Raw genomic sequence first — 243884 nt, forward strand, 5'->3', positions numbered from 1 at the left:
CCTATATGCCTGAAAATGGTGACCTTTAAGGGTCGAAAGTCTTTGTCGAAGTGCTCCATTTTATGAGGTTGAACCTGTGATAAGGGAAATAATTAAAGGTTGCTTTTCAATAAAATTGTGTGTGTCACGGGGCCATTCCTGGTGTTCAGAAATAGCATTTTAACTGTCACGCTAACATGGTCAGTAGTATTAGTTCATAAAAATGAAAGAAAACAATAACATAATTCAATGGCAATACCTTCCGTTTTTGTGTTTCATTTCACAAGCGTAAGTGCAGTATCATTGTGGCATTCAAAAATATCTCTCCCAAACCTCAAGCCCACAAAATTATGCAACAGTTATTCCCCTACGAGTCTGTTGATTCTAAACCAAAAGTATTTGATGTTCTTCCAGTCTGGACAGGATTTCCATTCTTGTGTTTGAGCTGCATTTTTTTCTGAAAGCTTTGCATTTTTAGATTTTACCTCGAAAGGCCTTGCTGATCCAGGAAAATGTGAGCTCAGAATGCAGTTACAGTGAAAAACAAAGTGCTTTGAGGAAAAGCATTCCAGAAGGGGAAAATCTCACTAGCCCAAAGGTGCGGCCTATTTAAACATAATTTGAAAAGGCTGCATCCAGTTCATTGAAGCTGCTGCACTTCACACAATAACCACATATATTTTAAGTAGTCAAATGTTACATTTGTAGGCATTTGACCCATGGTTAAATAATGCCATACTTCGTTCTCTCAGTTCAAAGGCACCGGTTTTGCAAAACACATGTTTGGAGCAATGTTCACTCTTGCAATTGTGCACTGCTCTCAGCGCACAGCAAAGCTATGCAGCGTGCAAAGAGCTGAACCGTATTGGCATTTTGTTTTTTTCATATTCGCCTTAAACAAAGAAATGGAAAAGTTGATTTGGCACATGAGTTAAATGAAGCGGGAAGAAAAATGTATCAAAAAAGACACAGGAAATGGTGAAAGCGTGGGAGCATTTCTGAAATGCGTACAGCGTCGTGTAATCATTGTCACATTAACCTTGCCAACTTGGTTAATTTGATCTAGTTGCAGGTCCTATTCACGACCTCTTTACCGTGATATTAATGTTGAAGTACTAATACATTACTTCTGCATAGAGCTTGGTCTCTGATCATTATTACTACCTAGGAGTTGTGGCTTGTTTATTACCATGGTGACAATGGTGCAGTATATGATAACGTTACACCTGTAAAAATTGATCAGAATATATATAATTTAAAAAAATCACAGGTGAAATTTCTCAAACAGGTTGAAAACAAACAAAAATAGTTGCAATGTGTTTGACGACATCAATTAGTGACACGGCGTTGTTGATGAAAAGCGTCACTTGGGTCACTCTTCACTTCATATACTTTACATTCTAAAATAGCAAATATTGAAGTCATAAATTATCTTTAAAAAATTATGAATATTATAAAATTTACATTCATTGATTTCTGGACAATTCAAGTCCATTTGGGCGGACACACAACATAAAGCTGCAGAAAATACTTAATCCTTAATACTTACAAACTTGAGCTCGTTTATCCATGCCACAAATCTATATCTGATATCCTCTAGAATAGTTACTGGTGGTGTGAATTTAATTCTTTTTTTTACCACACCTATACCGTCTAACTGATTATGATCTCAGCTTTTGTATATGTGCAATACTGGTTTGGCCAGCGTGTGTGTGTCTGATCGTGCGAGCAATACTCAGGAAGGTTATGTGAATGTTCAGAAACATGCAAAATTAGTGAGAACATTGGTTTGTCATACCATACTTGAGTGTGAAGCAACTGGAAGGTGTTACGGTAGTCACAATTCAACTGTTCTGTGCAACAAGCTGTTTATTATACACTCGTAAACAAGCTTCAGAAGTAGGTGCCACCAAGCTTTTCTGGGTGGCCAATCGCTTACATTCTACACCATTCAAGGTCAGGCTATAAATTGTGGCAAATCTAGTTGGAGAGTCTGGATTTGAAATAAGATACCGTAAGTGGCGTTATGCTTCCTAGTGTTAGTTAATTTATTATGATGCAAAATGATACAGTACCGGTAGATACAATCAACTTTTCTCCTAATGTAATGGGTTTTTTTTCCATTGCCTCAGGCTCAGTGGGTGCCCGACTTCTTGTTGTTGCTAACTCTCTGATTAAAAGCATTTTATTTCATTCTTCCACTGGACCACGGGGCAGTTGTGATTAAGCCATGTGAACTCTGCTTGGCAACAGGTGTTGATTTTTTTTTCCCTTTTCAATTTTGATTTATTGTCGTACTTTCCTCATGACGCTTAAGGCGAATACACAATATTTTTTTCCAGTTTGATGTTTTTGACACCATTTTGCAGTGGTTTGGGGGCACTTTGGATTCAATGTGTGTCAGAATTTGTTATGGAATTTAACAAATGACATTTTCTCTTGTTTGTTGTTTTGACCCAAATTGCTGTGGTCTTTAGGCACTTTGGATTAAAAGTGTGTCAGAATTTGTTCTGGAATTTAACGAATATGATATTTTTTTTGATTGTTGTTTTGACCCAAATTGCTGTAGTTTGAGGGCATTTGGGATTGAATGTGTGTCAGTATTTGCTGTAGATTTAAAAGAAATACTACCTCCATCCATTTTCTACACCATTTATCCTAATTAAGGTCATGGGTGATCTCTGGCCTATCGCAGCTGGGCGAGCAGCAGGGCACATCTTGGACTGGTCACCAGCCAATTAAGGCTTTGTTCACATTCACACTGCAGCTCGAGTCTGTTTTTTGGCCCGTATATGCGACACATATCGGATTTTTGGTTTGAGTGACAGTGTTGATTTTACCTTTAACTTAAATTGATCCCACTTGGAACATGAAATATAAAGAGGACATTTGTGATGATAGTTCTAATTCAGCCACACAGACAGTTCACTTATTACGTGCAGCAAGGGCATGACGTCATCTTTAGTAGATGTCTCCATTTTAAAAGAGGAGACCAAGGCCTCATTTCCCCGAAATATGTGTTCCTCCTACCTCGCTAATCTGGTGACATGAGATGATAAAATGAGCTACTACACGTGGGACAATATTTACTTCCGTAAACACTTCATTATGCGATGTCGTTTTTTGGTATAGTCACTCGATGTCGTGCTTTGTGTGCATGCGTGTCACATGACGGAAGCGTTGCGTTCATATTAGAAGTCACATTTGGTTTTGTAATGTGAACGAATACATAAAAGATCGGATTTAACAAAAAAATCCGAACTAGGATTCACACCCTGCAGTATGAACGTAACCTTCACAATTACTTTTAAACCTTTTTTGGAATGTGGAATGATGTGCCGTGTAAGGAAAAAATGCACAAGAAGAGGTAGGATTAATGAAATATTAGAATTAAAACACATGTAAAATAGCATATGGTTAATGATGTGGAAAATGAACACACTTCCACTCCGGGGTTAGGAAAGCAGGGCCGGGTCTCGGCAGGGACAAGAAGGGGCCTGGCCCCCTCAAATAATTATATTTCACATATTTTTATGAGGGCGGCACAGTGGTCAACTGATTAGCACGTCCACCTCATAGTGCAGAAGCCGTGGGTTCGATCCGGCCCCGGCCGTCCTGTGTGGAGTTTGCATGTTCTCCCCGTGCCTGGGTGGGTTTTCTCCGGGTATTCTGGTTCCCTCCCACATTCGAAAAACAGTCTTGCTACATTAATTGGACACTCTAAATTGCCCCTAGGTGTGACTGTGAGTCTGAATGTTTGTTTGTCTCTGTGTGCCCTGTGATTGGCTGGCAACCAATTCAGGGTGTCCCCCGCCTACTGCCCGAAGTCAGCTGGGATAGGCTCCAGCACGCCCGCGACCCCCGTGAGGATAAGCGGATTGACAATGGATGTATGGATGGATATTTTTATGATCTCATGCCTCTCTCCTCTGCTCCACTTCTTACTGTCTTAATCAGAATGCCGTATTTCAACTAGCGGGCCTGCATAGAACATATTCTGGAAAAAAATTTGTTTGAGTTGACTTCCTCTTTAAGGTTGGTTATATTCCTTCTGCCATGAAGAGGAAGAACATTTAAGTGTTCTGCCTATCAGTATACCTCACTGGCATAGGTAGTTGAACAAATGGGCATTATTTGCAGAATAATAACGAAATGATAATGAAAATAATGAACTTGGATAATATCTCATGGCACACTGCCCTAACAGGTGCAATTTAAGATGTGCAGGGGCACGTTACAAGGCCAGATTTGACTAGAGGAGTTCTGTTTTCGTGCTGACTACGTCAGATGATGGAGTTGAAATTAAATGGAGTCCGGCTCCAAAAATATCCTGGCGTACATTCCTTCCCCTTACACAACGCATAGTCAAGCGCTGCCAGTTACAAGTGCATGTGTTATGGTAAACAACTGCTGTTGGAAGGGAAATCGGAATTTTAAAAAGCGCACCAGATACCATGCCACAGAAGTCCCATTCATGTTTGGGTCACGGGATAGAATTCAAGCTCATCTCTTTGGTTTCACAAGACCTGTCAAGGCCCACACGTGAAACCCGAGCGTGTGGTAAATAAGTCCCTCACACGGTGCCGGCGGGGAGGTGTGATCATCAGTGCTTTGGTCACAAGCCAACTGAGCCACTGCCCTGGCCTTGCATTCGACACCTGCAGGTGACAGACTTCCAGGGCTAGTAAGTGTCGGCAGCCTGGATCAGTTGTCACCGAAGGCTGAAAACACAGACTGAAGACAGACTTTCCTGTTTGTAACACAAGACGTTTAGTCATCACTTGTCCTAAATTGATCTGACAAACGAGTGTGGAAAAGATAGAGTGGCATTCCACCACAATTTCATTTCATCTCATACATTCAACATTGCCTCCAGTGATTTACCCGATTTAATCCACATCTTAAAACCACCACTATCACAATTTGAGAAGCCATCAATACTATTAAAAAAACAAAAAAAACAATATAACAGCACGCGACTGTGCCACGTAATATAATGTACATCATTTTGAGCAGTTCAGAGTCGATATATATCTACTAACATGACAAAAACAGAAACAAGATTATTTTTAAATGCATCGTAAGTCAACCCAAACATTTTTTTTTCCAGAATATCTTCTATGCAGGCCCACCAGTTGAGAAACGGCATTCTGATTAATATTGTGTTTGTGGAATATAAGTTAAGCAGCAAAAGGCGCCCACTTTTAGCCATCTCAGGGGGGAGCCATGTTGTCACTTCTGTCGACTGAAGTCCTGTTTTGTGAAGCTGAGCTATAATTGGTCGTTATCTGAGCCCTGAGCCACTTCGATGTCATCTTCAGTTGACAGAAGTGATAAAATGGCCGCCCCCGAAGCTAGCTAAAAACGGATGGATTTCTCATATTCCACAAAGGCAATATTAATCACAATGCCGCGTTTAGACTAGTGGGCCTGCATACAACATATTCTGGAGAAAAATACGTTCTGGTTGACTTCCGCTTTAATACCAGCAGATGGCTACAGATGGGTTTTGATAGTCAAACAGTTTTGCTCTAACCAACCAATCACTATGTCTCATTTCTCATTTACAATGACACCTGACCAATCTCATTGGTTAAAGAAACAGTCCCATTTGCTAATATAGTTTAAGTTACATCAGCAACAATTACTGAATCTGAGGGGGTTGAGCACATTACATTGATGTAACAAACAAACCGACAAAGAGCAACAAAAACATTCAGGAAAATGTCCAAGGACTCATCTACTGTATGCCTTTCTGTGACTCTTCCAGTCTCTCTGTTGTAACATGCTGATGAGCAAGTTTAGCAAAAATAATGAAACAGTGAACAGTTGGACATGCAGTCGGATTTTTGGGGAAATGCTCTGCTCACTCATGACACTTTTATATAGATTATAGAAAATATGTGGCTAGACGGATTGTGCATCTGGCTATTAGCGATCTTAACATGTTGTGTCCAAAAACACAGCTGAAATGAACTCAGGAATATTATCTGAGGTCATCACATCTGGAATCCCACAGCTCACAAATTATGATTTGTGAAGTGCAATGACCGTTGAATTTTCTTCTTCCTGTAACTACTCCTCCCTTTTGTATGTGCAACGCTACATTCCTGGTCCCAAAGTAGCCCTGGACAATGTGATTATGCACATCCCGTCCCAGAGATTGTTATATAACACTACAGGAGGCCTTCTCAAGTCAGCCTATTTGTCCTGCCTGTCTTATTTTAAGAACTATTTTATCACAATATATTGTAAGTGGACTGTTCTGGTTTGGTTGCCTTGGAAGACGTTTCACCTCTCATCTGAGGTTTCATCAGTTCATGCAACAAGGATCAGTTAGGACTGGACCAGCCTGCTGATTATCTTCTAAGACAACTAGAACAGCCCAGTTGCAATCCATTTAATGCCTCATGACTGTTTAGTGGGGTTTTCTTTTTGTTCTTTTTTTGTGCGTGTGGGCGATAACACAAGATTTAACACACTTATTCCCCATTCACATTGGAGAGCTTGTAACATGAACTAGTTACAAGAAACCAAGTAGGAAAAACTGCTAATTGGGCCCATTTTGGACATTTTCACTTAGAGGTTTACTCACTTTTGTTGCCAGTGATTTAGACATTAATGGGTGTGTAGTGGACATTTTGTTTTTAGTTCGAGAGTGAGAAGACTAAAGGCCCTCATAGACCAAACCGACGTCGGAGGTGTAGTGGCCACCGTCGTAGTGTCGTAACCCGTCTGTAAGCATCTTGGGGCGGTTAAGCATGTTGAATCGGTGTCGCCAGTCGTGACATTTGGTCAGTCTGATTGGCTGTTAGCTAGCAAATAGGTGCTGGGAGCACCAACGCGAAGTGACAAATGCGGAAAAACAGTGAGCACGCCTCCGCTGCCTTAATCTTCTTACAAGTACAAGAGCGAGGATTGACAATGTAAGTATTTCACAATACCGTGTCAAGAACGTGATGGTTTACTTCGCGTGGGAGTTCATCGTGAGCGAAGAATATAGCTGAATGCGTTATTTACGTTTTTATAATCCGCCCCCGGCCAACAGCTTTCCGGTTGGATTTTTCTAACCATGAAAAATGGTGACTACTGCCGCCGATGGTATGGAAGGGTATTACATCATATGCATGTGCAGAAGGTACTTTACTGATCAGCGTCGCTGTCTGTCGTTGCGGTGTATTTTGCCAGCGTGACGTGCCGACAGCCGGCCGGACGCAGCAGGGGGTAAGCGTCCATTCACAAAATTTTTAAAATGGATAATTTGGCCCTATTTCACTATGGTGTGTATTCACTTTTGTTTCCTGCGGTATATTTGAATGGCTCTGTATTGAGTCACTTTGAGGGAACTATACATTTACACTGCTGTACAAACATGGCTGTAAAAGACGTGAGATTATATATCCTAAAATCCAAAGACTGTTAAGCTTGAGGCAGACGATATTTTACTTATATTTTATTGACTTTTTTTTCCCCCTCAGCTTCATGTGGTTTAAGTGACATGTGGGTTGAATGTGTGTCAGAACATTCTCCATTTACATCATTATTTACTTCAACCAAGAGCATTGTTGTGTGGTTGAAAGCAAAGCAATCCATGTCTAACAAAATGACTATCATCCAGGGTGCCCAAGTCTAGTCCTCAAGATCCCCTATCCGGCCTGTTTTAGGTGTATCCCTATTTCAACACACCTGAGTTAAATGATTAGCTCATCAGTAAGGTATGCAAAAGCCTGATAAGTATTCCGATGATTTGGATCAGGTGTGTTGGAATAAGATAGATCTAACAGGCTAGATAGGGGTTCTTGAGGACCGGACTCGGGCACCCCTGATATAATACAGTACTATTGTCTTAGAAATGGCCACAGGAGGAAAGTGAGAAGTCACACTCATCTCTTCCTCTCCCATTCTTGCCATATTTTTGACGTACTGTTCAATTGGTTATTTGACATAAATCAATTATTTTCCATAATCCTGATGACACAACCCAATGTTAAAACTGTGACAGGAAAAATTTGAGAAGCAGTTGGATGACAGGTTGGCCATTAATCACCATTGTAATGTTTCACTTACAGTCTTCCTGTTTGATCCTAAAACGGGCATGTTTCTGCAAGCCATTATTGATCCTTGTGTGCATTCTTTCAACATGGGCAGTTTCCAGCATGCTAAGCCAATCTGATTTTTTTTTTTTTTTTTTTAATGTCTTCTCAAATGTCACAGAAATGTGCTCAACCCAAGAGAAGTAAATTCAGAGAAAAGCGGTTTGTCAATTGTAAAGTAGCCTTCTTTTTTACATATTGGAATGTAACTTTTACTGCTAAGGAACATGCTGTATACTGTAGTTAAATGAACAACATTATTACAAAACAGACCCAGATTTCACACCGACTAAGTCAATTTTTGAGTAAATTGAGACAAAAGCATCAGTATTTTAGTAGTCATACTTTTTGTGACATTTTCGTTTGGTGGTGTACCATGAAATGTTTCTAATGGTTGTTGATGCTCAATAAAAGAAGGCAACCACAGCTTTAGAATGGTCCAAATGTTCTTTTACTCAAATTTGTCAGTGATATGAATTGGTTTCAGAGAAAAGCATTTTGGTCCTCTTCTTTTTTACCCTTGAAATGTAACCTTTACAGCCATATAGCTAAGACCAACATTATTTATATCTTGGCCAAAGTGAATTTATCTGGTGAATGGGTTACCTTTTACCCTGGAAACAACAAACAAATTGGAAAATTTGATGTTTAACATTTTTTTACAGAATAGTTCTATGTCAAACATGACTTATGCTGTCTCCCAATTTTCCCCCATGTTTCCATATCCCATGTTCTTAATTTATGGTTAGTATTGAGGTACACAGCATATTTTAGAATTATGTAAAAGAGTGCTTTTGCTTAATTTTGTCAATTAAATGAAGAATTTTCAAAATGTACAAAACAATTCTTCACCCAGAAAATACAGAGTCGATGAATTTTAAAAAGGCTTTTTAGCTAGACATTTGGCCAGGGATTGAGTAATTGAGGTCTTAACTGTGCCTGCACCTATTTGACTCGTTACACTATTACGTTATCATGACAACAGGCTCAAGGCCAGATGTAAATAAAGTCCAGAGGCTCTGTCTAATTGTCACCTTAAGTCAACAAAAGACGGCTTAACAGTTCTTGTGGTTAAGTGTCACTAAGCACCAACTGGTGGCCACATTACACACGTATTGTAGCTCACTTTATACGCTATCAGGCACATAACAATAAACAATAGTAGATTATCCTCTGCTTGCATAAGCGTACAATAGTTTTGTTGTTGTTGTTTCCCAAGGCAAGCCACTTGCAGCTGCCTCCATATTTACTCGAGTCAGAGTTGTGTGTGTGTGTGTGTGTGCGTGCGTGTGTGTGTGTGTGTTTGTGTGTCTCTCATCTTTTGGCAAAAAATTAAATAAATAATGGAGATGTCTTCCAAGAATTCAAACATTTCCTTCTTTGTGTTGTTTTTTTGACGGTCTCTTCCGAGAATGGCTCATGAACTGGTAAAGGCTCTTCGAATTAACTGTGAAATAATGTCAGCTGGCCTTCATTAAGGCCAATTTCAGATGAAAAAAGAGCAGCAGTGTGCTCCCAAGTTCTAATAAAACTGCTTTATTTATCCCCAAAAGTTAATTTTCTCCATTTTGTGGCATTCTTTTGGCCGCAATGTTTCCAATACTGTATGTCTATGGAAGATTTTTTTTTTTACTTTTTATCCAATCAAATTTCAGCCTCTGTGTTCCCATCCCAATTTATCAGTGGTAATTTAAAGTCGAAGTCAACCCAAACATATTTTTTTCAAGAACATGTTCTATGCAAGCCCTCTAGTTGAAACACTATTGCATTTGTGGAATAAGAGTTAATCCACCCGTTTTTAGCCATCTCTGGGGGCAGCCATTTTGTCACTAATGTCAACTGAAAATGACATCACAACTACTCAGGGCTCAGGTAATGACCAATCACGGCTCACCTGTTGTAATCTCATTTTCAGTCGACAGAAATTACAAAATGGCCGCCCCCTAAAATGGACAAAAACGGTTGGATTTTGCTTCTTAACTCATATTCCACAAACACAATATTAATCAGAATGCCATGTTTCAACTAGTGGACCTGCTGGGAACATATTCTTGAAAAAAATATGTTTGGGTTGATTTCCACTTTAAGCAACATTAGCAAATGGGACTAGTTCTTTAACCAATCAGATTTCAAATTCATGTTCAAGGCCGACCAGCTGACCCTCAATAAAGTTAGCATTTTTCCATCCTCTAATGGATCAGTCAGAGCAAAACTGTTCGGCATAATCATTCATTCATTCATAATCATCATCCCCATATAGTGAGTATGATGTATTTTACAGATTTTCTTGTGTTTTTTGTCATGTAATTAGATAAATATTGATTTTGAACTTATTTGTGTAGCTCTATCTGTCCAAGTTGCGGGCTGTTCTAATATTTCAGAACTTCCCCCCCATAGAATTTATGGTTTCTATAATTGTGACATTACAGTGGTGGCACTAGGTTGCATTAAATCCCCGTGGGGACCATGGCACACGTACAAAATCCACAGGTTGGCATTCTTAACTTCACACTTGCATTAACTGCCAACTCTTTTTTGTCCAACCATAAACATGAAATTGGAAAGATGGATTTCTGAGAGAGGCGGCACATGGTGGTCGACTGTTTAGCACGTCCGCCTCACAGTTCAGAGGTCGTGGGTTCGATCCCGGCTCCGGCCTCCCTGTGTGGAGTTTGCATGTTCTCCCCGTGCCTGCGTGGGTTTTCTCCGGGTTCTCCGGTTTCCTCCCACATTCCAAAAACATGCTTGGTAGGTTGATTGGACACTCTGAATTGCCCCTAGGTGTGAGTGCGGATGTTTGTCTCTGTGTGCCCAGCGATTGGCTGGCAACCAATTCAGGGTGTCCCGTGCCTACTGCCCAGAGGCATCTGGGATAGGCTCCAGCACGCCCCGCGACCCTTGTGAGGATAAGCGGTATCGATAATGGATGGATGGATGGACTTCTGAGATTACAAACCTGTAAGATCACAAATCAGCCTACTCTGTAAGACTTTATTCCGTTAGGGGCCTAACTATAAAATAAGCTTTGTTTTAAAACATTTGGGCAGAATTAAATTATTCCATCATTACACCAGTCAGCAGCTTCTTGGATGAACCAGAACAGTGAGAGCAGTGAAGACATCATGTGCTTGGATACTGAAATGATTTCTGGCGCTCTGTCTGTCTTATGATGACAACCATGTGTTAGCCGCGTGGCGGCTTTGCTCTGGTTGTTCGCTTAGTTGAGGTGTAACATTTTCATGTTTCGTTCAAGACCCAAAAGTAACAAGCTACTCTTAAAACAACACTCCACAGGTGCCGTACTTGTCTGCATTACTTGCATAAACTATCAAATGTACACATTTTATTGATGTATCAAGGGATTCATTTATTCCATCCAACATGTTTAAGTTTGCAATAGCTTGAGCTAAAAGAAAATAAGAAACACAGTAGTGGTGGGTCACAAACCAAACTCAAACAAACAAAAAAACAAACAAATAAACAAACTACACAATTAATAACTAATATTGTCCTCGCCACTGTCATAGGCAAATTTTCTCAGCTGGTTATTGACAGTTTGCACTGTTGAACCACAGAGGCCAGTGTTGCGGTGATTATTTTTGACTCTTTTGGTGACTGATAACATTCAACTCAAATGTCACGACGCATTTGAAATAACATTATTCATCTAATGTTTTCTGGCTAAGCATTATCTGGCTTGACTGTTTATTCAATGTTACCCGAGGTTGTAAATCCTCTTCAGAGTATTTACTTTCATGGATGCACTGCTTGATTATACACTTTCAAACTGATCCACCCAATGGTGGTTTCTGGTATGTGCAATATGGGTGGCCCCACATTGCGGCATCTGCTCCATACGATGGTTTCCTACTGGCATCATGACATGGGCGTTTGTATCGGGGATTTGCATCCTATTCTTGAGACGATGTATTCAAGGATTTTGCTAATAAGTGAAAGGTCATTGTTGCCAAGGAAATGCTTTTTTGTTCAAGGAGCTTTGTTAGCTCATTGTTGGATTTAGTGATTTAGAGAGCGTTACAACTCGTGTATGTTCTTGCATTGGCAAGTGGCTAAAAACATTGTAGTTTTGGGTTTGAAATCTGTATTCTGGTTCACCAGTCTCGGGACTTTTCTGACATACATCTTTAATGAAATATTCTTCAATGGCTCGGAAACTGACCACAACCCAACATATTTTTTTTTCGCTGAAGACAAAAGTGAAAGCCTGGCAAGGCACCACCTGGGAAAAAATTCAGACTTGGTGATTCCATTGCCGCCAGACTTGGGTCAGTCAGGATTTTTATGCAATAATTAAACATTATGGTTATTCTTTTTAAGTATGCCATTTGTTCAAATACTTCAAAGCCCCTCAAAATGGATGGATGGATGACCTTCATTCCTTAATGGTCATGGAAAACATGTTTGTGAAATTTCAAAAATTGAAAGCGGAAAGTTTGTATTATTTTAAATCCATTGCGGAGGTCAACATGTAAAGGCAAAGATTTGGATCCGTATACATACAAGCACTTGAACTTTAGGGAGTAGATCATTGCTCACGTAAGCGGTTCTACATGGAAGAAGAATCAAGGGGCTGTGTTAAGCATGTGAATATTCTTACTAAATGTGATTTAAAACCATCTCACTGAAGGATTCAGTACACAATTCTGGAGCCACTGTGTATCTCTGTCAGTGAAAATAACACAATACTAATTACCATGACTTATTACTAATAACTATTGCTATTTGTGTTATAGCTCTTGTTCCTTTGTTCATGTCCAATGAAAATGTGAAGACATATAGTAGGTGAATGATTTCAACTATTTCATGTTTCATGGTGTCTGTAATAAAAAAAATAAATAAATAAAAACATGACCAAAACAAGAAAGGAACATACAACACCTGCGCACCAGCATGTACACATACAAACATGGGCAGTCACATAAAATACAAACATGAAACAAGGCTATATGCATATTTTCTATTTTGGGGAAAATATAGTCTGATATAGTCTGAATGCTGTGGGCAGAGTATTTTACAGTGTTTGCTCAGTTCTGAAATGCACATACACAATCATGAACCATGTTACATAAACGGCTGTATTCCGTAGTTAAATTATTCAACAAGAGCATACCACAATCACATGAGGCTCATCTGGAGTATTAGCAAGCGTACTGGCCTGAATAACACGCCGGCTAGCTCAAACTTAGGTCACACATGGGCGAACAACCCGAAAACAGCACCAAGATTCCACCAGTTGGCGCCAAAGTACCTTAACTTCCTTGACCTGAGCACAAAAACAGTGACTAGATGAGAATCTCAGTGAATAATGGAGTAAAGGTTTATGGTTTTGTAAATGCTGGTCCATGTTGTGGTTCACTGTATAATTAATCACTTCAATCAAGTGCAAAAGTGTGACGTTTTCTTTTGAACACGGTTTGCACATTTCGAAACATGTATAGCTGATAGAGGAATTCATTATCTTTTTTTACTACGACAGTGGCAGGGACTTACTGGCACTGTGTTAAATTGGTTCGGATCTTACTTAAAAGATAGGGACTACGTTGTCTCAATTGGCAATCTTGAATCGCGGTTTTCCACATCACGACATCTCTTCTCATTCTTATGCAGTTGACACCCAACTTTACATTTCAGCGTCATCACATGACGATAGTCATCAAATTAGTGATCAGATGAACCAGGATTTTCTCCAGCTCAATCCAGAAAAGATTTTTGGCCCCAAAAATGAAAAGTCCAAGATCTGCTCTCACCTTAACACTATGCTATTGGAAGCTACAAATCAAGCCAGAAATCTTGGTGTAATTAATGACTCGGGCCCGAATTTTAACAACTACTTAGAAGCCATTAATAATTCTGCCTATGAGAACCTGAAAACATATCTTGAATTAAGGGTTTTCTGTCCCAACCAGCCAAAGAAAAACATGTTCCTGCTTTTATTTTCTGTATAATAGATGATTGTAATGGGTTATTTACAGGTCTTAATAAAAAATCAATCAAGCAGTTGCAGCTGATCCAAAATCGAAGTCCTTACCAGGAAACTGGACCAGATATTGATTATATTATTTAAGATATCTTAATCATTTAATTTCAGGGGTAAAATGTATTATCTGTTTAACTAAGGATATCGCCGATTTTAGCAGATGTGGCCAACATCATGAGGAGATGTTTAAGGCCCAAAAAATGTTGTTGTGAAACTACGATTTCGGCCGTGTCATCATCCTCCATATGCTGTGTCTCATTGGGTGTATTTACCCCCAGAATCCACCTACATATAACCTCAAACTGTCACAAATATGTGTCATTCTCTCAGTTTTGAAAGAAGTTTTGACTATACAAGACATCATTGATTTTCCTAACAATCAACATCTGCCGAACTGAAAACTGTAACCACACAACCGTGAGATAACCCAAACGGTGGATTTTGTGAACCGTTCTACTCCTCGTACTAACAATGCACTTTGGAGTATGTGGTGCCACAGTTCCAGCAGAAGGGATTAACAGATTGGGTTAATTTGACCTCAGAGATTATGCTGCTTTTGGATCAGTCTCAGAACATGAGACAGGCCAATCACCTCAGTAGCAGGGAGGCTGCAGATATTTTTGGTGCACATAGACCTGGTTACGCAAGTATCCCAATTCAATTAGGGAGGAAATGGAGTTACAGTAATTGCTCTGTAGTATTTTCATCAAAGACTCATCATTTATTTATATAAATTCATTTGGCCATAAATTGATAAATGAAATAATGATGCTTTCAAAGTGGAAAGTTAAATTCTAATAAAAATGCTTTCTTCCCCTGCAATAGGCGTAACTTTATTAATTCTTAGTGGCTCTGATCAAAAAGAACAACTCGCATATAATACACATTCATTACACAAAGGGGAAATATTTCATGATCTTTAAACATTTCCTCATAATTTGGATGATTTCACAGTCATTAACCATCATGAACTCTCTCTCTCTCTTTACACATCTCTCTTCTCTCTCTCTCTCTCTCTCTCTCTCTCTCTCTCTCTCTCTCTCTCTCTCTCTCTCTCTCTCTCTCTCTCTCTCTATATATATATATATATATATATATATATATATATGTCTGTGTAATTTGAGTTTTACTTTAAAATATTCAAAATGTTTGAGAGCAAGGTCAAGGGGCAATTCCTTTTACAGCCAGCAGTCAATATAAGAAAACACCAGTAATCAACACACACACACCGTAAACAAAGTGTTATGCCATACTATTTAAAAGGGCAATGGAAATATTATATGAATGAGTTTTTAAATCTGTTGATCCGGCACCTGGGCATAAGGTATCTGCGCTCTGCAACAGTTTCTATTCAGCAGACAAAGGATGACGGCTGTCTTTTGTGATGGAACGGGCCTTTGCTAATACTCTCGCTCGATAAAGTGAGAAAAGCTCCTGGAAATTCAGATGGACCCGTATTAGTCTCACTGTGACATTGCTGAGCAGAGATTTGTCCAGTCATCCCCCTTTAAGAATGTTATGTGACCTTTCACTTGACGAATAATCCAGTTAGGCTGCATCTTTATAGCTACAAGAATATCTTTACATGTGTTATATATTAGTTGATGTATCATGAATATTTCAATGAAGTGTGGATTTAAGGATTTAAACTTCCTGTATCTCCATTTGCAAATTCTGCATAGATAAGAAATCAGAATGCAAGTGTGAATCGCCACATGCGACCGAAAGGAAGGTCATGGGACACTTTGGAATGGAAATCAATGCTCTGGTGGGGCTGCTTACTTTGTTCTGCTTTTTAAAAAATTACAATACTGTTTATGCAATTTTGTATTGTTGACTGAATAATATGTTGTTTAGTTTCTTGTAATTTCTGGTTTGTGTATGAGGGACTACTGATGGAAATGGGCTCACAGAGCTATACTGCAGTGGAAAGTATAATTTCTTCCAGATTAATGTCATAATATCCATCCATCCATTATCTATACCGCTTACCGCTTATCCTCACAAGGGTCGCGGGGCGTGCTGGAGCCTATCCCAGCTGTCATCGGGCAATAGGCGGGGGACACCCTGAACCGGTTGCCAGCCAATCGCAGGGCACACAGAAACAAACAAACACACTCACAATCACACCTAGGGGCAATTTAGAGTGTGCAATCAATTTACCATGCATGTTTTCTGAATGTGGGAAGAAACCGGAGTATCCGGAGAAAACCCACGCAGGCACGCGGAGAACATGCAAATTCCACACAGGGAGGCCGGGGCCGGGATCGAACTCACGACCTCTGAACTGTGAGGCGGACGTGCGTACCAGTCCCCCACCGTGCCGCCCTAATGTCATAATAATTTGAAATAAATTATTATCTCTTATCATTAAAAAAACAAGGTTGAGTGCATTCCAATGTATAGGACAGGCAATCCAATAAAACAAACATAATAATCCAATTATTTCCCCTCCCTTAGCTTCGGGCCTATTAAAAACTCTGACATATCATCCCATAAATTTGACATTCCAGTATGAAGGCTTTCTTTTCCTTTCCTTTTTTTTCAAGAACAAAAGGTGCATTATCAAAGGAAAAACAGTACTTTATTTAAGAATAAAAGTATTTTCCCAAATAAAATGCACTGAATAAAAGGCATGATAATACGAGGATAAAGTTGTATTTTTTTAATTAATTTGCTTAATATTTATTACATTCTTCCTTTTTTAAATTTTGACTTCAGTTTTATAATATAACCTTATTTAGTCCCCCAATGGGGAAGCTTGCAGAACAACAAAAAGTCTAAATAAATAAAAAAAAAAAAAAATTAATTAATTAATTAATACATAGTATTAATTGGCGGCACGGTGGTCGACTGGTTAGCACGTCCGCCTCACAGTTCAGAGGTCGTGGGTTCGATCCCGGCTCCGGCCTCCCTGTGTGGAGTTTGCATGTTCTCCCCGTGCCTGCGTGGGTTTTCTCCGGGCACTCCGGTTTCCTCCCACATTCCAAAAACATGCATGGTAAGTTGATTGGATACTCTAAATTGGCCCTAGGTGTGATTGTGAGTGTGGATGTTTGTCTCTGTGTGCCCTGCGATTGGCTGGCAACCAGTTCAGGGTGTCCCCCGCCTACTGCCCAAAGACAGCTGGGATAGGCTCCAGCACGCCCCGCGACCCTTGTGAGGAGAAGCGGTACAGATAATGGATGGATGGATAGTATTAATTTAAGTACTAAAAAATAATTTGCAGTAACAGTATGATTGTCTTGGAAAAATATAACTTTATTCACATAAGATTCGGACTTTCCAATGTGATAAAATATGGCTTTGTTCTTGTAAAGTTTGCAACTTTATTTAAAAAAAAAAAATACAACTTTATCTTCATAAAATTTCAACTTTTTTAGGGGAAAATAAGGAATTGATCATAAAATGATGACCTTTCCCTCCTCTCAATACTAGAGTACTCTTTCATTCCAGTAGCATTTACACGTGGGTAAACGTACTAGTTTTGTTAAGTCACAGTAGGATTCTAAATGGGTCCTTGGAAAATTTCTCCGCTGTAGGTGACCGTAGACCCAAAAAGTTTTTGAACCAAGGGTTGCATGCTCTAAAATTAATCATTCAAGATGTGTCCTGTATTACCCTCTAGAGGAAGTTTTATATCATTACCATTTAGGGATGCCACTGAAATTCGACTGACGTTAGTTCGTATTTAAAATGGGACAATTGATGACATTATATTGTGTTCTCTGTATCACTGTTCGTGCTCCTATACTAAAAGATGGATTCTTTTTGTTCTATTGAAATTTCTTACAAAATATAAAATGAAATTGTCATGAAACAATTTATTCTGTGTGTAGTGAATGTATACAATATATGAGTTTAGTCCTTTAAACTAAACTAAAAAAAAGCTCAGTTCAAAAATGGAAACTTGTGTATAACAAAGATTCAGTAATCACATCAGAAAATACTTTTCAGAAGGCCAATTCATATATTTTAAAAATATTTTGTTATTTTTTATTGTGGAATAAACTAATTTCTTCACATGGCTGAAATTAATTAATTCTATTTTTGCATAGTTGCAAGTTATAATTCTTTAAGAGTACTGTATAATGAAAACAATTCTGAAATATGTACCGTATCCATATACAGCAATGTTAAAAATATAATATATACATAAATGAATAATACCACGTTTTGTATGGAAGAATAGCGGTTGAAATAATGGGTGGATAGACTTCTAAAGTAAATTACATTTTCCATAGTCCATAGTTCGCAGTTCAGCCATTCAATTAAAAAACGGAAACTCATACAGATTCATTCATGTTCATGTCCATCCAGTCAATCGAAGTCTCAGCACAGGGGGGCGCTCTCTGCATTCTGCTATAGACTCAACCATCTGCAATTGCAACATTTAGTACATTTTCCCCTCCTTTGTGGACGCTTTTGTGCTTGTGTGTTGGCACAACAAAGCAGCAGGCTTTTCACAACTTCTGGTGGTGGTGAACGTTGGGGACTCTGCGTCTTTTTTTCTTAAGGGTGGGACCAGGTGCTCTCTGTCACAGATAGTTGAGTCTTGCTGTGAACAGGCATGCTTGGACAGGAATGAATGGACTGAGGTATGCTTGTCAGGTGCCCATCCCCTTTTTTCTGCCCCAGAGGCTCCACTTTACTGCACTAGCAACTGGTGCATTTGAGTCAATGGAAACATGAAAAAGCTCACTGTGAGGCTCCCTTTTTAAGAGACTTGAGACGAAGTGTTCACTAACATTTCATCCTGTCACGCTGTCACTAGCTATCGTACACCCGCAAAGGTTTATTGGTTTATTAAATCACAATTAATAACGCACAAATTACCAATCTCACATGTGCTGAAAATGCTTTAAAATTACGTATTCCTGTGGTCTAGTTTGAGTAGTTTCTACACTAAAGCACATTTTGACTCAGGGGTCTTTATTGTTATTAATTCATTGGCCTGCTGCGCAGGGGCGGAGCCATGAGTGGACCTGGGTGTGCATAGGCCCACCCAGGTTGACAAGACTGCCCACCCAGTGAGATTCATGAAAAAATATATACTTCAAAAATTTTTGTAAACTATTAGTAAATTATTTTTAATTTGAGTTTTTTGTGTTTTTATTTTATTGAATATTAAGAATATCATAATTGTGGTTGTCTAAGAAAGATCTGAAGTTCATGTTATTCAGTTTGTCATTTTATTTGAATATACGATGTGTACAGGAGGATTGTGCTCATTGAGAGAAATATTCAGGCCCACCCTGATTTTTCCAGGCCCACCCATTAGCCACGTTCTGGCTCTGATCCCGGCTGCTGCGATTACAAATTTACCGGGCATTCGTAAAGTGGGTCATTTTCTTCATTGTTGATAACACCTTGACTGAAGGAATCCATTGGGTATCGTCTAGTAATTCTGGTGGCCAAAATGAATAAATAAAAATAAACTGTTAAACAAGGTAAATATTAAAGATTTCAGTTTGTGTTACCATACCACAATTCTAACTTTGATACTATACCTGGTCAAAGTACTTCAATACGTATTTATTGAAACGATACCAAAGTCAGCTGGGTTAGGTTTCAGCACCCACGACCATAATGAGGATAAGCATTTTTGAAAATGGACAGATACCGTGTAAAATGAAAGTACAACAATATAACAATAAACGTAGTAATTCACATTTTTGATACCTGTTAATTATCGTAGTTCCATTTTGCAGTTCCATACACCAAATCAATTGTTGTAATATCCAATCCCTCCGTTCTGAGGTCCATGCAGGGTTGATATCTCAGCATGGTTAATTGTGCCTTCTGCCATCTAGTGGAAGAGCAATTAATAGTTCTGCCTGTCATTGCTGGCCTAGACAGTTGACAAAGATATATGATTTGTAGTCACTGCTCTATCACAAATGTAATAGTAAAAAGAATAACCCGAGGGTAAAACAATGTCAAGCTTTATTTACTTCAAACAAACATTTGCATTCAGTTAATTGTAGTCTGTCTATATGACATTAAAGCATAAAATATATTTTTATGTTTGGGCTCTCCTGTATACATTAGAGCTGGACAATTATGGAAAAAATAATCATGATTATTTTGATTGAGATTGAAATCACGATTAATAAAATGATTATTCATTGACTTCAAAACTTCAATGACCAAAACTCAACCACTCAAAACTATCATATAGCCTCATGCCCATTCATCCCTGCACGTTGATCATTTTATTCTTGGACAGCATTTTCATTCTGCTACAGCCACAACTTTGAGGCCTTGCATCATTTAACATATTCAAGCCACGAATAAACATCTCCATTTATCATACTTATTTTATCTGGTGTTATGTCTTTATTTTCATAAGTCTTAGGACTTTCTGGGCTACCCTGGAATCTCGGGGGTTGTATTTCAGCACGGTGATCGACTGTTTAGCACGTCCGCCTCACAGTTCAGAGGTCATGGGTTCGATCCCAGCTCCGGCCTCCCTGTGTGGAATTTGCATGTTCTCCCCGAGCCTGCGTGGGTTTTCTCCGGGTACTCCGGTTTCCTCCCACATTCCAAAAACATGCATGGTAAGTTGATTGGACTCTCTAAATTGCCTCTAGGTGTGATTGTGAGTGTGGATGTTTGTCTTTGTGTGCCCTGAGATTGGCTGGCAACCAATTCAGGGTGTCCCCCACCTACTGCCCGAAGACAGCTGGGATAGGCTCCAGCACGCCCTGCGACCCTTGTGAGGATAAGAGGTATTGATAATGGATGGATGAATTATAACAAATTTTTCACAGATTGGGAAGAATTTGTGCCTCTGAGTCGTGTTATCTTACATGTGCATATGTATTTCCACAGCGTTTGTGTGCTAATTTGAAGGAACATCACTCCCAAAGTCGATGCTAATTTCCAGCTTCGATTATAATGATTAATTTTGATTATCTGCCCAGCCCTAATATCTCTCTCTCTCTCTCTCTCTCTCTCTCTCTCTCTCTCTCTCTCTCTCTCTCTCTCTATCTATCTATCTATATATATATATATATATATATATATAATTATTATTATTTTAAACATAGGACCACAACTCAACATATAACAAAGCCAATATCCTGTACATTTTGCACAATAGATCCTACATAACAACCTAAGATGGCCTGTTTGTTCTGGTTAGCAACTCGGTCTACACGTAGTCTTTTCCCGAGTTGCTGGCCGGGTTGGTTCGTGGGTAGCGTGGAGCTTTCCCCGAGCCCTTTTTGGGGCAGTTGCAGCAGAGGAAGCCTCCCCCGATGATGATGAGGATCGCAGCGCCCCATCCCACAAAGAGGGCACTTCCAAATTCATACCTGCCATTATGTCACATACGATTAACATCGCAGCATCACAAATGAAATAGACTTAAGCAGCATAAACACAGCACTGTAAATTCCAGTCATCTCACCTTGAATTGGTTGGGGTGAATGGGTTGTAAAAGTCCTGGGCTATTCTGTGGCCGTACCAAGATGTTCCCACCAGGGCAAGGAGGCCTGGAAAAGCAAGAGGTAGAAAAATAACATCTATCCATCCATTTTTTGAACCACTCCATCGTCACTGAAAAAGTCAGGTAAAAGCAATACTTGCGGTATACAGCTATGTTACACCATCAGAGGTGGCAAAAAGTTGCAGATTTTTCTTTCAGTATTAAAAAATATGTATTTATTTATTCATTCAGTTAGTTCGTTTGGGGTTCAACGGCTATTTCTCCTAGAAAACATTTATTGGCAGCATTATTATCATTATTATTATTATGGATGGGGAATAGCCTATGTCTACATTTTTTCTTTGAATCTGTTGCATAATCGACGTACGGTAAGTGTTCTTTGTTTCATACTCCTCCATGTCGTTGCCATCCCTGTTTTTACTCATAAACCCCCAAGGATCTCAATCAATCAAGAGCATGTTTTTAAATCAAATCACCTGCTATAATCAAGATAATTCCGCTGGTTAAAGCCACTTTGTCCTTCTGCTCCGGCTGGTCTGTCAAACACGTGGTGCACTTCATGCCCACCATTGCTACCAAAAGAGCAATCAAGCAGAGAAAGATGGCCGCCAACATCAGTCCTCGTGTGCCCAAAACAATGGCTGGGGAGACAAACACACAGTACAAGTGGGCATTAGCTTATTTCCCAGACACCATAGATAGTTTGGCAGTTATATTGTACTTTTTTTTACCTGCAAAACCAAATACACGACTCAATAGCAGTTATGTTCATCTTTAGTCTGTTATTAAAGTGTTGCTAATAATGTCTTTGTATGGATGTGATTACCTTACAAATGCATATTTTACTCCCAATGAGGCCAATATATTAAAAACCCACACATGGATTTTGACGTGTGGTACTGAGTTGTTGCCAATAGTATAAACTATTTCAACACATAGATCCAGTTCGCAGCAATGCACATTAAAAGGTATGACATCCATTCACAAAACTGTGCATTGAAGCCCTGTTATAAAATCCCAAATATATGCCTGTAAATAAGAGAGAATTTATAATTGCATTCCGACCGATAAATTGTGCATGTAGCGCTATTCCCAAACGTATTGGAACAACCATACGCCACACACTGTGACCTTTTCGCCGTAAAGAGAAAGAAAATCATGTGAAAACGCCGCAGAGAAATCAATGTGCTTAGCGAGTGGCAGCGCAAGATGGTCACTGGTGTCTTGACTTCTCGCTATGGCAAGTAAGCGGCATTGTGAGTCCATCATATATATGTCGGTGGTTCAAGGAGCAGTTGTTTGATGCTTGCAACATCTATGCTAATAGCCCATCTATGGCATTTTACATTATGCATATCATTAAGCTAGCTGACTTTTGTTGAACAGAATTAAATGCACCGGTGTTTGAATATACAGCTACTCATTTTTGTTGGTTTTGTGTGTTGATATTACACTACATTTCAAGTAGGAGTAACAAACAAACAGCTTGAAGCAATCATGCTTGACTCTTATTTGAAAAACTGTGGTAGCAAGAGAGTCTTGTTTTCATTTCCTAATAGTGATTATGGCTCCCAAATTCTTGGGAGTGAAAACAGGTCATCTAAATCTAAATGTGTTGAAAGTGTGTGGGAGCGGTAAAACTATTCTACATTTTTGTTGTTTTTTTATATGGTCTCGCTGTGGTGCAGATTTTCACGTCTCGCAGGTGAGTCTGGAATATGATGTCATAGTGAGGTTTCTTCCAACTTCAAGCCTCTATTATTCCCTCTGTTCCCCTTCTCCACTCACTTCTCGGGCTGTTTGATGATGCATCGCTTGGTATTTGACTGACATGTCCCTGCATGCCTGCACACTGCAGTTTTTTAACGCCTCAAGGAAGGTTTGAAAGCGCATAGAGCCTTTGATAGAACATGTATTAATCCCTAAACAAAAATGGTCATTTAGACCACATCCGTATTCTCATGCTCTGCTCTTTTTGAGATGGTGCAATTGGATCACATTTGTGAAAGGAAAATGTAATAACCAACATCAGCTGATGGAACATTACCTGGTAGTTGGAGAAGTGAATCATACACTTTACACTGAACTTGGCCCGTGCTCTGAGAGGCGCACGACTTCCAGAGGCCTTCATAAAGTGCCTGAGCTGTAATGATGTTGTCTCCCGCGTAGGATGAAGCCTTCCACTCCACCATGACTGTGGATGCGATGGAGCCAATAAAGCCCACGAAGGCCAGTGAAAAGCCAAGAAGTTGTATTCCAGCATTGGCCATGTTTCAAATCAAGAGCAAAAGGAGGACAAAATTAAATCCAAGTATGAATTTAAAAATTCCAAGGGAAAAAAATAAACCAATGAGGCAGATGTTTTGGTGCTGTGATTCTTTGTCACACACAATTTTTTTCTAACAGTGTAGCGTAGGGAGTGACCTGGGGAAAAGGGAGGATCGACTCACTAATAGCTACAGTACAGGTTAGAGTTGTGTGTGCGCCCCTAGTGGACATACTAGTACTCTGCACGTTCTCACAGGAATAATAACATGATGATGAGAATGACAATGGGTTTCACACGAACACAGCAGAGTGGCGCAGCGGAAGCGTGCTGGGCCCATAACCCAGAGGTCGATGGATCGAAACCATCCTCTGCTAGATATTTTCTTCTGCCACATAGAATTTCTATTCTATCGTGTGGTACAATTCACATCAATGCAAACAGCAAACATGATGATGCTAAGCATGTTTTTAACCTCCAGCACACATTCAAAATTAAGGAGCCCCCCTTTCTTGTAACTAAATTAAGAGATTTCCAAAGCCATTTCAGTCAAAAACAAACAAACAAGGCCCGCATCAGATGGTTGCGAGAAGAGGATAAAAATGTTGAAAGATATTTATATAGCTTTTAAAATAAAAAAGGAAAAGGCAATTCAATCACGCTTTTAATTTTAATGTTAAATTAAAAACGGTGAGTTTTTAAAATCTAAAATTGGTTGTAAAAAACATTACATTCAACATGACCAAATATTGGGTATATTTTTATAACTGCGATTGTCTGGCAACGAGTTCAGGGTGTACCGCGCCTACTGCCCGAAGCCAGCTGGGATAGGTTCCAGCACGCCCGCGAGCCTTGTGAGGATTGTCAGATTGGATAATGGATATTTTTAGAAGTATAATGAATCAAACACAATTTTTACTTTTACTTCCGTATTTTCATTTAGAGGAAATACAACATGTACTCTGTTACCTTGAGCTCCATTCCACTGTCTACTTTTAATATTGCTTGTGCAATCTATTTGTTGTTGTTTGTCAGAGAGACTTCTGCCTCAGTTGCTGTCACATGACTCTGTTTGGCCAATCTAACATAACTGCTGGTGACGTTTGACTCCATTTCACCAATCAAATGGAGCCAGGCAGTCACATTGATTACACCGAAAGACTCAATGGTTCAAGGGACTCTTTTATATTAAATATGGCGTCACATGGCCCAATCTCTGTTTACCTTATGTATCCCAAAAAAGAACTGCTCTGTCATGCGCTGTGCAAAAAATTTCAACAACATTTCAGTCTACAAGAACTCCTCTTGGAACTTGTGCTGTTTCACGGTGTAAACAAAAGAAAATTTCTTGTGGGCAAATTTGCCTTAATTTATGTTATTTTCCAGGATATCGTTTATTATTGTTTTGGTTCAAGTTATATTGTTGGGCAATATTTTAACTTGTACTTTCTTATTTTTCTTTCTTGTCTATTTGACATACATGGTCTGGTTAAAAAAATTAAATAAATCAGAAATGAAATTACTCACAAGTTTGTACTTGAGTAGTTATTTCAACTGAATGCTTACTCTTACTCAAATAATTATTTGAAAAGCTAATTTATAACTTTTACTTGAGTCATGTTATTCTTAAGTAATAGTACTCTTACTTGAGTGCATATTTTGGCAACTCTACCCACCACCTCTGCTTCAGTGGCCGCCCTCCTCTGGTGAGTTTGTGACAATTTTAGATTTAGTTTAAAGTGTGTCAAGAGATTTCCTTGTTATATATTTAAAATAAGTCCATTCATCATCATAATCGTAGACAATGTTACATAAAAGTACTTATCAAGGCTGCAAACAATAGCTCGACTTGTTGAATGACTTTTGTTTTTTCATTTGTGAGATTTATTTAGGTAATTCAAAGTGATTTCTTGCTGAGAGCAAAAGAAACTGACAGACAAACTGGCCACCGACCAAAGGTTTGCTCTTGCCTAATTCCGGCTTGTTGTACTATTTGCTTTTCAGTCAGCAGCTGCTGAATCCAGAGGGAATTTCATTTCCATGCTCCAAGATTTCAGCAGCAAAAGTGAGTTGAACAGGACCATCATTTTTACAAATGTGTTACAAACCCAGTGATGGGGCAGTAACAAAATAGCAATTCTTTCTTACTGCACTTACAGTAAGTAGATTTTTCATATATCTGTCGTTTACTTGAATATTTAATTTTCTGATGACATTTTACTTTGAAAACAGATACTACTATAGTACTATTATACTGTATATTGTACTTTCTACTCCTTATTCTGTTAAAATAACCTTGTTTTTTTTCTCTAAATTATTAAATTGAAATGTATTGTACTCAAAGGTTAAATACAACTGAACTGCACTTCACCGTTGTATTGCACTAAATTAAAAAAAAAGTTGAAGCCACTTTAACGTATAAAGTTTGAACATTTAATTCAGTGACCCTAGTACGGACAAGCTGTTTGGAAAAGGGCTGGCTGGCTGGGTTATTTCGAATACCACAAGAGGGAGCCCACACACCACTAGTAGTACTCGTTCCACACTGGGAATTGAAATAGACATTAAAAAATGCAGTGTTTCTTTTCTACTTAAGTGCATTTCAGTCAGCACTTTCTAAAAACTTACTTTACTTACATATATACTTAAGTTTACTTCAATAGAAAATCGAATCTCTATTTCTACTTACCACTGTATTATTTTGCACAAATATCAAGTACTAAGTGTGATTACATCTGCCACCATTTTACACACCTTCTGTATGTCTCAATAGGGAAAAATGGACAGAGGACTGCAGTCAACTTTGTTCATGCTGTTGCTTCTGTGTCCTAAAGGCGCCATCTTGTCTCACCTCAACTGTCCAGACAGATGCCAATGTTTTACACCAGCCCAAGTCCTGTGTGCTGATGAACATATGACATCTGTGCCCACGAACATATCCCGGGAAGCCAAGGAAGTCATCATAATGACATCAGCCGTGCAGTACTTGTTCCCCACAACCTTTGAGAAGAGTCCTCAACTCAACAAGCTTATCCTTTTCAACAATCCGCTGCGAAGTATTCATTCTCTGGCTTTTCAAAACCTGTCTGGGCTTCAAGAACTGGAGATCAGCGGGAACCCTTGGCTGGAGCATTTGTTTCTGGGGACTTTTTCCAAGCAGGGAAACCTGACAAAGTTGCAGATCAACTATAACAGGTTCCAGACTGTTCTTCCCGGTATGTTTAATGCTCTTAAAAATTTAGAGACCCTGCAGATGAAGGCCAACATCATATCAGATTTACCAACATTATTGTTTCGGAACCTTCAAAATCTGCGCGTGTTGGATTTATCTCTTAACAAAATCCAAAAGGTGAAAAAAGAGACTTTTTCTGGTTTGACTGGGCTGGAGATTCTTAAAATAAACAAAAACCTCATTAGCAATATTTCATCAGACACTTTCCATCATGTCGGTCAACTGATGGAGCTTCACTTGGAGGGGAATAAAATATCAGAACTTACTGATAAGATCTTTTCTGTGTTGACCAAACTGACGGTGCTCAACCTCCGTGGAAACAGTCTCATAACTTTCAGCGACAAAGTGTTTGGATCTGAGCGTTCAAATCTGACACATTTGGACCTGAGAGGAAACAGGCTGACAGAACTGTCCTCTTTCAGTACGCTGACATCCCTGACTGACCTTCTGCTGTCATCCAATCAGCTTTCAAGCCTTCCTGAAGACATTTTTAGAAACGTCACCTCATTAGAAAACGTGGATCTCTCTGAAAACCAGCTCACGACATTACCAGGCAGGATTTTCGCTGATCTCAAAAGCATCAAAATGATCCACCTCCATAAAAACCAGCTGAGTAGGTTGGATTCCAGATTGTTTAAGGACCAGGAGTTCATTCAGCAACTCTACCTGTCCGACAACCAACTGCAACATCTGCCCCTGGGCCTCCTGGACCACTTTGCGCTCCCGCACATGCTGCGACTACACGGAAACCCTTGGAAATGTGACTGCCACATGTGGTATTTGCATGATTTAGCGCTGAATAACAACCAGGACATCGAGATGCCGGACAGGTTGCTGTGCGAGAGTCCCGACTTCCTGCGGAGGCGACCGCTGGCATCTATCGGCAGGGACGAGCTTCTGTGTCATTTGCCCGAAGAGGAGCTGACTGACCTGAGCAGCTGTACTCTTCGCAAGTTTAGTGACTCACTGGTCATCAAGTGCAAAGTGGAGAAATGCTCTCCACTGACTGTAAAAGTAGAGTTTCTGGAGCACAACGGCAGCATTCAGGAGCACATTTGGAAAAGTGTCCATTCTCAGTGCAGCAATGTGACAATATCCAAGGCCCCCATGCCGTAGATTTTGAATGATTCCTTTGCATTTTGTTTTCAGACAAACATTTGTGAGAAGTTGACAGATGCATTTGGAACATCAATCAATTCTATAAATAAACAAAGCAGCTGATTATCGGCATGTGAGGGTGGATGCACCTTTTTTTCACCCTCAAAGTTCAAAGGTTGAGCCCCCGTCTCGTTGTGATGATGTCATCACCAAAAGTAACATGTTAATCATCCATCAGCAGGTACAGTCCCATGTACACTAGACCAGTGTTTGCCAATCTTTATTGAACCAAGGTACATTTTTTGCACTGGAAAAAATGTCACAGCACAACACCAGATAAAAATGCAAAAAAAAAAAAAAGTACACGGAATAAATATATCCCTACTGCCATCTAGTGGAAGAGCATTTCATTGTTCTGTCTCTCACTATATGTAACATTATTTAGAGTAAAGAAATAATTTTTAGACTAAGTAAAATTGGATAATTTCCTGTGTCACACTGGGAATTGCATATCAGTTTTACAGTTTTGTTTTGTGTGGACACTAACTACCATACAAACGCAACTGATATGAACTTAAAAAAAAACCGCATAGCATAATTAGAGTTCCATTAATGAATTGTGAAACCCATTTTTTTGTCCTTGCCAAACAAATATTTCATAAAATGATCTCATCATTAAAAGATACCATGGTAGGTTGTCAAAGTTGAGTCGGAAACGCTGACGGAAGCCCGTTTAAAACATAGGTGGACTATAGGTGGTGTTACTATTTTTTCCATCCGGACAAAAAGGCAGACGGACGGCGGAAAGGTACCCCGGCTGGAGGTGGTAGGTAATAAACGGACCGCAATTTTTTACTAAAATGCCCATGAGCAATATTACGGTTGCAGGAGCAACTCTGTCCACTCATGCATGTAGACGGGTTATTCTGAATGTTTCAAAAATCGGAATTTTGATCCTAACCAGAATATTGACTGTATGTAAACGTAGTCAGTACAGCAGAGGAGCAGTGACATTTTCAAGTGGTTCACTAATATGTGTTTGACATGAAGTTTCAATTGCAGTGTGGTGTGGAATGTCTCATAGTAACTTTCACACTGCAGCTCAATTCCGATTTTTTTGCCCATATGCGGCACGTATCTGACTTTTTCATGCAGTGTGAACAACAATTCAGATTTTTCTGAATCCGACCTGGGCCTTTTTCATATGTGGATATAAATTGGATGTGTATTCCAATGCGTCTGCAGTATGAACATTCATTGTGTACACATCCACCTTATACAGTATGTCATCCAAAGTCCAATATGAAGTAGTCGCCAGACAGTTGCAGGGCACACGCAGAGTAGAACAACCACACACACTGTGATTGAGCGTGAGCCGATCGCACGCTGCCTGCACACCAGTCAGTCATCAGTTTACCACTACACCATCAGCGTCTTCTAGTAATGTTCATCACTTTCATGCATTTCCTGCCAATAATAATCCACCAGATAGAGATTTTTTTTTCACTGTATACATTTCTCATTTTATGACACTTTGGCTCAATCCCAATACCACCCATTACGTCTCTTCTTGTCCCTTCCCCCTAGATATACGTGTTCACGAGAACCGAGACGTGTCCCAATTCTCTGTAATCCTTAGGGGTAGGGTCATAGACAAGGGGTGTACGGCCCTGCAGCACGAAGACACACCGCGACCTCCTTAGATTTTACATACGACCCCTCGGCAACAAATAAAAAATGTCTGCGGAAACGAGGACGTCAACGAACGAGAAGATGCGGGAAACACATAAATGTAAGAAATATCGATTACGTTGTAATAGTAGTGACACGCATGGTTTTAGCAACGCACGCGAAATTGTACGACAGCATGGTGGAAATGAATGAACAAATGTCGTGTTTGCTTACGACACAACCGGCATGCGGCTCGAAGTGAGCGGGTCTAGTATGTTCTAGGGCAACGCTGTGGGGCAATGCTTTAATATGGTCACCATGGTAACGCTTAAACATGCAAGAGAAACCACAGAACAAACATAAATTTCAGGAATGATAGGAGCAACACAAAAACTGGAGTATTTTGTAGATCTAACGATAAACGTGAAGCCACATTTTTATGTAACTGTATTCGCAGCGTCCTCCTGAAATGCTCCAAGATAACAAGGCACCACTACAGAACAAATATCAAGATCCGCTCACTGCATACTGTAGAGAGCGGCCTTCATGCGTGGTTATCGCCTGTTGTGAGTGAATCCATATTTCAAGTAGAGGTGTCAAATTAGTGCATTAATTGCGATCAATTAATTACAAACAGAGTTAAAGCGTTATTTTTCTTTAATCACATTCATCTAATTTTTAATCTCTAATTTTACTGTTTCTGTATGATGATGATGATGAGATCGGTTTTGATGCATGGGGCTTGTGCTTGAGTTTTTGACACTGATTGGCTGTCATTGTGTTTGGCAAAACCTGATAGGCTCCTATTGTAGGTGGGAGTGCAAGTTCGGGAGCGGAGAGAAGACGTGAAGATGGAGGAGCATTTGAGAGTAGTTGGCCCGATGGATAGTAAATTTAAAAAATGCCCTGAGGGCACTATTGATAAAGGCGGAGTGATATGCCTTCTTTGTAAGAAGGACTTTGCTTACTAAAGAAGCAGTTCAAGCCTACCACATAAATGCAAAAGTAACCAGCCGCGACTAAAGCCACAGCTAATGATTTGATGAAGATATTAATGTAGCGAGCCATTGCAAAGATCTTCGCCAAACTAAATTCGAGAGCAGCGCGCGCATGAGGAAGTCTGCAGGCTGACGAATGTTCTTGCCAAATGAATAGCGATGAACTGCAGGCCGATCTACATAGTTGAAGACAAGGGATTAATTGAGTTGTTGCAAACAGCGACCATTGACCCATCATACAAACCATTGTGTAAAACTGCAGTAATGACTAAAATCAACAAGATGTATGACGGTGAAAAGAAAAGCAAACTTGACGTTTTGGTGGGGAATTCGGACAAATGTATTGCTATAACCGCACATCACTGGATCTCAACTCGCAACCACGGTTATTTGGGATTGACTGGACACTTTACTGATGGTGAGTGGAATTTCAACTCATTTTGCACTGATTGTCGTGAAATCAGAAACCAGGGACTTGGCTGATAAATGCTAAAAACAGTTTGTCAAGGTGGCAAATGACTGGGTAATTGAAAAAAAAGCTATACCCCATGAATACAGATACATGCATACCGACAATGGGGGGCTTTCAGGCTTTTCTCGGCAATTTTTATGTGAGATTAAAATATATAGATTAATTAGATCAATTAAGTACAGATCATACTTAATTAATATCTCCTTTTTTAAATCTCTTGACAGCCCTAATTTCAAGTAGGTTTGTTAAATGCACCCTTCTTTTTCTTCTTGGGCAAGGCTAATTGGGTGATTAAGATGTGATTAGAAAATTCTCTTAAGCACTAATGTTTGTAAATGAGTAATTTCATCTGAATTTGAGGAGGGGAACCAAATAAGTGAAGTAATTGAAGCATCTTTTCAAAAGATGATTCGACTGGCCACTTATCATTCCACGAAACTCCCAGGATCAGCCCTGTGCTTCTGAATGCAAAGAGGGATATAAAGGCGCAAGAAGGAAGCAGGGAGGAGACAAGCCTGGACACAACAAGGCACACAGATGGCTACACCTTCAATACAGCATGCTAACCCATGGTTAATAAGGGCCAAAGGTCAAGGGTTGATTGGGTCCTCTGTCCAGCGCAATGACATCGCAATTCACATGACAAAAAAGCGCTTGGTTGTCTTACTTCCAAAGTGTGAAGGCTTGACCCCAAAAGGACATAATCCTCACTTGACCAGAGATGCTCAACACTCAACATTCAATATACTACTTTTTCAAATATATATATATATATATATATATATATATATTTCAGAGATTAACTTACATTAAAATAAAATGGCATTAAAATAAAATATTTTATTGACACATTTTATTTAATATGATTAATAAAAATATATAAAATAAAAGAAAACATTTATAAAATGTATTAAAAATATAACATATTAGCTAATTTTATTAAAAATACATAATTATAATTTAAATTTGTGTTTTTGTTTACACAAATTTATTACATTTAAATAAATTACATACACATTTCTGCAAACATTTGCTAGAATAATTTATGCACTTAAACCTACTCAAACATGTCATCAAAGATGGATTTTTGTTTGTTTGTATATATACATATATATATATATATATATATATATATATATATATATATATATATATATATATATATATATATATATATATATATATATATATATATGTAGGTATTCAAACAGGAGGATGCCATCTACAGGGCGTAATTAAAAAATTCCATCACTGTTTATCACTGTTTCTTATTTGGCATGTTTTAAGGTTTCAATTACTAAATATAAAATATTTAAAATATTTTTCTTCCACCACTCTTGGTTTTATTTGTTTTTTAAAAAGTTCCCTTTTTTTTCTATCACCCTGTATATACAGTACATGTATATAAAACACTTAAGTTTTCCCACCCCTGATTTATACTGTTTGAATACTAACAGTGTTGCTTTTGTCAGTAAGGAGTATTGGGTCTTAAGCATGTACATTTATTTATTTCTTTATTTATTCAATTGAATGTTGGGCAAGTCCCCTCTCAGTTCATTTTTAAAACCCGTATGAAGACACATTTCTATTCTCTGGCTTTTGATCGGACCTGAGACTGACAGTTTTCGTCTGTTTTCCGGTGTCTATTGTATATAGTGTTTTGTGTTAATTTATTACTTTCACTTGTTGTATTATGGCTATTTTGTTGTTGTATGTAAAGTGCTTTGTTACAGCTGTAGCGGTTGTGAAATGGGCTATAAAACAAATGGTATTGTATTGTATTGTATTGTATATATGAATTTACTGAAGAGCCCTGGATTGTTTTAGAGGTCAATTGAGTTATCGTCAACGCCAAGTGACCTGTCAGCATCCATCAGTGTTTGTCATCGGCGGACCTGCGGCAGCAGGTCCCGAGAGGTGTCCTGTGTTGTCGAATGAAAAGCAAACGTTAACCTCCTGGTCAGAACCCGCTCAGTGGGCAGTTAGTGCACCACACAACCGCTCTTCAGAAGGGACCGGGAAGAAAAGAAGGGAGGACATCTTATCTGGTGAGACAAACAATGTCCAAAGCAACACAAAGCACTGAGGAGTAGAAGTAGGAGGTTCCCACAGAGTTTAGGGCGTCCAGCGGGGAGTGAGGTGACAAGGCCACAAAGAGGTCATACGAGCCTCAGTGCCCGAGGCAAGAATACTACTTGTCCTAATAGATTTTGAGAGAAAGTTAGTTGAGGTTTCAGTGTATTCCCAAGACTTTGTCTGCCAAGGAAGCATAATTGCTAACATCAAAGGTAATATTGCACTTTTTTATGTGAAATGTAATGATGAATGAAAGTGCATTCTGGAAAAAGAAAAACAATCTGAAAGCAATGTTAAACTTTATAATGGCACAAGTAGCAAAAGCACTCACACTCTGCACATAAGTAGAAGTACAGAAGTGTAAAAAAAAAAAAAATCCATACTAAAAGTAAAATTACTGATTCAACGTAATAATGTAAAAGTAAATTAGTACGGATCCTGAAATGTACTATAATATAAAGTTAAAAAAAATAATAATAATATATATATATATATATATATGTATATATATATATGTATATATACTGTATATGGTGTTAATTATTATATACAATAACACCTGTTGTGAAAAATAAAACTGCACAAAAAATAATCTCCATATTTTATTAACACGTTTTTAGTACAAATTGCTTGTATTAAAAAAAGGGGGCGGGGGGGGGGGGTCACATAACCTATTGAATGTTGCTGTTTGTGTGTGTTCCCAAAGATGTGCTTACATTGTGAAATGACTGACAAAAAAAAAAGCTCAATAAGCTAATAATGAAAAAAAAAACATTTGTATGTGTTCTTTCAGATTACACAGACAACATTTGATCACCGGAAGCTCAAGTTATTTTTAGGACAGAAAAAGACAACACATTGCCACAAATCATTCTTGTCACCCACAACACAATGGTGCCTTGAGATACAAGTTTAATTTGGTCCGTGACCGTGCTCCAGACTCAAAACATCTTTCACCATTGAAATGAATGGAAATGCCATTAATCTGTTCCAGCCTTCCATAAAAAATACCAATGTATTTTTAATAAAAGAAATAGCACCCTATAATACAAAGTACCATACTTTATAAAAACCTACAGTAACGGCATAATCAAATAAAATGCCAAGAAATTAAACACCCACCTGGGGGCAGGGTAATACAAACAGATGGACACGTAGACAATCTCGGCTCCTCAGTCAGCCACACTAACATTAGTCATTCTTCACGGAGGCTAAAGAACGTATATGAAATTGTCTGGTGCTCCACCATTTGTGTTCAAATCTCTATTGCTTGAAGGGCTATAACACCACCACACTGATGCAATTCATTAGCATATCTATGGCGTTTTGGCATTAAACTAAACAGACATATCTAAAGCAAATTCATGTGGTTGTTTTAAATATACAAGATACAATCTTTGATCTATGGTTAGTTTGATAGTAAAGTTTACCTGGAAGTTGCATTAATCAGCTTGAAATGTATTCTCAAATGTAATAAACAACAACGCAAACACCCGCAACCACTGTTTTGCTTAAACGAGCTCAGTCAGCTGTGAAATGACAGCCAACAGCAGATGCTATGATGTGGACAGGTGACAATTAGATCCTCTCGAGGGTGTCATGCCGCCTCCATGATACCATGACCCAAACTTCTCAAGAACACAAACGGGCCATTTTGTGCACTCTAAATGCGAGCCTTGCTTACAAACGAGGGTCAACATTTACCGCTCAATGCATGCGGGTCCCGGGTACGGGGGCTGCTGTATTGGTGTTACTGACCAAATTAACAACAGCTGACCTGATGTGGGTGTTAAGTGGATGCAGAGATGTCATCAGAATGGCATTCTGGTACACCGCCCTTTGCCTTGAAGATAACAAGAGGCTATAAGCTCCTTATCGTCACATTACAATTATCAAGGATGAATCAGGACCAATGATGCTCCCCCGCCCCTCCCAGGACCCGCTCTAACGCAGTCGTCCTTTTATTGTTTCCAGCTTCCCAGATGGATTTATTATTCATGCAAGTCCTTCGGTCCTTCGCATTTTCGTGGTCGTTCTCCAATTAGGAGTGATTTCTCAAGAGGCCTTTGTCACAGAAGAGAAAGATGTGCTCAATTGGCTCAATGACACTCAACAAGTGCCCTAGCATGGAGAAATCACAAGCCTCATTATGTTAGTGGTAGATGCTTTAACGGTCTTTGCAATAAACTTATTTTAAAGTGAATTCAGAGATTTGTTCCTAAATACATTATACATGCTTGAAGATATAGATAATATGCAAAGACTAAGAACTATGGTTGGGGCACGCGGGCGCTATGGATGCCCCATCCCAGGTGGATGCCTAGATGCTATTGAAGGATTTGTCCCATATTAGAATCAGGCTTGTAATTACTGACTCTAGATGGCTAGCTTCATATTAGCCAATAGCCATATGTTGATCAGACAGTGATTGCATTACACATTTATGGTCATCACACACAAATGTCAGTTAAATGGTAAAACATTGTGTCATGTCATGGCTGCTGGTTGGAAGCTGTGCTGTGAGCTCTCCCAATCTGTCAAATATCATGGACAGAATTTGACATCGCAGCTCCTTGGAAAGTTGTTTATCTTTGGAAAAAAGTAAAGCTTCAATCTGCAGGATTATTTCTGCTATTTTTGAAGATTTGAGCCCTTTTCAGGACATGTGCTTGACAACCAGTAAAATTGAATTACCTAGAGTCTCAGTGGGACAGTTTTTTTTTCTTCTTCTTTTTCTCTGTGTTTTCTAGAGAGATTTTTTTTTCTTTTTTGTTTTTTTTTGTGATCGGCAGACAGCATGGCAACGAAGAAGTTGGCAGAGGACATGGAAGAAGTTAAGAAGTCAGGATCAACAAAAGGGGTGTGGGTGTTTTGTTTGTGATGTCTGAGTTTAAATGCAGGATTATTGATGGTATGACAACTGTTTTTGACAATTTAATGGAATGTGTAACAATTTAATGGAATGTGTAACTATTGAAATTATGGCTAAAAGAGCAAAAAATATGATAATTAGTTGTGTTTATAGAACACCTGGGTCCTCCATTGATCAATTTAATATGAAGATTTCTGAATTATATGAAAAACACAATGACAAGGTGATTTTTGTTTGTGGTGATTTCAATATTGATTGGTTGAAATCTAATAATCATACGAAGACTGCAGAATTTATTAATACTATGTTTAGTTTGAGTTTTTTTTCCATTAATTTTAAAACCTAGCAGAATAACTAAGGAGAGTCTGCCTGCACCTCGATCAAATAAACCAAAATCTTGTTAGACCACCTGCGCTGCAAAATAAACCTTCTTTTGGCCAGTCTAAAATATTATCTACTTTTTGAAACAAAATTTGCAGATGCGCTGGGGGATGAGGCAGAAACGCCCGGTGAGGCGTAGTGCATAGATACCTATGTGTATACCCCAAACAATGAATTTTCCCTTTCAATAGTCCACTGCCATGGACGCTTTAGAGTGCCTCGTTGTTCACTGTGAGTGCATACATGTCATGGAGAGAAAAGCGGAAAAAGGAGCAGTGGCCCAAAAAAAAAAAATGCCTGAGTGTGGATTTCATGCTGGCTTGGCCGCTTCAGAGTGCCTCATTGTCATAGTGTGGAAAAGCCCTGTGACAACCAAGTGGTATATATTCCAGTGGCCTGAAGCTTTCTATTTTTGTGGTTCAAACATGGCAGGAGTGTGTAGGCATAAGAAAAACGCTAGCTGAAGTAATTTCCAGGTGATTGGTATTTGATTGACAGCTGACATTTGCGCGGGGTGTTGTTTCAGTGTATTCAGCAGACATGCCCACAGTGTTTGAGAGCAGAGAAAACAACTAAATTTTTATGATTTTGAAACCTAATTTGATGCACTTAGTGTATCATTCAAATTTGGAAGGGTTGTTGATATGTGTCTGTGGTGTTTCAAATTCATCAGACATTCATTTTCATTTTACAGGAGCTATTGCGCCAACAAAATGTTTCCAGGTCTAATCAGTAAAGTTATGGACAAGATCCAGTTCCGATCGTGAAAGCTCTTGAGATGCCTCACACATGGGTTTTCAGCGTTTCAAACAGCACGGCTGACATTGAAGTATCCATTTTTATGGGATGTCTCTCCACTTCTTCATAAGCTTTGGTGGGAATATGGCCAAGAAGTGCACGGAACCAGACAAAACAAGAGCTTCCTGCCATCCGAAATTCCCTTTGAAGACGGGATGACTTGTGATGAATCACCAGTGTTACTCACTTTTAATGCCCCGACCATTATGCCCTCTGCGTGGGTCCCAAGTGATAAATTTGTGTCTCCCAATGCTCTGGTGTCAGGGTGATCCTTGATTCATGCATGTGGAAGTGTCACTTCCACTGGAATGTTGTGAGTGTTTTCCAAAACAACTTGCTAAATCACAAAGGGACAAAGGGCATTCACCATTGATATCGAGAGCCCGATTCATTCATTCGCCTCAGGCGCGACTCACTACGTCGACCCCCATCGAGCGCCATAACAACCCTTCAGACAATACTGCGCCAATTCATCCGCAGTGGCAAAGGCAGAGGAGTTTCCGGTGTATGTGACTCTTGTCACTTTGTTGGTGAGCCATCAATCACTGCGGATGGCAAAAGGGGCCAGACCAGCCCAGCTACAAGTGTTTACACCTCTTCTCTTTGCAATGTTTGGGGAAAACGGTGCGCCCATGGGGGGCAGCGAGAGAGGGTAAGACACAATAAGACAAAAGATAGGAGGAGGGGGGGGGGGGTCCAACCCCGCAACATTCCCAAGAGTTACCATCATCTGTTGATGCGACCCCATGCAACGCCACTGCGGGTTCTCCAATGATGGAGGCAACCTGTCGCGACCTCACAGCCTCTCTTATCTGAAGAGCACAGCCTGGCGTGAAGGCGCCTACAAAATCTTTCAAAGCAGGACCTCAGGGAGCTGCCGACAATATCACTTCTTGGTGAAAGTGACAGCATGCTCACCCCCACTTCTTTCCAGCTATCAAACCTCTTCCTGGACAAACAAGAGGAAGGCCCATTATGAAGATGGAGAGGGTCACAGAAGGAGGAGCCACTCAGCCTCTGAGGGGCCCACCTTTGTTTTTGTACTTTGGGGGTCTTCTCAAAGGATGTTGGCGTGGGGGGCTTGTTTTGTCACTTAGTTCACTTTATCAGATTTGAGGCAATATGCTGGTGGAGATGCTACTTCTTGAGATGGTGGATAGGTCTAAGCAGAGTAGCCTGCTCTGTAAATGTTACAGAGGCGGGAGTAAGTTATCTCGTTAGCCTAATAGCATCATTTTGTTGTTCGTTTTTGAACATTTGCGGAAAACAGGAAATTATTGAATCATCTTTGGAGCTCCCTCAATCTTACATGTTTGATGAGGTGCCCTGTGCACTCCGCATCACTGGTGGGCTACCAGGTGTACGCAAAGTTCACGGAAAAAAAATTACAAAACAAATGGTGAATTCTTTGCAAATGCAGATTTTCAAATGTAAACGGGCAAGACTTAAGTCGAGTCTGATGAAAACGAAATTCTAAAGTTGGCAGCTGGTCTGACTCTAAGATTGATCATTAAAATGAACACCAGAAAGCCAGCTGTGTTTTGAATTCATTGGAAAAGACTCGCACAGTAATCCTCCCTCTGCATGTTATTACTGCGTCATTATTAATGGTAAATGATTTTTCTTTTGTATGTGTAACTATGCGGCAATACTTGTTTACCATTCTTAATGACCATGATGATTAAAAACAATTAACGATTACTGAAACATTGCCTACACAGTAAGTCAGTTTGATGAGTTTGATTCTGCAACTCACTTTCAATTTACACTACACAATAAATTTTGTAGTGTACATTTTACTCTCAAAAGACGATATTTGGTCTGAGTAAACAGAGTAAAATATTCAGCGTAAAATTTACTTTTTACTGTGTTTACTATGACCAAATATTGTCTTTTTTAGAGTAAAATGCACTTTTACTTACTGTGTACCCTTTATGGGAAAGAGTCTTTTGAATTTTGTAAAGCTGCGACCCGCAGTGGTCAGATAGCAAAGGTTGGCAATGATCAAGTGTGGCTGAGGTTTTACTGATTTGAATTTGTTATGAATCTAAAAGACTTTCTTCACATCAAAGTTACTAACCTCAGTAAACTTCCACAGGGCAAATGACGAGCAGAGTAAACAACATGGAAACCTTTTATTCATTATCAAAAATACAGTGCTTTTCAACAATCATGTTCGCCTCATTAGGCTAAGAAATTGTGCCATAACAGATCAGCCAGTCCCAACACCTGCGCACATTAGTGTGCCCACTTCACATAATTGGTCCAAACTCACTACACATAATGTATATTTATTTCTCTATCAATTCGAGTGACGTATAGTGAAAACTGAAGTGCTGTTCCACTAGATGGCAGAATGGACAATTAACCTGTATATCCACCTGTTGCCATTCATACAACAGAATAATAGCTTTGTGCTCAGCTAAACTCAGATTTAACACAAAGTAAATTTGCTGTAAATTGAAACAATTATTTTAGTATGTATCCAGTTTATGTGACATTTTTGTTTGGTGGTGTGCCTTGTTGGGGAAACACTGAAATACAGCATATGACATTAAGTCAGTAAACTTTCCTTCAGGAAATAAAAAAAACATGTAAACATTATTCTCTCCAGTACCTTTACAAGAAGTATAAAAAAATCAAGTCAAATCATGTGATAGTCCAGTTTTCCCTTCCTACCCTACCAGGGTCTCCACACAGAGTCTGAGGTGAGCGGAGGTGCACCGGGAGACATGTAATGGCTGCTCTGTGCACCCAAAGGTGTGAGAGCCGCACTGGGAACAAGAAAGGCAAAATGTCCATCAGGAGTTGGGACCACCTTGTAGCTGCTGTGGAGATTCATTGTGTCTGCGTGGGGTCGAATCTGTGAGACGCTTTTACAAGGAACCTGAGGGGCGTTGATACCACTTTGTCCGTGGTGAGGAGTGTAGAAGTTGACAGCGTTCATTTGGGAGACGCGGGCCGCCAGGTGGCTGAGCAGGCGGGTCCTCGCCTCGGAGTTGACCTCGTCACACGTGGACAGGTAACGGGTGACCTCGCCGACACACTCGCTGAAACCGGCCCGGTATTTACCCAGAACGGCCGGGTCTGTGGTCACGGCAGCTGTGGAGGAAAACACGTAGATTAGATAGCTTACGGTAAGTGTCATCATGCTTGAGTTAACAAACACCATATTGCTCAAGTGTATTACACCTTTTATTGCTAACATATACTTTTGCGCACTCGCTGCAACACAACACCGTCTGACAGTCATGTTCAATTGCTAAATTGCAATTGCAGAAATTACAGAAATTTATTTTTAACAGAACAGGCTTACTCAAATGCATATAACCTACTTGTTATTATCCAAAAAACAATCAGAATTTCAATTAAGGCGACATAATGCTGCATGGCTCCCACAGAGAGAGGAAAGGGTTGAGTTTTACAACACTTCTCGATAGTTCAGGTGTTCAAGACAGTTAATGGATGTGTTCTCATATTTTCAACACTTGAAAGGGACGGTGGGGCCATGTTTTCACTAACAAGTTCATTTTATATATTTTTTGATCAGGAAAATGAAAAGAGTTGTCATTTTCTATTTTATCAATACATTTGGGAGAAATTAGGAAATGGAAGTGAGCCCATGAATAACCCCCCTTGTTAATGAGGAGAATCGCCACGCCCTCTAGCGTTCTAGCCCTGTTCCGCCGGAGTCACGGGAGTAACTGATTTCAAACTCTCCATTGGAGAGTTTATTAGTTTCATAGTTTTAACTTTTATTGCTTGTAACGTCCAAAAACGGTGATGAAGTGGCACCAAAATTTATGTGGACATCCCTACTAATGCCCACTTCAACATATCAAAAGGATTAACCTCTCCGTGGCTGATTTATATGAGAATGAGGAAATGTGGAAGTGAGCAGAGCTACATAGTTTTATGCTGGGACCAGCGCACACTGCTTCTTTGCTTAAAAAAAAACAATAAAACACTGCTTCTTTGCTGATCACGGTTAGGATGTGCGAGGCATTAAACACCAGTCAGGATATTTACAGAGACTGAAGTGGAAATGAGACGTGCACATTTATTTGGATGAGGAATGGCCACAGTTTTTCGACTGACAACACGCTGTCCAATTTGGAACGTAAACAGCCGAAAAGGTACGTTCCAGTGCGGCCACACTCGGTTGTGGAGTCAGCCTCGCTGGAACTTTTTGTTCGCTGAACATTGACGCTTGTTCGATGAGGGCTTAATTAACTCACTCTCTGGCGGCTGCAAGTGGTGTCTTAAGTACTGCTTGGGAGGCAAGCCCGCGACATGAAGATCGACGCAGACTGGACACAGGGTAAGGAGCTAATGTTGTTGTGCTAACACCTTTTGTTTTAACGACCTGAAGCTAGTTGTTGCTATTAGCCGTCCTATTATCCTACCTTTACCCGGGGAGGGGAGAGGGGGGCATAAATCTCCAATCTGCCTGCTGCTCTCTGCAAGTTGACACGAGTTTAACGTCGCTAAATGTCCGAAATATAACCAGTCGGGGTTTGTGTGCGCATTCATGTTAAGCTCCCCCAAGTATCCCTTTAAATTGGTTAATAGTGAGTAAAAATAATAGATGATGTGGAGACAGACCAACAGTATATAGAACTGAATTATTTCACTACCAGTTTCATATACACATCTGAAATAACATAATTGCTCCACATTTTAGGGGTAAACCTCATCGTTGCACCTGCTAACTAGTCGTCACAATTGCCATGGTTTTGCCATGCCCTATAATTCTGACCTTTTAACTATAGATTTTTTTTAATACTGTCATTTTCAAATATACACCAATGCAAGTCTGATTTAAAAAAAAAAACAATGGCAACAACAAGTTAGATGCAGCTAACTCGTGATTGGGGAGAGTGGGTAATTTGTGCCAAGGGGCAAATACTGCAACTCCTGTTATTTAGAAAACCATAGACCACATATTTTTGAAGAGGCATCCATTTTACTCATCCTGCAAAGAAGGGATACACATGGCTTGATAGGTAAGCACATTTTTTTTTACCTCCAAAGTTACATTTTTATGATGTTTTTTGATTGCTGTGTTTGAAGAATTATAGACAACTTTGAAAACATTTCACACATGTTTTGAGTGGTTTAGATGTAGCTTACATGACGAGTCTATACAGTTAGCATTATGCTAGCTCAAAACATCCGTGAAATGCATTTCTTTCAAAATGGTGGTCTTGGGGTAATTTGTGCCAATGGCATAACTTTCCCCAATTTATGATTATTTACTATACATAATATTACTTTATTGTCTTTTATTGTTGTTGTACAGAGTATTTTTACATTATTGTTATTGTACATTATTCTTACATTTGATCTCTAAAACTATGCACCATTCTTAATTTTAGACCAAAATCCATCATGCCAAGCAGATACAAAAGGAAGACGGACAGGGTTTCAAATCCTCTTGAGGAGTTGGAAAGAGCAGTGAAAGAGATGCAACAGTGGAAGACTGTACGTCAGGTTAGAAAGGAGATGAAGATCTGCAGTATGACCATAAAAAGATATAGGGGTAAGAAAAAAAAATAGGCTTTTTGGTACAGCTAGAAGGAAGCACAAGTTCACATTCCCCTGCATCACTGACAAGTGGAATGTCCAGTAGTAGGTTGAATCTGTGAAGATATTCAGTTGCAGATTTGGAATATTCATTTTGTTCTGACCATGTGTTCATGGCGCTAGGCCTTGTTGAAGCAAATTGGCCTTTGATGATGTTAAAACACTAAATTAACTTTTGCATTGAATTTCTCTTGTCTTTATATAGTATTACATATAGCATGGTCATCTCACAAACATTATATTGTGAGATTAAAATGATCTTTTTTACTTCAGTTATCAATGACACAATTTACCCCAGTGATTCCTGACTAATGGCACAATTTACCCTGCACTAGTGGTAACTTGTGATCCAAAACCACTTGTTTTTCTAAAGCTATATTTCTCAAACAATTAAGATCCCAAGTGATTGCTTCCAGGGATACACAACATCCTAAACTATATGTACATATTTTAGTTGGAGGCATTCCTGTGATCTTGTTGCGGAAAAGGCACTTTAAGTAAAAATTGGGACTACTTACCCCACTCTCTCCTAAGTGGCATTGTATACAAATTTTTTTAGGACAGCAACACAAAAATGTATAGGAAATGAGAAGTCTTTTTCAAATGTTTCTATAGGGAACACCGGTCAGATCAACAATTTAAGTATTGTACACTGGATGGATAAATAGATCATATTTTACTAAAATAAATCCTTTACCTGTCATCTGAAATCGCTGCAGGTTCCTGAGGTGCTTCACGGTCATCTCAAGGATATCTGCCTTCTCCAGTTTGGAGTGCCTGGAGGTCTAAACGCATTTTTAGAGAAATCATTTTCTAAATGCAACGTGCACACGACAGATATTGCGAAATAACTGTGTCTTCTTACGTCTTTCTTGAGTGCGTCCAAGATGAGCGTCTTTAGGTGGCCCAGACTCTCGTTGATTCGCGCCCGTCTCCGCTTTTCCATAATAGGTTTGGAAGACTTGAAAGTGACGCACAATACATATTAATATTAAAAAAGAAAAAACATCAGTCACCGAAAGGCAGAGAATAGTAGTACCCTGTATATACAAAGTAGCTGACCTTTCTGCCCGTCTGTCTCCGTGTATTTTCCACAGTGGAGTTCTCACTCGGCGCGTCTGAAGTTGTTCGCTCCAAAGTACCGGCCGGCATCTTCACATGTGCTCCTTCCACTCCAGGAGAAAAAAAAAAAACAACTGTGAAAATCGGGTCCCGCCTTCCCCTGGCAAAGCTCCGAGCAGTTTGACGATGACAAACGTCCGTCGCTGGCCAAAGTGACACTACGTCAACAGAGCCTCCGGGTCTATTTATAGAAGCGGAGCGGCCGCACGCGAGTGGCTCGTGCTATAGCTCACTCAAGAGGACCAATGAGAGCTTTTCATATACAAAACTCAATTTAGTTACACTTTGCTATACTCTGTTAGGGTAATTTTCATATAATTCGATTGATGATAATGAAATAAATTATGCGCCTCTGATTTATCTGTAAATGTCTCACATTCGGAAACAGCCATGCTTGAGGAGAATTTATTCAAAAAGTTATTGCTGATAGGCCATAGCAGTAAAGACAATTAAGAAAAATACACTGCATACATTCAAATGGAATCCGACCACAACATTTCTTCAACATTTCTTAACAATGACAATGACTTTTTAATGACAACACCACAACGGCTTTGTTGAGAGCCTACTGACAGAGCAAATTGTGGTGGCCCACTGAAATACACTTCTTGCTTAACGGTAAAGACATACAAATGTGACTTTCACAGTTTATATGCATTACTTTACAAACTCTGCAGATGCAAGTGCATAACTGACCCTAAGTACTCAGTAAACCCATTGCACTCTTGCCTTTATACATTTACACAGTTATAGCCAAATGGTAAAAATATGCAATTGTTCTGACACTCTAACAAATTCACACAAACTTCAGAAATGACCATTTACTTCCGTTAGCGCTTCTATCTACCATCTTACCCTCCACCGCCACCACTACCTGTACAATGTCATCAGTTTTTATCTTTGGTCTGTCCTCACACTTGCCTGCTTGCATTTCTCAGCCAACAAACAAATGTAAACGTTGGTGGCATGCAAGTGTGTGAGGGTGTGTATATGTGTGTGTGAAAGACATTTCTCTTCAGCAGACACCATGTCTGGAGTGTGTCAGAGGATGAAGTCTTGACCACAGCTTGAGATACCCACTGACCCATGTTAATTTATGCTCTGAGTGTAGAATAAAAAACAGGCATAACCGTCATTCACCATGTTTCTATGTTGTACCAAAGCCGGGTCTAGACAGGCATGTATGAGGGGGAAGCCACAAATCTTGCGTTGATATTGTGCTCCCGCACCTTTTACCATGTCTAACTGACAACACTGGCTCATTTGCATACTGAAGGTTGATTGGAAGTTGGGTCTCAGCTCACTGCAGACAGCTATCCCTCACAGCTAGCCGGCAGCAGGCCGATACTCTGAGCAGAGTGAAAATGGGAGATGGACAACATTTATTTAAGGGGCCAGGCTCCCTCTTGCCCCTGACTAGACCCGGCCATGTGTTGTACAGGCTCTAACTTAAAAGAATATGGGATATTCTGTTCAAAATCTATCTCTAATGAGATTTCTTCTGATAACATTCTTCTGATTCCATGATTATGTACTGTACCGTGATTAAAGTGATGAGTTCAGTGAAAATTAGGTCATTGATTCTAGCCCTCTCTAGATTTTGTGGCAGTTCCATTCAAATCACTACACATTGATGGAGTCATTCTGTCTTTAGTTGTGCCTTCCATCCTCTGTTGATAGACTTCCAACACTCTGTGAAGCCCTCTGAGGTGAAATGACCCCAAAAGCCAGGCCAGTGTTTACATTCGCAGTGAGATCAAGACACCGTCAAGCACCGCCACCTTGTCCTCCTTCCTTTTCAAGTCACATTAGATCAAGTCATACCTGGGCTTCAATCTCTTCAAACCATGTTCAAATGTTGAGTGTGAAAGTGATCCCCTCATTCACTGCTGGAGTTATATTACAGAGGACAGAGAAAGCACATTAAAAAAAAAAATCTTTTTATAATTTAAATCCTTAAAACACATTTAAACCCTATAAAAACAAGTTTTGTCAACGCATTTGAACACAGACAAAATGGCAAACATTAAATGTACAGACAATATGTAATAGTGATAATAAATAAATGACTAATACAATCATGTATTAGTTTAAGTCTTAATACATCTCCCACATGCTGTAATTACAATGAGACGTATTGAAACACAGTTTTAAACATATTTTAAATGTATTTCAACACAAAAACAAGGAACCTGCCCTATAGAGAGACTGCATTTGGTGAACCGCGATGTTGCGGAACTCAGTCAAGGCCAAATGCAGCTTTAAAAGTTACACTTACATGCAGTTTTTACAGTATTTTTCAAAATTATACACGACATATAAGTATATTCAGGAAGTCCCTAAAGTACGAACACAGCGAGTTCCAAGTGGTTGTTCGTAAGCTGAATTGTTGATAAACCAGAACACAATAACATTCATTCTATAATTGCCATCAGAGCTCATTAGAAATTAAGTGTGTGTGCGTGTGTGTGGGTGTACACACACACATTTGTGTATATATACTGTATAATGCAAGACAAGCATTATTTAAAAAAAAAAATCGAGTGGTAGGAATTACCATCGTTTTTTTCTGTTACAAAGACATTGATACCGTCATTTCTACAAACATATATCTTGGACATAAATCACGTTCGACTGGTTCCACTGGTTCAAAGTCCACAATCGCGTCATCTCTGTCACCGCCGTTACTAATTTCAGAGCTCCGGTGATCGACGGCATCCACCATTACGACTTGAAAAAATTCCAGGACATCCTCGGCAGTCTTGCAATACCATCACGTGTATATTCTGATACATTAAATTGGCTGACCGAGAATTAGATGGAAAAATAAACAATAAACGTACACCCTCTCCTGGCTCTAAAGGTAGAAAGACGCAACAGTGCTCCTGGCTCTAGAGGTAGAAATACGGTTATGCGCTACTGGCCTTGATTAGTATATACAATTCATCTAAGTTGTAAATGTAGGTGTGTGCTTTTGAAAGTGTTTGGGCCAAAAGAGAAAGCCTCGAAGGCCCTGGCTGCACACCACTGTTTGGAATATGGAATGAAAGGGCGAATAAAATAATCATAATTTTCGCCAGGTGTTATGTGAAATTCTGTTTTGTTTATCCAGTTATCAGATGGTTTCAAACCATTTCCTGCAGCCTCAGAGGCTTTCCAGTACAAGTATACGTGATAGAATGCCTTGTAAGACAATGTCAGCAACAAGTAAGGTAATTAAAATGCACTAACAAGCCTCTCGCTAGTGACAGTATGTGTCTAACCCCCGTTCACCTGGGCTGTAAACTACATTCTCCACTATCACCTTCGCCCATGCGGTCACAAGCTTGTTGGCAGGCAAATGACCATCCTCATCATCAAATACAGCGAGGGACCTCTTTTAACTACTGGCATGAAAACATCCCCGGTTAGGAGGGGAGGGAACAGACAGCGGGATCACTTAAACATCTCATCCAGCGCTCCGCTCGCTCCTTCCCCCTTTGAATTCCCTTTAAATAGGGAAGGGGGGCCCACCCATTGCAACTCTCAGAGCTGGCTCAACCCGCCTTTTGTCCCCCTCCCAAGCAGCAGTTTCTGCTCCAGAAGTCTTAGACAAGGCCTCCATTAATTGCGGTTCTGTATGGAATACACAGGGGACAATGGGCCCAACAGAGTGTCCAGCCCCCAGACAAGACTGGAAACAAGTGGTACAGGAATCCGGCAGAATGGAATCATCCTGGCTGATGTCACTGAATACATTTACCTACATCAGAGCACATTCACTCTGTGCTTTGTTTTATTTTGGAAAAAAAAAAAAAAAAAGGAATAGGGGAGGGGAGCCATATCAATGGAAAAGAGCCGTCAGCGGGGGATCGGGGATGGGGAATAACAGCGTGTCATGGCAACGGATTGAATCCAAAATATGGTCAAATTTAGTGGCGGCAGGGATGTGAAAAAAAAAAAAAAAAAAAGAAATAAAACGGGGCTTGAGGGCATTAGATTAAACCGTGCGTGAGATAAGAGAAGGCTGACGTTTAGTTTTTGGGGGATATTCGGGCCTGTTTATACGGCAGTAAAGAGTGCATAAGGGACGGGGGAGGATTAGGGGACTCATCTATGCTCATGTTTGTCAACATCAACTTAAGCAGTTTCAAGTTAGTTTATTCCAAGTCAGTACACCACCTCACCAGGAATTCAAAAGGAGACCACAGTAAATGCTATTTCTTTTCTGAGCGCAGCACAACAGTCGGCCATCTGCCAACTAACTGGTCAGTATTTCGATCATCAACTCAGAGAAAAGTGGCAATCAGTCTTATTGAACTCTTTGAAAGGAGATCCCAGTCATTACATTCTCCCTCATCAAATTGGAAAACGCTTTTTACAGAGTCAAAGAGAGGCCTCGCATTTAATTTTTAAAAACCCTGACATGAAAGTGTTCCTCAACCACATTCAGAGGGTGGCAACTCTTTAAAGGACTAGTTATCATGTAGATTATATGCATTTCACTGAAGTGTATTTACATGTTAATATGTTCAGGGATACTCTCGTCTTGAAAAGGTGCTGGGGGAGGTTGATTAAATGTGCTTTTCTGTCTTTCTGCTGCATGGGAATGAAGAGGTTTTGTTCTGACGAGGTTCAAACACATTCCTGTACGCCCGCGGATAGTCGTTGCAATGGAGTAACCTATGAACCTGATATCCCTCGCGTTTAAGACAGAATGTTGACTAGAAATACAGTGCAGCATTAGAATTTGAACGGTTTGGCGGTTGAGCAATTCCGATTTTGCCAGACATTTTTGCTGATTAGACACTGGTCTGGCCATTCATTTGGCTTTTTTTGTCGGATACAAAATCATCACAATAACAGAACACCCCAGAACTTCACCGTTTAAGTTTTACTGTTTACCGAGCTGCACATTGTTGTTTTCATACTTTCAGACTAATTGTATGCGATCGTATTGTATCAAAGCATTAATTGAATTTTTAAGCAAAACGTCCAACAAATTGATGTGATCGGATATTTACTCAATCAAATTGTACATTTAGACTCCATTTGAAGACTGGAAAAGAAGCATTAGTTTCCTGTCCCTGATTTACCATGAAATATAATAATTTAAATTCTTTTAAAATGTTGTACGTTTTACAGTCTTGTGTTACTCCTTATCCCAACCATACATTAGTTTAATGTCCTGAAAAAAGTTGTGCACCTAGGTTTTCATTCAGTCCTGTTACACCAATATGAAAAATTTGAAATATTCCAGAAGTGACATGGTCCAGAGGCAGTTGTATTAAGATGCTCTGTCGGCCAAACGTAACTTCCCACATTCATTATTCTGTACTATTGATGATGGTTCAACCATGACTGAGGGGGTTAAAATCTCAGTCAGTCCTGTTGCTACATTTTTTCTTTTCTTTTTTTAATGAATCGCTGTAATGTGCTTAACTGTCAATTTGCTATTAGCATAAAAGCCATGTGGCTACATTTCATGTATTTGCCAATTGTATACTAAAGTCACCCCTGTTATTTTCAGTAGTGTTACTCCAACAAGGAGATTCAGTTCATAAAATGATGGCATAGAAAAATAAACTTGCCTGAGATGAGTCACACATTGAGCAGTTCAATATGTATATCTTCAGATTTAGAGTTGAAAGACTACATTTATTTTGAAAGAGTTACAACAAGCAAATGGCACTGATATGTTGGAATTTATTAAGCTAACAATTATTAATCCTAACTGATTGTGTCTGCTGTGCATAAGGGGTTAACATCATTTTGTCTTCAATGCATCCATATGGAATTGTCTCTTCTATTTGGCATTAATAACTCCCTTTCAAAAAAGCACCCGCGGTTAGGTGGCATGCGGTACTTATCCTTCCCCACGCTTAGGCCATATCCATGAGTGTGTTTGCATTTAGGATTTATGAAAGTGAAGATGGCTCATTCATGCCCCTCAAGATGGCTCACAAGACCAGCGTTTTGGCCACTTACGCACTGAATGCAGCCCAGGGGGATGCCCTTTCAGCACTGGAGGACCTCTGGCTGAGTCCCCTTCACACGGGAGATCAGACTCACTTGGGAAAAAGTCCCTGCTCTTAACAGAGAGCTGCCCAGAGCGACGGCGCCCTCCTTGTCGCCGGTCTTCCCTTCTTCACCTGCCGGCTTAGAGCTCATCACTTATGCACATAATCCCTGGTTAGTGCATGTGATCCACTAGCGCCAGGCCTGGGCCCCTGGCTCCAGAGCTCACATGCTTCCTGGGTGGCTCTCTGGTGGTCATGGTAACGCTCATCTTCTCATGACAGTTAGACTTCATGGCTCTAAATCCCTCCATGGGTTTTGATTGTCTTTATCTGTATGTAGCATTCTGCCAACTAAATCCCTCCTCTGTTTGTGTCGCTTATTTTTCTCGATCTGTGGCTGTCCGTCTCCGTACTTTATTTCAGGATAGTGTGTAAACCAGTGTTTCTCAACATTTACGGCGACAAAAGCACACAATTGGTGTTAGGGAAATCGCATGTCACACCACCAAACAAGAGTGGCACAAACAAGTTCTCAATTTGACCCTCTAAATGCGGGTTAAAATTCATTTTGGCAGACATACTAGCCAATTGGCCAGTGATACATGAGGCAAGTCTGTCAGATGTAATTGGGCATCGAGTCTGGAGAATTGATAGGAACCAGGATTCACATCCCCTAATCTCCCAGGATCGTTTGCATTTTAAATTTCCGGTTCCCTGTTACGATGAAGAAGAAGTGCGCGCACGCGGTCGTCGCGAGTGTGCGACCGGCGCTGATCAAAAGTGTGCCTTGAGTTTGGAAATGAGAAGTCGCCTCAGTTCAACACTTCCAATAAGATTATATTGTGCAAAGGAGGATGCATGATGTGTTTAAATGAACTGAGTGCCATGTTTTATGAGCTTGCTGCTCTTTCCCATTCCAAGCTTCTGCCTACAGTGCTGAACTTCAGTGTCATAACCGGGTGAGTTCAACAATAAAATATGTCTATTGCCAACATTGACGCAACAATGAAACAGTGGGTCAACTCAAATACAAGTACATGTACAGTATTTTCTATACCAAGCAAGCATGTGTCCACAACAGCACACATTGCAAACACATCATTGTACTTGCTGCTACTGTGAACTGGGTTACCAAATTACTCTGCTTTTGTCTGTCTGCACCGCAGGTTAGCCCATCAGTGGGAGCTCAGTGTATACTCATTTACACTCAAGTGCAAATTGAATTTCATGAGGTTTTCAAAAAATATAGCTCTAGTGAAAGTAAAAAATGAAGAACTTATAGCCGCTAAAAAATTGAAATAAAGAGATTAAAAACACCCCGATAACAATGGAAATCGAGAATCGTTTGGAACCAGAATTGTTCAACGTCAAATGCTGTGGTTTGGTTGAACATTTTGGTGTTTGAATGCTCAATGTTTAATTCCCTTTTGTTTGGTATGACGGTCTAACGGTAACCTTGTGTTTCAACTTGTGTTTAAATGTGTAAGCATGTGGGAGAGGAAAACTATATATGTTTTTATGTTTTAAAATCCTTTTTCCATATCACTTTTTTTTTATAAGGACTTTCACCTATCGCAGGTGAGTCGGAAACATATCCCTCGCAATAAATGGAGGTTGGCTGGAAATAATGATGGTCTTGCCTCACTTTACACATTACTTTATAAATCTCTTTTGAAATTGGACAAAGCTCTGAATGGCAACCGGTGGTTACAGAGGTTAGGTCTACCTTCTGCCATCTAGTAGAAGACCATTTCACTGTTCAGCTTGTCCCTGTATGTCGCAGATGAATAACTATGCTATATTTTTAGAAAATAAATCACAATTTCCGAACCAATGAAGTGATTTCCCGCAGCACACCTGATGATCTCGCACAGCGCCGTGGATGGGAATCACTGCTGTGAACAAGCGACAAAAGGTCACAAAGGCACATCAATGTTACAGCAAATTTAAAGCATAAACATCACTGAGAGCGTCGAAGGCCTGGCCTTCTTTTAGTGTGAGTCCGATAAGTAAACTGAGATCGTAAGATACAGTCCACCGAACGCTTTTCTGTGTGGCCACTGCGGGCCTCTGAGTGCAGATCACCTTACCCCAACAATAAACCGGTAGTTTGTTTAAAATATCGTACGGGTCCTGGGGGAGAGCAGTGGAGGCAACCTAGGAATAGTGTGTGGCCCCACACTAACAAGTGTCACAGTGATCTGAGCTGGTCCTCCCCCTGTGTGAACACCATGTGAGAGGCGGCTCCATCCGTGCCCCTGCCACCTCCGCACAAGGCCCTCCATTGACTTCTAACCTGTTGCGGGACCAGAAGAGACAAAGAGCCAGGGGGCGGGGCGCGTCCCTTCGACAAGCCTGTGAACAAATGTTAACACGGCTGCAACTGTCCACCCCCTGAATCACTGAATTTATTGACCAACCACAGAGCCCATTCAGTCACCGATAAAGGAAGGGGATGCGAGAAGCCAGAGGAAAAGGAACGCATGCTGAAGGGGTTTGTGGCCTTCTGGTGGGTCACGGACCTTTCAGCTGACGAGGTCGCCTTTGTGTCTTCTGTAACACGCAGCCAACCGTAAGCGAGCATCAGGTTGGCCTTGTGTCCTGACTATTAATCTGGACGAGGGCCTCACGAGCACCCACCCGGATTGACATCGGCCTGAAGTCGAAAGACATGCGCTAGCACGGGAAAAAAAAAAGCGTGTAAAGGACTTACACGTTATTCTGGCTAGGCTCTGAAAGCGCTGCAGGAGGTGTTGTAAATAAAGACTGCGTGCATTGTCCCACATCTCGAAAGTACACAGCTTTCAGACAAAGAAACGTATGGGCAAAAAGAGAAAAAAGATGAAGTCCAAAATGTTTGAAATAGCACAAGCTTGAGAAAATCTTTTCCAGGGGGTGGCTGGCTGTGTGAAAGAAAGGCGGTGTGTTTTGGCTTCTTTATATCTTTCCACTGGCCTCCATCTGTTGCTCTACGGATACAAAGGGAATACTGCGGAGGGCACAAAAAACCCATCTTGCTTTGTGGAGAGGCAACACTATCCTCCAAACTACATGGCAAACAACATCTCCACTCTGTACACGTTGATGTTTACGGAAAAGATGATCCACGCAAGTCGGCGACACATATCAATTCATGGTGCATCCTCATCCTCATCATGAATATTCCCAAAAGGCGCTTCCCCGATCTGTGGGAGAATCTTTTCTTTTGGTACAACTGAAGACCCCTTTCCCTCATTCACAGTCCCCCCTAAATCCACCCATTCACTGCATACACTGGCCCTGATCTCCACATGAAATGATAGCCCTCTGTCTCCTCCACTCCGGCGCCCTTAAGCGCCCATATGCCAGCCAGCGAGGAGGCTGGGAAAGTCCATAAATGATCAGTAGGTGTCGGCTGAAAACGTGTGACCAAGGTCAGCCCCCCCAAGAAGCATGCAAGGCTCAAGAGTGGCTTCATGTGGATATTTAGTGAAAAATGTGATGGCAGTTCTTCAAAACTGAAAAATGGCTATATATATCTATCTATATATCTATGTATATATATCTATATCTATATATATATATATATATATATATATATATATATATATATATATATATATATATATATATATATATACCTCTATTTACGAACGTCTCTTCATACAAAATTTTCAAGTTACGAAATGCCTCATCAGGAAAATATTGCCTTGCCTCTTGTTACGAAAGAAATTTTAGGATACGAAAGGTAAAAAAATAAAAGGTAGTATGGGCTGATACTAGCAGCTCCAGAGTTTCCTGAACGCAACATAGTCATAGCTGCTCTGCCATTGGCTATTACCTAGCATCTTCCTGGCATCCCATTGGCTAAGAGGGACCTCTACCGTATGTGTCTATGTGTGTAGATGTACAGGTACATAAATATATATGTGATAGATATGTCTATGCAGCGTCCTCGTCATTCGCCCCTCGGGCCATGAGGTATTCCGATAGTTTTACGTGAATTAGAAACGAGGAAAATAAAAAGGAGAAAATCGTTTTTTTTCTCCATAAAAACAAAGCAAGCAATAATAGAAAAGTTTGAAAAAGGGTTTGAAAAAGGGATGCGTGACAGTGACATGACAGTAATGGTTTTTCTATTCTATTTTGTGGTTGTTTTTGTGCCCTCCAAACAAAGTTGAGTCGAGCGAATCAAAATAAGCCATGCAAATCTATCTGAACATGGCCTTGTATGTACTGTGAAAGGGCAAATGGCTCATTAAATCAGATGGAAATGATTTAATCGCTTCACAGAGACTTGGCTAATTGGAGCAAAGAGAAAGGTAACACGTTATTGAGGGTTACTTGACGTCATTCCAGAAGACGATTCCAGAAGACGGCGAGTATCATTCAAGACTGAAGCCATCAATGCTATCGTCGTTTTGTGTTAGGCTAGCTACCAGAAGTTAGCATGCCTCCGTACCCTAAACGTGGAAATGGTGCATGCATAGAGTTCATTCACAGCATATTCCAGGAACAGAGATGCATCTTTCTGAGCTGGAATTTATTTGCTGGTGTCAAAAGGGGACAGAGATGTGGTACTGCGCAGAATTTGCAAAGGTGATACTAGAGGGTGCAGGAGGCCAGTCACCCTCTTCCTGTAGTTTTCGAGCCAGAAACTTGAATTTAGTCCTGGGAGGACGGTTTTGCCGACAGAAGATCCATGAGTTGAAGGCCGAGCTGCAAGGGGGATTCACCACCTGAGTTCGGGTTCGCCGGGATGGGTGGAAACAAAAAATGTGACATTAAGACGAAACACTCACAAACAGCACAAAGTAAGGCTGTAACATAAGGTACATCTGCACAAAGCTGATAAGAACAAAGACCTAATACAGAGAAGAAATACAAAAAGCTGTAATTCAAACAGCTGTCAACTTTTCAAATGTGCTCGGTAAAATACTCTGCAGAGAAATTATTTGCTTCCGGGCCTATAGAGCCACCATTAGACTCAACCATAACTTGCATTATCGTTTCCACTGGGAAGATTGTGCTCTGCGTATTTCATTTATTTGTATTTTTTAAATTTGGCAACATTTTAATGTGCATTAGCACCTAATGACTGTAGGTCTTCCATGCTCTCTGCTGTTTGCATTTTACAATGATTTTTAATGATTGACAGTGGCAGTTACTGGCATGCGCGATAACGTGCATACTGGGATGCATTTGTAAGGGGGTGAACAAAATGGTACACAAATTGCCCTTTCTGTTGGAATTAAGAAATGTAGGTCACTGACATTTGTACGGGGAATTTACGCTCCCCTTGGGGAGACATAATGGGCTTTAAAGGATTTTGATAGTAAACGCTGAAGTGAGAAGTTAGCGATGTCAAATAATTATACGGATATTGTGCAAAGATCTCTGTATTTTGTGGAGGAACTGAACGTAGCTCGTTGTTAGTGACTGGGAGTCACTTACACATTGTGGTGACCGTAATTGTACAATGAAGTCAAAGCACATTTAGCTTGCTGGAGATGAGGCTCTATACAATAGCAGATGCAAACGTGCCACGAGCCAACCACAAATGGTGGTTGGTGGTGTACAGGGCACAATTTAAGCAAGAACCACCACTGATGACAAATCTATTAGGTACTTTTTCTTGACTCCAAATAGGTGAAAACTGTATGACCAATATCACCCCTCCCCCTCTCCCCCTGACAGTACCGATCAAAACTGAGCATTATTGTTGTATAATGTGTCAGGTGTACCTCATGAAATGCAAGGTGCATCAAAAATGCAAGAGTAATATAAATGTATCAAAAGCCTGCCAACCTGCATTGTGTTAGCAGTGATGGGATTGGTTGTTCCACTTCCACCCAGATTTGCTTTGACAATCCTCCACAACATATCATGAATCAATTTCTAGGGAACAATGTAGGCAAAGTCAAATGCTACTGTTCTTGATTGAGTTGCAAAACCACAAATGAGCAATAATAATACAACAGAATGTGATGCAGTGTTTTAAAAATGCGAGAAGTCATCCAGAGGTTGACCCGTGAGTACGCGTGTACCTCCAGTGTGAAAGACACGACAGCATGCGCTAAAACAATGATGAAGAGCGTAATGCGCCAGTCGTAGGGAATGCACGTAATCTGGGGGAAGACACAATGTGCAAAAATCTTGTCAACTACTGGAGCCAGAACAACACATTCATCATCTGTCTTGGCATTTCAACATTCAAATCAACATTACACGCTAAAAAAAAAAAAAAAAATATATATATATATATATATATATATATATATATATGGTTTACCTCCAATAAGTAGTCTATGGCAGGAACTGGATTAAGCATTATGAACAAAAGAAAAATATACAGAATTGAGCAGGTCAATATAAAAGGCCCTGAAATTGAACACAAACACAAAAGTGAGGAAGTTAGTGATGTCAGATTAATGAGACACACACATGCACACGCACACACACACACACACGCACACACACGCATGCACACACATATCTATATAGTAGGGATAGACCAGTTACTAACCAGGCCGATTATCAGCGCCAATATTCTGAGTTTTGATGAATATCGGCATCGTTGGCCGATAATAAATCAATTTAAATCTGTTAAGAACTCAAAACAAAGATATGGGAAAGTTTAAATTTTCTGTGATTTTGAAATTTTTCAGGACTTCATTTACTGCAGAAAACCATATGGAGCTATTAGTTTTCATTTAACTTTTTAAGACATGCGGATGACCCTGGGTGCTCCCTGAACTTTTGTTACAATTTGATAATGATTTATATAGTCACAATTACCGTAGTAATAGTCCACCCGAAAAATCAACATTATGCAAGTCTGAAAAATTGCTCAATTAACATAAATCATTTTGATGTCAATATTTTCTTTTTTTTTTTTTAATGAAAATGAATATTGGCTCCAAATACTGGTTATCGGCCTTCTTGACTACAAATAATCGGTATCGGCCTTGAAAAAAACATATATGTCTATCTCTAATATTTATTTTACAAACATACATCGACTATGCATCCATCCATCATCACCATCATACGGTTCAGGAACAAACTCCACTGCAAAATTATCCATCAATCCATCTTTTTCTGCTTTTCTAGGGTCAGGCCCCAGAGGCAGCAACAAAGTAGCCCAGGACTCTTCTTCACAGCCACTTCGTTCAGCTGCTCTCGGGTGTTCCAGAGGTGTTCCCAGGCCGGCTGAGAGACATAGACCTGTTTTCGTAGACGGCGCATGTGGAAATGCTGGCCTAACGTGATTTTCTTGCAGGTGCAAGCCTGCATCTCTTTAGGAATTTGGCACACTACTGCTCCAACGTAGCAAGCTTTTGTCTGTGGATATGCGCCTGGCTGGCATTTGACAAATTGGTGGCTGGAAGTCTTACACTTAGACCAGGTCTAACTTTTGGCAAAAGGTGCACAGCGGGTCTAATACGATTTGGTAAATTTGATCGAGGTGCATGCAGGCATATATGTGAACTCCGTGTACATGTGTGGTTGATGTCACCATATTTCATTCATCAATATGATAGCAGCAGGCGTTAAACCCTCAGACACATTATCATAATTTATTATCATTATACTTTTGAAATCATCCCACTGGTTCGCACGCAGCTATGATGGACCACATGAACAATCAGTGTTGGTGATAGATACTTGAGGTCTGCAGACATATTTAGTTCGCCAGCGATAATCATGCGAGAGTGCCGGCTTATGTTTACTGTTGCTACACAGGCTAAGTATAGTGACAATTCTCAGGTCATGCGTGGATGGCTGGGTCCTTTGACGCACCGAAATGAGAGAAGATGCTTTGATTGGTGGCTAATGAGGCCCAAAACGGCCTCAGACCGCCGTTTTATACATCGCAGGCTTGCACAGGTCTGCAAAATGACCAACACCCTCTCTAACGCGCTTCCGTGCAGATTCAATTTGGTCATTTTGTGTCTTGAAAATGTCCTGAGTCATTCCTGGGGCATCCTCCAAATGGTGCATGCCCAGAACACCTCATGAGCGATCGATTGAAGAGGCATACAAAACAGATACTTTCCACTCTTTAACTGAGGACCATGGTCTCAGATTTAGAGGTTCTGATTCTCATTCCAACTGCTTCAGACTCAGCTTCAAACTGCTCTATCCAGAGTTGAAGATTGTGGCTGGATGAAGCCAACAAACCACATAATCTGCAAAAACAAGAGACTTAATACTGAGGTCACCAAATTGGAATCCCAAACATCTTGGCTGGGCTTAGACATTGTGTCTATAAAGGTTGTGAGTGGAGTCAGTGACAAAGGGGACCAACAGACACGCACTTCTCCACAAAGGCACCCAAGTCCACAAAGCATAGGTAGACTAGTGGTGACAGAATTTTCTCAAAGCCGGTCATAAAATAAAAGTTCAAAAATTAAATTAAAATCCACAAAACACTGTTTTTTATGCATCATATGGGTGACTTGGGGGAAAATTATATTATTTTTCTTTCCTGTTGATCTTGAGGCTTACGTTTTTGTTGACAACAATCTCTCAGTACAATCACTACACACATATACTGTATCTTACAGTTTTTGTAGATTGGTTGTCTGAAGGGTTTTCCTTTGGAGAAGGCGATGGCTACGGTCAAGTACTGGAAGGTAGAGACATAGAAGACAGTGGTGTTTTCAAAGCTCCTGAAGGTGCGTGTGTCTTCCTCAGGTTCAGTTTCATTGGGACTGTAAGTGTCACTGAAGCTGGACTCATTGCAGGCACTATGGCAGAGGAAAGAGTTGGTCAAAATACAGTGCGGTAACTCTATTCTCATTAATCAACACTGCATAGAAACATGCACAGCTGTACTACTATATTGGGCTTTCGGGTGACGTTTCAGTATGAAGCTAAAATGCACTATAAGATCAAAGGTGAACCTAATTTGACCTCTGAACTTTAGAACGCACATCCAATTGTTGAATGTTTCAGTACTTTTGCACAACTTGCTGTTCTCTAACAAGGAATGAATTGCAACATTCACAACAGATGTTTGATCCCCGAATGGACCCAGAGTATTGGTTCATGTCCAGTATTAAAATAAATCAAAATGCTGTAAATGGATTTGGATGTTTGTGTTTCACCTTTTTTGGTACTAATCCAAATTCAGAATTATTGTTTATTGATGTGTTTGATGTAATCTGAGACATTATCATATGATAGGTTACTCACTTGGACTCCGGTGTCTGATACCAAAGTTGTTTTTGTACTAAGAAGAAAGCCAAACACTGGAAAAGCAGGCAGTTGAGGATCTGAGAAAAAATTGAAAAGAGCATCTGTCTGGAAAGCAAAGAGGATGGGGGTGTGCACTGCACCAGCCTTTTCCATGCAGGGTTCAGGCTCACTTAAAAAAAAAAAAAAAAAAAAAAAAATCATTCTGTTGAAAAAGTATTCGACTTAGTCATTTCGCACCATAAGTAAAATAAACAGGATGAATATGGCGCTGGTATCGGTTTTACTCACTTGTAAATGTGACGAATGTACAAATGCCAAGGTCAATAAACATGAACTGGAAGCTTACAAAGTTGACAGCAACCTAAAGGGGATATTGATCACATCAGACACACAGAAGCATCTACTCACAATATGCATTAAACAGCATTTTATAGTACTGTATATTACACATCAATAGTAAAGACGCTAGCTTCTGCTATGAATGTGACATATGTCTCAGAATGTTTCATGTGTATGTGTCAGAAAAAACCCTCCTTGTTCTTCAGCAGATTGCAAGGTATGGCAAAGCAAGGCACTGTTATTTACACTATGTTGTGCATTTCTTATACAAGGTTAAAAGCATTTAGAAATATAAGAGTTAAAGACATTCAAAGGCAAAGTGAATAAGCAAAATGTAGCTGACTAAAATTACTAAAAGCAAGAAACAGACTTTTAACATTAGGTATGGGAAAAAAGAATAGCTTTTAACCTGGCTTTAAATGCATTTACACTTGGGGCTGACTTGAATTCTGCTGGCATCTTCAATTTGTGTGCAGCACAACCGCTCAATGCTGCTTCACCATGTTTGCTTTGAACTCTGGGCTCCACTAATTAACCTGAGTCTGCAGACCTGAGAGCCTTACTGGGTTTCTATTAATTGTATCATTAGTTATATTCAATTAGCATTTCATGTATTAATCATTTAATGTAACTACTGATTGATTAATGAATCGATTACGATAAATGCCTGAATATTTTTGTCTTTAAAGTATGTGTACACAGCCAGCCAGACTGATTATACCATGTCACTCAAATTACAAATTAAGATATTATGATGTAATACATCACCACGAGAAATGAATGCATAAAAATGAGTAGGGAAGGGTGATATATATCATCACCGATAATATCGTCAACGTTGCTTTCATGATGGGCAATTTTACATGACTGAGTATTTCTACTGTCTCGAAAAGAAAAGACTAACGAGTCCACTGATGGCTGCAACAAAAGTGATGAAATCCTCATTCGGCGAATCAGCTTGCATAGATGGCCAAAGGAGGAGGAAGTGATAAACCTTCATTCTGGGAGTGAATCTGTGATAGCAGCTGAGGGAACACAACACTGTTTCAAATAGCTCAGCGCCATAATTTAATAGCAAGTCGACATCCTTAGCCTGGAAATGAAGAATGACATTGCTAGATGTGACAAAACGGTAGCCCTGAAGAGCAATAGACCTACAAATTTGTTCCACCACGTACAGTATGGATTGCGAGGAAAACTGCGATTCCACAAACATGCTAAAGAAAAGCTAAGTAAACATACACACTCAGAAAACCTTCGCCGAGTTGAGTGAACAAAGGCACTGTACCATTGTCAAAGCAAGTAAACGTTGGCAAAACATAACTAACGACGCCATCAGCATAACATTACTTGATGTGAGCATGTTAAACTTGATAGGATGTTCTATATTCTCTTAACAGTCTTCTGCACGCTAGGTAGTGCGCATCATAAATACATTTGCGACTATATCACGTGTAGTAAGTGTAGGAACATTTTGGTAACTGTCTGTCAAAAGATTGCGGCTGAATTTGTTGTCACTACAAACGCATAAGCAACAACAGTACTAGATGCTGTATCTCTCTTACCGTCTGTGTTAAGGACCCGCCACAATTTACATACCCGTATTTTAGGGTGACATGTGGCATAAATCACCATATATCAAATAAAACATATTGTTTTCAGTCTGACTGCTGTAGTAAACACCTTTTCTCATTCACATAAATGTTCACAAAAATCAATAAAATATCATATATGGTCGCGACATAATTTGAAGTTTGTCATTGTTAAATTTTGCCACAGAATATTGTTGCACAATGATTTACAGATGTATTATGTAATTTAAACAAGAGCTGTTGTTTACAAACGCTGTATATCCATAATTGTTCTGTGAATATTTACAATATTTTTTTGTAAAAGATCATCAAATAATTACAAATAATGACTGAGTTTTTTGAAAAAATATATAGATTTTTTTTTTTAGCTCATATCGCCCACCCTACAAATGAGGCAGAGTTGTTACCGAGTGCATCAGAGTCACACTGAAGAATAGGATGAAGCTGCTGAGGGCCATGAATTTGAACACACAGAAAGATGTGACGAGAGCAGCACGCCCCTCCCTGTGGACAGTGGGTAAAAAAAATTCTGAATAAAATAACACAGCTGCCTCATTCATTTGTGTGTACTACCTGATGAGGTTAGGCATGCAGGAGATGTTGTGGATGGTTGAGGTGAAGGGGGAAGCCATAGATGCTTCCAGCTCAGACAGAGCAATCCCACTGTGAGCTTTCTTAAGGGCCTGACATACAAAGAGAGGGAGAGAGGCAGAGAGAGAGAGAGAGAGGGAGAGGGAGAGAGGCAGAGAGGCAGAGAGGCAGAGAGAGAGACAGAGAGAGAGAGAGAGAGAGAGAGAGAGACATCAAAGGAAAACAACAGTATATTGATGGCTACTTGCACCATAAGCCAAGCTATCTCACTAAATGAAAAGTTTAAGCTAATGGGCTTTCAGATCAATGCAGTGTCCTATGACTGCAGATGCTGCACCAATTGACCTGTCAATCATCCATTCCATTATTCCCGCATTTCTGTACTACACCCCAAAATACTTGAATTCTTCCACTTGGGGAAGGATCTCATCCTCAACCCAGGGTGTGTACTCCAGCCTTTTCTGACTGAGGACCATAGCCTCAGGTTTAGAGGTGCTGATTCTCATCCAAACCGCTTGTTGGATTGTTCTGTGTCTTGGACAGAGTGAGTTGTCACACGACAAATCCAATCCCAATCGTCGCATGCTCCAAGATTCAGTCCATCAGTACAGGTCCGCCAGGGAGCCGGGTCGAGCTGATGTCAAAGTCATGTCGACGGAGGCAATACGTGCATGTGTGTTTTCTCTCTATTCTCCAAAAAGAACTTTGAGGTGACAAAATTTGTTTCATGACACCACATTTGCTAATCAGCTACTAGCCTTTCGGTTAGCAAACGTAGCGTGAGTTGCAAAACTACGTCCAGTATTTCCCTTTTTGTTCAAGTCACTTATTAAACAGTTTTTTGTTTGTTTGTGCGTGCCACGTCCAGTCTCCCATCATAAGTATGGGGGCGCTGTCTTCGTACACGTCAACCCCAAAGAACCAATCGAAGGACGACGTAGGACATGTCACATTGTGCGGCAAGACGAACAAAATTCTGACATGACAGACTTTCATCATCGTGGTCGTAAAGCTTCCCAGATGCCAGACAACCAATCGTTGAGTATATCACACTACACGGGCGACGATGAGTCAAGACAACTCAAAATCGGCTACGAGACACTATGTCTGCCTGCAACAAGTCTGTCGGCTCAAAATCGGTCTACATCCGTGTAGAGTGATGTCGGCTCATTAGACACCTAGGCGAGACGGTGACCTCAACTCTTGGTCATCCCCAAGAGATAGCAGAACCTAATTCTGAGTCCTCAGGTTCTGCTTCCTCACAAGAAGATGTGTGAGCAGAATTGATGGGATCTTCTACACTATACACAGTGTTGGTGGCACACTGCTTCCCCCACCAGGACCACAATTGTTTTGAAACCGTTCTCCGTGGCCTCGCCAAACTCCTCCTATGCCTGAGTTTCTGCTTCCTTAACCACCAAAGCTGCATGTTGCTTGATCTGACGACACCTATCGGGTGCCAGGCCATAAAGGTGCACTAGGACTTTTTATTTGTTGTTGATAGATAGATGTATGGAAAGATCCTTTTTTCAGGCACATGGGAATTTAACTGTTCCAGTAGTCGCCACAAAGAAAACAACACAGAGCAAAACAAGTGCACCAAATTCATAGCATTAGAGAAATGAAAATTCTGAAAAAATAAACATAGTGTCTAAACAGCTTGAGGATATGAAATGGTTAGGTGCCGCTGCCCTAGGACACCTAGGATCATTGACTCACACAAATCCCTGCACCACGATAAGGTGACATTTCAGGGAGGAGCATCCAAAAGTTGAGAAAAAGTCAAATTAAGTTCACCAGTAAAGGGTAAGTAATGTTTTTTGGTTCATACTGACATTTCACATGGTAGCCATTTATCCCTAACCTTTTTGAGTACCGTATATGTAGCCTATATTAAGTTCCCTTTCTAATGGATTTACGAAACAGAAAGTTCATTTACAAAATTATTTTGTAACATACCTTTGCACAGAACTATCCCAAAAAAAAGGGAATGATGCCATTTCATGTATACACTCACCCCGCAGTCATTAGCACCATCCCCACACATTCCAACAGTGTAACTGCATGGTTGAAAAAAAGACACATTGATTAGATTTTAGATGAATACACAAGATAATACACAAATAAACTAATAAATAATACAATAAATAGCCTGTTAAAATACATAAATCATCTGACTCGATGCTCTGCAGGGCTTCCACCAGCTGAGTTTTCTGGTCTGGAGTCATGCGGGCAAACACAGTGGCTCTCAAGAGGAACTTAAGCGCCCCCATGAGGAGACACAAAGTATAACATCCAGTCATTGTCAAGGCGGGACATGGAATACTCAATTAGGCAAATGTTATCATGTTACCTTCTGGGCAAGTTGTGGAAAGTGCTCAGTGATGACAGCGAAGGATTGGCCACTAACAGCAAAGTGATAGCCCGGGTCCTCCCCACCCTGCAACCTGTCACCAGCAAAGCTGATCCCAGATATCTGAATAGAGAAAAAAGACCAGAGTTTCAAAAAGATAAGACCACACACAAAAAGTCATTCGTATTTATTCATTTGCTATGATTTGACAATTCTAATAAATTTGGGGAAGCACAGTAGGTTTTCTCTGGGCACACCCAACACTGGCTGGTTGTTGGTTCCCAACGCGAGATCGACCAACGAGAGCACAAGTGGATTTATCCCGTGAGCTGGTTGGTTGTGCATCATCACAAACCTCTCGCTAGTCTCGTTCACGCTAACAAACGAACAGCACTTTTGAACAACGTTCAGTTCGGAAACTCATAATCTTATTCAAATGTGCTGTTCATTTAGTCAGAGTCAAGACGGATAAGAGGATAGTACAGTAAACAACTGTAGTTGGGACGGAGCATGCCCAGCCTCCCGGCAAGGATGATGAAACATCGGCAAATAAAATGTGTTTGTTTTGTCTTAAGTTTATCTTAAAAGAGTTTACCTTCCCGCATCGCGTTTTACTCAAAGGACCTTGTTGATGTTATTGTGCAAAGAGAAAGTTAATCCATGATTACCTAAGGCACATATGTCAAAGAGTAAGACCACATCCGTTCCGCGAAAAGGTTTTCTACGGCCCCTGGGATGATACTGCTTTATTATTAGATCCGGCCCACAGCAAGCCGGAGTGGGTAGCAGAAATGATCGTCCCCCTTCGCGCCTGCTGATGACGTCACGCTTTAAAATATATCGTAATGTAGCGTCTTCCAAGAACACAGACGTAGTTTAACTATCACATTTTATTAGTCCAACCGGAAAATGCGGTAGTAAATTTCATTCGTCAATAACTATATACCATTTATCCTGCTTATTTACTGTAAAACAGACATAAAATGTTTTGAAGTATTTCAAGGTGACTCAGCTGAGCGGGAGCCGCCACTGAATTGGACATTTTCAAAATGGAACTGTGATTCCTCGTCATAGTATAATAGTTATTTGTTATTTCCATCCATTGTATATCAGTAACTATAAAGGAAAACATTTCAATTAGTATGTACATTTTCTATTTTAAAACATTCTCCAGCATACCTGATTATTGTTCAAAACTGAGTTCTCGGAGTAGCGCCATGTGATAGTGGCAGGGTTTCGATCATCCGGAGGCACAGCATCTGCTATAATGACTTTCTCATGAGTTTGAATCATCCCACAGTCTCTGGCCACTGATATTGCAGTCAACATATTGTCGCCTACCAGCACACAAGAATGACAGCAAACAAGAACGACCTTATGTGACCTTATTTGAACTTCACGACACGGATGACAAGTCATCAAAAGAGTGTTTACCTGTAACCATCAAAATTCGAATGTTGGCCTCTCGTAAGCCATGCAACACACCAGCGGTCTGTTCTTTGATTTTGTTCTGCATGATGATCAAACCAAGGAAGTCCATGTTGGTCTCCATCTGTTCTCTGTTAAAACCCAGAATGCACACACATCAAAATGTCAAAATCAAAACACTCTCACAGGACAAAACATGATTTGGATATCAGGAACAATAATTGAATGGTTTTAATGTATTCTTGTGATGACCTGCACGCCTTAGTTTATCAATTACAAATCATGGATGTTCTCATAAAAATCTCCATTAACCATTACTTTACATTTAGCATGGGTTGCTAGTCAACTTTACACATTGTCTACTAACTTGACTGAATGGTGTGACGACTTATGGGTGATGTTAAAACCAGCACAAATCCAGATCGTGACAGTACATTTGTTTCACAATAACAGAGTACGAATAATTTGTTGTCCTTTTTAAGGTGATTTTTAAAATTGTTATTCCCTTCATTTAACAACACGGACATACAATAATGTGTGCATGGTGGGCCTCAATTGCCCACATCACATACGTGGCTGACTACATCATTCGTAAGGGAAGATTTTGCAGTTCATCCACACTGTCTGCATGTGCATGTGCAGCATAACTCTGTATCCTCTGGGAAACATTTTGCAAAAATAAAATTCAAAAAAAGAAGATATTTGGGTTCTGGATTGGGACATCTCGATAACTGTCCAACAACTCTTATACTGTACTGTATGGATACCGGCTGAGGCTCTGGACTTTGGACCAGGAGAGTTCAGACTCCAGTTGATGATGTGCCAGGGCAATAACCCTGAACCCCTGCCGGGTGTAAGTGTCCAGAGTCTCTGTGAAATTATGTGGGACTGTAAAGACAAAGAGAAACACAACAGGCATTTCTGTCATTGAACTCAGAATTTTTTTTTAATGTTTTATTGGCAAAGAATTTGAAGGTACTCGAAATGGAACCTAGTGGACATATGTATCTGACCTGTGTGTGGTTTGCAGAGGTTAACCACAGTCTCTGGTGCTCCTTTCAGGTAGATGTCCAAATGTGTTTGTCCCAGCTGCCTGACCACCACACTCATCCTCTGCCGCTCAGGGGAAAAGGGGAACTGGCGCACAATGCCAAACTCGCCTGACTGAAAGTTGCATGTGAAACACAGATATTTCTAAAAGAGGCGTATGGTTTGAGTGAAAAGATATTGCTCACTAAATAATGACATGAAGTTGAAGGATTACCTGATCCGGAACTCGTACAACAGCTGAAATTTTGATATTGTAATCTTCAGTCTGGTTTTCTCTTGCCTCCTCAAGGATCTGAACACAACATGAAACACATGAGGCCTAGATTTGTACAATGTACTGCTTGAGCTGCATTAAACGTCATGGAATCATCCATCCATTATCCAAACCGCTTATCCACACAAGGGTCGTGGGCGTGCTGGAGCATATGCCTGTTGCTCTGAGTTCAAAGACAAACTATTCGAGGATACTAGTCAGCCTCCACCAAAGGATATGGAATTGCTGTGCTTGATTTTTTTTAAGGATTTTAAGTAAGACTTTCACATTCCACCCAAACAGTCATAGAAGTGTAAAAACTGAAGACTGCATGATTTGAAAAGCATATATTTCCTGAAAATTTTGGTCAAATTACATATTGTACAACATTAGGGGAGTTCCAGAGGTTCTCTATAATTTAGGACAAAGTCGGGTACGGGCTGATTAAATAGGTCTGTGTCTCAATATGCCGGCAAATACATTTAATGATCCCTACCGAGCCCGTAGCACTGAACACATTGATGTCCAAAGGGTCTCCACGGAGTTTACCATCTACGGTGGTCAATGAGTGGCAGGTTGCCATGCAGACAAAAAAAGAAGTCTTCACCAGGCTGTCGGTTGCCATATCTGTTTCTGGAGCTGAAAGACTGTGTGGGACAAGGACAAAGTGACTCTAAGGTCATATCATGTATGTGAGAACAAAAAATGAACAACTTTTCAAACCACTCATAGAAAAAAACACTAAAATAACTTCGTGGGAACTCCACCGAACATTCATAAGAGTTTGTGTATGCTAGAGTAATACAAATTATGAAGACATTCCTAGAATGATCTTAAGTTGTCACTTTACTGTATATTATTAGGATTTAGGCTTGAATGTTCAATATTACCTTTATAAGGCTGTATTGAGTAAAAAATAGCATTCTTGCCGCTTTAAAACCATCCATCCATTATCTATACTGCTTTATTCTACAAGGAAACAGAAGATCAAATGAAAAGAGTGCATTCTTACATGGCATCTTCAGTTCTCTGAATGCCCCAAATGTCCAAACTGTCCTCAGTGAGGGTGCCTGTCTAAAGTAAAAATGCAGGCAGTTAACTTTGCAAATAAAGAAAATAAATACAGTGGAACCTCGACTTACGAACGACCCTTTTTATGTTTTAAGTTTTCAAGCTGCGGCGAAATTTTCTGTAGAAAACATGTCTCTTTTTACGTACATGTTTTGTTATGCGAACCGTTTCAGCGTGGATGAGCAGACAAATTCAGGCGTGATTCTCGCAATGGTCTCAGAATGTCATACTTATTTAAGATTTTACAAGTGTGGTGAGTTAACGTTTTTTTTTTTAATCAAGTATTGACTTGGTGACTCCGCTGCTTTTAATGTTGTTGCACCAGTAGGGGACCGGCTTGTGAGACAATACTCCAAGTGGTAGATAATCACAGAGGATAAAAAAATCTTATCTGCTTTGTTCGTCAAGTTGTTCCTTATTTGCTTAGAATTTTGCAGATGAAACTTAGTGGAGATGGAGAGAGTTTTCATCAGCTTTTTGAATGATAAGCAGGGATCAAGAGTCACTCCAAGGTATTTGAATTATTTCACTAAACCTAGCTAGTTACTTTGTTTTTCGTTGATAAAGACTTCTCAACTTGCATGTCACATCTGGTATTGGGTCCAAAACCCGCTCCTCACATGACAGAACGTACTGACCTGTCGTGGACCCAGCTGACTCAGACACAATCCATCAAGCCGAAGATGTCACCTCCTACTCCAAACTATCGCTCCACCTCCAATCACGGAGTGATTGTCTCACCGGCTGCTGCTTCACCTTTTCACTGGGACCCTCTTGTGTTGCTCCTCCGCAATAGTTTTTCCACTACTTGTCTACCTCCCGATGTTTTGTTTTTAGACTCCGATTTTTCTGACTGTGAAGATGGCCACGATTTGGTTAACTTCCTTGCTGATTCTAATTCTGAGATTGACATTAATTTTGGTTTTCCCTGTCCCTTTCCCAGACATTATTCAAGCCCTTGTCAGTTTTTGTCACGTTTCTCTGATGATGATACCAGAACCCTTCCCATCAGACCCTTATTCGGGCGCCCGGTTGGCCATTTACACAGGACCCCTGTGGGGTGGTCAACGTATTACTGTCACCTTGTTAAATGGAGTGGAGGCCTGCAAAACCGGAACCGTTTCACAACCTCCTTACCCTACACTTTACAAAAATAAAAATAGAAACGTAGAACTTAACTGAAAAACGTTTCTATAAAACTGTCTCTGTATTCAAAGGTACTTTATTACTTCTTATTTCATTAATTAATCAGCCTGACTAACACATAATTAGCTCTTTGGTCAATGCTACAGTCAATGCAGTATGGGTTGCTTTTCCGTCTCTTGTCGGCAAAATGGGCGTTGGTCAGTGATGGACTGTGTGGTCCGTTCAGACATGACAATGTTAGTGATGATTACAAAGATGGACGAAAATCCACTTTGGTCTGTGCTAAGTCCGTCTTCTTTTTTTTTAAGTTTCCCCTCTATCGTTTGACGTCAGCAGAACAGGCGTCCGTCAGTGATGGCCGGACTAACCGGTCCGTCAGTCGGATGGAATGCCCACCTCTGGTCAAAAGCGATTGTTGTTGGTGATCACTGAGCATAGGCCATCAATGCATCCTAACACCTGTCAGTTTATGTCCAAAAAGTGTGATACCATTTGTTGTTGGGGCGTGCCTCTATTGAATGGAAATTGTTGGGTTTGCAAACCAAATCTCAGTCTAGAGCTGTCCTATCTAGCTACTGTATTTGCATAAAGTGAGGAAGCCTGATCGGATAAGAGGTAAAACGTTTTGTCAACCAGAAATGTACAGTTATGGCCGATTCAATGCCCTGAAAATGACATGAATAAGAAAACCCACAGAGAGAACTGAAGAGAATGGAAGCGATGCATTGGGAGAGGGATGAAAGAATAAAGTGACCATATGCGGCAAACCGTCCAAACTTTTCTCACCCATGCATTAGACCAACCTTGTCAAAGCAGACCAGGTTCAGCTGACCAGAAATGTTGATCCTTTGTGGGCTGATACAAAAGATGCCCACTCGCTTCATGCGCCGCTCTGCATGTATAAGACCGGAAGTCAAGGCCAGTGGCAGAATCACAGGTACACTGATGGTGATGAGGTTCAGACAATCGAAAACGATGTACACAGCAGCAACCTAGGAAAGATGTATAAGGGATCATCAATGCTACACACATTAGCACATGGTATGCTGTCATGTGCTGGAGCTGATTTTTTTTTTTTTTTGCAAATTGTGATAACATGAGTAAAGCATAGACGAATGCCCAGCTGTGTGGGGTATACCCCTTCCAATAATCTCATGGCATATATAAACTAACATCATTAACACTCACATTTAAAACCTTTGGACAATTTAGAGTCTTCAAAGGACCCAATATAGATGTTTTTGAAAATGGGAGTACCTGCAGAAAACTGATGCAAGAAAATGAAAACACGCAAATAGAAAACCCAGAGCTGGAACCCCTAACTTCAAAACTGTGAGGCAAATGCCAGGCAACGTCCTGCCAGGCCTACTTTTTTATTTTTTAAATTCCTCACTGGCGGCACGGTGGTCGACTGGTTAGCACGTCCGCCTCACAGTTCAGAGGTCGTGGGTTCGATCCCGGCTCCGGCCACCCTGTGTGGAGTTTGCATGTTCTCCCCGTGCCTGCGTGGGTTTCCTCCGAGGTACTCCGGTTTCCTCCCACATTCCAAAAACATGCATGGTAAGTTGATTGGACTGTCTAAATTGCCCCTAGGTGTGATTGTGAGTGTGTTTGTTTGTCTCTGTGTGCCCTGCGATTGGCTGGCAACCAATTCAGGGTGTCCCCCGCCTACTGCCCAAAGACAGCTGGAATAGGCTCCAGCACGCCCGCGACCCTTGTGAGGATAAGCGGCATGGATAATGAATGAATGAATGAATGAATGAAATTCCTCACTCTCCCTGAGTCCTAACTGCCCAATAAAACATGAACAAAATTGCTTACGAAAGTCAACAACATGCACGATAATTGTCTATGCTGTCTGAATGTACTAGAATGTAAACTAGTTTGCACTACAAATAGTGTAGCTAGTCAACAACACATGACGTGATACCTGATTTATGACTTGGATAGTGATGGTGTAGATTACACCAATCACTGCCACTCCCACCAGCCAAATGAGGAACCGGGTAGCATCACGGTGCAGTTTGATGTCAGTGGGTTTTGGGTAGAGGATCGAGCGCATTAGCCGGCCCTTTTCCGTACAAAAGCCTGTTGGATAATGATATAAGATATAATGATGAGCAACATCACCTTAGCAAGGTTGAAGAATGTTCGGTAAGCCCCCTTTTACTCTGGGGAATATGTTCTTGACCAATACGTAATATACAGAGAAACCGCATAATGTTTTTACATGTGTATATTTTTATACCACCCAAAAACTTTAAACACATTTAAACTTAATAAAATGTAATTCAACTTATTAAAGTAAACTTTATAACGTATTCCTTTGCGCCTGTTCTCAGTCACTTGCTCACAGTTCTCCAGCTTTTAAAGTAGCATGCTTGGTTCTAACTTTTGTCACTCAGTTAAAGTTTACTGTAAGACTGATGCATGAAACAAAATAGGTCATAGACATAGGAAAAGTCATAGACGAGCTAACAATAAACCTTCAAATAAATGCTACTTTAACACACACGCACACACGGAGTAATAACACGTACAAACAGAGCATACAACAACACCTCATCTCTTCTCTGTGAGAAAAGAAAAACGTGGTACTGATTGACACTGAACTACAGTAAAATTTCAAAGCTACAGAGAATCGAACACTTGTATAACGTAAAACCCAAACAAAAACCATCACTTAAAAATCCACAATATTGTGGGGACACAAATGACGAAAAGCAATTTAGCGGGCATACACTGTATTCACCCAATTTCAGCATAAAGACCAGTCCTCACCTGTTCTTACCACAACCACCTTCACCAACTCGCCAGCACAGTTACGACTTTGGATAACAAGTGAGCCACAGAAGAGGGTGTGTTGTTTGTGTTTTTCTGTATTGTAGATCCTCTCTGCATCATCGCCTGAACTTGGTACACTGTTTTTAGTAACAGGTACACTCTCACCTGGAGATAGAAACAGATAACCAACAACAAGATGGGGACAAACACACTCACTAGAAGCCTGAAGTTCTTTGACGCTAACCCTAAGCCCGACCCCTAAACTGAATCTTGGGGACCCCCGGGGTGTCAACCTGTCAACATGCTCTCGTCAACAGTGCAGGTGCCACAGATGAGCACGGCATCACAGGGCATGGTCATCCCATTGGCTGGAATAATGATGACATCACCAGGCACTAGCTCAGTCGATATGACCTGGTCGACACCTGCCATCAAGTTTGAAAACAGGCACTGATCATCATCCACACCACCACTGCAAGCAATTATTGTACGGATGGTATACACAACTTAAGCAAACTTGCCTTCATTTCCTCGGCACACTGAAACTCGCACCATACAGTGTGCTACCACCATGTCATGTAGTGTCACATAATGCTAGAATGAGGCACACGGTTAATTGTGCCATCAGAACTACAACTGGAAAACACACACTTCATTCAAAGAGTAAATGCTTTTCTAGGTGTTTGTTTGTTTTAAAAAGACTGACATTTATTTGCCATTACATCATCAATGTGTGCTGATGAAGAACAAATAAACTGATAAAAACGTCAGTAGATTTTTTGCTTTTTTTTGATCGGAAAGGTTTTAAACAATGCAAGGGAAACCATTCAGGATGCAACTTGACTCACCTTTTTAATAGTGTACAAAGAAGTGGCGATTAAAATAATGGCCGTAGTAAGCACAAATAAAGCATATTGGTAGTAATCTTCAATACACCACAGCGTAACACTGAAGAGCTGGAAGATGTAAAAAGGATTCAAGACCTTGATGCAAGAAAGGAAGGAAAACAAGCATTAAATTGTAGATCACATAAGGTAAAAAAAAAAAAAAAAAAAAAAGTGGAACTGTGAATGTTTTGTTTTTACCTCTTTAACAAAGAGTTTTGGTAAAGGCGGCACTCTTACATCAATCTCATTCTCACCAAAAAACAGAGCCCTGTTGGCAACAAACATTCTCATTGAACATTGTGTGTGTCAGCTGTCATGCAAAAAAAATAAAATAAAATAAAAAAACGTTACCTGTAGCCCTGCAGCGTTTTAGTGAGTCCAGAGCTGTGGTCAGTGTGAATTGCTGCACACTTCACCTTGGTGTCCTCCAAGCCCCTTAAAAAGCCCTCACATTTATTGCTGCTGACATTGTATGGAACTTTGCGCAAACATCAAATATTGACACATACTGTACATACACTATATCTATACTGTACTGTACTGTACAAGATGAGCAAAAGTATAAAACTGTATTTTTCTGAACTCATACTTACTTCAATGATTCATAGTTCTGGGTCCCTTCATTCCAGTAATATCTGACACTGTGGTGGGTAAAGAAGTGGACCTGTGAAGGGGTGAATGGGAAGTAATTGGTGAAGAGTATTATAGTTTGCTTCAGATAACTCCTGGGGGTAAAGCTCAGGGGATGTCGTTTAAATGTTGTCAGCTATGGGCATGTGAAGCCCTTTCAGACTTTACTGTAATTAAGGGCTATATAAATAAATTTGACTTGACTTGACTTTAACAGAGTTGTGGATTATCGGCAAAATTTGGGGGACTCTCTAACCGCTCAAGACACAATTCTTGGTCGATTCATAATGATGATGATGATGTTTTGATGCATGGGGCTTGTGCTTGAGTTGTTGGGGGTGTAAAAACAGTGGTCAGTGTCACACCCTGACGTGTGATTGGCTGTCATTATGTTAGCCATAACGTTATAGGCTCCTATTGTAAGTGGGAGGGCAAATTCAGGAGTGGAGAGAAGACATAAAAATGGAAGAGCATGTAAGAGTTTTTAGTCCGATGAATGGTAAATTTAAAAAAATGTCCTGACAGCACTATTGATGAAGGCGGAGTGATATGCCTTCTTCGTAAGAAGGACTTTGTTTACCAAAGGAGCAGTTCAAGCTTAGCACTTACTTACAGTAACCAGCCGCGACTAAAGCCACAGCTAATGATAACAACGAAGACGCTAATATAGCAAGCCATTGCAAAGCTCTTCTAAACTAAACTCGAGAACAGCCTATATATACAAATATACACACATACATATATATATATATATATATATATATATATATATATATATATATATATATATATATATATATATATATATATAAACATTTTTTTTTTTTTTTGCTTCAGGTTCCAAATTGTTTAACAGTGTGTATGGATTTGGTTAATTCTCCACTTCAATGTTTTGCTAAGGTCTGTTCTTTTCCCAGATCTTCGCTTCCAGTCTGTCGTTAGCTAACATTAGGTAGCCATTAGCTAGCGTAAGGCCTAAATTTACCCATGTTTCCTGTTTGCGTTTCATTAGAGACACATGTGGATTTGTATGGTTGTTAAACAACCTTTCTGCCCCATCACTCGAAGTGGTTGCTGTTACTGCACAGGTATCATTCTAATAGAAATAGCCTACAGTAACTCCCAATTTCAGCACCTCATGCTCCTGTTTGTCATCAGGGTCAGGGGTCTCCTTTAATCTCAATGTGATCTGCATCACATCCAAAATCCAATAAAAGTGGAGTCCCATGGCCCTCACAAGCACATACGTGGCTTCCTTTTTCCAGTCTTTTTGCCATCATTCCATCTTCGCATGGAACAACTACAATGTTCAATGCAATCATTTAGTCTCTGCAAAATCAAATTACTGGACACTGTGAAGCCACTATTAAAGGTGCTCTGACCTGATTTCCGGTTTCTGGATCATAAGCAGCCAGTGGTTTTCTCAGGATATCTATGTTTATTACTCCACTAGCAACTCTGATAATGATTTTCAGGACATGTACATTTTGTTTGTGTGTGTGCGTGGCTTTCTCTTTTCATTGTTCTACATGCTCATGAAACATACAAAAACATAACTTTTTCTTACTACTTTTATAATAACACCAGTTTTTTTCCTTGAATTTAGATAAACTTCTGCTGCTTGCATGTCTTGTTGTAATTGGTTTGTATCATTTTGTTCTTTCATTTGTGTGTTACTAACATGCATCTGTCATATCGGATGTCATTATTTACAATTTGTCTGTTTTAGGACTTATCTAGTCTTGCTGAATTTTCTGTATTTCCTTTCTAAGGACAGTCTCCTGCCCAATGTCCTTCTTTGCCGCAGTTCCAGCAACCACCTACATTTAGTTTTGAAGAAATTCCTCTTCCTCCATCACGACCACGGCCTGTCCCGTGTCCTCTGGGCCCTCTATTTCTAGAATAATATACTCGCTTTTCTCTTTCATTTCATCAGAATGTCTCTGTTTTCCCCCCACATTCTTTTGTTATTTTTTTTTATTTCGCATTGCACCCTCAGCATATCTAATCTGATTTATGAACTCATCCAAGCTTTGAGTGGCTAGGTTTACATCAGGATTCTTAATCCACTCTTTTACATCTCTTTTGTAAGGTCTTAAACTATCCACTGCCAGTGTCTGTAAACAAGAATTGTTCTGCCTTTCCTTTCTTTCACCTTCATATGCTGAATTTGCCACATCAATCATGGGATGCAACTCCGCTTCAGTTAAATATTGTAATTTGGGCATGGAGTCTGGATTTACAGTAATACTGCACCCATCATTTTACTGCAGTTAACCCGCACCAGCAGTTTTACTTGTTTGTACAGGTGTGGTTAATAAAGGTGGGAATGGGCTTGTTACATTCTTATTTACATGAGTTGGAGGAAGGTCAGAATATGATGGTGGCATCTCCTCCCTCGCAGGGTTAGGCAAGAGAGGAGCATACGCCTCAAGTGCCTCTCCCTGTTGACTGAGTCACTGTTGTCTCATTACCCTCATTTCTCAGAAACATCCTTTGTTTTGCATCTACTTTTTTTGTTTTGCACTTCTACTGCCCATATAACTGCTTCTGCTATTTCCTTATCCAATTGTTCCTTTTTCTTTGTACTATTATACTATTAAGAGAGTATTTCTTCATCTTTTTAGGATTTTGCTTTGTCTTTTTTATGATGTATTCCTGCATTGCGGCTATTTTTGTGTATTTTAACTGACCATTAAAGCCGGGATCAGTTATATGACGAAATATTGGATTTTATCAGAATCCTGTTTTTTGACAAACTCCCGATCTTTACACTGCAGTGTATCCCTGAGTATTATTTTACGACATCCTTTACCCACTTTAGAGAATTTGATCCAGTTTGCCAACAACTAGAGTGTTCTAAAACTTGGCTTCTTATAAGTCGGACAGCAACTCATATTTTCTGTTGTGGTAATTCTCACTTCAACCTTTTCACGTGGAGAATTCTTGCCTTTGCATCCACACCAGTCGGCTGTTTACAATCCTACTGTGTTATATGGAATAAAATACCTAGTAGTATTTTAATTCCCAATCACACTGTTCACTCACACACTTCACACGGTAGTTTTACAACGTTTTGCGCAAACATTTACACATGGAATTTAAGTGTACGCAGGATTCCGCCATCCTTTCTCTTTCACAGAATTTATCCGACTCTGCCATTGACTAGTATTCACAGGGCTTTTATATCCTAACGTGCAATGACCTCCAGTCATTTACTTCCCCCTTTAAAGACGTGTATATCAATTCATTACAGTTCATAATTAAACTCTAAATTTTTTGACAGCCCTAATTTATTCTATTTTGTGTTTTTATAACAGGGAAGGATTATAGCAAATTGAATTGTAACTTGCGCTCTGTTAAAACAAAATTTAATTTTTTTTTTTTTTTAAAAGTCTTATGCATTTGAGACTAATTGCTGTACTGAACCGGTACCGAACCGTGACCCCCATACCGAGGTACATATATATATATATATATATATATATATATATATATATATATATATATATATATATATATATATATATATATATATATATATATATATATATAATGTACAGTATATGCTGTTTCAACGTAAACAAGCAAACACGCTGATAAAAGCTGAATCTCCTTGGTGCAATTAAAAATAAAAGAATATGAAAAGAGATGAAATGATGCATTTGTGATCCCCAGAGGGGAATCAGTACCATTTTCACAATGTAGATACCTTTGCAGACCCTCCATTTGTGTATTTCTCCAAATGCTTCTTATGTTGAACTCTTTGAAATCTTTTGTGGTCGCCGCCATCCAACTGAGCTTTGGACTGATGATCCACAGTGTCAAAGGGGGTCTTCCCTGGAGCCAACATCACTTTTACTTTGGCACGAAACCACTGCCTATAGTCATCCTGTGAAATGATATAGAGTGTATGGGTCTCAGCAGCACTTTGAATGAAAGTTACTCACTGGTGGATTCCTTATCCCAATTACCTTAACAGTAATATGATGACCTTTACCCTGAGTTGTTTCACATGCTTTGTTGTGTTGCTACAAATTAGCATTTTTGCACAAATACCACAATAGAGCTCAAATAGTTCCACACATGACTCTTGTTTATGCTTGTCATTGTGTCTACATCTGAAACTGAGTGACTGACTTCCTAAGCAGTGTGGCGTGCCACTGCGCTTATGCATTATGCAATCACAGGATTGAAGACCCCTGATTTAGACAATGTCTCAATGGGTTGGTTACTTTATGTCCCTGTTAATTTAACTGATGTTCCGATCACACTTTTTTGCCATCCGAGTCTTTGGTTTTAAGGATCTGTCGATAACGAATACTGATCCAGTAATTCGGCAACAAAGAACAAAATTAAATAAATAACATTAAAAAAAGAGTCCGCATACAAATAGTCTCTCATTAATATAGAAATGTACATCCAGACATGTTTATACAGTAAATAAATGTGTATATATTTGAACCATTACTATTTATATATACATGTATATTTTCTGGGCCCGTCCACCAATTCAGTGCTAATTGCTTTTTGTCTCTAAAAAAAAAAGCAGTTCTGTCTTGTTATCTCTTTTTTAGATGATGCACATTTTAAAAAACTCAACATGTGTATTAATTGAATAATTAATTACTTGGTTAACAATTTTTAATTGATACAAATATTTTTGTTGATTTGTGTTATTAATTTACTAATTTCATTGCCCTTGTTATTGTATGATTGATTTTTACTCCATGTACAGGACTTTGTATGCAGCAACGGTTGTTTTTAAGTGCTATATAAAGAAACCCGAGTTGAGTGGAGATGAGTTAAGTTACGTAGTTGGTTGGAGTTTGGGTGCCTGACTCATCTAAAAAACGACACGATGGAGTTTTGAGGCATGTGCTAAAAATAGTAACATATCCCACAATCCCATGCTATACCGAACACGTACGCTGGTCACTTGGAGTCTTTTACGACACTGTGTGTTTTTAGTGCATTTAAACGATTTGGACTAATACAAACTTACACAGACAGACTGACTGCCGCCGTGACTTACATCAATCTTGTCCACTACAGTACCTCATTTTCCACCCGAGCTCATTCTGTGAATTGAAGGACTTCCAGAATTCTAAAAGTATGGCGGCATATGGCAGGTTTGTGTCCAGTTGGGTTCACGATGTGTGTGTGTTTACAATCTACATGATGGCGACCGGAGGGTTCAGAGAGCATAGTGCTTTATTCATTCAAGAAATGCAGCACTACCTAAGAAATAAGAAATTTTCCTGGTTTCAACATTTTGAAATGGACCTGCCCAGTTTAAAAACACTCTGGTCTGGCATGTTTGTGTTTTGTTTCGTTTTCGCGCTGGTCTCATCAGCTACTAGCTGGGCAACAAGTGAGACTAACACAAACACACTACACTACAGGGCAGTCCGGTTTTTGTTAGCAGGGTAGTCTAACTAATGCTATGAAAATACTATCTTTGAAGGTTAGAACAACATGGGATCGTATTTCAGCAGAGAATATTTTACCTGTGTCTAAGTGACAAATTCAAACATAGTCTGAGTTAGTCTGGTAGCTTGGCTCTGTTTATTGCAGCAAGCCACAGTCGTCTTCGTCCTTCACTTTTTTTCTGGGTGTGAAATTGTGATCACTTTTGGGAACCTGTAGAATCCTTTTCCACCTTTCTCCCCTCGATTTGTACAGCCAACAACAACACACGTAGTAGGCATGGCAAACGTCCTTCCTGCCTCGCTGAAGAGTAACAAATGAAGCAGTAGCGGAGCATGACATCCAAAATGGGCACGGGCAATGCATTACGGGTAATCCTGAGAAGTGGATTCGGCGTTTAGTTTCGATTCACTGACTAAGGCGCGTTATATCGTAGGTATTACAAGAAATGCATGGAATTGTCCATAATCCACACATTTCTACTCATTTATTTTTACAGTTTGAGTCAATATGGCAGCAGTTGCAGCTCAATAAACATACCGTGGTCCTGAGCAGCAGTGTTTTTGCTTCCCTCAGTGAGGTTAGTGTGCAGGTGGCTTTGACCGCCCACTCGGGCAGCCAGTAGAGCAGCAGGAGCAGGAGACCACCGGAGAAAACTGCACCTACACCCACCAGGATAATTTTCCAAAGAGTGGGCCGGTACCCCCAAACCTCCTGCATGGTCAAGATACAGTAAAGTTTATTCATGCAGCACATTTTCCCACAACTTATGCTGTAAAGTAACGATAACATGAGAAATTAATCAAGTTGATGTAAATTGGGAGAAAGTAGATAAGATCAATCAAATATGTAATAAAGAGCATTACAACACCTCAATACAACTAAACAATTGAAATAGAAGACTACGTTTGTGCTAAAAGCAAATAAAAGCTATGCACCTTGAGATGATTTTTATGGTGCTTTAGTGCTCAGGTTCTCAAATTGGGTTCACTGTACCACCAGGGGTCTGTGAGCCATAGCTAGGGTCCCAAAATATTTTGCAGTAAATTGTGTTTGAATGACTTGAAATAATAACAATAATAAACAATTATGCCTCCTTACATTAGCTTTGGTCCAATTAAAAGCTCAGATATGATGTGGCAAATCATCGCATAAATCTAACATCACTGCAAGAATAAAGTATTTTATTTTTCATAAACAAAAGCATGCTTTTGCAGGAAAAAAGGTCTAACGTTGCAGGAAGAGAATAACGGTGTCTTTTCCAGTATAAAAGCTGTTACGAGACCTTATGAGAAAAAAGTTTTTGATTCTCATAAGGTCATCCCACAATTTGGTAACAGAAAGTAGTCTGTGCTCGCCGTAAAAACGGCCACATCATCATTTTCGTGAGCAGCTAATCTGTATCATAAAAACTGCTAAACTCTGATCTGATGGTTTTGCAAGAATTTAGCTTTTGTATCACCTACTGGAAACCATCGACAAACCTTGTATGACTACTCTGGAGGGTGGTTTCAAATTTTCACCTATTCAAGCCCGCAAAACGCCATCACCGTCTAAAGCAGACATGAGCAAACTACGGCCGTATACAAAACGCAGGGCTTTTTTAATCGGATGCGCCGAACTTGTCTAACAACAACAAAAATCTAAATCATTTAATCGTTTCATCTTGTCTATACAATGCTCACATTTCGACCATTAGATGCCGCACTGACCATTTGTGCAACCTGGGTACCCTTCCTTCCTCATCTGTCCTTATTCATAAAAATGATCGTCGCTCCGACCCCATCCATCCTCGTCCTTTTACAGCCCTTTCGTCCGTACATTCCGTTGGTCCGCCCCAAACTTCCCAAACTGTCCAGGGATTATAATATTATTAATTATTTTTTTGTGCCCACATTAAATACCTACCTCGAGGCTACAAATGAGTATTTCATGCACGTTATACTGAATTTTGTGCCCACAATAAATTCCCTCAGGTCATATTGGGGGCTCCATACAGCTCAATATCTCAATGACAGTAATACTGCAAATTACATGGATTGAAATTTGTTTAACTGGTGAGCGGTAATAAGAAGGGATTTAAACCATACCATACCATCTCATCCTCTCGGCCTTGATTGATGAGCCTCACTTCTCGGGTCTTCATGCTGAAGAAAGAACGACCACTTCAAGGAAAACAGGAGAGTTTAATGTCTTGCTCAAGGGTCCGGTCAACACTCAGGTCTCATGTCAAGTCCTAAACGACTAAGCCACAGTCACCCTATGATAGGTTTGCTTAGGTTCTCAAAAGACACAAGAAAGAGCTGTGGGAAGTCATGCCGGAAGGCATGCAGGCAGGGGCGGAGCCATGTGTGGTGATTTTTCATTCATTCATTCATTCATTATCCATACCGCTTATCCTCACAAGGGTCGCGGGCGTGCTGGAGCCTATCCCAGCTGTCTTCGGGCAGTAGGCGGGGGACACCCTGAATTGGTTCCCAGCCAATCGCAGGGCACAAACATCCACACCTAGGGGAAATTTAGAGCGTCCAATCAATTTACCATGCATGTTTTTGGAATGTGGGAGGAAACCGGAGTACCCGGAGGAAACCCACGCAGGCACGGGGAGAACATGCAAACTCCACACAGGGAGGCCGGAGCCGGGATCGAACCCACGACCTCTGAACTGTGAGGCGGACTAGCTAACCAGTCAACCACCATGCCGCCGTGATTTTTCATATGTTTTTTAAATGTTATGCATGCATTCATCATGACTCAAATGTGCATTTGTGGACATCAGTGGACATGCCAGAGGCGGAGCCATGGGTGGGCCTGGTTGTGCACGGGCCCACCCAGATTGACAGACTGCCCACCCAGTGAGATTCATGAAAAAATATATACTTCTAAAATGTTGGTAAATTATTTTTGAATTTGTGTTTTGTTGTGTTTTTATTTCATTGAATATTAAGAATGGCATAATTGTGATTGTCTAAAGAGATCTAGACTTCATATTATTCATTTTGTCATTTTATGTGAATATACAATGTGTCAGTACCGGAAGATTGAGCCCACCCATTAGCCACGTTCTGGCTGCGCCCCTGCATGCAGGAAAGACCATGGAGAGCACCCCCCCACACACACACACACACATACACTTATCCACAAAACCTGAACACTAAACCTGAACGACGCAAAAACAAAAATATGTTACATTTCACATTTGACGTGTAAAATTATGAAAAAATTATTAACAATATATTTAAGTTAACAATATTAACTTAAATATATTTGGTTAGCCTGGTTGAATACATTGATGCAAATATAGAATAAGCATTCAACATTTGAGGACTGTCTGGAAGAATTATATTTGCAGAGTAAACATCCATCCATCCATTATCTGTACCGCTTATCCTCACAAGCTGGAGCCTATCCCAGGTGTCTTTGGGCAGTAGGCGGGGGACACCCTGAATTGGTTGCCAGCCAATCGCAGGGCACACAAAGACAAACATCTGCACTCACAATCACACCTAGGGGCAATTTAGAGAGTCCAATCAACTTACCATGGAAAGTGGGAGGAAACCGGAGTACCCGGAGGAAACCCACGCAGGCACGGGGAGAACATGCAAACTCCACACAGGGAGGCCGGAGCCGGGATCGAACCCACGACCTCTGAACTGTGAGGCGGACTAGCTAACCAGTCAACCACCGTGCCGCCGTGAGTAAACAGAGTAAACATGTTTCATGTTAACATTTTACTTAACGTAAGGTTTAGTATATAGTGAAACATTCAGTGTCTTTATACACTTAACACATTTTACTATATGGGCACTATTTAGGCAAGCAAAGCTGACAGAAGAATTGAGATCGCAGCACAAGACTGACTTCTTGAATCATGGTTAATAATCATGGTAAACACATTGCAACAGATATATTGTATATAACGGTGCCTTGAGATATGATATGAGATACTGAACCCCCAGTTGCTCCTGTTTCGTCATCGGTTGAATGAGCAGTGCCAAAGCAATTTGAGTGCCTTGGAGGGGAAGAAGAGCTGTGCAAGTGAAGGCCCATTATCTATTTATTTTGTCACCACTGCAAAGACTTAGGTAACAAACAATGGAGAGCAATAATCCTGTACACGCACGCACACACACACCGTTCTGTTTGCTGACACTGTTCCATTGAATGTTTATTTTAGTGTTCAGATAATTGACATAACGTGTTCAAGTCAAAAGATCTCAAACATAGAAACAGACTTGTGCCGACCAATGAATTTACACATTTGCACTTTTTTTTTTTAGTTTAGAATTACTTATTTTATCAATTTTGTTTGGAACTTACACAATTAGTGTTTCAGAGAAGTCTTTTTATGTTTAAACATTTTCTTGTTTTGAACCCATCCATCCATCCATTATCGATACCGCTTATCCGCACAAGGGTCGCTGGGCGTGCTGGAGCCTATCCCAGCTGTCTTCGGGGGCGAGGGACACCCTGAATTGGTTGCCAGCCAATCGCAGGGCACGCACAGAGACAAACATCCACACTCACAATCACACCTAGGGGCAATTTAGAGAGTCCAATCACGCACTCCGATAACAACAACAGCAACAACAACAACATCGATGGCTACCGGCAATTCTTATTTGCTCAGGCAAGTGAGCGTTTAGTTGATAAATCGCGCAAAAATTGATCTGTAGAGTAGTGTGTGCCCCGCATGTACAATACAACCCGTGAGCAACCCGTTACTCAATGTCTGAAAGGCGTCCCTTTTTATCTCCTCTACAACGGACCTCTGGTCCGGACTATGCATCCGTATTCAAGCTTGACAGTATTATTGAGTGACAATTTTGCACTAATCATTGATTTATGTTTAAGACCAGGGAGAAAGGTGAAAGGCTAGTCACTAGCTGGTTGGCAAAATGACTTGCTGACAGACTGTTTGGTTTACAGACTTGACTGTCTACCTTCATGTTGATGATTTTGTTTCAGATGGTATATGCACTTTCTTATTATTCATTATTGGTTTAGTAACAGATCTGAAATCTATTGTGTAAGCAAAATGCTGTTAACCACAATGGATTGTTTTGTGTGTATTAAGTTAAATTGACTGGAATTTTGAGTGTAAAGAAAGACAAATTAAGTTTAAATAAAAGACATTCAAAATACTTCATTTTTCATTGTTTTTTATTTTACAAAGAAATCGTAATCGTAAAATAGTGTTTGAGAGAAAATAACCGGGATTTTCTTGTTAGGCAAACTCAAACAGCCCTACGTCATTGTCTATCATACCAGCCACAGTCATGGTTTCATGAAATAAAATGCCCACATATAAAGGACACACACACGGCCACCCGTCACCGAGGTCTTGTTGCACTCTGGCCATCCCAGTGGAAAATTTCTGTCTTCGCACGTGCTTTCCCCATAGTCAAATAAAAAAGGAAAAAGGACTGGATGCCCAAGGGAAGGTTTTTGCTTTCCAAGATGAAATTATATTTCAGATGTTGATTTAATAGTCCACTGTTAGTGTAGTGGTACACACGCCCGAGTTGTGTGCGGGATCGATTCCCGCTCAGTGACGGTGTCTGTGTGTGCCCTGCGACTGGCTGGCGACCAGTTCGGGGTGTAGTCTGCCTTCGCCCATTGACGGCTGGGATAGGCTCCAGCAACTCCCCGTGACCCTGTATAGGATAAGCGGTTTGGAAGATGACACACATGTTGATTTAATTACAAAAGTCCAATAACCTGACCATAATTTCCCAATATCCATAAGTAAAATTAATGTCGGCTCTAATAAAAGTTGACCTTCAAAAAATATGTTAATAATTCTTATTCCCCCTTCCAGTGTCTCAACTCAACTTTAATTAATAGGTCTACAATAGCTTCTAACACTTTCTATATCTTATAACATTTCCAATGTCTTTCAGCAAAGCTCATAGCCTATGTTCAAGAGAACACAGTTCCACAAACCCATCCAATTCCAACTCACTTATAAATATAATTCTACATAGTCAATTAATCCGTCAATTCCAAACCAAATTCATTCTACTTCCTCTTAGTGTAACAAAGGTTTTTCATTAAACCAATCATTCAGTCCATTCCCTGCTGTTAAGACTACGTTAATATCATGCCCAGTACAACAAAATATTTGTACCATAGCCAACGACCATTAGCTTCAGAATCCATGATACACTACAGATATCATATGAAGAAGTTATAAATTGGGCCCCAATAACTGAGCGTTGGCCTAGTCCACAAACCAACATCATTTGATGTGACAATTCATCAGTTTCACCTTATGTGAATCCAATGATTAGATATCTGTGTGACCAACATTGTGACAGACCCCCTCATACCACATTTCCTGGAAATGTGTAATTACGAGTGTTTATACATATCAAATTCTTCTCGTCAGTCAATAATATAGTGTTCCTTCGCTACTTCGTGGTTCGGTTGTTGTTGGTCTACTCCAGGGGGGGCAAACCTTTGGACTTGCGGGCCACATTGGGATATAAAATTTGACAGAAGGGCCGGCCAGGAACATTCGCATCGAGTGTTTGGGCCAGTTAACACACACAAATAAACGAACAAGCCGATTGGCTACCAGCGTGCACTGATGGCTGCCCCTTTCAAACGTGCAAAAGAGCTCTCATGCAAGTAGTACGTTTGGGTCAATGAATATTGTCGCTGTTCTGTGAAAAACACCTATCTCCATTTTTTTTTTCATTTCCTTATTTTCACATTAATGGTGTTTCCGCCTTACAGACATTGCATTAATGTGAAAATTTAAAAAAAGTTTCCAAAATTGGAGATAAGTGTTTTTCACAGGACAGCGACTATATGAAAGATGCGGCACTTCCACATCTGTTCATACAAGTCCTCTCCTTGCGTTGTCCTCTTTAGAGACTCCATGCTCAAAAGCTCCTCAATTATCTCAAAACTTTCCGTACTTTTTTCTATTTGTGGTAATAAATATTCATCTATGTCATGTTTGACAGTTTTACAGTCCGAACCTCGTTTTTGGCATGTTTTTCTGGCTATTTTTCTTTCTTCCAAGTCGGACCAGACAAAAAAATGTTGATTTTCTTTTTGGGTGAAGACTGAGACCATGAAGATTAGACAGCTCATCACCTATTGTTAGGGTAGGCCATACAGCCAGGGAATGGATCACTACACACACAAAAGGGGTTTGAGAGCAGTGACACAGCCTTTATTCCAACAGATAGTAAGCACAAGAAAATAAGAGTAACGAAAAACTACAAATACAAAACGTTATCGCGAAAGCAAAAACTAGTGAGGGTACTTCACAAACAAAAGTCGGGTGACAGAGGCACAGTGGAAGGAGGGTAACCGCAGAGCTATTTACAAAAACGGAAATCACAGTGGAACTTAACTACACAAACCTTGAGTTGGAATGACGACCTTGGTGGCAATTGAGACGTGGGAATGGCAAGCGGCAAGACAGCCCACAAACAATACTCCAGCACCTTACCTTGTTTGGAGCCAAATCTAAATACTACCAACTGCTGATTGGAGACAAGTGGTCTGACTAATTGCAGGTGCTGCAGCTGAGAGACCCCGTCCACGCTCAACTAAGGTGGACTGATGGAAAGAGCATATTAAAAATGAAAAACTGACTGAAGCTATTACATCTCACCTTCAAAAATATAACCATATTTCCAGTAAAAATGTCCCTTTTTCTGTCTGTCAATTAATGTCATGAGCTCTCAAGGGCCATTCATTCATTATGTGAACCGCTTCCCCTCACAACGGTTGCGGGCGTGCTGGTATTTTGTTCTTTATTTGCAGACACAGGTCCATATAATCAACACAACACAAACAAACAGGGGAAAAGAGATAAAAGCGAAAGGATACAAAACTGTACATATTAAAATTTATACTAGGCATGGCACCAATGCAGTCTAATAGAAGTAAACATGTAACAACGTTTCATTGGTTTGACAAGGGCTTCAATTATATGGTTCTGTGACATGTCTAGTCGACAGATGAAGGTATAAATCAGCTGTCTGAGTAGTGCATCAAATGTTGGTATTCTTTTCACCACAGATAACTGACTAGCACTGTGCCACCATGGTACTCTAAGAAGGACCCTCAGTGCATCATTATAGGCAACCTTTAGCCTCTGTAAACTCGACTTCTTGTAGTTGGACCATAGCTGAGCAGTGTAAAGTAGCGTAATATATGTTCTGAACAAAGAGCACTTAGCCCTATCCCTGCTGATTTTGGGCAAGAGGCGGCATACACTCTGAATTGGTTGCCAGCCAATCAAAGGGCACATATAGACAAACAACCAGTCACACTCACATTCACACCAAAGGACAATTTAGAGTGTCCAATTAATCTACCATGCATGTTTTTGTAATGTGGGAGGAAACTGGAGTACTCTGAGAAAACCCTTGTTGGTGCGGGCAGAACGTGCTAACTCCACACAGGAAGGCCGGAGCCTGGATTTGAACCCACAACCTCTACACTGTGAGGCAGATGTGCCAACCAGTCTCCACAGTGCCACCTATATAACAATATTTGGTTGGTAAATAGAAATTGGGAAAAATCATAACTCACGGTTAATGCAAAATAAAACCCTACCCAATCCTTTAATGGAGTCATCAATAGAGTAATCGACCCTAAAAATATTTGATAGTGACAGCCCAACAGATGTCATGTTTTCATCAGGTCATCAACGGCCAGTCGTGTCCTTATCATTATTACATTCTATAATGATAGTAATGAATCAGATTTTTAGATTCAGATTTTTGTTTTGTATAAATAATCCAACCAATAGGTACTAATGTTTTGACAATACTGAATAAGTCTCTGTCACACAAATATTTCAACTTTAAATGTTGGGTCAGAATATTCTAAAAGAGTATAATAAACTCAAACAACACACTTTCTCCTGCTGTTTGCAATGATTTACATACGACAGTCGGACGCCATGCCCCCAAAAAAATCACAGTTTGTTCCCTACGCCAAATAATTAACAAACACTAGAGCACTTTCTCCGAGTACAACCAAGCTTCTGCGATTACTCATTATCATCTGTCAAATATCAAAGCAACTAATTTATCTCTAATGATTCACAGAAAAGGGCTACAAATTTTTAGTAGGCCACTCTTTATCTCCCTCGTAATCTTTATGACCACTAAAAGAGAGAGAGTGGAAGGTGAGAAACGAGAAATTAGAAACTAGTTGATTCGATTTGAGTTGATGTTTAGATGCATGTATCCCTGTATGTAATTTATCTATCTAAAGGACTGACAAACACTTCAACCTTAACAGGTCTTATCAGGAGATAAGTGGCGTTGTGTTACGTGGAGTATAAAAAATGTACCAAAATCGCCATTGTCAGGTGAAGTGATTAATCATTTGGTAAAGATATTGAATGGGCTACATTCCTAGGCGCAACATTGGCTTGAACTGGGGTAATTGACCTCGATTCTAAATTCTCGGCTCCAAATTTAGAAACTAGAGGTCGCCGTTGCTTTGACACAGGACCACAATTCATGAAGAGGGACAGGTTCAACATTGGTTAAAAATGGATGCAACCTTGGTTAAACATTGGTTGAGCACATGGTTGAGGTAATTCGATTTTATGAGTATGATGATTGCTAAACGCTCAACCTTACAGTACATTGAACAAGTATTTGTTTCACATTGTGGAAACATGGATAGCCTCAAAGTATTATGATGCAGAGGTCTAGAGTACACCTAAATGTGATGTTACTATCGCAAGCCCTATGTGGGGAGATGATGTGATGATATGCAATTTTATTTTATGTTGATGCATTATGTACTAGTTGCTCTGCATATTTGCTTGTGTACTTGCTGTACTTCTTTGCTATGATAAGTTGCGTCATTTGCAATGTTTCATTCATTTGCTGTTTTGATGTGTTGTTGTTCATCCCCAACATTGTGTTATTGAGATTATTTGTTATTTTATTGAGAAACGGCATTCTTATTAATTTTGAGTGCGTGGGATATAAGTCATGTCATCATGTCATCTTCCAAACCGCTTATCCTATATAGGGTCGCGGGGAGTTGCTGGAGCCTATCCCAGCCGTCAATGGGCGAAGGCAGACTACACCCCGAACTGGTCGCCAGCCAGTCGCAGGGCACACATAGACACTGTCACTGAGCGGGAATCGATCCCACGCTGCCCGCACACAACTCAGGCGTGTGTACCACTACACTATCAGCGGACTGGGATATAAGTTAAGCAGCAAAATGCAATCATTTTTAGCCATCTCCGGGGGCAGCCATTTTGTCTTCTGTCGACTGAAAATGACATCACAACTGCTCACAACGACCAATCACGGCTGACCTGTTTTCTGGACCTGAGCCGTGATTAGTCGTTGTGAGCAGTTGTGATGTCATTTTCAGTCGACAGAATACAAAATGGCCGCCCCCAGAGATGGCTAAAAACGAGTGGATTAACACTTATTCCACAAACGCAATATTTAACAGAATGCCCTGTTTCAACTAGTGGGCTTGCATAGGACATATTCTTGAAAAAAAGACGTTTGCGTTGACTTCCGCTTTAATATGTTTGTGCCATGTACATATCATTCTCACAATACGTTAACTGTGATAAGAGTTGAAACTATGTTAGGCCTATTACTACAGTGGCCAGTGCTTTTGTCACTAAAAAGTCCTTAACAGGTCACACATCAATCTCGCAAAGGAGCTGCAGAATGATGTCACTCCGACCCAATCAAGGCTCAATGATTGCTTATGGGGAACATGAACACCTTTACTGACAAATGCAACCCTAAAAACTTTACTTCATGCAACACAGTAGGGAAAATCAACTTAAAAATTACATACCGAAAGTGGGGAACAAGAGAAAACAAAATTTGTAGAACAAACAACCGGCCATGCTTATCAGCCGAAGGGAACAGAGAGATGCAGTGAAGGTGTATGTGTGTGTGTGTGATCATCTTTTGAATCCATTTGCAACACTTCTCGTCGCAGTTATCTTCGAGGCCACACACTACAGCATAACTACAGCCACACACACTCCTCCCACCAATGACTAGACTCCCTTTTTCTCTTGTATCCCACATCCCAAACACACTTTGCACCAACAATAGATTTGTCTCTTGCATGGTGTCACACATTTAATCTCCTTTTCGACACAACAGTTGGGCTTGTAACATCTCCACAATGCAGACCAAACATTTGAAGACGGCACTCATCCGAACAGATACCTGCATGAACAAGTACCGGTTCAATTAACTGTCCATTTTCAACTCACGTACCCCTGAGGCCACTTTATACAAAAACATTATTTACAGGCATTTACTACAACACACAGAATATAATGTCACTAAATTTCAAACATAAATCCCATTCCTGGCCCACAGGAATTTAAAAAATCTATGAGACTATATGTGACTGTACGGTCTTAACTGAAATAAATTAAAAAGGGGGCCAAGTGCATCATAAATAAGAAGATGCCGAGCCAGGAGGAAAGGTCACAGCAACACAACGGCCAAGCTCAAGTCACCTATCTAATCAGATGTGCCAAAGAGGTCTAATCTAACACGCAAGTTAATACATTCTGAGAAAAAATGCTATGTTTTTAGCATTTAGTCTACGTTTTACCAATACGTTCGAATGACTTTACCAAATACCAGAGGTGCGCGCGCCAGTAAATTTTGCCTGTCTGTCATTTGTCAGCGGCCTGGGTACCCGTCCGTCATTATTTCAAGCAGAATCAAACTGTAATCATCAGTCACTCTGTCACCGTTAGTTCAACCGCACTCCCATGATTGATGCAGTCAGTTATTGTGTCTTCTTAACAGCATATGAATGGTCATTCTGTTCTGCATTCTGATTCGTTAATGGAGAACCCGTTCTCAAATGTAATGGAAGATGGCATGTCTGTTTATAAGAATCTTCTCGCCCAGAAGAAAAAAACAGCCAACAAACTATTTTATTCACTGGATAAAGGACACCTGCACCAAGGCCTTTGCCGCCCGCCCGCCACCGCAGCTCAGCCCCGGTTCAAAACGAACCGTGCAGTCAAATTTGTTTATTTGCTGTGACATATTCTTAGCCAGCAATGTCACTCTTTGGCGGTGGAAGTCCATCCGCATTCAAAATGGCGTGCGAGACAGATGATAGTTTGTTAACATCATTCAGCATTAAATCACTTTTAAAGTAACCAGAAACACAAAGGAGCTAACGGCAATGTTTTCCAAACATCAGGTAATTTACCTTCACTCCAAATTCTTTTCAATTATGCAAGAATCATCTCGAGCACCGTATTTTCCGGAGTACAAGTCGCACCAGCCATAAAATGCATAATACAGAAGAAAAAAACATATATAAGTCGCACTGGAGTATAAGTCGCCCCCACACCGCCCCTTCCACCCCCTCTCGGAATCCAAGTTGTCTCTGTCGCATAACGCAAATAAAATTGTCGATACAAATCAAATTAATAAAATTGTGCGCTTGGTACACATAATTCCCACCGAGCTACGATGGCAACATTTAGCTAACATCCACACATGTAGCATTACAAGAAAGTTACGGTAAGATAACTTCAAACTCACCAAAATGGTCGTAGATCAATTAAATAAGTCCTTTATTTGTCGCCGACTATGTAGAATGTTTCCAAGTCTCCAAAAGTATTTTTGTATTCGGTCGTAATTATCTGTTCTCTCCTCCGCTCTCGGGCGTGCATGTGTGTGTGTGGCTGGCTGGCTGATGATGAAAGACCAGGCATGCACTGCCAAGCACGGTGCCTTTTATGGGAACAGTACACTATTTTGTACAGATGGATTGATAGACAGTCAAATGATATTTTTATCATACTATTTTAATTATTTATTTAACACAATATTATATTTTAACCGTTTAAATTATTCATGCATTTTAATAGCTCTTAGCATTTATCATTATGTTCTTTATGTGGGTTAACGCACCTGGTTCTGATTCTGACCCCCTTTTGAATAAGGGACAATTTTATATAATTGTGACGGAGGGATGATGTATATCACTGCTGTGAGGCACGAGGCAGTTTTTCAGCACACCACTGTCGACTATGAGTTTGAACTGAGAATTATTTTTTGTAATTCATTGAACTGATTCAACTCTCGCATTTGATCTCATCTCGTTTGGTGTACCTAATATTGTGACCTTACAATGCTTTCTATTCAGATGATTGCAAGTGTCTTTTTTAAGTATTTGTGAATGTAAGTCTAACTGATGCCATCATGCTCCGCCTGATCTCAGATGGTGAATGACCGTTGGGGCTCGGCGTTCCGCTCCTGGATCTTCTGTCGGCAAAACCGTCCCCCAAAGACTAAATACAAGTGTCTGGCTCTAAAACTGCAGAATGAGGCTGATTGGCCTCCCGCACCGTCAAGTATCACCTTTGCCAACACTGCTCAGTACCCCAGCTCTGTCCCCTTTTGACGCTGACCAGGGCTGGTCGAAGGGGATGGATGGGCGGGCGCGGCCGTGGAGGGACGGGGTCATTTTTAGGTTAGCAGAACTATTAGCAGAACACCACCCACTACAAATGTATGTATGTGTTAACCAAAAAAGTATATTTTACTACTATTCCAAGCTCAACTCTAATTTTTGTGGAGACAGCAATACTTCCTCCTAGCAGACGGGGGAGTGATGGCCTTTCAACACTTTTGAATGTTGAAAATTGCTGTCTGTGACATCTTGAAAGAGCGTGACCTTCGGGTCAAAAATAAATGTGCGTGTCTGATGATCCGCAAACACACATTTGACAATTTACACACAGTCATGATAAATGCACGCATAACATTAAAATACATATGTGAACATCACCAATATATTTGTTTATCTAAAAAACATGTGAAAATTGCAGATGTATTTTTGTGAATAATTTGGAGACGAATCTCTCCACATAACATTTCCCTCCCAGAGGACAGGGCATGCCGATGATCTTTTCACTTTATTAAAAGCATGTTCCATTATGTAGTTGTTTGCCTGTTGGTTAGTAAAGGGGTGTGTTTTACCATCCTTTATTTTGTTACTTGTGTAACCCTGGTATTATTTATGGTTGACAATTTTGTCTATTTTGTGTTTAAAAAAAAAGTTATTTGTCATGATTTAAAAACAAATTCCCAAAGTTATTAATACTGTTAAGATGAATAGCTATAGATATTGATTGTGTTGTATTAAAAACATTTGCATTAAGTTCATTGTATTTGGGAAGAAAAGAAATGCATATTTATTTACCCATTGTGAGATGTGAAATGTCTCACTAAAGGTAAAGAAAAACTGCACAGTTTGTTGGTCTTACTTTTCTTTAAGAACGGATTAAATACAGATGTCCAAACGGCCTTCATGAGCGATCCAGTACGGGAATTCATTTCCTCTCTGTTATGTTGTTTTAAGTGTCAGCGATTTGATCATGTAGCAACGCAATGCAGAGGCAAAATTATGTGCAAAATGTGGTTGGTGAACATGAATGTGGACAATGTGGTGAGAATGTTCAATTAAAATGCAACTGTGGAGGCCAGCACAGTGCTGTATATGGAGCGTGTGAGAGGCAGAAGGAGGCCAAGGAAATTCAGATGTGTAAAGTGACTCTTGTTCTTCTTTATGCTGAAGCACGAAAGGAAGTACGTAAGGCCAAGACTGATGTGAATGATATCTGTCAGGTTATTGGACTCCAACAAGTGATATACACAGTTAAAACCTAATGATGCAGAATGGTTGGAATCACGTGTTGCACCTAAATAAACCTCATCTCGGTCCCTCGGTTCTGGGTGGGTTCTGGGTGGAGCAACTGTGATATTTTTGTGTTTCCTGCTAAATGTGGCCTTGCGCATATTCTCCTTAAGCATTTTTCACGCTTCGGGGGCGAGACAAGTGCCCCGGAAAGGAAACAACATATCGCACTTAAATTTTGGATGCAGTTACAATATACAGCACATGTGTAATTGTAGCATTCCTTCGCCGTCCACCAACTAAGTATTCCAACCAGTGCCACCACCATGGCACCATCTTGGAAGCAGAGATCGCTGACATATTAATAAATAAAAATATTTGGCGTGTATGCATTTTTTCAAGGCTTAGGCGTGTTGGTTTTATCAGAACTCTGAATGGGATAATATGCTTAAATGAAAAGTGCGCAAATCGAGGCACTTAAAAATGAATTTATGCACAAACGGAAGAGTATGGTCCACATTGCTGAAATCAGTCATAGCAAAATAGTTTGTTTTTTTCCAACTCCTACTTACTCAAATGATTCAAAGTTCTGGGTCCCTTCATTCCAGAAATACTGGATGCTCTGGTGGGTGAAATAATGGACCTTCGTATGAAGAGAGGAAAGGGAAACAAATGGGCCATAGTAAAGAAGTTAGCTTCAGATACTTAAAGTAAAGTCAACCCAAACATATTTTTTTCCTGAATATGTTCTCTGCAGGCCCACTAGTTGAAACAAGGTATTCTGATAAAGATTGCGTTTGTGGAATAAGAGTTAATCCACTCGTTTTTAGCCATTTTACAGGGCGGCCATTTTGTCACTTCGATTACTGAAAATGACATCACAACTACCCAGGGCTCAGGTAACGACCAATCACGGCTGATCTGTTTTCTGAAGCTGCTGAGCCGTGATTGGTCCTTACTTGAGCCCTGAGCAGTTGTGATGTCATTTTCAGTTGAGAGAAGTGACAAAATGGCCACTCTTGAGATGGCTAATAACAGGTGGATGTTGCTGCTTAACTCATATTCCACAATCGCAATATTAATCAGAATGCCGTGTTTCAACCAGTGGGCCTGCTGGGAACATATTCTTAAAAAAAATATGCGTGGGTTAACAACATAAAAACAAATGCAGAACAAACTGTGATGGTATCTGACATAAATACAATGAATTGCACCCTGCTGAAATGGACAGATATACAGTAAGCATTTTAACATGTTGAATATTTCATGTTAAATAATTTTGTTGCCAAATGTGCAATCTGGAGCTAATCTGGATGAAATTTGGTTGACATTATTTTCACACTTTGTGGATTATCACCATAATTTTGAGAACCTCCTACACATTCAACATGAAAATGTAGGTTGAATGACATTATATATAAACAAAATGATTCCATGCCGATTAAAGCATAATCTCCTTGTTGAGGAAAAAATAATTAAACATGAGATATAATAATTCTTTGGTGATCCCCAAAAAGGAATTATCACCATTCTCAAACTGAAGTACCTTAGCCGGCACTCCATTTGCGAATTTCTTGAACCACTCCTTATTTTGAGCACTTTGGAGGCTTTTGTGGTCGTCTCCATCCAGCTGATCTTTGGGCTGACTATCCACAATATCAAAGGGCGTCTTCCCTGGAGCCAACATCACTTTTACTTGGGCACGAAACCATTGCCTGAAATCATCCTGTGAAAGCAACGAAAACAGACGTGACAGAAATGCATTTCATCCTAGCTACTGTATGTCTATTCTCAAAAAGCAGACTGGAGTCTCAAACTCCGAGGGCCGCTTTTTAGAAATTTCCCACCTCCAACCCACCTGTTTCAAATGATCAGCTCATCAACAATTTGTGCAGCGGCCTGATAATGATCCCAATCGTTTCAATCAGGTGTGTTGCAGGAAGAAACCTCAAAAGCATGCAGGAAACATGCAACAACACAACACACAACCAACATACCGTGGTCCTGAGCAGTAGTATTTGTGCTTCCCCCAGAGTAGTTAGCATGCAGGTGGCTTTGACCCCCCACTCGGGCACCCTGTAGAACAGCAGGAGGAGGAGTCCACCGGAGAAAACTGTCCCCACACCCACCAGGATCATTTTCCAAAGGCAAGGCCGGTACCCCCATATCTCCTGCAAGGTCAAGGTCCATTATAACAAATAACGATAAATAACAAATGTGAAGGGATGATTACCATCTCATCCTCTTGGCCTTTATTGATAAGCTTCACTTCTTGGGTCTTCATGCTGACAAAAGAACAACCACTACAAGGAAAGCAGGAGAGTGTAAAGCCTCAGGTCTGGTGTCAATCCTTAAGAACAAAGTTACAGCAGGTGTGCTTCATTTAAGCAGGCTCTGAAAACATGCTAGTGAAAGAAAGTCGTGCTGATGAAGAACAAATATTACTTAAAGAGGAAATCAACCCAAACACATGTTTTTCAAGGACATGTTCCCCACAGGCCCACTAGTTGAAACACGGCATTCTGATTAATATTGCGTTTGTGCAATATGAGTTAAGCAGCAAAATCCACCCCTTTTTAGCCATCTCAGGGGGTGGCCATTTTGTAATTTCTCTTGACTGAAAATGGCATCACAACTACCCAGGGCTCAGGGAATGACCAATCACAGCTCGCCTGTTTTCCAAAGCTACGCCGTGATTGGTCGTTTCCTGAGCCCTGGGTAGTTGTGATGTCATTTTCAGTTGACAGAATGTCACTTCTGTCAACTGAAAATGTCACAAATGTCCACCCCCAGAGATGGATAAAAACGAGTGGATTAACTCTTATTCCACAAGCGCAATATTTATCAGAATGCCTTGTTTCAACTAGTGGGCTTGCATACAGATATCTATACTATACTTGACTACCGTATTTTCCGGACTACAAAAATACTTATATTCCAGTGGGGCTTATATATGTTTTTTTCTTCTGTATTGTGCATTTTATGGCTGGTGCGACTTGTAATCCGGAGCGACGTCACGTCATGTCATCTTCCAACCCGCTTATCCTATACAGGGTCGCGGGGAGTTGCTGGAGCCTATCCCAGCCGTCAATGGGCGAAGGCAGACTACACCCCGAACTGGTCGCCAGCCAGTCGCAGGGCACACATAGACACTGTCACTGAGCGGGAATCGATCCCACGCTGCCCGCACACAACTCAGGCGTGTGTACCACTACACTATCAGCGGACTGCCGGAGCGACGTATAGTCCGGAAAATACGGTGGGGTCTTCATGCTGACAAAAGAACAACCACTACAAGGAAAGCAGGAGAGTGTAAAGCCTCAGGTCTCGTGTCAATTCTTAAGAACAAAGATACAGCAGGTGTGCTTCATTTAAGCAGGCTCTGAAAACATGCTGGAGAAAGAAAGTCGTGCTAATGAAGAACAAATATTACTTAAAGTCATTATTCCGATATCTGTACTCTTACTTGACTATTTACTTTTCTGAAAACTTTTTACATTTGCAAAACAGATCTGTACTTTCTAATTCAGTTTTCAACTTCGACAGATGATGAAGTAACGAAGTAATGTATAGAAAAGACAGAGAGTAAAATCAACCATAGGTTAGAGTTTTGATTAAAATGCTAGGGACTTGTAATGTGGAATGCTAATCGAAAGACAGCAACAGATCCGAAGAAGCAAGATATTCCTCTACATGGCTTTATTTTAGAGAATTGGTTGATGTTTTTCACTCCAAGAATTATCCATGTCGAATCTATTGTCTTGTGCCAGCCTGAAAACCACCAGATTCTGTTGTTGAAAAATTATCCATCTAATCTGAAAATACACATACAAGTAAGGTGTATTTTTCATGTATGTTTTTTGTTAGCCAGTTCACAGTGTTAAGAAAGCTATAGAAATATGTTGTTTTGATAGTGTAGATTGATTTATACATAATACTATGGGGGGCGGCAAAGTGCTCGACTGGCTAGCACGTCCACCTCATGGTGCAGAGGTCTTGGGTTCGAATCCAGCCACAGCCTTCCTGTGTGGAGTTTGCATGTTCTCCCCGTGCCTGCATGGGTTTTGTCCGGGTACTCCGGTTTCCTCCCACATTTCAAAAACATGCGTGGTAGGTAACTGAACATTCAAAATTGTGAGTGTGGATGTTTGTCTCTGTGTGCCCTGCGATTGGCTGGCAACCAATTCAGGGTGTCCCCCGCCTACCGCCCAAAGACAGCTGGGATATGCCCCAGCATGCCCGTGACCCTTGTGAGGAGAAGCGATTTGGATAATGGATGGATGGATGGATGGATGGATAATACTACAGGAGGTGAATCAATGTCTACTTTTACTTGTCGTTCTTTCTTTTTACACAAGTAATGTATGTAAATGCCAGAGCTGGGCATTTTACAAAAAAATCAGTTTATCGCCATTTTGTCCGGGCGAACCAAATGGTAATCGCTTTCGACAGGTCCGACTATCATTTTTTACGGATTTCCGTTAGCATTTCCGACAACCAATTTCGACAAACTAAAAAAAGGTAAAGGTAAAACAGTTTACCTAAACTAGAATTCCGTGTTGCATCCTATCCAAAGGTCCTTGATGTCAAAATCGAAAGTTAACTTGCCGTGATTACTTCCAGTGACAGAGCTTCTTCTTCGTCGTCTTTAAAAAAGAGAGAAGAAGACGACTACGACAAAGAAGAAGAAGCTGCCGCCAACAAGAAAGACGCAGCAGCAACAACAGCAGAAGTATTGACACTAATTTTTGCTTCTCACAACGACAACAAGGGTTTAAAAGTGCATTCATCCACTAGGATTTTACCTTTGGCTAAAATGCAGATCGTTTTCGCAATCCAGTTAAATGCATGGTCTAGTCATCTAGGTCTCTTTGTTGTAGCATAGATGGGAAAAAATGGGCTTCTGACTATACTAAGTCCAACTATTTTTTCAAGTTTCCCGTCTATCGTTTATCGCCTGCAAAATGAGTGTCCGTCATAGGCGGACCGGTCCGTCACAGCTCTGTTAAATACAGTGTGAGTACTTTTGCTACATTCATCACAGTTTGTGTGTATTGATCAAGTCATTTTATGGCAAAAGAATGTGAAATACATTATAAGCCTTAAACAGTACTTTACAGTAGGCCTACTTACTTTCTTTGCCACAACTGGAGGAGGATTGTAGTTGTATTCAATTTTCAACTTTATATGCTTGAAGGACTCACAATGACTGACTTATACGCAATTTGACACAAATTAACTATCGGTAAATAATATTAATGATTATTAACACACTGAACTGGTTTGACCAGCTGTATTAATGAGAAACAGTACTTTTATTTGATCTGCATCATTGCATATTTTTAAATATGCAAATAATCGAGTCCTCAAATGGAAAAGCAACAAGCTTTTTTTTTATCCCATCTTCTGTCTTAAACAAATCGGTGTGACACTCATTAGGTGCACTCGGCCACTTTAATATTTTATTCGTGCTGTACTTGCTTTTATGATGTATTTTATTTGATATAGTGCAATTAATTAAGTCCAATCCTTTCCAGGCACTTTTTTATTGGCCATTTTATGGTATTGATATTTGTTATGCCCATACTCTTTTATTTGGTTGAGGAATGTGCAATTCTTTAAGTCATAGATTTATGTTTGTGTGATTGTGCGTCGTATTGTATTGTCAGCTGTGGGCAGAAGGATAAAAAATGAAGTAATTAAGCGGCAAAGTAGAAAAACTGCAACAAGCAACATTTACAGTCGCCTATGCCATCATCTTTAACTATTTTCAAGATACAACCTTTTGAAGAATCAAAACTGAATATATTATTGAAAAAACTCTTGCGCTTAAAGTGTTAAGAATGATTCCAGTCAAGGGAAGCATTAACATTAGCATTAATTATAAAAGCATGAATTAAACAATTGACATTGAGACACGGTGTCTCAATTTCAAATTGGAAGGATAGAAGCTGTCAATAACTCACCATGAGTTGTCCACTCTCTTCTCTTGGTTATGTATTGGTGTTGTTTAGTTTATATCAAAACGAGGGCGTGTAAATCATGCACGGCTGCACTTTGTGAACCAATTGAACTCACCTCACTTTGTTTTTCAGATGACAGCAGACAGAGACCATTTCAAAATAAAATGTCTCCAATCAAGATTGAATAACGTTTTAGAATTAACGCCTTGTAAAGTAGTTAGTGAAGAGTAAACATACTCTACTAATACTGTATGTACTAACGCTGTGCAAATATGCTCAATTCAAAAAGTCAAACTCATCACCTAGTTCCATTGAACACCCAAACATATTTTTCAGAAGGCCAATTTCTGCATTTAGAATATTTCTGACAGGCTCTCCTTCTCCTCTCCTCTCCTCTCACTCCCTCTCACTCGATCTCGCTCTCTCTCTCTCTCTCTTTCTCTTTTTCTCTCTCCCTCTCTCCCTCTCCTCTCTCTCTCTCTCTCTCTCTCTCTCTCCCTCTCTCTCTCTCTCTCTGCAGTCTCTCTCTCTCTCTGCAGTCATAATGCTTATTCAGATTTTTCTGGGACAAAGTTCACTAGCAGTGAACGTTTGATACTACATTTGATTGAAATCGTCATTTCTTTTTAATCCAAATACATTAAATGGAAATGCATTATGGTTTGCATTAACCTATGCAGTCAACCTTTTAAAACTTAAAAATTAATAATACATTTGAAAAAACACCAGCATAGCAATCCTTTACTAGTTATGCTTTCCCCAATAATGCCTCTATAACAGGCTTCTCACCAGGATTGTGAATTTGAATCAGTCATCGTGAATTTGATCAAAAGGACAAAACCCACGTCCTGGATATATGCTTCTCACAAAAGGTTACGAATGTTTGGATGAAATGTTGGGATGAACCTAAAACACACTACAAGCTTTACAGGTGACAAACTCACAAATTCTAGTTAGACTTTAAAGTGTATGGGGATATGAAAAAAAGTTAATCTTTACAATCGTTTCAATCGAAGATGCAATTAAGTGAAGCATTATTTCAAATTTTTTAAAAATCCAGTGGTAATTACCATGCTGTGTTCTCTTACAGACGTTGAAATCATCATTGTCTACGAGCATATATCTTAACCATACATCACGTTTGGATGGTTTCACAGCTTTAAAGTCCGCGAGTATGTCGTCTATATGACTGCAATGACTTATATTAGAGCTCCTGCGATCGAATGTGTACTCCTCGAAAAAATTCTGGATATCCTCCGACAACTCACGACACCGTCGCATGTATATTCTGATGAATTTCATTGGCTAAGAGACAAAGAATTGGATTAAAAAAAGAAAATGACGTACTCTGAGCTTAAAAGGGAGAAACACGAGTTTTGATGAATATCGGCATCGTTGGCCGATAATAAATCAATTTAAATCTGTTAAGAACTCAAAACAAAGATATGGGAAAGTTTAAATTTTCTGTGATTTTGAAATTTTTCAGGACTTCATTTACTGCAGAAAACCATATGGAGCTATTAGTTTTCATTTAACTTTTTAAGACATGCGGATGACCCTGGGTGCTCCCTGAACTTTTGTTACAATTTGATAATGATTTATATAGTCACAATTACCGTAGTAATAGTCCACCCGAAAAATCAACATTATGCAAGTCTGAAAAATTGCTCAATTAACATAAATCATTTTGATGTCAATATTTTCTTTTTTTTTTTAATGAAAATGAATATTGGCTCCAAATACTGGTTATCGGCCTTCTTGACTACAAATAATCGGTATCGGCCTTGAAAAAAACATATAGGTCTATCTCTAATATTTACTTTACAAACATACATCGACTATGCATCCATCCATCATCACCATCATACGGTTCAGGAACAAACACCACTGCAAAATTATCCATCAATCCATCTTTTTCTGCTTTTCTAGGGTCAGGCCCCAGAGGCAGCAACAAAGTAGCCCAGGACTCTTCTTCACAGCCACTTCGTTCAGCTGCTCTCGGGTGTTCCAGAGGTGTTCCCAGGCCGGCTGAGAGACATAGACCTGTTTTCGTAGACGGCGCATGTGGAAATGCTGGCCTAACGTGATTTTCTTGCAGGTGCAAGCCTGCATCTCTTTAGGAATTTGGCACACTACTGCTCCAACGTAGCAAGCTTTTGTCTGTGGATATGCGCCTGGCTGGCATTTGACAAATTGGTGGCTGGAAGTCTTACACTTAGACCAGGTCTAACTTTTGGCAAAAGGTGCACAGCGGGTCTAATACGATTTGGTAAATTTGATCGAGGTGCATGCAGGCATATATGTGAACTCCGTGTACATGTGTGGTTGATGTCACCATATTTCATTCATCAATATGATAGCAGCAGGCGTTAAACCCTCAGACACATTATCATAATTTATTATCATTATACTTTTGAAATCATCCCACTGGTTCGCACGCAGCTATGATGGACCACATGAACAATCAGTGTTGGTGATAGATACTTGAGGTCTGCAGACATATTTAGTTCGCCAGCGATAATCATGCGAGAGTGCCGGCTTATGTTTACTGTTGCTACCACAGGCTAAGTATAGTGACAATTCTCAGGTCATGCATGGATGGCTGGGTCCTTTGACGCACCGAAATGAGAGAAGATGCTTTGATTGGTGGCTAATGAGGCCCAAAACGGCCTCAGACCGCCCTTTTATACATCGCAGGCTTGCACAGGTCTGCAAAATGACCAACACCCTCTCTAAAACGCTTCCGTGCAGATTCAATTTGGTCATTTTGTGTCTTGAAAATAGAGCCTCTAGTCTCTCCAGCATGTCCTGAGTCATTCCTGGGGCATCCTTCAAATGGTACATGCCCAGAACACCTCACGAGTAGTCCATCCAAAAGGGAAGAGGAAACAGATACTTTCCACTCACCAAATTGGAATCCCCAACATGTTGGCTGGGCTTAGACATTGTGTCTATAAAGGTTGTGAGTGGAGTCAGTGACAAAGGGGACCAACTGACACGCACTTCTCCACAAAGGCACCCAAGTCCACAAAGCATAATTATGCAGACTAGTGGTGACACAATTTGCTCAAAGCCGGTCATAGTATAAACGTTTAAAAATTTAATTAAAATCCACAAGACACTGGTTTTAAAGGAGTGCTTTAAAATACATGTCACCATCTAAGGTGACGGGGAAAATTATATTCTTTTTCTTTCCTGATGACCATGACAAATTGAGGCTTATGGTTTGTTGACAACAGGTTCTAAATTCACCTATACACCTCACTACATGTGTACATATAGTTTTTGTAGATTGGTTGTCTGAAGGGTTTTCCTTTGGAGAAGACAATGGCTACAATCAAGTACTGGAAGGTAGAGACATAGAAGACAGTGGTGTTTTCACCTGAAGGTGCGTGTGTCTTCCTCAGGTTCAGTTTCATTGGGACTGTAAGTATCACTGAAGCTGGACTCATTGCAGGCGCTATGGCAGAGGAAAGAGTTGGTCAAAATACAGTACAGTATCTCGATTCTCATTAATCAACGCTGCATAGAAACATGCACAGCTATACTACTATATTGAGCTTTCGGGTGACATTTCAGGATGAAGCTAAAATGCATTATAAGATCAAAGGTGAACCTAATTTGACCTCTGAACTTTAGAACGCACATCCAATTGTTGAATGTTTTAGTACTTTTGCACAACTTGCTGTTCTCAAGTTGTAACAAGGAATGAATGGCAAAATTCACAACAGATGTTTAATTCCTGAATGGACCCAGAGTACTGGTCCATGTCCACTATCAAAATAATTCAAAATGCTGTGAGTGGATTTGGATTGTTGGCGTTTCACTTTTTTTGGGGTACTAATCCCATTTCAGAATTATCGTCTATTGTTGTGTTTGATGTAATCTTAGACATGATCATATATGTTACTCACTTGGACTCCGGTGTCTGATACCAAAGTTGTTTTTGTACTAAGAAGAAAGCCAAACACTGGAAAAGCAGGCAGTTGAGGATCTGAGAAAAAATTGAAAAGAGCAACTGTCTCGAAAGCAGAGAGGCAGGGGGCGTGCACCGCACCAGCCTTTTCCACGCAGGGTTCAGGGTCACTTAAAAAAAAACAACAACAAAAAACATTCAGTTGAAAAAGGATTCGACTTAGTCATTTCGCACCATAAGTAAAATAAACAGGATGAATTGTATCAGTTTTACTCACTTGTAAATGTGACGAATGTACCAATGCCAAAGTCAATAAACATGAACTGGAAGCTTACAAAGTTGACGGCAACCTAAAGAGGATATTGTTCACATCACACACACAGAAGCATCTACTCACAATATGCATTAAAGAGCGTTGTATGGTATATTACAGTATATATTACATAGTAGAGATGCTAGCTTCTGATATGAATGTGACATATGTCTCACGTATTTAGGAGCTGACCCATTCAGTGAATTATAGACCAGTAGCAGAACTTTAAAGTCTATTCCACAGCTGACTAAGACTATGTAAAGCCTCTAGGACTGGAGTAATACGTTTTAATCTTTGTTATGGTCAGAACCCAAGATGCTCTTTTGAGGGAGTCTACTGGAGATAAAAGAATGGATGAGCTTCTTCTACTGGTCTGTTTGGAGCATGCAAACCTTCAGTCTGGATATGACTCTTTTTTTATGATTTTCGATTGATTTGACACACACAGATGCATGATCGGGGGTGCAAAGCAGTCTCCGGCTGCCCATGTCACGTGCGTGGCCGACCACATCATCCGCAAGGGGGGATTTTGCAGTTTACCTGCCAATGTCATGCATGGACCAAAGCGAGTCGTTTTCTGTTTCTGCAATGTCAAATCACTGGGTATTTAGGTGTACTGTACTGCACTCAAAACGCCCTGATTTTGATGCAAATGTGGGATGGCGGTAGGACTGGCTGGGAAAAGACTATTTCCATCCGAAAAGGCGTAAACGGCCTGTTATGCCCAACGCTGCCTGTACTTAGTCTAGCACATTACCAAAACAAAGTAACTACACTCGTACACGCAGTTAGACGCTTTGCACTAGACTTGCACTCAGCAAGAAAATAGGGACCCAAGTGTTTACTAACAGTAATCCTCTTTTATTTATTACTAAAACAATTACCTATGTTTTGTTTTGGTTTGGTTGAAGGAAAGGATTTTTAGGGTTATAAAAATAGCTCCTTTCCACCAAGTAGGACCTAAACCATTTTAGGACATTTCCAGTTAGTTTCCTACCTAACCAAGTTTCCAACCAGTTCAACAATATATTGAAATGCACCATATCTTTACATTTGATTATTTTGTGATGTACTTTGTTACCATGATTTTTTGTTTCTATTCTGTTTGTTTTTCCTTCAGAATTAACCCAAAGAAAATGCTCTTTTATGGCAGAAAATGGCATTTTCTTGTTTTATTGGCATAGCATATCATGCACTATTGCAACTATTTTACAACGCTATGTTTCACGACGTTACGCTGCATTATGTCAAGTTACATAGCATTACGCGTTGCGTAACGTTGCATTGTGTTTCGTTGCATTGCATTGCATTGCGTGACACACCCCATTTGTTCACTGCACCTACAGGGTGTCAAAATGAAAGAAGACTGATGCTGGAACAGAAATCGTCTTTCCCTCAAAAGCTATTCTCAAAAAAGTGGAAGCATAGAATTATCCCAAAAGGTTTGGTAAAATGAAACATTAATTAAGTTTCAAGTGGAAATATGGGTTCTGGTCCAACTACTGATTGATTAATGAATCGATTACGATATATGTCTGAATATTTTTGTCTTTAAAATATATGTACACAGCCAGCAAGTCTGATTTTACCATGTCACTCAAATTACGAATGACGATATTATGATGTATTACATCACACGAGAAATGAATGCATACAAATGAGTAGACATGGGCAATATATATCATCATCGAGAAAAGGTGTTTACTACAGCAGTCAGAATGAAAACAATCCGTTTTATTTGATATATGGTGATTTATGCCACATGCGTCACCCTAGAATACAGGTATATAAATTGTGGAGGGTCCTTAACACAGACGGTAAGAGAGATACAGTGTCTAGCGCTGTTGTTGCATATACGTTTGTAGTGAAAATGAGTGAAAATTAGTGTAGTGAAATTCAGCTGCAATCTTTGGGGAATAATAGGAGACTTTCAATTCACATAAATATTCACAAAAAGCAATAAAAACACCATGTATAGTCGAGACATAATTTGAAGTTCGTCATTGTTAAATTTAGCAACAGAATATTGATGTACAATGTTTTGCAGATGTATGCAATACTGTACAATACGCAATTTGAAATATAAGCAAGAGCTGTTGTTTACAAACGCTGTACATCCATAATTGTTCTGTGAAGGAAGTGCACATTTTTTTGGGAGAATATCGTCAAATTATCGTTATGGAGTTTTTGGAAAAAATATTGAGCTATTTTTTCTTAGCTCATATCGCCCACCCTCACAAATGAGTGCAGGATAGTTACCGAGTACATCAGAGTCAGACTGAAGAATATGATGAAGCTGCTGAGGGCCATGAATTTGAACACACAGAAAGATGTGACGAGAGCAGCACGGCCCTCCCTGTGAAGAGTAGGAAAAAAATATCAGAATAAAATAACACAGCTGCCTCATTCATTTGTGTGTACTACCTGATGCGGTTGGGCATGCAGGAGATGTTGTGGATGGTTGAGGTGAATGGGGAAGCCACAGAGGCCTCCAGCTCAGACAGAGCAATCCCACTGTGAGCTTTCTTAAGGGCCTGACATACAAAGAGAGAGAGAGAGAGAGAAAGAGAGAGAGAGAGAGAGAAAGAGAGAGAGAGAGTTGAGTGAACGCACAGTACATCAAATGAAAACTATAGTATATTGATGGCCAAGCTATCTCACTAAATGAAAAGTTTGAGCTAATGGGCTTTCAGATCAATGCAGTGTCCTATGACTGCAGATGCTGCACCAATTGACCTGTCAATCATCCACTCCATTCCTCCCTCATTTGTGTACTACACCCCAAAATACTTGAATTCTTCCACTTGGGGCAGGATCCCTTCCCCAACCCAGGGTGTGTACTCCAGCCTTTTTCTGACTGAGGACCATAGCCTCAGTTTTAGAGGTGCTGATCCTCATCCAAACTGCTTCACACTCAGTTGTGAACCGTTGCAGTGAGCGTTCAAGATCGTGGCTACGATCTGGCTGTCACGATAAGGTGACATTTCAGGGAGGAGCATTCAAAAGTTGAGAAAAAGTCAAATTAAGTTCACCAGTAAAGGGGAAGTAATGTTTTTTGTTTGCCATTTATCCCTAACAATTTTGAGTACAGTAATGTAGCCTATATTAAGTTCCCTTTCAAATGGGTTCGCAAAACAGAAAGTCCATTTACGAAATTATTTTGTAACATACCTTTGCACACAATTGTCCAAAAAAAAGAGAATGATGGCATTTCATTTCATACACTCACCCCGCAGTCATTAGCACCATCCCCACACATTCCGACAGTATAACTGCATGGTTAAAAAAAGACGCATTGATTAGATATTAGATGAATACACAAGTTAATTCACAAATAATTTAATAAATAATACAATAAATAGCCTGTCAAAATACAGAAATCATCTGACTCGATGCTCTGCAGGGCTTCCACCAGCTAAGTTTTCTGGTCTGGAGTCATACGGGCAAACCAAGAGGAACTTAAGCGCCCCCATGAGGAAACACAAAGTATAACATTCAGTCATTGTCAAGGCGGGACATGGAATACTTAATTAGGCAAACGTTATCATGTTACCTTCTGGGCAAGTTGTGGAAAGTGCTCAGTGATGACCGCGAAGGATTGGCCACTGACAGCAAAGTGATAGCCTGGGTCCTCCTCACAGTGCAACCTGTCACCAGCAAAGCTGATCTCAGATATCTGAGCAGAGAAAAAAGATCAGAGTTTCAAAAGATAAGACCACACACAAAATGTCATTCTTATTTACCGGTATTCATTTGTTATGATTTGACAATTATAATACATTTGGGGCAGCACAGTGGGTTTCCGCTGGATACACCCTACACTGGCGTCATCCCACATTCAATAATATGCATATTAGGTTCATTAAAGACTGTTCATAGGCATGAATGTGAGTTTGGCTTCTTGTTTGTCTATATTTTCCCTGCCGTTGACCGATGACCAGTGCAGACTTGCCCAAATGTCTGATTCCAAAAAGTTACAGTTTACATGCCACATTTTTTCTTTGGAAAACACTGACATAGAAGTAAGCCTGCTGTATATATAGAATGTATGTCGTCGCTATCCGGCGGGAACCTCGTATGGACAAATATGGTCAAACTCTTTTTTTTCCTTTTTTTTTTTTAATGAATCAATACTAATTGTCCGTCCCCACTTTGTCTGTAATTCTTCTGCAAGCTTAGCCAATTTAAAGTGGTGAAAATAGCAAATACACAAATATATTAATAGACTGCAGCTCTTGAACGCAACTTGTGTTTGATAAGTACATGTATGTTTGCAGAAGTGTGGCCAAACCACTTCTGTTTCCTCGTTCTATGGAAGCTGTGTGATGTAATTGTCGCCTCTATTAAATGCCTGGGTGTTTTTTTTGGACGATAACGAGTGAAAATAGTAAGGTTCACTGGATTAAGTTGGCTTGTTTTTAAAGTCGATCCCTTTGATGCCTCGTTGCAGACGGACCATCGTGTGTCACGGAAGTAAGTCTTTCGTTTCCTAATAATATCCACGAAAAAGACGGGCTTAGTTGGCTCATTGTTTAATTTATTGCGTCACTCATGGCTTTAGACAAGGGGTCGGCAACCCGCGGTTCTGGAGCCGCATGCGGCTCTTTCATCCTTATGTTGCGGCTCTGCGTGGCTTGGGAAAATAAATTATAAGTGTCCAATTGAAGTACAGTAGTACCTCTACTTACGAACGTGTCTTCATACGAAATTGTCAAGTTACGAAACGCCTCAACAGTAAAATACTCTTGTTACAAAAGAAATTTCAGGATACAAAAGGTAGAAATACAATATGGGCTGCTACTCGCAGCTCCAGTTTCCTGGACGCAACATGCTCATAGCTGCTCTGCCATTGGCTATGACCTAGATCCTCCTGGCATCCCATTGGCTAAGAGGGACCTCTATTGTACGTGCCTATATGTGTAGCTAGACAGGTAGATAGATAGATATGTGATAGATATGTCGATGCAGCGTTCTCGTCAATCGCCTCTCCGGCCATGAGGTGTTCCGATAGTTTGACGTGAATTAGAAACGAGGAAAAGAAAAAAAAGAGGAACATTGTTTTTTTTTCTTCCAAGCAAGGGATAATAGAAAAGTAGGAAAAAGGGATGCGTTTGGTTGATCTCGCCAAAGAATATGACTGTAATGTATCGACAGTCGCCACGTTATTAAATCAGTTCTTTACAAAACGCCAGACAAAAACCACTTCTGAGAGAGATGAACCAAAAAGGGCAAAAAGCGATGAGGACAGCAATTAAAAGGTAAACAATCATCATTTTTATACTTTATCTATTCTTTGTTTTTTACATTATGCACAACTCTTATTTATTGTGCAATAATTTAATTGTAACATGTATTTGTTACATGTTTTGATGCATTTTTATGCTATATAAAACATTTATGTCTGTTGCGGTCATCACCACACAATTGTCTCACAATTTCACACAGGCTGTGATGAGTTGTGGGTCCATCTTGAAAAGTGTGTTGAGATGTATTAACCTCTTGAGGAGAGTTGCGCTCAACAGTTTTCAATCTCCAAGCAAGGTAACCAGAACCACTCTGGTAATCATAGAAATGTTCCTGTGGATTACAGTAAACACATAAAGTTAATATGGTACATTATTTGAAGAACGCACAGTTCTCGTGAAGTGTCACATCCTACAATGGCGGCAGACTAAGGCCTTTTTTTTTTTTTTTCGATTACAGCACTCGTCCTGTCCAATACACACGTTAATTTACAAGGCAACTCATTTTCAAAAGATTACAATGTGTGAAGTACTTACCAAAACAGTGTGATAAATGAAGAAATAAAAATGTCAAAAGTGGCCTTGACTTGACCCCGATGCTGCGTGTGTTGACATATGAACGGTATGTCGGTGGCTGTCATGGCCGCCAGTCACACTTCATTAAAGTGTACATCAGGCACCTGTGTATGGGCCTGTAAGGTTGATTTTTGACCCAACATTAAACATTACTGGCATATAACCCAATATATAGTTAATTTGAACCAACAATTGGGTTAATTTTCAAGACATAACCCAGAATTTTGACCCAACACAAACAATCCAAAAATTGGGTTGGTGAAATAACCCAACTGTTTTTAGTGTGTAGGTAATCTGTTCCTAAAGAAAAGTCAGACCGATGAACTGTGCAGTTTTTCTTTACCTTTAGTGAGACGTTTCACATATCACAATCTCTCCCCCTCATAACCTCTTCAACGGACATAAAAAAAAATTCAATACCAGTTATGACTCCTCTTTTCTTCGCCACTACACCTGGAAAGTGCGACATTATTTTAAGTAGAACACAAAGTAAAGACATGACAGGGGTAGTTAACTCTATTTAATGGGTACATTAATATGCATTTCTTTCCCAAATACAATGAACTTCATGCAAATGTTTTTAAAATAACACAATCAATCTCTGTACCTGTTCATCTTACCATTATTAATAACTTTGGGAATTTGTTTTTAAATCATGACAAATAACTTTTTAAACACAAAATAGACGAATTTGTCACCCATAAATAATAACAGGGTTACACAAATAACAAAATAAAGAAGCACACCCTTTTACTCACCAACGGGCAAACAACTGTACATAATGGAACATGCAAGTAATAAAGTGAAAAGATTTACATCTTCAATCGTGAAGCCTTGTAGGATGAGATCATCTGCACCCTGTCATCTGGGGGTGAGGGGTGTTATGGGGAGAGATCCGTCTCATAATTCTTTACAAAAATACATTTACGATTTTCACGTTTTTTTTAGATTCACAAATATATTGGTGATTTTCACATAGGTTTTTTTATGTTATGCGTGTATTTAGCATGACTCAGCATGTAAATTGTCAAATGTGCCTTTGTGGATCATCGGACATGCCAGGGGCGGAGCCATGGATGGGCCTGGGTGTGCACAGGCCCACCCAGATTGACAGACTGCCCACCCAGTGAGATTCATAAAAAAATATATATACTTTTAAATTTTTAGTCAATTATAAAATTATTTTTTAGTTTGTGTTTTGTTGTGTTTTTCATTTTTATTTTATTGAATATTAATAATGGCATAATTGTGGCTGTCCAAGGAGGATCTGAACTTCATTTTATTCAGTTTGTCATTTTATTTGAATATACGATGTGTCGAGACAGGAGGATTGTGCTCTGTGAGAGAAATGTTCAGGCCCACACTGATTTTTCCAGGCCCATCCATTAGCCACGTTCTGGCTCTGCCCCTGGGCCACATTTATTTTTGACACAAAGGTCACGCTGTTTCAAAATAATCTCGCAGAGAGCAGTTTTCAACGTTAAAATGTGTTGAAAGGCCATCACTTATCCGTCCGCTAGGGGGCAGTGTTGTTGTCTCTACTGAGAGGGAACGAGCTACCTCCTGTTTTTCATTTAAAAAGTGGAAATAGAAGAACGGAAAACAAGCCTTTATCTGATCTGTTATTTTTGATTTTCAACACAAGTCGGTAAACAAAATACGACAATTATTTTTTTTCCCTCGACCTTGTTTTGCCTAGACATGAAGACGTCCTTCTTCTCTTTGTCCGCCGCTGCAGCGGCATAGAAGATAACGAAGCGCGGCAATTTCGGCCAGGAATGGACCGGCCGTGGGGGAATCCCCCGCAATTCCCAATTCTGGCGGGTTAGGGGTTTGCTGCCATCTTGTGGTGGAATATAAAATATGTTTTTTTGTGCGTGTGTATTTTCTACTGTGGTCAACAATGCTGACGGACCACATATTATGTGGGCCTGTGGAAATTTAAACACAGCCATAATTGGGCCCTTGGCTGGACTTTGGACATGGCTGCGTGAGATTTTTTGATAATGAATAGTGTGTAAAGACAATTTTTCTACAAAACATTTGTACTGGAATTGTTCATAAACAGAGACGTTCGCAACATCAGGTTCCACTATTTGTATCTCACCACAAAAATTAGAGTTGAGCTTGGAATAATAGTAAAATACATTTCTTTGGGGAACACATACATAAATTAGTAGTGGGTAGTGTTCTGCTAATTATGAGGGGTCTTATCTAACCTAAAAATACCCTCGAAGCCCCTCAAGCCCCCACCCACCCATCCACCCCCTCTGGCCAGCCCTGGTCAGAGTCAAAAGGGGAAAGAGCTGTGGTACTGAGCAGTGTTGGCAAAAGTGATACTTGACGGTGCGGGAGGCCAATCAGTCTCATTCTGCAGTTTTAGAGTCAGACACTTGTATTTAGTCTTTGGGGGACGGTTTTGCCGACAGAAGATCCAGGAGCGGAACGCCGAGCCCCAACGGTCATTCACCATCTGAGATCAGGCGGAGCATGATGGCATCAGTTAGACTTACATTCACAAACAGCACTTAAAAAAGACACTTGCAATCATCTGAATAGAAAGCATTGTAAGGTCACAATATTAGGTACACCAGACGATGAGATCAAATGCGAAAGTTGAATCAGTTCAATGAATTACAAAAAATAATTCTCAGTTTAAACTCATCTTCGACTGTGATGTACTGCTGAACTGCCTCATGCCTTACAGCAGTGATGTACAGTATACTGTATAGAACATCATCTCTCCGTCCCAAGGCACTCAATTTAAAATTGTCCGTTATTCAAAAGGGAGTTGGAATCAGGATTCCAACAGTTGCAAATTATTTGTATAGTATATTATAGAATTGGTATAATTTTGACTCCTAGGGACCTTTCAAATGTGCTGGTGAAATACAATAAAGACAAATTATTCAAAATATTTTATTCATAGTAATTTCGACCTAAAAACATGTCAGTTAAGAAACAATGATGGAATTTCCATTTTTTTAGATTACGTCCTGCAGATGGTGTCCTGCTATGAATGCATTCAAAAATTCAATTTTTGGGGGGTCACACACTGTGTGTGTGTGGGTGTGTGTGTGTGTATATATATATATATATATATATATATATATATATATATATATATGAATGAACTTAAAATAAAAACATTCTACACTGTCACTTTAAGATTGCAATAAATTGTATTTTTTTATTGTGTTACTTCACAATAGAATAATCATTGCAAAACAACGTAATGTTATTTTTGGCGAAGAACGAAAGAATTCCACTTCCGGGTCGTAGCTTTAAGTGTATGGTGCTGCTGGCATGAGCATGAATGATTGAATGATGGTTTGGAGAGATTTGTATGCTCTAGAGATGTCCCAGACAAGGACATACTTTGCATGCAAAGGAATAACGTATGCACTAAATTTTAACAGTTAGTTAACAAAACAAAATTGCTATCAACCTTTTTCCTCTCAGTGAAATGGGCGTCCTAATCCATGGTATTACATGTATTGAACCACTAGAGGGCAGACTATGCCTGTGAGTATGCCTGTGAGGACAGACTATGCCTGTGAGTGTGGTATCACAGAGGAGAACACTTTTTAAAAGAACCAAAAACAACACGTCAGTCAGTACTTGACACGCTAGGGGCGATTACAGGAACAGACAAAAACCCACTTCCGTCCTTGCTTAGTGGGTCCTTTTTAAAAAACCTATCGTCCTCCATACGTTAGCAAAATGGGCGTGTCCCAAACGGACGGAATGCCCATCTTTGGTCATCCATCAGAAGCTTGGGTACCTGTTCGTCATTTGTCATTCAGTCATTTTTCGTGACGAACCGAATTGTAATATTTAGTTGGTCAATTCATCAGTCAGTCCATCAGTTCGTCCGTCAGAAGTCTGGTCAATCGGTCAGTCGGTCCGTCAGTACTGGAATTTTGCTTTATAACAGAGCTGTTGGCACCTGTAATTCTGAGTACAAAAACGTATTGGCAATTTTCACCAAAGCTCTTCAATGCATTCAGCTTTTGGCATTTTACTGTGATTCTCAAAATATATATTTTTTTATGACTAATTTTTTTAATGCAATTTTTACTTGCCCCACAAAAAGTGACAAACTGCGTAACAAATGTCAATGCCTAATCAAAACTGAGAATTACTTTTGTGCTGTGTAAAGTTGCAGGTGGACCTCATGATGTTCCCAGTGCACCTTTGTTAAATAAGAGGAAAGAGCAAAGCAAAGCGGCAAGAGTAATATGAATATAAATGAATCAAAATCCTGCCAACCTGCATTGTGTTAACAGTGGAGGGACTGGTGGTTCGATTTGCTCTCCAAAGTGCTGAAACAATCCTCCACAATGTGTCATGGATCAAATTCTGGGAAACATTGTAGTGGGAATTTGAGAATCAAAGGCTACTACTCTTGATTGAGTTGCAGAACAACAACTGAGCAATAAAGATTTGAAAAACAATTCTAGGCAGAATGTGATTCAGTATTTGAAAATAAAAGTTTGATTAGTCATCGAGAGGTAAATGTGAGAGTATGAGCGTACCTCCAGTGTGAAAGACACAACAGCATATGTTAAAGCAATGATGAGTAGTGAAATGCGCCAGTCATAGGGAAAACATGCAATCTTGATGGTGGACAGAATGGGCAGAAAAGGAACCATACACACACACAGACCAACATGCACACACACACACACCCACACACCCACACACAAAACTTGTCAACTACTTGAGCTTCTTCCAAAATAACATTCAATTTCCTCTGTCTGTTCATTTGCACTCTTACAGGGGAATTTAAGGCAATTTTTTTGCAATAATATGCTCTGTGTGCCCCAACTAAGCGAATGACAGTGTTCTGATTAGCATAGCTGTCAACCCCGCGCTGTACTGAATCTTACAAAAATTTTAATTTGCCTTCACATATCTGTATATAATCTTATGAATTACACACTATTTTCGAATGGCTGCTGTCACGTGAATGGAAATCAGTGATGTACGCCACGACGTACATGTTTGAAAAAGTACTTCTACCTGTACAAATTACAATGAAAGTGTACAACTTGAAAGGTATGGATTAGTGCTGTCAAGAGGTGAAAAAATGATAGATTAATTAATTATGATCTATAAACAATTGACCTAATTAATCTATTTTTAATCTCACTTAAAATTTACTGAGAAAAATTCCAAAGTCCGCATATGAGAGTATGTATGGGTGGATATCTTGTGTTCAATTACCAAGTCATTTGCCACCTTAAAGCGGGAAATCAACCCAAACATATTTCTTTCAAGAATGTTCCATGCAAGCCCACAAGTTGAAACAAGGCATTCTGATAAATATTGCGTTTGTGGAATAAGAGTTAATCCACTCATTCTTAGCCATCTCTGGGGACGGCCATTTTGTCACTTCTGTCAACAGAAAATGACATCACAACTACCCAGAGCTCAGGTAACGACCAATCACGGCTCAGCTTTAGAAAACAGGCGGGCTGTTATTGGTCGTTCCCTGAGCCCTGGGTAGTTGTGATGTCAGTTTCAGTCAACAAAAATGACAAAATGGCTCCCCCCAGAAATGGCTAAAAACGGGTGGATTTTGCTGCTGCTTAACTCATATTGCACAAACGCACTATTAATCAAAGTGGTTTGTGTGACAGGTCATTGGACGCAGTTTGACTCAGTTAATCCCTTGTCCACAACTATATTAATCGGCCTGTAGTTCATCGCTATTTGCTTTGCAAGAACATTCGTCAGCCTGTCGGTCGCAGACTTGCTCGTGTTCTCGGGTTCAGTTTGGCGAAGAGCTTTGCAGTGGCTCGTTTCATTAGTGTTTTTAGTGCTTCATTAGAGTTCAACGGCTGAGTTTCTGGCTTATCGAAAGCGCATTACATAGACACAGGTCCCCCCCCAAAGGACAACTAACGTACATTTACATCGAGATTAAAATTTAGATTAACGCGATTAAAAAACATATTGCTGTACTGGGACTGTAATTAATTGATTGCAATTAACACGCTATTTTAACACCCCTAGTTCTGATTAACACTGCATTGGTGGAATAAGAATTAATATTAAACTAATTAAGATTTAAGTATCCATTTTCATCCATCTCAGGGGCTGCCATTTTGGTTTTATACCGCCCTGTGCTGACAATAGAAATTGACGTCCTAGTGCACTAGGGGCTTTCATTGCGAATGTCACGGCTCAACTGTTTTCTGGGTTTCGTCACGGGAACATATTATTGCAATGATCTTTTTCCTCTCGAGTTCTCCTTAAAAACAAGAACATTACACTGATTAAAATAAAAAAGAAAAGTTTACCTCAAATAGGTCATCTATAGCAGGAACTGGCTTCAGCATGATGAACATTAGAAAAGCAAAAAAAAAACGAGCAGGTCAACGTAAAAGACCCTGAAATTTAATGCAGAAACACAGAAATAAGGATTACAGTGAAGAAAGGATTATAGGACAAACACAGAAAACACACACGCATATACAAACACACACGCATATACACACACACACATATATATATATATATATATATATATATATATATATATATATATATATACACATATACATATATATATATATAAATACATACATATACATATACATATACATATATATATATATATATATATATATATATATATATATGTATACAGGGCTGTCAATAGATTAAAAAATTGAGAGATAAATTAATTATGATCTGTAATTAATTTATCTAATCAATTTATTTTTTAATCTCACTTAAAAATTGATGAGAAAAGCCCCAAAGTCCCCCCACTGTCTGTATGAATGTATCTGTATTCATGGTGTATATCTTTTTTTCAATTACCCAGTCATTTACCACCTTGAGGAACTGTTTTTCGCATTTACCAGCCAAGTTCTGGTTTCTGTTTTCACTATGATCAGCGCAAAATGAGTTGAAGACCATCAATAAAGTGTCCAGTCATCCCCAAATAACTGTGGTTGCAAGTTGAGGTCCAGTGATCCGTGGTAGTAGTAAATTTGGACGACGTCCCCAAACATCAAGCTTGCTTTTCTTTTCACTGTCATACATATTGCTGATTTTAGCCATCACTGCAGTCCTGCACGGTGTATGATGGAACATTGGACACTGTTTGAAACACCTCAATTAATCCCTTGTCTTCAACTATGTTGATCGGCCTGTAGTTCATTGCTTTCACTTGGCAAGAACATTCGCCAGCCTGCCGGTCACAGACTTGCTCATACACGGGCTGTTCTCGCATTTAGTTTGGCAAAGAGCTTTGCAATGGCTCACTACATTCGCGTCTTCATTGCTATCATTAGCTGTGTCTTAAGTCGCGGCTGGTTACTTTGCATTTATGTGGTTGGCTTGAACTGCTTCTTTGGTAAGCAAAGTCTTTCTTACAAAGAGGGCATATCGCTCTGCCTTTATCAATAGTGCTGTTAGGGCATTTTTTAAAATTTACCATTCATCAGACCAAAAACTCAACATGCTCCTCCATTTTCACGTCTTCACTCTGCTCCTGAACTTGCTTTCCCACCAATACAATAGGAGCCTATCATGTTATGCCAAACACAATGACAGCCAATCAATGTCCACATCAGGGTGTGACATTGACCATTGTTTTTTTACACTCCCAACAACTCAAGCACAAGTCACATGCATCAAAATGGATCTCATCATCATACAGAAACAGTAAAGTTCTAGATAAAAAAAATTGTGTTCAAAAAAATTTACGCTTTAACTCTGACTAATTAATTGATCGCAATTAGTGCACTAATTTGACACCCCTAATTTACCCTTTCTTCCCGAAGCAAATGGTCTTAACAAATGGGAGCTTCTTCTAGTGACAACAGTCTCTACTCTCTATTCTCTACCAGTCCACCAACACCCCTCACTAGGTAAAATGTATCTTACAGTTTTTATATATTGGTTGTCTGAAGGGTTTTCCTTTGGATAAGACGACGGCTCCAATCAAGAACTCAAAGGCAGTGACAAAGAAGATGGTTGTGGCTTCAAAGCTCCTGAAGTTATGTTTGCCTTCAGCTTCTGTTTCATTGAGGCCGTAAGTGTCACTGACGATGGACCCATTGCAGGCACTATGAGGGAGGAAAGATTTTGTCAAAATACATCTCGAGTCTCATTAATCAAAACTGAATACAGTGTTCTCTCACTTTTCGTCGGTGATATGTTCCAAACCTCCCCACAGTAAGTGAATACCCGCAAAGTAGAAATTGACTTTTCTTTTTTAATTATTATTATTCATTTTATTTTGGGGGGGATTTTGGCCTCTATTAGGGCCATTAGAAGGCATCCTCCCCCCCGCGGAATGATATGCTGGAGAAAAATAGTTGCTCAATAATATTACCATTTCGGGTGAGTAGATTTTTGTGAAAATGTACAAGATGAGTTATGGCACTTAATGTTGGTTTCTTTTTCAGCTGTTTTGGGCCCCCCTTTAATGGCAATTTTTGCGCAATAGAGCCAATTTGCACTGTAAAAAAAAACAACTCAGTATGTAGTCAATTATGTTCTTCAAATCCTTTGTTATTGGGTTAGAATAGTGGATCTTTCGAACATAGCCTACATTGAAAATGAAATGTATAAAGGCTACCCATTTTGCACATATTTTGTCCACATTTAAACTAGCATGTTTGTCATACATCTGGTTAGGACGTGTATGGTCTTATGTAGCCACGCCCAACCAACCCCCACCCCCAGTAACACTGCTGAAATATTGTCCCACTCCAGCATTTACCCATCCCTGTTTTAGAGCGTATGAAATGTTACTCACATTGACTCAGGTGTCTGATACCAACTCTGCTGTCTTACTAAGAAGAACGCCAGACACTGGAAGAGTATGCAGTTGAGGGCCTGAGACACAATTGAGGAGAGTATCCTTCCAGAAAGCAGAGAGGTTGGGGGCATGCAGCGCACCAGCGCATTCCATGCAGGGTTCAGGCTCACTAAGCAGAAACAACAACAAAAAACGGCTGATAAAATGTCTGATTCAATAGTCAATAGTTCAGTGTTAATTCATAGAAAAAAAAAAAACAGTTCAACTGGATGAATACTGTACAGTTTTACTCACTTGTAAAGGGGACTAACAAACAAATGCCAAAGTCAAGCAAAATGTACTGGAAGCTTGTAAGGTCGCCGGCACCCTTAAGACAGCAAGGATCACATCAGACACACAGCAAAATCCATCTACGCATGCATTAAAGAATATTACATAGCATATTATTTTGTACTATACGAATGTAAGAGCAAAACTTTGGACAAGGAGTTAGAGCATGTCTGTGGGAATTTTGAACGCTGAGGTCACTGAAGTGCAAGTTCACGGATACCACTAATAATATGCGGGCGCCGTCAAGTCATATGTGAAAGAATCTCTGGCTGAGGTATAATTTTAATTTTATGTGCAATATTTTTTATTTGAAACATTATATATAGTAAGTACTGTAAAATGTTTTTTTTTTTCAATTTTCCTAGAGCCCAGTGTCAATGTTCAAAATGTACATATATTAATATTAAATTTACTTTTTAAGGAATAACGCATCTTTACCACATTTTTAGGTGGTACTTGGTGTTAAAAATTTGAGAACCACTGTTGTAGTTTATCACAAAGTGTTTGATGGGCCAAAGGTGGAGGTATTGTTCATCAAATTGCAGATTAAAAAAATATGATGTATCATATCACCATGAGAAATGAACATGTAGAAATGAGCCAGAATCGTTACCAAGACGAGCAGATTCATGGTGCAGAACCAGGTGAGGCTGATGAGCGCCACTAATTTGAATACACAGAAAGATGTGACAAGAGCAGCACGGCCCTCCCTGCGGATAGCGGGGGGGAAAAAAAACACCTGAATAAAATAACACAGCTGCCTAATTCATTTGTGTGCACTACCTGATGAGGTTGGGCATGCAGGAGATGTTTGGGATGGTGGAGGTGAAGGGGGAAGCCACAGAGGCCTCCAGCTCAGACAGAGCGATCCCACTATGAGCTTTCTTAAGGGCCTAAAAAACAGAGCCAGAGAGAGAAAGTACAATTAATCCAGGAAAACAAAAAAGTATTTTTTTGCACAACTTGCTGTTTTCTAACAAAAAGCTGAATAGCAACTTTCAGGGCCCCATTTTCATAGAAGGCGCATGTGCGCTCGGGCATAAAAATTGGCGCATCTGAAGCAGTTGAGATGAAAATCAGCACCTCCAAATCTGAGACCATAATGAAGGGTGGAGTGCCCTCTACCGGTCGGGGATGAGATCCTGCTATAAGTGGAGGAGTTCAAGTATTTTAAGGTCTGGTTTACGAGTGAGGTTAGGCTGGAGCAGGAGATCGACTGGTTGATCGGTGCAACGTCTGCTATGATGCGGACTCTGTATCGGTCTGTCGTGGTCAAGAAGAAGCTGAGCTGAGAGGCATAGCTCAATTTACCGGTCCATCTACATTCCTACACACACCGACGGTCGCAAGCTGTGGGTTGTGACAGAAAGAGCAAGATCCCGGATACAAGCAGACGAAATGAGTTTCCTCCGCCGGGTGTCCGGGCTATCCCATTAGAGATGGGATGAGAAGCTTGATCATCCTGTAGGGACTCAAAGTCCAGCAGCTGCTCCTCCATGTTGAGAGGAGCTGGATGAGGTGGCTCGGGCATCTGGTTAGGATGCCTCCTGGACACCTCCCTGGTGAGGTGTTCGGGACGACCAAGGATATGCTGGAGAGATTTCTTGTAAATGTTCATGCATTAAACACCTGCTGTGATTTTTTCCTATTAGTTGTTGTTTGAGAACTGCAAGTTGTGCAAAAAATATTGAAACAATGAACAGTTGGATATCAAATGTTTAGAAAAGTTAATAGTGCATTTTATGTTCATCCAGAAGTTTTACCCAATACACCAATATCCCATACTTTTTGCGAGTACGGTCGTGTACTATATATAAAGTCATGGCAGTGCATTTTTTATAATACACTTCACCACTGAAATAGAAACCCGATTTTTTTTGTAACATACATTTGAATAAAAGTATCAAAAAAGAAAAATAACATGATGCCATTTCCACTTATCTACTCACCCCACAGTCATTAGCACCATCCCCACACATTCCGACAATGTAGCTGCATGGTTAAAAAAAAAAAGACATATTTATTATATTAAATACATAAATAATTAAGATAATAGATGAATAAATTGAAAAAAATTGACTCGATGCTCTGCAGGGCTTGCACAAGCTGTGTCTTCTGGTCTGGAGCCATGCGGGCAAACACAGTGCCTCTCAGGAGGAGCTCCAGGAGGAGAGAAAAGTTTAACATTCAGTCATTGTCATGGCACGACACACAATTAGGCAAATGTTAACTTAAGTTATACCTTTTGGACAAGTTGTGGAAAGTGCTCAGTGATGACAGTGAAGGCTTGGCCACTCACAGCAAAGTGGTAGCCCAGGTCCTCCTTACTACGCAGCCCATCGCCAGCAAAGCTGATCTCAGCACTCTGAATCAACAGAAAGATAGAAAAGCAAAACAATGGGACTCAGCCAAAAATGTAATTCTTGTGGTTTATTTGGAGACAGGTGAGAGGAAAGCCTTTGAGCTGGGAGGTGGAAATTCCAACTCCACGCTGTCGACCATCCAATTACAATGTGATTGCATTCGTGTGGTTTTATTTTAGTCGTAGTGTTACTTACATTAAAAAAAAAATAATTAGCTACAATATATGTGTTATTTATTTAAGTTAAGTTAGTAAATAAATTGAGGATGGTGAATCCAAACTCGGGCCAACTTCCACAGTCATTGGACTTCAGGGTCGGCCCTTAGAGAAATGGATACCCCGTTCTTAGCTGACAGGAGTAAACAACAATGTTCATTTGGTACATGCAAAGAGCAAGACCATTCACTGGTTGTACTTTTAAGATTTCTAACTTTCTCCGACTTACCGGAATATTGTTCAAAACGGGGTTCTCAGAGTAGCGCCATGTGATACTCGCAGCGTTTTTATCATTCGGAGGCACAGCGTCTGCAATAATGACTTTCTCATGGGCTTGAACCATTCCGCAGTCTCGAGCCACCGATATTGCTGTCAACATGTTGTCTCCTAATAGCACACAAAAAAGAATTGTGAAGTATGTGAATTGTATACCATACATGACCTGATAATGCATAAACAGTGTTTACCTGTGACCATCAAAGTTCGAATGTTGGCTTGTCGTAAGTCAAACAACGCACCAGTAGTCTGTTTTTTGATTTTGTTCTGCATGATGATCAAACCAAGGAAGTCCAAGTTCGTCTCTATCTGCTCTCTGTTAAAATCCAGAATAAACACACAAGAAGTTCACAAAGCAGATCACAGTATGCTCAGATAAAGTAAAACTGGAGAGCTTCTGTTTCATGATACTATGATCAACTGTATCAAAAGCTTTTGACAAATTGTGAAGTGATGTGTTGTTAGAGTGATCATTATAGGGATTACGGTGTACAAATTGTACAAACTGTATGTACCTATTCGCACAATTGAGATGCATAAACGCTTGACACACTAACAACAGTGTGTCCCATCGGCTCTGGGGGGGGGTCTGTATCGTTTTTACTGGCATTAAGCAACTTTGAGGCGGATGGGATCAACCCTGGCAGACAAAAAATAATACAAATGTCCTGAATTTCTTTACGGCATACTCACTTCCTCCTATCGCTATAAGGACGGAAGTCGATTCGAACGTCTACGCGCTATTGCTGGTGTCATGGCAGAAGCCCCAATACAAACAAAGAAACAAAAGTATTGTTTGAACAAAATTAGATTAATCACCTCATCTCCATTCATCTTTCACACAGCCACTGTAAAATAGAAATGTAATTTAGCTTCAGGATTTCACGACACTACGTGCTGGCGCGCACGGGAAATGAGGTTGACGTTTGTCAAAACACTACAGCTTTTGTCCACATGGCGCCGCCATAATCAACAAAAACTGACATATAGCACAGTGTTGCTTTAAGCAAGATACTGATCCCACAGTTCTTCCTGATGCTGTGTCAATAGTGAATAAAAGCCCATTGGCCATTTTACTCATATTTAATTTTGACTGGCACAGCGCAGCTCTCTATAGAAACGTCTTTAGCGAGAAAATAAAAACTGTTAGGCAAAAAATGAACACTACGCGGACAAACAGGAAAACTAACCTGTGTCTAAAATTTAAAAAGAACTTGAATGTTATGTCACAATTTAATATTGCTGATTTAAAAATATTAGAAAAAACAGTTCAGCATTTGAAATCAACAACATGCACTCTGGACGTGATACGATCGGACTTGAAAAATGTTTTAACCTCAGTAGAAAGTGATCTCCTACAAATAGTTAATAGCTCACTGGCATCAGGCATTTTTCCAAAGTCACTAAAGATAGCTGCCATTAAGCCACTCCTTAACAAAATGACTCTCGCTGCTCTATAATGATCATCTATAGACCTGTTTCTAACCTTTCTTTTATATTCAAGGTCAGAAAGTCGCTAAGGTGGTTAAGTACGACTTTCAAAGTGGTCAAACTGGTCAAAGTGTTAAATGACATTAAGCTGAACACTGCTTCTGGTCAAGTATCAGTTCTGGTTCTGCTGTACCGCAGTCAGTGCTGCATTTGATACTGTAGATCACAACATCCTGTTGGATAGGCTGGAAAACTGGGTTGGTCTTTTTGGAACAGTCCTTCATTGGTTTTGGTCCTATTTAGAAGTCCGGAGTTATTTTGTTACGATTGGCAGCTATGAATCTGATCGATTGGTCATGACCTGTGGAGGGACAGACGTTTCCGCCCCCGGGACGGAATGTCCAGCTCTATGGAATTTCCACCTTTATGGGTAACACTGATATAAATATCGACATACTGAATGCAAGGTTAACGCAGCCATTGGCAGCCTTGTAAATGATGGTAATCTATTGTTGAAGTGTGTTGAGTTTAGCAAAGTGTTTAGTGTTTGATTTTAGTGACCATGTGACAAAAGATAAGAATATATGCACATGTTTAAAAGGGAACAGTCTCCATTTAATGTGTTCAGTTTTACTGCTGTGTAATGTGTGCAGCACAGCATTCTGGCATCTCCTTACGGCATGTAGACTAGCAGTTAAGAAAACAGACTGGGGCATTTCTTGTATTGTCTAGCAACTCTTTTATAAAGCAAGGATACCTGCTGAGGCTCTGGACTTTGGACCAGGACAGTTCAGACTGCAGTTGGTGATGTGCCAGAGCAATAACTCTGAATCCGTGCCGCGTGTAAGTCTCCAGAGTCTCTGTGAAATTCTGTGGGACTGTGGAGACAAAAAGAAGCAAAAGCGGGCCAGTTTGACATTGACGAGCTCAGCCTATTGATGGTTTTGTTGGCAAAGGGCCATCACACACAAGTTATTTTTTCACATGCATGGGCTTGGGCTGTGTATTCCCCTATCCAGACTTCTGATATGCCCACGACACATAAAATGGGAATGAACACGGAAATAATACATTTTAATTCATAACGAACTGTACAGCACCTTTAAAAAAACGTGTTTACAGAGTGCTTTGACAGATCAGCTACAACACAGATCCCAGACCATAAAATGCAAACAGCATTTTTTTTTTCTTGGCCCATGTGTACGGTATGTCCTTCAAGCTCGGGTCTGCTAGCAGGGGCCTGGGAGTTTGAGGGTTCTGCACAGAATCTTACCCCAGTAGTGCACTCTTCTGCACGGAGATGTCGGATGTTGTTCCTGGTATCTGCTGGAGCCATCCACCCAGCTTGGGAGTTACCACCCCCAGTGTCCTGATCACTAGTGGCACCACTAGTGGCACCACTGTTGCCTTTAACTTTCACATTTTCGCTAGTTCTTCCTTCAGTCCTTATTATTTCTCCAGCTTTTTCATGATGTTGCTTTATTTCGGTATTGCTACATCTAGCATGGCTGCTGTTTTCTGATGTTTAACCACCGTCACTTTGTCAGATTGGTCCGCTATCACCAGATTGTCAGTCTGGATCTGAAAGTGTCACAGGAATAGTGGAGCTATGAGAGCTACGGAGCAACAAATAGCTGGTTGTTCTCAACCACTTTTGGAGGTGTCTGCCATCTTAATTCTGGGACCGCTGGTCCATATTTGGTACAGATGTTCCGATACATAATTGCTGCTTCATGGTTATGCCAAAACCAACTTAGTGCAGTTTCTCTGATCCCCACCCAAAAAGAAAGAAAGAAAGAAGGACATTTAATAACTTTAGTTTAGTTTTAAATTAGTACATTTGACATATTGTAACTGCATCCAAACTAATATGCATCCAAAATAGGATGTTTAATCTTATCTTGGTGCTTGAGCTTCTGAAGTGGATAAGAAGAAAAGTAAATCAACAGGAGAATGCACGTGAGACCGAATTTGACAGGGACTGCCCACATTTTATGAGTGATCCAACCAAAGTTTGTACCTGGCATGAAGGTGCAGAAATGACAAGACTTAATTGGATGGGAGAATGTGCATTCTGCACACTCAGGAAAAACTGTTATCTCTTACACACGTGAGAATATGGCCCATACTGCCTTAATGTGTCTGACCTGTGTGTGGTTTGCAGAGGTTAAACACAGTTTCTGGTGCTCCTTTCAGGTAGATGTCCAAGTGTTTTTGTCCAAGCTGCTGGACTACCACACTCATCCTCTGCAATGCCGAGGAGAAGAGGAACTGGCGCACAATTCCAAACTCACAGTTCTAAAAGTCATAGGTCAAAGACTTCATAAATTGTGCTTTTCTACAAAAGCCTTGTCGGATAAAGTGATAATAATCTAATCAGTGGAAGGATTACCTGTTCAGGAAATCGTACAACAGAGGAAATTTTGACATTGTATAGTCCACGTTGGTTTTCCCTTGCCTCCTCGAGGATCTATACAAAACATGAAAAAAAAGTAAGCCTACTCTTGTACAGGGTACCTCTTGTCACAGAAAAGACATTCCCAGCTTTGCAGGAGTCTCAATGGTTTGGAAAGATGCGAGTACAGTACTACTACTTCTGAGTCTGGCAAGGCTTGTTAGAAACAAACAGTCATAGAAGGATACAAATATATATATATATTAGTGCTGTCAAGCGATTAACATTTTTAATCGTAGTTAATCGAATTTTTTCATAGTTAACCCGTAGTTAATCGCATATTTTATTTATTGTAAAAAAATACCTTGATTTTTCTGTCCCATTATTTTCTTGAATTTTAATACCCTCAACATGAATAAGAGGATTGATTTTCTTATGCAAATACTTTATTAAAGTGAAGTCAACCCAAACATATTATTTTTTAAGAATATGCTCCATGCAAGCCCACTAGTTGAAACAAGGCATCCTGATAAATATGGCGTTTGTGGAATAAGAGTTAATCCACCTGTTGTTAGTCATCACTGGGGGGCGGCCATTTTGTCACGTCTTTCAACTGAAAATGATAACACTGTTGCTCAGGGCTCACGTGTTTTCTGAAACTTCGAAACCCATTCGTGCTCCGTGCACTGATTGGCTAACTAACAGCCAATCAGAGTGACCAAATGTCACGACTCACGACGCCGATTCAACATGCTGAAACGCCCACCAGACGCTTCCTGACGGGGTCCGAAGCTATGACGGTGGTCACTACACCAATCAGACGACGCAATCAGACGCCACGACGCTTCCCGACCTCCGATGTTGGATTGGTGTATCTAGGCCTTATCAGAGCTGGGCATCGTCCCGGAGTTCCCATCCTGCATATTTCTCTCCTTGTGTAACTCTTAATGAAGACACGGAAAAAAAACGTACGTTTATATATATACTGTAATATATCGCTTTTTAGAAAGCCACAAGAGCCTTGCACCAGATTTACTTGGGGGTGAGGAGTTGGGCTACAGCTATTTTGAAGGGACACATTTAAGTTGTACACGACATGTGTCGCAATAACTAATGTGCATGAATATAGAATGCATATTTTGTTAAAACATATGCAGATTGAAGAAAAATAAATAATCTTACGAATGTGCTAGTGGCGATTTCTATTGCTGTGTAATTGGGCATGACATGAAATTATTTTAACTTGAGCCAGGCAGGACTATTAACCTGTTCAATACTAAAGTAAGCTACATTTAAATACAGGTAGACTTCAGTCACCAACCCAGCAAGACTGCAGTTTTTTTTTCTACTGAAGCTGTTATAAAGTGAGGGAAGAATAGAAATGTAGTTTTCACATGTATATGTTTTTGCATTCCTGTTTTTTTTCATACTGTAATATATATTGCCTGGTTAAAAAAAAAAAAAAATAGGATGTTATTTTTATTCCCCCAACATTGTGCAGCCTGAGCCTGTCTGTCTAAGTACTGTCTGCTGCGTTGAAACAATCACTCTTTCCTACCGAGCCTGTCGCGCTGAACACCTTGATGTCCAACGGGTCTCCACAGAGTTTACCATCTATGGTGGTCAATGAGTGGCAGGTAGCCATGCAGGCAACAAAAGAAGTCTTCACCAGACTCCCTCTGACTTCCTCAGTGTTTGGGGCTGAAAGACTGTGTGGGAAGTGAATCAAAGGTCATGTACATCAAGTATGTAGATACAAGTACTAAGAACCCCCCCCAAAATTAAGCATCCCTCAAATTTCCTTTTGAAACAAGAATACAACAATAAACGGGTGATAACTCCACTGAACAAAAATCAGTGTTCATTTTTTTGTTTCTAAGTACAAGGATAAAGACATTTCTTAGAATTGTCTCTGGTCATTCTTACAATTTTATTATCAGGGATTATGCTTGAACTCACCATATTAGTTATGTGAGGTTGCATTAAATAAAAATTAAAGACATTTGGAGAAACATGAGTGGGACTATCAAAGCTTAAAGAACACGGAAAATATGAGCATGGATTTTTGCACCTAATATTATCACAACCATACAGACTTTTAGTGATTTGTTTAGTTAATCCTGCAAGGAATTGAAAAGGTGCACTCTTACATGCCATCTCCTGATCTCTGAACACCCCACAGGTCCAAACTGTCCTCAGTGAGTGTGCCGGTCTAAAGTAAAAATGAAGATGGTTAATTTTGCAAATGATATTGGTGCCTGTTTATTAAGTACTAAGAAAAAAATAAAGCACCAAGAAAAACAACTTTTCAGGGTTCGGGGGCAAACATTGAAGTGATGGTATAATGCTGTGCCATTTACAGAAGAGCTCATGAACTATTATATAGAGGCGACAAAAAAGTTCCAAAACACCAGAACACAAGACAAATATCATACTGTGAAATGATAAAGAAGACACAGATATATTAAATTTAGCAGGTTGGTTGTAAGCATTTTAAACAATAAAAACATTCAAATAAAATATAACAGATGCACTCATGTCTCCTCCTCACAGTGAACAAAGCCAGGGCTACCTTATCCTGAAACTAGCCAGAAATTGCACCAGCCTACAATCTGTTTGGTGGCTTAGCAACCGATGCCAAATACCTACATGGTAGCCACGAATTACCATCATCTCTGCGTTGTTTTGTGCACTGCCTTAAGGTGAACGCCATGAAAAACAAGTGCAGTGGGTAAAGGAAATTAATCTATTAACCAATTTCTTACAAATTAAAATCATTTAAAAAAAATAAATGAATAAGATTAACCATTTTTAGGGGGAAAAAAACTCTTATGCCACAAATATGGCAGGACTCTTGATAAATGCATGGTTGGCGGATTACACTCACTTTGTTACCCACCTACCTTGTCAAAGCAGACCAGGTTCAGCTGACCAGAGATGTTGATTCTTTGTGGACTTATACAAAAGATGCCCAATTGCTTCATGCGCCGTTGTGCATGCATAAGACCAACAGTCAATGTCATCGGTAAGAACACCGGCACAGCAACGAAGACAACGTTCAAAGCGTCAAAGATGATGACCTGAATGGGAACCTGGAAGGAGTGGGAACGCGATCATCAAAACTACATACTGCATGTTGCATCACATTCTGTTGGTGGCCTTTTTCTGACCGATACATCTGTGATTGTAAAGTGCATTAAAACCTGTGTTACAGTAAAATCCCGTTATATTGTGGTTTACCCTTGGTAGCCCCACTATATCTCAAATTCTTAATCGATTGTTTTTTTCTGGGTGTTTACTGTGGCATGAAGCCAGGGCCTGCAAGGCCTTCTTGAGATTATATGAATTTACCCTATATCCAACAGTCTATCATCTTCATTTTCTACTGTGTGTCTTAGCGGCCCAGCTTCTAGTCGTGGAAGGTGCGAAGGCTCAGAGTGACATCTGATTGGTTCATCAGAGCTACTCAAGTGGGATTCATAATTACGAGCAGATGACTGAGCATTTTTAAAGGCACTTTTCAAGATAAAACTGGACATTGCGAGGATACGTCAGTCAACACCATACATAGCTGCCGTGTTTCAACCTGGAAAAGGATTTATTCGGCAATTTCAGCAGAGCAGCAACACATAGCTGTATCTCTAAATGCCCAGCACAGCGATCAAGCGCTGAGGAACCAAGAGAATAGATTTTTATCAATAAATAAGCATCTCTGTTGACTACGATGTATTTCAGTTTTAAGTTTTTATGTTTTTGTCATGTTAGATAAATATTGATTCTAAACTAATCTCTGTAATTCACACGTGAGCAATTTAGAGTTGAACCTAAATGTACAAGAATGTAAACTAGTTGCCACTGCAAACTATATAGCATTACTTCACCCTCTTAAAATAATAGTCTAAGTCATATTTTGACATAAATGATAAATGATTTTTTTTTTTTTTTGCCTTAACCATCACCTCAGGATTCTGGCAACCCCTGCTAAAATCAGCGACATCCTTAGTTAAACAGAATCCTTCAGTTCTACCCCTGAAATTAAATCATTAATAAATGTAATAAGTATTTGGTTCCATTTTTTGTGTCTTCTGAAAAACCTGAAAAAAAATGACTTAGTGTTATGACTGGTTGCTATGTGATGTATCAGTTGCTATGCAGTTGCTATGGTCCTTTTATGTTTTGTCCTTTATGATGTCTCATAGGCCTGAAGTCTTTTTTACAGTTTAAAAGTTTGAGTTACTCAGTGATACGTTGTCAGTATATCAAACCTTTTTTTGAGTGAGGATGCAAACTCTCCTCCAGTCCGGATCTCTATTGTTACTTTGCATTTTTGTTGATGAAGACTTTTTACTCTTGAACTTCCGTGTCATGTCTGTGTATGGGTCCAAATCCCCATCCCCACTTTGTTGGTTCATTGTCTTTGTCGCGTCTAACTGCTGTTTGTTTGCTGTCTTGATCCAGGTACACCTGGTTTCCTAGTGTTTGCTTGGTTACTTTAATTCTTCTCGTTTTATACTTAAGATTATTTGGTGGTGTTTTTTTGTTTTACCTTGTTTATTTTGGTATTTTAGATTCTGGGCACTGGTTGTTACATAATGTATCAGTTGCTTTGTAGTTGCTACGGTCCTAGAGGCCTGAAGTCTTACAGTTTAAAAGTTAGAGTTACTCAGTGACATGTCTCGAACCTTTTTTGAGAGAGGATGCAAACTATCTTCCAGTCCTGATCTCTGTTGTTACTTTGTATTTTTGTTGATAAGACTTTTTACTCTTCAACTTCCTTGTCATGTCTGCGTATGGGTCCAAATCCCGATCCCCACGTGACACCAAGGCTACTATTTTAGGAAGGTGATGATTAGCTGGTCAACAGCATATGAATTGGTACCTCATTTATGACATTCATAGTGATGGCGTAGGTAACACCAATCACTGCCACCCCCACCATACACATCAGGAACTGTGTGGCCTCACGGTGCAGTTTGAAGACGGTGGGTTTAGGGTAGAGGATGGAGCGCACAAGCTGACCCTTTTCTGTATTAAAGCCTGTTGGATCATGTAAGGTATGATAATGAACTTTTTTCAACACCACCTTAAGGCAAAACAGCTGATTAATGTATTTTACCACATTAAGAATTAAGCCGAATCCTCACCTGTTTTCACCACGACCACCTTCACCAGCTCGCCAGCAAAATGGCTACTTTGAATCACATGTGAGCCGCAGAAGAGTGTGTGGTGTTTGTGTTCTTTTACATTGTAGATCCTCTCTGCATCGTTGCCTGAACTTGGTACACTGTTCTTTGTAACAGGCATACTCTCCCCTGGGAATTCAAACAGACACTCAATGAAAAAAAAAAAAAAGACAGGGACAAACAGCAGAAGTGGGCATTCCATCAGTACTGATGGACAGTCATTGACGAACGTCCGTCGTCTGTTTTGCTGGTGAATGACAAATGATGTGAAACTCAAAAGAACTGGCAGACTATGCACCAACAAAAGTTTCTTCAGTCACCAGGTACATCATAACGGGTCACTAGCGCAAGACCTTCTCAATCTGTCACTGACGAACTCCCGTTTCACTGACAAGTGATGGAAACATGCACTGGGTAAATATACCCGTGTTGCTTTGAGCGGACTGCATTGTTTATAGTCTAACCCCATTCCACTAATTTCACATTTCTAGATCCTCACTCTTGTTTACATGCTAGATCCTCCCACCAGAAATTCCAAGGAGGGAGGAGATGACAAAGAAGCGAGGTTCCGGGTACTCTGGTTTCCTCACACATTCCCAAAACATGTGTGGTAGGTTGAAAGGACACTCTAAATTGCTGCTAGGTGTGATTGGGAGTGTGAATGGTTGTCTCTGTGTGCCCTACAGTCGGCTGGCTACCAATTCGGTGTGTCCCCCGCCTAAAGAAAGCTGGGACAGGCTCCAGCACGCCCCCGACTTGAGGATAAGCGGATTGGATAATGGCTGGATGGATTAAATTATTTTGTGGACGGCCCCAGTCTGAGGAGCACTTATGTATAGTAATCCCAGGGGAAGTCAATATTCAAGAATATGTTCTATGCGAGGCCACAACTTAAAACAGGGCATTCTGATAAATATTGCATTTGTGGAATAAGTGTTAATCCACTCGTTTCATCTCCGGGGGCGGCCATTTTGTCTTCTGTCGACTGACAATAACATCACAACTGCTCACAATGACCAATCACGGCTCAGATTCAGGAAACAGGTCAGCCGTGATTGGTCGTTGTGAGCAGTTGTGATGTTATTGTCAGTCGACAGAAGACAAAATGGCCGCCCCTAGAGGTGGCTAAAAACGAGTGCATTTTGCTGCTTAATTTATGTTCCACAAACGCAAAATTAATCAGAATGCTGTGTTTCAACTAGTGGGCCTGCTGGGAACATATTCAAAAAAATCTGTTTGGGTTTTCTGCTTTAAACACACTTTAAAATGATACAAACACATGTAATTTAATAAGAGTATGTAAGAGCAATAGATAACACAAACCAATTGTACAGACAGTGTAACAGTGTACCAATCCCTCTGTGTTTACAGTAAACTACTCATTTTTTCCAAACCAACAAATTTATCATCTGGATCAATAATCATGTCCAACGATGTCATTTAAAAACTACAAAAATAAACAAAAAAAACAAGAAAAACTGGGCTGTTCCAACAGGTTTCTGTTCTTCTTATTTCAACTTTACGCCACCTCAAAGTAATTTTTGTGCCGCCATCTAGTGTTCGCTAGTGGAATTACACCCCAATAGACAATAGTTCGGCCAAAACAGCATTATTAACTGAAAAAAAATCACCCAAATAGCGGGAACGCAAACCATCAATCTGCAATGGTGGGGGGTTTACTGTACTGTGTGTTTGTAGGTGAGGTGACAACCTGTGACCATGCTCTCATCAACAATGCAGGTGCCACAGATGAGCACGGCATCACAGGGCATGATTATCCCATTGGCTGGAATAGTGATGACATCCCCAGGTACGAGCTCAGTCGATATGGCCTGTTCGACACCTGCGATCAAGTTTGAAAAGAGGATACTGAGAATTACTGATAATCATCCAGAGTCTGGATTCCAGACCAACACACCAGCACTGATAATCATCCACACCAGCAATGCAAGCAATTATTGATGGAAAGTAATATACATATATACATTGCACAATGTAAGCAAACTTGCCTTCATTTCTTCTGCACACTGAAACACGAACCATACAGTGTGCTACCACCATGTTGTGGAGTTTCACATAATGCTGGAATGAGGCACAAAGTTAATAGTGGCATCAGAACTGGGACAAAAAAAAGGACATTTCATTCTGAAAATACTTTTCTAGATTTAAAATTAAAATGTTTCCCATTATAGCAAGATTTTTTTTAAACATTGACAATATTGAAAAAGAAAAGAAGATTGGGTGCCACTCCTATATTTACACTCACATCAGTACCGTTAAGCAATGACATTGAAAGCGCTTTCACTTGTGAGACCAGAAGTAGAATGCGGGCATTCTACACTCGAACTTTTATTTAATTGATGACACTTTATTTTATGACCGGTTCACGCTGCAATACAATGCATACATACAATGCACACACACATAAAGTACATACTGTACATAGAGCTCTGGAAAAATCAGGAGACCACAAACAGCACTGGGCCAGAGAAAGTGATGTCATTTTATAGTGGTCTCTATTTTTTTCTCCCATAATTCAATTTTTAACAACAAACTGAACTTAAAAGCAAAAGTCATGGAAAATTGTGACTTGCCAATATTTAAGTAATACAACTATTGTTCAATTCATGAAAAGATGGGACTTGATCAGTTGGGGCGAGGGCGATTTAAAATAATAATGCAATTTTTGGGCAGCCTTTCCGTCAAAATCAAGAGAACAAATCCACTTGAATTAGACACTTTATTTGCTTTAGGTGACAACATAAAGTGATGCGGCGGCCAGCATCTGGCCCCCGCGCCTTGAGTTGAACACCTTTGCAGCCATGCATACTTTGCAGAAACACATCCTGATGAAGCAAAACTGATGCTAGTGTCAGAAACTACAGCTATTACGGAAATGTTTACAATGTGCGCAACTTGACTCACCTTTCGAATGGTGTACAATGAGATGGCTATTAAAATAAATGCCATTAGAAAGACAACCACAGAATATTGATACATGTCCTGAAAAAGCCACAGAATAACACCGCAGAACTGTAGGATGTAAAAGGGATTCAAGACCTTGATGGAGAAAAGAAACAAAACAAAATCATTATAAGTTAACATAAAGCCAAAGAAAGCACTATATACTGTGTCAATGGTTTTGTTTTTACCTCTTTAACAAAGAGTTTTGGTAAAGGCGGAATTTTTACATCAATCTCATTCTCACCAAAAAACAAAGCTCTGTTGGCAACAAACATTTCCAGTGAATGCTGTGACAGTATTTGAGCTGTCATGATAATAAATAAATAAATAAATAAAAATATGCAATTACCTGTAGTTTTGGAGTGTTTTAGTAAGTCCAGAGCTGTGGTCAGTGTGAATTGCTGCACACTTCACCTTGATGTCTTCCAAACCCCTAAAAAAAAATCTTGCACATAATGGGCCATATTCTTACGTGGCTACACATATTCTACTTAAGTCTGCCATTTACGCACAGTCATTCCAGATACGCGTTCTGGGTGGAGCAACTGTGATATTTTTGTGTTTCCTGCTAAATGTGGCCTTGCGCATATTCTCCTTAAGCATTTTTCACGCTTCGGGGGCGAGACAAGTGCCCCGGAAAGGAAACAAAATATCGCTCTTAAATTTTGGATGCAGTTACAATATATACCACGTGTAATGGTGGCATTCCTTCGCCGTCCACCAACTCAGTATTCCAACCAATGCCACCACCATGGCACCATCTTGGAAGCAGAGATCACTGACCGCAAAGCTAAAAGCCCCGGCTGCCAACCCCCTGATATAGCACAAGGCATGGGTGTGATGGCCATCGGGAATTTTGGGAGATTCCGGAATGGTCGGTCCATTTCAGGGCCCAACTTTTTTTAGGGTGAATATTCTATGATTTGCAGACAGTCTCCGATATTAATGAATAACAATATTTGGTGTGTATGCATTTTTTCAAACCTTAGGCGCGTTTGTGTTATCAAACGTCTGAATGGGAGAATATGCATAAATGAAAAGTGCGCAAATCGAGGCACTTAAAAATGAATTTATGCACAAACGGAAGAGTATGGTCCACATTGCTGAAATCAGAAACAGCAAAATAATTTTTGTCCAACTCCTACTTACTTAAATGATTCAAAGTTCTCCGTCCCTTCATTCCAGTAATACTTGATGCTATGGTGGGTGAAATAATGGATCTTCGTATGAAGGGAGGAGGAAAGGGAAACAAATGGGCCATAGGAAAGACGTTAGTTTCAGATACTTAACAAATATCAACATAAAAACAAATGTAGAACAAACTGTGATGGGATCTGGCATAAATACAATGAATTGCACCCTGATGAAATGGACAGATATACAGTAAGCATTTTAACATGTTGAATATTTCATGTTAAATAATTTTGTTGCCAAATGTGCAATCTGGAGCTAATCTGGATGAAATTTGGTTGACATTATTTTCACAATTTGTGGATTATCACCAACATTTTGAGAACCTCCTACACATCCAACATGAAAATGTAGGTTGAATGACATTATATATAAACAAAATGATTACATGCTGATGAAAAAATAATCTCCTTGTTGAGGAAAAAATAATTAAACATGAGATATAATAATTCTTTGGTGATCCCCAAAAAGGAATTATCACCATTCTCAAACTGAAGTACCTTAGCGGGCACTCTATTTGCGAATTTCTTGAACCACTCCTTATTTTGAGCACTATGGAGGCTTTTGTGGTCGTCTCCATCCAGCTGATCTTTGGGCTGACTATCCACAATATCAAAGGGCGTCTTCCCTGGAGCCAACATCACTTTTACTTGGGCACGAAACCATTGCCTGAAATCATCCTGTGAAAGCAACGAAAACAGACGTGACAGAAATGCATTTCATCCTAGCTACTGTATGTCTATTCTCATAAAGCATTTATGGTGAACTCAGCATCACTTTCATCCAGGCCGTTCTGTACTGATTATGCCCACTAGGGCCGCAGGGGTATTGGAGCCCAACCTAGCACTTTGGGTGAGAAGCAGGGTACACATACTACTGACCTGGCTGTGTAACATCACTTGGTTCCATTCATCCTGCCTGAACATTTTGGACCCTGTGGCTTCACTTGTTGTATTATGGCTATTTTGTTGTTGTATGTAAAGTGCTTTGTTACAGATGTAGCGGTTGTTAAATGAGCTGTATAAATAAAATTGTAGTGTATTGTATTGTATTTCAAAATCATCTCTTGACGTTATCCTTAAAAAATTAAAGTTATAGAGCCCGCAAATATTCTCGAAGGGAATGGATGGTGACTGTTTTGGATCATTTTAGCCCGAGGGTACATTCATTCATTTTAAATCACATTTACAAAGAATCGTACGTGTGAGATGTCAAACTCATCCAGACTGCTTATTACCATGGAGGAGCTTGCAGGCTAGCCTGAATGTTCTGCCAACTCTGCTGTAGTTGCCTAGCTAATCTGTTAAATATAATAGTTGTTGAACTTACATGAATCTGTCCACTCACGACATGGCGTAAGAAGTCGCTCTTTCACCCAGCTGTCAAGACTGAATCAACTTGATAGCTAAGTTTCAGTGTCCTGAATCGTTTGACGTTCCAGCCATCAGCTTGGCCGACCTTGAGACAGGGTTTTTCCCACTTTCGCTTTTTAGCACCTTTACATTTCCAGATGATGCTGAAGGCTATTATGAGGAATTTTTTAAAAACGGATGAACATTTTGTGCCTAAGCGGAATACAATACGTGAACGTGCCTGTTTCCATAGACACTCACAACTCCAAGTGGAAAGCGTGGAGGTGTTTGTCATAGAGTTTTACAATCTTGCAGAGCATTGTGATTTCGGAGCTACAAAAGATGAGCTTTATGAGATTATTTGAGGCAGGGATCAGTCCTGTATTTTAGTTTCTTGGACCAGCTGTACTGCGTTCCTATCTTGAAAGGACTTTGGGTGACATCTTGTGTGGCATCTTACGGAATTTCAGAAAGACTACAAAAACTGAGGATGTGACACCCGGTCCCACACCATAAAATAAAAACGTGAATAGGTGATAATGTGAATGTGTAGCACTGTGCAAAAGTTTAAATGACCCTTTTCACAGCAGTCATTTTGACATTGTAAAACAGTCTGTTTCAGGACAGATATAGTTAGCAGTATCACACCAAAGATTTTATTGACTTCCATAAAACCCGGTAGAGCGGTGGTGGATGTAAAGAACCCTTGAAATAGTTATATTTTGGAAAGGATCAGCAAACACAAAACAAACATACCGTGGACCTGAGCAGTAGTGTTTGTGCTTCCCTCAGTGTAGTTAGCATGCAGGTGGCTTTGACCCCCCACTCGGGCACCCTGTAGAGCAGCAGGAGGAGGAGTCCACCGGAGAAAACTGTCCCCACACCCACCAGGATCATTTTCCAAAGGCAAGGCCGGTACCCCCATATCTCCTGCAAGGTCAAGGTCCATTATAACAAATAACGATAAATAACAAATGTGAAGGGATGATTACCATCTCATCCTCTTGGCCTTTATTGATAAGCTTCACTTCTTGGGTCTTCATGCTGACAAAAGAACAACCACTACAAGGAAAGCAGGAGAGTGTAAAGCCTCAGGTCTGGTGTCAATCCTTAAGAACAAAGTTACAGCAGGTGTGCTTCATTTAAGCAGGCTCTGAAAACATGCTAGTGAAAGAAAGTCGCGCTAATGAAGAACAAATATTACTTAAGGTCATTATTCCGATATCTGTACTCTACTTGACTATTTATTTTTCTGAAAACTTTTTACATTTGCAAAACAGATCTGTACTTTATAATTCAGTTTTCAACTTCGACAGATGATGAAGTAACAAAGTAACGTATAGAAAAGACAGAGTAAAATCAACCATAGGTTAGATATTTGATTAAAATGCTAGGGACTTGTAATGTGGAACGCTAATCGAAAGACAGCATCAGATTCGAAGAAGCAAGATATTCCTCATACATGGCTTTATTTTAGAGAATTGGTTGATGTTTTTCACGCCAAGAATAATCCATGTCGAATCTGTTGTCTTGCGCCATCCTAAAAACCACCAGATTCTGTTGTTCAAAAATTATCCATCTAATCTGAAAATACACATACAAGTAAGGTGTATTTTTCATGTATGTTTTTTGTTAGCCAGTTCGCAGTGTTAAGAAAGCTACAGAAAGATGTTGTTTTGATAGAGTAGATTGATTTATACATAATACTACAGGAGTTGAATCAATGTCTACATTTACTTGTCTTTCCTTCTTTTTACAGAACTAATGTATCTAAATACCAGAGCTGGGCATTTTTCCAAAAATTCATGGTCCGTTTATTGCCTTCCGCCTAGAACCAGGGTACCCTTCCGCCATCTGTTTATCCGCCATTTTGTATGGCCGGACCAAACTAATCGCTGTATAGGCCGGTCCAACTATCATTTTAAACGGAATTCCGTGACTTCCCACTACCAACTTCAACAAATTAAAAATGAATCAATAAATAAATCAATTGGACAAACTACCACCAAATCACCCTAACTCATGAATATCAATTAATCCGGAAACAAAAAGGTCCAACAGATTAAAAATTCTAACTCATGAAATTTATAAACTAGCAACATAATTCCAACGGATTCTGAAAGCAGAGAAGTGGAGCTTTACATTACGGTAGCTGACATGTGCGGGGGTGGGGGAAGCCGTGCGTCATAGTGGAAAGTGACAAAGATGATATGTTTTTCATATCACCGTAACTCATGAACCGTTTGTGCTAGCAATGTAATTCCATTGGAATCTAAAAGCAGAGAATCTTAACTTTGCATTGATACCACATGGGGTAGGGGGGGGCAATTACATAGACGGGGAAAAAATGGGCTTCCGACTCTACTTAGTCCGACTATTTTTTATAAATTTCCCATCTATCGTTTATCGCCTACAAAATGTTCGTCCATCATAGGCGGTATGCCCAGCTCTGCTAAATACAGTGTGAGTACTTTTGCCACATTCATCAACAGTCATTTTATCGCAAAAGAATGTGCAATACTTCAATTTTGCATAGCTTTATTTCCCTGAAGGACTCGCAATGACTGATTTACACGCAATGTGACACAAATTACCTACTGATAAATAATGTTAATTACTATTAAAACACTGAACTGGTTTAACCAGGCTGTATTAATTCAGAAAAAGCGCTTTTATTTGATCTGCATCATTGAATATTTTTAAATAAAAATTTGTCACAGAGCCATGGACACCACCGCATACTATACTATATATAGTCAGCAATAAAATTACAAGAAAATTGATGTCCACATTGTAGGGTTGCACAATATATTGAAAAATAATATCGCGATATTGGCCCACGCAATATGCATATCGCAAAGACATGCAATATCTGTCTTATGGAATTATATGATTTTATCAGAATTCGACCAGTCAGACACAAACTTAAATGTGCATTGCCATCCAATAGTTGAACATTATCTAATGTACAATTAATTAGCTAAGAATACTTTGAGCTTGCTTATTTCACTGCATGGAAAAAAATAGTTTTTCTTTCATTAGATAACAAAAAGGTCCTTTCTTTAGGTACATGTTAAATATAGCATTAATATCGATAGCTATATTCAACGATATTGCATGCTTTGCCAACATCGTGCAGCATTACCACATTGCTTTTTTTGTGCTCAGCAAGAAGGAAAAAAATGAAGCAATAAAGTAAAGTAGTAATACAGTTGCAAAACTGCAACATTTACAGTAGGCTATGCCATCATCATTACCCATTTTCAGGATACAACTTTTTGAAGAATCAAAACTGAATATTTTATTGAAAAAAACTCTTGATTCCACTCAAGGGAAGCATTAACATTAGCATTAATGATAAAAGCATTAACTTGAAAAAAAATTAAGTTGAGGCAAAATGTCTCAATTTCAAATTAAAGTATAGAAGCTGCCAATAACTCACCGTGAGTTGTCCCCTCTCTCCTCTTGGTGTTGTACAATTTATATCAAAACGAGGGCGTGTAAATCATGCACGGCTGCACTTTGTGAACCAACTGAACTCACCTCACTTTGTTTTGCAGATGACGGCAGGAAGAGACCATTTCAAAATAAAATGTCTCCAAGGACGTTTGAATAATGTTTTAGAATTAACACCTTGTAAAATATTTAGTGAAGAGTAAACATACTCTACTAATACTGTATATACTAATGCTGTACAAATATGCTCAATTGCAGCCTGCAGTCATAATGCTTATTCATCTGCATTTTCTGGGACAATGTCCACTACCAGTGAACATTTAATATTATATCTGATTGAAATCCCTATTTCTTTCTAATCCAAAGATATTCAATGGAAATGCAATATGATTTGCATTCACCTATGCAGGCAGCCTTTTAAAACTTAAATAAATACACCAGGATAATAGCAATCCTGAACTAGTTATGCTTTCCCCAATAATGCCTCTATAACAGGCTTCTCACCAGGATTGTGAATTTGAATCAATCATCATGAATTTGATCAAAAGGACATAATCCACCTCCTGGATATACGCTACTCACAAAAAGTTAACAATGTTTGGATGAAATTTGGGGATTAACTAAAATACATCAATTTTACAGGTGACAAATTGATCAATTCTAGTCAGGCTTTAAGGTGTATGCCCTCAAAATGTTTTAAAGGAGTACAACTACGAATAATAAGATTGCAATGATTACTTTGGGGAAAAAAAAGGAACTAAAAGGCACTGGCAGCCCCTTTTTAAAAAATGTTTTATTAACATTTCAATGCAATTTAACAAATTATCAGTTGCACATCTTAGAAAGGATCTTACAATCAGTTGTAGCAGTGCAAATAATATCAAAATACCAATCTTAAATAACAACCAAGTAAAAATACACAAAACCAAAATAAAATAAAAATGAAATACTAAAACGCTAATATGCCAGGGGGGATAAAGGTTTACAAAAAAATATTGAAATTTTTACAGATATTCAGCGTTCTGGTAGCCTTTTGGTTATGAGAAAACTGTATAGATTTGATGTATTGCTTGATCTCACAATGGAAAGCAACAAAATGAATGCTATTATGCATGAATTTGTGGGCCATGACGTCCATGTACTCTTTAAATTCAACTGACCACTTTCTTTTACAGTCAACATACTTTATTAATAGTTTCAATAAGAATGACTAAGCATTAATTTATGAAAACTACATACACAAATCGGGAGCTGACTTTAAATTGAAAGTACACTTCATCCACTCATGTCAAAGCCAGACGTAAAAAAAACAAACATTAATATCTCAGTAATATCCGGTCTCAGAGGTCTATAAACGATTCCTTTGTCATCACGATTGGTTTTTGCTCTGACATGCAACATCACCGGTGGGACCGTATATACCTGCAGACGTGTGTGCCTTTCCAAATCATGTTGAATCAATTGAATTTACCACAGCTTGACTCCAATTAAACTGTAGGAACCTCCCAAGGATGATCAGTGAAAACATAATGCACCTGAGCTCAAAATTCAGCTTTGTGGCAAACGCCACATACTAAATTAAGACTAAATTAATTCATTCCATTTTGGAATGAAGCTGCAACATAAAAAGTGGAAAAGTGAAAGGCTGTGAATACTTTCCATTTGCAATGTAAATGTGACAGCAGATCAGACGCAATGTTCACAAAAAGTTCAGGACATTGGGCTTGGGTATTCAGGATGAACCTAAAATGCACTACAGGTCAGAGGTGGCCATTTTACTAAAGTTTGCCGGTCCATCATTCGTCATCCGTTAGCAGCCTGGGTACCTGTCCATTATCCGTCTACCCGTCTATTTTTCAAGCCGAACCAAACTGTAATCGTCTGTCGGTCAGTCTGTCAAGTCACGCTTCCGTCAGTAAATAGCAAAGGTCCGTCAGTCCGTCTATCAATTAATCCGGAAACAAAAAGGTCCAACAGATGAAAAATTCTAACTCATGAAACTTATAAACTAGCAACATAATTCCAACAGATTCTGAAAGCAGAGAAGTGGAGCTTTACATTACGGTATCTGACATGTGCGGGGGCGGGGGAAGCCGTGCGTCATAGTGGAAAGTGACAATTACATGTTTTTCATATTTTTGTGTTTTAGTAGTTGTCAAACAACATTTGGTGCATTATTACCATCTTTTGAAATGGAGTGGGGCGGGCGGAGGGGTAGTCATTCTACATAAATTTACAATCTACTAAACCCACTCTTTTCCAAAATAAAAATAGAAAGGTAAAACTTAACTCACAAGAGCTTCTCTTTAGAACTCTCTGTATTCAAACCTACTGGTACTACAGTATATTACTTCTTGGATAAGCAGTCTGGATAATGGAGGGACAGCCTGAGAAACGAATGATTCTGTCTTTGGTGCATCTTTGGTCCGTCTCCCTTCAGCAAAACGGGCATCCGTCAATAATGGACCGTGAGGTCCGTTCGGACTTGACCAGGTTAGTCATGATTACAAAGACGGACGAAAATCCACTTCCGTCTATGCTTAGTCCGTCTATTTTTTAAAGTTTGCCGTCTAACATCCGGGCAAAACAGGCGTCCGTCATAGACAGATCGACGGACCGCTGCGTCGGTCAGACGCAATGGCCACCTCTGCTACAGGTCAACCAAAGTTGACCTTCTCTGAACTCTAACATGTCCAACTGTTGAATATGTCAGGACTTTTTTCACAACTCGCACCTCTTTAACAAGCACCAAAATCCACATACCTCGGGTATGGTTATTTCATGCTATATCATGTGGAAACGAGTTCATAAGACAATAAAATTGTTTGAGTCCTTTCTGATGAACCTTCTCTCCATTGCAACTTGGTGGCAACCATCTGGTTTTTTTTTTTCTCCAGTGGGGGAGAAGGCGTGAATTTCCTCTTGGGGATAAAAGTATCCATTGATCCATCCAGTTGTTGCATTATACAACAGTCTGAAATCACAGTTTTTCTTCACAAAACAACTGCAATCTACTAAGAAATTGTTCGTAATGTCCTTTAATGTAAAAAGTCTAACTCAAGTATCGGGTTCGGGGAGAACCTGAAATCACAGATGTACTCCAACAACTGCACCAAGTCCTTAAATGTTCAGTTAAATTTTTCCCTCTCAACTGTACCCATCCAGCCATGGATCCATCTATCTCTAAAAAAAATCTTTATCTAAGGCACCAGGTGAGGCAAGGCATCTAGTAGAGGGAAGGCCACTGTTTGAGGACACTCTGTCACCATTGGTGTCAAAATGGGACAGATATGTGATACTGAGGTGTGCTGGCATAGGTGATGGTAGAGGGTGCGGGAGGCCAGTCAACCTCCTCCTGCAGCTTCAGTGCCAGATATTTGTATTTAGTCTTCGGGGGACGGTTTTTGCCACAGATCTTGGTGAGGAAGGCCGAGCACCACCGTACATTCGCCATCTGAGATCAGGTTCAGCATGAAGGGAGAACACAAAAAGTGTGTCAATAGGAGGTACATTTTCACTGACAACACACACCTGCCAATTTAGTTGACAATCATACCGAATACCAAAAAGCACCTCTTTGACAGAGGTGTGTGGATGTAAAGATACACTGTAATTTAAAAGGTGCAAGAGTACCTGATGCAGTGGCTGGTGAGTGTATGTGTAATATCATACCAACAGAGCAAAGCATGACTGTAAGAGTAGGCATGAGCATAGCTCAAATCAAAATCCTGCCAACCTGTGTTGTGTTAGCAGTGTGTTGTTTGCAGGTCCACTTTACACTCGGATTGGTTGGAAAAAACTTCCACAGTCTGTCAAGGATCACATTCTAGGAAACATTTGCGGGAAATCAGAGGACTCCACCTTATTGATTCGCAGACCCACACATGCACAATCAGGAATATTTGAACATATGACTCAATTGGTAGAAAGTACAAAATATTTGAGAAACAATCACTGAGCAACAGAATACAATTCGGTATTTCCAAATACGATTAAGAATGAAGTCATGCTGAGGGGTGTGTGTGTGTGTGTATGTGTGTGTGTGCGTGTGTGTGAGCATACCTCCAGGATGAAAGACAGAACAGCATGCGCTAAAATAATTATAAGGAGTGTAATGCGCCAGTCGTAGGGAATGGTCGCAATCTGAGGAAAGGGAGAGAAACAGGGTGAGCAGAGAAGGAAAAACACACAATTTCTGCCAGTCAATGAAATTCATACAGTATCATACTGATATGACACTGACCTACATTTACAACCTAAATTCTAATATCTAATTTATTCCCAGCAGCCAAGGCCAAGTGCGCCAGCAGGGATCCCGTCAGCGGCCCTGGACTGGTAGCTCCTTGCGGACCTGGAGAATCGGTTGAGATTTCCAAAGCATAAACACCAGTACCACCTTGAGACCAGATATACTTCTGGTCTCCAAGGCCACAAAGAACACCCTACATCATGGAGCTGATTGTATCATGGAAAGACACTCCGGTCATCAGCTGTCGAGAGCAGGGCTAGAAGGCTAAATGTATGCCCATCGAAGTGGGCTGCAAAGGACTTGTGTGTCCGTCACTCCACAGAGCCCTCAGCATACTGGGCATCAAGGGAGGAACAAGGGCCAGAGCCATCAAGAACATCAATGAAACGGCCAGGAAAGCCTCCAATTGGCTCTGGATCCGGAGTGAATGCACATGGGAAGCAGCAAATGCCACCTGAACACACACCGCGGCCTGATCACTATGGTGGGGTCACCTGGTAGGGGGTTTATGATGTTGCAAGACCCAAAACACCTGAGGTTACATCACTGTCGATGGGTTCAGGTGCATCAGAAGATGTATTTTAGAACTATTCCCAACAGTCTATTGTCTTCTTTTCTATTATCTTTCATAACATTTCTCTGACGTACATTGTTTCCATTTTGTGTACGTTTGACTGATTTGTCAGAGCAAAACTGTTGGACTGGCAAAACATGTCTGTAGTGATCTTCACACATTTATAAATTTACATTTGTTATACCCAGAATGGCTGAAAAAGGAAGATAAATTGACTTGGTTTTGGACATACATAAAAATGTATTTTCAAGGAAGACTTTCCCAGAAAACTATACAATGTGTTGAAAATTAAGGGTCCCAGGATTGACCCCTGGGGAACCTCACAGTTCATAGCCATTTGGCGTACTCTTGTTTGTATTATTGCGATGTGATAGTGGTGGTATTAAGAGGTGTATTGAGTCCCCAGTGAAGGCCAAAGTACCAAATGCATGTACCACCACTTCATGTGCGTGCATAGAGTCAGTTGGTCAATAGATAAATGAAAACAAGGTTCACCTCCATCAGCTCGTCAACAGCAGGAATGGGATTCAGCATGATGAACAGGATAAAAGTATACAGAATAGTGCAGGTTAACACGAATGACCCTGAAATTTAAAAAAGACAACAAGTTAGTCAGATTTGAGTAAACATTACCACCAAAACAATTAAATACTCTTCCACTAGATGGCAGAAGGTACAATTAACCCGCGTATACACCTGTTGCTATTCATACAACAGGATAATAGCTTTGTGTTCAACTAAACACGGATTTCGCACCTAGTCCATTTGTGAGGAAATACAGTCAAGATTGTTATTTCAGTATATATATAGGCTAATTTAAGTGGTATTTTTGTCTAGCACTGTGTCCCGGTAAATGTTTCTAATGAATATGTGCCTTGGCTCACCATTGATTGGGAAACACTGCTCTAGGAAAAAGTCATGCTGGAAATTATAATTCCATTAGCTAAATCGTTTTAAAAGTGTGATTTGAATTAGAAATGATGAGGGAAAAACAAAGGTGACAAAACAAAGCTTATTCTATGTCGACAACAATCTCTTTTCCTTACAATTTTTATAGCTTGGTTGTCTGAAGGGTTTTCCTTTCGCAAAGACAATGGCGACAATCAAGTATTGGAAGGCAGAAACATAGAAGAGGGAGGTGTTTTCAAAGTTCTTGATGATATATAGGGCTCCAGTTTCTGTTTGGTTGAGGCTGCAGGTGTCACTGAATCCAAGGTCATTGCACTGACTGTGACAGACGAGAAGGTTTGTCAAAACACACAGCACACCTCGATTTTAATAACACTGCAAACTAGAAATTCAAAGTTGAAGATGACCTCAAATTGTTTAGAGGTCATGAGTAGAGATCAGGGGAAAAAAAGGTTAAGTCAGGCACAAGGTGCTACTCACATTTCCTGAGGAGTCTGATACCAACTCTGTTGCTGCACTAAGAAGAACGTAAAAATCTGAAAGAGTAGGCAGTTGAGGATCTGAAATATAATTGAGGAGAGCACCGGGATGGACATCAGGCTGCTTGGGGGGGTACGTCGCACCAACTTCTTCCAGGCTGGGTTCAGACTCACTATACAGCAAAACAAACCATTTGAAAAATCAGGTGCAGGATCAACAACCTTAATTGTATAATTTCACCTGACACCAAATAAAATGTAAATGTTTATTGGACTGGTGGATTCATGTGCACCACTTAATATTACTCACTGGTAAAGATAATAAGCGAAAGCATCACAGTATCAGCTAAGAGGTACTGCCAGTCTCCAAAATTGCTGACAACCTAAAGAGGACACAATAGTATAAACATCAGGCAGGCATAACAGCTCGGAATCCGCCTTGCCAGTGGCAGCACCATCTTGAATGCCGCATATACTGTAGGAACATATTCTCCCGTTCGCGCTCAAGTTAATTCCCGAAGCGCCTTCCTTACGCCCTTTCAAGGCGCGGCAATTCTCACGTCTCGACCTCTGACGCGCTCACCGTATGTAACTTGGAAACTTGTGTGCAACCACCAAAGAGGTGTGATTTGGTGAAGTCTGAAGGTGGCCCCTGATTTCCGTATCGTGGAATTTTCATTTGTAAAATATGTCAGACCCTCTTTTACCGTAACATTAGAAAAAAATTGAAAAAAATATAAATAAATTCCTGGGATTGAAGTCTGGACTGTGAAAAGCCAGGTAAATTCGTCCATGGCATTGAATGAGTTCCGTCCCAAGGCTAAGCAAGGACGGAAGTGGGTTTTGTCTGCCCCTGTAATTGTCATAAACCGGGTCAAGTACCGACTGATGTGTTGTGTCGAGCCACCTTTATTAACTGTCTGCAATAACACCGTAGAGTCCTTTTTTTTCTTTTTCATGTGCGTTCCCTGCAGTAACATTGTACACACAGGCATAGTCTGCCTTCTAGTGGATCAGGACGCCATTTCACTGACGACTGACAGAAACACACCCAGTCTGTTTTGCGTGTGTAATCCAGGATAAGGTATGTTTGGGGTGTAGGAAAAGAAAGCAATTTAGTTTTTCAGGTCACGAATGGACGACGGACCGGCAAAATAATGTAAAGTGCCCATCTCTGATGATTAGTTTCACCTATGTCTTGTCATAGTCCTCCTGTCTCAATCTGCTCTCTTTTTTTCTTCCCGATGTGCATTGCTCTGTACAAGTATGACTTTTTCAGTATTTGTGCTTTTATGATTTTTTTTTCATACAAATATCAAACCTGTTCAATAACCTAGTTACCACCTTTGTTTAATGTTCCTGTTCATGCCTTTGCGTGTTTCCCGCCTTTAAGTTCGCTCATTACCACCATGTCCTTTAACGAGTAATATACTTGAACATGACTGAAAACTGTGAAACAACCGGAAATGTCCAAACATTTCAGAATAATTACTGTGTAGAGCAGAATGACTCCGCAGAACAGGATGAGGCTGAAGAGGGACATGAATTTGAACACGCAGAAAGTTGTGACAAGAGCAGCACGGCCTTGCCTGTAGAAAGTGAGGGAACCAACAGAATCTCAAACATCAAAAATTCCACTATTATCATCGTGTATGACAACAGTGAGTTTTGACACAACTGAAAATGAAACTGAAACATCAAATTCTCTGAATGACACTGCCTCTTTTCCAACTGTGAGCTACCTGATGAGGTTGGTAATGCAGGAGATGTTTGGAATGGAGGAGGTGAAGGGGGAGGCCACAGAGGCCTCCAGCTCAGAAAGAGAGACCCCGCTGTGAGCTTTCTTCAGTGCCTGGAAGAGAGGGAAACAGCAGCTAACCAGAAGGAATTTACAGGAACACTAGTTATGCACAATTACACCAGAAGACAATGTATCACAGATAAAGCCTCTTCATAATGGATTTCACCAAAAGACAGAACTGAAGGCTAATTGCACAAAACTGACCAAAACATTGTGAAACCACAACTAGCTGTTCAGTATAATGTGTGATTTGCAAACACTGCATAAACTTACCCCACAGTCATTCGCACCATCACCACACATCCCAACAGTGTAACTGCATGGTAAAGAAGAAAAAAAAACAAAGCAACAAAAAGATAACATTATACAGTAAAACATATAAAGAATACACATAGCCTGTGAAAATACATAAATAATCTGACTCAATGCTCTGCAGGGCTTGCACCAGATGAGTCTTCTGGTCTGGAGTCATGCGGGCAAACACAGTAGCTCTCAAGAGGAACTATAGCGCCCCAGTGAGGAGATACAAAGAATAACATCTAGTCATTGTCAGGCCAAGACAGAACACCCAAATGTTATTTTAATACCTTTTGGACAAGTTGTGGAAAGTGCTCAGTGATGACATTGAAGGCCTGGCCGCTTACAGCGAAGTGATAGCCAGGGTCCTCCACACTATGCAATCCAAAGTTGATATCAGTAGTCTGAATGGGAGCAGAGAGTGAAAGAAGCACATACGAAGACAAAGTAAAAAAAAAGTTGTCTTTTTAATTCATTGGAGATTCACAAAGAAAAAGCATCCAGGTCGGGTCACCCAAAAGCATGTGCCATATGTTTGAAACATGTCATGCTCTAATGAAACCAAGGTTGAACTTGTTGGCCACAGGATTGTGTTGTATTTTGATTCATTAGTTTTTAGTTGTTTCTATGCCAGTGCGTCAACATCTTTTCTTCATGTGAAACCGGTCCATGATGTAAAAATAAATTTAAACAAAGGCTGGCGACTCCTGCTTTATTAAATCATTCACATGTTCCTTTGCAAACTTTCCACAGGTCTGTACATGTGCTTTGTTTCAAGTCACAATCAGCAGAGATGCGTGAAGGATGAATTTGTGTCCTTAGGGTTTGTGCAAGCCAGAACACTTGAAAGATCAAATACTGTACATATTTTCTTCCATCCAAAACATGCAATTATACAGTAACCTTTATTAAATGTGCTTTTTGATTTGAGGTTTTCTTAATATGCAGGTCATTTTTGGGATTTATTTTCCCTCACCCATCAGAAAAACATCCCAAATAATTATACTTTTTGCCAGTCATGCTCTGTCTTACCTGATTGCTTTTCAGAACTGGGTTCTCCGAGTAGCGCCATGTGATAGTGGCAGGGTTTTGATCATTAGGCGGCACAGCATCTGCAATAATGATTTTCTCGTAGCCCCGAATCATTCCACAGTCTCGAGCCACTGATATTGCTGTCAACATGTTGTCACCTAACAGCACCCAAAGTGATGGCAAAAAATACAGATCTTATTATCTGAACTTGAAACATACATGACATGAGAAGAAGGCATTAAAGTAGTGTTTACCTGTAACCATTAAAGTTCGAATGTTGGCTTGTCGTAAATCAAGCAAAACGCCAGCGGTCTGTTCTTTGATTTTGTTCTGCATGATGATCAAACCAAGGAAGTCCATGTTGGCCTCTATCTGCTTTCTGTTAAGCAGCGGGATTCATGAAAAAAATGTCAACCTCTAATCCTTGACAATGAAAACCATAATAATACATAGTCACCTCAACATGAAATTTCAAACACACAATTGCCACAGCAATTGATTGTTACATATATTGTTAATGGACTGAATTTGAGATCAGAAGTCATGGAAGATTGTGGCAAATAACATTTAAATTATGTTGTAAATGTTACCTGCACCTAATATCGCAGAGGCTTTTATTTATTTGTTTGTTTGTTTGTTTTAAATCCAGCACAATATTTTTGTTGAGTGCAGCTGTATTGAACTTAAGTACAATAATTTGCATTTAATCAGTCATAAATATTGCTTTTCAAACTTTTGTTTAATTACATTTTTTATTTAACTTTTAAGCGCAATATTTTAACTGAATTACTAAGTACATTTTTTTATTTATATAAGTGCCGTGTTAATGTTCCATCTTAACATAATTTTATATATTTTATATATTACAATATTATTGTAATTCATTGTCAAAAAAGTCTTTTTGATGAACACTTGAATCTACAACGTTATGGTAATTTAACTGCAACTGCATAAAGTAGAGGTCAACCCAAACATAGGTTTTTCCAGAATATGTTCTATGCAGGCCCACTAGTTGAAATACGGCATTATGATTAATGTTGCTTTGTGGAAAATACAGTAAATTAAGGAGCAAAATCCACCCGTTTTTAGCTATCTCAGGGGGTGGCCATTTTGTCACTTCTGTCTACTGAAAAGACATCACAGATGACAGATGATTGGTCGTTATCTGAGCCCTGAGCCACTTCAATGTCATCTTCAGTTGACAGAAGTGACAAAATGGCCGCCGCCTAAAAACGGGTCTCTCATATTCCACAAATGCAATATTAATCAGGATGTCATGTTTAGACTAGTTGGCATGCATAGAACATTTTCTGGGAAAAAAATGTGTTTGGGTTGACTTCCACTTTAAACATAATGTATAAGACCCTGCGAATCTGATTGAAATCAATTTAACAACACCAAGTCTCAGAATGTACAGTATATTCAAATTTGTTAATTAAATTGGTGAGGCCTTTTTAATATGATCAACTTACGATATTATCATTTGAATTCGTGTACAGTATATTCAAGAGAACTTTATCTATCCGTCTCTGCAGCCATCTAATTATCTAGGAGAGGTGTTTGCTCAAATTTGTTTAAAAGGGCAAAAAATATGCTTCAAGAAATCCATATAGCAACCTTGGCAGATAAAAGAATGTCTTTGTACTCTAGGGTAGGATGTTTCAATAATTGTACAGTACTATCATTGACGGAGGAATGCACAATGACAGCTGTAAATTTTGTGCCAAGAGAGTTTGGGCGACGCAGCAGTTTGAGTTGGGGAGTTTATGTTGCCAAAATATACATATGGAGTCAACTAGACGATTTTCCATTCTTAATTACATAAAGCTATCTTCATTGTAAAAAAAAAAAAAAAAAAAAAAACGTTTCCTTAAAAACTAGGGACGTTTCCAAGTGCTCCCAAACTTTTGAACGGTACCGTGCATCTATGTTTAAATACCGGTACATACAATATTACCGGTACACTGCATGCCCCCTGAAAAATGAATCCACCCATCTTTTTATCTTTGCTCCATTGCAGTGGAATAGAATAGTGGTTGACTTTAAGTAGATAAAAATAACATTACTACTACTACTACTACTAATACTACTACTACAGTAGGTGTCCTCCAGAAATGCAGTTAAAAACATTTTAGAGTTCTGTGTGGGATTTTTCTGCTATCATGCAATAATTCTGCGTATGGATGAACGCATACCGACTGAGACTCTGGACTTCAAGCCAGGAGAGTTCCGACTCCAGTTGATGATGTGCCAGAGCGATAACCCTGAACCCCTGCCGCGTGTAAGACTCCAGAGTCTCTTTGAAACTCTGTGGGACTGTGGGGACAAACATTAGCCAAACATTAGCACAGCAGGCTTGTCTGTCATTTGTGAGTTGTGTACATTAATGGTTCTTTTTATAGAAGGTACCTAACTTGACTAAGTTCATTAATCAAAGTGAGTGAAGGTACTCAAAATGTAACCCACCTGTCAATGGATATACTGTAATAGTTTACTTAAGCTGTCCTTGGACACATGTCTGACCTGTGTGTGGTTTGCAGAGATTGGCTACAGTCTCCGGTGCTCCTTTCAAGTAGGCGTCAAAGTGGTTTTGTCCCAGTTGACACACAACCACACTCATTCTCTGCAGTGCCGAGGAGAAGGGGAACTGACGCACAATGCCAAACTCGATGGACTGAAAGGTAACAGATTTTAGAAGTTGTACATTTCTCCAAGAGGCAGACAGGATCAATACAAAAATATACTGGTCATTTGAGAAAGACATCTCAAGGATTACCTGATCTGGAATTTGAACAACACTGAAAATTCTGGCATTGTAAAGTGCAGTCTGGTATTCGGTTGCCTCCTCAAGAACCTGAACAAACAAAATTGTATAATGATAACTTGGAAAAATGACTTTTGACTGTCAAAGAGCACATTGTCAAGAAAATTTGGGGTCTTAACTTTCCCTTTCAATCAGGGGTGTCCAAACTTTTTGCAAAGAGGGCCAGATTTGGTGAGGTGAAAATGTGGGGGGCCGACCCATTTAGCCTGACATTCTTTTGTACATGGAACACCAATATATCCAAGTACATTTTAACAAATTAGTCTGCCTTTCGTTTTGATGTATGCAAAACATATAACTTTCGCCAGTACAGGCGAGGGTTAATTTGAAATATGGCATATTGTTGAAAAAAATGTTCACTGAACATTTAGATTCAAAAAGAGGGAAATAAGTAGAAGTCTCCTTGCAAATGAGGCAGACACATTTGTTGCATATTTCAGTGGGGAAAAAAATCGGCTAATTTCCACCCTTCCTTAAATTGTCCGCCCTCGCTGTGAGCTTTCATTTTTCTATTCATTGTCACCATATTAGAAACTGTCCAGAAAGGGTCAAACGGTAATGGAGTTGGGCAGTTTGCTGCTGCCCTCTTGTGTGTAAATGTAAAATTGCATTTAGAGTATTTTATACGCTTGTCAACGAGGTTACGGGCCAGATGTTATTAATTTAATGACAGCAATAAAATTTGACGGCGGGCCACATTTGGCCCCCGGCCGGACTTTGGACATGTCTGCTTTAAATCATCAAGCCTATTCTTCTACAATGTACCCAGTGTGACAGGATCTTGCGGGAAGAGAAACGCACTTTTTTTTACATTACAAACATTCAACGCTTCTTACCGAGCCAGTGGCGCTGAACACTTTGACGTCTAAAGGGTCCCCACAGAGTTTGCCTTCTATGGTGATCAAGGAGTGGCAAGTTGCCATGCACGCGGCAAAAGAGGTGTCTGTAGATATCTCAGTGTTTGGAGCTGAAAAACTGTGCGACAAGGAAGAAATTACTCCACAATAAGACTGTTTAGACGTGAGATGCTTTTATTGAAGGGTAGAGTGTTTTGCGGTTATAAATGACAGCCTGACTTCATCGAGATGCAGTAATCTAACAGCCACAAATAATGCACTAAAAGTCATCAGTTACACTAGATATTGCCATTTAACATTTATCATATATCCTCAATGCTGCCAATAAAATTATTAGGTGTGTCATCATAACTGTCTACACTCAAATGATCTAATTGTATATAAACAAAACGATAGCGCACTGGGTTTTCTGTGCAGATTTTATTGTTTGACATTTTGAGATGAGGTGATACACTGCTGACTTCACAGCAGAGTCTAATACAGCCTTTGCCTGCACACGTGTCAATGTAACGATCCAAAGCCCCCTAGCTATCATATTGTAGATAGCCAGACAGACTGGTACTTACATGCCATCTTCAGCTCTGTGAACACCCCATAGGTCTAAACAGTCTTCTGTGAGAGTGCCAGTCTAATAAATATTGAGAGTAAGGAATTCAAATTATGTTGACACCCATTAGTTAGACATAAAAAAGATCATTTGAATAGCTTAGCTCTATCAACAGAGAACATCCTAGTTCTAATCAAGGATTATTAGAGAACATCCTAGTTCTAATAAAGGATTATTTACATGATTCAGTGATTGTTTGTGTGAAGCACATTGAGTTGAATTGTGTTTGAAATGCGATTCATCAATAAAAGTGCCTTGCCTTGCCTAAAAACACTTAGGCCTACGAGTAAAATCAGTTCACTCCGAAACGACAAAGACAAAAATACTGATGATGCAGCGTTCTTCCATTATTACAGAGACATGCGGGTTTGTGGATTTTCCCAAAGTTCTGCAGGTGGTACCAACAAAAATGGACTTCTTGGTTGATGAAGACTTTCACCTTCAATCAAAAAGTTGTTTTTTTTTTTCATTTCTAAGGTTAGGTGTGGAGTCCTCTGATGGGTGTGTGCACTGGGGATTGTTGTTGTCTTTAGGGAAGCAACATCTCTACTCTATAGATTGTCACATTCCATGAAAGAGTGGCCACTAAGAACCCTTTTGCCACACAGCAGGTAAACGACACGTAACGACATGCAATTCACTCACCACCCACACCTTGCGACAACAACTGTCATGCTTAGCACCCTCACACCCACCAGAGACACAAATATGACTCCACGCCCAACAATTTAGAATCGAAGAATGCTTTTGAATAAAATGTGGAATTTTTTCACAACCAAGAAGATTCCTGTTGCATTGATTTAACTTTTGCCGATTACCGTGACCAGTATGACTGAGAATCGACACATAGCACATTTCAGGTAACTCAATGTGCTTCACACCAACAAAGACACAAGGCCTACAAGCATTTACAAACACAACAGTTAATGACATTCAGAAGCAAAGCAGACAAAACAAAAGGAGCTTATAAAAATTACTGGTAGGTACACTGGCAACACATTAGGAGAAAACTTTAAAAACAGGTGAGCTGTGAGTTGCAGCAACTTGATGCTCTTTTGAGAGAGTCCAGTAAGAAGACCGTCACAATAATCAAGTCTACTGGAGATAAAAGCATGGCTGGCTGTTTTAGTGATTGATTTGATATGATTGGTGAAAGTCATGTCTGAGTCTATCAGCACCACAAGATTTTGGACTTGTTTTTTGATTTCAAAAGACAGTGACTGCAGGTGTTTTCTAACAGCAATCTCCTAACAATCCCCCTTTTTATATTGACAAAAACAATTACCTCTGTTTTGTTTGGGATTAGCTGAAGGAAAGTTTGGTTCATTGAGCTGTAAATCTGCTCTTGACAGTGACACAGTACATTAATTGAACTGCTGTCATTTGGTGATATTGATAAATATAGCTGTGTGTCATCTGCATAGCCATGATAACCAACATTGGGGTTCTGAAACATTTGACCCAAAGGTAACAGACTGAACAAAAGGGGTCCAAGGACTGATCCTTGAGGGACCCCGCATGTCATGGCCATTCGATCAGATTCTAAATTTCCAATGGTCACAAAGTAACTCCTTTCCTCTAAGTATGACTTGAACAATTTTAGGACTGTTCCATTTAAATCCACCAAAGTTTTCAACTAGCTCAACAGAATATTATGGTCAGTTGTATCAAATGCTACACTGAGATCCAATAACATTAACACCGACACCTTCCCTGTGTCAGTGTTCAATCTTAGATCATTTAGTACTTGAATAAGAGCTGTTTCTGTACTGTGATGAGGTCGGAATCGTGATTGGGATTTAAATAGACATGATGGTAGTTCAGCTATACAGTAGTACTCACAAAAACTTTGGGATGTTGGACTTTTGGGTGACATTTCAGGATGAACTTAAAAGGCACTTGTGGTGTACACAAAGTGAATGCAGTGAAACAAAAGATGTGGATTAGACCCACCTTGTCAAAGCAGACCAGATTCAGCTGACCTGAGATGTTGATCCTCTGCGGACTGATACAAAAGATGCCGACTCGCTTCATGCGTCGCTGTGCGTGCACAATACCGGCAGTCAAGGCCACAGGTATGATTGGGGGCACCGCAATAAGAATGATGTTCAGAGCGTCGTAGATGACGGCCTGAACAGGAACCTGGATAGGATGCAAAAGGTGAGCTTCAATATTATACATATCATGTAATGGACTGTTAACTGTATGGATTCTTTCATAATGTTTGTAAAGAACAGCCGTCACATTAGTTCCGGGTGGCAGAAAAGTAACTGACTACCGCTGACGAATTGGTATGATACCATTACAAAAACTTGTTGTGTTTGTGGTTCCACCACTAGATTACTGTACAGCGCAAAAGGTTAAGGATTTTTTCAATTTCCTTCAAAAAATATAAAAAATGAACTAGCGGAACCTCTGGATGATGACGATGAATGAAGTGAATGTCGTGAATAACTGTACAGAGAAGACTGCAAGACTGCCTGGGGAGCAACTTCTACAGAGACAGGCTTGGAAGCAAACCTTCATCATCAGGTTTGTGGAGAAATGTTTCCCACAGGTATGTATAAAATGCTTGGTCGGGTTGTCTTTGAGTAATTTAGCAAAACGTAATGGATTGCCTGCTAGCTAACATCAGCTCTATAGTGCACTATCCATTTCACCATCAACAGAGCACATCTGTACCATTATCCGAGGACTGAAAACTCAGTTAGCCAGTCCCTCAATGATCATGTTAACTATGTCTGAATTACCACCATGTCTCTTTTTGAAACAATGTATATGCCGAAATGTAAATTAGGGCCGGCGTTGTGTCTTCCTTGGAACCAATTTAAATCAGATAACATTTTCTTTTCCATCTGACACCTCGCATATTCAAACTACAGCAGTAGGGAGGGAGACCAAAATCATGCTTGATGCCATTTCCGTTTTCTCAATCACTCTAACTTGGTCGAATGACAAAAAGGGTTTGTTGAAAGCCAAGGCTTCTACCACCCGGAATTATACGTGTTGTCATGTTGCAGTGTACTGTATAGCTGATCAATTTGAGAAGTAATACCCCCAATATGACATCAACAATGATGGCGTAGAAGAAACCAATCACTGCCAGCACCACCATGCACATGAGGAACTGTGTAGCATCACGGTGCAGTTTGAAGTTGGTGGGTTTAGGGTAGAGGATGGAGTGAACAAGCTGGCCCTTTTCTGTACTAAAGCCTGTTGGATCATGTGTGACAATAAGCATATACACATTAGTAAGGCAAAACAGTTGAAGAATGTTTTTTTTTTTCATCACATCTTAGCATAAAGGTCATTCATTCATCACGAAGGTTGCAAAATTAAAGGAATTTTCAAAGTTAAAAACCTTCCATGGGAATTAACAGGAATAAACCAGGAATTTACTAAATTAAAGGTTGGTTCTTAATAAGGAATTTATATCGTTGGGGGAAAATATTTTTCTATTGTCTTGACTATATCACCCAAATTTCATGCATGTACTGTAGTACATTGACTTAGAAGGCCACAACTTATGAGTTTTTTTAGTTGAAAGTCATATTTTTGTTGTTTTGTGTTGAAAGCGAGAAGTTCAGGTAGGCGCAAGCCTCAGATAGGTCACCATTGAATCGTATCGTACCCCATATATCGAGATATGTATTGAATTTTCTTTTATGAAGATAAGGTTTGACAATGATAATTTGTTGTTTGGCTTGGGAGAACTTTTACATGCTGTTGGATATTAAAACACGACAAAAGCTACAGTCGTACCAAATTGAATATAGTTGTGATCGCACTTAATCTAACCATTTCGTTACATTTTAAAATTGTCGCATTCTTTAATCATATTGTACCCTATGCATCGAGAATCGTATCAAGTCACTTTTGTGATGAGATGTACACCCTTAATATTTACCGGTATATACAATATTATGCTTGAATGTGAGACCTTTTCACCAAATTACTGTCAATTTCCCGTTAAATCCCATAGAGGTGCATTAATTCACCCTCTTTGCATTGAAAGTTTCCAATTTGGGATACCCTAATTCCCAGGCTTAACATCCCATGGAAACGTACTAGAAACGTTCCAGGAATTGAACACCCTTTAAAACCAGTGTCCTTACCTGTTTTGACCACGACCACCTTCACCAGCTCGTCAGCATAGTAACGGCTTTGGATCACATGTGAGCCACAGAAGAGGGTGTGTCGCTTATGTTCCTCTGTAGTGTAGATCCTCTCTGCGTCATCACCTGAACTTGGCAAACTGGTCTTAGTAACAGGTACGCTCTCTCCTGGAGAAACAAACAGAATTCCAAGACAATAATTGGGGTCAAACGTGTTCGCGAGAACAGTCTGAAGTTTTTGTTTTATGTTGGTAGCTCTTCGTGAGCAGTGGGCACTTAATGAAATGTTTAACTAACTAATTCAAGACATCCAAGTGTGCGCATTCACACAAGTCTTGAGAAGAAATGAATTCTTGTTGTCAAATTACTTCATGGCCGTGAATGTAAATCTTATTATGGCCCTAAAATACAGTAAATCAAAACACATTTTTGGACTGCTACTCAGTGCTCTACAAGTGCTATATAAAAAGGTGAGTTAAGCTGAGTTGGCAATATTAGCAATGGGAATGTTTCTTTAACCAATCACATTCCAAATTTGCCTCACAGGTCTATTAAGTCGAGTAAGTCTCCACTGAAGGTACACAATGCACAGCCCGCCACTGTTAGTTGCCGTATAAAGGTGAGGTCAGGTTACATTGAATAATTGGACATTTTTAACAAGACCCCAACCCCTAAATGTAAAAAGAGGAAATTCGTTATGTGGAAGGTCAACCTGTCAACATGCTCTCGTTCACAATGCAGGTGCCACGGATAAGCACGGCATCACAGGGCATGATCATCCCATTGGCTGGAATAGTGATGACATCACCGGGCACGAGCTCAGTCGACATGACATGTTCAACATCTGGAATCAAGTTTGAAAAGAGGACACGGATAATTACTGACAAACATCCAGAGTCAGGATCCCATAACAACACTGCAGACCATATTAAAGAGAATGTTACTACAGTGGTACCTTGACTTAATTCGCTTCATGATGAAATTTACACAAGTATATCAACAAGTATATCAACTGAATTGATATGCCATTTATCCATTTCCACCCATATAATAAAATGAGAATATAAAGAAATACATTGGTTTTATAAAGTGTAATTACTGTATATACTTAGTATTCGCATGTTGGATGTGTGCCTTTAAGAGGTGTGGTCTGCGGGAATAGTGTCAGGAGCGGGATTTGGCTGACTCGTGCGTACGAGCGTTAGGCCGTGAGTTGTGGACGAAAGCAGCTTCTGGCGTGTGTACTCATTTTATGTTTGTGCGACAGACTGTTTGTCCCGTTCGATTACCAACTCAAAGTGCATCGGTGACTCTCCTTGCCCACAAAAAAATTGACTAAGCAACAGGGAATAACTGGGAAAACTTGTGGCATTCCTAAATCAAGCTACCAATGTATTTAAAAATACACAGATGTTATTTTATAACCGAATTAGGGAACCTAATGGAACTCTTGCCTTTATTTCTTCTGCACACGGAAACTCGCATCATACTGTGTGCAACCACCAAGTTATGCAGTATCACATAATGCTGGAATGAGAGGGGTGAGAAAAGATTTTAGGATGCAGAGATTAAAAACAGGTCAGGGTTTAGAGACAGTTGAGAAAGGGTTGCCTGACACAGATTGCTACTGCTACATGCTGTATGTCACATGGCATTTCCATGAAAGATTGAACTGCTACCAAAAGTGCGAATTGGATCAGATGAAACCTACTTTGACAACCCAGTTTATATACACAGCATAAGCATGGCGAATTGTGTTCACATTGAAGTTTTGATAGTTGTATTTTTTTTTGTGTTGCCAACAGTGTTGTTGTTTGAAAAAAAAAATGTTCAAATTGCAAAAGCTGAAGTCAATTTTTGTGCGCAAATATAAATACACAAATGTGCGGATAATAGCAGAATGGCAGAGGAAAAACATACGGTTCAACTTTGCTCACCTTTCTTATGCTGTACAAAGTGGCAGCTATTAAAATTAAAGAAAAAATTAACATGCTGAGGGAATAATGGAAATAGTCCTGAACAGCCCACAGAATAATAGCGAAGAGCTGGAAGATGTAAAACGGGTTCAATACCTTGAGGGAAGAAGGGAAAATAAATGATCGTTAAGGAACAAAAGAAGCTAAAGAAAACTGTAAACAAATGTTCTTTTCTAATTTCAAAACGTACCTCTTTTACAAAGAGTTTGAATAAAGATGGCACTTGTACGTCAATCTCATTCTTGCCGAAAAACAAAGCTCTGTTGACAACAAGCAGTGGGGCTGATTCAACAACATGTTTGAAGGATTTGTTCTGAGAAAGGTTCTTAAGGAAATAAAAGCAAAGTGGGATTTATGAAGAATTCTTAAATTTCAACCAACTCATCATAGTGAGGAAAATATCAGATTTTAAATCCTATAATAATGTTCCCAGGAAATGTGTTATCTGTTTTGACTTTTAAAAACAAAAGTGTAAGGAAAATGCAGAGTGTTGGTACCTGTAGTCCTGTATTGTTTTCGTAAGCCCATAGCTGTAGTCTCTGTGAATGGCTGCACAGCTCACCTTTGTGTCCTCCAAGCCCCTAAAAAGACACTTGAATGTTATTTCTGCTTTTATTGAATGGATCAGTGATTCTCAAAGTGTGCTAGGCATACCCCTACCGGTACACACACACACACACAAAAAAACTGACTACAGTAAGTACAGTTCAGCGGTATTAGGCGTTTACACTGTAAGTGAAGAGATTTTTTTTCTTTTCAAAATACATTATACACGTTTGAAGACAATTGCTGAAAACATGCAAAAAGAATTGTGGAGCTATATGTTAAACAGTTTTTGACTATTTCAAGTTTCCGAATTTTAAAGTTTGGCTAAAACGGCACCCAGTGATGCACTACCACTACAGCATGCATTGAATTGCTCACGCCTACACTCCAAAAATGCATCTGACCTGAATGTCCTATTTACACAACAGCTTTCAAGCCTGGAGGAGAAGCCGCGCACGGGTCCGGCATCTTCCTGCTGGCTGAAAGGAACGGTGGCAGCCTATTAGCTCGCAATCTAGCTGTAGATTAGTGTCTTTCAACGATGTATGGAAAACTGACGGACGCCCGTTTTGCTGTCAATTGACAAATGAAGGGCCACTTTTTAAAGATGACAGACTAATCACTGACAAAAGTGGATTTTCGTCCGTCAGAGTAATTGTGATTAACCGTGTCTGTCGGTGACAGTCCGTCAGTCCGTTTTGCTGCCGTCTTTTATGAGATGGGGGGACGGACTGACGGACCAACTGACTTCTTAACTGACTGACTGACAGACTGACCAAGTGACGATTACCAGAGGTGGGAATTTTACAAAAAATTGCCGGTCTGTTTATCGCCATCCGTCTGCAGCCTGGGTACCCTTCCGGCATCTGTCCATCCCCCTTCTTCTCAAGCCGGACCAAATAGTAATCGCCTATCAGTCGGTCCAGCTATGATTTTATATGCGCTTCCGTTAGCGCTTCCGTTGACCAACTTAGACCCCCCACCTCCGTTCGCTGAGTGAAATGTGAAATGAAACACTCAGCGCGGCCAATGTCAAATGGAAGCCTCACCGCGGCCCGAACTAAATTCATCCCCTTTTAGGACCCAGTAGCTGCCAAAAAGACTCACCGCTGCCAATGTGAAATTGAAGCCTCACTGCGGGCAGTATGTCATGTTAAGGCGATAGATGATTACATAGACGGACAAAAAAATGGACTTCCGCCTATGCTTAGTCTGTCTATTAAGTAAGAAAAACCTGTCTGCGATAAAAGGACCAACAATTTCAACTACCTACAATAGGACTACTACGCTACTGTAGTTTAAAGTTGGTCATGATGGTGTTACTCGGAAAGCCAAGTGTTTTTTGAGGTGGCACTTGGTGTGAAAAGTTTGAGAACCACTGGTATACACTGTAGATCATAAGTTAACTTCTAATATAGATCAAATAGGACCAGTAATAGCAAAGTGTTTTACTGGACTCATACTTATATGTTTCAAAGTCCTGCGTGCCTTCATTCCAGTAGTATTTGATGCTTTGGAAAGTAAAGTAGCGGACCTATGAAGAGGACAGATGGGAAGGGGAAATCTGGGTCAATTCATCAAAACCAATTGATAGGAGACACAAAAAACATGCCAAAAACAAAAATATAACATCAAAAACAAAAGAAAAAAAAAAAAAAATCAGTGGAGTTCTCACAATGTTAGCAGACTCTCTCTGGTAGAATTTGCCATTTTTCTCCATCTGTTCAGCAATGAGGTGTTGGTAGTGGTGGTGGTGTCCATTCAGTAAGTGAGCAGTAGACTGATGATCCACACGATCGAAGGGGGTTTTCCCTGGAGCCACCATCACATATACTTTGGCACGAGCCCACTGCCTGAAATCATCCTGTGAAAGCAATAAAAATGGATTTGCCTCTCGATAAAGTCTGTTATCATCGAACAGTTAAGCAGAGTGTGTATAAAAGTGAAGTGAATAATGGCACTTAGGAGTGTCTTAGATTAGGAATCAATTTCAGTATCAACACCATTATAGGACCACAACAAAAAATTGTATGCATATACTGTACAGTTATGTATACAAATGATTTTCACAGTAATTATTTTGATGTAGAATTATACACGCATACATTATATAGTATGCACCTCCACCCCGAAACAAATAAGTCAGCAATTCCCCCAAAACCTAATGTTTGTTCTCATAATTTTGCAACATTTAGCTTGAAAAAATTTTGAATTTTTGAGTCAGTTATTTGCACGTATATAACAATAGTTCCACACTTTGACATATATTAAATAGTTAAATTGAAAAAAAAACGTCATGAGGTATGCTGAACAGGTATGTTGATGGTATTACTGGAACTGAGCTGATTTGCTCAGAGAATGTGAAAGCTACGAAAGAAAATGGAAATAGTCGGACTGTGGTAATCATGTCTAAAAGATCTATCAAAGTACGAGGCATGTTTTGCCTGAGTGTTCTGCATTAAACAATACGATGTCCTTGTCTTGTGTGCTGTGAGACTACTTAAATTAAACAATAAAAACGGGGCGACTAAAACTTACCGACAGTTTGTCAACGCCATCTTCAGAGTCTGAAGACAACCCCATTTGGACCGACAATGTCACGCACGCACGCACGCACTGTGTCCAACTAGGCGGGGAGGCCAGCGGGATGACACGGCTCACGAAAATGTTGGGTTTTCTGCATCTTTTCAAGGCCTTTTCATTGCGTTTTTACAAAAGTAATCATTGGAATCTTATTATTTGTACTTGTACTCCTTCTTGAAAAGGTTTTTAGGGTAACTTCTTTTCGTGTCCCGTATACTAATCCAAATGTTTAATGGAAAGATAAATGTTGAATCCAAATGTTAAATATACATTTGAACGTTAAATATACATCTAGACATGTCATGTCATCTTCCAAAGCGCTTATCCTATATAGGGTCGCGGGGAGTTGCTGGAGCCTATCCCAGCCGTCAATGGGCGAAGGCAGACTACACCCCGAACTGGTCGCCAGCCAGTCGCAGGGCACACATAGACACTGTCACTGAGCGGGAATCGATCCCACGCTGCCCGCACACAACTCAGGCGTGTGTACCACTACACTATCAGCGGACTTACATCTAGACATTTAAATCTAAATATAAATGTGAAATTTAATTGATCATTTTGTTTCTCTCATAAGGATTAGATTTAACATTTAGATTTTGATTCACTGTGACCCTAGTGAGGATAAGCAGTTCAGAGACAGGATGGACGGATGGATTTGGATTCAATTACAACAACAACATTTAGGTTAACATCTAACAATTACATTTATTTGTAACATTAACATTATAATATATTTGGATTTAAACTACAAAGTATTCAAAATAGATTTTTATTGTTGACAAATATTGCTGCAAATGTTGAAAACAAAAACAACACTGAAGCTAATTGTGACAAAATGTTGCTTTTATTTTTTAACGTGAACCGTTTTACAAACGGCACCCTATATAAATTGTTTCGGATGTGTGCAATTTAATTTTTTTTTTGCTTGTTGCAAACTGGTTTGCTGAACATATTTTCAGCCCTGCCCTTACCTGCATGCCTTACACCTGCCGTCTGTGTGATTGATCCTGGTTGTGTGTGCGTGTCGACCGTTTATGACGTGATCAAGCGCAGCTAGGAACAGCATGTGATGGCATGTAAAAAATGAACTGAACAGCTTTATTGTAAAACTGTTTAAGTGTGTGTAAGGGTGGACATGACATTCTGGGTTATGATCTCTTCCTGCGTAGAATGTGCATGTTGAATTCAAGTGTGGATTAATGATTGTCTATATCAGCGACTCCCGACCAGTGTGTGTGCGTATGTATGTATGTATACATATATATATATATATATATATATATATATACTTGAACTTGTAAATGCACTACGCCGTTCTGCACATTAATCGATTTTCTTCTATTAGCATGTTTTAAAGATCGAGGGAAGCCAAAATTCAAATCGCGGTTAAATTCGGATTAATCGTCCAGCCCTACCACAAACAGTGGGGCCACATAGAACATGTTGTAAAGAAATTTTCTGAATTGACTTCCACTTTAAAGTGCATACCTACATAAGGGGGCAGGCACACCAATAAAACAGACAGACACAACACAGATTACTCCTCCCTACCTTTGGGCAAAGTAGAAGCTCTGATATGACTGAGAGGCATCACTTAAATCTGTCATCCATGCATACTTTACCTATGACTCACTTGGCGCGCAGCATTTTTTAGCTACCATCAATGAATAAAGATTCAAGCCATCAAGTGGTTCTAAACCCAAACCGGCTAAACTGAGAAAGTAAGATTACTGTATTTAGGTTGAAACAATAAATCATTCTTGTGGCATTTATAGGAATACATAGTACCGTAGTTATATTTAACTAGCTTTAGGATTTTTAGGGGCTCCATGGAAAAAAATTCTCCGGGCCCAAAAAGTTGGAGAACCCCTGTAATAAATAATGGACTTCAATCGGTAGATCACGTCAACAGTATATGACTGAAACATTTAGAGAGCCAGACGTTAAACAGAGGCGACATTTACGCCACACAGCTTCCGCAGAACGAGGAAACGGAAGTAGTTTTGCCGCACTTCAGCAAACATACATGCACTTATCCAGAGCTGGGCATCGCCTAACCGCCACCGCGTTCCCTCCTGTATATTTAATCAACCACGTGGTCCCGGTTCATCTCTCGTCAGCGACAGACAATCGGCGTTGAGAACGTAATCTTCACGACACAGGCAGGCGCCGCACGATCAGACACCCCGCCAAACAACGAAAAAACAACACATGCACAGCATGGTGATCCATGAAATAAAAACAATATGGGGCATATGTCATTGCTCTGTGGGACCGCAAGGTACACATCATTGTTTTATTTTTTATTTTTTCCTTATTCAGCCGCATGTCAAGAGTGTGGCACCTGCATGTGACGTGGTACAGGTTAAGTCCGTTCTCGACATCGTTTGGCTGACTCGGACCGACTGGGACCACGTGGGTCGAATAAATACAATAGAAATAGCCGATGGCCAGCTCTGCACTTATCAAACATACAGTAAGTTGAGTTCAAGAGCAGCAGTGTATTTGTGTATTTGCCATTTTCACTTTAAATTGGCTATAATTGCATAAAAATTACGGACGAAGTGGGGATGGACCATTAGCATCGATTTGTGAAAAATAAATACATTTGACCATATTCGTCCATACGAGGTTTCTGCGCACAGCGACGACATAATGGCAGCAGTTAAATACAAAGTAAAAGACCGTATATGTGATACCAATGGTTCCCCATTGGTATATGTGCGAGGGTCAATCGCCTGGTATGCATTTGTGAGTCGTCAATTTTTTTTCCCCCCATTGTCCTATTCAGTTCATGTTCCGCCGCGTTGCTCAGTGTAAGTCGGGCCTAAAGTACCACTTTGTCTGTCGGTTTAAAGAAAGAGGCCACCAAACTGATCTGGAGATCCTTAACGGCCCTAAACACGCTGCCCAAACTTCAAAAGGAGTTGAACAGGGGCAAGAAGTTCGAGGCACGTTGTACAAATACTTCTGGACCTAACTGAAAGTCAGTGTGGCATCGCACCAGAAATGAGCTTGTCTGGACTCGAAGCCGCCCTGCTCACAAAGCCACATTTGAGTATGCCGATGTACCATACACTGACCTGTCCATGTTCCTACCATGTCTGTGCCCTTTGAGGTCTAATGTGCTTTGCAGAAGCAGTAAGACCTGAAGGAACGTGTGACAGCAAGCATGGACAATGATATCCGCACATGCTACAAATGGAGAGCATTTTGACCAAGCTTACCGTCGTCCTGAGTAGCAGAGTGCGCGCTTCCCTCAGTGAGCTGAGCGTGCAGGTGGCTTTGACCCCCCATTCGGGCAACCAGTAAAGCAGCAGCAGCAGGAGACCACCGGAGCAAACGGCACCAACAGACACCAGGATCATCTTCCACAGGCAGGGCCGGTAACCCCACACCTCCTGCATGCCCAAATCAAGAGATATGTTACACTTTTAATTCCTCCATTCAGTTTTCTTGTCCGGACTGAATTTGTAAACTTCAAGTTTCACATTCCAACATTTCAATTCATTCCACAGCATCTTAGTTAAGCACAATATCAACCGAAACTGAATTGTCTATTGAAGAATGGTTTCCTCTAAATAGAGTGTGAACACTTTGGCATTCCTCAAAGATCAATTTTAGGGACACTTAATTTCGTTTGTATCCCTCTCATCTCAGTACAGGAATGCCCGACTTCTCGCAGGGGATAGGGACTGACCCTTGCCACGAATAACGAAAATCCATGAGTGACGCACATCCTCTACTAAAACGCTTATAACTGCACGGGTCCAGACAACTACCGGTACTTTTTTTTTTTTTTTCACTACGAGTAAATTGACCCCTAACCTGAAATTTGAGGGGTGCAAGAAGAAAATGTAGGGCCGCACAATGTAAATCGATTTGTGAAGTAAATATCCACTCATTTTCACTATATTACTGATTAATAGGCTGAAGTGTGGAAAGGATATTTATATGTACTGTATGTGTAATGGATCCCAGCTCGCACTATGCTAATGTAGGTTAGTAAATGCTGACGTATGTTAGTTATCACATAAATATAACATTGTTTCAAGTAAATTGGTTAGGCCCGCCACAAATAGATTTTGGAGCCATCCGTGGACCCTCGCAGTGGGTTTTAGGTTTCATTTTACGTGGAAACAGAATGACAAAATCACAGGTATGCCATTCTGTCAATTATTGATACCTGTCTTCTTACAGATGAAGTTGGGGAACTGAGAAAGCTGCGTGCCTTATTTCCACCTAAAGTCTATAAAGTTGGCTGCAAAATAAATAAGACGGCCGTTCAATAAAGCAGCTAGGACTACATCCACAATAAGCGTGTAAGTACTCCAGCACATTTAAGGGGATTTTTTTCAATTTTAATTATGTACTGTAGACCTGTTATTCCTGGGCACAAGAACGCGTGTCCCTATACACGCATACACATACACAGGTTTGTTTAACTACTATACTTTTGTATTTTAGCCCATTTTGGCCTGATTTATGAGGCCACACACCTGATTCAAATGATCAGGATGGTTATCAGGCTCCTGCAAAGCTTGCTGATCATTTGAATCAGGTGAGTTGGAGGAAGAAAACATCTGAAACATACAGTATAATATATATCCCCAGTGCCGGGCCAAAACCTTGTACCTCGAAAACAGTCACTTTTCAGGAGACTTCAAAAATGGCAAGTTTGTTCCACCATTTGCATTTCATCGTGACAGAGAGCAAGCCATTTTCAACACTTTAGATTGGTCAATGATGTGTAAAAATAACACCCACGTCTATGGACTGACCGATGGTATATCCATCCATCCATTCATTATCGATACCGCTTCTCCTCACAAGGGTCGCGGGGCGTGCTGGAGCCTATCCCAGCTGTCTTCAGGCAGTAGGCAGGGGACAACCTGAATTGGTTGCCAGCCAATCGCAGGGCACACAGAGACAAACATCCGCACACACAATCACACCTAGGGGCAACTTAGAGTGTCCAATTAACCTACCAAGCATATTTTTGGAATGTGGGAGGAAACCGGAGTACCCGGAGAAAACCCACACTGGCATGGGGAGAACATGCAAGCTCCACACAGGGAGGCCGGGGCCGGGATCAAACCCACGACCTCTGAACTGTGAGGCGGACGTGCTAACCAGTCGACCACCGTGCCACAACCAATAGTATATATATAATAGTATATATTTTTGAAAAAATGTGAAATACACCAAAATGTCACTGACCAAGGCCAGCGATCTATAAAACACAAACTATGATAATGATGTAGTGTTCAAAAGTAGACTTTAAAAACATGCATTTAATTTCTTTTTAAACATAACAGAGTGCCTTTCAGAGCACCATATTAAGAAACTAAGGATGAACCGGTATAAAAATGAATACAGTATAGAAAAATCAAATACTGCCGCAAAATTTCACTTCCTGAATATCTTAGCACTGAGGTCTTCGTTTTAGAAAGGCATTTTATCTGATACTGTATGTCCCAGGTGGGATCAAGCCCTACACCGTGTACCAATAAAAAACACAGGTAATTGAGGACCTCCTAAAAATATATAAAATTGCCTATATGAATATTTTAAACCGTAACACAAATTATGAAGTCAAAACAACTTAATATAATTTCAAATTCATTTTACAAGGTTCCCCATGAGAATAAATGACTGAGAGGATTTTTTTAATGTACCTGAAGATGTACCATGTGAAGACGTTTTACAAACAACCCAGGCTAAACGTACCCCCTCCAAAACAGACAATGTTTGTCTCTCAGTCAAGATGTATCAATTCAAAATTAAAAACAATGCAAATAGGTTAATGTTTGGATAGGCACAGGATTATTACATCTCAGTGCCAACTGCACTCCAAAAGTCATAAAATAGCAGACCCTCGGATAAAGCCACCCAGCCGTCCTTCTTATGCTTATCTGAGGTCGCGGGATCTGCAGCCTAAGCACAGCTTGCAGCTTCTTCCAAGGGGATACCAAGATGTTTTCGACAAGAGAGCCCAGGCTCCCTCATTTCGATTGTTTCGGTCACTGTGGTACAGTATAAATAGATCTTCATAATTACCATCTCATCCTCCAGGCCTTGATTGATGAACTTCATTTCTCTGTTCTCCATGCTGACAAAAGAGCTGTAACAAAAACACAAGACAATTTGGTGACTTGTTCTTAAGCACCTCACCACATACAGAAAAATCAAACAATTCAAAGGCCGTTTTGACATTATTCACCACGAGTTTATTTAGAAGGCAAAAACAATTTATCAGAGTTGATAAGAACAGTCGAAACATAAATTAGAGCAGCAGCAAAATCACTTCAGCTTCACATTCAGAACCAAAACAAGATCATTCTCTACTAAGCTGATCTTGACATGGAGCAGAAAGTGGGGCAAACAATCGCGGTTCACGCCATTCGCAACTGTAACTGAATTATATATTTTTTTATCGGAACACTATGAAAGTACATTTTGTTGCTATTTTAGAGATGTGCTCTTGGCAAAACAAGAAGAGATGCAAAGGAATTTATTCTTATCTTCCCCTGCTTACCACTCCATGTAGAAATAAGTATTACAATGGAGCCCAACAACATGGGCGGTGTGAGTTGTGAATTTTAGCATTTGGCAAGGGCTGGTAAAAATTGGATGGCAGGCCGGAAATGGCCGCCAGGCCGTGGTCTGGACACCCCTGACATGCGGTTTAATCATCATCAAAATGCAGAAAATTGTTCTTGCGTACATTGAGAAACAGTTTATAAAAGCTTACTTTTCAAAGGGGGTTGACTTATAAATCAATAATTTTAATTACAATAAAATAAATATATAATTGTCTCTGAAGACAACCATTATGGCTAGGCATTTCAGTATTTACTCTATATCCTTGAGCTTAAGGTACATGATCCGAAAAGTGAAACACTCGATGTTAACTAGTAGAAATTCATAGTATCAATAGGAGTAGTAGTAGTGTGAATACTTTTCCCCTCCCTCAGTCATGACTCAACTTGAACATTAGTCATCAAATTGTGTCTGTAATCAGAGGTGAGTAGTAACACGCTGTATTTACTGTTACATTTACTGAAGTAACATTTTGGATGTCTGTCAGAGTAGTATTAAGGCAACATGTTGTTTGTATCTGTTGATAAAAAATAAACTACTACTATGTTACTTTGAGCTACAGTCTGCTGTCTACTTTTATTTTAATCTATTATTGCATGTATTGTCAGGGACAATATCTTAAATGGGAAATCAACCCAAACATATTTTTTTTCAAGAATATGCTCCCAGCAGGCCCTATTGCGTTTGTGGAATATGAGTTAACGCTTTGCAATTCCACCTGGCATTTACCTGAATGCCTAAAAAGGTGCACCCAAAGTAAATTTGAAGCTGTACTTGAATATCGACATAGTTTCTTTTTGAAGATAACACTTTGAATTTTTCTCCTCAACTGCCAGAATCTGTTAAAGTTCTACTGGCACTGAATTATGGACGTTTGAATAGATAAAAGAAGGCAGATTTTATGTCCTTTTTTTTCCCCCCCAAATTAAATCTGCCTGGAAAATTATGTAGCAGTGTGGTGGACTGAAAACACAATAGGATTACAGCTCAAAGGCTCCCCCAATTCCATTACAAATTGGACAATAATACGACACAAAATGAGCATTTTAAACAAGTTTTACTAAGGAGAGGTCCAGGCAAACTAAAAATGTGCCATTTGGGTGATCCTATTGCAACCATGGTCACCTACGTAAGGGAAAAGGCAGCTATTCTGCAATGCTTCAACATACAAAAATTATCATGAGTTCTAATGAAAAGTAAGACTTGGGAATATCTTATCCTACATCAAGATTTAAAAAAAAAAAACACTAAAAAAAACAAAGGTGACGCTATACGACGTGTGCTCTTACCAACAGAAAGTGTCTGTTACACTGTTACGCACAGTGTTTGTTGTCGTTCAAAAGAGGTTTCCAAAGCAACCAAATACATTTTTTTGGAAGAATTTCATTGGCCGTTGAATGCGTCACCAGCAAGTTTAGTTTTTTGGTTGTGACTGTCACAAATGACGAATCATCGATATGGAGGGGTGGTACTAATATACGCACAATTTGTTCATTTGCTGTTGTTGAACTATTCTAATCCATCTTTTTAGCCATCTAAGGGGGTGGCCATTTTGTCATTTCTGTCGACTGAAAATGACATCACAACTACTCAGGGCTCAGGTAACGACCAATCGTAGCTCCCCTGAGCAACTGTGATTGGCATTTTCAGTCGACATAAGTGACAAAATGGCCGCCTCCAGGGATGGCTATAAAAAAGTGGATTAACTCTTATTCCACAAATGCAATATTCATCAGAATGCCTTGTTTCAACAAATGGGCTTGCATAGAAGATCCATCCATCCATCCATCCATCCATTATCTGTACCGCTTATCCTCACAAGGGTCATGGTGAGTGCTGGTGCCTATCCCAGCAGTCTTCGGGCAGTAGGCAGGGTACACCCTGAATTGGTTGCCAGCCAATCGCAGGACACATCGAGACAAACAAACATTCACACTCTCAATCATACTGAGGGATAATTTAGAGTGTTCAATTAACCTACCATGCGTGTTTTTGGAATGTGGGAGGAAACCGGAGTGCCCGGAAAAAACCCACGCAGGCATGGGGAGAACATGCAAACTCCACACAGGGAGGCCCGGGCCGGGATCGAACCCACGACCTCTGAACTGTGAGGCGGACGTGCCAACAAGTCAATCACCGTGCCGCCTTGTATAGAACATATTCTTGAAAAAGATGTTTGTGTTGAGTTCCCCTTTAATTATTATTTTATTTTATTTTATTTGTATAATAATAATATTTTATTTCAAGGCGCCTTTCTGTCACTCAAGATCACCGTACAAACATGAATTCATAAATTAAAATAAAGTAAACTAACAGGAAAAAGTCTAAAGAGAGCTTTTATAGTAAATTACAACAGATTGGAATTACATAAACGGGTGAAAGTTATAATGAATAGGCTTGTTTAAAGAGATGTGATTTAAGTTCGGACTTGAAATGAGAGAATGAGGCAATGTTTCTGAGGTGGGGTGCATTCCAGAGTCGAGGAGCAGATCGGATGAATGCTCTGCTCAACCTATTGTGGTCAGACGAGCTGATGGGACAGGCAAGTGTAATGATGAGAAGGCTCTGTGAGTGCGGGAAAGACATCGAAGACGGAGGAGGTCAGACATATATGGGGGGGGGCAAGTTTGTGGTTGGCTTTAAATGCCAACAGGAAAAGTTTGAATTGGATACGAGCCAGTGAAAGTGCTGGAGAACAGGAGTGATGTGGTGCATAGAGGGGGTTCTGGTGATGATCCCGGCAGCTTCTTGTGGCAGATTTTGACTTTGATTTTATCAAGATTTAACACATTATTGCTTTAGTTGAAGTGATAATGTTGGTCGACTTCCTGATTTAGGATGCACATTCCTAATTCCTAATGCACATACCTAACTTGACGTCCAGGTTACTCACCTGTTACTCAGTGATTGTTTTGTTTTTTTTTCCCTTTCTGCGTTTTTCACTATTTATCGAGTAATTATTTGGAGGACTACTTTTACGGGAGTCACATTATACAAGAGTACAATTCATTGCAACCTACCTCTGACGATCGTCGTTATTATGAATTAGTGTTTTGGTAGTAACTTGGCAATTCTCTCGAGACATATTTCTGGGGAGATCCAGTGCTCATTTCCGATTCCGATTTTTTGACTGATTTATTTCCATTTCAAGTAACGCGTATCCGATGGGTGAACACGTGAAACAACCTGCATATGCAAACGAGTAAAACTGCAAGCAAATGACTCACACGCGTCAACACCGGGTACCTACTACACGCGGAAGTCAAAAAGAATGCATTAGGGTACACAGGGTATCACAAAAACATTACATACCGTTTATTTGGCCCGTGATGACTCGATCTTTCTCCATACACGGAATTGAATGAGTGTACCTGTACCTCCTCATTTCATTTCATTTCTGGCTGACGTCTGTGGTTATTCTGTCTTATTTAACAATCAGGACACACCTCTAAGGCTAGATTTACACTGCAGGCTCCCAGGGACACAAATACGGATTTTTTTCCCACTCTCAAGTGGCACAATTCGCGTCACGGCTGCGTAAAGAGAAAAAAAAAGCATCCAAACAGATATCTTACAAGCCTTTTACGAGTCTAAGATAAAAATCAGATAAGCATCGGAAAATCTGCATTGTAAACTATTTTCCAAAGTCGACGGAGTCTTGATGTTCCCGATTGCAGACGTGCACTAAAACAAAACAAATAAACGTAAAAATAAATAAATAAATATGTATAGTAGGGGGTTTTGGGGACCAAGGGGAACTTTCCAAACGCAACAGGTGGCGCCCTCCCTCTCTTGCTCCACCTGGTAATCAGTGATTTGCCTCAGGTACGTGTGCTATTGTGCTGGCTACATGCAGGACGGCAAACATTCTTTACAAGTGCATCAACCTTTGAAACGGCAATCACTCTTTTTACTTCATGTACTGCTGTGCAAAGTCTATTATTATTCATCCTATCAACAATCTGGGTTTTTATTTTAGCTCCCGGCATCTGCTAATCCTTCGAGGGCACAAAATGTTAAGTCATCAATAAAAGGTATGGTTTGTTCATAATTTTGGAGACAAATGCTTTTAATTGATTAAATGAACTGTCTACTTTTGTAGTCTTGTCCGTTGAGGAGGAGGATTATAGGGTGTCACTGTTTTTCCCCATGAGCCGATTCAGTTTATGGTTTGTTTAATTCCTGTCCTTTTTTAGATACAATCTTAATTCTCTTTTAGAAAAGTGTCTATCAGGATTCAGTGTTATTTATAGAGCAAAATGAAATATTGAAATGGCTGGGCATCTATTACCCATTTGGTTTTGAGCGTGGATTTGCTGTGATTTTTCTTTATATATATATATATATATATATATATATATATATATATATATATATATATATATATATATATATAGTTGTGGATTTTAGTCAGTTTTTTTATACTTGCATGAGTAGTGATACCGTTACACTGCCTTGCACTTTTGCCTATGAATAAAAACATTGTATTTTTATTCACTGTATATCAGCTTTTCGTTCTGTTCATTTGGGACAAACCTCAATTCCTGACCACTACATGATACACAACTACTACTCAAACAAAAGTAATATAAACGTGCAAAAGTAAATTACTTCTACTCCTACTTCCACAACCAAAATAAACATAGCAAGTAAATACACAACTGCTGTTACTGTGGCTGCAACTACTAAAAACAACCAAATGCAAATACACTAAACATGGGAAATAAATACACAGCTATGGCTTTGAGTATTCAAACAAACAAAAGAATAAAAAGTAAATAAAACGACCTTACTTCTGCTTCTACTACAGTACTACGAACACTCAAACAAAACAAAAAAGTGCATTCACAACTACTACTCAAGCAAAACAAATATGAAAAAAGTGATTTTCTCTAAACTCACCGTTGAATGGACTGAACATTGGCACTTATGTCCAAGGTCCATGCATTATCTACACCACTTCATCCTCCATCCTCACAAGGGTCGCGGGGGGGGCTGGAGCCTATCCAGCTGTCTTCGGCATCCTCGCTGGACCGTTCATTTAAACATATCAGTAATGTAAAAACTATTTATATCAAATTGTACCTTTTGGCTCTATTGTGGCCACATATGGCCAATTGAAATCCATGGAAGCTACTTTTTTAAAGTCCTTGTTATTGGATAAACTCAACACTTTTTTGTCATGTTTTCTACCAGATTACGTTTATTAATTTTCGGACAATGGAGCAATTACATGTAATCGTATTTTTCAATGGTTCTCTAGTGGAGCAAATGAATCTGTTTTGAGAACAGGCAAAGCCCTTTACTGACCATCAAGAAGAATAACTTTTTATACCGCTAAGTGGAAGCTCATTTTGCTGGCTGTAGAAAAGACTCTACTATTAGCAATACAAGAAATAAAGTCCATACTGAGAATATATTAAAAATGTCATTTTTGAGCTTGTTTGAATGGATATTTTATATAATGACTACATCTGATATCAAGTAAATCATACCAACGTTGTTGCTGTACTGAGACTAATGTAATAAGCTGGAATAGCAGGCTGTTGCGTTTATGAGGCAAAACTGAGAAGGGCACATCAGACAGGTTGGGGGGGTTGTTCAGCTCCAGCTTCATTGACGCAGGGTACAAAGTTGCTAAGCACCCAAACAAACCAGTTGAAAAATTAGGTGCAGTACTTAAACATTGCTTACCGGGAACCTGCGTTGTCATTTCACCTGAACACCTTAAATGTAAACCGGTGGATTAGTCCAGTGATTTCTGGCCAGTGTCCTGCAGCACATTGTGTCATTAGAGATCATCAGTTACGACACGGGAAATGATCCAATTTCACGTAATTGGTCTGAAAATTATTCATTTAAAAACAAATAATGTATCTTTGTGTTTATCTGTCAGTGACGCATAGTGACAATAACAGGAAGAGCAAAGTGAAAATAAAAGTATTCTAAAATTGACACACCAGAAGGTCTCGCTAACAACCCGCCGAATTTGAATGATTTAACAAAAAAAAAAGGCAAGTATGTAAAATGAGACTTCAAAATCATGAAAAACGTAGCCATTGTCTCCTAACCCTGGGAGCAGGTCCACTGAAACCACACCCCACTCAACTGTCAATCAAATACCATTACTACCACCTGGAAAAATGGATACTAATTCATCTAGCCAGCATGTCTTTTGTGTACACACACACATGTTTAATCTGCGAATACATATCGACTTAGAATATAGTGAAAGTTTAGTCGGAATCGCAGACGGACGCCTGTGTAAAACGGCGGACCAACCTATAGTATGTAATTTTTTTTTTTTATTTTAGACCCGGAAAAAAATTGTAAATGACGACGACAGAAGGGCTGCAGACAGATGACGAATAATGGACATTCAATTTGTAGTAAAATGCCCAGCTCTGGAAATAACATTCTTCATCACATTTGACAGTGTTACTGGTGTAAAATCAATATCCAAAAGAAAACGACCATTCATATATTTGTCGCGTATGCACAAAATGGGCTTGCAAGGTGCATTGACCACTTTTTATGGTAACAGTGTGATTTGTGTCTAATGTTTTGTTTTTTTGCTGAGAAATGCTCTGGACCGACAATTAAAGCCAAATGACTCATAATTCCGCAGAAAATGTCTTCCCTTTTGGTTTGTTTGAGAGAAAGTCACTGGAAGTGACCCAGGCTGAGCCAGAAGAAGTGGTGGTCCCGTCCTGTCTTAAGTTTAAGTAAGAATAGCCAAGTTCCCTTGGTGCAGAAAAGAAAAAGTGGTTGTAAAAAATGCTCACAGATTTGAGACAGACTAAAAACACTAATGACAACACATCTGCATAATGCAAATCTAACTTTTACAACAGGACATTTGATTTGTTTGAGTGGGAGAAATGTTGATAATGCTGATTCCATTTGACATCTTATTTGATGTATGTATTGTCTATTACCCTTCTGGCATCGTTGTTCTTACCATTGCTCGTATGTGCTTTCTTTATGTTGTCTCTTACCATTTTTGGTATGAGCTTTTCTTTGTTGTTTCTTACCATTATTGGTATGTGCTTGTCTTTCCATTGCTGGTATGCATATTATTAATCTAAGATAATAGTTATCTGAACGAATGTATATTGCTCTTATTTTCATTCATATTTTGGTTATATATTGCAATACTGTGTATTGTTCTGGATGATGTTAAAAGACAGAAGGAAGTATTTGAACTGTTACGTTATTGATGAGAAATAGGGGTGGGATTAAATAAATCTTCCCACTACTTTTCGAGTGCTTTTGATTTGAATATCGAACCTGCATGTTTTCTGTTTTCAGTATTGCTCAAGTCTTGTTTTTTTTGTTTTGTTTGTTTTTTGTACGCAGGTAATTTATGTTTTATGATAAGTAATGCTCGAAACAAATAAAAAATGGAATGGAAATGGACCTTCCATGAAAGGAAAACTCAAGACGCATCTTTCCGAGTTGGCATTTACAGTTTGTGTATGTGTCAAAGGGGGACAGAAGTATGCAGGTGAGGAGTGCTGGCATAGGTGGTAGTGGAGGGCGAGGGAGGCCAGTCAGCCTCATCTTCCAGCTTCAGAGCCAGACACTTGTATTTAGTCTTTGGGGGACGTTTTTTACAACAGAGGATCCAGGAGAGAAAGGCCCAGCCCCAGCAGTTATTCACCATCTGAGAACAGGTTCAGCATGAAGCCAGAACACAAAAAGTTTGTCAGTGAGACTTGCACTCTCAAACTGCAATTGGAAAAGAACGTTTAAAATTACAGTGGACCCTCCAAAGTCTAGCGAGAAATTTTATGGTTCAACCAGTTTCTGCAAGAATATGCCTTAAAAGCTAACCAAAACTTGTAATGTGTGACATCACGTCAGGCATCAGCAAATCCAACAAGCGAGAGCAGTCATTCTGGAAGTGAGGTACGTAGGCTCTCTCTAGTGGTACATGACAGAATTACTGCCTAAGTATAGTGAACTCTGTGACAGTTTTTTCACTAAAATATTCAGTTTGGATACCACTACTTAAAAAGGTTGTAGCTTAAATGATTAGAGACAAAGGCATGCTGTAAATGTTGCTTGGTGCAATTTTGCTATTTTGGTGCTTAAAGGGAAGCCAAGCCCAAAAACTTCTTTATAAGAAAATCTATGCAGCCCCACTAGTTTAAACATGGCATTCTTCTGATTAATATTGCATTTGTGAAATATGAGTTAAGCAGCAAAATCCACCCATTTTAAGCCATCTCAGAGGACGGACATTTTGCCACTTGTCGACTGAAAATGACTCATGAAAATGCTCAGCGCTCAGACGACAACCAATCACGGCTCACATTTTTTCTGAAGCTGCTTGCATTCGTACATATTTTTGAAAATGTTAATTGATCTACACGTTTCAATTCACAATCAACATCATTTCACAGGTTGACCCCTTTTACTGAGCTACATCTCTGTTTCACATTTGTTCTGATTTTTCTTTTTCTAAACATAGATGTTCCTCTCTGTTCATAGTATCTGACTTTGTGTTGGAAGAGCCTCTGAACACAATAAAGTGGCATTTTATCATTTACTTTAAACATAAGATGAGCAGTTTTAAAATCCACCAGACTGTAGCATTTAAGGATCTGTGATTTTATAAATACATTATTGGTAGGCCACTATAATCAAGGTTCATTATCGTGGTTGTGCCCTTCTGTAAATAAGAATGGCATTTTGTTGATTTGTATGTGTGTCCCCAGACATCCACAGAAAAAAAAAAACATTATATATATATATATATATATATATATATATATATATATATATATATATATATGTGTGTATAAATGTGTATATATGTGTGTGTGTGTGCGTGTGTGTATGTATGTATATATATATGTATTTGTGTGTATGTATATGGGACTAGGAATCAACTGAACAATGTAAAGTATTTTGGTCAAATGTGTTATACTTTATGTAATATTCCTATGGCTTTCGATAATTTTGTCTTAACATGGTTTACATGCAGATTATTAAAAAAAAACATTTTTGATCATGATTTGTGTTTGATTATTGGACCAATGGTACCAAAATAATATACATTTCCATCCATCCATTATCCAAACCGCTTATCCTCACAAGGATCGCGAGCATGCTAGAGCCTTAGTTTTAGCTATATTTAAGGATAGTTTACTGACGTCAAACTACTTTGTACCATTTCAAAGTGTTTATTTCCACTTGTGCTCATTTATAATAATACTGGATTGAATATTTTAATTGAATCATTACTTCATCAATTCTTTCTTTTTTGTCAAACGAAGTGTTAAATGCTGTAACCAACAGCGATACTGGAAGAGTCACAGAAAAGCACAGTAGCTGTCCTTAGAAATGTTACAACATTTAGAGAAGGTCAAATTAAGTTCAGCCCAATATCCTAAACTTTTTGTGAGGAGTGTATATCATGAATTAGATTATGATGAAGACAGATGGGAGCATGAGCGTACCTCCAGTATGAAAGACACAACAGCATGCACTAAAGAAATGATGAGGAGTGTAATGCGCCATTCGTAGGGAACATCTGCAATCTGAGGGAAGAAAACGCACATATTTTTATTTAACAACTAGAATAATACATTTAACATTTATCTATTCAATAGTACAGAGCCATCAGACATGACATGGGGAAAAAAGCAATTTGTGGCAAAAAGATAAAACGTCGCCTCAATTGTGGGTTTAATATTTCTATGAAAAACGTGGACGTCTTCCATGTAGCACCTTCGCAAGACACTTCAATACGCCTAAGGGTCTTTATTTTTTATTATTCCAATGCCTCTCAATAATAATGATTACTTGCAATGGGAAGCTTTTCAGAATCTCATTGTAGCTCATCTACTTTAACATTTCAAGAGACGGTGCGCTTTATTTGCTTACTCTACTGTTTGCTACTTTGCGGCCACTAATTGGCATTTTGTGCGGTCTTTATATTGCGGCTACAATTTTGACATTGTTATCTCCATGTTTTGCCTGGGACCTATTACAAATGAAGTATCAACCACAAACAATCTAAATAAATTACCACAAAAGGTTCACCTGAAACACGTCGTCTACAGCAGGAATAGGATGAAGCAAGACGAACAGGAAAAAAGCATACTGAGTGAAGACAGACCACATAAATGCATCTGAAAGTTAAAACAGAAGTTAAAAAATTGTTAATGAAGCCATAATACCACTATGAAGGTTATGCAAAGCAGGGGCGGAGCCAGATCGTGGCTAATGGGTGGGCCTGAATATTTCTCTCACTGAGCACAATCCTCCTGTCCCCAGATCTGCCTTAGACAACCACAACTATGCCATTCTTATTATTCGATAAAATAAAAAACATAATGAAACACAAATTCAAAAATAATTCAATTTAAAAAAAGTTTAAAAGTAAATATTTTTTCATGAATCTCACCGGGTGTGCAGCCTGTCAATCTGGGTGGGCCTGTGCACACCCAGGCCCACCCATGGCTCCGCCCCTGATACAAAATCGGAATTATTCATTTAAAGTTATTTAGAAGGAAATATACCAGTTGTAAAGCCACATAACTGATTGAGAAAATATTTCCTTTTGTCTTACAGTTTTTATACGATGGTTGTCTGAAGGGTTTTCCCTTGCAGAAGGTGATTGCTACAGTCAGGTACTGGAAGGCCGGAACGTAGAAGACGGAGGTGTTTTCAAAGTTCTTGACGTCTGCATACAGATAATTCGCACCGTACAATCCTTCAGATGATGGAATTACACTCAAATTGAACAGGTCGGTCCCGTCATGCCCAATGGCGGAATCGTGACTGTGGAGAGACAGAATTAGTCAATACATCGATTTTATCCATCCACCCATTATCTAAACCGCTTTGTCCTCAGACAGAAAGAACGAATGTGTGCAGTTATGTCTTCGTGAAAGCTTTTTTTCTTCTTCTCGTGTATAAAACAGCAGGGTGTACACTGTTACATCCAGGCGCTGCCGCCATTAGATTCTGCTTTAGTCGAGTGTTGTGAGATCCACGTTGCCATCGCGGAGACAGTGAATAGGACAGTGATGGATAAGATGTTGTGCCGTTTCAGGTACAGGTCCGCAGTCACATGATGGTGATTCGATAAGTTCGCAGCGGGAACTTGTTGCTGCTGGAGCGGTCAACCCCAGTTCTTTGATGGACGCTTGAGTCCCACCCAGTCTTTTCAGAGGAGTGCTGAGCCAGGCAGGGCTCTGATGTTTGAGTGTGCCATAAACTAATCTGGTCTTGCAGTTTTTTTTTCCCCCCCCAAGTGCTACTCTCGGCTTCTAGGATGTTGAGGTTGGCGTCATAGAGCCCTGCGAGAAGGATTTCAACCTCTGGGGCTGCATAGCTAGTGCCTCAGTGACCGACAGATTTTGGAATTGTTCAGTTCATTCGGACATGGTTCTTTACAGAAATGGTGAGCAGCTCCATTTTACTGACTCATTTATTTGGTTGGTAAATTTAGAATTTCATAGGAAGTGTTACTCACATTGACTTGGGCGGCTCATACCAACTCTGTCGCCGTACTAAGAAGAAAGCGACAATCTGGAAGAGTAGGCAGTTGAAAATCTGGGATATAAGTGAGCAGAGCACCGAGCAGGAAATCAGGCTGGTTTCAGGGGTTTGCTGCACCAGCTTCTTCCACGCAGGGTTCAGGCTCACTGCACATTAAAACAAACAAGTCCAAAAATTATGTAGTTTAATATTGCCAAACAATAGCCCAAATGTGAAATGTACTAAATGTTAAAGGTGCCCTTCCATCATAATTAATTTTTCCACTGTTTTATGCATAACATACAGTATATCAAATTAATTTGTGACTTGTTTCAAGTGTGACATCGATGCAGTTTGTGGACTGGATGCAATAAACGATAATATGCCTGTAAAGTGCTCGGATTTGAATTCCGCGCCGTTAAGATAAAATGATAAAAGGGGCCCTTTAACGATATGATGGAACATGTTACTCACTTGAAAAGACAACAAAGACAGTGATGCCAATGTCAATAAATAAGAACTGGTAGAATCCAAAGTTTGTGAGAACCTGAAGAGGACACTTTTCACATCAGACACACGGCATCCACGTCTGCATATCTCATCAGTATGTGCTACTGGCAATAATAAACACAAATGACACCAAGAGACAATGCAATAATTTTTGTGGTGTGCAGTCCCACCCGTTTCTTTCCTGTCTTATTAAAAAAAAAAACTCCAACAAATGTGCATGATGTCAAGTTATCTTCTAATTCCTTCTTCTTTGAATGACAAAAGGCAGAAAAAAATATTAACAATAAGGCAGTAGTAAATTGAGTGCAATTACCCTGTTGCATGTGTTTAAAACATCACCATGAGAAATAAATGTGTACAAACGAGGCAGAATAGTTACCGAGTAGAGCAAAGCCGTGCTGCAGAACAAGATGATGACAAAGAGGGCCATGTATTTGAACACACAGAAAGATGTAACAAGAGCAGCGCGGCCTTCCCTGTGGACAGTGAGGGGAAAATAACTAACATTTTTATTTAAAAAGTGTCCACTCTGAAGATATTAAAATGAAGATATGCATATGATTACATAGATGTCACAGAGTGCCAGTTGATCTCTGGCCATTCTCTTTATGTAAGAAAATGACACAAGTGGACTAGACAGGCAAAAGCAAACAAAATAATCAATCCCAACTGCCTCATTAATAATTAATTTGGTCATTTGTACTACCTGATGAGGTTAGGCACGCAAGAGATGTTTGGAATGGTAGAGGTAAAGGGGGAAGCTGCTGAGGCCTCCAGCTCAGAGAGTGAGATCCCACTGTGCGCTTTCTTCAAGGCCTGAAAAAGAAAGAGAGCAACTCTCAGCGTAACAGTGGAAACTCACCAATCTGATAGTGAATGGCTCATATCAGCACACAGCACTGTTTTCTTCAGTTGAGAATTTTTTTTTTTTTTTTTTGGGCATACTCACTCCACAGTCATTAGCACCATCCCCACACATCCCAACAATGTAACTGTAATGTTAAAAAAGAAAAGAAAATGTCAATATTATGCAGAATGGAACACTATGAAAATAGCTTTGGTAATTTATTAAAAGAATAAAAATAAAAAATAAAACACAACATAAAAATCAAGCTGACCCGATGCTTTGCAGGGCTTGCACCAGCAGAGTCTTCTGCTCTGGAGACATGCGGGCAAACACAGTGGCTCTCAGGAGAACCTACAGCAGCCCCATGAGAAAAGGTTAAATCCAGGACATCGAAAACCAAACAGACCAAATGTTATCTCAATACCTTTTGAACAAGTTGTGGAAAGTGCTCAGAGATGACAGCGAAGGCTTGGCCACTCACAGCGAAGTGATAGCCTGTGTCACCCTCAAAGTGCAACCTCTGTCCAGCAAAGCTGATCGGAGACATCTGAACAGACCAAGCAACAGAACATCATATGTATTTGAACATTTCCTTGTTAATTCCTTCAATTCATGTTAATTCCTTTAGATAAAAGGAGTCAGGGGAAAAGACAAAGCATGCAATACATAAAGTGAACTACAGAGTATAGAGTGTGCTACATATGTGTATTTAACTTATACATGTGTAAATTGAGGATGGAGAGAGAGGCCAGTTTGCGTTCCAAGATTTGTTGTGTTTTGTAAACTGCTCTAGGACTGCGATATGATCTCAGAGTAATCTACTCCAAGAAGGGCTTTCACAGACATAATTGAGGATTATCTCTCACAAACGTATACGTGACTGAAATGCTCTCATGCTCCCTTCAGATTTTCTAACTAAAAGTGAGGTAATCTAGAATTACTGTACGTGCCTGATGGCATGTCATGGTACTGAATTTGCCCTCTCTGATATATAATGTACATTATATAACAAACTTTTTAAAAAGTATATTTTTTCACATTACCACAGTTTTTCTAAGTGTCTGTCTTACTTGATTATTGTTCAAAACGGGGTTCTCAGAGTAGCGCCACATGATACTAGCAGGGTTTTGATCATCCGGAGGCACAGCATCTGCTATAATGACTTTCTCATGGGCTTGAACCATCCCGCAGTCTCCAGCCACTGATATTGCTGTCAGCATGTTGTCACCTAACGACATACAAATGCGATGGACCGTATGTGAACTTCAAACACTGGCAACCTGACAACACTTAAAAACAGTGTTTACCTGTAACCATCAAAGTTCGAATGTTGGCTTGTCGTAAGTCAAGCAAAACACTAGCAGTCTGTTGTTTGAGTTTGTTCTGCATGATGATCAAACCGAGGAAGTCCACGTTGGTTTCTAGCTGCTCTCTGTTGACGCCAAGCACGCATGCACACACACTCATCAAAATCAATACAAAGGGCAAAAGGCATAGCGGAAAAGTGAGTAATTCATACTGCACTGTAACAATTTAGAATTACTTATATTAGTAATTAAAACCATAACTATACCACAAAATGATGATCCCAAAATGGATTTAATATTTCAGACTAATTTTAAGATACACAATAAATGGCTTACAGATGGCGGCCATTTTGTCACTTCTGTTGACTGAAAATGATATCACAGTTGCTCAGGGCTAAGGTAACGACCAATCACAGCTCACCATCTCAGGGGCGGCCATTTTGTCACTTCTGTTGACTGAAAATGACATCACAGTTGCTCAGGGCTCAGATACCAACCAATCATGGCTCAGCTACAGAAAGCAGGTGAGCTATGATTGATCGTTACCTGAGCCCTGACCAATTATGATGTAATTTTTAGTCGACAGAAGTGACAAAATGGCCGCCATCTGTAAGCCATTTATTGTGTATCTTAAAATTAGTATCAACCAATCATGGCTCAGCTACAGAAAACAGGTGAGCTATGATTGATCGTTACCTGAGCCCGGACCAATTATGATGTCATTTTCAGTCGACAGAAGTGAAAAAATGGCCGCCACCTGAGATGGCTAGAAACAGGTGGATTTTGCTGCTTAATATCTCATATTCCACAAAATGCAATATTAATCAGAATGCCTTGTTTCAACTAAGTGGGCCTACATAGAACATATTTTTTTTAAAACAATGCTTGTGTTGACTTCCACTTTAAATGTGGGGTGAATTTGTGAGTACTGAATCAAAAAGGAGGATTACTGTTTTGATCATTTAAAAGTTACTTTTCATGACATGTGGAACTCCTGCCAATACTTCTCCCGGCTTGCATTTATTGTGTTCATTTAAAGACTGAAGTTAACGTTTGACCCATCACATGATTTGTGGATTTGTCATAATCATCTCCACATATTTTTGTTGTAGCTCATTAAACTAAGCAAATATCTGTGCTTGACTAGTGTGAACAAAGAAAAATATTTGCTTATTTTTATGCGAAAGAACATTCTTTTGATTTCTGAAGTGGCTTCAATAAACCATTTAAACAATTTTGGTAGTTAAAGATCTTAACCTCCTGTGTACAATGTTCCTTTAACTGCAATAATTGTGTATAAAGGAAGTCATACTGCATTGGCCGGCTCTGGATTTTGGCTACTAATTCTTTGATTTGAAAGACTTATCAAGATAAAATCCCTATCCAAATGTTTTCTCTCTCAATGTCACATACATTACATCACCTCTTGGCTAATTGCACTTTAACATCAAGGTTGATGGCAATAAATTACGGTCATACTCTTTCAAGTTCAAGAAATCTAGTGTTTGAATGTTTGAGGAGGGAAAAAAAAAGTGAAAAAACAGTCTTCAAGCTTGGAGTAAAGCACAGCGCTTCAAGACCAAGAATGTTTAAAATAAATAAATAACATCTTTGTGTTCTGGGGTGGGATGTTCCTGTAATTGTGCAATAGGAGCATTGATGGAGGAATGTACTGCACAATGGCTGCTGTGAACTTTGTGCCAAAAGAGTTTGGACTAATTTAAGTAATTGAGTAACTTATCATTCCAAAATAGATAGACATGTTGGAATATATACAATATTATATAATTGTAAATAATGTATAAGAGATTGTTTTTTTCTGTTGTTGTTTTTTTTAAAAGACATTTCCATGAAACTTTTAATTTTAATTAAGAACAATTTTACAGTGTAAATTGAGAACCTTGCATGGAGAAAATCATTCTATCTAGGCTATATTGCATAATAAACCATTAATGTCTGCAATGTTAACATTAGTTTTTGTTACAATTGAGTTTAACAAATAACAGTGTTGGATTTGGGTGGGCAAACAAAAGTATGTGTATGTGTTTTGGTAGAGCAACAATCTGCTGATACGAAGCTCAGAATTCCAGAAATCATTTAAACATTGCATGCAGCTTTAAAAAAAAGTGTTGTGTGGCATGTTTCTCTAATCATTCAAAACGTATTAATTAAATTACGTATGGATGAATGCATACCGGCTGAGGCTCTGGACTTCTGCCAAGGAGAGTTCAGTCTCCAGTTGATGATGCGCCAAGGCGATAACCCTGAACCCCTGCCGGGTGTAAGACTTGAGAGTTTCTTTGAAACTCTGTGGGACTGTGGAGACAAACATTAGCACAGCAGGCCTGTCTGTCATTTGTGAGATCAGCATATTAATTGTTTTAATGACAATTAAAATACAGTAAACCAAAAAATTGTCTTACAGATGGAATGTCAGGATGAACCTTGAGTATATTAAACTACGGTGTTACCTTCACAGGTGAACTTAATTTGACCTTTTTTGATCAATTGAATGCAAGTGTTAAATGTTTGTACTTTTTGCACAACTTGCTTTTCTCCAACCAGGCTCTGAATGACAAAATTCACAAGAGGATGTCCACTTCTATGCCTTTCTGTGACTCTCCAGTCTCGCTGTATTTTTGTTGCAATCTGCTGCTGCCACTCTGTGACACTCGAAGCACAGCAGCCACCTCCCTCTGAGGACATCCTGTGTGACTATAAGGTACTGTTGATCAATTGTTGGGTGTCATCTACATCTAATGCCGTCAAAATGTGAACAGCACAAGGTAGACAACTGTTTAAACACTAATTCAAATTCAACCTGGAAATCTATGTCAATTCATGATTAAAAATTGATGTGAATGTGGCTGTTTAGTTTCTCGTTGTTAGCAAACATCAAATGTGCTAAAAGTACTGAAACACTGAACAGTTACTTGGAAATGTGCATTCAAAAGTTTAGATTGTAAAAATTATAGTGCATTTTAAGGCCATCGTTCATCCATGCACTCTAAAAACACTTGGGGTCAAAACAACACAATTTTGGGTCAAAAATGGACCGATCCACTACTGGGGTCCATTTGACCCAACTTCGTGTGGTCCTCCAAGACTCCTGGTTTCTGCAAAAACAACCCTAAAAATGGATAGTTTTGTTCAAAACAACTCCAATAATCAGGCTGTTTTGTACAAAACAACGCAATAAGGTGGGTTAAATTGACCCAATTAGTGGATCAGTCCATTTTTGACCCAAAATTGTCTTATTTTAAGTGTTTTTAGAGTGTGGACACACACGTGTCTGACCTGTGTCTGGTTTGCAAAGGTTAGCCACAGTCTCTGGAGCTCCTTTCAGGTAGCTGTGCAAGTGATTTTGTCCCAGCTGCCTGACCACCACACTCATCCTCTGCAACGCCGAGGAGAAGGGGAGCTGGCGCACAATGCCAAATTCACCAGACTGAAATTTGCATATCAATATTGATTATTTTCCCCCAAATTTACATTTCACAAGTGGCATAGAGGATAACACTGATCACTGAATTGAATTATGGATTACCTGCTGCGGAAGTCGCACAACAGTGGAAATGTTGAGATTGTAAAGTGCAATCTCTTCTTCTCTCGGCTCATCGAGAATCTGAACAAAACATAACGTATGATGTAGCTTCTGAAAATAAATCCTATTCTTGCGCAATGTGTCTGTGTGTCTCCATGGCATAGTTAAATGCGCCTGTGTTCAAGTATGTTGAGTGTAAGCAATTCATTTTCCTTACCGAGCCTGTGGCAGTGAACATCTTGAGGTCCAAAGGGTCGCCAAAGAGTTTGCCCTCTATGGCGGTTAGTGAGTGGCAAGTAGCCATGCAGATGACAAAAGAAGTCTTGACCAGATTCTCTGTTGCGACCTCAGTGTCTGCAGGTGAAAAACTGTGTGGGACAAGGAGAATATGACTGCTTATGTGTACAAAAGGAGCAACATGGATCACAGTTTAATGATAAATTTAATTAATGATCAATTTTATTCCTTTGAGAATAAAATTACAATTATAAAGAGTGGGGAACACAGATGGACAAAATGCATAAAATATTTATTGGTAGATATTTTTCTTTCAGATTGTATATTTGTGCAGTCTGACTTATTTCATCTTGGACGAGTTGCAGCATCATTCAGTCAGGTTGCAGTGACAAATTAGAATGTCTCCAGGGAGCAAGGAAAAAAGTGATTGGAACTCACAATCATGTGGTGAAAAGACAGTCTAAAAGTCCAAGTCAAACTATTTCACACATGAATCAGACCAAATAGAACATAAGCACCAGTTGTCATAATCAGATTTCTAGTGATCCACTTGAGGGGTAGAGCTATGGGTGGGCCTCGGTGGCTCAGGCCCACCCAGATTGATAGACTGCCCAACCAGTGAGATTCCTGAAAAAAATATATACCTATCACTTTTTGTTAAATTGTCATGTCATGTCATCTTCCAAACCGCTTAGCCTATACAGGGTCGCGGGGAGGTGCTGGAGCCTATCCCAGCCGTCAACGGGCGAAGGCAGACTACACCCCGAACTGGTCGCCAGCCAGTCGCAGGGCACACACAGACACCATCACTGAGCGGGAATCGAGCCCACGCTGCCCGCACACAACGCGGGTGTGTGTACCACTACACTATCAGTGACCTTGTTAAATTATTATTACATTATTTTTGAATTTGTGTTTTGTTTTTTGTTTGTTTTTTCATTAAGAATGGCATAATTGTGGTTGTCTAAGGAAGATCTGAACTTCATATTATTCAGTTTGTCATTTTAATTGAATATACGATGTGTCAGGACAGGAGGATTGTGCTCAGTGAGAGAAATATTCAGGCCCACCCTGATTTTTCCAGGCCCACCCATTAGCCACCTTCTGGCTCCGCCCCTGATCCACTTTGTCAATCCTGTAAGGAAACAAATATGTGAAGAGAAAACAACAGGCCTTTGTTACATACCGGCCATTTTCAGCTCTCTGAATACCCCACAAGTCCAAACCATCCTCGGTAAGCGTTCCGGTCTAAAGTAAATATGCAGACACAAAAGTGGTTGCTTGAGTTAACCATTAATCGGCCTCAGAGAAGAGACATAGAACTCTGAAAAGGTTTGTTCCTAAATCACATTTAAATATAGATATTATAAAACCTCACTTGACAATGCAAAAATGAGTATGTATATACATGTGCTTCAAAGCGCAACAAATATTAGTGCATATTGAACCAGTGCTTTTATTGTGTGAAAGGCAATGTAATAAAAGAAAGCTGTGGAAAACACCCACCTTGTCAAAGCAGACCAGGTTCAACTGACCACATATGTTGATCCTTTGTGGACTTAGACAAAAGATGCCCACTCGCTTCAAGCGCCTCTGTGCGTGCCCAAGGCCAGCAGCCAAGGCCACAGGTAAGATCGGGGGTACAGCAATAATGACGATGTTCAGCGCGTCGAAGATGATGCCCCGAACAGGAACCTGGATGGGATGAAATCAATACATCAATATGACACCGAATCTGAATAACTGGCCTATTTCACACATGCCACCTCGTTTAGGACATCGATAGTGACGGTGTACACGAATCCAATCGTTGCCAACACCACCATACACATCAGGAACTGTGTGGCATCACGGTGCAGTTTGAAGTCGGTGGGTTTAGGGTAGAGGACGGAGCGCACAAGCTGACCCTTTTCTGTACTAAAGCCTGTTGGACCATGTAAGGTATGATGATGCGCTTCGTAAGGCAAAACAGCCGGAGAATGTATTTTCAGCAAAGAGGCCAGTCCTTGCCTGTTCTGACCACGACCACCTTCACCAGCTCATCAGCACAACAACGGCTTTGGATCACATGTGAGCCACATAAGAGGGTGTGTCGCTTGTGTTGCTCTGAATTATAGATCTCGTTTGCCTCCTGGCCGAAACCGGGTAAACTGGTCTTAATGACAGGTACACTCTCTCCTGTACATCCAAACACAGACAGAATTACTCGCCTACTTTCACATGCATTTCCCCCTTTTTTTTTGATAAGCATCAGTAATTGGCGTAATTTTACCCCACAAATAGTGCAGGTGTTCAAGACAACTGCTACGTAAAAAGAGGTCATCAAAATGAGAAAGGTCAACCTGTCAACATGCTCTCGTTGACTGTGCAGGTGCCACAGACAAGCACGGCGTCACATGGCATTATCATCCCATTGGCCGGAATAGCGATGACATCACCAGGCACGAGGTTAGTCGACATGATTTGTTCAATCTCTATGATAGACAAAGAAAAATGTTGATTAATATTACACTCTACCCCGCAGCAGGAAATTAATGGACTGCTCTTCTAAAGATTTAAAGTGTTCATGTCAGATTACACTTGATGAAAAGCATGCCTTTTTTCCCCCTGCACACAGACACTCTCACCATGCTGTGTTCTACCACCATGTCATGCAGCCTCAAGTGTTGCTAGAATGAGATGAGACAACTGGTGAGAAAAGATCATGCAACACATGCTGTTCAAAGTTTCTGAAAAACTTTTATTGTATTCATGTTGCACCATATCTAAGGGGCAAAAATACAGTAAAAGTACAGTCAATTTTCAAATAGTATTTTCTAGCTTTTCCCTAATATCTTGCCTGTCCCTAAAATGTGTCACTACCGAAACACACAATAACACAAGAATAAAAATAATTCTACTAGCCGATTCATATTTTTTTCCATTCCCCCCACTACACAGTATTTTTGTAAATTAATATATATGGTTTTGACATCAAAACCAATCAAAATGAATTTTTAACAGAATTTAATATTACTTTTTCCAAAATAAATCAAAATTTCCACGCTATTTTTCATTGTAAAATGTAGAAAGTTGATCATATTGACTTCAAAAGTCATCACTAATTAAAACAAACATACCCTTAAACAATCATTATCAAATTGTTTCAACCAATTCGGTAGAATGGCTCATATATATAGTGTTCATTAGATCAGTCTCCACTTACTTTTCGAATGGTGTACAGAGCTGCAGCGATTGCAAATAAAAACACTACCGTCATGACCGCTGCATAATCATAGGAGTCTTGAGTGGACCACAGAATAAGAGCAAAGAGCTGGAAGACGTAAAAGGGATTCATAACCTTGAGGGAAGAAGAGAAAACAAATGATTAAAAAGCGGCTAAAGAAACTAGCCCAATGTTTTTCTCTGAACCAAAAACCTACCTCTTTTACAAAGATTTTGAATAAAGACGGCACGCTTACGTCAATCTCATTCTTGCCGAAAAACAAAGCTCTGTTGACAAGGAACATTCCTAGTAAATGCATGTGACGAGTGTGGTGAACCTAATCAAACGTTTGAGGGAAAATCTCGAATTTTGCTACCTGTAGTGCTGCAGTGTTTTAGGGAGTCCAGAACTGTGGTCCCTGCGTATTGCTGCACAGCTCACCTTGATGTCCTCTAAGCCACTAAAATAACAACACACGTTTAATTAATTGCATTGACATTCACAAAATGTTGACTGAATATCCAATATGATCAAATAAGACCAATAATAATCACATTGTTTATGGACCCGTACTTAAATGGTTCAAAGTTCTGTGTCCCTTCATTCCAGTAGTATTTGACGCTGTTGTGGGTGAAGTAGTGGACCTAAGAAAAGGGGGTCGTCAGTATCGTAGTTGACCTCATATACTTAAAAACATGCGAGTAAAATGTTGAATGATAATTTTCTGGGTTAAAATGATATTCCTGCCAAATATGTACAGTAATCTAGTTCCAATTCAGATGAAACCGTGTTTTCCAGCTTCTTAGGCTGGCCACAGTAATTTAGCTGAAAATGAGATCATTTTGAATACATACTTTCCAAAAACAACTTGAATGCAACTCATTTGTTTGACGTCTGTTTATTTTCACAATTAAGTACCTTATAGGGCTCTCTATGAATGAGCTTCCAATTTTGCTCCTTATCTTCAGCCTTGAGGTATTGGTGGTCTTTTCCGTTCAGTAAGTCACCTGTAGACTGCTGATTGACACTATCAAAGGGGGTCTTCCCTGGAGCCATCAACACTTGTACTTTGACACAAATCCACTGTCTGAATTTGTCCTATGAATGAAAACAGATGCATATTATTTGCTATAACTGATGTTATGCTATGCCAATAACCATAACAGTTAAAATCCTCAATTTTTTTTTTTAATTAAATCACTTAAGCGATTAAAGTGTCCCTACTGTATGTTTCATGCTAAATGGGTTCATTTGAAAATCTGTACAGATATTGTGATTTTTCTTCATTTTGAACAACCATTACACATATTTTCCCCACTAAATCCCTACCTATATAAATACACAAATAGTTGTATATTAAAATATTTGCATGCCACAATTTTCCATGACCTGATTTCAAATTAACAACATATATAACAAACAGTATAATCTGACAGAAGAATATTATCAAAATATTTGGGGGGGCGGTTTAATGTATCTTTAAACCCGTAATTCCCTCCCCCCCCATATTATGCCTCCAATTAAATTAAAGTAAAAAAACATGGGCACAGCAACACATTGAGCATTTCCGTGGTAAAGATTAGGTATCTTACGACTTTCCAGTCTCCGCATGGCTCAAGCTACTGGGAGGCCATCTGGAGGAACCTCATTCTTTGAATGTGTGATAAAGTAGGCTTCTGTAAAAGATACAGCCATTCGTTTGGTGCTGGTGCCTTTCAAGGTGGAAATGTCATTATGACTTTTTAAAGACCCTTTTGTAGTTCCAGCTTTGCCTCTCATACATTGTACAGGCACATTCTGAGTTAGAGATGACCGTACCGTGGTCCTAAGCAGCAGTATTTGTGCCTCGCTCAGTGAGGAGTGCACGTAGGTCGCTTTGACCGCCCATTCGGGCAGCCAGTAGAGCAACAACAGCAGCAGCCCACCGGAGCAAACTGCACCAACAGCCACTAGAATAATTTTCCACAGGCACGGCCGGTACCCCCACACCTCCTGCATGGACCAAATAACAGAATCCATTTGTAAATTGAATACTCTACAGGCATCGAAAGCAGTCATGTTCAACTTTTGGAATCCCACAAGGATTCCTTTTAGGGCAACACAACTCATTTATCTGACTATCATGTGCCCCACTGCGATAATATGACAGAACAAAGTAGACAGGACCAACTAATACTACTTTAGTCTGCAAAATAAGTAGGAATGGATTGTTACCATCTCATCATCCAGGCCCTGATTGATGAGCTTCCCTTCGCTGGTTTTCATGTTGATTAAAAAAGGGTTAAAAACTATAAAAGCACAAAGAGAATAGTTACATGCACCACATATTCTGCACATTGATGAAAATCGGGAGATTAAATAAATGTCATTTTGACTGAATGACAACAGTGTGGTTGGTCTTTTGTCGTATGGCTTCAGTTCATTTATTTTCAATTGGACAATTTGGCTCAATCAGGGTACACACACAGACGCACACACATTATGTGAAGACAGACTTCAGAGGAAGACACAATAAAGGCAAAAGCGGATTGGCCATCACCTGAGGACATCGTCCTCACTGAAAGTTTACAAAGGAAATACAAAGTCCACAAGTGCTAAGTAGAAAATCAACAAGACAGTAACACTTACTTGCATTCAACTTGGAGTCAGTAGCCACCTGCAAGTTTATCATTAAGCATTGTCAACTGATCAAAAGGAGTAGAAAGAAGTACAGAACTTATCTAGTCCTACCCATTGCTCTTTGTGTATTTTGAATTTCATGTTTTCCTTTCATATTAAGACAATAAGTCATTGATGTAGAATGTCCCGAGAGGAAAAAAGAAAAACGTCAATATAAACCTACTCAATACTCATATATGTAACTGCACTTCCACTTTTGTATACATATGCCTGCATACACGCAATACATAGGCACATCTATCATTATATTCTCATACACACTGTTGTCCGTTCTCAATATTTCATTACATTACAATCAATCTGACATATTTCAAAAATTATGGAGCAATTAACTGACATACCCAATTTATATAGTTTTTTATTGTACTTCACTTTTGAATCTGTTTTTGAACACAGCAAGCGATTCACACCGTTTCAACACCGAAGTTCCGAAATTAACTCCTCTTACGGAAACACACCTTTGCTTAATGTTTGTTCTTGTTTTGGAGTTGTTGTAGAGCCTTGCACCCCTTAAGTCATAGCAACTCTCTCTGATTTCGAACAGCTTTTGAGTATTGTGTACTTTGTATTTGTGCAATTATAAACTCTGATAAAACTGATAAAAAAATGGCTTAGTTGGTTCAGTATATTTTGATCGATTAATAATTCTAATTGCCCTTTTTTTGTTTGAAAACAGGCAGAGTATTGATTTTATAGGCATTTCTCCATATTTCCACACAATAGTAAAGGTATGGTACTAATAATGAACAATGTGTGTATAACGACTTCTTATTCAGCACAGTTCATTAGGCATACCAAGTCTCTTTGTGAATTGCTTTACTATTAAACAAATGTTACTTGATTTTGAATTTTAAATCTCACTGAAGTTAAAAAACTTCTAAACAAAATATAAAAATGACCACGTTTTCTTACAAATAAAAAGCTAATGACACTCATTTGGATTGTACTTTTTTTTTTTTTTTGCCATTTTAAGAATGAACACTTGAAGTCCATAAGTTACTGACCATCGGGTTTTGCAAGTATAATTAATTAAAATAGGATGAAAATCAGAAAAAGCAGAGTTCAAGTCGATAAACTGCTATGAAAAGTTGAGTTTAATTCGAAGAGCAATAATTTTAATCCCCACGCACAACTCACCAATGTCTTCTCTCCTCTTCACAATGATCATCAGGTGTCCAAGTGCACAAGTTTTCTGTTTTATATTCTGCCTGCAGCTTTTCGACACACACATGACCAATGCACACATTGGCACAACCGTCCAACCGCTCGCTTCATTCAGAAGGGAGTGGACAAAAGCGGATGTGGCAACATTACAGTGCCCATAAGTAGGTCATTAACAGTACATTGAAAACAGTTAAGATAACAGTATTGTCTCAGTTGGCTACACTAACGATGAGTGGAGCTGTAGGAATCTTTGAAGAAAATATATTTTACACGAACAAAAAACAACACAGTATTTTCTTTTCAAAATATATTTAAGTTCACACAAAACTTTTCTCAACGATATAAAAATCAATTCTGAGAACAACCAGTTAACCCATAGCAATGTTATTTAAGAGAGAGAAGCTGTACAGCTGTATTGATTTATGCAGAACTTCTTTTACTAGCCTATGGCTTGTGTGCAACAAGTGGGCATCCCAAAAAATCCATCTACCCAGAAAAATGAATATTTTGGGTTGGCAAATACGGTCTCTGTAAATCTACATAACTGTGGGGATGGGTGCTCTGGTGCCCAACCGACTATTTTCCCATATTAAAAACAACACAGCCTAACTACTTATATAATTTACGACAGCTACAGTACACAATTTGTCAAACAAAGATATTGCAGGTTAATTTAGACTGGAATACAATTAAAAATAAAGCTAAAAAATACTTAAAAGGTCATATTTACAGGCATGTAATTTGAGATACAAATTTCCACACAACTACTTTTCCATCCCAGTTATTTAATCGGCTTCATTTTCCACTTATTTAACGTCACACAGGGTCCTGGCAGCTCCACATCCTTGTCCTGAAAGATTTCAACAAAAACTTATAAACACGTTTGAGAATTTTTGTGAAAAATAGATAAGAGAAACAACACATGCATAAACGTCCCTGCATGCTTTTAAATATATGGTGCCCATACAGCTGAGGGTGGTTGCTTTCTATCCCACATTCTTAGATACAGAAGTGTATTTCAATTTTCAGAAAGCAATGCAAAAAGTTTGAAGTAACTTGGTCTCATATGACAAACACGTCTCTATTCCAGGACAAAATGCTATATTTCCTCTTGCTTCTTTTTGAGAAAATGCTTGATAGTAGTTACATTTGGGGGAAAAAATAAAAACCTCAAAGACTGCTTGGGACCATTTTCAGAGCTAACAATGTCCTTTGCAATGACACACAAAAATATAAACTCAATGCGTTCATGTAAATGAGTAGTTCAGTGTAAGGAGACTTTTACCTCTTCTGTTTTCGCGGAGTTTGCTGGTGCCCCGCCCACTTCTTTCAGATTTGGATCTTGCGTAACACACAGTGACTTTGCTTCCATTGATCTCGCTGTCCTCCATGGACTCTTTGGCAGTTGTACACATTTCTTCACTGTCATACTCCACAAAGCCAAACCTGACGAAAAAAAAAAAAAATAATGAACAACTAACGTGTAACACAGACTAAGGCATGGCAGTCCTATTTTTTGTTGTATCTATACATAAATTCATTGCAACCTACCCTTTTGACACTCCCGTCACTTTATCTGTGGCAACTCTTGCACTGAGACATCCCTCGAAAGCACCTTGAAGAATTTCTGCGGTTGTCTCGCCGCTAAGTCCCCGTACAATTAGTTTCTTTGACTCCACTAAGAAAGAAAGGAAAAGTACAGTAGTGTAGTGCAGACAATAGTGTTGGCATGAATTTAAACTACAAGTCTAAGTGCGCCAATTCTAATTTAGTGCCTATTTTCAAGTTACCCTGATATAATATGACTGAATGTATTTACATTTACCTTTTGTGTTCATTAACTCATTCACTGCCAGACATTTTCAGACCCACTTTTACCCTAAGGTCTGAAAAAAAATTGAAAAAAAATCAATTCCAGGGATTGAATGGCTGGACTGTGAAAAGACAAATAAATACATCAATGGCAGTGAATGAGTTAAAAAATGTCTTATAGCTTTAAAGGGAAAGTCAACCCAAACATATTTTTTCAAGAATATGTTCTATGCAGGCACACTAGTTGAAACAAGGCATTCTGATAAATACTCTATTGCGTTTGTGGAATAAGAGTTAATCCACCTGTTTTTAGCCATCTCTGGGGGCGGCCCTTTTGTCACTTCTGTTGACTGAAAATGACAACACAGTTGCTCAGGGCTCAGGTAACGACCAATAACAAGCTCACCGGTTTTCTGAAGTTGAGCCATGATTGGTTGTCATCAGAGCCCTGGGCAACTTCAATGTCATTTTCAGTCAACAGAAGTGACAAAATGGTGAGATGGCTAAAAACGGGTGGATTTTGCTTCTTAACTCATATTCCACAAACACAATGTTAATCAGAATGCCATTTTTTCAACAAGTGGGCCTGCATAGAACATATTCTTGAAAAAAACATGTTTGGGTTGACTTCCCTTTTTAACTTCAGCTCAACAAAAAAGTTACGTTTACATTTTGTTCAGTGTATTAAACTTTACATACCTTTTTCCCCAAAATTGTTTAAATGCTGCATTACACTGGTCACTTCTGGGATTTTTTTCTAAATTTAGTGGTCTATGCACCACCAATATAGCGTCATATGCGTCACTGATTACTTTTGTGCTTGGGTAGACATGTATTCAATACAACAAATATGAACATAAATACAATTTATTACCTCACATGGTGGGGAAAAACAACATGTAAATAAAAACCTATACGTAATCGCTACAATCCCAAATACCTTTTCCCATCTCTGGCCTTTCTTTCATTTCACAGAACTGGACTCTTATCGGCCTTTTTAGGAGAGTCGCATTTTTGGTGGCATCTAGTGCTTTTTGAGCATCTGCAACAGTGGCAAACTCCACAAAGGCATATCTGTGGGTAATTGTAACATCAGATGTCCAAAAGAGATTAAACAGACAGACAGAAACACAGAGAAAAAGAGAGAGACAGACAGACAGAGAGAGAGAGAGAGAGAGAGAGAGAGAAATAAAACACACTTACCCTTTTGCTTTGCCATCCTTGCTTGGTATTGTAATGGCGACAGATTTCTTAAAGACTTTTTTAATGTTAAATTCCTTCACCTTGAAAGGCAGGTTGCTCACAAAAAGTGTGTTTGGAGAAACCTCAACTGGAAAAAAAGGGGGGAGGGCGGGACACAATTTTTGAGGTGATAAACATACACAAGACATACAAAGTAAGGTGGTGTCCACTGCTATACCTTTCTGTGACGCTTTCAGTCTCTCTGTTGCAACCAAGTGGCCAAAGTGTCAGAGTGACAGCAGCAGGTTGCAGCAGTGATACAGAGACAGAAAGGGTCATTAGTTTGATGCAAAAAAAAGAAAAAAGAATGAAGTACTCTGCAGAAATTACCTTCATTGCCAGGTTTGGTGTCGACATTTTTGTTGTTGCTGTTGCTGACAGCTCTAACAGAATCAATGATGAGAAGTCGGTCTTGGATCTTGGCTCCTTGTTTGCTCTTCCTCATTTTATTTGCAACACCTTCAGTTTTAAACTCCAAAAAGGCAACACTGTTGACAAAGACAAACTTCACTTAGTGTTGAGAACAAAGAGCTTGATACTCCTTTTATAATTATTATTAGTTAGAAGGGTTCAGGAAAAAAAAAACTCTCACCCTCTGTCTGGGCTGTCAGCCTCATCAGGAAACCTGATTTGAATTGCTTTAGGAAAAACCTCCCGGATGTCTCTTCTTGTTGCATTATAAGGGACATTCTTCAAAAACAAACATCTTGCATTTTTAGCTGACAAGAAAAAAAAAACAAAGTGAACGTCTCTGGACTTAGTTTCAGGACTCCTTTTCATCAAATCAAGGAAAAAGGGAAGTCCAGATTTTTGTTTTAAAACTAACCAACAGCACCCTCTAAAGCTTTGGACACAGTAGCACAACAATAAAAAGCCCTTTTTTACCTTTCATGTCTGGCTTCGGTGCCTTCTCCTTCTTTTTCACACAGTCCACAGTTTTGACCTTTGCTTTAGCGATAGTCAGTGGCTGACCAAGAATCATCGCTCCATCCAGTGACAAGGCTTTAGTCACATCCATTTCAGAGGCCAAATCCAGAAATGCATGTTTTCTTAAAACATTATCATCATCATCATCACGCAATATTGCAGTAACTAACTTAATGTTCATATTAAATTACATAAAAAGATACTTACTTGGATTTAGCTAATCTGATGTCTTGTACTATAAGACTTTGTTTCATCAAGTACTTTTCCAATGATCTAGTGACCTCTTCAAATGTTTTGGAGTTGTTTAGGTTGCCAACAAAAACACAATAGCCTATAAAAACATACAAAACATTTCAGAGGAAGTTTTCAGAAAGAAAATGTGTCTCTATCAAAAGTCCATACCGTCATTGATGAGTTTAGTTTTCTTGGGCGGTGACGTTTCACCAGTAGATTCTGCTTTGCGTTTCTGTTTGACTGAAACGGATTAAAGTGACATTTGTAATAGTTAAGACAGAGAGCGTGTTGAATTACTGTCTGGTATCCTGCGAGCTACCACACGTTGCTGAAAAGCCACCAGTAATTAATACTTGGTAATTGTTACGGCACTTGGATTGTGCCCATCTACCGGCACCTTTGCTGACTTTTAGTGTCTAACTCTTATACTCTTTGTATACATGGTATTCCGCGTTGGACTGGTGCCCTGCTTGTTGTTCGTTGGACTGGTCCCCTGTTCGTTCCTCGTGATACTGGTACCCTACTTTTTCTTCGTTGGACTGGTCCCCTGCTTGTTCCTCATTGGTGGACTAGTCTGCGGCTCGCTCCACATTGGACTGGCCTCCCACCTGTTTCTCATTGGTGGACTGGTTTCCCGCTTGTTCCTCGTTGGTGGACTGGTTTCCAGCTCATTCTGGACGGACTGCCTAGTCGGCAATCAATCTTCACCTGTTGCAGCTGGGCCCATAAAAGCGTCTCTGTTCTGTTGCTTGAGGCGGCTGGGACTTAGCAGTGCAGCTCGTGTCTTTGACTGACTAGTGTCTCTCGTTTGTGTTTTGGTAGTTTGTGATTGTATGAGATACTATTGATTTGTGAACTCTGTGTGAACTTTTGTGGCCACCTTTTGTAACTACCTTTGTTTGACTTTTGTGCTAAAACCTACATCTACTTTGAAGAAATTAAATTAACTCTCCTTCAACCAAACAACATCTTGGTATTAGTTACTTCCCCCCTTCCCTAGCAGAGCAGGTCGTAACAGTAATGACCGTCAACGAGGCATGTTAATCACAAAAACAACACAATCGACTAAAGCTTATGCTGGATGAACTTTTAGACGAAAGAGGATAGTTCCTGCTATAAATACAATGAGCAATTTTAAGGAAGCAGAAGAAAATTGTGAGTGACCATACAATTTCAACCACTATTTTTTTACGCAGCGTTTTGATTACTCAAATCTGTTCTTTTCTCCACATCACCACTTTCATCTTCACTCTCCTTAGCCCATGTTACACTGAGCATGTACCTCCTTTTATTCTGACATCCATTTGGAATTCTCAAAAAGTAGCTTAATTAGTGGCAATTGTTAGGATAGACTAAAACAAAGAATTGTGCATCTTCTGCTTCTTTTGTCTGAGTCATCATTATATAGTTTCAGTTTGTCCTTCAAAAAAGTGTTATGAACATCGATTCCACATGCAAAATCAAACACGGAAATTGTTTGGTTTGAAGCACAGGATCAATAAACCAATTCATAATTTCACTTAGTGTATGACTGCTCATGTTAGTGGCCAAATATGTCACTATAGATAATAGTTAATCTGTTCTTCTAGTATTGGCAGAGTAGTTACTCACTTGTAACAGCAGTGTCGTCAACGTGATTCTTCAGAACTTTGCCTGGTGTCTTTTTAGTTGCTGTGCCCTGCATAACAAACAGCAAAACATTTATGGCAACAGTATATGCGTTGCGCCAGACATGTCCAGCTCTGGTCCGCAAGGGCCGCTTTCCTGCCTGTTTTCTAGCTATCCCTGCTGCAACACACCTGATTAAAATGATCAGCTCATCATCAAGCTCTGAAGAAGCTTGGTAACAATGATGACCTTTCTAATCAGCTGTGTTGCAGCAGGGTTAGATGGAAAACAGGCAAGACACCGGCCCTTGAGGATCGAATTTGGACACCCCTGCGTTACGCCAATGATTCACAACCGGTATGAGTGTTTCATGAAGAATCTTTAGGTGTCTCACAGCAAAGTATTTAATTTCACTTAATTGGTCTTAAATATTACTACAAATAATGCATATTTGTTCATCCAACTAAGCTAGCAAGGTATAGATAGCTACAGGCAGAACAATTAAATGCTCTAGCAGCCTCTTCCACTAGAAAGCAGAAGTGTATATACTTTTTGTGACATTTGTTTGGTGGTACGTCTTGAGATCATTCTGATGTAAAATATGCTACAGTACACACAGAGTTCAAAACCACAAACACTTGGTGTTATACCAGACAAGACTGTAAAAGAATGACATTTTCCAACCAACCGGTTGACCCCTCGAACAGTTCCAACACTAGAATTGTTACAGACAGAGTACATTTACTGACTGATCTATGTTTTTCAAAATCCAGCACAGTACAAGCAAGCGAATGAATGCATTAGCAGTCCATTCTGCATGCAGTCGTCTAGTTTATGAAAACAGAACAGAATGACACAATGTTGCTATACAGATAAAGAAAACACGCAATAGCTGACATTTTTTCTCAGTAGAAGTGCATTTGACTTGGCATAATGCTTTATTCATTTGAAGTGAAAAAAATACTTTTATTTACCTTCGCCATGTTTGCAGCAGACGGTGACACACGTGTGCGCAAGCTAACGTTTACTACTGCGCGTGCGCAAAAAATGAGGCACTTCCTAACTACGGGTGCCCAAAAGGTCGGGAGAGGTTCGTTTGGGAAATTTTGCAATTCCTTCGTATTTGTAGTCTCTTTCCCAACACCACCGCCAGTGATAACTCGGGATGCAGTATATCGTTCTTGTGCATGTGTGTGTTTTTTTACGAGGTTAGCAAATTTGCGTAACTTGGTACTTATTTATGGTCTGACTTTTAGACTGATACTTTTGAACGTGAAAGATTTGGATTCTGTCTCTTACGAGGCTCGTTGTATTACAACATGGTATGTAGTCTAATCTAGCTGCTAAAATGTCGCTTTGTATTGGTTGCGAAGCTGCCTGGATGTTTGCAACTGGGACAGGGTGACCAAAGTCCGAAGGTTGAGTCACTGCTTCAGCGACAAAACACAATTTAGCGATTATTCGCACACGCGTGATGGAGTCTTGCTGTAAACGACACCGATGTGACATATGAAGGATAGCCAGTTGCCTACAATGGGGACTCCGAGGAATGGTATAAAGAAGGAACGATTTATTTTGTCTGTGGACGTGGGCACGACTTCGATCAAATGTCACGTGTATGACAAGAAGGCAGAAATTCGTGGCTCTTGCTGTACAGAGGTACAGTATCCACTTTCATCCTGGAACAGACAAGATCGGCGTCGTTTCATGCACTCCTGGTAATGCTGTATTCTTTATTTAGGTGGTCCCGTTATATCCAGAGGAAGGATATGTGGAACTTGACCCAGATGCACTGTGGAAAAGCTTCATCTCTGTGGTGAAGGGGGCTGTGAAAGGTACTGTTGGTCTTCCACATCTTCTCCTGTAGAACCATCACTAAGACAATGGAACTTGTCATGGACTAGTGTTCAGAAGTGGGAGTTTTTACACTTTTACTCCCTGCATTTGAAAACAAATTGTACTTCCTACTCCTGCAATGACTAACTTGCCAATTAGGATTAGCATCTAAGTATTATTCATGAAAGTAGTGATAGTCTGTATTTTAAGAATAAAATTTAAAAAAGATGTAAAATGAGAGTAAACAACTTGATTTATTTCAAATCCGTAATGGCTGTTTTATTGTACAAATACTTCTGGCGGGAGCTATAAATGTTTTTTAAAATGAGCCTCACACTGAAATTGTGCATTGAATGTTTAGCATTTTAATATGAATATAATATAATGCAGGAATAGGGCATAATCATACTGAGTCCTGTTTTGCACAATATAGATGCCGGAGTCCAAATGCGTCAAATGGAAGCTTTGGGCATCTCTACCCAGCGAGCTACCTTCACAACGTGGGACAGGTGATATGCGATGAGATTTATGCAGTACTCACAACCTCACTTTATTTACTTGTATACTGTTTTTTTTTTTTTTTTTGAACATCCTTTTGTTCCCTTTCACAGGAGAACTGGTGTGCCTTTCCATAATTTCATCACCTGGCAGGATCAGAGGGCAGCAGACTTGGTATCATCCTGGAACAGATCATGCACCTTAAAAGTGAGTGTCATTTTGTAATGCTGTTTTGAATCTGTAATTTACAGAGATGGGCACTTTACCCTATTTTGCAGACAATGCTTGTGATTAAAATGTTACTGCAGGGAATGCACATGAAAAAAAACGACTACAGTGTTGTGCAGGCAGTTAATAAAGGCGGCTTGTGGTATCACCGAAGAGAACAGAGGTCTTTCACATTACAGGGATGTACTTGCTTAGTCTGTCCTTGTCCTTCTCTTCCTCTGTCCCCAAAATGGGTGTCTGGCCGGTTTGGATGGACGGTCAAAAATCCACTGCCGTCCATGCTTAGTCCGTCCTTGTTAAAAAAACTTCTCACTCTCCGTCCTCTGTCCGCAAAATGGGCGTCCGTCTGGGATGGACAAAATGCCCAACTCTGGTAATTTATTCTTTTTTTTTTAATCAATAACTAAAGAGCCCACTAGCTTATAACAAGTCCATTGTTTTTTTTTTAAAAGTTATCAAAATGGGTATTTTGCATAATTGACAATAAAAATGTATTTTTACTTCTGTACTTAAGTACATTAAAGGGGCTGTACTTTCCTTACTAACTACCACATTTATACTTCTACTTTTAGCAGAGTCTTTTTTTAAGCACAAGTATACTGTATGTACTTCTAATTTAGTATATTACACATTGTGTGAGTACTTTTGCCACCTCTGGCTTCAGGCAATCCATGGCGTGATGAAAGTGCTGCACTTCGTGACCAGGCAGAAGCGTTCACTTGCAGCAAGTCTTATTGTCTTCTCTACTCAACATGTTACCTTCCGCCTGGTTTGGGCCCTGAAACACTACAAACAGGTGAGTGCATGTGAGAGTTAAAATGGCACACTACACAGTAAACACAATGCCAAAGCGTGCTTAGGGCTTGGCGATATGGCTAAAATATGTATCACGATATAAGTATTTCCTATTAGTTCAAATCAACATTTTTTTGTTTTTTTTGTTTACCGTATTACAAGTGTTGCATTGGGGCAACTGGTCATTTATTTGAACAAAGTTAAGCTACACCCGTGTCACTGGATATGTCAGCAGAAAGAATGGACCTTTGAGGTTACCGGCATATAAAAAATATCTATGATATAAGATGAGGTAACCGTAACCAAGATGGAAATTTACATCATTTCATCAGCAATAGTGGATACAGGAAATATAAAAATGAATGTAAGAGAAGACATTTATACATTAAGTACATTTCACTAGAAAACAAAATTTTCTCCATGCTTAAACTAAAAAAATCTAATCCAATCTGTCAACCATGTTATTTGTTTGTTTGCCAAATAGAGTTGCTGAGTTTTAATTTTAACTTTTGAGATCTGATTAATCAGATTTAATATACTTGCTTTCTTCACTCCATCTGAAAACATAATCAGTAAAGCCTAATTCATCCATAGATAGATATTTTTGGACAATGGTACGCTGAAATCTCATACACTGGTACTTTGATTTAGGCTGCAACTATGTGTATCATTTCAGTACAAGGTTGATGCAATAAATATATCATAACAAATATTGCAGCCATCATTTATTGACAATGATGGTTATAGAGTAATGGTGTTGTGCAAAAACAGCATGCATAATTATGTTTATCTTATAACATAATATGCTGCAAGATGTTATTGACAATTTTTTTTTAAAGTGAATTTCTGTCTTTTTGGCAGCTCAGCAATGTGTGAATACAAAATTCTATTTGCATTCATGGGTTAGGCATTACAACATTTGAGGTTGTTAATATAACCCCAAACAAACATTGATGTAAATGGCAATGCACATAAAATGACATTTACATAAATTCACTGTTGGTGTTTCTTTCGTCTTAGGTTGCTCAAGCTGTGGCCGAAGGCAACTGCTGTTTTGGAACAATTGACACCTGGCTCTTGTTCAAACTCACAAAAGGTAGGCTTGTCTTTTTCACATCATTCTCACGTGGGTCCCACCCCTCTTGCAAAATCCAGCTAAAATGTGTGCAATGAGTTGCATAATATAGAAACATCCAATCCCTAATTTCTTAACAAATGTATCAAATGATTACACCATGAAATGAAAAAGGAACAATCATCTCTTGATGTCACCTGATCTCGTCTAGGACTGATTCATGCCACAGACTACTCAAATGCAAGTTCAACAGGCATTTTTGACTCCTATCAGGTCTGGTGTTTATGTAATTTGTTGTTTTAATGTTGGGATGAAGTTGTTTTGTATTCTTGTGATACTTCTCTTTTCACAGATGTGTTGGAGTCAGATGCTATGCTCTTTGGTCTCCCTGCCGCTTTCTATTTTCCCCAAAGTAGAAAATACAGGGTGAGTAAATTAATCTTGTAGTCACTGGGCATGCCATTTAGGTATACCAGAACATCTAATGAGATCTACCCGTCCGCCAATTCTCAACCACTTATCCAGTTCTGCGTCAGGAGGACGCTGGAGTGTCTCTCAGATGACTCTGGGAAAAGACACGCTACACCCTAGATAAGTCACCAATCAATAACTGGGCACTTACTGTAGAGACAGACAGACAAACATTCGCACTCATATTTGCAGCTCCAGTGACTGAGCACAAATTGATTCCACGCTGGCTGCACAAGTCAGTCATGTGTACTACTACAGCACCCGTGACCGCTAATAAGATCCAATACAAAAACTCTGTCTTTACAAGGATAAATATCAGTCAACATATTAGAAGCTATCAATATGATGCAGTGCAGTTCGACAGTATATCTCTGGATATTTTTAATTGCAGTAATAAATGAGAGTTGATCTAATACCTCTGACAGTGTCAATAAAAACTGAGCTTTATTACCTTTATCATGTTAGATTTTTTTTCTATACTGCTTTGGTATTGGATCTCATTAGATTATGTGTCTTGTGGACAATGTATATTTGGCCCACAAATACTGTACACGCCTCAAAAGGGTAGGTATCCAACCATCCATTGTCTTGTACTGTATATCAATTATTTCTACAAATATGATATGATGCATGACAACACAAATGTTACCTAAATATCTGGTGGTGTCATATTTGGTGGCTCTGTGGTGACACGTTAAAAAAAAAAAAAAGATACTGTAGACGTTTGAAGTTTCCACGGTTGCTGTCACAGTCTCCTTTGCCATTTACCAGGGCGAGGATGGAAATGCTTTTGCTTTCAACTGAGTACAGAAATAGGTTGCACATATGCCAGATTGGATGTTCTTGAAACATTTGAAGGCACATATCCAACAGCTCAATGTTTTAGCACTTTTTGAACATTTTGCTGTTCTCTAAAAAGGAACTGAGTGGCAAAAATCACTGCAGGTGTTTGATCCATCGAAATTTCCACATGCATTCAAATGTTAGGGGTGGTCAAATTAAGTTCACCTGCAAACATTATAGTGCATTTTAGGTTCATCCTGAAACTTGACCCGAAAAGCAGATATCTCTAACTTTTTGTGAGTGCTGTAATTTGTGCTTGTCACGGAAGAAGGAATGGGGAAATAGAAACAACACCTGTGCACTCTTATATCAGCTGTAAAGCAGGGCACCTCAGTGAAACAAAGTTTTTCTTCCTAGTAGAGCGTGAGTTGATGTGTGTTTTGCTTTTACTCTCCTGTTGCACCCCAGATTTGAATTTGGTTCCACTGACCCATCCATCTTTGGAGTACCCATTCGCATCATGTCAGTGGTGAGTTGGTGTCACACCCTCTTATCTTTGTCATTACGATATGACTTGTCATATCAGCGTCTTTACTGTCCTGGTTATATTAGACCCTGTTATCTTGCCAATCATCAACGCATTATTATGAAATCCTTCACGCTGTAGATGGCAGACCAACAGGCTGCCATGTTTGGAGAGTGCTGCTACAATGTGGGTGATGTGAAGATCACCATGGGAACAGGTACCTTCATGGATATCAACACTGGCAGCACACCTCACACGTCCGTCAATGGTAAAGTAACAGGGGGAAAAAGTACGTTACATGCGGACAGTGCACTGTATGTTCATGCCAGGTCTGTGACAAGCGCAAGTGGGTCTTCTCTGTAGGTCTCTATCCGCTGGTGGGATGGAAGATTGGCCCAGAAGTGATGTATCTGGCTGAGGGTAACGCAGCAGATACTGGCACCGCCATCAAATGGGCTCAGGCACTTGGTGAGTGATGAGAAATTTGGAAATTACACTTGCGCTATTACTGCTGTCATGGCAGAAGCCCCAAAACAAACAAAAAAACCAAAAACAAAAGTATTGTAAAATTAGATTGATTACCTCATCACTATTCATCTTTCACACAGCCACTGGAAATAGAAATGTAATTCAGTCCAACTTGCAGGCCAGTGAGAGCTCAGGACTTCATGACACCACGCGCTGGCGCGCATGGGAAATATGGTTGACTTTTGTCGAAACACTACCGCTTTGGCCGCACGGTGCCGCCGTAATCAACAAAAACTGACATATGACACAACGTTGCTTAAACCTTGTTTTTAATCTCTCTACCTTTCTTTTCATCCTTGTTAAATGTTGTTCCATGGTGTTTCTTAAGGGTTTGTTCATTGCACTTCATATTTCCTGACAATTTGTGCCACTGCCACCTACTGTAGTGAATGTACAATTACACTTTATTCAAGTACAGCAAAAAAAAAAAGATGCATGTTCATGTTTTCATTTTACCACAGCATCAGTGTGGGTTAGTGATGGTTACTACTTTGGGTTACGTCGTCACCATAGAAGTGAATGTTTATGTCTCCTGTTAACTCTCCTCTAACCTCAAGCAGTGCCAAGTGTAGCACAGTTGTCATTGCAAATGAACAACATCATGCCACACTTATCCTTAGGCATGGTTCCAAATTCATTGTGAGAACATTCCAGACAACATACCACTTTTGTCATTCCTAATCATCAAACTGTCTCGAGCACAGATGTCATAATCAATGCCCACAAACCAGAATGTTTGCCATTGTTTTTCCTTGGCTTGTGTTCAAAAGTAGATATCATTTACAAGATGATGATTTTGTTACCTTACTGTACCCAAAGTGACTCAAACCATGACCTTTAAATCAAGGGACGTTCCAAACAGTGATTTTGGGCATATCGATGATTATCCTTGTATGTTTTTTCACCATTATAACCAATCCCCTGAGGGTAACCACAACAACAATGGGGCCTACAGTGAAAATAAGTATAACAGACCTAACAGGTCTCGAGAAATCCACCATCACGTACAGCAATTTGACAGCTGCGGGTTTTTTTTTTTTTTTTTTGCTTTTGCAGATCTCTTCTCTGACGTGGAGCATACCAGCCCTATGGCGTACAGCGTGAGTGACTCAAATGGTGTGTGTTTCGTCCCATCTTTCAGCGGCCTGCAGGTACGAGCACAGTTTAAATGTGAGAACGTTTTCCTTGAATGCAGAACTTTCATAGGACTTGAGATTTTTGGGCATGTCTGATAATAGATGATCAAATCCAGCTTTTCAATCCATTTGTCCTTGTAACATCTTTTGCGGTCTTTTTGTTTTCTCTGCTACCTTTCTGAACCGGCCTTTGTAAGTGTGCTTCATGAATATTAATATCTAAGATACTGTTTTGTGTTAGCAGATACAATGAATACATTGGCTGTGTCCAGAATTGTTCATTCGTTCAAAATAATTCTGAACACAGCCATTGTGAAAAGAAACTCCATACCAGTCGATTAACGTTACCCGGTTATTGCCTCCTGTTGAAATGTAACACTACTGTATGTACCCAAAGGCTCCTCTGAACGACCCAAAAGCTTGTGCTTCCTTCATGGGCCTCAAACCTTCTACCACTAAATGTCACCTGGTCCGTGCCATTCTGGAGTCCATTGCCTTCAGGTGAGCCTTTTTTGAGGGGCCACATTGTTTTGTGCTGAACATTCTCTCTTGTGTGTGTGTTTCTGACAGAAACAAGCAGCTGTATGATACGATGCTAAGAGAAACCAACATTCACATTACAAAGATCAGGTAGAGTCCTTTTCTGGCGCCTCCCGTTTATTCCATCTCAAGAGCTGATATCCCGTCAACAGGTTTGGATTAGCTCCAGAAAACAGGGTGTGCCAGAGAGTTGGGGTTCTGTGAATGTAGATTAGATATTACTGGCAATGAATTATGGCTGCGTTTCTCTGATTACAGCTCAGTACACCGCAGTGTGGCTGAGTGCATTTTCCCTCTCCATTCGCCTCACAGGGTGGACGGCGGGGTTTCCTCAAATGATTTCATCATGCAGCTCACTGCAGACCTGCTTGGTAGAAAGCTAGAACGATGCCGGCACCATGAAATGTCCTGCTTGGGGGCTGCCTTTGTGGCCGGACTTGGTGTGGGTAAGTTAGTGAGATCGTAATTGTAAAATATTATTCTCTAACAAGGAACGTCAATGCAATTGGGGGTGGCAAACAAACACTGACATTAGACATCCAAAATATCCGCAGTATGAATTGACACTAGTAGGCTTACGGGCAGTAGGTAAATTGTAATTGAGTGTAAAGTGTTTAGAGTGGCGCTTTATAAACATCAGTGCAGCAAAGAGGCTGTTAAATGTGCACTAACGCAAATGGAAGGAGAAAGAGTTGCGCTTCAAGGTCACTTTCCATTCGTTCTCGATAGCGCTTGTCCTTATTAGAGCCGCGACTAGGTACGACCTATCCCAGCTGACGACTCGATAGGAAAAGAGTCAGGGTCAATGCAGGCAAACTGGCAGTCACCCTCACATTCGCGCCCATGTACAATTTAAGTCTCCAATTTATATGCTTGGAGAGAACCCACGCATGCACGGGGGGAGAACATGCAAACCAGATTGGAACCGAGAAGCTCGTGACTGTGTGGCTGGCATAACCGACGATAACCCCTATTGGCTAGGGCACAAGTCCTCACTGTCACTTTGTTCTATATAAATATGGCCCTGATAATGTCTTTCTTCACTTTGATCAAAAGTCTTATTTTTAGCTGCAGACTGTCTGAAGAGGCAGAATGTTGTGTAGTTTTGTAAATTACTTTCCTCTTAATTATTCACATGATGCAATTTGATTTCAAGACCGTGTGAATCAATTACAGATGATGAATTTGTTCTGGTGTCATAATAGGTCTAAAATAATCATTTCAATGATGGTTTGTTTAGTGTGATTTAATTTCATTTCGTCAACATTGACCGTTCATCCGCTCCTTGCAGGCTACTGGCAAACCTGTGAGGAGCTGACGAAGCTGCACAGCGCCGGTGACATATTTTGCCCGAAAGGAGCGCCCAGTGACTGTGCTGGTTCTGAGTACGCGCACGATCTCCAGAGGTGGGAAAGAGCTCTCCAACGCTCCATGTATTGGTACAAGCAACCATGACACGGGATCCTCTCACAAGACGAAAGAGACTGAAACCTGAGCCGCTCTTTGAAGAACTCTGATTGTGCCCTATCACTATGTCCAGTATACTTGAAAACACAAGAGGGCCCACTAGGCCATAGAGACCACACATGAAAAGATGTGATTTTCAAGTCGCGCAAGTGACTCCTCAGGTTACAATATTTCATCAAACTGGACCCCATACTTGCACATTTTTCCAAACGGGGGCGCTAACATGAGTCATTTTACAGTCTCAACCTTACAGAGCCCCAGGCATGACATGGGGGGGTGCGCACGGGGTGGGGGGGGGATTGCGCACGGGGGGGGGGGGGGGGGTGGCCTCAGTGTCGTTTTAATGTCTGCACAAAGTACTATTTTGTGTGCACAAGATACTAATTTGTGGCAACAAAATACTAAATTGTAATCGCAATATAGTTACATGTGAACAGGAAATAGTAAATTGGGACCACAAAAGACAGCACTACAGTATTTGTGGCCACAAAAAACGTTACTGTACAGTATATTGTGCGCACAAAATCCAAATCGGTATAATCTGTACACAAAATGCTTATTGGTGAATTTTATATCTTACAACTGGGTAAGCAAATGGAGCACTCCTTCGCGAGAGTGCAAAACGTGACGTCCTCTATCTTACAAAATTGATTTCCTCACCCAACTTCCAGGAAGGATATTGTTACTGTATTCTTGATTTGTGTTTTGTGCTCACATTATACCTACTTCACAGTTCAAACACCACAACCCCATTCCATGTAAACCAGATGTGTCCCCTTTTCAGGCTGTACAATAATAGCACAGTGACATTACTTCACTCTGTTCACCTCAAATGTCATCATTCTGGGCACTTTTTAGATCAATGTGTATTTGAGTAGCCCGTGATGACGGGAGCCTCACATCACACAGGAGCCGCTAGTGTAATTACACAAATTTGAGGTTAATACCTCCAGTCAGTGCCGTCCATACCAGGCAAAATACATTTACACCTGTGACCATTGACCATGTGGAAAACCTCAGAATTGTCAGTCAAGTTCCTGCAAAGGTTTAAAAAATCTTGTTTGCAATATGTGTTTACTTTTTGCTCTACTAATAGTCATTTCTTCTTGCGTTGTTTGTCTGAGAGTGTTCATAGATCCTGGGTTGGCTGGAAGCGAGGCTAGTATGGAACGCCTTTTGAGCATTTATTTGATATCCATCTGTCCATTCAGGTCCATGTACTATTACTGTCTTTGTCATCACTAGTAAGACAATTTGGTGAACTAGTAGAACGACTGTCTTACTACTAGAAAAAAATGTTTCCACCACTGACTACCACTAGTGGAACAACTACATGTAATTAGTGAGGTAAAACTGTGCACTACACTGAAAAAAATGCTGTGCACCATTTACTCAATTTTATTTCATCAAGTGGTTGCATGAAATAAAATCGTCTGAATCCAAGTAGATTTATTAAGCAGACTACACATCTTTCACAATGTATCTGGATACAGATGATATTATTTTGTGCAACCACTTGAAAAAATAAAATTGAGTAAATTCAACCATCATTTTTTTCAGTGTAGTTGGCAGTAGGCCACTCGTAGGCCAATAGTGGCAGTAGTCATGAAAAAAAAGTTACTATTGAGACAGTCATTCTACTAGTGCGCTGAATTGTCTTACTAGTGAGAACAATGAGTATACTAGTACACATTGGACCTTTTGTATGGATATCTAGGATATAAAATAAATGCTCCCAACACTACAACTTGCCATAGACCAACACAACAAGTAATCCTCTGTCAATAATTTGATATTTCTGATTGTAATGGACCCAAACCTGGAAGCGAATAAGATAACATACCTGACCATAAGGCTTAGCAGAATGACGGAGCCTTCGGAAGCCATTTCTTACCATATGTTAATAATTTAAAAGCAGAATGTGACTCGATTATATGTGTGCTTTGAAAGAGTTTGGGGCTGTTGGGAGCCGGTCGCTTGAGCGTGTCTGCACTTGGCTGAGTTATTGTGCTCTCAAACGCAACAAGCAAGCCTGACACTGACCTCGCACGCCCTCGCAAACACACTCGTCGCTTTTCTAATTTAGTTGGTTTTTAAGCAGAAGTGCAACAACAGAAAATGTACAGTATATATGTGTTTCACACTAAATAAAGAATTTGGGATTCAGATTTTTATGATGCACTATTACAATATGAGGTGCCGTATAGGCTAACATGTTTACCTTTCAAACGCACAAAGAGCTCAACATGCAAAAAAAAAAACTTACACAACAAAAGAACTCACCCTCAGTGGAAAAAAAAACTGAACCAAAAATTCACAATGACCACTCACACTGACCAAAGACTTAAAAAATGTATCCAACAGAGCTCCTGCATTCACCAAAAATACAATCTCACTCACCAAAGAACATCACACACACCAATAAAAACTCACACATACAAAAAACTCATACTCAACAAAAAAATACACCCAGACCAGAAAAAGCTCTGTCACAAAAAACAATGTCACACTCAGCCCAAAAAACTCTCACACACCCAAAAAACCCACACCTCCCAAAAAATGGGAACTATGGGAACACGTCTTGCGAACATTAAAGTTGAGCCAATGCTTAGCTAGTGGCGCTTAGCGACTGTTTGTGTGAGCAGTATTTAAGTTATTAAGAGAGGAAACCAATTCTTTTGTGTAGGAACGTTTTTTTTTTTTTAGTCAATACGGGTATTGTATATTACGACGGCGTATTAGTGCCACCCAGCGAGAAAAAAAAAAGATGAGATTTAAAATCCTCATGATGAGATTAATAATCATCATGATGAGATTAAAAATCATGAGATTAAAAATCATGATGAGTTCAGTCATCATGATTAGATTTAAAGTCATCATGTTTAGATTTAAATTCATCATGCTGAGATTTAAAGTCATCATTCTGAGATTGTCATCATGATGAGATTAAGTCATCATGATGAGATTTAAAGTCATCGTGATGAGATTCAAATTCATCGTGATGAGATTCAAAGTCATCGTGATGAGATTCAAAGTCATCGTGATGAGATTCAAAGTCATCGTGATGAGATTCAAAGTCATCGTGATGAGATTAAAGTCATCGTGATGAGATTCAAAGTCATCATGATGACTTTAAATGTCATCAGGGTGGCACTAATACGCCGTCGTAGTATATAATTGACAGTCAAAATAGTTGTTTACTTATGTAGACCTACTTCTGTGCAGACTGTACTTTTAAACTTTTATTTAATTAAAGAAGTAAAATCAGGACAGTGTTCCCCAGCTTTTGACAAGGGATAGGGACCTAACCCTATCAAAAATAGAGAACATGTATTTACATTTTAGAGAAAAAGTTATTTACACCTACCCATAATGTTTGCAATTAATTGCCTATAGGTAACACAATATGGCAGCAAACCACTTTTTTTTTTCTCTTTGAGTAAGCTACGGTCTGACGAAATGAAGCTCCTCCCCTCACTTAGTTGCGTGGCCATAAGATGGCGCCAAAGCAATATTTTTTACATTAGACATGACATTGGCTTGAGTGCAAAAATAGGTGTTTTTCAGTGAATAATGGAAGTTATTACTGGTTCCCCTCAAAAAATGTGAATATACAGGGGTTCACCGCTGAGTCTTTTTACTTGTATTACAGGGTGAGTGTTTTATTTCCACCTGTGACGACATAGCAGGTGACCACGTGCTGACTCATTGACTTCACTCTAAAACGATTCCAAGGTGATGCAGTTGTATGATTCTGGGTAAGGGAGATGGAGATTTGGGAGAGAGGTGTGAGGTGGGGCGGGGGATTACAAGACACACCGGCTGTAGATGAGTGTAGGGAACGCTTCCCATTGATGTAAGCACGCTCACTGCAAGGGTTGCTATGGCAGCTTGCGGATGGAGAGAGTGAGAACAAATGGGGGTGTGTGTTCCTGCTCATGGTGCTGGTATGGTGAAGGGGGGCGCTAATTGAGTGCACTGGAATAAAATGGGGGCGGGGGGTTCCTCAACAATGGGAGGATTGTGAGGGAGAGCACAGTGTACATCGCACAAATTTCTCCACTACAGCTGCCCCGAGTCCCCTATCTCCCCACTATCAGTGAACACCCCACTCCTTCCGCTCCTTCCTCTCCCCCGGCTGTCAATCTCATGCTTCTCACTGAGCGCAGCATACAGAGAGCCAAACGTGCAAGTGAGGCAGACACAACGAGCCCATGAATCAGTGCTGCATGCTCTCACACTAATCATCGCCGTGCCGCATTGTATGAGTTGTGGAGGGGAGGTCCCTTCCTTGCAACAAATTCAATCTGACAACACGAACTGGATGCACCTCGACCACTAGCCTGACCCACCACCCAAACCCTGCATTCCCCCAATATGAGTTGCATCCTGCATAGTGAGGCATTATATAACACCCCACCCCACCCTCATTCTCTTCTCTTTGCCTGACACACTGGTTGTTAAAGGAGTGTCATATAGGGCTGGAAGTTAAGCTTTTGTCCCCTTGTCATTGTCTCATCCTCTTACACTTGAGCTGTATGATACTGTACGTCCATCACTTGGGGGGGGGGTCAATGCCATAAAATGGCTGTGCAACATGGTGAACATTCTGTGTAACCCATTTATCATGGTGGGATACATTCCGGAATCACTGGCAATTGGTGAAAAATTGTGTGACTATATATTTATATATATCGTTTTGTCTCTCCAACACACTTTAAATGCATACACTGTTCCCCCAAAAAGATGCTTGCTTCAAGTTTTTTTGAAGTTTACTGTAAAACTGACACATAAAACGAAAGAGTAAACAATGAATATTTAAACCAAAATGTTCCACTATATCATATATTTTCATCCAAAAAAGTCTGATAGCTTCATGCTAACATAATGCCATTGACAGACTAACGCAAATTAGCGTAGATCCATCCATCCATTTCCAATACCGCTTGGCCTGTTCACGGGTGCAGGAAGCTGAAGCCGATCCCAGACAGACGACACCATGGACTGGTCATCAAAAACTGTTGTGCTCTTAAATTTAAATAGTCTGGTAGAATGTGTAAAATGCATACCATTCTTTTGAAGAAAACATAAGTGATCAGCCAAAACATTTTTTTTTATCTTACAATTAATGGGATTCGAATATAAGGCATTTCAGAATAGTACAATGATCATTAAACGAAGCATAGCAATAAGAAAATAATGAGATGCTCAGTCACTAGTCATAGTTTCCCCCAAAAAGGTCAGCGTTCCATAGATTTTGCAAGGATATATGTTAAACCTATTAGCACAAAATCTGCTGGCCTAATCATTCTCAGAAGCAATGGCCTATTAATAACTTAAATACCAATAATAAAATTGTATTAATTTTCTTTCTAAATCACTTTAGCAATGCACCTGTTTCTCTAACCAATCAGTTTTCAAATTTGTCCTCACGGTGCTGGCAAACTGGCGCTTGCAGACATCAGTCTTTGTCCCTCCTCTGATTGGTTGGTCAGAGCAAGCCAAGTTTGACTAGCAAAACATATTTGATCTGTAGCAATATAATCATCGTCTCTGGTGAGTACGAGGTATTTTACCAAATCTTGTTTGAATGTTTTTGTCATTAGATGAATATTGAATCTGAACCTGACTGTTTCTAATGACATAAAGTGGTGGTATCAAAAGTTGGATCAAGTCAAGTCGACCCAGGCACCAAATGCACGACCTGCAGTCACACTATTTGATATTTTACTGTCAATTCAAGAAAAAACACAACCCAATCAAATCAATCTAATCTGCTATATTTCCTGTATATCCCTTTCCCTCTTTCTTTCTCTCTGTGACTTAAACATAGTGTTCCATTGCCATAGCAACAAGGCTTGGCAAATGCCCCAAATATCTATCTACAGTATATTCGTCACACACGAATAGCATCCAACAAGAAACATGCCGGCTGAGCATTGCCTGCATGCCGGAATGTGCTCTACAAGCCACAATTCATAATCACGGAGAGAGAGAAAGAAGCGGGGGACGCACACAAAACCACATCCTTTCCTTTAAACACATTGCGGAGTATTAACTGTGGGAAGCAGATGTACGACCATAAACCGCGGATAGAGCATAAAGTGATGATAAGAAAGCAAGATAGCGCGTCCTAAATTTGTAATTGGTGCGCGTCTTATGCGTCGGCAACCAATGCGCATCCTTCCTCCACATCAGCTGCCACCGAGGGGCATTTGTCGACGTCAGAGGATTTTTTTTTTATGTTCCAGCACCAGAGCCTTTCGTCCTTCCTTCCTTCCTTTCCTTGTGCCTGCCTGCTGTCCCTCTTTCTACACCGCCCACTCCTTCCCAACCATTGATCCGACCACTCGCCGGCTTCTTCGCCTCATTACATCACCCGCTGTGCGCTTTTGTGCATTTTTTTCGCACGGACTGGGCAAACTAAACCCCCATAATTTGGGGATTTTTTTTAAGGATCTCTACCCCTCTCCCGACCTATTTGAAAAGAATCCTACCATGGCGAGCACGGAGGATAAACCGGCCAGCAAGGCGGACGCGTCCAGCTGGAAGGACTCCTTCTACAACCCGAGGACCGGAGAGGTTCTGGGGCGCACGGCCGGGAGCTGGGGTAAGAACAACCCCCTGCTACCCTATTTGATTTATTTCTGAATCATGGCACGTGTGTATGCTGCATTAAAAGACGTGAGCCTAAAAAAAAACAAAAAAAAAAATACGGGCAGGGTGGATGTGAGGGACCATCACAGGCCTAGGAAGGTATAAAGGAGAAGCCTGCACCATGATGATGTGCATATCTATACATGCAAGGATGCAGGGATGAGTCATTAACACATAATCAGGATTTAAATTCCAATCTTTTTCCTTCACGTGCATGAATGAGAACATGATGTGAGAAGCGGTGGCCCTCAGTACATCAGTATCCCCCGCTGCACCTATATATGATGCTTTTATGTAATGATGGTCAGGGGTAGAGGTAGTAACACAGCATCCAGCTCCTATAGGCTGCAGAACGGGGGCCGTCATGCAGCCCGGCCCCCCCCCCCCCCCTTGTGCTGCTGTGCAGTGGGATGCTCCATTGCAGTTGCATGGCCGCCCACATTAGCATGCCTGTCAAGGTCAAATGGGATTCCCTCTCCTCGTTTTCCTCGCTTTTTCCACCCCACCAACCCACGTCGTGCACTAAGCATTGTGGGATACTGCTGGGGAGGGATGATGGAAAAGGGGGGTGCATGGGGGGTGGGGGGCGATGGGTCCTCCTCCCCTTATGTCAAGGGGGGCACCATTGGATGGTGTACATATTCCGGTTCTATTGGGAGATAATTTTGCTTAAATTAAGTGATTTTGTTACTTTTTTCTACTTTGTAATCCCAGTTATTGCAGTTTGTAGATATTTCTTGTACCAGGCAGTTTTTGTGTCAATGGTCTTTCACGCTTTTCCACCTATGAAGGCCCTCAAAGCACTTCATACTGACATCCCATTCACCTGCTGATGACGCAGCGTCAGGAGCTGAGGGGGTTCAGTATCTTGCTCAAGGACACTTTGACATGGTCACAAGGGTTGGGGATCAAACCCACAACCTCTGTCTTGGGCGACGACCACTCTACCCCTAAGCCCCAGGCGCCTCTCACTTGCTTCAAGTATTTTTATTATGACCTGTCATTAAGAATGTATTACTGGTTATGAGTAACTTTAGTCTACAATAGGGCATTTGCATCTCAAATAATCTTTTTGTTATCCTTTCCAGCAAAAAAAAAATGCAGCATTCCATAATGTTACATTTTATAAAAAGATACAGTAGTCAAATAATTAAATCATTTGTAACACTTTATATCAGTTGAATGGCTATTGTGCTTCTTCTGGCCATCTTGGGCGCATTATAAGACAGACAGACAGACAGACAAGACATAAATAATGTACATGGAGACACCTCCGGTTTCTACTCATCTCTACGGCACTGATATTAGTTGTTCTACGCAGAGGATCATGAATCTATATCTGTGAATACTGTCTAATTGTCCGTCTGTTTGTGTTCAAACTACTGCTTAAAGGTTTTTGCACCGCTACGTAGAAGCTATTTAGCGTTAGCATTAAATTAGTAGACTGAAAAGCTAGCTGTATGAATGTCTTCAATATGTATCTTTGTTTTATGTTTAGTTTGACAGGAAACCTAAACTGGGAGTGGCAATAAACAGCTTGAAGGCTCTTTTTCGATGAATTTTTCACTATTTGCCAAACAGCTGCTTATTGTAAAGCGTGCTGAGTTGAGTTCACTGCCACAATACAGCACTGGTGTCTCAAATCTGTCTTCACAAGTCAAGGCGACTCGTTTGTCGAAAAAATTCCGAAGTCCAGTCTCTTGTATCTCAAGGTTTTTTGGGGGAGAGGGTGGGACATTTGTTAATGGAATTTCAAATCATTTCAATGGGGGAAGATGATTTGAGATACAAGTGTTTGGAGTTACGAACGTGGTCACAGAATAAATTAAACACATATATCAAGACACCACTGTATATTCTTAATTCCATTACTTATTTTGTTTTTTTTATAGCCCATTGTATGCAGTGTAATGAAACATTTCATGGCTTCTTTTATTTTCTGCAGCGGAGAAACGCAGACATTCTGTGTTGAGTGCTGCAGTGTCATCCCTAAAGACGAAAGCCGGCTCCCATACTCATGAACAGTAGCCAAAATTTCCCCCTTTTGATCCAAAATGGTTTCCCTCACGGGGATAGCGTATTCAAAGGAGAGACGACAGGGAAAATATTTTGTGTGTGTTTGTGGCAAGTATTGACTGATCCAGATCCTTTCTCTTTTGTGTTGGTTTCAACTTGGCCCCCTGTAGCCCTCATCTTGTTGTTCTACTTGGTGTTCTACTGCTTCCTGGCTGGTATGTTTGCCCTGACCATGTGGGTGATGCTGCTCACTCTGGATGAGAACGTGCCCAGGTACAGAGACCGCGTTCCTTTCCCAGGTTAGTGTCTCCTCCATCCTCACGTGCACTACGGTAAACCTTTCAGCTAATTGCCAGGACACCTCCATTCATTATTCATACTTGATTAGTCATATAATGAGATGCCGTCGCAGTAAATGTACTACAATGTAGATTTGGCTATACAGTATTATATATCGACCTGCTTGGCTGTTGATTCTTTCACATCCCTGCCCTTTCTCTCTCTCTCTAACTCTCTTCTTCCTTCCAGGATTGGTCATCCTTCCCAACTCTCTGGACATCGCTTTCAGCAAATCCGAGCCCCTCAATTATGCACCGTACGTGGAAAACCTGGAGACCTTCCTGCAAAGTGAGAGCCGTAATGTATTCATAATGTTATTGATACGCTGGTTAAGGAAGAACTGACAAATTCCAACCTTTTTGAAACCGAGAGCTAATTCTCGGGTACTGATTAATTTTAGAGTATTTTGACTGACTTTAAAGACTCACAGAATATTGTTCAGTGACAATATAAGCACCAAACCAACAAACCAAGAGTAGACTATCTTCTTTCACTAGGAAAAAAAGTTTGTTTCTAGCTCTTTCGTGAGTGAAACATGGGTTGATTTCACCAAAAACACAATTTTCTAACCAAAAAGCGGAGAAAATTAGCTTTTTGTGAAAAGAAACATGTCGAGCAGAACAGTGACCTTGGCGCTAATATTTACTTGCTCATGTGACACCTCGACTATAAAATAACAAAAACAAGACTGAGAAAAGGCTTTTGATGGAAAATGAATCATTTATTTACAGATATACAACTAAGAAATGCGCCATGAGGGACGTCGACTCTCTGCATGGCTCAAGTTTAACGTTAGTGGCTTTTTTACATGGCGTTTGCCATGCATTCCATGACCTGTATTATTTTGTCTAATGATTGCAACACACCTTTATACTACTACCTAGGCTCCAACACGCCTGTGACTCTCGTGAGGATAAGCGGATTGGATAATGAATGGATGGATGATTTATATTGAGTAAATGTGTTGTTAATTTTTCTGCCGCAAGGTAACAGCAATAGTAGATACAACTTTTCAAGTTAAGAGTAAAATAATGGAAAATGAAGCAACTTGTGGACTCCTGTCCATTTGGTTCATTAAAATTTACAACTAGTCCCCAGTACCCATACATATATTTATTATTGTTATATTTATTATTGCAGCACTGTGTTATAGTGTCACCTTTGCATAGTGTTGTATGCCTTTGTTTTGTTAAGTAGTTTTGATACGCTTTGACATTAGTGACTCAGCTTTCCAGTTAACGGAGCCAGAAAAAAGAGCTGATGATGACGTCTTGACGTTTTTTGTTTTATATGATACGCCTCATGGCTAAAGAGCAAGTGACTTGGAATCACTCCAAGACCCAAGACAGGCATACACTCGACCAAGTGCCTCTCCACTCCCAGAACTGTATTGACCTCGGTGCTCGGTGCTAACTGATGACCTGCAGCCAACTTGTTGTGCTCCCCTTGAAGCAGGGAAGAGGTGGCGGTGTCTGACAGTCCAAGTGGTTCCTCCATTGTAGCTTTTGCCGTCTTTAGACTAGTTGTCTATATTGGCTGCATTGCACAGTGCAGTTCTCAATGGTAATTCATACGTGGACGCGTCTGCTGCATTGTGAGCAGAATTCCCCAACTACATGGCATGCCCAATAAGAGATGTGCGTTAATCACACGGCAAAAAAAAAAAAAAAAAATTGCTGCGTTAATGTTTGAATTTCGTCAGCCCTAATTTGTACACAGTGGGGTTTTTTTGGTATATAATATATATATATATATATATATATATATATATATATATATATAGTATGATACAGCAGTGGTTCCCAACCTTTTTGGGCTTGGGTACCTCCAAACGTTTTTGTCGTATCCGTGAGCACCCTCGTACGTGTTGATGATTCTCCAAAAGTAGACCTTAACACAACTGATTATTAAATGAAAATACTTTCATTTACTTAATTTGAACATTGAATTCTTGGGCATTGTTTTCATTTTAACTCAAACATAAATAACACGTTGTCTTGAAAATAAACACGTAATATCAAATAAATGAATTAAAAAGTGATTGAAAATGACGACTAAACCTGCCTTTGTCATATATACTCTTATGACATTTACCATAAAAACGTGGAGCTTCTTTGAGTCCCCTTTAAAGAGGAAGTCAACTCAAACATTTTTTTTTCAAGAATATCTTCTCTGCAGGCCCGCTAGTTGAAACAAGGCATTGTCTTTGTGGAATATGAGTTAAGCAGAAAAATCCACATGTTTTTAGCCATCTCAGGGGGCGACCATTTTGCCACTTCTGTCGACTGAAAATGACCAATCACAGCTCACCGGTTTTCTGAAGCTGAGCCATGACTGGTCGTTACCTGAGCCCTGAGCGACGGTGATATCATTTTCAGTCAACAGAAGTGACAAAATGGCCGCCCCCTGATATGGCTAAAAATGGGTGGATTTTGCTGCTTAACTCATATTCCACTAGAAGGCCTGCATAAAATATATTCTTGGCAAAAAAAAAAAATTGGGTTGACTTCCGCTTCAAGCCCTAACTCTTTAAATATCAGGAATAAAATTGTGCAATAATAATATTCAGACCCACTATAGCAGTTTTACTTCCTTTTCCTCAGTCATCTGAGCTTTAATGAGTCACTTGAGTTGACACAGCTGTTGTGAATGTGGCGCGGCTGTGCCACTAGTTATTGATCTGGGAAATAAATTATTAAATGTTTACACGTACCCCCTGCAATGTGCTCACATACACCTAAGGGTGCGCGTACCCCTGGTTGGGAAAAACTGTGGTACAGTACTGTATTAATAAGTGCTATAGTTCCATTGTTATATTGAAAGGGAACAGAAATAAAGCATTCTCAATATGATGTTTGCGTAACTCTGTCCTTACTGAAGCATATCCAGAAGTTTCATCTTCTTCGAAGCCTTCCAAGACGCAGAGATATAGATAGATAGATAGATAGATAGATCCTACGTCAAGTACCAACATCAACACAACTCTACCCCAAAATCATGTTAAATCGGTCACAACTCAACTCTAACCAGACAAAAAGACTTTAATACTTTCAAAAAATAAACGACTGTGGTGATATTATCTTTACCAAACTCCTTTTCAAAGGTCTCAGAGCCATTAGTGTTGCAATGAATAAAATGAAAGGCTGATAAAAAAATCAGACCTAAAGGTTAAAATAGCTATTTTAGCAATAGGTAGTGTAAATATTGCATAAGTGGCATGATATGGTAAGTAAGCTACAATAAGTGCATCATAAGTGCAGAGGTTCAGTGAGTGGTAAAACAGTTGAGGGTTTACTACTGTACCACACATTATTGACCTCTGACCTGCGTCCACCTCCTCCTTTCAGAGGATTACAATGACACCACACAGGAGAGGAATCTTGAGTGCCCTGAAGGGGAGTATTTCCTGCAGGACGACTTACTGGAAAAGCATGTGTGCCGCTTCAAGAGAGGCTACCTGAGTCTCTGCTCCGGCCTGTCCGACACCAACTTTGGTTACTCTGAGGGAAGACCATGCGTGATCCTGAAACTCAACAGGGTGACCAAAACCACAACTTTTTTTCCCTTGTAAAAATGTTATGAATCCTACAGTCTTAATAACCACCATTTCAGTTCACAATCAATAACTATCCAACCAATAACATGATAAAAAGATGGATGGTGAATAAGATGCATCATACTTACCAGAGAGGCTAAATGTATTCATGTGTGCAGTTGGCCACAAACGTGTTTTGCTAGTTGTAATGTTTTGCTCTGACCAAGCAATCAGCAATGGTGGGCCAGCTTGGTGGCCCAATAAGGACAAATTTGAAATCAGTCTCATTGCTAATATTGTTGACATTACATGGGCCGGCACTACATACAAAAATATCTAACATTAACATAGACGTATGAGAAGCAGTGCAGCCATGAGAAACACAACAAAATGAAGAGACCACACTTCTGGGAATAGCTCAATACAATTTCATGTAACAAATATTTGAATTTTGGCTATGATGTAGTGTTAAGGCCAGAATCATGTGTGCTTTAATTTGGATTCATTTCTCTGCTCACTTTCTAGATCATTGGCCTGAAGCCTCTTGGGGACCCTTACGTCAACTGCACCGTCAAAGTAAACTTTTTCCCTCCCAAATAGACATGCTTGTATGTGTATTTTTTTTGTCTTTTTCATTTCTCTCACAAAAAAAAAGCTATGATGAGCAGAACGGTGTGAACACTTAGTTTTGTTGATCTTGATTTCGTTTCCCCCTCCTTTCTGTCTGTTTATTTTGTTTCTTATTGACTTTCTTCTGCATGCTGTCAGTGGCGACTTTAGGGTAAGATGGTATGTCAAATGTGGGGAATATTAGGCCAGTATTGATATTAAAAAATGAGAATGACTGCGTAGCAAAGTCACAATGACTCCAGAACCCACCCCTATGCCATTTTCAAGCCATTTTTAGTGCAATCAGCATAATGTGCTCTGCAAATAGCAAACTACAACAAAGCATACCATGCTTTCCACTTCATTACAAATTCCACACTAACAAAAGAGGGTCATCGCTTCGTGTTTTGTTGAATGGAACTTTGTATCCGGCATGCATCGCTAACGTGAATTCTCCTCTGCAGAAAGACAACCCTGTTCAGATGCAGTACTTCCCTAGAAAGGGACGCATTGACAAGATGTATTTCCCCTACTACGGCAAGAAAACCCATGTGAGTGTTTGGATCATCCAAAAAAAAAAAAAAGACAGTTTATCCAATTCTTCTCAGCACCAACCAGGGTCAGAGTGGCACTCATTTTCAGTCCAACAGTTTCAGGGCTCAGACCAGCCCACTTTATTTCACAAAGTTTTAATGAAGATATACAAATGACCTTTATTGGTTTGTCACTCTAAATGATCTCATTCGCTCCAACGGTATTTATTTTGTATTTGATCAAAAATGAAAATGACAAATGTGCTTACAAGATCACGATCATATATATATATATATATATATATATATATATATATATATATATATATATATATATATATATATATATATATATATTTGACATATATAAGATATTTTACATTTAACAAGGTAGATTTATCAAACACTGTTACAAGAGCAAGATTAAGGCTAACTAACACTACACTTTCTGTTACTGCTCGTATTTTGAAGCCTATTTCCAACACTTACGCTACACTACTCAGCGGTCGTCATGCTTTGGTGCCGTTACAAGTAATACTTGGGACTGTGTTGTGCCTCTTCATGCTGTTATTTTCTACAAAGGGGTGATATTGTTACAGCGTTGTTGTTTCCTGTAGTGTGGCAAATGATTGCTTCTTTTAGTATTAGATTATTGTGACTTGGAAACACCCTCAGTAACAATGGTAGTGCAATCAGTGCTATCTATAATATAATGGCCTGCCCGTATGTGTTAGTACATACATTTATATAATAAAGTGATATTTGGATTATAGTATCGTGGCTGGGCTATATTTGCTGATTTCAAAACGGATCGAGAGGCCAGACGAAATTAATGTGCGGGCTTGAGTAATGGCCCTGAGTAGCGTATAGAGCAGCCCGGCCCACCGGCAAATCAGCAGGACGTGCAGATTACTCACTCTGAGCAGAGCACCAACTTCCTTATACTACATTTCGTTTTCTCACAGCCTGTCACGGTATTCGTGAAGGGCTGTCAGGGAACATTGCTGCTAAATTTCAATGACTCAAAGGCACACTACGTTTTGCCAGTACTTTTGACAGTACTTGATTGTCTCTACGACGCATCTCACATCTGTCAAGTTTTTTTTACGGCTAAAACATGGACTCCAGGCAGCTTTGGAGCACAGTTGAACGAGAGCCCGGCTCCAGAGTCGGCGTCTGCGTGGGGGGGTCACATAAAACCGCTCAATGAATATTTGATATTACTTTTCTGTCAACAATTAATTCACTAATCCATCTCTGATACCGAAACATGAAAAAGAGCCCATTATTTACACACTGCACTACCTCTCTCCCTCTACAATGTATATATCGATCTGTTTATCTCTCTCTCTCTCCCTCTCTCTCTCACTCTCGCTCTCGCTCTCTCATTAAATGTATTGCATGGCTTAGCTTTAGAAGAGCTGTCGGTGGAAGTGTGAGATACCCAGAATTAGGCAACTACAAATGCTTCCCGCCATGCTTGGGAGCCCTTCAACGTTGTGTTATGCCCTATTACCGTACGTACTGACAGGCTTAGTTGCGTCCACCCCGTTGCTACAGCCGACTAGGTTTCTCATCCGTACTCGTTTAGTAGAGTCGGTTACTTTTGTAATGCCTCACAACTCAAAAAACTCGTAAGTTTGGGCCCTGATACGTCAAGATACCAACGTATGAGTAAATTGAGTCACTTTGGTGATGAAATGAATGAAACTTGTGAGTCGAGGTACCATCGAAAGATCGACTGAAGTACAGCAAAGAAGTAATTGTACTGTACTTGGCTACTTCCAATCACTGATCCACAGTTTACCGTGTCTCTCGTACGTTCCAGATGAATTATGTTCAGCCATTGGTCGCTGTCAAGCTGCTGCTCAACAAGGAGGACTACAACAAGGAGCTGTCGGTGGAATGCCGGGTAGAGGGCTCCAACCTGCGCAATAACGACGAGAGGGATAAGTTCCTGGGTCGCGTCACTTTCCGGATCAAGGTGATGGAGTAAAAAGAAGGGAAATTGCCGGTCAAAAGGAACCGCCCCCAGTGCAGAGGCTGCACACATTCGCTAAGGAAGGAAGTGTCAAATCCCTCTCAAGACAGCATTCGGGATGAGGCAGATTAGTCTGGCCTGTAGTAGGAGAGCCAGTTACGAATGTTGCGTTGATGACATTAATGACCCTTCTTTCCTTCAAGATTCCTTGCTGACCTCCGCAAAAGATCCCAAGAGAACAAGACACAGGCGGTGCTCCTGATCCATCCTTTCCACCTGTTGCACAAGTCATCCCTCCCCGTCCCCTGTTTTGGTTTCATTTTGATGTGATTAGCTGAATAATAGCCAATGCAAGCAAGCCATTTGGAGCTGTCATGTTATTGCTGATGCAACTTTTTCATATTGTGTAGATCAGGGGTGTCAAACTCATTTTTGTCGCGGGCTACGTCGTAGTTGTGGTTTCACTTGGAGAAACATCATGGCTGTGGAAATCCGTATAAATGTATTATCACCTCATCGTATTATTACATACATGCAGCTGGCCAATCGTTCTGTTGTTATTTTACTGTATATACAGTATACTACTCATAAAAAGTTAGGGAGTTATATTCTCCTTTTGGGTGAAATTTTGGATGAACCTAAAATGAGCTGCAACCTTTACAGGAGAGCACATGTCAAACTGTTCATTGTTTCAGTACTTTGTATACAACTTACTGTTCTCTAAGAAGGAGCTGAAAGGCAAAATGGGATTTGTATCGGGGCTTCGGACAGGATGTTCCCAGAGGAGAGCGGCCACTGATCTTAGGTTGGAAGGGTCACAAAAGGACGTAGAAGTGGACACGTAAAACGCTATAGTATCGCTTATTCGGTGTGCTTCTGTACCTTCAACAGTGAATCGCAGCACTTGGGACTAATCGGATTATTCAAGTTCCAGTTAGTAAAAAGTTTGTTTACGGTTCATATTATCGAGAGAAATATCGAAAGGCGGTGTGAAAGCGACCGTATGTATTGTCTGTGTCTTTTTGCATTTTGTATATCGGTCTGACTCATTTGCATGTAGGAAGGGATAAAAGTCAATGTTTGAAACCCCCTCTTGGCCACACCTGCATGCTGCATGTATCCATGTCCCATTTTCTGACATCTTTGCAAAGATTGCAACGATCCTGCACAAGTCTTTGTGTGTTTATTTCAATTCTTCTCAAAATGAACCAGTATTTTTTTTTTTACCACAACCTAGTCCTTGGAAATATATTGGTCCGGTGCAAAGGTTCTAAAGCATTTTAAGTTCATCCTGGAATTTCACCCGGAAGCCCAATCTCCTAAACGATTTAACATCTGTTAAAATTGAATTAAAATTGAAACTTTGGTCCCGATGATCTGCCAAAAGTAAACAAACAAATCCATTTAGCATGAAACATGAAGTCGACAAACCGAGTTTGACGCCTGTGGTGTAGACCTTCCTTCATCCCGGGAGGAGGGCAGTGTTGTTTTCATGCCCCCATAGCCGTCGTCCAGTACGCAAAGAACAGCATTAAAACTGGTCCAGAGATGGTTGGAGGATTTTTGTTGTTGTTGTTGTTGTTGCGAGATAGTGAGGAAGTCCAGTAACTCAGTTCCAGCACATTTTTCTTTTGCAGATGTCTCACATATCACACCTCAAAGATTCCATATGTTGATAATGAATATAATCTAGCCACTGTATTCCTATGTATATGAACAAAATTCCCTTTCTACATATAAATACATAGTGAACCTTACCATATTTAGGGAAAACTAGATAGATTTTTGTGTTGTGGCCCGCGTTGCCGCAATCTAGTCTCGTGCTGTCTGTCTTGTCTGTCTGCATGTCTGTCTGTCTGTCTTCCTATGCGGTCACCCCGCCATTGCAATAGCCGACGTGGGTGAGCCCTTCAGGATTAGATCAATTGTCTCGCTCTGTCTCTCCTCCTCCTCCTCACAAAGAGAGAGGGGGTTTGATTGCTGCATACTGATGCCATGAAAAGCCATTTGTCTGATTCATCTTGATATCCAGGGGAAGGTCCATGTATCAGCAACTTTTTTGGCCTCACTCGTGAGACAATTCAATGACTGTCTTACTGGTAACCCGAGTTTTCCTGATCCGATCATGTGATTTTCAGATGATTAGTATTGGATGACAAAAATCAGATTTTTTTTTTTTTTTTTTTTTTAACATGTTCTATTTTTCAAGTCAATTTACAATTTTTAACAGTGACAAAGCGTCAAAACAATCTTGGGGTATGAAGATCTTTTAGTGGGTGTCGCTCCCCAGAGTGTGTGTGTGTGTGAAACTGCAAGAAGCTTTTGCACTTATACTCAACTCATAAAAAAAAAAAAAAGTGTCACAGAGTGAGATGCGGAAACATTTTGTTTTCAACAGCCCAAAAGATATCACAAAGTCTTCAAAACCTGATGTTAATGTCATACACTAGCATGGCAAAGCCGCTCGTTAGACAGCATCATTAAAGAGTCGAAAGAGTGACAGGTTGACAAATGTGATGCATTGAAACAACTCAACTCCAAATTGAAGTCAAACGAGTGTGAATTATTTTGTGACAACAAAAACGAACAACAACTGGGCATTTTGGTGCTACAAGTATTGTCCAGGATTCTACTGGTGTGTTGCACATTAATATTATTTGTCCCTATTAGTAGTGTTACTAGTGCAAAACAGTGATTTACTAGTCAGGTTTAATTGCATATTAGTAGGACTAAAGTGGCACTTGTAATGGTAATGTTTTTTTAACCACTGTATTATATTTCTGCACAGTAGTAGGACAACTACGTACATGTTACTGAGACAAAACTGCCATTGGACATTTTGGTGCTACTAACAGTATAGGACGTTACTAGCGTGCGACACATGCCGACCAGTTGGGTCTATTATTACAAGTGCAGCACAGTAGTTTAATAGCAAGGTTTAATTGTGTAGTAGTAGGCCAAAAGTGGCACGAGTAGTGGATATCATTATTACTTGTAAGACATGGGCCTTCTAATGTGTTGAATTGTCTTACTAGTGAAGACAAAGTGCATAAGAGAACATGGACCTTAAGTTGGATATGAAGGATATGGAATTAATGCTCAAAACGGCTTCCAACAGATGCAAGCTGAGGAGACAAACGCACACACACTAAGTACACTGTAAATTGCTTGGAAGTCGGAGAGGAGAAACGAGAAAAAAAAAAAAAAGTTCAGCATTCACTGTAAGTATGTACTGTATATCTCTACGTGATCTGTATATCTATCCGGGTCTCAAAGATTGTTTGTTAGTTTTCTCGCTTCAGCCCGTTGATCTGATTGTCTGCCAGTCTATTACTCTTACTCAATGTATATATATATACTGTAAACACTATCGACCATATTTACTTAATTCACACTGTATTTTTGTCACAAAACACAATGTCTGTGGACTGTAAAGAAATAATTTAAGCAAAGATTTACAGGAAATGATCTTATTCAAAGCTATGTTTACACAGTCTTTAAAGGAACCCACATTTGAAAGAACAACTTGTAACATCTTCTCAGGGTGCCTTAAGACCTGATGAAATCAATTGTGGAATAAAAGTGATTTTGAAGAAAAAAACGACACATTGCCATGACTTGTTTAGTTTTTTTCGGGTGATTATCCCAGCTGACTTTAAGTGAGAGGTGGGGTACAACCTGGAGCGGAGGGCGCGCTAAAGACGTTGGCGGTCGTTATCACTGACGGGAGGCCGTTTAAAATTTTTATGTAAAATCACAACCGCTCACAAGGACCAATCACGGCTGACCTGTTTTCTGAATCTAGCCGTGATTGGTCCTTGTGAGCAGTTGTGATGTCATTTACAGTCGACAGAAGACAAAATGGCCGCCCCCGGAGATGACTATAAACGAGTGCATTTTGCTGCTTAACTTATATTCCACAAACACAAAATTAATCAGAATGCTGTGTTTCAACTAGTGGGCCTGCTGGGAAAATATTCTTGAAAAAAAAATGTTTGGGTTGACTTCCGCTTTAAAGGCAAGAAGGACTGTAAACAAGGATGGTGTGAAAGGGAAGGAGGGAAGCAAGGGTGGAAAAGGGAAAGGAAGGACAGAAATGCGGAAAATGAAGGGATTTAAGGGAACGAGGGGGAAAGTTAAGGATTGAAAGAAGAAAAGAATGAAGGAAAGAAGAAATTAATGAAGGAAGAAGGGAAAGAAGTTCAGGGGGAAGAAGGAGGGAATGAAAAGAAATGAAGACAATTGAAAGGAAGAAAAAGGAGCAAAGAAACAAAGGAAAAGGAGGTTCTACATATGGACTATTGGGACCAAAACGTTTAGCAATAGCAACATTTTAAATACAGTATGGGGACTTCACGATGTTATTATCTCATGTATTTACGTTAATTAGAAAATTCATTCATTCGTTATTTTTCACAATTGCAACCATAATGGAAACAGTTGCACACATTGCACAAGAAGCCTCAAATGAACACACTAGTGAGACACTACTATGGCGACTAATATGATTGTTGTGCCTTTGCTGCCACATGAGGCCGCTAGAGTCAAAATTGGTTTCCTCCCATGCGCGCCCCCTAGCTTAATGAGCAAGACTACGGTATATTAACACATTGACCCATATTCATTGGTGGTAGTGACGGTTAATTAATTCCATTAAATGTACAGCACTAACAAATTGTCTTATGACAAGCTGATTCTGCAAATTGTGCTACATGTCTTTCGGTGGCGTGATATAACCACGAACAATTGTTACTGTAGTTGTGTTGATTTTTGCAGGTATCTGTATACGTTGCGTATTTATTTTTCTGATTACTTTTTACTCCGTACATCTGAAAACAGATATTTGACCTTCCTACCCCTTGCTTTCTAAAAATAGACTGTGAGACAAAAGGAGATCATGTTCAGGATCATTCTCAGGCTTCTGCAGAGCTTTCTGATGAACTGATCATTGAATCAGGTGTGTTGGAGGGAAGCATCTAAAACATGCAGGATAGCGGACCTCAAGGACCGGAGTTGCCCACCGCTGTTTTACCAACAAATGCAGATTCTAGCACCAATATTGACGGCCTTGTACCCATTAAAATTCATCAGTATGCACAAAATTTGACCGTAGTCATTTTAAGCATAAGACGTTTTCTGTCAAATGAATCTTTTTCCTGCTTTAGATGGCATTGTAAGTCATTTATAACAAATACACATATCATACTATACTGTACTTACTTCTTTTTACTTTTAATCTGCTTTCTCCACAGATGGACCTCCTGGCAGTTGCATGGGGATGCTTTAGACCCTTAAAGGATTTGAGGATGATTTACACAAAGAAGGCAAAAGGATAACACGGGTTATCCCGTTATCAGCTAAGAGTTGAACTTGCCAAGCGGTGCATGCCTGAAGCAGAGACGAAGCCAGGGAGTCCAACTGGAGTCATGAAACTGATATGATCAGGTTTAACTATTTGGTAAGGGCCATGGGAGTTGAACTAGGGGAGGAAGTAATATATGTTTCATGATGCCACACTCTTTATTATTTCATTCATTCAGTCATTCTCCAAACCACTTATTTGCCAATGTAAAAAAGTAAATACAAATAATAATAATAAAATGTCACTTTTTACAAGTTGTAAATACATTTTAATATTACAATTACAATTTTTAAATGTAACAAAGTAAGTATGAGATCTTTTTGTTTTGTCATGAATAACTAAGGTTTTGTAGTAAAGTCATATTTGAACATTTTCTGAAAACAAGTTTTTTTTTTTTTTTTTACTCAGTACTTTTTAAATAACTGTTTAAAATAACAAAAGCATACAACTATACTATGTCACTAATGGCATTTAACTGCTTTGCATTATCTTGACTTTGAGAATACTGAATTTATTTAAGCGTATTTCATAAAAACAAGATAAGTTCCCCCGTACTTCTATTTTTCTGTGTCAAAACGTCGGGACCACTCTGACCTACAAGAACAGACAACACACATTTTAAAAGACATTTTGCACTTTATTTAATGAAATTTCAGCCTTACGTCTGTCTCCTACGTATCATGTTAAAACTTCTCTCGTGTTATATTTACAAATACGTACATTTAACCTTTCAACATTAATTGTAAAAACTCAAGCTCAAAATTGAGGAATGTCAAAAACCTTCAGCAAAATAATTACCCTGAGAAACATTCATACTCCCTTGAAATAGCACAGCCTGCTCTCGGGAGAATTTGTCAGCATTTAGTTGTAATTGTAATTATAATGATCAATCTTGTGGTATTTTTGCTTACCCAATTCTCTTGAGACTGTGAACAATGCCGCGGATGGATATCTTCTCAGCATCTGGTTTGAGTTATTCGCACAGAACAGAACATTCCAGAATTGGAATTCATCATTCCTTCCCACCCCATTCTCGGGTACAATAGAGTCCATACACTTTACTTTTATTTAGTTGATTTGCCTCATAGCACCAACATAGGAGGTACTAAACCACTTACACTGCTCCTTACTCAGGGTATATAGATATACTGTAAAGATATATAGATGTACTCTATGTACAATATTTACACTTTTTTTTTTTTTTTGCTTTCAGAGAAGGTTCAACAAAGAGGTCAGAGGTTTAATATTGAACTGCACTCCAACTACAGTAGTTAAAAAGCACTTGTCATGGTGTGTGTCCTTATGATGGCATGCCAGGGAATGCTTCAACTTTGACGTCTACCAGAACATCCGTAATTATGTCTAGGTTTTAGTGGTGGAGTAAAAAAGTACAAATTGGACTTTTCAGGTATGCTTGAGAACTTTTAAACATTTTCTGACAACTTTTTCTCTCAACATTTGAAAACAGACGTATTTACTTTGATTGCTCACTTTGCCAAAATAGGCTGGTTACTTATTTCGACCTCCGAGGTTGACGATGTAAAAAAGAGAGAAATAAAGTCAACCGCGTTAAGATTCTGAATAATTTCAGATCTTGTTTTTTTCTATATAAGGCGGAATGTGAAATGCAACAGATTCGGAGAAGCAAAATATTCCCTATGCATGGCCTTATTTAAAGCGGAAGTCAACCCAAACATATTTTTTTCAAGAATATGTTTCCAGCAGGCCCACTAGTTGAAACACAGCATTCTGATTCATTTTGCGTTTGTGGAATATAAATTAAGCAGCAAAATGCACTCGTTTTTAGCCATCTCTGGGGGCGGCCATTTTGTCATTTCTGTCCACTGAAAATGACATCACAACTGCTCACAACGACCAATCACAGCTGACCTGTTTTCTGAATCTGAGCCGTGATTGGTCGTTGTGATCAGTTGTGATGTCATTTTCAGTCGACAGAAGACAAGATGGTTGCTCCCAGAGATGGCTAAAAACGAGTGGATTAACACTTATTCCACAAACGCAATATTTATCAGAATGCCCTGTTTCAACTAGTGGGCTTGCATAGAACATATTCTTGAAAAAAAAAATGTTTGCGTTGACTTCCGTTTTAAGCAAAGTGTTTGATGTTGCTTAAAATCCACTAGCTAGTATCTGACGTTCAAAAATTCTTTGTCTAATTTGAAAAAAAAATAAATAAAGTTATATATTTTTTCAGGTGTCATCATTAACTAATTTAACATTTTTGGACATTTCACAACGCTAGTTATCAAAACGGGTATTGTATACAAATTAAATGAAACTTAAGAAAATGAGTGGAACAGTACTTCTACTGTTACTGGTCTTTTTTTGTCTTCGCACAAGTATCTGTCTTTCTGCCTAAGTACAGAATGTGAGTACTTTTGCCACCTCTGCTATGACTGTATTCAAAGTGATTATTTTTTGGTGAAGTATTTTAATATTTATGTGACAGTTGTTGTTTTTTTTTTACATTTTAACGATGTAAAGACTTCGAGGTTGACACAATTACAGATACAGTGAACCCCGCATATTCGTGGTTCGGCATTCGCAGATTGTTTTGGGGAACCTATCTTACGTTATTCACTGAAGGAGTCACCTAGTTGCTCTTTCAGTGTTCAAGTCAAAGCCATGTCTAATATTAAAATATTGCTCAGGTGCCAGGTTTTGACATATTGGTGCCAAGGATGTATGTTTAAGTGAGGACAGGATCTTAAACAAACAAATCAACTCAATAGCAACAACTGCTCCACAATACTGCAGCTCGCCTTATTACTGGTAATCGGAAACTGGACCACAATACACCGGTAATAGAATCTTTACGCTGACCATGTGAAAAGAATAGATTTGAAATTATTACAGTCCTGGACCTAAAAATAATCCTAAACATAATTGCCTATGTAATTTTTGAACATTTTCAAATAACATGAAAAATACAACCGACAAGATTAGTTCAGTTGCCTCGATTCAACCTTTGCAGATTACCATAATCCGTATGACTAACAAGATACAAAAACAAAGAAAAAAGCACATTGGCAATTTTTATTGATCTTGTGACAGTAAGTTAAAAATGACTTAGGCAATTATGCTATTGGGTTATTGATATACAAGACCTTTACACTCTCTATGAATATACTTAATTGTTCACTCTTTTGTTGTCATAAATCTAAATTATCATTTCACCATCATGCTTATGGATGGATGGATTTTTTCATTTTACTTATTCTCTTTTCATTCATCCTGCTTTTAAGTCGGGGCTTATTGTCATTTTTATCTTTTCATTTAATCTTGTTTTTAAAGGTATTTGGCTCTGTAAAGCACAGATTCATCTTGTGTATGAATACGGCTATACAAAAAAAAACCTTCCTTTCCTTCATTTAGCCAGGAGTTGTCTAATTGGGAAAACTGCTTTGCTGCCATCTTGTTTTATCTATAGCCAATTACAAACTTTTTGGGGTTACAGATTTTCATTACTGGCAACATGTCTCTGTTTCTAACCGATGCAAATCGTGGGCAAACACTGTATTAGTTAGATCGTCATTCCGTTGCCTCAGGTCCAGTAGAGCTCATCCTTAGATGAGACAATGAATATTAACATAACAGCTTAGTTATTTTCCTGAAAATGACACATATTTGAAAATGTTAAAAGTGTACACATGATTTTAAATTGAACAAGGAGTCCTCTTAGAGCAATATACAAGTACCAGACTTCTTTTCATCATCCGCATCTCCGCTGCCCTCTTTCCTGTTGGGATCGTTGAGCTCGTCGAACAGTCCCGTTTCGATCATCTCCTGCTGCCATTGGATTGGCACGGCGCCTGTGCTGAACTCCTTGAAGAATTTGTCATCCTTGGCATCAAACTCGATGCCTTTGATTTCGGAGAACTCGGCGATGTCGTCTGTGTCCTTGGCGTAGACCACGTTGGGCTTTGGTGTCCACGGGGGCGCCACCAGGCCGGCCTCTAGGCGGGCAAAGTTTATGCTCTTGAACCATGGATGCTTCCTGGGATCCTCCAAGTTGTCTCTAAAAGGGACAAGGAAAAGGAAAGGAATGTACTTTTTTTTTTTTAAACATTCAGGTCATTGCTTTTGTGTGTCCGTGCAATGTATTTGAAATTAATTCATTATAAGTATAGTTCTTGTTTTGTTTTTCCGATATTTACGTGCAATTGTTAATGTTGAAAATGGGGCATAATGTTACAGTGGCTTACAATAATGTGACATATCTCTGGCATCAGTTTGAAACTAGTGATGGGGAAATTAAGCTTCAAATTTGCTTCATGAACTAGTTGTATTTTCTGACTCCTATTGATTGCACTGTTGGTTTAAATAAAGGGGTTTAGGAATTGGCAAGTCAGTGTGCTTCCAACCCAATGTTGAACAGAGAGCGCCATCTAGAGGAGTCAACAACTGGTTCATGACTCAAAATTCGAAGCTTCATTTTCCCATCACTAGTTGAAACCTTGTGAAATTTCCAAATTGGCTCAATTTCATATTTTTTTACAAATCAAACTATTGGTCAGTCCCAATGTGGGTCTATTATTTTTCAAAATTATTGACCAATCCATAGTATTGAAAAAAATGGCTGATCTCTATGGTGAAGGAATTTAGTGAAACAAACATGCCATAAACAAGCCATTTTTTTGTTTTCCTGAAAAATGATGGTTTTGCATATGCAAAGCTTCTGCAAGATGCCAGCGATATACTTTTTAGGGATAAAACCTTTGCCTCGTTTTGATTAATACATAGGGCTATTAATTACTATATTTTGATGCTTGTCATGATGGTGATACTCGGAGAGCTAAACATTTTTTATGTGTTTTATTCATTAATTATTATGCATTTTTCTGTTTTCAAAAACATTTACAGTGTGTGTCTAAACAAAAAGTATGTTTTCATAAATTTAAATGTGTTCAAAGACGTGATTCCCAAACAGTGGAATCTATCCATCTATCTACCTATCTGTCCGTCCTTCCATCCATCCATCCATCCATCCATCTATCTATCCGTCCATCCATCCATCTATCCGTCCATCTATCTATCTATCTATCTATCTATCTATCTATCTATCTATCTATCTATCTATCTATCTATCTATCTATCTATCTATCTATCTATCTATCTATCCATCTATCTATCCGTCATTTTGGGACTAACTAAGTTCAATTGAATAATTTCCACCGATTAATGTGATTGTGAATCACTCTTCGACAGTAACTTACTTCATGCCAAGACGCTCATCCATTTTCTTCTTGAGGAACAGCTGGATGATGTCCTTTGTGGTGGCATCGAAACACTTGTGCTCCCACTTGGGCTCCTCGTTGAGAATACGACGTTGTACTTCCTCCTTCTCCACCTTCTCCTTTTTACTTTCAGGCCCTTTGAAAGGCGTGTAGCCAGCCACCATCTCGTAGATGCTGCAGCCCAGCGCCCACCAGTCCACTGACGTCCTGTATGGAGTTTTGCTCAGAAGCTCTGGGGCCATGTATGCTCCAGTACCAGCCTGTGGAAGGAAGACAGGGGAAAGGTATATTTCATAGATATAAGGAACATGAAGGATGATCGGGACTTAGGATATTCACAAATAAACTATCCAACTAGGATGCGTGGCCTTCAAAGAGCTCGAGTGCCATGTTCACTTTCACCTTTAGCTTAGTGACTCTTCGCCAGCACCTGTGTCATCCACCCCCTCCTCCCATCATCCTGCATGACCTGACCTGCAGTCTCGAACCAGGAGCTTAATCCTAATGCTAAGCCTACTACCTGTCAAGAGTCATGTGCGTCTACATGCTGACAGAGTTCTTCTACCTCTTACATACCTACCAACCATTTCGGGGTTGCTGGGAACCATGAGGTGGAACACGAAACAGGCAACGCGTAGCCTCTGGTGAAATATTTATGCAATTGAACATCACTGCAATAGTCCAGCAGGGAATCAGCCAAAACTATCCGACTATAGCTGGAAAGATACTAAAAGCCAAAAACCAAGTGTAATATGCTATGCAGCATTCATTTCAAGCATTATTATCAACTTCTTTTGAAGTTGTTTTGTGTATCTATTGAAAGAGTAATAGATAAGAGATGATTAAACTCACACCTGGAGTCAACTCACTTACGATAAACTTAAAGTCACCTTGCCTGAAAACTTCTACTATAACTTTTCTGTCAATCTGATCAGCGACAGACTGTATAATGCCCGTTAAGAGGATTAGGGGGACCAAAGCCAGCCTTGCCATAGGAGGTTAGTGCAGTCACTTTAGCTGGTTGAGGAGCATCACAGAACTGGATAATGAGATTACTGGACGTTCAAAAGAGCCGAGGGTTTACTCCTTGCTACAGCAAGTAAAACGCCTAAAGATACCTCGTTTCAGAACTGATCATCTTTCGGGCCATGCGTAGTTTGGAAATCCAAAAATGAGGAAAACGCTGAGTTTGCCTCTGTCAGAAGAAGGGTAAGGACTTTACCAGTTGTTTACTAAACCGTCACATTTTTTACATAATCAAAAAAAGAAAAGCTTTAACTAGTTAGAAGTGAAAGATTTTCAGGGGCCATGGTAAGCACATGGAGGGCCGCAACACAGTGGCAAACCATTATGTACTTCTTGAAAGATATTCCAAGATGCCCCTAAACTGACTGGGCTATAATCTGATCACAAAAGGATGAGTTGCATAATGAATACAACAGAGACACTCATTTACACAGGTCTTTAAGCAGTCCTGTAATCCCTGTCCGGATTTACAGTGAAAAGCCCACCAAGATTGTCAACCTGCCCTGGAACACGCGTTCAGTTTTAGTGACAAGCTAATCATACCCTGCCTTACCTAATGATACCTGAGCACCGGAATTTAGGTGCTGTTTGTTAATAGTCATTTAGCAGTTACGAGTGTAGCCATTCCTTCAGTTTGGGCTCTCTCGCAATTTGCAGTGAGACTGGATTTGTGTTCAAAAAAAGCAGAAATAGTAGTAACTGCTATGAGTGGCTCTACTCACCATCTGAGAGACCGTTTTGCCCGGGGCAATCTCGATGGCCAGGCCCAAATCTGAAAGTCGACATTGGCCGACGCTGTCCAACAACACGTTCTCAGGCTTCATGTCACGATAAATGATATCCATGGCATGCAGGTGAAGAATACCGGTGGTGATCTGGGCCGTGTAGTGAATGATGCGCTTCATCTCAATGCCCTTGTCCACGCCCTTGCCGTCATAACCGATATTGTAGATGTGGTACTTGAGGTCTCCTCCATTCATCAAGGTCATGACAAGGCACAAGTGGGTCTTGGTGTCATAAGCGTAGCCCAAGTTGACCAGAAAAAGACTGTTGACCTTCTCCAAGATCTTTTTCTCCAAAAGGGCCATCTTCTCACCGCCCTTCTTCTTCAGTCGCTTTTTACACAACTTCTTGCAGGCGTACATCTGGCCTGTGTTTTTCACCTGGACGGCACATACCTGCAAAAAAGTATCAAGTGAACGGTTGGATTCTAATTCCCAGTTTCCTCAGAAGCAACCTTCAACTACAACTGCATTGATCATGGGCGTTTTGCATTTCCTTAAATGCACCTTAGCTCGAGGATACAAATAGTCCTTTTTCACCTAAATTCCGTGACTTAGTGTCCCCAACTACACTTACATTTAGTCTAAAACTACAGTTCACACGGGAGAGGGACTTTATAGATTCAAGAAGTCAACCTGCTCATTTACAAGCTTACAACACATGTGGCAGATTTTTCTGAAATGTTTCAACACAGAAGCTGTTCTTTAAGATAAAAATAACGGTGTACACTTGATGCAGATAATGGGTTCAGCCGTAGTAGTAATCCACACATCTCTCATTTAGGCTATTGAGAGGTGAAATGTCTTCAACAACCAGAACGCTGCAAACAAATCAATGCCCTCAGAACCTTCTGACACTTCTTTTATCTTTATTTGCACAGCAAGTCCTATTGCCAAAAAGTTCACTCAGCATGATACTGAATAAATAAAGGCGTTCCCCAAGGATCTGTACTTCATCTTGTGTCGTTCAAGCGGCATAACAGCACAGTTGCTTCCAATTTAGCGCAATTTAGCATTAGCCATCAACAACTTACAGTGTGTCGTTTAAATCCCAAATATCACATTTAAGCATTTCAGTTGCAGTATTTCAAGAGCAAGCTTTCAAATTTGAGTTTGTCATTTAAACAACCTCCTCACACATTTAACACTTTATTATTATACATTTGTTTTATATTAAAAATGTGTACTGCTCTCAGTAGATGTGTGTTGAGTACTTTGATTAATATAAGTGCTTTCTACTTTCTCCAAAACTATTTTATACATTACGTTCAGTAGTCAGTAAAGGGATTCCCCAAAACTCACTTCTTGATCATGCGCCATTCATACTGAAAACTATGCTTTCTAAAATTGAACCATTAGGTTTGTGAGTGCCTCATGGTTTGATGAAAACAAGTTCCTGTATGTTAGTGTAATGTCAGTGATGTATTGCTTAATATTTCTACTCCCATTAAAAACGTTCATGTCAACATAATTACAGTTATAGAAATATTGCACGTTTTTTTTTTTATCTTGTTGAGGATCATATTCAAGTAGTCTAAGAATTTTAAGCCGTCATTTTGTCAAACACACTGACAATGTGTCAAGAAGATCCAGTCTTACCTCACCAAAGCCACCTTTTCCCAGAGTCCTGAACTCATAGAAGTACTTCTCACTGATGGGCTGCTTCTCATACTCCTTCCACTGGAGAAATTTATCAAAGAATGGACTGGACTGGTAGTCTGTGAAGGGTTTTGCCTTCAAAAAATCTCTCACGCCTTCCTGGACTTTGTCTTTCATCACCTCATTGAAGGTGGAATCGGTCACAGCTTTGCATTTGTCAGCAGCCTCCCCAGTGAGAAAGGACAAGAAGTTCTTGGAGTCAGCTTTGCAATACTTGTTGATGATGTTCTGACGCGACTTGTCTTTTACTGCACCTTCAGCCAGATCCCAGTCGTAAAGCTCATCTAAGAAATCAGCGGCGAGCTTATACTGGGCATTATTTGCCAGGAACTGACGGAAAAACGTCTTGCCAATGGGCTGCCGTTCACAGATTGATACAAAGTCCTTATCGATGGAGGATCGTGCTGCAGCACATTGCTCTGACTTCGGCAGAGACAAGCTCCGACGGCGCTTTTTCATCTCCTTGTCATCACCACCCTGGGCTTTGAGGTAGGCCGTGTTGGCCACCAGGTTATCCAGTCCCCCCATGTCACACATCTTGCCGGCTGTATGTGGTTGGCCCCCCCTCTTACACCACTGGCTTCTTCAGCAACACCCAAGGGAAACCCTCTTGCAACCGGTGCAGTGTGTCTGAGGATGCACGGGTCTCGGGTTGCGGGACTCTCAAAAGCCAGTGAAAGAATGAGCTCCTTCACCCAACCTACCTGCAAACCTAAGACACACTGACACACCCAGTAATTACTCATTTAGAATTAAATACCAGGGAGGGATTTTGGCTTAAGTATCTTTGTGTGGTCTATTTGAGGATGCTGGGCACAGAAAGGGAATCGTAAGCGGGCTATGTCCTAAGAAGCTTTGCGGCCCTCTATATCTGTTCATGATGTCCAGCAGTCACTAGCAGGGATCCTTGACGGTGCACTAACTTTTTCAATTGTAGTTATTTATTTGTTGTGACATAATTTTCTTGACTGACAATAGGAAAATTGAACAACCAATTACAGGTCGAATATATTGTTTGAAAGGGGTGGGAGAATCTCTGAATGGTCTTAACTCTGTTTAGATTTGGGTGTCGTTTTGACCATTACAAAATCCCCCAGACACATGTGGAAAATATTCCGGGTTGAACGCTTTAGCCAGAATTCTGAAAAGGTATGTTTGGCAAAAACACAACACTGCTCATCAGAACACGAAACCTTCAGTGAAGCATGGTGATGGCAACATCAAGTTATGGGGCTGTTTTCTTCATCTGGAGCAGGCGCCTGCGACAAGGTGGAGGGAATTACCAACAGTTCAAAATAGCAGTCACTGTTAGCACAAAACCTTCAGGCTCAGAAAAAGTTAGAAAAAGCTGACTAGAACATTATTACACTTTATTTGAGGTTAATCAGAGGCACTTTAAATGGTGGCAGGTGTGCTGATTCCCATTTAACATGAGTTTGAGTGTGCCCACTGAACTTCACAATGTCATGGAATTTTAACTTGAGCTGCAAGAGTGGGTTTAATTTTTCCCTTTCATTTCATACGCTCTGTCTTATTACTGACATTGCCAATGTAGGTTAATTAAATATGACAGACCTCAGATAATATGAGCTAATCCATGCTGAAACAAGAATACAAGCTTACCCTCACAGTTTCAACCACAGACCATTTCATTTAAAAGGTGGCAGAGGGTAAAATCATATATTTTTAGATGATGGGTTAATTAGCCACGATTACTTGGCAAATTATGGTGAGTGAGAAAAATCTGTCAGTATCCTTTAGCTAAAGCAATATGTGAAGAAGAGGAAAAGCGCAGACTGCCATAAATATCGAATACGTCACATGTCATGTTGTAAATGGATCATAGAGTCAGTAAGGGTTTAAGCCCCCTGAGTGGATGAAACTGGGGCAATGCTTCCAACTTTTCCAACAGGTCAGGGGGTTAAACTTCACACTCACAAGTCACTGTACGAGGTCCTCCTAGTTACTACGATGAGAAAATCCCTGAATTCTCATTGGAGCTCCATTGCGAATTAATGGCTTATAGGTGCAAGTCATATGTTGGCAAACATGTCGTCGAGCGGGAGACTGAGCTGAGGTGCAGACGACGACAACCCAGAAGTGTCTGATGCTATTTTCTCCACTTGCTACGAGATGTTTGATTTGCGAGAGGCATGAGCCTTAAACCTTGGGAGGGATTAGCGTGGCCTGATGAGCAAGTAAAGGTTAAGATGGCCAGAGCATCTTGTACTTATTCCAAACCTGCTCCACTAGATGCTCTTTACAAGGTCTGATTCCATCCTTTTAATGACTCAAGCTGTCCACTAAAGGAGCTGGGGAGTGGTTACCAGTGACAAACAAAATCAATGTTAAAAAAAAAAAATCAATATTTAATCAGCCTGTTTTTTATTGAAGAAAAAAAATGGAAGATTAAAATCCATGCGTTCATTTTGGATTCATGTTTGATAGATTTTCTTCATTGAATAATTGGTTTATTTATTTATTATTATTATTGATGTGAATAGTATGAATGAGTCTATAGTGTTGGCTATGAGAAAACCCAGGTTCAAATCCCATGTTTTTGGGGTGAGTAGCTTTAATGTGAACTTGGCTTTGGACCAGAGTGAGGCCAGTAGACACCTCGAGCTAATAGTGTAAGCAATGCTGCTTTCCAGAGAACTACTGCCCTGGAACAACATGAATCAATCAATATACAGTATGTTGTATATCAATATTAAAGAGGGAATTCCTAATCACAAACCTGGTGATGTTTTTTGATATTCGTCCACTGCATAAATTAATTGGAGAAAATGTTTTTCAAAAAGGTCTGCCAAAAAAATACACACTAATTGAAGTCACAAGTCATTTACTTTCACCTGGATGCTTATGAGGTTGGACCTTGAAATTTCCAAGTTGGATATTTGCTCCTTCCCAGCAGGCTGGAATGTAGCTAAATACCTCTCTGACAGTAGCAATCAAATCTGAGCATTATCGTCATAAAGGGATTTAATACAGCTTAATGGGGCAACAATACAAACTGTCATACCAAAGCCTCTTGTCTTGATAAGACAGACTTAGGCAATATTAAGTTACTGGAAAAATGCTTCAGTGGATAGCTAAAAAGATGTTGGGTCACATCATTGACATCACACGATTGCAAGTGTTTCATTTTGAATAAGCTATTTTATTTCTTTTTTGTCAGTCTACATGTTTCAAATATCTTTTGCTGAAAGTATTATAACACTGCAACATTGATGCTAGTTTCATTAGCCCATCAGCGACTGGTTTTAGGTTTTGCAATGTGAGTTAGCATTAAAGTAGACGATTTTCACAAGACAAAGTTATACAATGCGTAATTCTCTTTGTTTCATGTTTAGTTTGACAATAAACTTCAACTGGGAGTGGCAATAACAGTAAGAGGCAAGCACTGCTGCTTGTTGTGATGTCAGCTAAGATGAGTTTGCTGGCACCATCTAGCACTGGTCTCAAATTATAGCTCGCAAGTCAAAGAAAAAAATGGCGGGGCTACGGCTCACGTCGCAAAAAAAAACTTAAGTCGGGTCACTCATAAGTCGAAGTATCACTGTATGCAGAATTTCTAATGTAGTCAAATTTTAACAATCAGCATCCATCCATTTTCATAGTTTGAATGTACATTTTGTTAATTTGGCTTTTTTCCTGTAGTACTAGAGTGGTTCTACTACTACTACTCAGGGGCGGAGCCAGAACGTGGCTAATGGGTGGGCCTGGAAAAATCAGGGTGGGCCTTAATATTTCTCTCACTGAGCATAATCCTCCTGTCCCGACACATCATAAATTCAAATACAATGACAAACCGAATAACATGAAGTTCAGATATTCCTTAGACAACCACAATTATGACATTCTTAATATTCAATTAAAAAAACACACAAATAATTTCATAATTTACTAAAAATGTAAAAGTATGTATTTTTTCCATTACTCTCACCCTCACAGTCTGTCAATTTGGGTGGCTCTGTGCACACAAAGGCCCACCCGTGGCTCCGCCCCTGCTACTACTAAAAATATTCCAATTCTGATCAGATACAGCCAATAATCATTCACACCTATGTCCAATTTAGTCTGTAATTAACCAAACTATACTACATTTATGTTTCTGGACCGTGCGAAGCCACACAAGCACACCAAGAACACACGTTTTTACTCTGCCACAATGCTGCTCAGGCACTTCAATCACACATGAAAAGGCTGGAGCCCCAAAGGTTCTTTCTGACTTGATAGTCACACCAGTTGCTAAATTAAATCCAATATGTTTCAGTGAAAGCTGCACAGCTGATTCTGTGATCCACAAGACCTAAATGTTGCCAGGCACAGAGAATCCACTTCACTCCACAGACGAATGAATGACTGCGCCCCCTAGAGTACTGTTTCTCCCACTGACCCATAATCCTATCAGCACTAACAGTTGTTCTGTGCCTTCTAGGGACTCAAATCATGATGTTACTCAAAGTGGTCAATAAGCGGAAAGTACAGCAATGTAACCCTCTCTTTTTTGCAACTTTGGTCTGACCTATTGATTTA

The 243884-nt window shown here is 39.8% G+C and overlaps 12 protein-coding genes, 2 long non-coding RNA genes and 1 other non-coding gene across 24 annotated transcripts; 6 read left to right on the top strand and 9 right to left on the bottom strand.

The window, feature by feature from the left end:
* Positions 1 to 20270: 20270 nt before the first annotated feature.
* Positions 20271 to 24845, bottom strand: cldn1 (claudin 1). 2 transcript variants are annotated; one of them, XM_086043908.1, is made up of 5 exons: positions 24759 to 24845; positions 23571 to 23717; positions 22000 to 22164; positions 21485 to 21569; positions 20271 to 21389 (listed from the first exon to the last, which is right to left on the bottom strand). In XM_086043908.1, the coding sequence occupies exons 2-5, from the start codon at positions 23713 to 23715 to the stop codon at positions 21227 to 21229; spliced, it is 558 nt and encodes a 185-aa protein (XP_085900034.1). In that variant the 5' UTR covers positions 23716 to 23717; positions 24759 to 24845; the 3' UTR covers positions 20271 to 21226. The 2 variants fall into 2 exon arrangements, with proteins under 2 accessions (XP_085900034.1, XP_085900033.1); XM_086043907.1 differs by lacking the exon at positions 24759 to 24845 and having other exon boundaries at positions 23571 to 23946.
* On the top strand, positions 24095 to 24166 carry trnam-cau (transfer RNA methionine (anticodon CAU)). The gene has a single exon. It is a non-coding gene; the product is annotated as a tRNA-Met (tRNA).
* A 943-nt stretch (positions 24846 to 25788) lies between the features above and the next one.
* Positions 25789 to 28251, top strand: LOC147140751 (uncharacterized). 2 transcript variants are annotated; one of them, XM_086043356.1, is made up of 2 exons: positions 25789 to 25854; positions 26563 to 28251. In XM_086043356.1, exon 2 carries the CDS (start codon positions 26569 to 26571, stop codon positions 28135 to 28137), a length of 1569 nt encoding a protein of 522 aa, XP_085899482.1. In that variant the 5' UTR covers positions 25789 to 25854; positions 26563 to 26568; the 3' UTR covers positions 28138 to 28251. The 2 variants fall into 2 exon arrangements, with proteins under 2 accessions (XP_085899482.1, XP_085899483.1); XM_086043357.1 differs by having other exon boundaries at positions 25800 to 25947.
* Positions 28252 to 39537: 11286 nt separating this feature from the next.
* Positions 39538 to 44228, bottom strand: LOC147140752 (transcription factor HES-1-like). Its single transcript, XM_086043448.1, has 4 exons — positions 44036 to 44228; positions 43839 to 43934; positions 43671 to 43758; positions 39538 to 40489 (listed from the first exon to the last, which is right to left on the bottom strand). The coding sequence occupies exons 1-4, from the start codon at positions 44123 to 44125 to the stop codon at positions 40068 to 40070; spliced, it is 696 nt and encodes a 231-aa protein (XP_085899574.1). The 5' UTR covers positions 44126 to 44228; the 3' UTR covers positions 39538 to 40067.
* A 10401-nt stretch (positions 44229 to 54629) lies between these two features.
* Positions 54630 to 80977, bottom strand: LOC147140753 (polyamine-transporting ATPase 13A3-like). Its single transcript, XM_086042995.1, has 31 exons — positions 80927 to 80977; positions 79372 to 79545; positions 77114 to 77293; positions 73365 to 73435; positions 73123 to 73206; positions 72970 to 73039; positions 72733 to 72867; positions 72406 to 72478; positions 72178 to 72309; positions 71882 to 72049; positions 71031 to 71188; positions 69904 to 70092; positions 67896 to 67957; positions 67380 to 67530; positions 66845 to 66922; positions 66594 to 66744; positions 66348 to 66468; positions 65587 to 65711; positions 65332 to 65489; positions 64153 to 64275; positions 63978 to 64057; positions 63817 to 63859; positions 61782 to 61891; positions 61616 to 61712; positions 59566 to 59638; positions 59275 to 59446; positions 58642 to 58826; positions 56366 to 56454; positions 56121 to 56201; positions 55882 to 55971; positions 54630 to 54812 (listed from the first exon to the last, which is right to left on the bottom strand). The coding sequence occupies exons 1-31, from the start codon at positions 80975 to 80977 to the stop codon at positions 54630 to 54632; spliced, it is 3657 nt and encodes a 1218-aa protein (XP_085899121.1).
* Positions 80978 to 94054: 13077 nt separating this feature from the next.
* On the bottom strand, positions 94055 to 95827 carry LOC147140754 (polyamine-transporting ATPase 13A3-like). The gene is made up of 4 exons (XM_086043164.1): positions 95720 to 95827; positions 95484 to 95657; positions 95033 to 95212; positions 94055 to 94129 (listed from the first exon to the last, which is right to left on the bottom strand). The coding sequence occupies exons 1-4, from the start codon at positions 95768 to 95770 to the stop codon at positions 94055 to 94057; spliced, it is 480 nt and encodes a 159-aa protein (XP_085899290.1). The 5' UTR covers positions 95771 to 95827.
* A 15908-nt stretch (positions 95828 to 111735) lies between these two features.
* On the bottom strand, positions 111736 to 139500 carry LOC147140755 (polyamine-transporting ATPase 13A3-like). Its single transcript, XM_086043756.1, is given in 33 exon segments — positions 111736 to 111970; positions 113770 to 113859; positions 114036 to 114116; positions 115806 to 115871; positions 115873 to 115895; positions 117400 to 117581; positions 118277 to 118448; positions 118574 to 118646; positions 119223 to 119319; positions 119393 to 119502; positions 120559 to 120601; positions 120690 to 120769; positions 120852 to 120974; positions 121417 to 121574; positions 121655 to 121779; positions 123652 to 123772; positions 125042 to 125192; positions 125287 to 125364; positions 126848 to 126998; positions 127440 to 127501; positions 128193 to 128381; positions 130169 to 130326; positions 130434 to 130601; positions 132184 to 132315; positions 132482 to 132554; positions 133398 to 133532; positions 133625 to 133694; positions 133786 to 133869; positions 134586 to 134656; positions 135128 to 135307; positions 136736 to 136909; positions 136972 to 137041; positions 139422 to 139500. Coding segments are annotated over 32 exon segments (3654 nt in total). The 5' UTR covers positions 137023 to 137041; positions 139422 to 139500; the 3' UTR covers positions 111736 to 111787.
* On the top strand, positions 129561 to 131369 carry LOC147140756 (uncharacterized). Of its 2 annotated transcripts, none has more exons than XR_015088457.1 (3): positions 129561 to 130886; positions 130964 to 131082; positions 131159 to 131369. It is a non-coding gene; the product is annotated as an uncharacterized LOC147140756 (long non-coding RNA). The 2 variants fall into 2 exon arrangements; XR_015088458.1 differs by having other exon boundaries at positions 130989 to 131082.
* A 774-nt stretch (positions 139501 to 140274) lies between the features above and the next one.
* On the bottom strand, positions 140275 to 172411 carry LOC147140757 (polyamine-transporting ATPase 13A3-like). Of its 4 annotated transcripts, XM_086043769.1 has the most exons (33): positions 172203 to 172411; positions 168348 to 168411; positions 165515 to 165688; positions 161377 to 161565; positions 161165 to 161235; positions 160106 to 160180; positions 159653 to 159736; positions 159346 to 159415; positions 159117 to 159251; positions 158634 to 158706; positions 157892 to 158023; positions 157180 to 157347; positions 156120 to 156277; positions 155018 to 155206; positions 153024 to 153085; positions 152437 to 152575; positions 151553 to 151630; positions 151300 to 151450; positions 150972 to 151092; positions 149031 to 149155; positions 148777 to 148934; positions 148035 to 148148; positions 147870 to 147949; positions 147721 to 147763; positions 147389 to 147498; positions 147139 to 147235; positions 145957 to 146029; positions 145648 to 145819; positions 145305 to 145486; positions 144754 to 144842; positions 143498 to 143578; positions 143172 to 143261; positions 140275 to 142889 (listed from the first exon to the last, which is right to left on the bottom strand). In XM_086043769.1, exons 2-33 carry the CDS (start codon positions 168396 to 168398, stop codon positions 142710 to 142712), a joined length of 3714 nt encoding a protein of 1237 aa, XP_085899895.1. In that variant the 5' UTR covers positions 168399 to 168411; positions 172203 to 172411; the 3' UTR covers positions 140275 to 142709. The 4 variants fall into 4 exon arrangements, with proteins under 4 accessions (XP_085899895.1, XP_085899896.1, XP_085899892.1 ...); XM_086043770.1 differs by lacking the exon at positions 160106 to 160180; XM_086043766.1 differs by having other exon boundaries at positions 151300 to 151630.
* A 236-nt stretch (positions 172412 to 172647) lies between these two features.
* Positions 172648 to 185501, top strand: LOC147140758 (uncharacterized). Its single transcript, XR_015088342.1, has 3 exons — positions 172648 to 172715; positions 172870 to 172924; positions 185476 to 185501. It is a non-coding gene; the product is annotated as an uncharacterized LOC147140758 (long non-coding RNA).
* LOC147140759 (polyamine-transporting ATPase 13A3-like) lies at positions 174121 to 193961 on the bottom strand. The gene is made up of 31 exons (XM_086042807.1): positions 193853 to 193961; positions 192251 to 192324; positions 191855 to 192028; positions 190955 to 191134; positions 190610 to 190680; positions 190413 to 190496; positions 190254 to 190323; positions 190037 to 190171; positions 189428 to 189500; positions 189174 to 189305; positions 188842 to 189009; positions 188598 to 188755; positions 188338 to 188526; positions 188018 to 188079; positions 186812 to 186962; positions 186598 to 186675; positions 186348 to 186498; positions 185246 to 185366; positions 183051 to 183175; positions 182814 to 182971; positions 182168 to 182290; positions 182015 to 182094; positions 181846 to 181888; positions 181603 to 181712; positions 181276 to 181372; positions 180861 to 180933; positions 180382 to 180553; positions 179473 to 179684; positions 178944 to 179032; positions 178358 to 178438; positions 174121 to 176556 (listed from the first exon to the last, which is right to left on the bottom strand). The coding sequence occupies exons 1-31, from the start codon at positions 193959 to 193961 to the stop codon at positions 176374 to 176376; spliced, it is 3726 nt and encodes a 1241-aa protein (XP_085898933.1). The 3' UTR covers positions 174121 to 176373.
* LOC147140760 (nucleolin-like) lies at positions 193809 to 200814 on the bottom strand. The gene is given in 13 exon segments (XM_086042812.1): positions 193809 to 194729; positions 195165 to 195325; positions 195431 to 195557; positions 196632 to 196765; positions 196895 to 197021; positions 197112 to 197135; positions 197264 to 197421; positions 197526 to 197652; positions 197819 to 197982; positions 198068 to 198191; positions 198263 to 198334; positions 199706 to 199772; positions 200677 to 200814. Coding segments are annotated over 13 exon segments (1359 nt in total). The 5' UTR covers positions 200686 to 200814; the 3' UTR covers positions 193809 to 194664.
* gk5 (glycerol kinase 5) lies at positions 200755 to 209861 on the top strand. 4 transcript variants are annotated; one of them, XM_086042809.1, is made up of 16 exons: positions 200755 to 201361; positions 201444 to 201537; positions 201972 to 202047; positions 202150 to 202243; positions 202929 to 203060; positions 204080 to 204155; positions 204346 to 204407; positions 204487 to 204560; positions 205857 to 205917; positions 206056 to 206203; positions 206278 to 206382; positions 207499 to 207612; positions 207998 to 208079; positions 208149 to 208208; positions 208431 to 208564; positions 209410 to 209861. In XM_086042809.1, exons 1-16 carry the CDS (start codon positions 201212 to 201214, stop codon positions 209571 to 209573), a joined length of 1626 nt encoding a protein of 541 aa, XP_085898935.1. In that variant the 5' UTR covers positions 200755 to 201211; the 3' UTR covers positions 209574 to 209861. The 4 variants fall into 4 exon arrangements, with proteins under 4 accessions (XP_085898935.1, XP_085898934.1, XP_085898936.1 ...); XM_086042808.1 differs by having other exon boundaries at positions 207499 to 207593; positions 207976 to 208079; XM_086042810.1 differs by having other exon boundaries at positions 206056 to 206182; positions 207499 to 207593; positions 207976 to 208079.
* Positions 209862 to 215709: 5848 nt separating this feature from the next.
* Positions 215710 to 228861, top strand: atp1b3a (ATPase Na+/K+ transporting subunit beta 3a). Its single transcript, XM_086043057.1, has 7 exons — positions 215710 to 216195; positions 218429 to 218557; positions 218787 to 218885; positions 221945 to 222135; positions 222658 to 222708; positions 223206 to 223292; positions 225103 to 228861. Exons 1-7 carry the CDS (start codon positions 215745 to 215747, stop codon positions 225268 to 225270), a joined length of 1176 nt encoding a protein of 391 aa, XP_085899183.1. The 5' UTR covers positions 215710 to 215744; the 3' UTR covers positions 225271 to 228861.
* A 2932-nt stretch (positions 228862 to 231793) lies between these two features.
* On the bottom strand, positions 231794 to 240071 carry grk7a (G protein-coupled receptor kinase 7a). The gene is made up of 4 exons (XM_086043497.1): positions 239283 to 240071; positions 237624 to 238079; positions 235855 to 236135; positions 231794 to 234656 (listed from the first exon to the last, which is right to left on the bottom strand). The coding sequence occupies exons 1-4, from the start codon at positions 239877 to 239879 to the stop codon at positions 234317 to 234319; spliced, it is 1674 nt and encodes a 557-aa protein (XP_085899623.1). The 5' UTR covers positions 239880 to 240071; the 3' UTR covers positions 231794 to 234316.
* Between the last annotated feature and the right edge of the window lie 3813 nt (positions 240072 to 243884).

The sequence above is a fragment of the Filicampus tigris genome, chromosome 10 (assembly GCF_054856515.1).
Source record: "Filicampus tigris isolate MCC_2025a chromosome 10, RoL_Ftig_1.0, whole genome shotgun sequence".
NCBI classification, from domain to species: domain Eukaryota; kingdom Metazoa; phylum Chordata; class Actinopteri; order Syngnathiformes; family Syngnathidae; genus Filicampus; species Filicampus tigris.

Coding starts and splice junctions, on each gene's coding strand:
- cldn1 (XM_086043907.1), bottom strand. CDS start 23,793: ATGGCCAATGCTGGAATACAACTTCTTGGCTTTTCACTGGCCTTCGTG. Junction 22,165..23,570: donor TTCACTTCTCCAACTACCAG/GTAATGTTCCAT, acceptor TTGTCTCCCCAG/CCATTGTTTTGGGCACACGA. Junction 21,570..21,999: donor AATTATCTTGATTATAGCAG/GTGATTTGATTT, acceptor TTGCTTTTCCAG/GCCTCCTTGCCCTGGTGGGA.
- LOC147140752 (XM_086043448.1), bottom strand. CDS start 44,125: ATGCCGGCCGGTACTTTGGAGCGAACAACTTCAGACGCGCCGAGTGAG. Junction 43,935..44,035: donor GGAGACAGACGGGCAGAAAG/GTCAGCTACTTT, acceptor GTCACTTTCAAG/TCTTCCAAACCTATTATGGA. Junction 43,759..43,838: donor TGGACGCACTCAAGAAAGAC/GTAAGAAGACAC, acceptor AAATGCGTTTAG/ACCTCCAGGCACTCCAAACT.
- atp1b3a (XM_086043057.1), top strand. CDS start 215,745: ATGCGTCGGCAACCAATGCGCATCCTTCCTCCACATCAGCTGCCACCG. Junction 216,196..218,428: donor GCGCACGGCCGGGAGCTGGG/GTAAGAACAACC, acceptor GGCCCCCTGTAG/CCCTCATCTTGTTGTTCTAC. Junction 223,293..225,102: donor ACTACGGCAAGAAAACCCAT/GTGAGTGTTTGG, acceptor CGTACGTTCCAG/ATGAATTATGTTCAGCCATT.
- LOC147140753 (XM_086042995.1), bottom strand. CDS start 80,977: ATGAAGACCCGAGAAGTGAGGCTCATCAATCAAGGCCGAGAGGATGAG. Junction 72,868..72,969: donor CAAAACTCTTTGTTAAAGAG/GTAAAAACAAAA, acceptor TCTTGCATCAAG/GTCTTGAATCCTTTTTACAT. Junction 65,712..66,347: donor AAAGTCCAGAGCCTCAGCCG/GTATCCATACAG, acceptor GGGTTTTAACAG/AGAACAGATGGAGACCAACA.
- LOC147140751 (XM_086043356.1), top strand. CDS start 26,569: ATGGACAGAGGACTGCAGTCAACTTTGTTCATGCTGTTGCTTCTGTGT.
- LOC147140759 (XM_086042807.1), bottom strand. CDS start 193,961: ATGTGTGCATTGGTCATGTGTGTGTCGAAAAGCTGCAGGCAGAATATA. Junction 191,135..191,854: donor TACTGCTGCTTAGGACCACG/GTACGGTCATCT, acceptor TTTCATTCATAG/GACAAATTCAGACAGTGGAT. Junction 180,934..181,275: donor GCACGGCTTTGCTCTACTCG/GTAACTATTCTG, acceptor TGTCCTCTTCAG/GTTCTCACAAACTTTGGATT.
- grk7a (XM_086043497.1), bottom strand. CDS start 239,879: ATGTGTGACATGGGGGGACTGGATAACCTGGTGGCCAACACGGCCTAC. Junction 238,080..239,282: donor GAAAAGGTGGCTTTGGTGAG/GTAAGACTGGAT, acceptor ACTTTTTTGCAG/GTATGTGCCGTCCAGGTGAA. Junction 236,136..237,623: donor GCAAAACGGTCTCTCAGATG/GTGAGTAGAGCC, acceptor TTCCTTCCACAG/GCTGGTACTGGAGCATACAT.
- LOC147140754 (XM_086043164.1), bottom strand. CDS start 95,770: ATGAAGACCCAAGAAGTGAAGCTTATCAATAAAGGCCAAGAGGATGAG. Junction 95,658..95,719: donor AAGGCCAAGAGGATGAGATG/GTAATCATCCCT, acceptor TTGACCTTGCAG/GAGATATGGGGGTACCGGCC. Junction 94,130..95,032: donor CAAATGGAGTGCCGGCTAAG/GTACTTCAGTTT, acceptor CTTCATACGAAG/GTCCATTATTTCACCCACCA.
- LOC147140757 (XM_086043766.1), bottom strand. CDS start 168,398: ATGGAGAACAGAGAAATGAAGTTCATCAATCAAGGCCTGGAGGATGAG. Junction 144,843..145,304: donor ACAACCAAGCTATAAAAATT/GTAAGGAAAAGA, acceptor TTTAAATTTCAG/GGTCATTCGTGTTAACCTGC. Junction 143,262..143,497: donor TTCTGTCTTTCATCCTGGAG/GTATGCTCACAC, acceptor AATGTTTCCTAG/AATGTGATCCTTGACAGACT.
- gk5 (XM_086042808.1), top strand. CDS start 201,212: ATGAAGGATAGCCAGTTGCCTACAATGGGGACTCCGAGGAATGGTATA. Junction 201,362..201,443: donor GTGGCTCTTGCTGTACAGAG/GTACAGTATCCA, acceptor TTCTTTATTTAG/GTGGTCCCGTTATATCCAGA. Junction 206,383..207,498: donor CAAATGGGCTCAGGCACTTG/GTGAGTGATGAG, acceptor TTGCTTTTGCAG/ATCTCTTCTCTGACGTGGAG.